Source organism: Brachypodium distachyon, chromosome 3 (genome assembly GCF_000005505.3).
Source record: "Brachypodium distachyon strain Bd21 chromosome 3, Brachypodium_distachyon_v3.0, whole genome shotgun sequence".
Taxonomy (NCBI): domain Eukaryota; kingdom Viridiplantae; phylum Streptophyta; class Magnoliopsida; order Poales; family Poaceae; genus Brachypodium; species Brachypodium distachyon.
Window position 1 is genome coordinate 54,213,809 of NC_016133.3, and position 223,863 is coordinate 54,437,671.

Here is a 223,863-nt window from a genome sequence, read left to right on the forward strand (position 1 = left end):
ACTGTGGGTCCTTGGAACATGCACCTGTGAGCAATGCGCCATGATCATGTTTAAATTCCACTAATCATGTAGATCGATATTAGGGTTGTAATCTAATCAATGACCTATCTCCTTCCGATTATCAATGTGCCCGGACAGTCTTTCCAATATTCATACAAGATATACTGTATTCCATTGATAATCGCCAGATTTCTTAAAACACATAAGTGTATTTAAGTATCTTCGAACAATCATACATTCCATGCATCATATAACCATGAGCACGTGATTCTATAATGAGGTAACCGAGTATTTAAATTGCAATAAATACACCAATGTGGAGTTTTTATTGGCGTTTAGTAGCAGTGGTACGTAGCCAGGATGAAATGATGAAGCGGCTGTGGTGGTGGCCTGGGAAGGGAGTGCAAGAAATGTGGGGGTGAGGTCGGTCCGGGTCGGGGTCTGGGTCTGGGCCGGCCTGGTCCCGGAGATCTGGTGGTCGCGCCTGGTGTTGGGATGCGGTCGCCTGCTCTCTGCCTGGGGCAGGGCGGGGGGCACATGGCCGAGCGCAGCATGCACCATGCCTCACCTGCACTGCCCGCCTACTATGGTGGTAGGAGTAGTACTAACCCTGGCTCTGACCTACGTAGTACTCCTCCACTAACCCAGGGTAGGCTAGCCACCTTCCCCTTTCACATTGCTATCTATCCGTCGCAAGCTCGATCGGAACTAGACAGTGTGGATTAAGGCTTGGTGTAGAGAAACTTTAATAATACCAGTACCACTACGTTTCGTAGAGAAACAGTCGTGGCTGACGGTCCCAAAATTCGGCCGGTCGATGACCCATCACAACATTTGCCTTGTTGGACCACCGTTTAAGTTAATCACCATCAGGCAAAAATATGTGATAGCACTCCTTAACTGCAACATACAATACTCTATTTACTGATGGAGTACACTTTTACCCTAACTGCGTTTCCCAACTCCCGAGTACTGCTGTGAGGTGTGAACTGGCCCGGGGCAGGGCAGGCCGCTAGAGCTACTCGCTGGCTCTTAGCGTAGCTGCAACATGCACTCATGCAGCAGGGCCACGTCTGACGAGGGGACTGACAGGTGGGCCCACGGCGTACGTGCCTCCCGGAGCGGAACGCGCAGGCTGTGGCTCGCGTCGAGCCCCCCACCGGCGGATACGTAAAATCCGGGGGAGTACGCCTTCCGATGCCACGGTCATCCCCGCTGGCTGGCTGTATCCCGGTTTTACCCTCGGTGCCTTGGTCGCCCGGCAGGGGCAGCCCGGTCATTTCGTCCGTCTCTCCTCTCTGTCTCTCCCCGTGCTGCCGCAGATCTAGGCGCCCTATTTCAGCTCAGCGGGCGGGGGGAAAGCAGCTAGTTGTAGTAGCTCTTCGTGTGGATTGGACATTTCAAAGAAGAGAAACCGTAGCTAGCTAGCTCACCCAGTACAGTAGTAGTACTACCAGCGTGGTACAGTAACTCCAGAGAGAAAGAGCGAGCCGAGAGCTCTCTTTCCACGCTCTCTCTGTCTACATATCTCTCTCTGCTTGTTGAAACTTTCGAGTGGGTGGCCGGGTTGGCGGGTTGCAGCTGCCCTTTGCAAGGGAAGGAAGAAGAAAGGGAAACAGAGAGGGCCGGGGAAAAGAAAATACAGACACAGTACAGGTGAGGGGAAATTTACAGCTGCTCGATCCGGCCTCATCTCGTGTCTCTCCGCTGCATGTGTGTGTGATCTTTTGGTCTAAAGTGTGGTCTTTGTACACTCATCCGTCCTTCGACGACACCGCATTCCATTCCACCCACATTGCACGTTCCATTTCTTTAGCATTTTCCGGCCGCAGAGCCCCCTCCGGTCAGTACTTCCCTGGCTAACTTCAAAGCTCTCTCCTTGCTTTTGCTTTCCTGCCGTTGGTGGTGGCTAGCTGCTCCTTACACTTGCCCCCTTTTCCTTTTCTCGCTGAGCAGGAGTAGCAGAACGCGCAGGGGCATGGAGGAGAGCAGGAGAGTAAAAGGAGGAGAAGGTGAGGAGGAAGAGGAGCCACAGCCACAGCCACAGCAGGCGGAAAGGAGGGTTGGCCCGGTGGTGGGCCCGCCCCCCAGCTGAGAAGGGGAAGAGGGAGGTGGGAGGAGGATCTCCTCTCACGTCAAAGGTGGGGGAAAGCATAAAGGGAGGGAAGGAGGAGAAGGTGGAGAGTGGGAGCTAGCTAGGTAGCTGAGTACACAAGCCCAAAGCACCAGGGGGAGAAAGAAAGCTTCAGAGAGAGAGCAAGGGATCGATATAGTGCGAGTGTGAGAGTCAGTGAGTGAGAGATATAACAACTCCCATTGCTGAGAGCATCAGGTTCTTGTACAACCACCACACTACACATTGCTCCTTTCGTTTCCCAGTCCACTGGTAGTAGTAGTGGAGGTGCCCTGCTGTTGAAGCTAGCCATGGCATTGCAGGAAGACGAAGAGGAGGATGGAGACGGAGAAGAAGACGGCGAGGAAGAGGGGATGATTAGGGTGTGGGGGAGCTGATTTCTCCCTTGTCCTGAGGCGCGCTGTCCACTTGCGAGAGTAGTAAGATATTGGCACAATAGGCTCAATCACTTTTTTTTCCCTTTCTTTCTTTCACTTATTTTGCTGGGCTTGCTTCCCCCCCCCCCCCCCCCCCCCCGTCTCCTTCAATCGATTACATACACTTTCTTGTGTAATTTGTTCGTTCTGCTGCCGTTATTGTCGTCCGTGGTGGGTGGTTTAATCCCTGATTCGGAATGGAATGGAAAGAGCAGAGGTTGGTAAAACGAGAAAAAAGAAAGCGCCCAAACTTGTTTCTTGCTCCTGCGATTCATTCAGATCGACCATGTGCCCTGTTCTCGTTTCAACCCACACAGTGAAGAGTGAGTGAGTGGAGAGTGAAACGAAGCCATAGAGGCTCGCTGGCTGTCTGTATATGAGCGCACGCACACGCACACGCATTAATTAGCTTTGGTCTGTTCCTGTTGCCATGATGAGTTCCGTTCCGGCCAGTGGGGGGCAACATTCCAACAAGGAAGAAGACGACGGCCAAGGGAGGTGGTGGTGAGATAGAGATACTCCAGATCGATCAGCCAGCCAGCAGCCGTGCTTTGCATTCAGCAAAACCCAAAACCCGTCCGTTTTCCATCATGGCCTGCTTTGCTTGGATGCTTGCTTCTCCTTGCACGCGTGCACCGCCGGACTGCCTTCGGTAGTGGACCTCGCTTGATCTCTTCCCAATGTTGCTTGTTGAGCTTCCCAAATTCCCATCACTCTCCCTCCCACACCCCCTTTGTCTTCTTCCCCATGTCTTCTTCTTGGGTCGATCGATCAACTTGTGTCATCTGCTGCCGCTGCCTGCGCATGCGTGCGTCCGTGAGAAAGTGAGACGCACCAGGCGCCAGGCTAAGGCTAAGGCTAGGCGCCTACTACTAAATAAGCTATGGCCGTACTACTGCCTACGAGTACTAGCTTGCATTTACTGCTCACTCGCTGCTGCAGCTGTAGCTGCAGCTGCCTGCCCCCACACTGATCTGTGGGGCCGGCAGGCTTGGGTTGCCGAGCGCAGCAGGCAGTGGTCATGGATGGTTTCACCGTCCCAGTTGTTGTTTTTGTTTAACACCCGGGGCCCGTTTGTAAATTTTATAAGCTCCGGTTTTGTTACGGTCCATTCTTGCCCGAGCAACAATTTTCTTCTTCTGTTACAACTGTACTGCAACGTGGAACGCGCAAGCGAATGCCCACTTGTCATTTGTAACTGGAGAACGCCGAGTTTCCTGTGAGGTTTTTGTGTTCAGGCGGGGTTGATCTGTCTCTATTTGGGAGGTTTCGGTGCTGAAGCAAGTCAAGGGGTGCAACACGACCGGCGTGTTTAAAGGTGATCACCTGCAGGTGGCTTTGACTGACTGACTGACTGACTAGCTTAGAGCTAGCTAGCTTTTGTGGGGGCAAAGCAAGCAGATGAGTACAAGCTGACGGGTAGTAGGCAAGCTGCTTGGATCGCTAGCTACACTTCGCCCGTGCTCTCGAGGACCGGCCGGCCGTTTGCCTCGCTAGTGCTTGCCTGTCTGCCGCCCTTTTTGAATGGATTAGATTATATATTCAATTATTCTGTAGCTACCCCCCAGGATGGATATCGCCATCTCCTTTTCGCCTCGACACGCGAAAAACGGCACTAGGTGAAAGTTCCCGTTCCCCGTTCCTTTCAAAAGAACCTCTCTCGCTTGCATACCCAGCTTGGACACTCGACGATCGAGCAGCCATTTCGGCATCGCTCGTTCCAATTTCTTGATCTGTTTTTAAACACCTCGTTCGGCCAAGAGATTTCGTGCTCAGCGCTTCTAACTGTATTGCGTCTCTGTACAACGGCACATGCATGCGTTGCGTGTGTGCAGGTGCAGCCGAGTAGGAGTAGTACGTCCGGGGACCGGACTGGACGGGACGGGGCAAGCAAGCAAGCTAGCCGGCAAGGGCGACACTGCGCGGGGCTCTGTTGGTTGTCTTGTTTTTATTTTGCGTGCGAGTAGGTAGGAGGAGCGGAGTAGTAGCTGCCTGTAGTAGAAGAAGGCCCTGCCTGCCTAGTGCTAAGCTAGCCGTGTCGCCGAGTGGGCGACCGCGAAATTTAAGACCGGTAGGTCATTAATTTTGACACGCTGATTTGACGCGCGCACTGCTCGCTCTGCCGCTGCCCATGCCCTGCACTGCACCCCGTACGTTCGCTCACCACCCGTACATACATCGGCTGAGCCGGAGTACCCAGCCCCGTACCTACATTCATACCCGCCGCCGGGGTGTGAACAAGGCGGGGACGTCGGGAATGCGCGGGACGCGCCGTGTGGAAGCCGACGGACTGGACGACGGTTTGAACCGGCGACCGATATAACTCATCTGGGAAGCCGAGTCAATTAACGCGGAAGCTGATGAGGACGATAAATGGCGCTGACAGGCGGACCTGCAGCAATAAAACGTTTCGCCAGTGCCTTCGCTCGCCTCCCGTGGGTTGGGTTCGGCCTTGGAACGCCGGCTAATTATTTGGACCGCGCCGGCTAAAAACAATTTGATGAGACCGTCTGGGTCGGATTTTAAGCGCCAACGTCTTCCAAGCCGGGCCTTTAGGGGGCCGGGTGAAGATGATCTAACTCACAGCCGGAGTACCAATGTACCATGCAGCTCAGGCTCTTAGAGCTAGCGCTGGGCACGAATCTTTTATATCTAAATAGGAAAACCCCACTACTAGATTTGTCTCAACATTCAAGCATGCCACATCATCATACCATTAATTTGTTCACACTTATATAGTGGAAACTCTTTTTTTTTTGCGCATGCATGTACGCTACTTTTCATCAAGCTATTCCCACTAAGTGACTTATTTCGTGGAAATTCATATTTTGTTTTGCTCATGCATGCATGCTACTTCATCAATTTATTCCCACTAAGTGAAAAAATATATAATCTATCATACAATTTCATTATATGTTTTCATTGGATACTCTTTTGTTTTTACTTTTCCCTCATTATGTTAACTAAAAATTTCAATATCTAAGTAGTAGAACCCCACTATTAGATTTCTCTAACATTGCAAGCATGCCACATCATCATGTATGTTAACTATAAATTTCATCAGAAATGTAAGTTCACGTATGTAACTAAAATCATCGTACCATTAATTTGTTCACATTTATTTAGTGGAAACTCATATTCTTTTGCGCATGCATGCATGCTATTTTTCACTAAGTGAATAATATATAATCTATCATGCAATTCCATTATATGTTTTCGTTGCATACTCTTTTGTTGTTACTTTTCACGTTGAATTTACGTATGTTAACTAAAATTTTTGGCAGTGCCTGTTAAATTAACGCACGCAGCCCAACGGCACACGCCGTGCAGCAAATCTCGTGCCTCGTCCAGCGTACGTACCAGGAGAGGTCACGGCCGGAGGGGAAAAAGCGAGGAGCAGGTCGCTCGATCTGCATCGACCGATGGATGGATTGGACGGACGGCGACGTACGTACGTAACGCAGCTAGGCCATTTATTTCGGCGCCCGCGCCTGTCGACGGTACGACGAGAATGATGGCTTGGCCGACCGACCCGACCCGACGCCAACCGATGGATCATATCAATGACGCGCGGCATGCTCGCACGCCGATGGCGGATGGCGATGGCGATACAGAGAAATGAGTGCAGCCATATATTCGTACTGTTCATGGGCTAATAATTTGCGTGGACCATGTTTTTTTTTAAATTGCGAAAGGGACCATGGTTGGTTACGAAGGGATTGAAGGCAAAGTGCGTGCACTGTGCGGTGCTGCCCATCGTTATGGTGCAATGATGAGAGGGCTGGGCTGGGGTGGGTTCATCATGGCAGCTGGCTGGCCCAGGTGGTACTGGCATGTTTTGCTCCATTGATCGATCGTCTGGCAGCTGGGCCGGGATACTGCAGAACGATTCATCTATCGGTTGTAATGGAAAATGACGAATGTTGTCCCATCTTGCACGAAAATTGAAATTTAGTTTTTACGGTCTTGCACCCCCATCCCTTTTACATGTAACTCTTTTCAAGTTTGATACAAAGGGGCCGTTTGGATCACGCCCCAACGAACCCCGCCAAAATTGGCGAACGATCTCGCCCACGATATCGCCAGGGCGTGCGCGTAAAAATGGAATAAGGTGACCAAAATATTGGCTTGGCTCCGGATATTTGGCGCTCTGGATATTTGGCGCTCTGGATATTTGGCGCTGATCCAAACGAAGTCCCTGTTAGCAGTCAACTACCAAAAAATTGGCTTGGCGAGCCACGTCTGCAACCCAAACAGCCCCAAAATGTTGTGCCAGTTAGCTTTTTCCCGCCCTAGTTACCCTCAAAATCTAAATGCACATATCCTAAAAAAACAGTTATCATGAATTCTCATAGGTTTTGTTTCATGAATATTAGCTCATTTTGTTGGTCATAGGACATGCAACTATTGAATGGCATTCTTGCACTCTAGCAAATATCAGGCTATGAATTGGAGTGAAGGAAAATAACTGTTTTGGACATGTCAAGGTTCGACAACTCAACATAGATTAGCTAAGGATAGTTAGATTAAGCACTTGTACTCCTCGGGTATAGAGAGATGGCCGCGGGGCAGATGGAGCTTAAACGTGGTGCTAGGGAATCGTAAGAGCGGTGTGCCGAGGTAGCAATACTGGCAAAAGGTGAAACCGAGAGAATACATCGTCGATGTCACCCTTTCCACTTACCGATGTAGTTGTGTATTAAGCGTATTTTGTTATTTCTAAAAAGGATTCGTAGACTATCATCGGATACCAATGGTTATATGATGTCTTCGCCCCCCGACTATTGTTAAATAGACATTGCAAGACGAAAGAGGGATAGGTGTCGGATGGTAGGTCAATGGAGAGGGTGACTAGGTGTGTGGCTGAAGGAAGAAGAAACAAGCGCCGAAAGATATCGGTGGACAAATGCCGAATGGTGGGCTGATGGGAAGGATGACTGGATGTGGCGGTGGGAAGAAGAAACACATGTTGCAAGACAATTGTGGGCAAATGTGTGGATGTGTCAATTGAGAGGGTGTGGTGTGGCAGCAGACCTATATTGCGTGACGATGGTCGGTCGATGGAGAGGGTGACAAGATGTGACAACAAGAAGGGGAAACATATATTGCAAGACGAAAGTGACTAACCTTCGGGCGGCGGGTCGATGGAAAGGATAAAGTTTGGTTATTGAGAAATTCTTGATCAAAATCTGTAAAACGGAAATCTCATTGATAAATGAGGGAGTACATTGCAAGACGACGGTGGCCTGTGGTGTCGGCGAGAAGAAGAGATAGATGGCTGGAGAGAATGGAGAAAAGAGGGTTTGGACGGAGGAAACGTGCCGTGGGACGTCGAATTCTTCGGCAGGAACACTGTGCGTGAACTCGCCAGTTGCACGATAAGGACGGATCATGGACGCACGCGCCGGAAGTCGTACACGTACGAGTAACGTAGAGGGAAAGAAGAGCTTCCCGTGTCGTGTGTCCGCATGCAGCCCGCTCACGCGGATCTTTATCCTCCGCATCGACCACCAAAGCTCTCTCCGCCAACCAAAACATGACGACGCTTCCCGCGACCACACTGCCACGCCCCTCCCTCCTCCTCCCATCAGTCTCCTTCACCGCAGCTCCGGGCAACAGGACGAGTGGCGTGCGGCGGCGGTGGCCGGGGGCTGCTGCGATCGGGATCCGGCGGCAGGGGCTCGGGAGGTGCTGGGCGGCGGCGGCGGAGGCGGTGGAGGAGGAGGAGGCCCTGCTCCCGAAGGAGGAGGCAGGAGAGGGCGATGAGGCCAAGGGGAGGTACTACGACTGGAAAGAGGAGTGGTACCCGCTGTACCTGTCCAAGGAGGTGCCCGACGACGCCGCGCTCCCGCTCACCGTCTTCGACCGCCAGCTCGTGCTCTACCGCGACGCCGACGGCGTGCTCCGATGCCACGAGGACCGCTGCCCCCACAGGTGATTCATTCGTTCATTCGTCTCTCTGAGTCTCATCTCACTGTCCAGAGATTTAATCCTTCCTGCCCTTCCTGCCCTCTCTCTTCTTCAGTCTGGGATGAGTGATCGTGTGTCTGTCTGTCTGTCAATCACTGCGTGTTGGGCGTGGCAGTTTCGTAACTTAACAGGTGTACGCTCACCGCGTTTCAGAACAGAAGTAGCAGTACGGATTTAAGGATCATATATGGAGCAGTGGTACAATTTTAGATAAAAATATATTCAGAAATGGATCTTCATGCACCGGCGGATTAATTAAGCCTTCATGATCGGTGATGATTAACATTCATGCTTCTTCAGGTTAGCCAAGCTATCCGAAGGGCAGCTCGTTGACGGCAAGCTAGAGTGCCTCTACCATGGCTGGCAGTTCGACGGGGAGGGCAAGTGCGTCAAGATCCCACAGGTACGCTCAGCACCAATTAATCCGACCAACAGCCCTTCTTCTCGGTTATCTTCATGCATATACGGTACAATGAGAAGACCAACACAACCAATATACATATGTGTGTGCAACATGCAGCTGCCTGATGGCGCCAAGATCCCGCGGAACGCGTGCGCGCGCAACTACGAGGTGCGGGACTCGCAAGGGGTGGTGTGGGTTTGGATGTCGCCGTCTAACCCGCCGGACTCGTCCAAGCTGCCCTGGTTCGAGCCGTACGCGCGGGCCGGGTTCACGGACCTGTCCACGGTCCACGAGCTCCCCTACGACCACTCCATCCTGCTGGAGAACCTCATGGACCCGGCGCACGTGCCCATCTCCCACGACCGCACCGACTGGACGGCAAAGCGGGAGGACGCGCAGCCGCTGGCCTTCGAGGTAACGGAGCGCACCCGCCGGGGCTTCGCGGGCTACTGGGCCCGCGAACGGGCCCCGCACCTCCGCAGCCTGCTCCGCTTCGAGGCCCCCTGCGTGCTCACCAACACGCTCGAGTTCGTGGATAAGGACGGGAAAGAGCAGTGCTTCTCGGCCCAGTTCCTTTGCAGGCCTGCCGGGCAAGGGAAGGCGATGCTGCTCGTCAGGTTCGGGTCCACGGCCAGCTCGCCGCTGATGAAGGTGCTGCCGCAGTGGTACTTCCACCAGAACGCGTGCAAGGTGTTCGAGCAGGACATGGGGTTCCTGTCGTCGCAGAACGAGGTGCTGCTCAGGGAGAAGGTGCCGACAAAGGAGCTGTATCTCAACCTCCGGTCCTCGGACACGTGGGTGGCCGAGTACCGGAGGTGGATGGACAAGGCAGGCCACGGCATGCCGTATTACTTTGGGCACAGCACGCTGTCGCCGCCGCCGGTGCCTGCGGTCGTGGAGCAGGCGCCCGCGGGGGCGGTCGCCGGGATCTCGGCGTCGTTCCCGGCCAAGGGCGGCATCGGCACGACGCACGCGCCGAACCCCACCAACAGGTACTTCCGGCACGTCGTGCACTGCAAGGGGTGCAGGGAGACGGTGAACAGGTACACCGCCTTGAAGAACGCCTTTGTTGTCCTAGCTGCGGTGGCGGCAGCGGCAGCCGTCCTGGCGGCGACGAGGCAATGGAAGGCCGTCTGGCTGGCGTCCGCCGCGGTGCTCGCGGCGGCGTCATATGCTTGTGGCTCGGTGGTTTCTTTGGTTACAACAAACTTTATTAGGACACACAGAAGACTCTAGTGAGATTAGAAAGCTGTGATGAGATTCAACTGGCCGTCTATAATTTTCTAGTCATCAGTAGAAGCATTTCTTTAGTTTTGTCCTTGCATATTTGTACATTCTGCAACCCAAAGTTGCGTAATAGTAGCATTTAATAAGTTGGAAAGAATTGGAACTTTAGAAACCATTATTTTCACTGCTTATGTAGTTCTGCAGAAATCAACAGCTAAGGGTGCATGTTAGTAATGTTCTGCAGAAATCAAAATGCATCAATCTAACAGAGTTAGTAAACCAACTTCAGTATATATACAATCAAACACCGTAGTTTCACACGCAAATACTGGCACAATGCCTAATGCCAAACAATAGTTAACAGACAGACTCGACGACCTCACACGAACGCCAGCTTCTTGCCAGGGTTTCTCGCAACATATCACATGCCAAATAGAGAAATAGTCAGCTTAGGTATTGCAGCAGACTCGTTTGATAAGCTACATGCTCCAAACGGATGATGCACTCTTGGCAGGTTAACCGGTCGATCTAGAATTCCCTATCAGGGAACAGGATGGGGGCTACGAGAGACCAGACAAACAGACCAGCTGTTGCCCACTGGGTTGCCATCCTGACCCAGACAGATGGCCATCCAACATCAACAAGCTTTCCACTCTCGCCGACTGAGGTCGACCAGCCAGTCAGGAGCATCGCTGAGTACATGCTTGCCAGGGAGAAAATGAGGTGGAAGAATGAGTAGGAGTACGTCACTGGCTTTGGCACATCTTTCTTAGCTTCCTCCTCATCTGCCTTGCTGAAGGGGAGCAACGGCTTGTCGGCACCTGAAGGAAATGCCAACGAGTTAAGAAACAGATACAGCATAATTAGTTAAGTAGATGTAGAAGGCAGTCTCACCAGCACGTGGTGAGTCTGGTGCCGAAAGCACGGTGGCAGAAGAGCCAGCACGGACAGCAGAATAGACCACGGAAAGGATGGTGGTTATCAATCCCAATGTAAGGCTACCAGTTGACATAGCTTTGGAGTGATTGTGAAGCCCATTGCACTTGTAATCCCTTGGCTCACTGGAAAGTGCACTGTAGCACAGATAGGTGCAGTAGAGAGCAATAACTGATGCAGGCAACAAGCTTCCATTGATCTGCCAAAATCATAAAATTACAAATCACCTTTAATACGAGCTAAAACTATATCCAGTGCAAGCAATAGGATCAATAGCTTGTGTCACGGCTATAAGCCAAGTCCTATTATAAATCTATGAGGTAAATCTTTGATAGCAATTACATAATGATGAAAAAAAAACTTCACATATGAACATTTCATGGTATAACATGGACAAAACATTCTGAATTAACCAAACAATAAAAATAGACTAAGGCATATGAAAAGGAAAACTAAGATAATACCTTTGGGTGCAGTGCAACAATAGCAAATAGAAACACAAGCATTAATGTGAAGACGATGAAGAACAGATTCAGCCCGCAGTCCTGTCCTGATGGAGTGAACCAGTGAAAGAGTAGACCCGAGAAAGAGAATGTGGCAATATAACAAACAACTGAGACAACCAACAGAGCCATGTACCTGCAGTAGTGAAGAAGTAAATAAAGATATATTTGAGGGAACTAAGAAGCACTATAAACCAGTGGAAGCTCGGCTAAAACAACAGCGGAGACAAGCTACCAACCAGAACTGTTCATCCTTGGCGACCCAGTTCTCATTCCATCCATGCACGAAGTCCAACAAAAGAACAACTTGAACAAGGAGGAACAGTCCAGATCCAAACTTGGATATCGATTCTGCAAAAAACATATAACTACAGTAAGCATCGCCAACTTTTTAATGATGAACCATGCATCTCCAATAAAGCCAATAGCAAAAGTTGCATATCTAACAAACATAGAAATAAATATTGGCAGTTTCAATTGTCAAGAAACAACAAAGGGTGGGTGTCACTAGTATGATGGTTTGAGAGTTCTATCGCTTAAGGAAAGATTACATAATGCAACAGCTAGATTAAACTATAAACCAGGAAAACACCAACAAATAAGATAATCTGCCACAATTTCAAGGTCTCCCAACTCATGTTTTGTTTGTGAAACAAACAAGCGCACATACACTAGAAACAGTTCATGATCCTTATAGAAGGAGCAAATGTTAATCCAAATTCAATTAGCTCACATTTAGATACCCACATGAACATGCACATGGCAGTACCGATTTTTCTCTAATTAACTGAAACATCTAGTTGACAACTCAATTACATTGAGACTAATGACCATACAGACAATTATTTATCCTTTTTTAGAACATGTCTCACCAATTGTGTTGGGAGGATATCCCATAATTTCTGAGAAATCGCATATGTCTCGATAGCACAGAATAGTTGTACCTTGATTTGTTGTGCATATTAGTAATTCTACATTTTCATATTTTTCTGACATTTATTGTTTAGTTCGGGAAGTGCCTTAACAAACCCTTTCCAGTCATTTTCTAGTGCATGGAATGGAAAACGCTGAACAAAACTAGTCAACTCCTGAACAAATCTTTCCAAGAGGGTATGAACACCTTGTATCTCCTACTACCTCTGTTCCTAAATATAAGATGTTCTAGCTTTGTCCTAAATCAAACTTCTTAAAGTTTGACTAAGTTTATAGAAAAAATGTACTAACATCTACAATATCAAGTATACTATGAAGATATATATCATGATGTGTTTAATAAAACTAAGAGTTTTATATGTCGGATGTTGGTAGATATTTCCATAACCATAAACTTAGTCAAATGTTAAGAAGTTTGACTTAGGACAAAGAAACAAAGCTAGAACATCTTATATTAGAAACAGAGGAAGAAGCTTTGATTTTGTTATCTTTACGTGTCTATCGTGTCCTTCTTTTAGGTGATTAGCGGTCATTCCAATTTCATTCTATTATCTCGACGATTATGTCCAGTTGTCCACCATGTGATCAGTAGATACCAGGCACACATACTGTATACAAACGGGCAGAAAGGGGGCTCACCATAGAAGCTGACGACGCCGTTGGGGACCAGGAACATGAGGAAGACAATGACTGCCCAGCAGAATATCTTGGCCATCCAGCCGCCGTGGTGGATCTTGTCGCGGGGGTCCTTCTGGTCCTTGATGCCAGCCATGATGCCGGCAAGGATGGTGAAGAATAGGAAGTTCCCGAGGCTGACCCTGAGCACCGCGTCGGTCTCGAACCACTCGCGGTCCGGGGTCTTGTGGAAGTGGTTAATCCCTGCACAAACAGCACGAGAATCTCAATCAATTCGATCGAAATCGATGCCAGGGCGGGGGTCGTCGTCAGTAATCAAGGGGAACGATCGATTCGGGGGCTAGGTCACATACATGGGATGGACTGGAGGAGGGGCGCGGCGACCTCGCGGAGCACCCAGGAGGTGAGGAGGGAGAGCGCGAAGAGGCCGCAGTAGGCGATCCGGGCGGAGCGGCGGCCGATGCTGCCGACGGCCGTCCGGCACGCCTCGCACGCGCACGCCGCGCAGCAGGACGCCAGGCACGACGCTGCCCACATGGTGGCGCCTCGTCTGGATTTCTCCGGCGATCAGATGGGATCGAATCGATCGGGCAGGGGATTGGAGCTCGCGCGACGCCTAGGTTCGGGTTTGGGGATTTGGTGGGGAATTTCTGGGGAACGCGTGTTGGGGAGGAGACGGGAGGAGGAAAAGAAGTGGATTCGGTTGCGGGTTGAGGTGGGACCGTGGGAGCGGGAGGCCGCCGGGCCGGTCGGGTTGGACCAGATAAGGAGACCGGGTCAGATTAATGCTTTCTGGACAAATTTTAACGTTTCTTACTGCAGTTTTAACAATTTTAATAGACTTACCGGCGCCTTATACGAGTATACGTCCATGGCTCTACAGTGGTGGACATAAAACAATTGGACTTTGTGACGATAATTTTTTTTGACAAAATTTCACAATACCTCCATGGTTGGGTGACCTTTCCATAATACCGCGCAAACGCGGCTCAAATTTGTCAAACCTGCATAACGTGAACATGAGACTCCGTTTACAACACAATCATGTACTCAATTTCATACACTGCAGAACAGGCAAAGCATTCATCCAACAGATATGAGCAGGCCAATTATCCAGATGTTTGTGAGTTCAGATGGCTATTACAGGATGGTTCTAATGGGCCGTACCGAAAACTCCTCTAACTAGACATCACATCCTTAATCTTCTGCCTCTTACTACAACACAGCTTCGATAAAAACACTGAAGCCATACAGGGACACAGTAAGAGCTGAAGGAAGCAAACAATCTTAAGCTCCATGCATGGCCAACATAGATGTGTAGTAGGTAAAGTACCGGCACATGAAATTGGTGTCAGAATTTTAACCATTTCTTCTCTTTCTCCTTTCTAGTAACCGCATTGGTTGCTGAAGCATGCGTTGCTTCAGCGTCAGCAAGTGCCTTCCGTGTCTGTTCCAGTTTTCTGGAAGCAGCATCGTGCACAGCCTTGTCCTTGCGGTTTCGTTTCACCATTTCTTCCAGCTTCCCAACCTGACTCTTCAAATCTTTCACTTCGTCGTCGTATGCGAGCAGGGATCTTCTGTCCTCCTTCTTAGCATGCCCGCTGGCCTGACCTGATGACTCTTTTCTAGCTTTGTTGGCTGAGCCATCAGTAACATCTTGGTTTACTAGCTGACTGTTCATGAAGCTGAAGACAGACCTCTCTTCTTCTTCAACTTTAGCAGCCCTGGCCAGTTCTGCAAACTTCTTGTCACGCTTCCTTTTCCCACCCCGACTGCGCTTTTTATCACGGCCTATACTTTTGCCATCCTCCTTTGTAGTTGCAGCCACTGCATGGTCAAGCGATTGCTTAGGGGGTAATACCTTTACTGGGATCGGATCAACCATGCCTTGGCCAGACACACCTAGCCCCATTCCTTCTCGATACCCCATTCTCGCCATCATTTTGGAGGCAACGCCTCTTGTGTGCTGCTCCCACTTTGCAAAGATCACAGTCTCTGACTGAACACCACTTGAATTTGTGGATTCCACAAGGCCAACACCCCGATGAATGGATTCATCCTCCTTATCACCATCTTCACTAAAGTCCGATTCTCCCTCGCTTGAGCCTCCTTCATCATCTTCATCGCTCACATCAGCATATTCTGGGATAGAAAGAGAATCACCTGGAAGCCTCGCAGTGCTCCCATCATCTTGAAAGACAACCTGACCAAGCTTCGAATCATCATCCCACGACTCAAGTTCAGCTCTCCTCCAAAGGCCAGAATGATGCCCAGAAGCTGCTAGTATGTTGGATCCTGCCAAGGACTGCTCCCATCTAGTTGGAGTAAACCGCTTCAAGGATGAAGTAGAAATTACAATACCTGAGGAGAAGTTCTGGGTTAGACATGCTGCATATCACTTTACCTGTATGAACAGAACCAATGCACACATCTTCACCATAGAAATAGGAAAACAGAAAAGGAGCAAATATGTGCATATTTACACATTATTCACCACAAATGCAAATACGAATCAACTCAAGGATCAAATCATTTCATGAAGTACACCCACATGGGGTGATTATTGCTTTATGTGAAAAGCAAATGTCAATAACAAAGCACATTTTAAAGGGTTCAATCGTTTAAAAGGTGAAATAAGCATTTACATACCATGGGACAATCGGCAGTTACTACCAAACCGACACCGTTGCTGTAGAAAGAACTTGCACATCTGCACTATGGGCAGATTTGTATTAGTTAGTCAATTGAGGACAATGTACCTTGTTCGGGGTATTACTACATTCACATTATAAGCAGCAAAAAGGTATGGCTGAAGGAAAGATAGCTATAGGGTACCACCTGTAACCTGCGCTAAGAGGGGTTTTTCTGCCTTCATTATACATGTTTGGGTGTCTGTGGGATGGAAGAAAATAGAGGCTGATAGACACTCAGGTTTTATTAAAAATTTAAAAGAAATTTATTTTGCATCAAATGGTTTATGGCTTATTGAGAAGAAGACAAGTACTGAACATACGCACATTTCACATGGTTCTCCTAACAAAAAGTAATGCCACTCTGCCAGGCAACCGCTCATAAAAAATTCTTGAGTGGGGTTCAAAAAAAGGAAAACCCATGTAAGCGTTCATGTTGATTATGCATTAGCACAGTAGACAACTGAATTCATTCTACCTGACAGCAGCAAGGACTTATATTGAGTTTAGAACTGAGATGACATGTAGAGAAACCCAGAGAGCATATTATGCTACAACCTGAGACTATTTTACTATAGTTGTTCAGTCACACAATAGTCCGAGGCCATTCAATAAAACAACCGCACAGGTCCATCATATTTCAAGAAGGAAAACAGTAACAAAAAGAGAGTGAAATCACCCAAAAAAAAGAGAGAGTGAATACTAGAAGATGACCAAGTTTTTTTCCTACTAGCTAGTGTGCCACATATCCACCAGCATCAACAGTATCAGTATGTAAGGGGTTTAAGTCTGGTGGTTACCAGGCAGAAAGACTGGTACAATTCGAAAGATGAGCTTTGTGTTAAAATTGATATATCAAGTTGCATGACTCACCGACATGTTTTCTGATGTGGGTGTCAGAAAAGAGACCCTTGCATCACTTGAACCTTCAAGTCCTATAACACATCCATTATACCAACGCCCATCATTGTGCCTGAATCTACACTTAGATCCAACTGGAAATTCCTGTGGCGCCAATGGTTCTGGCTCAACATCATCTGGATCTATTGGCTCAACAGCAACTTCTATCGCTTGCGATGCTGACCCCTGATTTGGAAAGGTCTCGTCAATTTGCTTCACTAGCCTAGAACGCTTCAAATGCAAAAGTCCCTCCTCTGCATCCTTAATCGCAGCAAGCAGTTCCTCGTGCACCTTCAGAACAATACACAATTTAACTCGGATGTAGGAGTGCAAAACTAGGAAGCACTATGATCTGAAATTCCCCAGAAGGGTGCAGAAATCTCTTTAAGAACATTTAAGCCAAGACATGCATATATATTTGCCTACACATCTCAGGAATGAACAATGTAAAAGCAACGCCCCCCACATTCTCTCAACAGTCATCGATGAACAACTACACTTGGAAGAAATAAGGCAAGGTGCAAATTTTCACTACCACTTGTTATGCCGCTCTCAATACTGAGAGCAAACATATAGATGTTGTAATATATGCAACATTTATACTCTTCTAATTTCTTAAGTTAGCTGCTGCTAACGAGACAACAAGATGGATCAACTAATTTAACCCGTCCAGAAATTTCCACAGGCATTTACAGGAACAGTGCCACACCTTACAAAGGAGTGCGGTTCTTGTCGTCCACCAATGTACCAATTACCCTCACCTCCCAAAAAGAGCATCATTCACTTTTGCAACTCACTACTAATGACCCAGCGCAAACAGCTGAATGCCCTATTTACATCTTCTACTAGCACCATGGATAAAGAAGCAATCCATCCGAGCACTACTCTCGTCGCACTAGTACTTACCATGATTCAGATTCTACGGATTCTATGCTCACTGCCTCACTCCAACAGCCACTCGCTCCCTATTCCCTACTGAACGAATCAGGGATGCCCCCTAGAATCCCCATTCCCTGGGAGTTAATCCGGACCCGATAACATCTCCAGCAATCTGAGGCCGTGCCACAGATTCAGGAGCTGAGGCGGGGGTGACAGCGAGGCGTACGTTACCTCGAGGAGGTCCGCGTTGGAGGCGTCGGCGGCGAGGGCCTCGTCAACGGCGGCGAGGGAGGACCGCTGCTCCTCCAGGTGCTGCTCCAGCTGCAGCTCGACCGCCGCCGCCTCGTCCTCCTCCCCCTCGCCCGCCATGGGTCACCGGTCAAGACGAGCCGCCGCTGGTCTCTGGTGGAGCCGTTCCTGCCGCCGATTCGATGGATGAAGTGCCGGAACGGCAGCGCCGCTTCGCCGGGAGGACGATGGGTATCGGAGGACTGGGCCCGCTAGGGTGGGCTCCTATGGGCTTCTCAGGCCGAGACTGGTGGGCTGGTCTCGTCGATCCGTTAGCCACGCACGGCCCAATGGCACGTGGTTCAGACTCGAACCCAAACGCGATCTGTGTTCGAATCCGACTCGTCATCGAACGGCGCCCGTGCATTGCAACGGAAAAACAAAATACGAGTAAAACACAATGTATTTCTATGAACAGATGAAAATAACTCCGTATGTATAAAAAAGTTTTTTGTGTGAGTTGTAGCTTTTGAAATTCAAAAGGATCCAAAAAATACGAAAAAAAAGTCAAGTCATTGCACAAAGGACTTTTGGTTAGACCACAGAAAAATATTTTCACACTATATATTGTTTCTTCTATATGGTAAAGATGGATTCCATTCATGATCAAATATCAAAACAATACAATCTTTCAAAAGAGGTACAAACGAAATTTGGAGCTACTCTCCTATTTAAGGTACATAAGTTAATTCAATATAGCCAGCCTTTGCTTAAATATGAAGTAATGTACTACCTCTGTTTCTAAATTCTTGTCGTGGTTTTAGTTCAAATTTGTACTCCCTCCAATCCCAAATTGTTGTCGAAATACTACATGTATCTAGACACTTTTTAAGAATAGATACATCCATATTTGGACAAATTTGAGTCAATAATTTAGGATCAGTGGGAGTACTTTTTAGTTCAAATTTGTACTAAAACCATGACAAGAATTTTGAAACGGAGGGAGTACATGCTTAATTTGCAGTCTTACGAAAACAGTCAACCTAATGACAGTTCTTGTGAATGACACCGGTGGGTACCGTGCATTGCGATGGAGAAAAAACATACATTAAGAAGGCATGTTACAACAACCAGAAGACTCGCGACATCCTTACAGTTTGGTTCACAATAGCACTCTATTCCCTATCTTTCTCCAACATCAATTCACTTCATTGTCATTCTACTTCATAACATCTTTCTTTCTCCTTTTATATTGACTCAGCTCCATCTCCTTCCGCCAGCACTACATGCGTTGCTACAGGAAATGAAATAGAAGAGAAAACTCAAAACCTTCTCTAATGAAAAATAATACTACACAATGAGCAAGGATGATTCATACAAAAATACAACGAAAACATAGTTGTGTGACTACAGAAAACAAAACTCTCCTTGACGCAATGAACAAATAAAAGAAATGATCAGGAGGCTAATACACATGTACTTCATCCACATTGTTGTTTTAGAAGACTAATTATGTTTTTCTGCTCTGGCCAGCTGAACAAACCTCCAATTCTTCTATTAGTCGCGTTCAATAAAACTCATGGCTCCTACTAAGTACATATCCTTCTGGCACTTGCCACTCGCCCTACACCAATGCCCAGACAACAGCGAAATCACACATCAAAATCCGAATCAAAACCAACCCAGCCGAGACAAGGAAGCCAAGGGTGACGCTACCGAGCCGACCAACTCACTCGCTGGTGACGAAGGAGATGAACTCGGAGACGCACTCCTGCAGGGTCTCCTTGGTGTCACCGGCATGCCTAGCTTGTCAATATCTCCTAGTGCATTTGCCAACAATCTATTCAGCGTCGACCATAGAAATCATAACCCATACTACTTGCAATGAAAATAAAGCAAGCAATCATGTAAGCCTGTCTTTAGTTCTAAGACGTGATTTTATATGCCAAATACTGAACATTGAGTAAGGAAACAAAGAAGAGGAAATTTTCAAAAGCATAAATGAAATGCTGAAATTAATCTTCATTTTTTTAATCGCCTGCCATAAATATGGATGTATCTATATTTAAAAAGTGTCTAGATACATGTAATATTTCGACAAATAATTACGGCCGGAGGGAGTACAATTTTTCAATATTGAAACAAAGCTTATCTAGCTGCACAGATCGCTAACACCCCCAGTACCTGCTTCTAGTGTCATAGATATCATCATCTTTTATTCTGCTACCAAAACATAAAGACTTGTGATTACTTGACAAGTAAATGACATTAAAACAACTTATTGCGATCCCTTTCCGGATGCTAAACTCATAACACAATGAATCAAACATCACATAAAGAAAAGAAAGCAGAGCAAATCAATGATTACAATGACAGAAAATGGATTGGTGTCACTTGCATATTTCTGACCAGAATAACAATGACTGAACCCCATATTTCAACACTTCCTAACCATGCACATAACAATGTCCAAAGAGCATATTTGCACATATCACATATGTTGTGCAGACTCACCTTGGCTCGAGCTTGCTGATCTTGATTGCAGTCTCGAGCCAGTGTACCACTCCACTCGTGTTGATCCCCCGACAACATGTCTAGGTTAGAGAAAAAGAGTGATCAAGGGCACTATAAAAGGTGTACGAAGATGATAAAGCCACCAAGCTCACCTGATAATGCCGCCCATGATCTTGTTCAAGTTTGCCTTCGCTTTAACCCAAGGCTGTGGCCGCCAATCCTGGCTATGCATTTTGTCAAACACCTTTGGTGCAGTATGCAGATAAGTACAGAGCAGCAGCAGGAGGGCTAGGGGTGGCTGGGCTGGAGATGGACCAGAGGGGGCTCGGGCCAGCAGCAGGCAAAGGGAGCAACGACAGGGGCAGGAGGGCGCGCTGCAGCAGGGAGACGGGGAGCAGAGGTGGACGGGTGGCTGGACAGGAGAGGGGCTCAGCGGCAGGCGCAAAGCGGTCGACGGCGGGTGCTTGCGACGGTTGTGGGCGATGCGGCGCGCTGGAGAAGGAGCGCGACAACGGGCAGTCGACGGCAAGGGGAGGCGCTCGCGAGGGCGGATGGACTCGCCCTAGAGCGCGGCGGTGGCTGGCGGACGATGTGGGAGGAATCCGTCGTACTGCTCGGTGGGTTGTTTTCTTGAGTGCCCGTGCAGGCGAGGGAGGAAGATGCGGTGGGAGGGGATGGCCAAGCGATCGATCGAATTAGCTTGGAGGCCCACGAACCGATCCGAGGAGGCGGCGGCAAATTCGGTCTTCACGGAATCACGGCGATAGGTTTTTGGGATGGCGAGCGGTGGTCTTTCCGAACGCGCGTGCGGGCAGGGAGGACGTACGATGGACTAACGGAATAGTAAAGACAACGGGGTCTCCTCGTCTCGTCAGTCGTCACCGGTAAAAAAAGTAAGCTCTGATCTAGCGGAAGGAATCATGGCGACGACGCCGCTGCCGTGCCTCGTCTTGAAGTACGGCGACCAGCGGCCGACGACGTTGTACGGCGCCGCCGACAGGAAACACCGCCCTTGCAAGATCGAAGCGCTGCTCAGCAAGCGGAACTGGACCACGGACCAGGGTTGGGTGCTCACCTGCGACACGGAGACCTTCGTCACCTTCCTTTGGGACCCTCAGAATCTAGAGGACGACGGTAGTAGAATCATGCTGCCGTCGTTGACACAGCCACCGCCTGAGTGCTCTGCCTGCACGTTATCCGGCGATCCCACCGGCGTCGACGGATGCACCGTGGTCATCGTCTCCGAGTCGGAGGACACCGTTCTGTGGTACTGTCACGTCGGTTCAGCCACAACGGAATGGGCCAGGCATGAGTACAACCTAGGGGGCAAGACGATCGTGCTCGGGGAATACCGGGAGTGGGTGAGAACGCACATGGGCTGTCTCACGGCATGCCAAGGCAAGTTTTACTATACGATCTCGGAGAACAGATACGGCGTGCTCGAGTTCTCGGCGCCGGAGGTGGTCTGGAGCACAGTCAAGAGTAAAGGAGACAAGTATACCTTTCCTTTGAACGGGTATGCAACATGGTATCTCTTGGACCTAGACGGCGGGCTTCACAAGGTGTGGATGTTCCATCCGGACGCCGCTGCGAGCGCTGATAGCATCACGGTATCTAACGTCGTCGTCTACAAGCTAGGGTTTGGTAGAACAAGATCGGGCCATTCTCGCAACATTGACACTACTACAGAAAGGCTTATCAGTAACGGTCGAAAAGCAACATCAGTAACGGTCGGGGCCGCCGTTACTAACTTCGTGTTACTGATGATGGCTATCATCAGTAACGGTCGCTCCGACCGTTATTGATGTAACATCATTTTCGGTATTTTAAAAAATAATTAAAATCACAGAAAATACACAGAAAATACACAGAATGTATATATAGCACAGCACATAAAAATACATATAAAGCCGCATCACATCACAACGCATCACATCATTTAAAGCATACAAATGTATATAAAGCCGCATCATTTAAAGCATATAAAGAATACAAAAGTATCTCACTTCACGACATTGATTACAAAGTGTCAAAATTTCATAGAAGCATATAAAGAATACAAATCTATCTCATTTCAAGTTTGAAACTATTTTTGTGGGTGAACCCTAGACACCACTTGTTCCACGCGTTCGTAGAAGTCCTCACTAGGCTTGATGACCTCATTGTTGATGAGATGGGCAAACTCCCTTTGAATGTTATACATGACCCATTTAGGTTGGTGTACCATTGTCATTCGGGGCCACCAGTACTCTTCCATCGCCACGACTGACCCCTTCCACTCAGACTTGAACATGCTGGCATTCTCCATAAGGATGTGACAGCAGTAGTAGCCATAGAACACACTGTCGGGCGGCTGTTGCTGGCAAAGGAACCTGTGGTTGTGGTGAGGCTCCTCTTTATAGCCTTTACCAGCTAGTTTTCCCTTAGTCGCCACTTTCCAGGCAGTGTTAATGAGTGATTTGATGGGTTTCCAGAACCGGCCTCGAACACCCTTCTTCAGAAGTAGTGAATCGAAGTAGTACACCACGGACCAAGGCAAACAACTGAGTAGTGTCACCCAATGGTCTCTGTTTTCAAAAGAAACAAACTTTAGTATCTAAGGGTGTATAAGAAAGACTGAATTAGAAAAAACAAACGGTTACATATATAAAATTGAACTTACTCCAAATTAAGGAAGAAGAGGATAAAATCGTGGTCCGCGTATTTCTCAATACATGCCACCAAGTATTTAGATGTCAGGGTTCTTGAGGGATCCTTTTCTGGTTCAAGACCGATGTCACCGTAGTTGAACATCGCGAGGCCTAGAATGGCTACTTTTTTGACCTCCATTCGCCGCAGTTCTCTTATTTGGTAGGCAGACCACAGCCTTAAGAGGTTGATATCAAGCTTTTGACGGTTGAAGAGGTGGAATAGTTCGTTGAACTCCACACCAAAGGTGTTAAGACGTTCCTGAATGTTCCCGGTTTCTTGGTCAAAGAAGCCATAGTCTTTTGGGATTCAAACATTGATTTGTTGGGAATGCTGTTGAGAACCAGCTGATGCTTGCATGTAAACTGATGAAGCTCTTGCATCTCTCTGGACATGGCATGCAGGAAATCTTCGGTGACCATCGGTCTTTCAGGATAGTAAATAAGCACCCGGTCGAACTCCCTAGCCACGAAATAGGATCCGTCTTCGAATCTCGGGCCTTGACGAGGGTTCTTTATGAGAATGTCAGGCCTATTGTCCTCCCAGACTCCAGTTATGTCAGACACATAATGCATCTCATCTTGAGTGACATTGGAGGACTCCTTGATGGTCTTGCCGCCGCGCCCCTCTTTTTATGCCTCCTCTTATTGTCCCATGCCTTCTGCTCCTCTGCCTTGTACTTGTCCTCGATCTTGAGGCCACCCATGGACTCAGCGGCACCCAAGAGAGAGAAGGTAGGAGGGACGCTTGCAGCCTGTGCCGACTCTGTGGTCTGGCTATCTTTGAGCTGTGGAGGCATCGACATTGCCCGCTCTTCATCTCCGCCGACATCGACAGGAGGAAGTATCCTAGGGAAAAGGCCGAGCGGCGATTGAGAAGTAACTTTGTGGGCGGAGGGAGATGGAGTCATAGAGGGCCGGCTTTGGTTGTAGAGAGATACCAAGCTCCTAGGCCACATAATGCGGTAGTTTGGACAACCGCCTAAGATATCCACGCCTTCCTCCGAAGGTAGCGGGATAGCATAATCACGATGCTCCTCGACGACAGAGTCCACCATCACACTCACTTGTGCGTCGTTCATAAGAATGTCGTGCACCAGTGGCGGTAATTGTCTGGGCATCAGGCGGCCAATGGCGCCTACAGGCTTCCCAAACTTGTCTACGTGGATATGACACTTCACCGGTGCCTGCGCGTAACAAGAAGAAGATATATGTGTGTAAGAACTTTATTCATGAAGGTAAGGAGTGAAAAATAGTTTGAAAGTATGCTTACAAGGATGTTGTCGCTCGGACCCGGATTGTTATCCCGGATGCCCTTGCTTGGGTCCGGTTGGCTAGCGGGGGGGTTGTCCATGCTAGGAGCCGAGCTGTAACCTAGGGTGTAGGTGTCTTCGTCGTCCATACGTGTGTCGGAGGCGGCGCCGCTCTTCAGCGGGTGCTCTTTCGCGGGGGGAAGAGGAGGAAGAGGAGGAAGGAGGTTCCTCAAACCTTCCACTCCTCCCCCGAGTATGGCGTCAAGGGCGGGGTGGTCTTTGGCCAATGCCGACACCAAATGATGGACGACTTGCACTGCATATTCTCGCGACACCTCTTGAGACACGATAGATGCCTGCTCTCCCGCCTCCGCCTTAGCTTGTTCTATTATTTCAGCAGAAGCGGGGAGCTTTTTCTGGACCCTGTTTCGCTTCGGAGCAGGCGGGAAATAATCATCCCAGCAGGCCCCTTCGCCTCCTCCTAGAACACGGCCCATGTGCTCCGCCTTTTGCAAGCCGGCGGTCACAGCCGACTCCCACCTCTTGCTCTGCACGGAGTCGTCGGATGTTTCTGACCTCTTGCTCTCCTCCCATTTGTGGGCATTTTCCTGTTATCATATAAGATAGGACGTGAGTCTATATGGATCAGGAGTGTCATACTTAACGCCGAAAACAAATAAATGCACGTGAACCCTTACCGTAAAAATTTTAACAGAGGCATTGGCTCAATGCCCGCCTACTCCTCTGGTGTCATGTGCTGACGTGCATATTCTCTAGCACGTTGGTCCTCCAGCATGTCATTCACTGGAGGCACCCTGCCTGCCACCTCGAGAATTCGGTTCTGCTTGCGCCAGACCTTCTTCTTCCCCTCTTTCCCTGCACTCCCTAGCATGTGGTTCAAGGGCTTCCTCGCGTGCAACGCCCTCATACGTTCACTCTTCGCAATGAAGGCAGGGTCAGACGATTTTTTCTTGAATTTTTCCCATTCGGCCTCATCAGTTATCGACAACCATTTCTTCTTGATGATCTCATACGGTTTGTCCATCCACTTTCTAGTGGTGGTTTTCCAATTAGCAAGTCCATTGCGCACTACTATGTTGACGGCTGCTAGGAATCGCTCACGCCACTCGTCAGTGACTTGGAACCTCCTTGCAACGTCCGCGATGCACGTGTTTCTAACGACTTCGGAGATGTCACTCCACTCATCGGTGATATTGCAATATTTACGTGCAACGGCTCCACAGGTCGTTGCGAAGGCCTTCTGTGCCCTCTCAGGCGACTCCGGGCGGCCTCTCTCAGAGTGCCGGGTGACCACGTAACAGAACTCCTTCAAGTTGTGGCTCCTCCTCGGCATCTTCTTCCTTGGCTTCTTAGCGGGAGTTTCAGTTGGCCGCGGGTTACTCTCTTCCACTCGTCGCTCGTTGTCGCGCTCTTCTGAACGAGAGCTACTTGAGCCATAGCTGGCAATTTGCTCTCCCGATGAAGACTTTTCATCGACACGATCTACCTCCTACCGATCAAGAACTGGTTTCTGGCTACTCTTGCCCATTTCGTACCTATGCTATCAAAACTATCAAATATATATCGGCCGAAAATTTCGGCATGAACTGTGCTAAAAAACTAGCAATTTTTCTCTACTAGGAGCTCGAAACCTGCATAAAAACCCACCCGCATATGTACCCCCTCGGCACGATGGCCGGCCCCTTCTCCAATGACCCGACACGATGGTCGGGCCCACAATTCACATAAATGAAGCACTTGGTGTATATAGCTAAAATCATTAGTAAACAACATGTATATAACTAAAATCATAAGTAAACAACATGTATATAGTAATGTCATAAAATAATTAATTACAATAACCCATATACGTGGAATAGCTTTCAGTGAACATCACGTATAAATCCTAACCCCAATTAAACAACATTTAAACAGCATATATATCAAATTCCATGTAGGGTGCTCTAATTTGATAGCAAATTCCATGTAGCATGTATATCAAATATAAACAGCATGAGTAATTGATAGCAACTAATTTGATAGCAACTAATTTTGGTAGGGTGCTCTAACTTGATAGCAACTAATTTGACTGCAACTAATTTTGACAGAAACTAATTTGACAGAAACTAACCCTAACCCTAACCCTAACCCTAACCCTAACCCTAACAGCGGAGGCAGAGGGGAGCAAGTGCACCTGGGGTCAGAGGAAGACGGCGCGGGGTCAGGTCGTCGCGGAGGAAGACGGCGCGGGCTCGAGGACAGCGACGCGGGGTCGGGTCGTCACGGAGGAAGATGTCGGCGCGGGGTCGGGCGGCGCAGAGGAAGACGGCGCAGCGTCAGGCTCGGGCGGCGTCGGGCTGGGGGTCGGAGGAGGGCTCGGGGACGACGGCACAGGCTCAGGGAGGGCGGCGGGAGGAGGGAGACGACGGCGCGGGCTCGGGGACGGCGGCGGGAGGAGGGAGACGACGGCGCGGGCTCGGGGACGGCAGCGGGAGGAGGGAGACGACGGCGCGGGCTCAGGGACGGCGGCGGGAGGAGGGAGATGACGGGGTGGCTCGAGGCGGCGCGGGCTCGGGGACGGCGGCGGCAGCGCGAAATTCTGGCAGGGCTTCGCCCGCACTAGGGTTTAGCCCACAGCTGGTCGCTCTGTATGTTGAGGACGCGCGGGCGGAATAACCCTAAATTTCGCTAAGTGTTCTCTTATATACCCGACACTCATCAGTAACGGTCAAGTAAGGGAGCTGACCGTTATTGATGATCCTTCAATCATCAGTAACGGTCGCACTAGAAAGCAACCGCCACTGATGTTCTCCTATGTGCAATGCCCAACTACTCATCAGTAACGGGCACGTAGAAGGCTGACCGTTACTGATGAGTATAGGACATGGACTCCATTTGTCTAGTATTTGTACAATATGGAATTCATGTATTTAAAGTTTGATGAATAAATTCATGCATTTCTCTAGTATTTGTGCTAAATTAAATTCAAAAAATTCATCACATGCATACACAAAAGTACATCGATCACACATAATTTCACTTAGTACAAAGTTTGCATTCAAATTCAGTACAAGTACATTACAATGTGACTACTAGTGCTTCTCCTTCCTTCGGTAAGTCATAACTTGACTCCTCGCAGTAGTGCTTCTGAGGTAGGGTTTTTGGGGTATTTTCTCGCTCTCGCTCCCATCACTTCTTCTTTTCCCTCTCCTTTTCCTCGTTAATATCATACGTTCCGCTTCTTCGTCATCTGCGGCGGTCGTCGGATCATGGAAACCTTCGTAGTCTTCTTGTGAAGTAACTCCGTCCACTCCAACAATGCTTCTTTTTCCTCTTCTTACTACGACGCGGCTTTTATTTGCCGGGTAGTCTATGTAGAATACCTGCTTGCATTGTTTAGCAAAGACCCATGGTTCCTCTCTTGTCGGGATTTTTCTCACGTCAACTTGTTCACGATGGATCTCAGGAGGTAGCACCATCGTCGTGAACCTGTGACTTTCTTCTTTGTCACCTTTGGTCCATCTTACACGGAACATTGTGATCTTTGTGATCGAGTATTCCAATTCCTAGATCTCCTCGATAACGCCGAAGAACGCTTTGGTTTTGTTGTTGTCGTCGGTCGCGGTCTCAGAAGTCATGACTACACCACTATTTTGATACGTGCTTTTACGGTCCTAAGACGCAGTGTAAAAGTTATAGCCGTTGATCGCATATGATTGCCAAGTAGAGATGTGGTAAGCAGGTTCCCGTGACAAACATACAACCGTCTCTTCTGATACATTGGTCGTCTCCCTGCCGTACCAATAATTCTTCAGCCACGCTGCGAATGTTTTATTGTGCTCCCAGTGGATCCAGACTTCCCCGCTTTTAGGGTTTTCATTTCGCAGTTGTTCCATGTGCATTTCCTGATAAGGCCGACAGCAATCGACAGTTTGCAAACACAACCAAATGTGTTCTTTCAAAGTCAGCTTCCCTTCCTCTTCCATAGACATTAAGGTATGTATGTCCAAGGGCACCTTCGCCATCGAGCTTGCCCTTGTGCCGTGATTCGGAAACACCTATTGATTTCTGATCGACCAACCAATCCGTGCAGAACTCGATGCACTCTTCTGCCCTAAAGCCTTCCACGATGCTACCTTCCGGACGCGATCTGTTATGAACGTAGCGCTTCAGAACCCTGTTGTATCGTTCAGGGCCATACAAGTTATATTCAGGGCCATACAAGTTATGCAGGAACGAGGGCCCTAGGGACAAGATCTCATCGCATATGTGGATCATTAGATGGACCATGATATCGAAGAATGATGGAGGGAAGAACATCTCGAGCTCGCACAGAATCTGTATCATACTATCCTTCAGTATCTGGCATCGTCTAACGGTGATTGACTTCTGTGAGATGTTGTCAAAGAAGTCAGAAAGCTTCATGCTTGTCTCCCTTACGTGCGGCTACATGATATCTCTGATTGCGACTGGAAGTAACTGAGTGAGTATGACATGGTTGTCGTGAGACTTCATGCCAGATAGCTTGTGACTCTTCATGTCAACTAGATGCTTGATGCTCGACGAGTAGTTTGATGGGACTTTAACGCCCTGCAGGCACTGGCACATCCTATGCAACTCGTCTTTGTATAGGTTGTAACATGCAAGACGACACCCCGTGGTCACCGTCACGAAATCATTCTTGTTGGCTGCTGACACTTGATATTTGCCCCACAACTCTTTTCTGATAGACATGAGTTTCAGGTCCTTCCATGCATTGGGTTCATCTTTCGTCTTCTCTGAAATGTTCATCAGCAACCCCAGCACGCCGTTGCATACATTTTTCTCCATGTGCATGACATCTATGCTGTGGCGGCATTCTAAATGTGCCTAGTACTCCAGGTCCCAAAATACGGACCTCCTTTTCCACACGACGCCTTCAGGTTTCTTATATTTCTTCGCAGCAATCTTTCCGGGGACAACCTCAAGATCGTTCACAATTTTGAAGATTTGCATACCAGACTTCTCCTTCGGCGTTGTCCCGTGCTCCGTCTTCCCATTGAACCTTTCATTGTCATCCCTCCAAAGGTCTTTAGCATCCAACCACTTTCGGTGGCCCATGTAAACAATTTTGGATGAAGCGAGCAACTTCTCCGTTCTCGTGTTTTCCCCGCACTTTGTACAGGCCTTGTAGCCATGTGTCACCTAGCATGAAGTATTTCCATTCGCGGGGTAGTCATGCACGCAGGTCAGAAGCGCTGCTCTCATGGTGAAGTACTTCCTCCTGTTTGCGTCCCAAACCACTCTGCCAGGGTTCCAAAACTGCTTCAGCTCATCCTTCACTAGCTGCAGATATACATTTAGGTCAGCTCCCGGCTGCTTTGGACCCTGTATGAGCATGCACATGTGGATGCTCTTTCGCTTCATGATTAACCATGGAGGAAGGTTGTAGACAAATAAGATCACTGGCCATGTGCTGTGCTTGTTGTTCATGTTTTCGAAAGGATTTATCCCGTCAGTGCTGAAATCGAGCCTCAGGTTTCTGGGCTCTTCCCCGAAATCAGGAAATGCCGTGTCGAAGTTCCTCCACTGAGTCCCATCGGCAGGGTGTCTTAGGACCCCGGCTTCCTCCACACGGTAGTGCCCGTCAGGATCGAAAGCAGCCTGCGCCGGATCGTGATGGACGAGATACCTCGCGTCCTTAACGTTCCGCATCCAACGCTCAACTCGGCCACCTGCCGTAAGATACCAGACAGTCTTTGCCGGCCTGCCCTTCATCACTTCTTCCCCATCGTCTTCGCCAGCTCTGGCGTTTTTCTTCTTGTATCTCGATGCACCGCATATGTGGCAGCTCTCATGGTTCTCGTACTCTCCAATGTATACCATGCAGTCGTTTGGACATGAATGATGTTTCACGCAATCTAATCCAAGCGGGCATGTAATCTTCTTCGCCTCGTATGTGCTCTTGGGCAACTTTTTTGGCTGTGAAAAAACCGAAGCAAGGTAACTCAACAAGTCCGTGAAGCCCTTGTCTGACCAGCATGATACTGCCTTCAACCTCAAAAGTTCGAGCGTCACTTCGAGCACGTTGTTTTCTTCGCCAGCTCCATCATACAAGGGTGTGTTTGCGTTCTCCAACAATTTTTTGAACTGAGCAGACTTTGCCTCATCTTCGGGGTCCTCCAGCTGCTCCTGTAGGTACGTGTCATCTAGCATTTCGACAATCTTGCCACGTGGAGCTCCTTCACCTTCCACATTAGCCTCCTCATCGACCCTTGTTTCTTCCTTGGAATCATTCGCCAGATCATACCGCAGGACATCATCATCTTCGCTACCGCTACTGACATCAACCGCATCCTCCCCGTGACAAGTCCAGCGAGAATAACCTTTTACAAAACCCGATGCCACCACGTGCATCTGAACATCTTCAGACTTCATCATGCATGTGTTTCCACATTTGTGACATGGACAACACATCATCACAAGTCGTTTTCGTTCCATATCACCTTTCGCGACTCCAAAAAAGACCGTCCATTCGGTTATCCAACGAGCATTGATTCTTTCCTTGGCGCACATCCAAGAACGGTCCTTTGATCTACAACACAATACACAAAAAAACAAACAAAACAAAATAGTTAGCCTAGTCATTGACAAGGAGATTAAGGTGTTAATTAACCGGAGCTAACTAAAAATTTGAAATTAGAGACATTCGGAGAGAAATTTGAGGCCGGCGAGAAAAATCGGGAGGGAGAGAGAAGCTCCGGGCGACGACGAGGAGGCCGCATTTTGGCCAGCGGCCGGAGCTCAAAAATTTGAAATTGGGGAACTTCTGAGAGAAATTGGAGGCCGGCGAGATAGATCGGGAGGGAGAGGGAAGTTTCGGGGTCGAAGATCGGAGCTCGCCGGCCGTCGGAGCTCCAAAAATGGATCTCGGCGACCATGGCCGCGCGCCGGCCATGGAGACGGCGGCTGCCGGCGCGGGGGGGAGAGAGGAGGAAGGGAGAGGGAGGAGGGGCTACCTGGGGGGCTCGCCAGCGGCCATGGCGCCGTCGGGCAGCGCTTCGCGACCAGCTGCGGCTCTGTTCTTCGTATTTAAACCGCGACACTCATCAGTGGCGGTCGGGAATTGGACGACCGTTACTGATAATAGGGGGTACATCAGTAACGGTCGCGTTAGGACGACCGTTACTGATGCGTGGTTCATCAGTGGCGGTCGTCTCTTAACCGACCGCCACTGATATATCTCGTGAGGTATGATGGTTCATCAGGGGCGGTCGCCTCGCGCGACCGCCGCTGATGTATGGCTGGGCGGGGACGGATGTTGTTCATCAGTAACGCTCGCGCCGGATTCGTTACTGATGTGCCGTTGCATGTAGACCGTTTTGTAGTAGCGTGAGTGGAGGTTTTACGGCCTGTTGTTTTGCGGGCTAATAGCGTGTACTGGACGAGCAGCCCGACTGACAGATGGTTGCGTAGGTACGACGTCGTGGCACAGACGGAGGAACTATGGGATTGCGAAGATGCCGCTGAGCTATCTCGCCTGCCTTTGGTTGGTTCCTGTACATCGTTTGTAAACAAATCAACATCTGACCTCATAAGGTCACGCTGTCAGCTTGATATGTCAAAATTGCGCGCGGGAATCCATCTGCTACGATTCTAAACACAATTTATATGTGGATGTATTATGGTTCTGCACTAGGAGAAAAACATTCGTGGAAGTCCTTTTTAGCAAAACAGAACAATGACCAGAAACAGAAAAAATAGGAATTGAACAATGAACACAACGTCTTGTTTGTCGAGGACTTGAAATGAAGAGTTTTGAGCAAGAGACATGCTCTCAGTTTTCTTAACGGAACCGGCATGACACAATGGCATGTATAGTGGCAGTGAAGACTATCTTCTCTTACACATTTTTTTTTTACGAAATGCAGCCAGCACTGCTTGCATTAATTAAGGTAGAAAAAAAATACAAAGATTGTACCAAGAAAAAGAAATTACAGAGAACAACTCAAGAGGACTTACAACAAACAGCGCCACAAGAAAAACACACGCGTTGCTAGAGAAGCGCTCACGACACCATCGAAAGGCATCTCGACACCGAGACATTACTAAGAGCACAAACAACACCACCCTACTCAGCAGCCATCATCACGACCACCGGAGCGAGCAGGTCAACGAGTGCCGCCGTCGCCGTCGAAAGACCTCCAACTGCCGAGACAAAGTCGAAGGGCAATAGGAAGCCGAGACCTGACACCGCGTACGAACCTTGACCGCCAACCCTGCCGCAGGACACCCCGAGCACGCTGTGGAGATGCTGGCCATTCACGCCGTCAAAAGGCATCACTAGCCGAGACAAGCCAGGAACACGAAGCTCAGAACAACGCATGAAAAATGATTGACGCTGCCTGAAGAAGGAAGCCACGAAAGGCCGGAACCCGCTGCCCAGCAGCCGCATCGACCCGCAGGGAAACCACAGCTCCAAGACGGCAACCCCAAGGAGTCAATGATGCACAGCGGCGCCACCACCCGGTCCAGAGGACCTAGGGCTTTCACCCGGATCTGAAGGAGGGCCACAACAATGCCTTCAAGAAGGACAACGGCGCCCTCAGACGTCGCCATGGTTGGGACCAGCAACAACTGGCCCAGGCTTTCGCCAAGCCCCACAACAACCCACAGCAGGTCGCGACAAGGAACAGCAGGAAAACGGGCCCGGCGACCGCCGCCGTGCCCGCACGGCCAGAGAACTCCAGAGCAAGAGAAGCTTCCACGAAGGCCAAGGCACCGCGAGCCGCTGCACCGAGCACCGAGCCCCGGATCCAATGACTGAGCAGAGCCGAGGCCGCACCAGAACCAGCCCACAACACGCCACGCCACCAAACGCCGGCCCCGCTGCAGATCTGGGCGCCGAGCCCCGGATTCGGCGACCTAGCGGGCTGCTGCCACAAGAGCTCCACATCGTGCCACCACCAAGCTCCCGCACAGAAACGGCCCTACAGCCCTACCGCGACCTTCGGAAACAGAAAGGGGGCCGCCGCCACCGCGGCAAGGCCGGCGGCAGCGGCAGAGGGGGACTCGCGGGGGAGGGCCTGGCGGCGGCTAGGGTTTCTTCCCCGGTCGCCTCTCCTGGGACGGACGGGGGTCCCAATGTCATCCACATTATTAAACATCTGTCTCTCTTACACACTTCACTTCAATTCACTTAGCCAAGACAAATAGAACATGTCATACAATACATTATCTTGCACGCTCCATTTGGCATACGGTGGATTCGCGTAATCTCGTTGCTACACATGCTTTTGCCTATTTTTATTTGTTGTAGTAAAATAAAACCCTTATATGGGCCAGGCCGTAAATCCTACGTGGCGACGACTAAGTCAACATTTCCCAAGCATGAGTTAAGACGCCTACGTGGCACGGTCAATCCTACGTGGCAAAGGAAGACAAGTCAACAAATCAAGCCTCTCATGCCATGGTCAAAGGGTCAAATGAGCTAGAGTAGGGGGCAAGAAAGGTGTGAGGAGGGGGCCCTTAGTGCATGGTGGACCGGGGACCAAGTCCCACTTTTCTCACATGGTGCACACAAAAGTTATGGACCAAAGAGCTACTTTTACCACTTTGTCCCCACTTTTCTCTCTCCCTCAAGGGTAGCCGTGGTCTTTGTCATGGATCCCTAGGCTATAAATACCTCCCATGGAGGCATGTATCATTCACTCTCAACTTGAATAAACTCAAGGGGAGAGGGCTAGAGTGCTCCCTCTAAGGTTCGCTTTTGAGCGCCGCTCTCGACTGAAAGTCGACCGGCCTCAAGGAAGCCTTCTAGGGGACTCTAGTTTCGAGACTCCGAGCTAACCTTGGTTAGCACGGGCTCGAAGAAAAAGGGGTTGGGTTAGAGTCCCGAGGGTATCTTAACCTCGATACTTGGAAAGACGCGTTCGGTCCAATTACGAGGCGGCCGCGACGAATCTCTCGCTAAAGGTGACTTGGGAAGATCCGCTCAGCCCAAGCACCTGGCTAACAACCCCTCGAAGCCTTTCCTAACATAGGATTAAGTCGTACCTGCAGGGTCGACCGAACCTATTAAAAAAATATCGACGTGTCAACTTGTCCAAGTGTAAGGCGACCTTTGCTATAAGGCCGATGTACACGTCTTACTTTTACACCCGCACTTGTGCCATTGAACATTGGCACCCCTTACTCTAATTGTTGTCGAGAACAACAACATTATTGTTTGGCTAACCAACTTTTTTCTATGTTTATGTGTTTTTACAATAGATTACAAAATAAGTATAGCTCAGCAGTCGCAAACTGTGCCTTATTGCCAACTATTGCAACCAATGCTTGTGTGAACATAAAAAATTATATTAAAATTAGTCAAGAAAATATGTGATAAATGAAACCTAGCACAATGAAAAATAATCGCATTATCTTTCATCTCTTAATTAAGAGAAGATAAGCACTTTTTTCTCACATCCAAGCCATCAATTTTCCTATGTGGCATGACTAAAATAAGACCAGTGCACATCAAAAGGCACGAAGAGCAGCCGGGAGGACATGCTCACCGTTCCAAATAAACTCCCAAATGGTAAGATTTTTTTGTAAAAACATCGCACATTCATGACCGAGTATTGCGTGCTCCCAGAAAATTTCTTGCGAAATTTGTCATTTTTCCGATAAGTGTAGAAAAAACAAAGAAAAGGCAATTTAAGAAGAAAAAGAATTGCTCCTCATTCTTGTTATTTTTAGACTATAAATCATTTCCAGACACTGAGCACGTTACAATATCTTCACGTGAGATTTCTTTGTATATCTGTATTTGGATTTTCAAATTAAAGGGAGCACTTGTTCGACGGTGCAATTCGTCCGATCTGCCTCTCCATAATGTACATGCCCTAGAAATTCATGCAAGAAATAAAATGGCAACATGCTAACAACTGTAATGCTTAGCTGATTACCTAGCTGTAGAGCTGAAATTTTCAATTATATTACTCACTCCGTCCTAAACTGAGTGACGTGAATTTATATAAAAATTATACAAATCCAAATCATTTATTTTGAGACGGAGAGAATAGAAGCGATTGTCAAGCTGGAAATTTGGAATGTGCGTTATTAAATCTTATTAGATCGTGAAGTTGGCAACGATGAAGTAGTACTATGATCTTTCTTTCGAGCACAAAACCACATGCTTCAGCTGCCGGAAGCACGCCCCCTGTTGCCACGACGTGGTTGTCAGGCCGTGCTTGTAACTAAACAGGGGCTGCGGCATCCATGTAGAGCCGCGTGTGCTCGTTCTCTTTGCCGCAGGCCAACCGGATCTTCCTTGATTCCGAGTCGAACCCAAACACGAGTTCGGATTTGAATCCGACTCATGGCCTTGGCAACCCGCACCGCACCTGTTTGCACCACTCCACGACGGGAAAAAACAAAAAAAAGATCAGCTGCAACAGAACCTGTGACGCACAAACGCAGGCAGCGATCGACGGGAAAGGAATCATGGCGACGCCGCCGCTGCCATGCATCGTCTTCCAGTACAACGACGAGCGGCGGACGAGGCTGTACTGCGCCGCCGACGAAACGTACAGCGCACCCCTGCGAGGCCATCGAGGCGCTGCTCAGCAAGCGGAACTGGGCCACCGAGCAGGGTTGGATGCTCGCCTGGGACCCGGAGACCTGCGCCACCTTCCTCTGGGACCCGCAGGACCCCGAGGACGGCAGGATCGCGCTGCCGCCGATGAAAGAGCCGCCGTCCCTGGGCTCCGAGTGCGTGCTCTCCGGGGATCCCGCCAGTCCCGGCGGATGCACGGTGGTCTTCGCCGAGATAGAGGACACCGTTCTGTGGTACTGCCACACCGGCTCGGCCGCGGCAGAGTGGGTCCAGTATCGTTACTATCTAGGCGGCAAGAAAATCGTGCTCGGGGAATACCGGAAATGGGTGAAGACGTACATCCATGGCCTCGTGCCGTGCCGTGGCAAGTTCTACTACCTGGTCTTCAAGGACGAATACGGCGTGCTCGAGTTCTCGCCGGAGCCGGTCTTAAGCACCATGAAAAGCAAAGGGCTCAAGTATACCCATCCTTCGAGCGGGAATAAAGAGTTGATGCATGCCGCCGCCTTTCTCTTGGACCTGGACGGCGACCTTCACACGGTGCGGGCCTTCTTTGGGGACATGGCTGCGGACACCGGAGACATGATGAAGGTCATCGATGTCGCCGTCTACAAGGTCGGCCTTGCGGGGTCAAGATCCGTCAGGGTAGGCAATATCGGCGACCGAGCCATCCTCGCGACCTCGAGTGGCCGTCCTGCGGGCTGGTGTCCGGCCGCCGAGCTAGGGTTGCCGCCCAACAGCATGCACTGGATGTGCCCGTTTGACGAGTGCCTGCGCGTGTTCGACATTGGAGCAAACACACAGAAACTGCAGGAAGCCAGGAATACAAAAGTGTCGCGGAGCTATCTCGCGAACCATTTTGGTTGCTTCCTGTGCATCGTCACTAGACAATGATTTCATAAGATCACCATGCCCACTTCATCGTGTCAAAATTCTGCACTAACGGATCGTTTCACTAAATGAGATCTACAGATTATTGACTGCAACTATTATACCGGCCGTGAGATTAATTTGTTCGAGGTCTGACTTGTAATAATAGTCCAATGTTTTTCTTTAACATTTACTGGTCCCGAATCTATCCAATGATCTCATGATTTTTTTTTAAACTCAATGATCTCATGATTTAGGTGCACAAATACCCGGAAACCGGTACCGTAAAGTAAATTTTTTTAGCCGAACAGTAAAGAAAAGGAAAACGATTTCCATCGACCGCCCGATCGGTGACGCGCGTCGGCCGCTTGCCATGCTCGACACGTGGAGAGATGAAAGTGTTTCCCTTCTCTTTTACCTTTTCTCTCTCGTATCATACGTCTCCCTCATCCCCTGGCTCCGTACCCCATTATCTCTCTCTCACGCTCGCTCTCATAGGTGGAAGGCGGCCTCCAAGGGAATCTCTTGTTTCAATCTCCACCACAAAAATCTCCCATGGCTGCACCGCACGCCCGCTGCTCCAAGGTCAGGCCGCCGGTGCTGCGACGCCAAGGCCCAAGCCGCCGGCACGGCTGCAATGGAGATTGTAGGTGCTGCGAGGCCTAGCGTCGGCGCTGCTGCAAGCAGGGTGCTGCACTGCTGCTACAAAACGGAGGCCGTCGGTGCTGCAAGGTAGAGGCAGCGGTGCTTTGAGGCTAGTCCGATGGTGCTACAAGGGCAGGCGGCGATGCGCAAGTGGGAAGTGCCGCTGCTGCGACTCACGACCGGCCAAGGCTGCTACGACTAGCGGCCGGCGGTGCTTCGACCCGTGGCCGGCGCTGCTTTGACGGGAAACGAGAGGTGTTGTGACCGGTGGTTAGGGCTGCTGCGACGAGGGGCCGGCGGAGCTTCGACTCGCAGCCGGCGCTGCTACGACGGGCGCCCGGCGCTACTGCGACGGGCGACTGGAGGTGCTGTGACCCGTGGCCAGGGCTGTTGCGCCGAGCGGCCGGTGGTGCAACGACACGCGGTGCCGCGAGGGGGCCGGAGGAGCTGCGACCCCGCCGCCGACGCCGCTGCGAGGGGTGGTCGGAGGAGCTCCGACCCCGCCACAGGCACTGCTGCGAGGGGCGACCGGGGTTGCTGCGACCCGCCAGTGTCGCTGCTGCTAGGCGCGACCAGGGCTGCTTTGACCCTCCGGCGGCGCTGCTGTGACCTGACCGTCACAGGAGCCCTGGCCGCAGGTTCAGTTGATTGCCACCGTGGCAAGCCACCGTGGCCTGTCCGGTGGGTCCTCCCCATCAGTTTCGAGGTTTATCGCTGACAACTCCAAACTTTGCGTAATCCGGTGGTCTTTAGAAACTAAAACATAAACTGATACCAATGTGAAACCCTAACATGTAATGCGGTGGTTTTTTGTAATTTAGGGTTTATTTGGTTGCTACCCTGAGCAACGTGCCTGAGATTTTTCCATGCCTGAGAATGGCCTGAGTCTATTCTATTAATTGCCTGGTCAGGCAGATGCAACATAATTTGATGTGTTTGGTTGCTACCCTGAGAAACATGCATGTGTGGCTAAAACTTCAGGCCTTGTTTGGATGCATTATCTGCCTGTGGTTACATTCACCACTTGTTACATGTGGTGAGGTTACCCCTTATCAGTATTGATGAATTCCGATACCAAGTTAACTCACATTTTCCACATAAAAATAAATCAACACATATTGGAAACTAAAAGGTACTTAAATACGATCAAACATAATTAGGTCCCATTAAATCATTGCACTACAGTTTTCATTTGTCTTGACAACTTGAATAAGACAAGTGAACTAACAGCCAGTTCACCATTACAAGTCCAAAAGTCACAATTCTAACAGGTTAGCAACCTGTGCAAAAGCCACAGCCACATCTTATCAAGTTAAACAACTATTGTTTAATTAGGAGCTTGTCACATAAAAACTTTGGTGACAAGTATAGCAATTGTCTGATCACAGTAGTAAGCAATTGCATAACCAAAAGTGTACAGAAAAAGAAACAACATTAACCATAAAGCCCTCAGGACCTTGTTGAAGTACCGGCTCACTGGCTCGATAGATCTCTTGACAAAGAATCCTATCACACGGGTTCTCAAATTGTGGCCAATCGTATGCAGAAACATAGCTAATTGCTCTTCAACCGAGACATGTATTGTATCATGTAATAGACCAGTATCACGTAGATGGGTAGAGAGTTTCCAGAACACAACTTTCCTCATATGAAGCTGATCAATGTAATTTTTGTCGGTTCCGTTATACAGATCATCTAGCCTTGTTTGCCTCACCAAATCTCTATCAACGAGTGGACCATATTTCCTCGGTGATCTTCTATTACGCACACGCCGTCGCCATCGGATAATAGCTAATATAGTAGCTAAGATACCTAAGGTTCGAGCTCGATGCTGGACAATGTACTCAGTGGGTGCTAGATCCATCTGAGTACAAAATATCATATATACATATAAGAACAAGATGGTAAACAAATATATATTGTTGTATCAAATCTAGCACTACATAGGTACAACTGTTGGCAACATATTTAGATTTTTTGTTCAGTTTACACCAACAACAAGGGCGGCTACTTGTTCTTCCATCGACTGCAATTTTTCTCTACTAGTACTAATGTTCAGTTTACACCAACAACAACAATGGCTGCTACTTGTGCTTCCATCGACTGCAAATCTACTAATGGAATTAGCATTGTCTATTTGTGCGTACGTATATACACAATGGAAATTCTTCTCATGCTGCAAGCAAAGAGAAAGGGGATAGCAAGAAAGGAAAACATGGGGCTGTGCTCTCGTACCTGATTGTCACCAAGAGTTGAGCAGCCTTGAGAAGGAGAAATAGGATGGAATCAGAGGAGGGAAAAAAAAAGCTGAGATCAACTAGCTCCAACAAAACACGAACAAGACATCAAATCTGCAAAATTTCAATAGATCAGGTATCAAATCAAGTAGCCAACCACCGGATCTACAGGCCGTAGTAGTTACCCACCAGTATTCACCCCATTCGGAGATCGATTTCTGGTTTTTCTCCTCCATAGGAAACCCTAGGCACGAGGAAAATGGGGGGAATGAGAAGAGAAGAGGGAAACGGGAGAGGAGTCACGGGAGAGTGAAAAGAAGAGGGGGAGAAGCGAGGGAGACGGTGATTTCACACTCAGGCACGCGGGTCTGGAGCGGAGAGATTCTGAGGCCTCCGATTTTCTAGGCCTGACTCAGGCATGTTTGACAGGCAGGTTTCTCGGGCGTAAAAATCTCAGCGTAGCAACCAAACAAACCTTAGGCCAGCCACAAGCAGGTGGTCAGGCCAGACATTTTGGGTCAGGGTAGCAATCAAACAGACCCTTACTCTTGTCTCGCCTTTATGGATGCTGGAGTGAAGGAAGAAGAGCCGTCTAAAAAAAATGACAAAAATTATAAAATGTTCTATAGTTGGAAAACAAAATTGCTTCCAGTAGGTTATACAGCGAGCAGGGGCATCGTGTTCCCAGCAGCAAAAGCCAGCAATGCCCTCAAAAGCTCGAAAAAATCAGAAAAAGAAGGAACAAATAGCTCAGCCAAAGCACCTATCGTGCCGTCGTTTGAAACTGGACTAGACAGCCTGACCAATCCGCACAACCCACCCCGAGAAAGTCCTCCCAGGCTTCCCAACTCCCAAGCACTTCAGCCTCGTCGTCGGTGTCGATGGCCGCCGCGCCGGAGGAGCGCCTCGACGTCCTCACCGCCGCCGGCGACAAGACGGGCGTCTCCAAGCCCAGGCACGAACCGACCCCAACCCCAAAACCCCCACCTCGACTGGAGGATCGCCGCTCCGTTTCGGTTCGATCGGGCCGCCGCGTGGCGTGAGCGTGACGCGCGCTCGTGTTTCTCCGCAGGTCGGAGGTGCACAGGGACGGCGACTACCATCGGGCGGTGCACGTGTGGATCTACAGCGAGAGCACCGGGGAGCTGCTGCTGCAGCGGCGCGCCGACTGCAAGGACTCGTGGCCCAGCCAGTGGGACATCTCCAGCGCCGGCCACATCTCCGCCGGGGACTCCTCCCTCTCCTCCGCACAGTGAGCTCGCTAGCCTGTTGCTGCGGTCTTCTCGGAGTAGTATCACGGGGAACCGTATTGCAGCTCAAATTAGATGACTTATTGCATTGGATGGATGGGTCATGTATTGGAATGATGGGTTCGAATTGTTGGCGATACTACTTTTGCTTTAGGCGCGTCATTGAAATACTGAATTGTTTGCATTTGATGGCCAATTACTCTAAACTCTAAAGTGTGATTCTATGCTAGGGTCGGTAGCTAGCTCTTGTACTGGAATGATGGGTTCGAATCTGTACTGACATGTGACGTGGATTACCAGGAGGGAGCTCCATGAAGAGCTAGGCATCAAGCTTCCAATTGATGCTTTTGAGCTTTTATTTGTATTTCTTCAAGAGTGGTTAGTATGTCTAACATTCTTTACCTTCTTGCAACCTATCGGAGACACCATGCTCATTAGTTTAAGATCGAAAGGCATATTCTGATAATAACGGCAGTGAATCTTTTACCTGTTTAAAAATGTACCAGTATCCTAAGAGATACTAATTTATAGTTCATCATATTGTTTTTTCCCACATAAATCGCACAACATCATGATCTGCATCTGATTCTGATTCTTTCCTGCAGTGTTATCAACAACGGGACTTACACCAACAACGAGTATAATGATGTTTACCTTGTGACTACTTTAACTCCAATTCCGCCCGAGGCCTTCACACTCCAAGTGAGGTTCCAGCAATACTGTACATTAGTGGCATTTTCACTTATGTTTTGTATGCCAAGATCAATAACTCTATTTCATTCTTGGCGTACTGCTCAATACTTGACTGCTTATCATTCTCTGTCTCTGTTTCACCTTTTGCACTTTTTTTTTCATGATTGATGACGGTAGAAAATTAACATGCAGGAAAGTGAAGTATCTGCAGTTAGGTATATGCACCTTGACGAGTACAAGAGCTGTCTTGCTGCAGAAAGTGGAGAATATGTACCTTATGACGTGAATGGGCAATATGGCCAACTATTCAGTATTATTGAAGAAAGGTAAGAATTAAAGCAGCCTAACTCTATTTCCACTTGTTATCCTGTCAACATACTGGCCTTCATTGTTGAATGCGATAATCCTAATTCCTTTTGGAAAATTTGAAATACAATATCATTACGAAGTACTCCCTCCGTCTCATATTAAGTGTCTCAAATTTGACCAAATATGGATGTATCTATACCTAAAAAGCGTCTAGATACATGTAATATTTCGACACTTAATATGGGATGGAGGGAGTATACTATTATCAACATGCTTCTGATTAACTAATAATCAGGTTCGGTGTTGATGACAATCACATCCAGTCCAGGCCCCCATTTGACGTCCAGGTTTATGTTTTAATGTCGAGAATCTGGAATGGTGAATTTGGAGTCTTGGCATTGTCCTGAAGCCATCCTAGGTTCTTAATATTTATGGTCTACATTTTTAACCCATTAGGTGTTGCCTTAAGTTAAAAATGTGATGTACTATCTGTTTACCTCATAGGGGAAGTTATGTTTCCTTAACCTCTGGGGTAATTTGATGATTTCATTACCTAAATGGCACTCTTAACATCTCTTGAGCAAGCCCTGCACCAAAGGATTCATGTGATGGGGACATGGGGTTATCCTATTTGGCCACTCTAACCAAGATCTGGCACTCGGTGAAACAAGGCCTAGCATTATATGTTCCCAACACTATGTGCTCCTTGCTAACTAGTCACTAGATTTGGACTTGAAAGCATGCTTTCTTTATCTTTCCAATTGCCACTTTGAATAATCAAACAGATCCTAAATCTTTGGTTAATCCTGTTGAACTACATTTTTCTCAAAATATTTATCTTTAACCTTTCATCCGATGTTCTTAGGTACAAAGACAATATAGAGTCCCGCAGTTTAACCTTAAAAAAGCAAATTAGTCGTTATGCTCCCATCCATTTGGAACCAGAGGTAATCCTATAATTTCAGCTATCTTGTACCTCTGTCCATTCATTTTCTTTCGCATTGAACTATTCTTTTGTGTCAGAATGAGTATCCTTGTCTAGCTGGCACTTGGCAATTCTCAGTTGTCAGTACCAGCGAATTATATATTTGCAAAAGGAAATCATATGGAAATGCTTCTTATACACAAAACAACTAGATATGCACTGCCTGAATTTATACTGGAATGCTACATTTCTTGCATGAAATGGATGCATCACTTGACAGTTGACACCACACTATCAAGGGTTAAAGAAAACTTTTTCTTATTCCTATAACTATTCTTTAATTACAAAACAGTTTGATTATTCTTCATTTGGCTGTAGTGGCCTGGATTACAATGGATGGCATGTTGTGTCAAATGTCAATCAGTTTATGGCATTTACAAGTTTGTTCTCACCTTTTCTAGGACTATTTCTTCAAGAGCTTCTGTTCGGATGACTAGCACAAGGCCCGTGCAATACTACGGATTTAAAAAAAAATCAATACATGTTTAAGAAGATTACAGTATCGTTTGTACCAGATCAAACTAAACATTTATGCCCATTCTCATTATAAGCATTATGCAATATCTAACAAGAAGTAGGCCGGTTCAAACGTGAACGGACCGTCGCCACTTATTGACTTCTTTATATAGTAGTAAAGACAAATACACCGTCCATTTTTTTCATTAAAAAGAGAGCACATAGTCTTGTCATAATGTATAGTATGCAACATGAAAAATTCCAAATAGTATAGTTTTAAGCACATTATGACGGATATATTGTACATCTGAAATTTTTCTTACTTTGTATAACATGTCAGTTATAATCCCATGCATCAATATGAAACTATTTATTTAGTTTCAAAAGCAGGAAGGAAATGGAGGAGTATTGATCCATAACTTTCACTATTATATAGTGCAACACCCTTTTCTTATTACTAGACCCTTTGTTCTTTTGTTTTGACAGTTGACTACTCTATCTGAAGGGGACAGGGAAGCCTTGGGATATATTCTTAAAGCATCAATAGTTATTGATGACATATTTTATGAGCAGGTTAATTCTTTTTTAATAAATTGTTCAAATTAGTTCTATTCTTATTAGTTAGATAAGCCATATATAATATATTTATTAGTTTTGGTAGCTTACCTTGTAGGGCACTCATTATTTTTCACTGCATATTTGCACAGTTCTTAAAAAATCGACGTTTAGTTTAATTCCACAACTTCTTACTGTATTTTCTCATGTAGGTATGGAATAGCAATCGAATGCTAAAAGACTGGCTAAAAGCACGTGCTGACTCCTCCTCCTTTGATAAGTTGAAGTGGGCATATTATTCTATCAATAAAAGTCCATGGTAATATTTTGTTCTTCAATCAAGCTTGTCTACTGCAACTTTAAATCTTGACTACTTTTAAGTTTTCTTTGTTTGATATTCTGATCAGTGGTATTACATCTTGCTTAAGAGTTGAGATTTGTGACTTTCTTCTGTCATTGATGTGTATATGCCTTGGTGTCTCCAATCTCTATATTGACGTATATATCTAAGCATGTAATAATATGAATGGGATATAGTTTGTTTTCTTTTTGTTGTCTACATTTTCACCTAACAAAATTAAGCATTACCGTCTAGAGGATTCGCTCCATGCTGCCACTGCCACTGCCAACTGTATTGTCTGTTTTTTTTTTTGGTTCCTTCTTTATATCTCTGTAAAAGAGACAAATTCAATGCTTTTGTTATAAATTAGACTGCACAAGACAGGCATTGCAAATATTGAAGGTTAAGGCAGGGAGCTTATGTTTAATTGTATTCAATCCTCACTGAATGTTTATCAGTACCTATGACAGTACCTTTCTGAGAGGTTGACACACTCGGATTAAAGCATGTTTCTGCATTTCAGCATCTCACCTATGAGATGAGTTTTTGTAAGTCTTTTGCAGTGTCAACATGCAGTACTGCAACTTTAAATCTTGCAGTGTATATAGTGGATTCCTGCAAACACAACAGTACCCCCACGCGCTTTTGCTTGAGTTATTATTTTATTGGCTGTGGATATAAGTGAGAGTGCAACCTAAAACAATAATTAGTTACTCATATTGGTCTGGTTTGGCCCCTTGTGTTTTTTTTACACCAGGTTCTCTTAGAGTCTTAGCATGCATTGGTTAATTCATACTTAGTAGTGGGTTTCAAACCTTATCTTTTTCTCATTAGAGTAACGTTTTCATATTTTCCATAACAGGTCCTGCCTTGATGAAAATAAGGCTTTTCTATCCACTGCAGATTCGGCCGTGAAATTGCTCACAGATGCCACCAAGCCAGTTCCAGGATGGAAGGGGGTTGAGTATCATGCAGCATTTCCTCTAGATAAGCCTCTTGGTGCAAACTTCTACCCTCCTGATATGAACAAAATGGTACAGTCACATGTAGTCACTGCTCTGCTTTGCAGTGCCCAAAATATGAAGTAGAGAATCTTTCCTGTGTATACTGCAAACTTCAGTGTACTTTCTGCTTCTGATAGCTGTACATTTTGTATGTGCTTGATTCTGTACTAAGACTGGACCAATTTCCACATTCTTTGTGTGGCTGTAGGAGTTCGAATTATGGAAGAGCGGACTAACTGATAAGGAACAAAAGGACGCAACTGGATTCTTTACTGTCATAAAACGGCCTGACGCTTTGTTGCCTTCATCACTAGCACAGTCAGAAGGACCAAATCAAACCAATACTTCAGATGATCTTTTTATTGTTCCATACTCCCAGGAGTACAAATCATCCCTTGAGAAAGCTGCCGAGCTTCTTCATAAAGCAGCAGAGTGTTCTGATTCTCCCAGGCAAGTTAGTAACCTAACATCGTTCAGTTTTTTTAAGTTTTAGTTCGTTTGTGTGAAGAGTTATTTGCTTTATCTTGTTGTAGCCTCAAGAATTTGCTCAGGACCAAGGCAAATGCTTTCCTTTCAAATGATTACTATGAATCTGACATAGCTTGGATGGAGTTGGTCAGTATCCTAATTCTAAATTTGGTCAATTCATTCCTTTCTCTTTAAATGTATTAGTTGAGTGAATACTCATTTGCAAAAACAAAAAGAGTGAATATAGCCCATAACTTGGTTTCTAATGTTAGAGAAAAATAGGTTTATCTCTGTAAGATTTGGTTTCTAATTTTATTTTTGTATCGATACTAGCTGATACTACCTCTATGTTTGGCATTTGTGTCATGTTTCCAGGACTCCAACATAGATGTCACCATTGGCCCATATGAGACATATGAAGATGGTCTTTTTAGTTATAAGGTATTTTTCTTGCAATCCTTGTCCCACCTGTTCTTGGTATCCCTTTGTCTGTTGGCCGTGTCTAGCATCCAAGGTGCGGTAAACAACAAAAGCAATTTTGGATTATTTTTTTTGTTTCTGTCTTGTGTCCTCTTTGGGATACTCTGAAGTTTAACGCTGCCTACACTCGAATCAGCTTCTGACACCGCATGCTGCCAACCTTCCTCAACAGGCTACCATTTAGGCAACTTTAGTAATGCAAGTTCTCCATTGGTGTACCGCAAGTCTGCTATATTTGGCTAATTGTCATGTATTCAAATGTAATTTATTGTTTATTTGTATCTCCTGTGTGTTGTGATTATTTGTTCTGATAGTTATCTTTCATAAGTCAATACTGAGACTGCTGATATTATTTTGCCTACACATTAGTAAGATTTTAGTATCAGTTAGTACCAGCCACCCCCCACAAGGCAATATTAGCATTTATGTGACAAATGCCATTCTGTCCAATTAAGGACATCTGTTTAAAATGAGTGCAGAACTTTAAAAGCAGGCTGTATTTCTCTATTGTAGGGTGGTCTCAATAATTTCCCTCCATGTAATGTTCGTATATATTGACTCACTGGGGCCATGATTAACAAAACAAAAAGTCGACGCGTCACACATGAATATCATGGGGAAAAGAAGAGATGAAAATCTCCTAAGTTTATTTACACACTACACAATTTATCGTTTGTTTTTACTAGTGATATGTCTACTATTTCAAAGGCAACCTTTGAAGCATTTGTTGGCATACGGGATGACATTGCAACTTCTCAAGTGAAACTCTTTGGTGGCCAACTCGAGGTAATTCTGATTCATTTTTAAGGAAAATATTAAGCTTCCACTTACATCAATTTGATCTGTGTTTAGGATTTGGAGAAAAATCTCCCAATGGACAATATTTACAAATCCGACCATGTATCTGCTGCTCCAATTCGTGTGATGAACCTTCTTTACAACTCTGGGGTATGTATCTATTTTGGTGCTGCTTTTGATATTCTCTTCCTTCTTGCTGCCGAGAGAGCCTAGCTGAACCAATGTTTTGTACTCCCTCCGTCCAACAAAGGATGTCTCAATTTTGACTAAATTTGAATGTATCTATACACTAAATCACATCTAGATGCATCCAAATTTCAACAAACTTGAGACATCTTTTGTTGGACGGAGGGAGTAATTATTTCTTCCTCATGACTATCCTAGTTTTTTTTTTTTGCAATTTTGCTTGGTGTGAACTCATTAGTACTAAAAGTTTGTATCTTACACAAAGAAAATTAAGCTTGTCTTCACATCTGCTTGGTCATAGACGAAAAACCGACATGAACCTTATGTCCTTAAATTCCTGAGAGAATTAAGCAATTGTAGCTCTTTCTGTAAGATGTTGTAAGTGACGCAGCACTAGGGTTTTATGAAAGGAATGATTCCCATGTTTTTATCAACAAAAATGTTGTCGTACATGGCTTTGGATTCTTATAGCTTTGTCTGTTTTCCACTGTTCATTATCACTGTCTCAGTGGCATGATTGGCATCCAACTGTTCAATGCAAAAGATGCTTCATCTTACCCAAATTTGACAGTGTCCGCAACCATTTGCTAGATCATTCCTGGGCGATCTTTAGTATTTCTATCCCTTCCTGTAGATCTATAGTTACTTTCATGTTGAAATTGCTTAGAGCTTCAGTTTTTCCACCTGTGTAGTAGAATTAGAGTTATTTTCATTCTGGCTTGTGGTGACAGTTTGTAGGTGAGGACAGCCGATAACTTGTGGATGGATTTTAAAAATCATGCTATTTCAATGTTTCTTATCCTTGGCCAATAGCTTCATGATGAACTAAACAAGGATTGTTCTTGCAGGACGTGAAAGGTCCTCAAACTATTGCTTTCAATTTGCCAAATGATGAGCGGATTGTGAATGAGCGAGGAACCTCAATGGTTATGCTTAAGAATATTTCAGAAGCCAAGTATGCTTCCATTGATTTTGGTTTATAGATGTTAGTTGGCAATTTATGTAGTTCACACTTCATCGTGGCAAGCGAAGTAAGGAGTTTCATGCTAGCATTGACAATTCAAGTTTCTGTATTATTCAGGTTCAAGCATATATTGAAGCCTATAGCTAATGCCTGCATCAGAGAGGAGCAGAAGGATTATGTTGATTTTGAGCCTTATTATACACATATTGTTTGCCATGAGTGCTGCCATGGAATTGGACCTCATTCCATAATCCTTCCAAGTGGTAAAAAATCTACAGTTAGAATGGTACGTGTGCAAATAGCAATAAAGAGAAGAACTGCACGATTTGGTTCTACGACAAAAAAAGAGAAGACGATATCTCCTATCTGGTGCCACTAGTTGACTCTCGTTGCCTTTTCAATGAATGTACAGGAACTTCAAGAATTTCATTCAGCATTGGAGGAGGCAAAAGCTGATATAGTTGGTCTCTGGGCTCTGAATTTTCTTATTAACAAGGTCAGTTAGTTCATGTCATGAATTATCAGGTTGTCGTAGCACTTGTGTTAGCCAAGAGGTCTAGGGTTCCTTCCCAGATATTCAAATCCTGTAATTTGTGCAAGGAATATTGGTGATATATATACCTTTTTATTGTTTTCCTATATCTTATGCAATCATTTCTAATGCTTAAAAGGATCTCATAAGACCTCATTTACTTATGTTCAATCAGGGGTTGCTTCCTAAGAGCCTATCAAAATCCATGTATGTCTCTTTCCTGGCTGGGTGCTTCCGGTCTATCCGCTTTGGACTGGAAGAAGCTCATGGGTAAGAGTGTATCTTCCCTACTAGCAAACTAAACCCATAGAGGATTCCCCTGAGAAACTGAGCATGAATGACCTGCTATTATTATCTGAATGCAGGAAAGGGCAAGCGTTGCAATTTAACTGGATGTATGAGAAAGGAGCTTTTATCTTGCATTCTGATGGGAAATTCTCAATTGACTTTACGAAGGTAATTTTCTTTCAAAAAGGGATATACTTATCGTTGTTTTGTTATTACTGCTCATTATAACTATGTGTTTGAAAGGTTGAGGATGCTGTTGAAAGCCTTAGTAGAGAGATCCTGACAATACAGGCAAAGGGCGACAAGCTTGCTGCCCAGTCTCTCCTTCAGTCCCGTGCAACCTTGACGCAACCATTGCATGTTGCATTGGAGAAAATAGAACACATGCAGGTACTGACCAAGTTTCACTGTGTTCTGTAGCAAATCACAAGGCTTAATGAAACAAACGTATCCATTATTTCTGACTGAATGCTTCACTGTGTGATGTCCTCCTTCCTGTACGTTCGTATGCTTCATGCATGGACTGATTTCCAAGTATGTACATTTCCAGGTGCCTGTTGATATCGCCCCTGTGTTTGGCACGGCCACTAAACTGCTTGCTAACAACTAATCACTGGAGGACAGCAATTCAGCAAGTTTTGTGCCTCCCACTGTACCTGAGAAACTACAAATTGTTGAAACAAGATGAAGCTCCATGCCCGAGCAACACAAATGAAAAAAAAAGAATAAAGCTCACGAAGGGAGTCCATATTCCTCTAAAAAAAACAGAATCAGACTGCAGCTAAACTTTTGTGATTTTTCTTTCATATATCCTCTGCAGTCTCCATGAGCCAGAGATGCGCCTGCAACTAGCGGCGCAACCAAAATCCTGCTTGATTGACATGATTGTTCTCGAATTTTGCTCAAAATTTGACTTGGAAGATTTGTGGCGTTACCTAGTTGTGTCACTCATATTCGAGCTTTAATCATTGCTTCCTATCATAAACATGCTTTCTGATCTAAGAAAAAACTCAAATGCATGGAACAGTCTTCATAGCTTTAGGATTCACACTGTTATAATTTCCAAGAATATAAAAAGCACTGCACTTAAAACAAATACTAGTTGACATGTTTCATGCTCTACTAGTTCACTCAAAAATTAACAAAAGAAATAAATGAAACAAGTAATGCTGGCTTCAAAATCTTATTGTGTGTAGCTTGTTGTCGTGGTGAATGATGCAACAAACATTGGATACCAACTTGCACCAAATTTTTCTTGTCCCGCAGCTAATCAGCTACTGCAAACATTGGATCGATGAGAAATTTGATGCGCAGAACAGGAACACCATCCCAAATCAACCTGGCCTGAGTTTCTCAGTCGCACTTTGCATTGCCTGATTACAAGCTCGTCACACAAAATTGAAAAGGACTCGACTCATCGCAATAGAAGCGCACTGTAAGGAGGTCTTGGTAGCTTCAAACGATTGCGTTGACGAGGATCTGGTTGGTGTCTTCGTCTTCCTCATCCACTGCTGCAAAAAAAAAAAACGGCCACATTCATACGAGTCTGTTTTCCATCAGAAATTCACCCACGGCAAGCGCAACAACGAATCGGATTGCAAAGCGAAATGCTCTTAAAAAACCTACCGCTGATCGGCCTCAGCTGAGCAGTCCACTCGTCGATCACCTGCAGCAAACAAACAAACAAGGAGCGCAAATTTGCATCAAATCTCTTTGCGAACTGTATGTGGCAGACTGGCAGGTCGTGAAATTGAGGGATCACCTGGTTGAGGTTGGCGTAGGCGGCCTCGTCATCTTCGGTCATGAGGGGTAGCCCGGAGGCGGCGAGCAGCCGCTGCGTCGCGCCCCGCTGCGCCGCCAGGCTCGTCCGCATCATGTCGACTAGCTCCTGCGCGCGCGAAAACCGCCGGATCGATCAGTGAGGAGCTTGGGGAAGAAGGAGAAGAAGGCAGAGGAGATCGTAGAGTTGGGGATCGATCTGACCTGCTTCTGGGCGAGGAGGTCGCGGCAGAGGGCCTTGAGCGCTGCCACCTCCTCCTGCACACGCTTCACACGCCCCACCAGCTTCACGGGGTTCGCCTGAAACCCGAACACGCACGGATCGAATCATGAGCCGAAGGGAGAGGGTAGGGAGAAGGAGGAGGAGATGGGGGAGGGGGAGTACGTGGTCGGGGTAGGAGGAGCGGAACTCGAGGTCGAGGCGGCGCTGGACGTCGGAGAGGGCGTTGCTGGCGCCGACGAGCGTCGTGAACACGTCGTTCACCGCCGTGTGGTACCGCGGCCGACGGCCGCTCGGATCCGCAGCCATCTTTCGGTGTTTTTTGGGGGAAGAGAGGGATCTGTTTTTCTTCTGAGTGTTCGGCTCCGGCCGCCGGTGGGGTTTTGAATTGGGGGAGCGGAAATAAGGAGCGAGCGGGAAAAGGTTTTCACAATTAAATGACACCTATTTTTCCCATACAAATTTTGAGTTTTCCCTACAAATTTTGAGGAGGACCAAGGATGCCTTTGGTTAGCTTGCTTTACAGTTTTTCTTCCGAAAAGCAAACCAAAGAGATATTTTCTGAAGAAAAAACACAAAAGCAAACTGTTTTTCTAATGCGATTCTTAAAGTAGGTCCGGACGTATTTTTGGTTGGTTTGTTTTGCCAGTTTTCAGGTTACTTAGCCACTGCAATTGATAAGTTGCACCGGTTCGCTGTTATGTTCTTCCAGCCGACCTCACCTCTCTCTCCTCTCTGCCTTCCTCCTTGCGCCATCTTCGGCCACCGCCCTGTGCACCTCCTCGCCGACACGAGCCCGACCCTGGTGGCAGCGCTCTCCGGTTGCCCCTCCTCCTCCCCGCGCACCTCCTCTCCTACAGCTCCTCCCGCCCTGCCCCTCCTCCAATCCGCCATGCGTGCGCCGCCGGAGATGGGAGGCGGCGGCAGCGCTCTCCACCTCCTGCCCGCCAAGCTCCTCCTCCGATCCGCCTTGCGCGCACCGCCGGAGATGGAAGCTGCCCCTCCTCCTCCCCTCGCACGGCACACCTCCTCCCCTACAGCCCCTCCCCGCCTTGCCCCTCCTTCGATCTACCCCTGCGCGCCTCGCCGGGGATGGGAGCCCACCGATCCAAGGTCCACTGACCCCGTGCACACCTTCGCCGCCATGCGCGTGTCGCCGGAGATGGGAGCCGCCGCGAAGCCCGTTCCCTCTGTCTGCTTGTGGGCGGGTTTTAGGAAATGGTGGAGATGGGAGCCGCCGCGAGCCCTAGCCCCAGCCTCAGCCCGAGCGGGGACGCGAAGCAGCGAGCGCTAGCGGCGGAGCTGGTGAGCGGGAGGGCGGCGGTGCTCGAGACCAACGGGGAAGACAAAGGCACTGCAAAAACAAATCAATTGTACCAAACAAGCTTTGTGATTATTTAGAGAGAAAAAAGCAAAGCAACTTTTCTGCTTCTTCTAAAAGCAAAAAAACTGCTTTTTCTAAAAGCAAAGCAAAACCAAACGCACTCTAATCATGAGCTCTGACCTCATATAAAATCCATTTGAAATTCTAATGCATCTGTACTCTCTCTCTTCCTTCTCTTCCCTCTGGTCAAGTAGTACACATAACCATAACCTCAAAGTTTCTTCATGTATTTTCCCGTGAAACATCCCAAAGACGTATTACCGGGGGTTCATGTGGTTCTGTTTCCTGTAGGATTTGATTCCGTTTCCTTGTTTTTCTTTTCCTATGACAAAATTTCGCAGTGTGTACATTGACGCAATATAGACGGCACCCAGTTTGCACTTTTTTACGGTGTACGAAGTGAGCATGGCAAACAAGTTGAACGAACATAGATATATTTCACTTTTCACAATTTTACTATAACTATCAACTCTCATAACAATTTGTACATCAATTATTCTCCACATCTGAGTCGAAAAAAATGTATTTTAAACATAAGTAATGACAAAATGGATCAAGTTAATTCTTGTACAAGCAGAAATCTCCAAAAAACAACAACCTGATTACAGGAACATGGAAACTTCCTGCTCCAGGAAGTATGAGAAGTGCATCACTTTCTTTACAGCTTTCATCCAGTCTAATTTATCAAAATTCAAAAGAAATAGCTACAAAGATGTTAAGTCGGCAGCCGCTCAGCACAATGACAAAGGAAATAAAAATACCCAGCAAAATGGGGGAAACGATGATATGTTTACCACTCTCGAGTGCTCTTCCCAAGCTCCTTCGCAGTAACAAAGCAAACTGAAATAAGCTTACCAGTCACCATGATGACAATTGCACATTCTGGATGTTGGCAATGTGAACCTTGATATGCCAGTAGCACCATAGAAGGGCGACAGAAACATGTAAGCACCATATATACTGCGAAATAGATCAGGAAAGCAAATAATTCTCTACCCAAAAAACCAGCATCTCCTCCTTTCAGCAAAAAACAGAATGCCGGTTTGCGCTATCATGATTTTATTGTCCACAAGAAATTCATCTGTATAAAAATAACGATTTTGGTAACTACCTGAGAAGACCATATTTTCTCAACTCGCAACCTGAACAGCCTCAGCTTCTCCATCGCTGTAATCAGCCCAGGACTTCGGCTTTTCAGTGAAGCTCGAATCATCTTGAGCATCTTTCGGAGCTGCTGGGTCCTCTTGAGCACCTTTCAGTGCGGTTGCGTCATCTTCTGTGCTTTCAGAAGCTACGGTTTGGTCAGGCTCCACTTCACCGTCTTCACTCTCCACTTGGTTGTTCTTGTTCATCTCCTCCTTGTTCTGGTTTTCACTACCAGTTTCAACATCAATTCCACTAGGTGTATCTTTTCCATCAGGACTGGTCTGGCTACTTTCAGAAACTTGTGGGGATGCAGTCATGGGTGATTCAACAATATTATCTGGAGAGGATGGACGCTCATGTGGTGATGCTTGAATACTACCATCGTTTGGAGATACTGAATGGCCATTAGGACTCCGAGATTGACCTGGGACAAACTCTGCTGCATGAGGATTCATCACTTTAGGGGATGTGCTTAACTCTGGAAGAACTTCACCACTTGGCAAGACAGGTTTGCTACGAGGCACCCGGTGTCCTGATCTGTTGAAGCCTCCAGCTAGACGTGGACCATAAGGGACCCTTGCAGTTGCTGATTGGTGAGGGTGCTTACGGAGAGGGATTGATAACATTGGGGGCACATTGGCTGGTGATGGCAGTAGTCCTCCATGTTCCCTGAAACTTGGTACGGCCATCGAACCAAAAGCTGGCACAGTGGATGGACTGAATGGAGCAGCGGCAGCAGAAAGCTTACTGGTTGTCTCTTTGGCACCTTCTGGTGAATCATTCTTTTCACTTCCAGATGGTGAAGATTTCTCATTTTCGCCTCCACTAGACAGCTGTTCTTGAGTATCCTCTCCTGGATCTATTTCATCGTCGTTGGATGAAGAACCATTTGCCTCAGTCAGCGTTGGTGCTTCTTCATTTGTTCCATTGGCCTCAGCTTGAGTTGCTAATGGTTGGTTCTTCTCTATAGATATATCTGCTGAATCTGAGGCCTTCTCATCTTCATTTGATACTACCAAAATATTGGTTTGCTCATTATCAGACTTGGAAGATTTCGGTTCACCTGTTGCTACTTCTGAAATATTATCCTCTGGTGACGCTTGGATTGCTCCATTTTTCTCTTCAGAAGGGCGACCATTGCTTTCTTTTGGAGCTCTCGAACTTTCAAGATTGGTACCTGGATCAGTTGTATCTTTTTCCTCATTCAATGCTTTGATAAGAGTTCCTGGTGCAGCTATTGCCACTTCCTTGTATGACAGTGACTTCCTTACTGTTTGACTCACAATTGGTGCTGCAGACAATATTACCTTGGCAGCTGCTTGTGTGGTGGGTAGGCTTGCTGTCATGGGGTTAGGATTGGGAGAATTCTCCCCACTGTTTGATGAGATTGCTAGGTTGCCTGCCTTGGAATTGAAGCTTGAACTCTTCGCCAATTTCTTCGCAAGAGGGCTAGAAGCTGCAGTCTCATTAGGTGAAACTCGAGGGGAAGAGAAGCTGGATGAAGCCCTGCCTTTGTATCTTCCATTCTCACTATTGCTTAACAAATTTGTATTGATCTTTGCCAGATTTGGCCTCCTCACATTTGCACCAGGTTTGCGGTTCCCTGTGGATCTTCCCTTTGGAACAGCTTCTTGCCACCCCTCATCAGATCTGCACTCTTCAGTAAAATCATTTTGAGGCATGTCAATCACAGTGTTACTTGGTACTTCGTTTTTCTGCTCCACTTTCACATGATGAGCAAAGGTTCCATTCTCTTTGACTTCTGAGTTTTCCTTCACAGTTAATGAATGATCATTTTTAGGTGGAGGGCTCCTTTGATCTTCATCATCGGCTATTTCAGATTGGTTCTGCCCAGTACGACCTTTGATCTATGGTTCATAATGACATGTATGAGGATGAGCACTAGAGAAGTAAAAATGCATATGGAAAGGTCCAGAAGATGAGCATACCTTAGCACGGGCTTGTTTCTTTTGCATTTCCTTAACCTTGAGCTCATCATCTGGATTGATATAATCTAGAAGATCTGATACACTGACAGAAGGAAAATATATGATCCATACTTAACAAGTATAGAATAATCCAAATCAGATCACTGTGTTTATACAAAAGATAATTGTTTATCCTAGTTTACTCTCTTTCTTTTGCACTGCGTCCGACCTAATACTGATAAAGGTAGTACTTCCAAGTTTGGAGCGAGCATCACTTCTATTAATTCATGTTGACAATTAGATACTGCTTATGCATTCGGAAATCAAATAAAGGCTCACTCCTAACTTTTGCCCTCTCTTTAGTGAAAATATTTAGCAATCACAAGCCATTATGTCGTTTACCTCAGATGGCCTCTGCTTGCTATTGAAGCATCAGGCTTTGGAGTACCGTTGCGTGCTGCTTCCTGCTGCTCTAGTGCCTTGGACTCAAAGTATTCCAGCCAAGCAGCAGCATCCTGTGGAAAATATGAGACATCAGATTACATTGTTGCGACGAGAAAGGCAGACTATTAACAGAGACTGGTGACCAAGTGAAAGAATTCATCATCAGGAAGCAGTTTTTTACCTGTGTTCGAAGATCTTCTGATCCAAGCTTTGCTTGAAGTATTCGTAGAGTGGTTTTTTCATGTTGGACACTCAAAGAGTATGCTTCCATTAAAGACAAAGCAATAGCGATAGCATGATAACTAGCAGCCGTCTGTCAATAATGAATTGTGATATGTGTTAAACTTGTCAGCAGGTAGCCAGGTACTGGTGTATGTGGCAGAATGTAGCACATAGTCACACTGAAACACAAGGAGAGGCTGAGTTGCATGCCTGTATGTGATCAACACCAAGCAAACGCTGGTTGCATTTAAGCGCCTCATGCAGGTAACGGAGTGCGACATGAACATTACCCAACCCTTCTTCCATCATTGCCACATTGATGTAAGTTGCAGCAGTATTAGGGTGAGACGGGCCACATGTCAGATGCAAAAGATATAGGGCTCGATTTACATACCTGCAATATAGAAATCAGAACATAGTGCAGATGATGCAAAACAAAAAGGACTAAATAAATATTTATAGTATAGGTAACTTGCAGAAACAAACCACAATCCCATTACTAATCATGCAACTTCAGTAAATGAAAGCATGCACTTACTTTAGAGCCAACTCCGTATGTTGTAAGCGATAGTAGAAAACAGCAAGATCTCCATAACTTTTCATAGTATCTGGGTGATCAAGTCCAAGTTCCCTCTCATTGATATCCAAAGCCTTCTGTTGATAGATAGTTGCCTGATCCAAAGAGCATCAAGATTTATAATTCCAGCCATCAGAACGTAGCACAATAGAGTATATCATAAAAATAACAAAGTTTATATGCAATATGCATAAAAAAAGCCAAACATGTGACATGTGCATGATAGCTCCCCGTATCTTTGGTGAGCAACATTACTGCAATTTTCACACTAAGCAGCTTACAAGATACACACTCCACATGATCATCACATTTCATCATTGCCCAAAGTAATTCTGCACTGTTCCAATTATAACACAAAAATTGTCTAGAATCCCAACACAGTCCCTTGAACTAACAATATTTGCACAGAAGCTAAAGATTATGCAATTTTAACTAAACAGTGTTACTGAATACTGTGATAGAGAACTACCCAAAAGTCCCAAAAAGAAGATACCTGGTTGAAGTCACCAGTATGATAAAGCACTACTGCCAAAAGGCTGTAAGCTCCTGCGGTCATTCTGTGATAAGGACCACAAACAGCAACCAGTTTTGCAAGAGCCTGCACCATCATATACAACCATGCGCAGATTGTATGAAGTGATTGCAGTAGTGTTCAGGAAACTATAGCATATAGATGGAATAGTAAGACCGGGACTTTGTACCTTTGTGCCGTAACTAACTGCATCCTCAAGTTTTCCTTTGTCCAGGAAAGTCTTGGATGATTCCAACAGGGTGCGACCATCCGCTGAAGAGCATGCAACATGCTGCAAATAAATGATCAAGGTTAATAGCCATAAATATTTATGCATTTCTCAGTCGATTTCAGTTTTCAAAATTTTAAAAATTTACCTTGTAGATAGGAATAATACTGATGATATCTGACTTTCTGAATGGATGTGGCACAGTATCCATTTCATAGTCTTTGGTAACTAGCTCAAGTCCTACCTATTCAAATCATGGTTCCAGAGTGAACGGTCATAATCAGAATGGTAAACCTAAAAATGAAAGGTAAGAACATCTAAACTATTACCTTATGGCAGAGACCACGGAGAATGGCATACTTTCTTAGATCAAGGCAATATTCATCTTTCCACACGGAACCAAATCTCTTTACTAGAAAAACCTCCAACCACTTCTGCCTGAGATTATGATCCTCTACACACTTGCCATCATTATTTTCTTCTGGAGATGGTCCCAGCAAGATATTTAAACATGACGCAACCGCTTCAGCCATGTCATTTATATCATCAACAGCTGCAATAACAGCCCGAATTATGTGCTTACATGCTCGAACTACCATCTCGTGTATACACAGTGACTGTATATGTGGGAGCTTATCAGAAAGCTCGACCTGAAACACAGAAAAATAAACAAGTACTTCAGTTCTGATGTTTAAAGATGCTTTCATGTCTTTTATGGATCCAAATAAATGAAGATTTTTTTGAGCAAAATAAACAAGTACTTCAGTGACTGTATATGTGGGAACTTGATAGAACTATGTAGTATGTACCACTTGTCCCAGTGAGCGCATTTGAAGGCCCCTAGTGTGCATAAAATCTGTTAATGTCCTTCCATCAACAGGGGAAAGCTCGAGTGAGCCAAAGTCTGCTACCTGATAACACATAGAGATGACAGTGAATTAGAGTGCCACCCAGAATACATATTTGTGATAGCTGCACGATGAATACAATATATTACCAATTTTGGCAGGGCAGTATCATCATAATATTTGTGTGCCATCTCAATCAATTCATCAGGGGACTGCGTAGAAAAACACTGAATCGTAAAGCATATTGTAAAAGTAAAAAATAGGATGAGCATGTTGAGAAATGTAAATGCCACAGTACCATAACAATCTGGTGCCTATAGCAACACAACAATCACCAACAAATGGGCAAAGTCTTCACTATAGATGATATGGCTAACATGGTAAACTCTAGCATTAATAAAGGTAGGACTAACTGTCCTTAGAAATATAATTCATGATTGATCCAACTGTAGTGATAGTTGAATCACAGGAAGGCCACCAGTGAACTAATCCAATTTTTTGTTTAATATCTACTTGATGTGTTGTTGGTTGGAGAAGTGGGTTCCAGCACAGATTAGTTCATTTCGCCTTATTACATTCAAGAAATCTCCAATGCAAACATGATGAGGGGAAAACCTTAGCATGAAGTCCAGTTTCAGATTCTCTTAGTCTTTCAAAAGCAGCTTTTGATAGCAATCTTTGAAGAATAGCCCCTTTATCCTCTGTGCTGGCAGCGTTGTCTGTATGTGCATCATTTGTTGGTAAAGTACTTTCTTTTGCGGATGTACTCTTCCCACTCTTGTCATCTGTCTTCTTCTTGATCTCCTTCAGCTGACCAAATTGTTTTCCCAGGCCCTTTACTGTAGGAACATCCTTAGTCTCATCACTTTTCTTAGCATCGGTCTTCTCAGAGCTTTGATTCTGTAGGTGTTGTACCCAGCATGCACCAAGCTCCCATCTGATTGGTCTTGTTTCTCTTGGAGCCTCATCTTCAAGCTTCTGCAGACTATCTGTCATTATTTTCCGGACAAAATTTGCAGTAGTCCCACTCTCTTCAGGATCAGAACTCTGCAATCGCTGAACTCCTGATGACTGAGCACATGATTTCTGAAGCAGCATCCTTAAGCTGAAAGGGAAATGTGATTATGGTGGTTTTATGTAACCAATACAATGGTAACAGCAGCAAAAAAAAGATCAAGTGCACAGAGCTGAAGTAAATTACTTGGGATTGATTTGGGTGAACTCATTCTGTCAAGTAAGCAGAAGAAAATGTACCTATATCACGTTGAAGTTACCAATACTAACCTGTTAACATTCAGAGCATTGCTACCTCCCTCAGGTTGGTCTTCGATGTGAATGTCCTGCTGTGCCGGAACAACAGTTGTCAATTGAGTGTCAAGTGGAACTTGGACAACAGCTGTATATCCACAATGCTTCACAATAACCACACCAAGAGTAGCAGTATCCTGTAAACCAGTAGAAGTACTTCACTGATTAACATGAAAATGAATAGAAGTAAATTGCAACAACCAGTATCAAAGAAAAGCTCTTACCTGCACTGTAGCACTCTCATCAGCAGTGATGCCCTTCAATAAGTTCCTCTTAGCCAGGTCATCAAAAGATATTCCTGGAGCCTGACTCCCATCTAACTTAACATCTAACTTAGAACTTGCATCCGCTTTGTCCTTTGTCACAGTTATTTTCATATCCCCAATTTGTTGTGTCTGCAAAACTGGACTTGTTGTGGAATTCGTTTGTTCATGTGAATTGGGGACCATTTGCTGGATAACTGCAATAGCTTTAAGGACGCCAACATCTACAAACAAACTATGGAGTAGGAAAGCCTTTCTGTCTCGGACTTGCCTCTCCTCAGCTGTTTTACAAGGCATTGCGGCAAGGATGGCAAATTCTTTCGCCCATGGTCTATGGTCATGTTTTCCATCTCTTCCCTGACCACCACCATTGCCACCCCAAGTTTCATCTTCAGTTGGAAGAGGTGGGAACACCGATGGCAAATCAGCAACAACGGGGGGAACGACCCAAGTGTTTGACCGGAATCCATAAGGAAGATTTCCAAACTGGAAAAAAAACCCGACAGTTTCAATCTCCAAATTGCAGTTTTGAATTCATGATTATACATGCAATCAAACATATTGAACAATATATCCTTGTGTGAAATGAAGTTAGCTTTGAACTAAATATTGGTTTCCAGATTTTGAAATCGATCAAACAGCAAAGCACGTCTGACTTTATTTTCTTTGCTAGAAACCAAGCATTAGCGAAATCTCACCTTGTTGTGCTCAACAAAAGCCTTCATTAGAGCCTTGTAAGCCTGAAAATCGGAAACACGTTACCATAACAATGAACAACCATTCATTAGAAATAAGAAAATCAAGCTCGACATCTTACTTACCCCCTCAAATCCACGGTTCGTCTGCTGCAACAACCCAACGAGGGAGTGGCTGATGAGTGCTCGCTTCCCTGATGGATAGAATCCAGCTCGGGATGCCACAATCGTTACCGGCTTCCCGTTACAAACTCTCACCTACATACCGACAATCTAGAGAAGTTAGCAAACAGTAACTGCAGTTGAAATTACAACTAACCTGAAAACTTAGCACCATTTGCGATGGTGGACTATACTGAATTGCTCATGGCTACAGTTTTCGTATAAATGGGCTAAATATGATGGTACATTTTATTGCAATCAAAATAATATTTCACATTAACTAATCTCAACTCATATTTGCACCGTTACATCATCGAATCAATTATTCCCTCCGTCCAACAAAAGATGTCTCAACTTTGACCAAATTTGAATGCATCTATACACTAAGTCATGTTTAGATACATCCAAATTTTGACATCTTTTGTTGGACGGAGGGAGTAGAATAATTAAACCTGTCCTCAAAATTAGTAGAAACCTCACATCGATCTGGAAGAAGTCGTCCTCTCTCTTGTCGTCGACGAATGGGCGCGTCGACCTCCTAATGTCTGTAACCGATCACATTTACAATCCAAAGGCAAGCAAATTTTATTTTCCAAATACAACCGACAGTAACCTAGCCATTTCTGTACCAATGTGCTTCGAAATACAAAAATACAAAAACAATAAATAGCACTTACAATGCAGAGGCGGAGAGAGGTGAGAGAAGGAGAAGAAGTCGTAGAACTCCCCCAGCTTCGGCGGCGGGTACATGGGCTCCTCGCCGCCGCCGCCGGCGGGCGACCCAGGATTGGCGACCTTGTCGGCTTCGGCGACCGCGGCAGCGGCCGCATCGGTGGCGGGCTTCTGCTCGGGTTTCTTGACCCCGAAAGCGGTGGTGCACGCGACGACATCGAGGAGCCGCCGGACGTGCGCGACGGCGAGCTCCTCCGTGTACTCCTCTGCGCCATGGACGAGGCGGAGAGCAGGGGGTTAGTGCTGCATTTTGCGTTTCAGTCCTCCATCTTAGACGCTATTCGCGAGTTGGTCTTTTACCTTCGACGATGCTGAGGTGGCAGGGCTTCAGGGACGCGATTTCCACCGTGTCCTTGAGCTGGGCCCCACGGACCTGCAAGAAAAGCAAGTACAGGCTGTCAGCGAGAGCGCGAATCTCGAGGCCAATACGAGCCGTCCGGATCTTTTCACTGTGACCGTGAGTACCTCGTGGAACAGGGAGAAGCTGGTGAGGTGGCAGGTGTCCACATGGACGGCCAGGAGCTTCCGGACGTCGAGGATCCTGTCCGTCGATATGCCCTGAAACAGATGCATTGGTCAGTGCTCACTCAGTACAGAAGTAGAAATCAGTGCGGAGCCTCGGGAGGTCCTTTCCTGGACTCAAATTGGCAAAGTTTGAACCCTTCAATTTATCTGTAGCTTAGTTTGGCGAAATTGAAGTAAGTTTGCTCAGTACTCGTTCATATTAATTGACGCGGATTTAGTACAAACTCGTACTGGTAGTACTATTGAATGAAGCCATGAAGAGAGTATTAGTTGCACACACACGATCAATGGTGGTCTAGGTTACTACTAGAAGAGGCATATAGCCTGCACGAGTGCACGGACACGCTGCAGAAGACAAGAAAAAATGGGATACGATGGAAAAAAGCAAATGAGAAAATGTCAATTTAATTGGATCCCGTACTAAAAACCCTCATGCAGGAACGGAAGGAGAGGAAGCTAGAGCTAGTTAGATGGATAAGGCGATGCCTCGTCTATCTCACCTTGAGCGTGAGGTGTGTGTAGTCCGGCGTCTCCACGGTGACGTCCAGCACGGTGGGCAGAACTGCATCAGTTCAGTTTCACATGCACAAGAAAGAAAAACCTCTCAGGTTAAGCACCAGGTATATATAGCATCTGGTGGTAATCCGCAGTTAACAGCAGCTAGCTAGCTGATTGTACATAGTACAGAACAAAACAAAACAAGCAATTGCTCCATTCCATTAAACGAGAACCACTTGGCGGAGATTGAAAATTCGACGAATTTTATCGCCCTCTGAACTCGAAGCTCTGCAAAATTCATAGAAACATAGAAATTCTGCAGAGGGAGAATTTGCGCCGGGCCGCACCTTTCTCTTCCTTCTTCTTCTTGTCGCCCTTGGCCTTGGGCTTGGCCTTCCCCGCCTTGGGCGCCATAGCACCACGCTGATTGCTTATCTACAGCCTCGCAAATTCTACCTTGAATTCCAAGCGAATTGAGAATTCAAAAGGCAGTGCAGCTCCAGGCCTCCGGCTACCTTGCTCTTGGCATTGCGGGTGAGGCAGAGCTATAGCTCATGTGCTTAGCGAGAGGAGATAGCGAACGAGCGAGAGGTGGCTAGAGAGAGGATAAGGTGATATATAGGAGAGCACCTAGCTAGCTAGCTGAGCTGAGCTGAGCTGCGCAGCTTCTACTGTCCTGGCCGGCTCTGAAGCCTGAAGGGTTCCTTGGTTGCAGAGTGGGGAAGAGGACAAGAGCAGCAAAGATAGTGATTATGAATAGTGGATGGAATGTTATAACAAAATCGATGATAAGAAGAAAATAAGAGGAATAGTCGATGGAAAATGTTGTGGTGGTGAGCAGAGGGGGTGCTCTGTTCTGCCGGGTCAGATTGAGTTTTTTTTTAAAGCAATCATATATTTCATTAGACAATCCGTTTACAAAGATAATACATGCTTGTCAATCAACTTTGCACAAGTTACTCCGCACGAAATAAAATTACAATTCCACCGTTCGAGAAACTTGTGCCTTGCTGAACCATCGTCCAGCCTCGTCCTCTGCCAGCACCATGGTAACGCCGGAAAATTAGGCAAACAACCTCCATATCCAGATCTGGGAGAGCACCTTCGCATACAAGAATGCTTTTCGAGCCGATGAACCGGACCGTCGCAAGTGACAAGACCGAAACTTTGTGGCACGTCGGCCAGGGAACTTCCCCGTGGTCACCAGATCTCGACGTCATCATCTTCATCCAACGCAGTCGAAGAAGAGAAACAACGCCGCATGCCGTCATCCGAACGCCCAACTGCAAGACAATAAACACAACTATAGCAGACGACATGGCCGCCACCAACGAGAGTGCCAACTAGCGACCACAGGACACGAATCTTGACGGATCCAGAGAACAGTAAGATGACCAGGCTACCTGTCCCTTGACGCCACCGACTAGAGCGACGCCAAGATAGAGGAAAAGCAGAGGCAAATTATTCTGACGCGACGTCGTCTCCTCCATAGAAGTAACGTCCCAAGAAAACACAAGGCCAATCCTAACTATAGGCCGGAGCACCGGGATCCACACCCCCTCACGTCGCCTGAGCGGCGGACGGAGGAGGCAAGGACCGGCGGCTGGATGTTGTAATTTGGAGGCAGAGATCGCCGCCTTCTCGCAACGGTTCCTGGAATCCTGGGTTGAGTTGTGAGTTCTGCGTGGTGTTTTGGACTGTTTTAATAAAAGTACTGTAAGCAGTTTAGCTTTACCAATGCAAGGACGTTTATCTGCGGGTTGTTAAAAATTGCTGATAAAAAAATTACTCCGTATATGTTTTTATTTTATTTTATTGAGAGGCGATTACCTGAACAACTTTTTACGGTACAGAAGTACCCACCTGCACTGTTTTTTCCTTCCTTCCACGACGGCGCCTACCGGGCTCTAGAACACGGGCGAGATAAAATAAATTCCTCTTTTACCAGCCGCAGAAATGTTTGGCCGAGAAAAGAGACGGTGCCAGAATTATGTATTTTGTGTGAGTGCGAGTGTTCTCTAGCAGTTTTGTCGCAGCGAGCGTGCCAAGTGTTCTCTAGCCGTTCTGGGCTTCTCTGAAGCTCCAAGCAGAATTGCTACCACCACCACGTAGTACACTACTGACGAACTGTGCAGATGGATGATTAAGTAAAGAGGCTGTATTGATAGAGCGCCATGAAGACGGATCCGGTTAATGGAGCAGAGGCAGAGCAGAAGCAGACGGATCCGGTTAATGGAGCAGAAGCAGAGGGAGAGGGAGGGGAGCCCCAGCTGCAGTGCGGTTGCGCGAGCGTGTGCACGAGCGAACAAGCAGCGTGTGGAGACCAGGAGAGCGACGGGTGGAGGAGTTTGGCGGCATTCCGGGCGTGAACCAATGGCCAGAGGCAGCCCCCTCATCTCGTCACCCGCAGCCTCTCCCCATCGCAGCCAATCTCGTGCGTCCTCCGCGCCCGCGCGTCCTATCTGCAACGCGGCCAGTAGGCCACGAGGACGAGTGCGCTCTTCGGGCTATCCCCCGCCCCTTCCTCCACCACCCATTTCTGACCGCGCAGGTCGGCGGCGACGCGACGCCAGGTGGGGGGTTCTTTTGTTTCATCTTGGGTTGCGCTTGCGCCCACAGGTTAAATCGACGCCGGTGGTCATGGCAGGGCTGCTTCAGTCAAGTCAGTAACGGGAAGTAGGCACCAGTACCATTGTACCGTCACGGCAGCGCGTGATTTCTGAATTCTTACTCCGTCTCACGTTCTGGTATACGGTACGACGTTCGTCGCATGCCGAGGTTTTTACCGACGGTAGTTTTTCAAGGACTGCCTGCCTCGCAGCCGCGTGAGTACAGACTATAGAGGGAGCGAGCGCGGACGGTCTGCGCCGTATCAAAAGCTTCCAGAGAGCCAGGTGAGACGTTCGATCTCGTCCACTCGAGTTCAGATCAGTCATCAGGATTACAGGCATGGCGTCCTGTTTTTGGAACTGCATGCGTGGTATGCGTAGAGCTGTAGACCCTGTGCAAAAATAAGGTACACAACCACACACATGATTTGGAGTCTCGCAGCTTTATGGGCCTCGCTTCCCCTTCGGTTTGGGCCACAAATCTAGAGGAGCTGGCTCGCAGTCTTATGGGCCTCTCCCCTTCGTTTTGGGCCACAAATCTCTGGGCTGCCCAAATCCACCAGTACATGCTCTGGTTTCTGGAAGCCTCGCACGATCTTTGTCCCTTGGTGCTCCCCAGCGGCACACTGGCGTCATCAGATCAGCGTGTGGCCGACGCAGACTATTCTTCTTCTTCACCCAGCCCACCCGGATCCTCAGTTGTACGCGCACCTACCACTCTCACACACTCTCACACACACAAAGCGTGAGATCCGAGCGAGAGAGGAAGAGAGGCGATGGCGACAGAGCTGACGGCGGCGCAGCTGCGGGCGTACGACGGGAGCGACGCCTCCAAGCCGATCTACGTCTCCATCCGCGGCAAGGTCTACGACGTCACCACGGGCCGCGGCTTCTACGGCCCCGGGGGCGACTACGCGCTCTTCGCCGGCCGCGAGGCCAGCCGCGCGCTCGCCAAGATGTCCAAGGACAGCGCCGACGTCTCCGGCGACCTCTCGGGCCTCTCCGACAAAGAGCTCGGCGTCCTCGCCGACTGGGAGACCAAGTTCCAGGCCAAGTACCCCGTCGTTGCCAGCCTCAAGTGAAAATCGAGATCGGCCACCAAATGCCTCCACCACACCCTCTCTCCCGCCCGTCAATTAGTACTGTATGGTGTCCTCTGCGGTCAACTCTATCATGCCATGTGTATCTTACTGCTACTCCCTGCCCCTGCGTATGCCGGTGTCGGGGATTCATGTGTGTGCTTGCTTACTGTCTGCCTAATTAGTTATCCGATCATAATAATAATTGAGGGTGTGTTTGGCAACAACTGGTGAATGGAAATACTGGGATCAGTTATAGAGTACTGAAGTTAGTGGTATTGATAATCTCCGATTGGTTCCAACTTTGATTGGTTGTTCTAAGGCTTGACTGAAGTAGTAGCATCCCTGTATGCAAGCAGTCTGCTGAATGTGCCCAGCCTCCCGTGTATAAATCCAATGGTGCTTGTTATAAACAGACTCGTTTTAGTATTATGTTTGGCCTGGCACTTATGTTCTGCAGATACGTTAGTCGATGACATAGTCAGCTCAAATAGTCTCCCAGCTGGTGGTTTTGGGGGGAAAGCATGTCCGTGCAGTGTAGTTGTCTCTGACCGATTGTTGGAATATGATAGCTTTAGAAGGTTTGAGGTTCTTGTTTATTTTTGGTGTTTCAAATGCTTTCGCACTTTGGACAATTCACTGGGATGAACAAGGATTTATTTGCATTCGGTTGTTTATAGTTTAGAGTTTCTGAAGGCCTCTGCAGCCAATAATTATTTGAACATAGGTACTACTGTACCTGTGCTAGGCACCATTCTGACCACTGGATGAATAAGTCATATTGGATGATTCTAATTGCCGGCGTGCTACTTCTTTCATCTTTCATCAACAGATTCTGGAGATTCTTTTGTGTTTATTCAGCGTCTAATATCTGACTGTTGTTAGTGGTATTGTATATGTAAAAAGGCGTCAGATTGAGCTCTTTTACTGTACCTTCAAATGAATATGATCCCTGTATTTCAGTCAATCCGATGGATGTCTGATGGACGAAAACATTATGATATTTAGAACTCAAAAGGTTCATGTATTGACGAAGAAATGTGTTGTTTATGAATGCTCCTTTCGAATTTTCGATGTTCTGGAGATGCTACATCATAATTTCTAAACTTTTCCACAGCCAGCTTTCTTGTGAATGTCCTGAAATAGTTTGGAAAACTGGCAATCAGGGCCACTTCAGAGTGGTGCTGTTTATAGTTTCTATTTCTTTTATGTGAGGGATCGTGAGGCAGGTAGATACATACCTTGTCAATTGGAGTGCTGGTGATGTTCAGTCCAATTGAAAAAAAAAAGGATACCATGTCCATTAGAGTGCTGGTGATGTTCATTCCAGTGGAAAAGAAAATAGGATATCCAGGGAAATGGCGTGGGAGCAGAGAAATGCTATCCGGAATTGCATCAAGTTCTACTTTTAGGGTTAGCCGTGAAGATAGATTTAAACGCAAAATGAACCTCGTGTTTCTAAAATACCTCTTGCAGATGAGAGATGTTGGGCTCACCTCAAGTGGAGGATTTGGACTTGGCTTTCCTATGCTGACAGGTAGCGGCGGAGATAGAAATTGGTATGGCATGCACGTGAAATCTTATAAGAATTGAAAACATAGGTTTGAGATAGAAAAGCCGTTTGGAACGCAGGAACAAAAATTGTAGGAACAATGAATGTGAGTTGCTTCATGTGTGAAAAAATGAGCTCAAGATGGATGGTTCCTTTCTATGAAATCACATTGTAGCAACAACGTTCCATAGGAATGCACATTTTCCTATCTTTCGTTCCAAATGGTTCAAAGGAATATATCCATGTACAATTCTTTTCTTACAAAACTCCTATAATAATCCTTGGTTTCAAACGACCCCTAACTTAGAGCAGAGCGATTATGCTATATCAAAGAAAACTTAAGAAGTGGTAATTAAGGAGGAGACACCTCAGGCCAAACTTAAAAGTACCATAATTTACCAAAGGAAAATTTTCAAGCCCCAGACCATGGGTCTTGTCTCCGCCTCTGCTGACAAGTGCTGTACTCCTGATCACCTTTCTTTTGCGGGTAAGACCGTAAGACTCCCGATCACTTGGAGTGCTATCACCTCCCCTTTAATGCCCCATGCTCCCATTGCTCTCATGAGCTTGAAACATTTGAGCATCTATTGAAGAAATGTATCTTTCCAAAGGATTGTTTTCTTTTTGCTGAAATGGCCCTCTCGTCGACACCATTGGCAACCTGACCCCCATTTGAACGGATCACCAAAAATGCCCTAGCAGAAAGACCAGCTTTTCATGCACGTCTTTTTTTGCCCTGGGACTGGGATGGCAGAAGGACCTTGTCGTCATCGAAAACAACATAAAGGTTTGGTGTGAGCTCCACATTTTTTGGGCCTCCTTTCACCGACTAGGGTGGCAAAAAAGTTAGGGAATATTGGACCGCACCGGAAAGCAAATCAGGAAATCCTTGTGAAAAATTTGGCTTCATGCACAATGTCGTTTCTGTTTGGCCAGTTGGCGCGAAGGCGCTGGCGTGCGACAGCACACGGCCTGCCTCACCTTCCATAGGCTGACACAACCTTTCCCGCCATTCGAAGTGGTGAGAAGATCGGTGCGCAATTTGAAAATGGCGCCAAACTTTTTCTGCCGTTTTGGTTGACAACAAGCGACAGGTGTCGATTTGTGGGCTTTCCACCCTGCCATTTTTGGCTATTTGTTTCGGAAGAGGTCATTTTGGTCAATTCGTCTCAGCAGTGCAAGAAGAGTCACGAAACAAGAAAAGGCGTCAGCAAACATGTAAATCGGCCGATTCTAGAGCATGCCAATTCCAGCAAACCCAGGCACCTACCCTACTCACTGACAAGTTATCCCAACAAAAAGCAAGGGCTCCACACGTCTTCACCATAAGCTACTGACAGATGTCCCAGCCTACCTATCTGGACCACCGAAAGGCGGACCCCGCCAGTTTATCCACAACATATTCCCCGCGCCCGGTCACCGACAGGGTGGGTCCAACACGCATTCCCCACATGTCATCCGCACGCATCCGCAGAGCGCAGTCGAGGGAGCCCACCTATATCTGCGCCTTTCTCTGTCCCCAGGAGGAAGCAGGCGCCAGCCGTCGAAGCCAGCCCAAACCCCTTGCCTTGCCTACGCGCGCCCTCCTCGAGCGCTTCGTCCTCGCGATCTCGTCGATTTGGTCCGACCCCGCCTCCGCCTAGGCGGCGCTAGGGCTTCAAGGAGGTCCCCCCCATGGTGCAGCTCGCGGGCTCGCCGAGGAAGCGGCAGGCGGCGGCCGCCGCCGCCGCCGCCGAGAACGTGCCGCCGCTGGCTGGCGGCGTGAAGGTGGAGATGGGCGAGGGGTTCGGCGGCGGGAATGTCCCCGTTCTCAAGCGCGTCAGGGCGGCGCAGCAGCCATTGCCGACTCCGCAGGTAGATGGGATCCGGGGTTTTTGAGGAGGTATTGATTCCCGTACGTGACGGCGCGCGATTTTAGGGGGAGGGCGGGTTTGTTGTGTTCTAGTCGTTGGCGTAGGTTTTATTATTTATCTGCGTGACATGTGGAATGGAATTTGAATGGGGTTTATTCGTATGCTTTTGCTGCTGCAACCGTTCCGTGTCGCGCGGATTGGGTGCTCGTGCGGGGAAGAAGGTAGCTGCGTTCTTAGGCCTCGTTGCCATTGTTGTGGTGGGGAAATCCGAAATCGTGTCATCTTCCTTTGTTTGGTTTGGTGCCGCATTGGTCAGATGTTCAGTTCTCCAGGTGATAGATTGGGTCATCGGTACAGAGTTTAACGTTTTCACGTTTCATGATGACCTCTGCAAATATTACGTTCATTTTGTATGTTTTGACTGCTTAAAAGTTAAAGTCATGATTGGTTATCTTCAATATGGAGTGCAAGTCTGAGGCATGGTGTGTTGTGTCCTTTTCAAGTTTCTTTTGCTCCAATTTTGCAAACTCTGTGATAGGGTGCCTTTTGACTGTATAACATGAGAAATATGCATGTAATTCTTGACCTTAGTCTCTGTGTAAAATACTGCATGGCAGATCTACGAGTCTATTGGTGCAGTTAATTGCTAGGCATTGCTCAAGAACCAAAGATGCAGTCATACATTGGCAACTTGTATGGGTTCAATCCCCTTGGGGAACTCGTGGGGAAATTTGCGTATGTGCCTATGTGGGCTATGTTTTTGTAGACATTTTCATGCCCATGGTTCACTACCTGGCTTTAGTTTGGGTGGCGAGAAAGGAGAGGGCGTGAATGCATATGAAAACTAAAATAATACTAACTAAAATACTGTCTGAAAGTAATGAAATGCTAAAAACTCATGAACCAAACCTTTTTTGGACAGTCGCATTCATCAGTTGCTAGGTACTTTGGCACGCGTTATTGTTCTAAGGTGTTTGTGGAAATGTATTTCCGTGATTAATTAATCATTATTTTATTTGATTGAGTTATAGTTTGATCTGTTTGTTCATTTAGCAAGGCATATCCCTTTTATTATCAGTACTCTGAGTACAGGCATGCTGTTTTGCAGGACACATATAGCGATGTACTTGATGGACCTAGCCCATTAGGTCTGCGATTAAGAAAGAGCCCATCTCTGTTGGATCTTATTCAGACAAGCCTTTCAAAGGCAAAGTCTGCTCCAGGGCAATCTGCTACGGGCAATAGCATTTCTGGGCCTCCCATAAAGAAAGAGAGTAGAACTGGGGCTCTTACAGCTGGTGAACGATTGAAAGCCTCAAATTTTCCTGCAACTTTTCTGAAAATTGGTGCTTGGGAGGTAAGGACACCCTGTATGTACTATTATGGAATTAATAAGCATGTTGTTGGACTAGTACTTAGAAGTTCAACTAAAAGTCCTTAAATTAAGCAAAGTTGTGCTTTTTTGTAGTACACATCAGAGTATGAAGGTGATTTGGTGGCAAAATGCTACTATGCAAAGCATAAGATTGTCTGGGAAGTTATGGATTGTGGTCTGAAGAGCAAGATAGAAATTCAGTGGGCACATATTAGCGCTTTGAAGGCAACTTGCCCAGAGGAAGGATATGGAACCTTGGATCTGGTGGTAAGTTCCTCAAATTTCTTAACGCTTTTCTTCTGTACCATTATCCCCCCTGACATGCTTCCATTTCTTTTCTGAAGGTGTCCGAACCACCCATTTTCTTCAAAGAGACTGATCCTCAACCAAGAAAGCATACAATATGGCAGGCTGCATCAGATTTCACTGGTGGGCAAGCAAGCATGCACAGGTGAAGCACTAGTTCATTGTTTGATGTTCTGTCAAGCACAATACATAAAGTTCAGTCTTAAAATAGGAAGGTTGTGAGCTAACTATTTTGTCACTGGATTTATTGACCTTCATTGTGTTGCTAGTCCTGTATGTTGTTCTGGATACCAGCTTTGCAAACTAACTGTTAAAACGCTCTAAATGCAGGCGCCATATTTTGCAGTGCTCCCCAAGTTTGTTGAGCAGGCATTTTGAAAAGCTTGTTCAGTGTGATAAGCGATTAAATCAGTTGAGCCAACAGCCAGATATCATACTGGACTCACTTTTTGAACCTACAAGCTCTATATTTGAAAATCCAAATGAATGTGAAGCCCCTTCATCCAAGTTCACACCTCTTGGATCACCATGTGCTGTTTCTTCTGTGTCTAAGACGTATGGAGTGAATCATCTTATGTTGAAACAACCAGAGTTTTTTTCTCAGCCAGTAACCTTAGGTAAATTTATTTCTTGCCACGAGATTTGTCAGGCATCCATGCTATGCTATATAACCTTTCCAGTTTTCTCTAACAATAAGAGTTTTCTCGGGGGTTGGTGCTGCAGATGTCCCAACCAATGTTGTTGCTGAAGAACTAGAGAACCCCAATTGGTGTAATCTGGCAACGCCTGGCCTGAGATCATCCATGGATGGTCTGCTGAATCATCTAGGTAATTGCATAACAGAACAACAAGCTGCGGGAAATCCTCCATTACCCAACACTGAGGCGCCATCCAAAGAATTTCTGGACATTGCTCAGTGCCTTTTGAGCGACACACAGGGCCCACCATCTTCAGATGAGAAATATCTGATGGCAAGGGTGGACTCTCTTTACTCTTTGCTCGAGAAAGACACAGCTCCATCCACCATAAGCATGCCTGACCAGAATGGCGACATTGCTGTAGGTGAAATGAGTTTTGAGGAAGAACTCAGATCTTGTTTAGAAGATAAGGAACTCGGGCCAGCACCTGCTACGAAAACCGCAGATGTCACAGAACCGGCTGCCCTCTCGAGAAAGGATTCCTTCGAAGAGCTGCTGGAGAACCTCCCTCGCATAGCATCCATTTCACAGTACCTGTTCGACATAGAAGAGGATTCTGAGAACTCTGGTTCTCGTTCCTAGGATTAGAACATCCTCTGTAAAATTGTAGGAATCATCAGGAATAATAAGCCACCAGTCTGCATCTTCCGAGACCTGTTTTCCTCCCGCCCTCTGTAAATTCTTCAGTAGTTTTTTGTTTTTACTTTTACTAAAAAGAAGAAAAAACGATTAATTAGATTGCTTCAACAGCATTGCCTAGACTTGTTGACTAGATCATTTTGTTTGACCGAGGAATATCATTTGGCAAAAAAGGAATTTTGCGGTTGTCATTTCAAGGATTTACTGCATTTCTGACAGATTATCCATCTTTTACTCATCTTGCTGCCTGTTTATGACACTGCTGCGCTACATTTACAGATGCAAAATGTCATAACACCGTATAAACACTTCCATTCAGATAAAAATATGTCGCAAGTGTCTCCATACACTCGCAACCAACCAACCTAGATAGGCACAGGGAGCAACAAAACATGCACCCTTTGTCTACACAAACCAAACCATGAAATGAAATGAGATAACGACGGAATTCTACACAATATGAATAGGAACCTCTCTGGGATACTCTGAAACTGGTACCCAAAGATGAACAAGCTACACTCGCCAGAAATTCTTAATCCAACGAATCTGGCGGTGGCACTTCCTCTCCTTCCTCGTCGAAGGCTTCATTTTCATCAAGCATGTTCATCAGCATGGACACCTGCCCTTGGAGCATGGAGTTTTCTTTCTCGATCTCTGAGCGCTTCCTGCGCTCATCCGCGAGCTGCTTCTGCAGAAGCTCTAGCACCCGGGAATCCTCCTCTAGCTGTTCATTCAGCCCGCCAATCTCACGGTCCTGCCATGGCATTTTACATGATAATATGTATCAATTCATATATGATGCGAATTTGATAAAAAAAATTGTCTAACCTACTTTAGTTAGCTGCACTAGAGCAATGCTCAGTTCATAAACTAAGGATAGATAATGTTTCAGGCCTTCACCATGGATGCATTGCAATTACCAGAGAGAAAAAATATTACTGCATACATCCAGCATGGTATCATGCTAGTATGTGGTGGCAAATTAGTAAGAATCGTGAACCTTTCTGTTCATCTCCTGGATCGCTATCCTCCTCATGCTCTCCACCACGTCGACATTGACGAGCTTGCGCTTCTTGCCAACCAGCCATCCTTTGGGGTATGATGCAGGCTCAAAGTCTGGTGGTGGGAGCAGCATGCTGGCGGAGTTGCGCTTGCCATTGATTGGCTCCAGGGGCTCAAAGAGCGCCTTTCGCTTCTCGGATAGGTTAGCTTTTGGATCTGGATGATTAGCACCATCGTCAGCAGTAGTGCTTGCTGCATTTGCATCATCAATCTTCATGGAATCTTCATTTGTCGCTTCTCTGGTGGCGGCGGTCTCATCGTTAAGTTCTTGCACTTGCAAGCTCCGGCCATTGGCTGGAACATACATATTGTTAAGTCAGATTGAGTGAGTCAGTGCACTTACTCATCTAAAATCTAATGCATATATTGGCATTAGAAATGATCAGATGGAAGTTATTTAACTGATTACTAATAAGTTAGCAAGAATGAGTTCTGCTGCCATTTCACTGTATTGCAACCAGTGTATACCATCCTTGACAAAGAAGCAAAGATAGAAGGGACATCCATAATGACAGCGTGGAAGTGGAACATATCATGTGTCATTCCGTGCAAGATCCAGCGTGAAATTATCCTCAAAGGCTGTAGAAAGGAGATGGGCGTTGTTTTTAACAGTTGGATGTGCAAACTAATTTACTTTAATCTAAACTAATTGGTCATTCCGAAATACTAAAATGGTCGGTACCATCAGATAGACCTAACTTAACATCCTGATAGCAACTAGTATAAAATAAATCTGGCTCGGTAAAAAACACATCTCTCTCGAGCCTTGTGTTATGCCATAATTTAATCAGTGTTAACTATTAGGTCAATCAAGACCATAGATATCTCAGCCTAGCACATACTGTCATCTGCAGTACCAAATTAGCTTGCTGCCCTCACAATTAAGCTTTAGCTGCTACCTTACCGCAAAAGGCCAAAACAGCATAATATAGAAAGAGGACCAAAATTCCCATCTCATAACAGCAAGTTAATAACTGGGGGGAATATGATATAATTTCTTGCCGCAAGCATATTCGCACGGCCACTGCTAGTGCTAGTGCAGCGCCGGCACCTGCAGTTCGTTCGTTCCAGAAAATTAATCTTGGCGGTGAAGTCTAAGCAAAGCTAAAGCGGACAGCAGCACCCACCAGTTCTCCTCGTGGGAAGGGAACTATACCACCTAATTAACCTGCACCCCAGCTGGGCGTTAATTAACGAGGAGCAGTTAGATGCACCGGCGCATGATTAACGTGCCTTGACTCCGGATTATTGTACAGGAGTGTCGTTTCTACGGTGAGCTGACAATCATTACTTCGGTAACGAAATGGAGGTTGTTTCCAGGCCGTCGTCAGCTACCCTATGATCTTTCCTTATGAGAACTACGAAAGCGATGAACCAAAAGAAGAAGCAAACGAAACGAGATTGGTCCCTACAAAATTTCAGCTAGGAATTGAGCTGAGATTGACCAGAATCGAGAAGACGCTGGGTACTAGCAGAGAGCAGGGGAAAACAATATGACGATTCTCTATAAAAAAAAGCAGTTCAAACCAGCAGGATTCATGAATTAAATTTGCCTCAATTTGCAGGCGACAAGCAGCGGCCCTTAATTACCTGGCGCGGACCTCCTCCTCGCCTTCCAGAAAATCCGCGGGGGGTCGGCCGGCGACGGCTCCTCCATGCTCCCGGCGGACCAGCCCTTCCTTCCAATTAACCCCCTGCAGCAGCAGCTACGCTGAGCACGGAGAAGGAAGAGAAGCAGGAACGAACAGAGCGGATCCCTTACCTCTCCGCGTGCGCCGGACCTGCGTCTCGTGTCCCACCGGGCGAGCTCCAAACCTCTCTGCCTCTCGCTGCGCCGGTGTGTTGCGTTATCTTGTGGTTCTTCCTGGGTGGTTGCGCCCACGCGATCTCGTCTCGAGGGGGTCGCTGCGCCTGCGCCTTGGAAGCTACTCCCACTCCCGTTCCCTTTGGCCGTAACGCGTCCTTGACGGCGGTAGTAACTTTTAACGGCTGTGGGACGTAACCGCGCAGCAGCAGCAGCAGCAACAGCAACGGGCATCTACGGTTGCCCGGCAGCAACGACCAGTGGTACCAGGCATAAATATGGGTGTTCCTTTCCGGATCCTCTGTGGCCGTTCGAAGGGCACCGACCTCGGCTCCCTTCTGTACTAAAATCCGTTTATTTATCACGATATTACTCCATTCTTTTCGGTCATTGGAGAGTACGGGGAGCACGGGAAAGAAGAACGGAAAATCCCTGTTCAAATTAACGTGGCTGTACAAAATGCTTGCCTGTTACAGTACAAAAAAAAGGGTCCTATATGAATTAAAGAAAATCGATTTTTTTGAAGACGTATTAATAAATTAAGGAGAAGAAGTATTCAGGCGCCCGCCCGATTAGATTTTTGTGGACTTTATTTCCTTATCTAGATTTCTCTCCCCCCTCTCTATTTCTCTCAATGCTTTTCTTTTTTCCGAGTCTAGACGTGTTTTCTTCCTTCTGCATCGAGCGAGCGGCGCAAGCAGGCGAGACGGAGCTCGTGACCCCGCGGCCGGTTGCGGCGAATAGGCCTGGGCGTTCGGGTAAACCGAACCGAACCTTTCGGTTCTTCGGGTTTTAGGAAACTTCAGTTCTCTGAAAATGGCAACCGATCGGTTCCTTCGAAAATTGGGAACCGAACAAATTTGGCACCGAAAAATTCGTTTCGGTTTCGGTTATAACCGAATAGAACCGAATGCATCACAGATCAACATCACAAATTCACGAATCAACAAGAAAAATCGGATCGAGGAGAAATATGCATCACAGATCAACCAAAAAAAGAGAATTCGGTCCGGCATCACAGAACAAGACTGAGTGAATGAGGAGGATGCGAAGAACTTAGGAATTGAGGAGGAGGATGCGGCGAGTGATGGAGGGCTGGAGTGGAGACGGTAGCGCGCGATGGCGCGGGTTGGCTGGCGGCGGCGTGCTGCTACAGCGAGCTGGCGGCTAGGGCTGTACGGGAGAGGAAGTCTCCTGTTCGGGAGAGGAAGCCTCGTATGGAGATTTCGTGGGGTGATGGGCTGCCTGGTAGTTGTATTAGGAGGAGTTTTGGGCCTAGCGGTAGCTGGGCCGTCCTTGGTTAAAAATTTGGTTTTCGATTTTCTCGGTTAACTGAGGGTGATACCCGAATTGACCGAGATAATTTCGGTTTTTTCATATTGCCAACCGAATTTAGGACCGGTTTCTTCGGTTTCAGTCTATTCGGCTTCGGTTCCGGGTTTTTCGGTTCCGGGTTTTTCGGTTCGGTACATTGGTTCTCGATTAATATGCCCACCCCTAGCGGCGAAGACGGCAAGGGTACTCAGGTCCGAGCAAGAGATGATGCGACAAGGTGACGATGGAGAAGAGGTAAGCCCCGACAACCCAACTTAGGATTAGAGGGGTAGGGTTGGCCAGTCCGGAAAAAATCACCAGATCCCTGGCTTAGAGGGATGGCTGATGCGGCAGCGGCAACAGTTGGGGCCCCGTATTCCGCTGGCGCCTAACCGCGCGGACCGATTAGTTTTTTGTGGGGAAAAATCCGCCTGGGCCTACTTCCTTTCCTTATCTAGATTTCTCTCGTTCCACCTCTCTCTCGATGCTTGTCTTTCTTCCGAGTCCAGACGTGTTTTCTTCCTTCTGGATCTACCGAGCGGCGCAAGCACGCGAGTCAGAGCCCGCGCCCCTGCGGCCGGTTGTGTCGAAGATGGCAAGGGTGACTCAGGTCCGAGCAAGAGATGACGCGACAAGTTGGTGATGGAGAAGAGGTAAGCCCCGACAACCCAACTTAGGATTAGGGGTAGGGTTGGCCGGTACGGAGAAGACCACCAGATCCTGGGATTAGAGGGATGGCCGATGCGGCGGCGGCAACAGTTGTGGCCGCGTATTCAGCTAGCGCCTAACCGCGCGGCCCGATTAGTTTTTTTGGGAAAAAATCCGGATGGGCCCACTTCCTTTCCTTATCTAGATTTTTCTCGTTCCCCCCTCTCTTTCGATGCTTGTCTGTCTTCCGATTCCAGACACGTTTCTTCCTTCTGGATCGAGCGAGCGGCGCAAGCAGGCGAGTCGGAGCCCACGACCCCGTGGCTGGTTGCGGCGAAGACAGCAAGGGTGACTCAGATCCGAGCAAGAGATGACGCGACAAGGTGACGATGGAGAAGAGGTAAGTCCTGACAACCCAACTTAGGATTACGGGGTAGTGTTGGCCAGTCCGGAGAAAACCACCAGATCCCAGGCTTAGAGGGATGGCCAATGCGGCGGCGGCAACAGTTGGGGCCGCGTATTCCGCTGGCGCCTAGGAAAAAAATCCGGCTGGGCCCACTTCCTTTCCTTATCTAGATTTCTCTCATCCCCCCCCCCTCTCTCTCTATGCTTGTCTTTCTTCCAAGTCTAGACGTGTTTCATTCCTTTTGGATCGAGCGAGCGGCGCAAGCAGGTGAGTCAGAGCCCGCGACCCCACGGCCGGTTGCAGCGAAGACGGTAAGGGTGACTCAGCTCCGAGCAAGAGATGATGCGACAAGGTGACGATGGAGAAGAGGTAAGACCGACAATTAACCCAACTTAGGATTAGGGGGTGGGGTTGGCCAGCCAAAGGCCTAGCTCTGCGGCCCAAACAAGGCGACCTCCTCTCTTTTTCTTTTCTAAAATCGACCTCTCTTCATTATTTAATCTTTCTTTCAGAAAATAAGTAAGAACCAGACGATATATTCTAGAAACAATACAAATCAAATACGGAGTAATACAGAGTAACGAGCATGTTAATGCATGACATCCATGAGAAGTTCCCAGAAGTTGATGCTCATCCACACAGCATGCGAGATATTCAACTTTGAATTTTGATATGAGCCACATATGCCACCAATAATATTTCTACCAACAAAGACGAGACATTAACCATCTCCATATATGCATTCTAAAATGACTTCTTTTTAATCCTGTACCACAGATAATCCAGACAAATCGATGATACTGATTAGTGATCAGTGTGCTGTCGCAGAATCAAGACAAGCAATACACTGAGAAGGCTCGGCGAGGCCATATACAGCCTCGATGCAGCTGCTGTGAAATGTGTGATGGCATACCAGGACCGCCACAACTGGAGGAGCAGAAGCATCATGAACAGCGCCTCCCTGTGGCTGGAAAGCGACATCAAGCTTGCATAGCGCGCACCTTGTTCCCAGTGGCTCGATCGCTGGCGCAGGCACAGACGCATCATCATCCTCAAATAGAGCTGAAAATGAAATGGCGAAATTATGATTAACTCAACAGGTACGGGCTTAGACATTCACCAGACTATCTCTGCTTCGTACTGGGAAAAAACATGAATTAACGCTTCGGAGTAATCCAGTTTCTTGTGGTTCTTTTAACTAGCGTACTAGAATTTTACCTGGACCTTTGATGTGAAGCCCTGGTTGCGAATTTGCCAATTTATATTGCTGCAGCAGCTGCTCTTGCTGCTTGATTAACAACGCCCTTGTGTAAGCAGGATTTGAGAGAACATTGGAAGAATCCTTCACATTCCCAATTTGTAGCTTTGGTGTGACCATTGGACCGGGTGCACCAGCCAGCCCGCTGACCTGGCTTGTGGACACAGGTATCTTGGTAAACTTCTGCCGGTTATCAGTTTGCACCTGCTGTCTGGGCAATGTAATGACTGGAGCAACCAACTGATTGACCTGGCTTGTTCCCTTGCCAACAGCCTCTGTAATGGCTGGAGCAACCAACTGATTAACTTGTCTTGTTCCACCGGCAATAGCTTCTGTAATGACTGGAGCAACCGGCTGATTGACTTGGCTTATTCCACTGCCAACAGCTTCTGTAGTGATGTTAGAGTCTTTTGCAGTCTCGAGTTGCAGCTGATGAGCAAGCAATGGAGCAATTGACTGACTGACATCGTCTGTACCAGCAGGAGACCCGTTTGCCAACACACTGGCCGAATCCTTTCCTAGTTCAGTTTTTGGCTTCCCCACATACAGTGGAGCAGCTGATTTAGCACCCTGGTTTCTAGTAGTGGGTCTTCCTTTTGAGACTACATCAGAAGAGCTCTTGCCACTTTGCAGCTTCTTTGGTGGCGATGGGATGACAGCACCATCCAAGTGATCACCCTGGCTCGGGGATTCCTCAGTTCTGTTCTTTTTACCTGAATAGAAATAAAGTTAATCAAAGTTTGGAATATGATATGGATGATAAAATGAGTTCGCAAAGCCTGCAGGACTTCACCGCTGCAAACATTTCGGTTAGCTTTCAAAGCTGAATCTTTAGCAGCCTGGGAGGAAGCAACTCGCGAGCGCTTAGCAGTAGGGTTAGTTGTAGGAATGTTTGCCCGCTTTAGCTCTTCACTCGGAACAGCAGGCTGAGTAAGAGGCTTCCAGGCAGATCTAGTCGCTTCATGAGGGGTCCGAGAACGGGTTGCAGTGGCTCGTGATGCAGCTGACTGGGTGCTAAAGCAAGCATCTGGAGTACTTTGACAGCTGCTTGTGCTATTGACTCGTTCCTTGGCATCAGATGAAGCAGCAACAGCAGGAGGCATACGGGTCATAGACCGAGTAACAGGACGAAATACCTGCTGACAGGCAGGTGTGCTGCATGATGGCTCAGAGAGGCCGGAGTTGCTGCTCACTGGAATGGAAACCAAAAGTTAAAATACAACATTTAACATTATGTATCATATGGAAGTGTGCTGCTAGCTGATATTAACTTGATGAAGTGAGAAGGTATGGTTTAAAAAATATGGAAATATTCATAAGAAATAAAGCCACAAAACTTTATGCCAGTAGCAGCTTGGGAAATGAAAAACAGTTCCTAATAATATATAGGTGTCCAGTTCCTATAACAAACGCTGGCATTGGTACATATTGATCCAGCCTTAAATATAAAATACGTTACGAAGCAAATGGAACCAACTTTGAATTGCTAGACCATAATAGGAACAATAACCAGCTATGTTAGAGATGTCACATATGTGTAAACAAAAACATTGTCCCTATGAAATCCTAGTAACTAATCCATAATAGGAACAATAACTTCCCAGCATTCCGATAACTTAACACGTAGATAGGTTCCAGCATGAATAAATAACACTTCTGCACACTACTAAAGAAAGCCATAAACCAACAAAACACAAAGCATTGTTATGGGAAACAAATCAACTAGCAGCGCAAATTATCAACATATGTTCTTCACCTGCACACATACATTTCAAGCTAATCCGAAAAAGGACAGAATTCTACAAGACTGGCACCCAAGAAAATTAATCAGTTAAAAACAACCTAGTAAGAATTCTACAACCAATTTCCACAGAGTTACATCGATCTAATTGCAAATGCCCTAACTCAGCAATAGGAATTCGTGCACAAAATGAGCCATCAAAGGGACAAATCATTTATGACATTTCCCAGTTCCGCGGTAAATCCAATTCCAAGAAACATCTTTCCAGCTTCAGATTTCATTCTGATGCTCAACCTCTAATACCACCGTATCTATTGCCAATTTAAGAAACACCTAAATAACCTGTCTATTAATCGCCGTACACAAGGGTGGCAAAATTCTAGAGCCAAGATCAGGGCCCGATTGCGCAATACCAGATGATATTTCTCCATTCACAGCACCAGAACCACTTAATTGGGGAGAGATCAGTATCCGATCACGGTCCTCCCAGCAATCCATCCACCCTACGACACGAACCCATCGTCCTCAAGCACGCACATCTAAACGAAATCCCCCGGCCAAAACGACCGGTATTCCGCAATCATCCCAGCGCATTGCGTCGGAAACACCAGCCCGCGCTCGCTGGTAAAAGATCAACGCGGGATCCTATCAGGAATAAAAACCCGAAAACCCCCCCAATCCCGTGGTGGGGGGGATCGGCTGCCGCTGTTCTTACCGTTCTTGGCGGCGGCCGCCGGTCGGCTCGCGGAACCAGACGCGCGCGGCATTGGATTGGCGAATCGGCGGCGCAATCGAGAGAAATCCGAGGAGAAAGCCCTAAATTTATTCGATAATTTCCCTCTGTGTTTTTTTTTCTTTCGGGGGGTGAAAGGGGGAAGGGAGGAAAAGAGGAGAAGGGGGGACGCGGCGAGGGGAGGAAGACAAGAAAGACGGGGGAGAGGAGAGGGTTAGGAGATGGCGGCTTATATAGGCTTCGGATGTGAGACGTACGAGCTGGGCCCACGGCTCAGGTTGGCGAGGCGATGGTCTGTGCGGTGCGGGCGGCCGTGCCTTCCTGGAGGATGGGGCCCATGTGGAGGTGAAACAGCATATCTCACAGGATGCGATTGTGGTGCGGCTACTCTTCTCGGCCCAATTTCCTAATTACACAATTTTCTCATGCATAAAAAGTCGCAGAGCCACCAAAAATTCCTTCTTGCTTGAGAGATAACGAAAAGAAATTCTAGGTAGCATTGACATTGCACATAAACTCTTCATTGTTATGCCAAATTTTAGAATGGCTTGTATTGTGAGCCAACAGGAGTAACAACATCTATGTTGATGATTTTAAATGGATTGCAACCCACCATTGGTTCATCATGTTGACGGTGTTAAATTTTATTGTCTTCGTCGTTGAAAACTCGTGCATACCTTAAGAAGGTGTCACGGTTCTTGATGGTCATGATAAGTATGTTGTCAATTGTCCGTTACATGCCTCCGCAGATCAGGGCGGAGGCAGGAAAAGAACATAGAGAGGGCCAGAAGAGAAGAGATAATTTATTGGAAGGGCCGAAACATAAAAACTGAAGTTTATAGGATAAAATTGCAAAAATTATGAAGAAAGTTAACTACAAATTCCAAATCTTAATGGGGGCAGGGCCCGTGTGCCTGGGCGCTGCCTCCGCCCTTGCTTCAGACGGTTCTCGCGAGAGGATATTTTCGTGCCATCGAATCCACCCCAATACTTATCCATCTTTGAGCTGAGTTGGTCAGCTCACTAGAGGTAAGCTAACGAGAATGGAACGACATATAAAGTGAAATACTAGTAGAATTGAATACTGCTAGCGAAAAAGCATTTATATTTATTCTATCTACTCGGTTTTTATATGAGAGGGGATCACACCGCATGCGGGAAGTTTTTATGGAGCAACAATCTGACTTCATTAAATAGGTAACGGTTGGCAGCATGCCGGAAGAACTAAATCGGACAAAAATAACAAAGCTTCTGGATAATCAAACGGGCCACTCAAATGTTGTTCCGTTTGAAGGACTAGACAACTGTAACTTCTTTTGTTGGGATGGACAGTTGTAACTTCTTTATTATGGGAGATGAACCGTTGTAACTGTGAACTGCATGTACTCTTTTTTAAGTAAATCATGCCCAGTTGGCCTAGAAAAAAAGTAGCGGACGTGACTTAGCATTTCGTCGTGGATACTTTTTTTTAGAGGATTTCGTTGCCCACCCCATATCGTTAAAGGCCATTATCTTCAACCTCACCCCATAAACACAGCCCACACGGCGTGCAAAACAATCAGCAAACAGGCCATTTCCTCTCAAAAAGAGAAGATGCAGACAGCCCAATCTGTTCGCCGCGGGCTATCAGGTCACCCATGAAATCACCAATCCAGTGCCGGGCCTCCTCGCTCGCGCGCGGCAACCCGGGGTCTCTGCGGAGAGCCGAGGCGGGCAAGGAGGAGGGCTCGGCGGGATCAGGAGACGCCGCCGCCGCCCCCTCATCAGCCATCTCCGCTCTGGGGAGGAGGCCGCGGCCACGAGAATCTAGGTGAGCAGCGAGTCCCATGCTGTTTTTTTTTTCGCGGGGTTCGTGCTTGGTGGGGTGCTGTTCGGGGGCGCGCGCGCCATGTCTGACGCCCTTTCTGTTTGTTCTGTTTTACAGTGCTTGCAGTTGTTGTTTCGACTGGAAATGGAAATTCAGGTTGCTTGCAGGCGTCCCTTCAGATGCTCGAGGTTTCTCATACAGCAAGCGGTTCAGGTCAAGTCGGCCATGGTCGGCAATCAGCAGCCGCGTGGCAAATGATCTGGTGGCGTGGCTCACCGAGAGGAACAGGCGGTCCAATTTCATCGATCTGAATCCCGACGCAAACCCTGCAAAACCACAGCGGCGTCAAGGTTATTGTCCGGTCCCTAACCCAGGTCAGCAACTGCAACGGTACTGCAGCGGTTGATCACTCGAGTGCCAATTTCTTCTCGCTGAAGCGTGAGGCGGTCCATCCATAATCCATATAGTATCATTTACCAACCTATGCGAACATGATTGCTCTCAAGTGTACAGACAGCCGAAGCAAAAAGAGTCCCGCAGCTGCTTTTTTGCTGTCTATAACTGATCCCTGGACCCTGATGGTGGTAATTAACTTTGGTTTGGTGTTTTCCAGGCTATCGATGGTCACCCAGAGTGTAACAAACGGTCCAGCAAAGTCCACTTTATGACAGGGCGGATACTGCAAATTATCGGTGAAAAGGGGCATGGAGAGGGTAAATTAATGATCTGTGATCGATTGCACTAATGCCTAGTAACAACTGTTGCATTTTTCTAACCCCTCGTCAACCTTTGCCGATTTTCAGGTCGTCGATGTTGATACCCTAATCGATCCGAAGGGTGTGTATTCAAGGTCGTTGAAGTGTGATTTACAAAACGGAGTATGTTCACCCTCCGTTCCTATATTCTTGTCGTTGTTTTAGTACAAATTTGAACTAAAACAACGACAAGAACTTAGAAATTAACGGAGGGAGTAACTTGCTGGATCAGACCTTGTGGATGACACAATTATTCTCGTTATCTTAAATAAAGAGAAAAAGGTCCAAACTATCATGATACAGAGACACATTCGATATTGGATGTTTAGGGTAAATGATTTTCACCAAAACAGCACTGTTCTATCCATATTTGACCAGATATGACCTATGACAGAAAATATACTGGCTTCGTTGAATAGCAAAGGCTGCACGATTCCATTATTGCTTTCAGTCTGTTCATGATATCCCACAACAATGATCAAGGCACAACCTTGATGATTGCATGCAACAGCATGGTGCTCCAGTAGCCATAAAGTTTTCCTTAGAAAGGTATACCTCTTAGAAATCAAAAGTTAATGGTAAAAAAAAAGCATTTTGAATCTCTCAAAAGCAGTTTGCGTGTGTTCTAGAAAAAAAAAATAGTATGCTGAAGGTTCAGTACTTAAGTAACCATGGCTCTGCATCACTCAGCTTAAGGTAAATCCTGAAGGTAATAGCTTTTTGAGTACACAATTGTCCAATAAGTGAGGTAGATCTTGCGATTTTGTTTCTAAGGTATGACTAAATAAACTGTTTCCCTGAAATGTTAAGTTCCAGTAACAAAAGTTACAACTGGTGCCATATACCGTCGTTTAACCCACATTGGAATCCTGGTCGCACACCAGGACTTTCTGGCATATCATTATCATCCAAGTATGCTGTATAGCCTGTGAGCATTTACCAATTTAGCAAGACAGTGAGCGCATTGGACATTTCAACACGATGTGCATTTACTTGCAGATTCTCCATTTCTAGTATCTGACGCTGCAGAGCAGATGGCTTTAATTATGTGGCACTTTCAGGTTGAAATGTTGGATAGCCTATGATATTCACACCACATATCCAAGAGCTAATCTAAGTCCAGCAGTATGGACTATGGAGGCTACCCCTGTAAGTTCATCTATACCATTCTATGAACTGTCTGCTCCTAAAGTTAGCCCTACCGTATTTGGTATTCAGTCAATTTACTATCCCTTCCTCTTCCATATACAATGCTTTTTACTTAGTTGTCATTTGTTGCTTGGGTGGCAATCCCCATGACACAGTCCAGAAGCTCTGCATTTATTTGTGCCCTTAAGAGATTACTAAATCAAATGTCACATTTACCCTTATGCGCATTACTTTGTGCATCCACTAGTTTATTTGCAGGATCATGATTGTGGCATGTGATGACAATGGGAGTATGAGGTACTATGGTTACCTTGCTGTAACTAAAGATCCATGTGCGACGATTGACTTGTAGATTTATGGGCATTAGAACCAGAAAAACCACCCATTCCTGTTTAGTTTCTCAATATTTTTGCAATTTGTGATAAGTTTAAAGTTACACAATATGTGACATGATCTGCTGTTTTTTTCCCTTTACCTTTCCCTGCCATTACTGTTGTTATGGTCCCGGGTACATAGTTCCATTTGGACACATTGAAGTCATTCAGATATGCTATGATCTTCTGTTAATTACTAGGATGTACTGCATCAATTATTACAGAAATACACACGTTCGTGCATTCTTCTATAGAATTATAGCAGTACTGTCGTCTGGCATTAGTTATGGCTCTAATTAGAGCCGTAAAATATAGAGTATAAATTTCTCTTTTAAACTACAATTCGCATCTTAAATTTATATAGAGTATAACAGATGCTGCATCACCATAACTATCGCATAACTTTCCCATTTAGTTTCTAGCCGCTAACACTGCAGTGATACAAAGCCTACAGCTTCTTTGATATTATTTACCATCGCAGCCTAATTAATTAAGTTTGCTTGTTGGTACTATAATTTTGTGAAATGTTACCAGAAATGTGTATCCTTGTGATGCATTTGCCGTCTAGTTAAATGTAGCAGTAGTGTGCCTTTCTGATGCTGGTCCCAGGCTTGCCATAAATATGCAAATTTCCATTTCATCTCCAGGCTAAGCAAAGCTAGAATTCAGCACCGGAGGGTCCTGTTCCAGGCAGCCACATTTAAAGCCGCTGTGCTCCGTGGTTCTTCAAAGGTGAGATTTGTTGGTATCTCCGGTTCTGGTACATATAGATGGATCCTACTACGGATGAACTGATTATCAGATGAACAAGGGAGCAAAACATTTTGGAAGCGTCGTGCCAGGAGAGTAGACTTGTATTTGTAGTTACATAGCCATGAAGACTTGTTAACTCAACCTTTTCTTATTTATGAAAATAGTAAAAAAAATGCCCCATTTAAAATATTATCAGATGAACACGAGGCGCGGGTCTGTTTTGAGAATTAAGATCTGCGTAAATAACAGTCTCTCTTTCCTAATTGAGAGCATGATCTTATGATCCTTTAGGTAAAAGATGCTGCTCAATCTGCAGAGTGTCACGCTGACTTATTTTAGACGTCATTATGCAGCACTGTCGCACTGATGAACAAGCTGATGCGTGGATCATCTGTATTGCCGCGTTGGACTTATCATCTGAAATACCCTGCCTTTTGTTGGATGCACAATCAGGAGCTCCACTCTGGCTCTGCCTCCTCAGCTTTTAGCAGGCAATGTGAGTTGCATTCTCTACCTGGACCAGTCTCATCCAACTAGAAATCTGGCCATCCACCAATATGGCCGCCAAATCTGGCTTCCACTTTTAACAGTACTGTAGTTGGCAAAAGCAGAGGGCTATTTAGCAGCAGTAACTTGGTGAAGGTGCAGCTCATTAGGGCCATTACCAAACGTCCAAACCTACCACTACAACTCTACAAGAGTAGTAGCAGTGACTGCTAACTAGAGTTGTACTACTCCTAATCACTACAGTGGGAGTACTATTCTTAATGATTGATAACCCGTCTGTTTATAAATGCACGTAGTTCTAAACATGACAACGATTTTAAACATGCAGTTTCGACTGTTACTTTCATTGTAAACATGCCAAGTTTTTTTTTGACATTACAAAAAAATCCCCCCATGAAACTAACAATATTATTTTTCACATGACAAGTATTTTTATTTTTCATGTATATTACTGATCAAAGTTGGAATAATTTGACAGTAGACTTTCTAAATCACCAATCTAGTAGTATTTCCTAACCGATCCAAAGTGGTATAGTACTCCTCTTCCAAGTTTAACACTGCTGCTGCTCCCTCTGCAATATGCATGCTTTCTTTCCCTTGCCGTGTTGTGTCTCTGGCTGGCCAGCATTTCTGTAGCGGAAGCATCCACCTATTTACCACTTATCACGGACCACTTGGCTCCAGTAGGGTTTAAACCAAGCAGCTTTCTATTGACATGGACACCTTGCCCTTTTGCAGGTGACCTGAGCCGCGTCTGTGTATGCTGTGCTGTGTGCCACTGCCAACCCTCTCAGCGGCTCCCTCCAGTTAAAAGGGGACCTCCTGGTACGACCTCTCCCTGTTTCCTCCTTGTTTTGTTTTTTGCTTTCACTTTTATCGTACCCCCCAAAAAACAAGGTCCGGCCTGTGACTTCGCACCGGGAATGTCTTTGTGCTGTAGCTGACGGCGACATCGCAGCAGCTTAATTGCTAAAGTATATATTACTTGCCATGTTCGCAAGCAAGTCTATAACTTAGGATTTAGGAGGCTGTTCTGTTTGTAGATACGCTAGTAATAATAGTAATCGTGTAAGATCTCCTTAAAAAATATGCATGCAAGATCGCGAGCTAGCTAAGCTAGGCATGATGTGAAATGCCGGCACATGCCGGCTATGTGGGTTATTGTATTTGGGTAAAGTGTGGGCTTTAGAATTGAAATATTGGAGAGGACATGCGAGCTGAACCGCACCCTGTTGGCAAGGCTTGTTGTGGTACAGCTTGCTTGCTCGGGTTCAATCTTTGAATAGAAATTTATTTAACTGACCTCTGGTTTAGATCAAACACTCTTTTCACTAAAACGTGCACATGTATAGATATACCGTGTTCATTTAGCGGGCAATTTTTATGCTGGTGATGGTGTCTGCTGACAAATGAACACAGCTTTATAATATGTTTTCACAACTGTTTTCGAAGAATGCACTATGGTTGGATAACTACAGAATTATACTGTGTGTGAACGCACAGTATAGCCAATATAATTTTCATCAAGATTTATATGGGATCCAAGAACACAAGGGATAAATGATTATGGGAGGTGTGTGCGGATCAGAATTACACATGCAAAAAATACTTGCAATGTTTGTATGTTTTGTTTTTTAAAATCGGAAACTGATTTCATGCGACAGTATTACAAAAGTATTTAGTCAATGCCAGAGAGGGTGGAATCGATCTGGAGTTATATAAGTTTTTTTGTTAAACGCCCCTGCCTCCCCTATGATAGCAACAGGCTGGAAAGTTGAAACCTAGTACTATCTAGTAGAACAAAAAGTGGAAAGGAGATCTCATTATGTGTACTGATCTCATTAGAAAATGAATCTAATACTCTCTCCGTTCTTAAATTCTTGTCGTGGTTTTAGAATATCAAGTTATCTCATGGACATGTAGGGTGAGGGCAAATTTTGTTTTTTACTCGGGGCCAGGGCAATTGTTAGCTGAATTGAAAAATGTAAGACAGGCGCACTGCTTGCTGATCATGTCAGATTTCGCAATTTAAGGCAGAAAAGAAAAAGGAGAAATAGCCAACCTGGTTCTCTCAACCCATTGGTGGTATTCAAACATCTCGAGCATCTACTCCCAGTGAATTTATTTTACAAACCAGCTGAAAACCCTTGACTGGAAAGGAAAAAGAGTAAGGGCCTTTTGATTCATAGGATTGGAAAAGTAAAAGAATAGGAAAAATGTAAGATTGCAATGTCATGTTCACTTGAGCTCTATAAAATTTTGTTTGCATCAAAGTTTGTTTGATTGGACCAAAAGATTTATTCGAAAAGGTTGGAGTGAATGTAAATTTATGGAATGTAGCACAAATAATTTTTTAGGAAAAATTTCTATAGGATTTAATCCTACGAATCAAACGATCAACATAGAATTTATTTTTTTAAGGATTTCAAGCCTTCAAAATTCGTATGTAAATCCTTTGAATGAAAGGAGTCCGGAGAACAGAGATTCGGAAGAAAGGTGCTTGCCACAGGGAGGACTCCTTTTCTCCCCCAACAGCAACACAACGGTACGATCTCATCAGTGGGCGAGCTGGTGGCCGTAGTAGACCGCCGTGGAGCGCCGTGCCGTGCAAGTTTTTAAATCACTCACTTAGTACTCCTAGATACAATATCAATTTCGAACTCATTAATTAAACACTGCACTCAGCAAGAAGAAAAGAGAAATGATGCTTCTAATGAAGACTACATAGGAGTAGCCACTTATTACTAGCCAGTGTGATCCCAGTGGAGGAGAAGCAAGCAAAAAAAATTGGAAAGGAAAAGGTGGAAAGCGGGGAAATGTACCGGGTTTCCGGTATTTATATGTTTGTTTACAGACTTTTAACCTTTAATTAACTCCACCATTTATTACTGTGAAATAATAAATTGTTTTTATATTTATTTATGTATGCGCTCCGCTCCCTCCAGGAGGAGCAAACAGCTTCCTCCCACCCACGTTGCTTTTCTCGGGGTAACCGCGAGAGCGGGAGGGACCCGTCCCGGTCGGTCTCCGTCTCCATCTCCTTCTCCCTCGTCTCATCTTCCCTTCCCTTACCTTGCCTTCCCCGCAGGGCACGCACGCCCTAGAAAGCTTCGCCGATCGAACCCGCGGCCCCGACGACTTGGACTCCTTCGCGCGACCCGGACGACTTGGATTCCCCGGCGTCGATCGAGCCACGAGGTCAGCGTCGTCAGGTCCGCCTCTCCTTCTCCATTGAATTCTCGCGCCGGCAGCGTCGTGGCCGCCTCCCTCTCTCGTTCGCGGCGGTTTTGGGGGTTCGTGCAAGCGGCTTTTTGTCCGGGCGGGGGCGCATGCGGGGCCATTTTTCCGGGGAGACGAAGCTGCCGCTAGCTGCGGCGCGATTTGTTTTTGTCTCGGATCGCTTGTCGTTGAACGCCGTTGGAATTCGCGAAAGCTGGGGAGTAAGATGTTTCGTCCTCTCTATCTATCCCCAGGACGGCAGGGCCCGGCCACCAAATTCCGCGACCGATTTCTCCCAATAATTTCCCCCATCGATCCATCCACGGGTCCGTAGTTTTCTCTTCTTCTTTTTTTTTGTCCTGATGATGGCGAATGGCTAGCGGCGGCCTGGAACGAGAGGTACTCGTCGGCTTTTCTCTTGGAGCATATCCGTTTCCTCGCGTCGGTTTCCTTGGCTGCTCTACGACGAAGACGAAGAAAGGAGAAGGCGAGAGAGAACGATGAGGCCCCGCCATCTGCCGCTCAGCGCTCCCTTAGCTAGCCGTTGCCACGCTTCTCCTCCCCAACGGCCACATTTTGTCCCCTCTCCTCCCCGGTGGCTGGTGGATTTCGTTCTTTTCAGTTTTCACCCAGCGATTTTTTTTACTAATTACCACCGATTTTTTAATGCTTTTTTTACCCGCTCGAAAGAGAAAGTTCCCCCGCTCCCATTAGTTTAGTTTAATGTAACGAGGACTCACTCGCTTCGCTTGCCTAGTTGCCTGTTGTACTAAAGCAATTTAGTTGTAATTTAGTCGCCTCGTCCGTCCTTAACCCCAGGGAAGTCGCGGCTCCTCCCCCGCCCCACCCCCATTTAATCCGCTTCTCTCTCTGTTCTCTCTCTGGGGGCGTGGCAGCTTGGCTTCGCCATTACTCGGCTTGCAGGAGCCGGCCGTGGAGTTCCCGTGAGTTGGAGGAGGGAGGAGCAAAGCCTAGACACTAGCCCGTCGTCACGTCACCACCACCAACCCGCTCCCCTCCCTCCCGAAAGAGACGCTCCGATTCATTCATTCCTACGACGCGTAGAAAATTGCGAAAGGGGAAGAGGAGGAGAATTCCTTCCGGTCCCTCCACCCCCTCCCCTTTTTTCTTTTGCACACCAAATCAATCCCATTGCCGGGGCGTCGATCTGGTCCGTGCCCTGCGGCTGCCTAAAGCGTTGTTGAATTCTCCTTCTTCTGCTTGTGCGAGATTGATCGATTTTGGGAGCTAAACGTTCGGTTGTTTGTTGTTGCTTGTGGTGTGGCAGGCACTGGCGGGTGGCGCTGTCAATGCGGGTGGATTTGAGCCCGGGCGGTGGTTGCGCGGATGGACGCCTGCGGAATTCGGGCGCCGGGGGCCGTGCTGCTGCGGAAATCTGAGCTGCCGGCGGAGAACGGTTATGCTAATAATGGTCACGACGATGCGGCGGTGAGGCGCAAGACGGCGCCGGCGACCCCGAGGAGGCACCCGTCGCCGATTGCTGGTCGAGGGTCGGCCCCGGCGGCGCCTGCTAACCCGAGGAGGCATCCGTCGCCGAATGCCGGTAGGTCGTCGGCTGGGTCGCAGGCGAAGAGGTCCGACTCCACCGAGCGGAGGTCCGCGAGCCCGTCGAGGCTGGCTTCCGGTGGCTCGAGGGCGAGCACCCCATCCAGGATCTCTGCCCCGTCGTCTCCGTCGTCCGCGCCTTCCAGCCCGTCTTCGTCGTCCTCCAGCTCGTCCACGCCGGTGCGCGATGCCATCTCGGACACGCAGAGTGCTCCGAGGAGGTTGTCCGGTGGCGGTGGCCGGGTTCCTGATGGGCTGTGGCCGTCAATGCGGAACCTCTCTTCTTCTCTCCAGCTCGAGTCAAGAGCAGGGAGGACCAGCAGTTTTTCCGCAGATCAGACCAGGACGAGGGATGCGTCGGTAGCTGACAGGAAGAGGAGTCCGATGAGAGGGAGGAGTGCCACTGAGCAGCCAGAGAATCCGCACGCCAAGGTGATTGACCACCATCGCTGGCCTGCAATGATGGGGGGCAGGGTGTCTGGGAACGCAATGTCGAGGAGTGTGGATCTCACTGACAAGATTAACAGGTCAGCTCTGTCGTCGATTCGATCACGTGGCAGCGTTTCACCAAAGGGAGGATCAATGTCCTCTGCCTCAAGTGCCCTGTCAAGAAGCATTGATCTTGCTGATAAGATCGATCGGTTAGTGTCTTCATCCGTTTCATCACGAGGGGATTCCCCAAGGACATCATCTGCTTCAAACGGCACACCTGATGCATCAAAAATCATAACTGATGGTAAAGATGTCAAACCTGCAGCCTTGCCGATTCCATTGCAAGGGATTTCTCCTGTAAGAACAGCTGTATCAGGTGGCACAAGGGCCCTGTCGAAGAGCATGGATCTTACTGATTCATCACCTGGTATTTCACCAAGTGCGTCAGTATCAAATGTGTCTAATGCTACATCACAAACTGCAAAATCTTCTGAGAAACTGATTGGACGAGCCTCTTCCCCAGCCGCATCACGAGGACGTTCACCTAGAACAGCAGCACCTGGTGGCATTGGTACTCTATCAAAAAACACTGATATCCCTGAGAAAGATAAGAGGCCAGCTTCATCTAGAGGGAATTCGCCGAGAAGACGACTTGTTTCTGATGGTGTTAATGCAATTGTGAAAAATATGGATTTTGCAGAGAAGGATAGCAAAACAGTCACCTCGTCAGTTCCATCTCGAGGGGTTTCCCCAAGAAGATTTGCTTCTGATGGGGTTGATGCTATTCCAAGAAGCACAGATTTTTCTGAAAAAGATAGCAGACCATCCACATCATCTTCACTGCGTGGGGTCTCTCCACGAAAAAGGCTTGCTTCTAATGGTATCAATGGTATGTCGAAAGGGATGGACTTTGCTGATAAAACTAACACGCCATCAGCCTCTTCAGCTGCATCACGAGGTATTTCACCGAGAAATCAATTGGTATCTGATTGTGTTGGTACTACATCAAAAGTCATGGATTTCGCTGATAAAGATAATAGACCATCGACCTCATATGCTGCATCACGAGGCATGTCACCAAGAAGAAGGCTTGCATCTGATGGTGCTAACTCTGCTTCAAATAACATCAACTTTGCTGAAAAGGATGCCAGAACTGTGCTCTCTTCAGCTGCATATCGAGGGATCTCAACAGTAAGACGTCTTGCGTCTGATGGTGCTGATACTATATCAAAGAATATGGATGTTCCTGAGAAAGATGTCAGACCTACTACTTCATCTACTTCAAGAGGTCTTTCACCAAGAAGACGACTCCCCTCTGATGGTGTCAATGCTATATCAAAGAATATAAATCTTCCTGAGAAAGATGTCGGGCCAGTTACTTCAGCTGCTTCAAGAGGTCTTTCACCAAGAAGACGGCTTGCCTCTGATGGTGTATCAAAGAGCATGGATCTTTCTGAAAAAGATACCAGACATGTCACCTTATCGGCTGCATCGCGGGGGGTTTCGCCAAGAAGAAGACTCGTCTCTGATAGTGTAGAATCTATATCAAAGAGCTCAGATTTTATTGAAAAAGAAACCAGATCTTCCACTTCATCAGTTGCATCACGAGGCATTTCACCGAGAAGACGACTTGCCTCGGACGGTGTCAATACTTTATTGAAGAGCACTGATTTTGCTGGTAAAGACTACAGGCCATCAACCTCATCAGCTGCATCGCGAGGGACTTCACCCAGAAGCAGAGTTGCCTCTAATTCCATAGACGCCCTATCGAGAAGCATCAATTTTGCCGACAAAGGTAGCAGACCATCCACCTCATCAGGAGCATCACGTGGGACTCCACGGAGAGGCGGGCTTGCCTCAGAGGGCATCGTGGATACTGTTGACAAAGGTAGTGCACAGTTCCAATCATCAGCTGGATCTGGTGAGACTTCAAACAGTAGACTGCATGGTACCAATGCTCAAGTAGAAGTCATCCAATTTGCCGAGGAAGTTAATTTGGTAACTCCAGATGGTTGTAGTGGTGATGCTTCAGAAAACTTGGATTCTGATAATGTAGGCACATGTGCATCATCCTTGTCCATTGCAGTGCAAGATAGACCGCCAAACAGCTCTATTTCTGATGGCAGTAAGGATATGTTACAGAGTGTGGATGCAACTCAAAAACATAACAGAGCCATGTCGGTAAAGATTCCATCTCGAGGAACTTCTCCAAGAAGGCGTCTTGCATCTGATGGCATTGATACTATACCCAAAATCATGGATATCACTGAGAAAGACAAGAGACCCATAACCATGTCAGTACCATCACGCGGAATGTCACCAAGAAGGACAGTAAGATCGGATACTGCTAATATAATGTCAAAAAGCATGGATTTTTCTGAGAAATGTAATGAGCCAATATCTTCAGTAATTCCATCACGATTGGTTTCTACAAGAAGAATACTAGGACCAGATGGTGCTAACGCCATGTCAAGAAGTGTGGATCTGACTGATAAAATGAGACAACCGATCTCTTCAACAGTACAATCATGTAGAGTTTCACCAAGAAAGATGCCTTCTGCTTATAATAGAGTAAAAGGAACTGAACTTTTGTCAAGCGATGTTGGCCCGGGTTCTGCCGATGATGAAAGTCAAGAGGAGAATGCTGGTTCAAGTCCAAACGCAGCTTCAAATAATTCAGAAAAAAATGCACCTCCAAAGCAGTTGGCAAGAACTTTGTCTTCACCATCACGTGGTCTATTACGCCCTTCATCACCGACCAAGGCTTCATCAACGTCATCATTTGCCTCTAGGAGGTTGCCAAGCCCATTGAGGATTAGACCTTCAACACCTGTCTCACCATGTAGTTCTGGTAGATCCGAATCTCCCTCTTCTATTCTGAGTTACATCGGTGATGCAACAAGAGGAAAGAAGAGCCCAAGCCACATGGAAGATGCCCATCAGTTACGCCTCTTATATAACAGGAACTTGCAGTGGCGTTTTACGAATGCTTATGCAGATGAAATGCTATCAATCCAGAAGATGGGTGCTGAGGTGAACACTCTAGCATTAGTACTTCCCATTACACTATCAGCGCCCATTTATCTTGCATATTTATTTTGCCATATCCTGTTATGAATTTGGAGAAAATGATATCTAATGTTTTGTCTAAACTCAAGCTCCTTTCGCTCTGTTATGTTGTCATTCTTATGCGTATTCAGGCTGTATATATGCTTAGCTCATTTTCTTACTTGATTTATTCTCTTGAAGCAGACTATGCTCTACAGTGTATGGGATACTAACTCAAGGATGGCTGACTCTATGGTTATGAAAAGGAGTTATGTACAAAGGCTAAGGCAAGAGGTCAAATTGGGAATAGTATTGAAAGAGCAAGTAAGATATGCTGACATCTCTGTTATTTTCATGGATCATGCGGGGCACTTTTTTTTCTTCTACATTGTGATTGTGCAAGGGTTTATATAATAAATTACAAATGTGGCATTCTGTTTAAAACATTAGTGAAATGCCTTGTTCTGTCCGAACAAATGCATCCTCACTGAAGTAGCTGGAGAGGAAGGAATTTCTTACCTTGCTTTTTTTAGAAAAATATAAGAAATTGGGTGTTAAATTTCTTACCATGCCTGTTTTGTCGGGATAAATTGTCCTACTAAAATAGTTGCCCTGTTTGTAGAAATATGTTCATTGTACAGAAATGTGGGGGACTTATATCTCCATTTCCAAACCCTGCCACTGGTGGAAAACTTCATTTTACATGTTCTGAACTAGTATTTCATTAAGTAAATTCCAACATATGTACTGTTTGTATGAAAGCTTGTGTTGCTTTTTAAGTGTGATCTCACAGTTGCATCCGTCATCATGATGCAGATGGACTACCTCGACCACTGGGCAGCATTGCAAACAGATCATTCTACTTCTTTGTCTGGTGCAATTGAAGCTCTTAAAGCAAGTACATTGCGTCTTCCAGTTACAGGAGGAGCAAAGGTATCAATAATTCTCCCCCAAGACATGAACCATTCTAGAATTAGATAGCATAGTACTTGAAGGTGACTACCGTAGAGAAAAGCTAACCTGTCTTGTCTACATTCTAAACAAGATTATAAATTTTGCTTTCTTTATCTGTGAAATGTGAAATGATGCTTATTTTGTACCTCTTGCAGGCTGATGTACTTACTGTTAAGAACGCTGTCAGTTCAGCAGTTGACATTATGCAAGCAATGGGCTCATCTGTTTGCAACTTGCTATCAAAGGTAAAAAATAGCAAGCCTTTTACTGCTATTGCTGCATAACAATCCACATGGCCATTTTGTTGACCAGGGAAACAATGTTAGTACTTGAAGGAAATTTAACTACTCCCTCTGGCCGGAATTACTTGTCGAAATATTACACGTATCTAAACGCTTTTTAAACATAGATACATCCATATTTGGGCAAATTTGAGACAAGTAATATGGGTCGGAGGGAGTACTCTTATTAGAACTTAAAATATTCAGGTTGTTCTTTCCTTCAGTTTCTACTCTGCCATACCGTTGCTATTTTTTTTCTGAGTTTTGTTACTGATGGAATGGGACGATTGTTTTCTATTATTGCTACACAATTTAGATTGATTCATTAATTGTCAACTCCTTTCGGTAATTAAGCATTTTCAATCAAGAACAGAGGCCTTCAGGTGACTCTAACCATTGATTCTGCTCTGCAGCTACAGGCTACACATTCTCTGGTTACAGAACTTTCATCTGTTGCTGCTAAAGAAAGCACCACACTTAATGAATACAGGGAACTCTTGGCTACAGCTGCAGCACTACAGGTACAAGCATGATGTTATTTTATTCATCTCATCATTATGTTGTTGTTTCCACATATCAAATATACTTGTTTAACTTGTAAAAACACATATGCATGCATAATTTATCTATTTCTAATGACTGTCCTTGCCACATAAGCGTGGTGTTGAGCTTTTCTACTTCCACTTCAAACATCTTTCATTTGATTACTATATCACCGGATCTCTGATCACCCACTTTATTATTTGCGGAAAGTCTTTGTGTACGACTCAATTCTTACGATTTCATTACGATATCATCAACAATCTACTAACTATGCTCAGCCCAAAGCCCAGGCCCAGGTGGCAACGCTGTTTGTTTGCTTGGCATCGTAATGAAATCATATGAGAAACATTGTACATATACTACAGTAGGGTAGTATACGCTGCTCTTCCAGGCTTCAAGCTGCGAAAAAGAAGAATATCCTATGTTGTGTAATGTAACTTATGCCCTATTTTCCTCTGAACAGGTCCATGAGTCCAGCCTAAGGACACAACTCATACAACAAACAGAGTGAACAATTTTATGTCGTTTATGTCTAACTAAGAAGATAGAGGTAACACAACATTGATTAGTTTTCTGTAACTGTACCGTCCATATGTGTATCTTCAGTTTCATTTTACCCACCTCCCCCCAGTCTCTCCTCTTCTTCCTTTTTTTCCTTTTCTTTTAGGTAGTACCTCCCAAATTTTTTTTTCATTTCTACCTCCCATGCCCTTTTCTGTTTGTACAACTTGCATGGATGAGAAGTGCAGGAAATCCATGACGTGAGCCTGTCAATGTCATTGTTTTCTTTTGTATAGCAGCCCACAAACTGGGGATGTCTACGTGCCAGAAACCGCAATCTTGTTGTAAATTATAGCGGTTCTCTGCCTTTTGTTGTAATGCCTTTCACCATCCTACTTGTATTGTGGTAACACCGTAGTAGGAGATTATCTATTGCAGGTTCCCAGTCCAACAAGGGGTGGTAACCATAACCTCTAATCTAACACTGTAGAGTAGATGACAGGTTCCTGGCATACTGACTTCATTAACCTACACATTGTAGTCACCATGTCAAGAGATGATGGCGATGCTTCCTTGATATGAAATTGTTCCAGATGTGTGAAGTGTTTTCCCATTTACTCCTTTTTGTAGCTGCCAATTCCTGAACTGTATGACCTGTTGTGATTTTGGTGATATTTTGTGAAGTACTTCCAAGGTTTCATGCACATGGAGGCACCGGTATGCTGTCGCCTGTTGTGCATGAGTGAATCTTGCACTGGTGGTGGTACTTCAGTTGATGTCGATAGCTGAACATAATTTGGTCCCCAAAGGATGTAGTGCTGGTTTAAGCATTACGCCATCTTCGTGCATTGCTTAGGTTGATGGCTATTGGTTAGCCTATATTCCCTCCTTTGGAGAGTGTGGGGCGCATGATGGTAGCGAGACATTTTCCTCCTTTTGACTTTTGGCCTATTATTATATTGTTCATATAAACTGATGCTATCTCGTAGATCGCTAACTTTTATGGCCGTTTTCTACTGGGGATAGCCAAGCGATTCGGTCATTGATGATGTAGATATATATTCGAGCGGAGGCGTCATATAATTTACATTATCAAATTCATTTGAATTTGGAATTTTTTGTGCCTAGATTTTGCACATTTTCGATTCAAAAGAAGTTGGAGAGCCACATTAAAGTGTCATTCACTAAGAAAACTGTAAAGCCAGATGGTGGCCAGATCTGGCTGGCCCATAGCCTTAGCAAACAATTGGTTGTGCGATACTACGTAACATCCACAGAAAGAAAATAGTTTCCACCCCGCGGAAGATAGCACGATAGCCTCTTATTATGCCCTTCCAGCGCAAGGTCAAAATCTGAAAGCAACCATTCGATAAATAAGGCACAACTGATCTTCTCTACAATGACAACACTAAAACAAAAAACGTGTAGACAGCTAGGCCGCGCCGGACCTCTCTTATCAATTACCATTACTGGTACCCGATGGTTGCACGATTCCAAGCAGACTGTGGATTCTATCTGTGCATGCGAATACCAGGCTTGGATCCCAAATGTAAAGATGGCAGCCAGCAACTTCTTGACAGTTAACATCACAGGGTCATTTGTCCTGACCACCTAGGCAAACGATGGTGGTCGTCTGGTCGATCGTTTTACTGTTTTAGCATAGCAGGCAAGGGCAGCAAGTTCAAGTACAGCAGAAGCACCCTTGTATTTACATGAACAGTGTTGGTACCTGCAATCATCAGGTAAATGAATTACGTCAGGAAACAGATTTTAGAACCCTGCGCCCGCGCTCCATTTATCATGAAAAGCACTTTGCACATTTAAAAGAAGAGGCAGTACGATTTCCAGTCAGGAACTTATAGGCTTCAGTGCATGTCTATGAAGTATTTGATCATGTAGCAAAGCATCCACTGAAAGCAGGCTCGGCATGTGTTGGCTTCTCAATGCATATGTTTCATTAAATTCCACATCTAATCCTCTTCCCTTTCCTTCTGTATTTTTCTAGTCAAGTTGTCACTTTCAGTAAGGTTTATCAATGTCAAATCAAGATGATTGCTCTCATTATATGGACTTTCATAAGAGAGAATGTGATAAAAAAAATGAAATATGTCAAAGTGAGTTTTTGGTTGCCATCATGTAATTTGTGTTGTTCCAAAAGGATGCTCTTCCTCTCAAAAAAAAGGATACTCAAGTACACAGCGTAAATAGGAGCATCAAGAAAACCAAATGATATTAGCTTGGATAAAATGTAAGAAGTTGTATTGTTTAGAAGTATAGAATACCTTATAAAATCATAGATGGTGCCCCTGCCCTTTACAGCTAAATCAAACATTTGCAGAGACTTCAGCCTCAGGTTCCTTACTTTCCTCCAGCTGTTCTATCACAGGCTCATCCCCATCCAACGCACTTTGCTCTAGTTGTTCTACCACAAGCTCATCCCCGTCCAATTCATCCTCTGATTGGTCCGTCTCTTCTTCTGCAGTGTCCTTTTTGTTCACCCCATCCTGTTCTTTCTGTATAGCTAGCTTATTGGGCACAAGAATCACATATATGTTCCTTTCCGCAAAATTCTTACCTCCTTCCGTCGCTAGCTGAAATATATGACGAACAAAAACTAAAAGCTTGAAACTAGCTGATTGAACCAATAGGTTATATGTGCTATAGCTAAAAGTGGAGAAAAATGGAATAGTTGATTGCAAGAGATAAATTGCAGATTTACGCTCTTATTCCAGGCACGACAAACAAAGTATAAACTAAATTACCTCACCAACATCAGTTTGGAATCTTCTGATAAGTTCAATCGCTTGTTTTTTGTACAAATTCTCCCGGCCTTTCAAGTTAACCATTATCTTAACCTGGACGGGCAGTCTAAAGTAATTAGTTGCACTGCCCAAAAAAATATATAATAATAAATCATTATTATTAGTATCACCTTGTCACCAGCTTTAAGGAATTTCTTTGCAGCTCTAAGCCTCACACTGTAATCATGAATATCAATGTTGTACCTGCCAGCAGATGTAGAAAGCTTTGTCCGTCACTTTAAGTTATAAAGAGTCAGACACATACATCTATTGACTTATTTATTTACAATGATACATCTATTGATTTACTATTTAAGAGTTTTATGATGCCACAGACCAACTGACTTTAGCAAATACTTTTCACTCCATCGTGCGAAATAGCTCGGGACAGTTCCAACCAATCTGTATAAATCAGTCTTTTGATTCCATTATGTGAAATAACTCAAGCCTAATCCGACCATGTTTATCGAAATAGCTCCAGTCTTTTACACAATAGTACACTAGAAGCATGAGGGTGAATAACTGATTGCTTTATTTTAAATAGAAAGGACAGTTGCTATACATATGACTTGCTAAGAGAAATATCGACAAGATACATACCCCATTTTCAGCTCTTTCAAGCCCATGCGTTTTGCTGCAGAGACAACCAATGAACAAGTATTAGCATAGGGGACACATATTTCGATGGGAAACAAGAAGAGTTAGAAAAGTTTACCAACAGATCTTTTCTGCTGAACTCTTTTCTTCTTCTGTTGTTCGTACTTGTGTTTTCTGTACAAAACAAATATAAATAAATGCAAATAATCCTAAAGGGAAGAATCTGAATAAGAAAAACAACTGTGTAAAAAGGTAAACCCTCACTAGCACCAAAGGTATTCAGATATTGAGCACATAAAAGTATAAAACTACTCCGTCCGTTCATAAATGTGTGACTTCATTAACTTTGACCACTGATATGTACAGATGTATTAAGATTGAACATATAAAAATCATGTCATTAGATTTTCTATGACAAGTATTTCAATATATAACATTTCATTCTTGGTTAATATATATTACTGGAAAATATGATGGCCATAGTTGCTTATGGGAGACCATGACTTGCCCAAAAACATCATATATTCTTGAACAAGGTGCTGTCTGCCAATATGACTGACAACCACGTATTGAGAGAAAAGCCTATTACTGATATAACTTACAGGTTCCATGCACATGTTACATAAAGAGGAGAAGCAGCGTTCTAGCAGATAGATACGAGCTGCAGGGTATTGTTTATTTAACCGAACAATGATGAAATTGATAATTCATATACGACCTCTATTTTGATTAATGGAGTTCGGCCGCTGTCAGGCGAGCGATTGGAAAAAAGATATACCTAAGACCTCCGTTTTGACACCATCATGAGAAAATTTGTCAAGACAAACTGAGCTCTTGAGATTTGAATCATGTGCAATGTATAATCTTGTTTTACAGAGTGGAACCTAAAACATTTCTAATTGTACTATCAGATAACCTAATTCCATTATGGAAAATGATCGAATAAGAAGTGAAATTGTCAGGTGCAACGTAGTAACGTACTTGTAATCTTTCTCTTCAAAGAGTCGAAGTACCGGAGGATCCCCATCTAGTGATAATATTGCCTGCAATTAGAAAATATAAGCTATACTGATCTGTGTAAATTCTGGCACTAATAATGTGTTTCACGCAAATTATTAGCACCTCCGCAGAAATACTGCAAGGGTATGAAATCCATTATTTACTGGCTGGTTTGCCACTGCTAAAAGCTGTTATTGCATGCGCAAAATTTGGTAAATTGGACAACTCTAGAGATTAGGAGCATTGAGCTAATTTGCAAAACTCACAAGTTATTCAGTCACCTATGCATTACCAACACACTTCTCATATTCAAAAGCCAGGGTTTAAGGTGTTTTTTCATTTAATTTAATATCAGGTCATTCCTGAACATGCCCTTGCTAATGAACTTCATGTTCTAATTCGGACAACTTTATGCTGGAAATGTACACTTGAAGTGAAACAATCTAGGAGCCCGTGGGATGAAGAGTGTACCAGTATAAGATCATTTTCATCTGCAATTTTAACTGCCTCGCTTACAGATAAAACACCAACCTACAGGATGGAAAAATGAAGTTGCATTATAAAATGATCAGGAGAGAATATAGTTACGTAGTCAGGTATGTGGTTTACCATTCTTTTCTGGGCATCCAATAGCCTTACAGTTGAGGACCTAACAAAGATAGGTGGTTCAAACGTTAGAAAAGGCATAAAATGATTAAATAAAATCACAATTGCTACATGGTATCTGCCTCCCAGATGCCTGCACCTCAGTTCCACCCAACTTCCTAAAACCTACTCCCTCCGTCCCATATTAAGTGACTTTCTATTACATGTATCTAGACACTTTTTAGGCATCGATACATCCATATTTGGATAAATTTGAGTCACTTAATATGGGACGGAGGGAGTAAATTATTTGGCATCCCAGCTAACACGCACCAAGCTCTTGAGGACGGCCTCTTCCATACGATTGTTTCTAAACACAGTTTACTGATGAAATCACCTAGAACATATGAGCATTTGGGAACTCGCGTGGTAACATTTAATACCAGAAACAGTCCAACAAACCTAACATTCATCTCCGAACGGACTAATTACATGGAACCACTCAGCATTTGATACCGCGAACACGTGAAACATGAAACAGCGGAGAGCAAGCAAGGAACCCGTCCTCCTCCTTACTCGATGCGCTCGATGTCGAGGGCGGGGTCCTGCTCCTGCTCGGGGGGCCGGTCCCTCCTCCCAACCTCCTCGTCCTCCTCGTCGCTCCCGTACGAGGAGGAGTAGCGCGCGACCACGACGAGACGCCGCTGCGGCCGTCCCCACCGCGCGGCCAGGACCCGTGCTGGGGAGGGGGAGGAGGACGAGGGGACCGAGGCGTGGGTGGTGGCAGTGGAGGACCTGTAAGGGAGGAAGCGGGACACGGCCGGGGCGAAGGCGAAGCCGGCGGCGACGCCGACCATGGCGGTGGCGGGCGGTGGTCGGAGTTGGTGGCCGCGCCCGGGGCTTATCTGCTTGGAAGGTTTTTGCCGCGAGAAGGAAATCCCAACGAGTGGAGGGGGATAGGCCTCACGGGGTTTGGGAAAGGTGACGTGGGAAATGAGGGCCTTCGGGCGTGGCCGCGTGGGCCAACTCGGCCAGGTTAGATGTAGGAGGTGGGTTGGGTCGATATACAATAGAGGCCGAGTTGATGATGTTGGGCTTGCACATAATTTAGTTAAAGAGATTTGAAAGTCGGAGGCTCAACTAATCCACGGCCCCCTCTCTAAACAAAAAGGACTAATCCACCCCCCCCCCCCCTAAAAAAAACTAATCCACGGTCTAAGTTTCAAAATTGTTGTCTACATTTTGAAACAAAAAATGCTGAAATTGAATGGGTCGAGTAGAAAAAACCATTAGTGGATGACATGGCACTTAGATGTGGAGCCATTGCGTCGGTCATGTTGGAATATCTGTCAAATCAATGAAATCAAGTTATTTGGATTTTCTAAAATAACTTACTAGAATAAGCATGTTTTCTCGAGAAAATTAGCGTTGACTATAGTTATGTGAAACTCTTGCCTTAAAATGCGTAGTTTCGTAGAATGTTCTCAAATTGTGTGCCTATCGAGAGTAAATAAATGTGACTAACTATGCAATGATTAGTTACATCTTTAAAGTCCAAGTGCGTAAATATTTTAAAGAAGCTATAAAATAAAAACAGAGGGGTCATTTTGTTGTCTGAGAGATTGTCATTTCCAAGTCAATCAAATTGTTAATCTTTTGGGAGGGGATAGCTCAATGTTCCGGAAAAAAAAAAGGCCTCAATGCTAACGGAGTCTGGTGCGATTTCCGTGCTATAACCACGAATTCTATACTCCGTATGTGCTCCATGGATACTCTCAGTATCACCGAGGTCTCCTCCCACGAGCACCACGAGGCCTGCTTGCGGCAGGAAAACCCATGACTGCACATTACCACTATCTCTTAGATTAATGCTTTATTGAGGTGCGTGGCGCACTCTGAACCAAACAAGCCATCGTTTTCGTAGGAGGTGTCATCGTTTGTGCTTGTGGGTCTATAACATGATGATTTGAGGAAGGCCACGAATCATCCGCGCCATGGAAAAAGAAAACAAGCGTCGGTTCTTGGCACCAAAACAGGAGTAGATAGCAGCAGGCTTGCTGCTTGCAAGCTAGGAGTAGTGAGTCAGCAGCCACCGATCAACATCAATGGCGCCGGCACCATCATCATTCCAGCACGTGACAGTGCTATCGCGATGCGAGGTCTCGCCCTCGCCGCCGGCGCCGGGGCCGCGGGCGCTGCCGCTGACGTTCTTCGACCTCGTCTTCTGGGGCTTCCCGCCCGTGCAGCGCCTCTTCTTCTACGACGACCCGGCCGGCCTCGTGGACGTCCCGGGCTTCCTCGCCCACGACCTGCCCCTCTTCAGGGACTCCCTCGCCGCCGCGCTCCACCGCTTCTACCCGCTGGCCGGGAAGCTGCCCTGCGAGCTACCACCGGAAGGGCCGCCCGAGGTCGTGTGCTCAGACGGCGACTCCGTTCGGCTGACTGTGGCCGTTGCCGGGGAAGACGACGACTTCCGCGACCTCGCGGGCGACCACCCCCGCGACACCGCCAGGCTCCGGCCGCTGCTGCCGCCCCTGTTCGAGCACGGCGGGTGTCGGGACGTCTTCGCCGTGCAGCTCACCGTGTTCCCGCGCGCCGGCATCTGCGTCGGCACCACGCTGCACCACGCCGTGGCCGACGGCTCCGGCTACGCGCACTTCATCAGGACGTGGGCCGTCTTCCACCGCCTGGGCCCGAAGAAGAAGAATGCGATTGACGTGGCGCCGCCGCTGTTGGACCGCGGCGCGGTGCGCGACGACGGCGGGCGGCTGAGGGAGGCGTTCCTCCGCGACCACAGGGCGCTCGCGGCGGCCGGGGACACGCGGCTCGGCGACTGGGACCTCAGCGTCCAGGGGGCAGGCGGCGTGCAGCTCGCGACGTTCCGGTTCACGGGCGAGCTGCTCCGGAAGCTCGGGGGCCGCGTGGAGTCGGAGACCTCGGCGCGCGGGTGCTCCCCGTACGCGGTGGCCTGCGGCGCCGCGTGGGCCGGCATCGCGCACGCCCGCGGCGGCATCGGCGTCGGCATCGGCAAGGAGCAGCAGTTCGGGTTCGTGACCGGGTGCAAGCCCCGCGCGAACCCGCCGGTACCGGCGAGCTACTTCGGCAACTGCCTGGGCCTCTGCCGCGTCCGCGTGGAAGAGCAGGAGGGCAAGGAGCTCACGGCGAGCGTGGCGTCGGCGGCGATCTGGCGGGAGATCGAGGGGCTGGCGGAGCCAGGGCGCGCGCTGCGGGGCGCGCGCGGGTGGGTGCGGTTGGTGCGGGATAGCGCGGCGGCGCGGGCCGTGACGGTTGCCGGGTCGCCGAAGCTCGGGATGTACGCGGCGGCGGACATGGGAGGCGCGCCCTGGGGCCGGCCGCGGAAGGTGGAGATCGCGTCCGTGGAGCGCACGGGCGCGCTGGCGCTGGCGGAGGACGGCGGCGGGATCGAGGTCGGGGTGGCGCTGCCGCGAGCGGAGATGGAGGCGTTCCAATCCTTCTTCAGCGCCCTCGTCGCCTCCTGTGACTCCTCCTGCTGACGATGGACCAGGCGACAGCGAGCGTAAAAAAGCGTGACGCGACCTTTCCTGGGTCTTTTCTGTCACTCGGGTGCTGCTCTGTCGGCTGTCGCCCGTGAGTAGTTCATTTCTCAGTGTTTGCCTTCCAAGAACCCATGAATGCAAAGACATTTCCATTCTGTATGCGTAAATTGCGTACCAGTACTCCCAAAGGGCAAAGGCCCGAATTGTACTACAGCACAAATACGTCAATAACCCAATTTGCAGGCTTTGCACATAAGATCTCCAATACAGAAAAGCATATACCCTCCTGGGCCTTCAGAATACGTACGGGACCATGCATGACGTGATACGCATGTGTGCATCTCACGAGTCCAGGCACACTAGCGAAGCGAGCAAGCGATAGGGCAACTGCCGCATGCATCGCTGGCCCGACGCTAGCGGCTGGGGAGACCACAGACCTGCGCTGCAAGCCTGCAAGTAACTCGCATATAAGCAGATAGGCTCACCAACCTTTCCTGGAAACCAACGGTGGCTGTGGGTCTCCGTATATGTCCAATAATGCATGATGGGATCATGCACTTCAAAACTTATTCGGTTACTGAATCTCAATATACATATTTATCCAAATCCAGGGCACTGACAAAGATAGGAAAATACTGGAAAACGCAAAATGAATCACGGTCGCCGACAAGCCTTTTTGTGGGGGAAAATATAAAAAAAATTGTATTTAAATATTACAAATTCGAAAACAAAATCACACGCATGTCTAGTCTTGTATTACATTTATGTAAGAGTTTACCAAAGAAAGGTTATTATCTGCGAGTCACAAAAAAAAGATAAATATGTTAATCTGTAATATCTATGTATCCATTTTTTTATACTTTTGAATTCTTAAAAATGACGGTGTGCCAGTTAGATGTCTGCTCTTGAGAAGTGCCCTCTCCTCCCATGTATGTAAGGCCTGTTTCAAATATAAGTTTTTCAAAATTATAGGACGACTTTTATTTTCTCTCCTAAACCGCACATCATGTAATTGCGTGTTTACATTAATCGTGACGGATGCATGCCTGCCATTCCAAATCTGCATATCCTTTGAGCTACAAATCTATTGGTCAAAATGAAAATTAAAATATTTTTAAAATGTGTGCTCTTTGTCTGTGTAGCGGAGATTTTCAAATGGATCCTTACATATATGGAAGGATGGAGTAGTAGTTAGCTAGGTGAACTTAGGATGATATTATACTTTGTTTTAAATTACGTATGGCTAAGTTGTTCGATTGGCTAATCTCTTTCTTCCATTCCAACAACGGTGGCTTCACCATCGTGCCCTTGGCTGTCAACGTGCTGGAACCCGCATATCGCCTCCTTCTGCCACACAAGCCATCGTAGTCACCATCGTTGTTGGTACACTAGATTCAGAGACAAGCTTGAGATCGACTTTGCGGTAGAGGGAGCCGCTAGCAGCGTCGATGAGCACCTGGGAACATAACCTTTTTTTTTCTTTCTAAATGGAGATTGATCATTAGGCTGGCTAATATATTTAGGTTGCTTTGGCACTATGGTGAATTCCTGTAAACCCGTTAGCGTTCTTGTTTTTGTCTATTTTGTTTTTTCTCTACAACGGATTATATAAGAAGTTAGCATACTTCACCAAGCACAGACTGAAGCCGACATTGCGACCAGCCGTGAACCATAATTCCACTACATATATCGATGAGTTTGGCGATAATTGGCACGACAGATGGGCCAGCTTCTGTAACATTTGCCTCGTCCCCCAAAATCTTGTTAACGCGCTCCATCCCCACACCATGTGAACTAGCTTTCTTAAACAAACATGCAGCTTGCTTTCCTGGGAAAATAAAGAGTGGGGTGAGTGCAGCCGGCTGATCACTCCAAGAACATCTTCACTAGATGATGTAAGATAGGATACCTCAAAATCGTTTTTTGGCACCAGCTTTTGAATTTTAGGAAACGGAATTCAGGGCATCCGTACCAGATGACGTAAAATAAGTCAGCAGCAAAAATCGATGCCACCAAAAATGCATAGGAACATACCACATTTTAACTTTGCAAGATCATCACAAAAACAACAACATTTGGGCAGAAGGAAAGACTAGAACACAAGGATGTGTCTCCTGGATAATTTTCTCAAAACTCTGGGGTTTGTTGCGCGTCCTAAAAATAAACGGAGCGTCGTGCATTTAGAAATGGACGGGCAAGATTGGATCAGTGGCATCCACCGGATCTCGGAGTAATAAAATGGAGCCTCTTGTCTTCTTTCTCGGGAGCCTGGCGGCTCAGCTGGACTGGATTGGCAGCCGGCTCCCTCCCCAGTCATATTCTCCCAGCCCCGCCTTCTTCCTCCGCGTCTGCTCCCCACTTCAGCTCGGTCCTCCTCCTCCTCATTGGCATTGGGTCTAGATCTCCTCCCATCTCGCTGCCGAGCGCCCCACCCCTCGCTCCGTCGCTTATCTTCCTCCTCGCGCGAGCGCCGCCACCGCAGGTTGACCCCCCCTTCGATTCTCTCGCTCCCGGCCATTTCTCATCCCATCACCTCACGAATGGATTCCGCCCTTTAGCACCCCGTTTCATCTCATCAATCTTTCCCAATTCGTAACTGAGTCAAAAATCAAGGTAGGGCGGTCGCCTTTCCCGAAATTACTGACTGCCTGTAACTTTGTGCGCAGCGGCGGACTTCACGATGTCGAAGACGGGAGCGCTGGATCTCGCATCTGGCCTTGGCGGGAAGATCACCAAGGAAGAAGTCAAATCGGCTGTCGATGAGTACGTACCTCCATGCCATTTGCGTGATCCAGAAGTACAGATTTGTTTTTAATATTCAGCAGGGCTCGATGATACACTCGAGGAATAAATAAGGCATGGGAGCTGACCCGATGCAAGTCATTTTCACAATTCCATGCATTCTTTGTGTTGCTCAAATCGTATCTGCAGTTGTGAGCCTAAATTAAACACTCCATCAGTTTGCATCGGTGCCATAGAGCCACAGAGTCGTTCAGAGCCACAGAGCTCCCATGAGTTGATATGACAGAACAACCGTGTTCCATCTTTTCCTTAACCTCACATGTTCTTCTCCGGATGACGACTGTCATTAGTTTGCCTTTGCAATCTGCACCCAGAAATTTCCTTGCATTCCTTCTGCTAAGAATACTATCGTTTTCAGTTACCAGTTCTGGAAATATGGGCATGTTCTTGATGTGATTGTTAGCTTAGATTTCACAATTGGACAATTGTTAGTACTACTTTGGTGGCTTAAACGTACATACCAATTTCTGCCAGCTTTGTGTGCTAGTACTCCAGTACAAGGCAAGGCATCAAACTGGTCATTTAAAACTGTACCTACCACTGTACCTAGGAAGAGTGTCTTGTTAAACCGGTCCTTTCGATGTGGACACTGAGAGCGCCATCAAAATCTGGAACTACTCTACTCTAGTACAATGCTTAATCCAATTGTCTAACTATGCGTATGACAATTGGCTGTACTACTCTAGTACAATGCTTAATCCATCCAATGGTCTCATTTTCTTGGCAAAACAAACTAACAGTTGGATCTAGAGTATCGTACAAAGAATCTGCTGTAGAATCTGCTTAATCCATGGTCTCATCAAAATATTCAGTTTCTCCTTAGCACCGATGCACTGTAGAATCTGCTGCGTCTAATCTTGTTGATCAGCATCTTGATTCCTGAGAGTATTTATGTATGCTTATTCTCTTGAATAAAAATATATCTCCTGCCATAATTTTTCTTGTTGTACAATTAATTTGGACAAAATTATGTCATAAGGTATGAAAAATATCATGGATATTATGGAGGGAAGGAGGAAGCAAGGAAATCCAACTACACTGATATGGTAATGATTATCCTATATGGAAGACAGTTTTGGAGAAATATTGCTATAAATTTGATGCATCTCTACTAAAGTTATCTGCCAGCAGTGATTATTCATTTATTTGTCCATGAAATTTGGTAATTTTGTACTAGTTAGCTTCAGGGTATGTACAACAAATTATTAGCTTGCAGTTCTGCTTACATGATATCATTAGAGATCTACGTTTTTTCAAAAGATGACTTAATGTCTCAATGCTTCTAGTATAGCCAGTAATTTGGAAAGATGATTAGAGTTACAAATACACATGCAACTTCTAGGTTCTGCTTTGCATTCTTTATGGTTACATATCATTTGTTTCTTTAAATATCATAAGCATATAATGTTTACTATGTCATTTTGATGGCCCATGATTGTGGTCTACTAGGATTTGAATATCAACATCTGATACTATCATGTTTTATCAGGTTAATAAATACTATGATCTTGCTACTAGCTTCTATGAGTATGGCTGGGGTGAATCCTTCCATTTTGCTCACAGGTGAAGACTCTTGTCAAAAGAACAAATAGCCGATCTTTCATTTGTCACAAAAATAGATCATTTTGTTTTTATTCCAAGAGAAAGAAAAATCAAAAGAAGCAGTCTAAGTTAGTCTCTGAACATGATTCCCATGTCCGTTGATATTTTAGATGGAATGGAGAATCATTAAGAGAAAGCATCAAAAGGCATGAGCACTTTCTGGCCTTACAGCTCGAGTTAAAACCAGGAATGAAGGTCAGTTTTCTTATCAAGAACAAATAGCCAAAGCCAGAATGCTTTAAAAAATTTCGCTGCTCTTGCTACAACATAACATGACAAGGAAATATCTAATAACCAGATACTGTTTTCTTCACTTGTTTGCATAGGTTTTGGATGTGGGCTGCGGAATAGGCGGACCATTAAGAGAAATTGCCAGATTTAGGTTTGATTCCAGGGGCACCTCTCTTCATACTCAGTGAAATGATCAATGTTTGTATTGCTTAAATTATGAAGTTGTGGTGATATGATTTTGGGGAGAGTCTTTGGGAAAATATGAAAACAGAGCCTGATCATTTACTGAAAACTACAAATACTTTTGGTATAAGCCTTGATCCATTTCCTGTTAAAACAAGGCAGCCAACCACTCAACTATATATGTAAAAAATATACTCCCTCCAATTCATAAAAAGTGTCGCCCATTTAGTATAAAATTTGTACTGGCTTAGTACAAAATGGGCGACACTTTTTATGGATCGGAGGGAGTAACTTTTTTCTCTGTTTTCAAATAATTGAAGATGTATAACTGCATGTCTTGGTGAGTTAAATAAAGAAATATTAGTTTTGTCATCATTCAGTATCGTGCTATCATTACATATACTTGTGGCCAGAAATAACTGACCTGACAACCGTTCGCTGCAGCTCGACCTCAGTTACCGGTTTGAACAACAATGACTATCAGATAACTAGGGGAAAGGTGGTTCAATGTGCATCTTTAAGTGTTACCCTCATCAGTAATAACATAACTCTTTTGTTAACAATGACATTTTTGTATTCAGGAGCTCAATCGGTTGGCAGGACTTAGTAAAACTTGTGATTTTGTCAAGGTATTATTGGCCTACCCACTAGATCATATTTATTTTGGGTTCAGTTTTTTTGCCTAGTTTGCTGTTCTCCCCCCTCCCATTTTGTAGGCAAAAAAAATCTTTGCATTTGTTTTCCCCTCTGTTCCCAAAAGTGCTGGGAGAGTGGTGGAGTGGTGCTTTTAATAAAGAATCTATATATTGACTAAAGACAAATGTTGTCTGTGCAAAATGTTATAAGCTTGATGCTTTTGTTTAAAAAAAAATACAAAAGAATAAAATGACAGTCTTCATTTCCTATGCATTGATTGGAAATACAGGCAGACTTCATGAAGATGCCATTCTCTGATAACACTTTCGATGCTGTTTATGCTATTGAGGCAACATGCCATGCACCTGATCCGGTATGACCTCTGTCACTTCTGTATTAGCATTGCCTTCTCTTTTAGAACGTTCTTGCAATGCAAAAATGAATTGATTTTTTGTTGCACAGGTTGGCTGCTATAAGGAGATCTACCGTGTATTGAAACCTGGTCAGTTTTTTGCCGTATATGAGTGGTGCATAACTGATCACTATGACCCAAACAATGCAACACACAAGAGGATTAAGGATGAAATCGAGCTTGGAAATGGCCTGCCAGATATCCGAAGTACTAGGCAGTGTCTTCAAGCTGTTAAAGATGCTGGGTTTGAGGTAAGATATTATTCTTTCCGTCTCTTTTTGTTTAATCATGTGCTTCTAGGATTTACTGAGAGGAATCCACTTCTAGAATAGAAAAATACTGCAAATGTTTGTTTATTTTCAATATCATGGAGTTTCATCAGGTCTCTAATGGAGATAATATTTTGTCTTCATGAAGGTTATTTGGGATAAGGATCTTGCTGAAGATTCTCCATTGCCTTGGTATTTGCCCTTGGATCCAAGTCGATTTTCGTTGAGTAGCTTCCGTTTGACTACCGTGGGACGATTAATTACTCGCAATATGGTGAGACAATGAATACTTGATTTTTTTTAATTCTTTCCATCATTTCATTCTGAACAATCAAATCAAATTATTATTTCTCTCACATGAAGCACTAAAATGGACTATAGGCCAGCAATTTCTAAACCATTTCTACAAACCTCATTCTCTACTAGATTCCTGTTTTGTGGCTTTTTACCATGAGAGTTATCATGCCAGTAATTTTGTGTTGAATTAGATACAAATAGGAAAATATTGAATCTCACCTCTTGCAGTTAGAGCAAAATTGGACTCTTCACCACTAATGGTATAGTATGGCCACAGATATAGTTCCAGTTGCTTGGCATTCACCATTTGTATCGTATCTTCTATCTTAATCCTTAACAAAAAGATGGGCTGGTTTTGATCTTGAGTTCTTGATATTCTGTAACATTTATATGGCTTGCCTAATATAGACAATGCCATTTATGGAAAACATCAAACCGACAACAGACTTGATGTGTTTTGCTGGCCATCAAATGTACGGAGTTGCTTGACTAATCAATTCAATGAAATTTAGTTCCTAATCCATAACAAGGTGTAGATAATAACTAGGGGAGAGTTAAACTTTATGGATTATGTTGTATTATCCAATGTAGTAAGCCATGGCAGCCAAAGTGGATTCAAGCATGACTTCAAGCTTTGTTCACAAGAGGTAATAAACTTGACGTCATGATTCTCTTGTTGATATTTTTCAGGTCAAGGCATTAGAATACATTGGTCTTGCTCCTCAAGGTAGTCAGAGGGTCTCTAATTTCCTAGAGAAGGCTGCAGAAGGTCTTGTTGAAGGTGGCAAGTAAGTTTATCTCTGAACCACGTTTCTGAAATATAAAGCATAATTGCACCCATTTTTTTATTTATCAGAATGCAACTTCAGAAGCTCCTCACCACCTTCGGTGGTTTTGTTTTTATATCCCCTCCTGTTAAATACTGTATCTGTGAATGTAATGTGGGCAATACCTACAGGAAGGAAATCTTCACGCCGATGTACTTCTTTGTGGTTCGCAAGCCTCTTTCAGAATGAGCAACTTTCAGGTACCAGATGATCCCGTCCAGCTTGCAAAATTATGAGCACTTTCCTGTTTATGAATTTCCAAGTCCTTACCGTGGGTAGTTTTGAAGCCAGACAAGGCAAGGATGCATTTTGGAGAAGCACGCTTGGGGAGTTTGATGATGCTCAGAATCCCAGGTTCTGATCTGTAGAAGAAGAGAAAGAGTGGAATATGTTCTCTGTTTATTCAGTGTTAAATGTTGAGCTCCTGTTTGTTTTTCTTGTATTCCCTTCCCGTATGAGCTTTTGACCCAAGCATTTCATCTGTGGTGTATGTGCTTGTGCTAGCTAGGCTTAGGATGAACTGACGATTTTGAGACCCTTTATTGTGCCAAGTTATCAGTGACATAAATAAGCTGGATGCAGTTTCTTTCCCTTCATAGTTTGCATAAGGCCCCATTCAGAAGCTGAACAAAGCACTATGCTCGTTAAGAAGACTGACGCGCTCGAGGCTCGGGACTTCTGACTCGTCAGCTTTAGTGCATTGTATCGCTAAACTGATGGCGAAGAGTCGGTGTGCTTTGCAACTATTTTGTCTTCAGGCACGTTGATTGAAGCTGACACTGCGACGAGCTGTGAACTACTCATTCTGTCACAAAATAACTGTCATGAATCTGTATAAAATCTTATATAAATTCATGACATTTATTTTGAAACGGAGGGTTTATTTTGGGACGGAAGGAGTATAATTCAACCCTTGTACTTGTATGGGGTCGGTGATAATTGGCACGTACGGATGGACCGGCTCCTGTAACAACTGCTCCATTGACCTCGAGTTCTCGTTTAAAGCGCCACATCCCGGCAAATGTGCAGATAGTTTTCTTTAGGAGAAACGTGCAGGTTGCTCACGAACACGGCTTATTTACCGGCACCTGGACCGGTTGGTTTTCCGCTGTCGGATCTCGCGCAAAGATTCGCGCCAAACGTTTTATTCCCATGTTCTCCCACGTGAACTGCTCTAACGCACGCATCTCACGCAAATCTGACGGCGGAAAACCCACCGGTACAGCTGATTCACTCTGAACCCGAATAAATAATATAAACCATTCGAATTATATTTTTTTTAGAATATTCGAATTATTATACCTAAACTTATGGTCGGTGATGCGCCATACACCGTGTTAGTACAACCCCCGCGCACGGTCCACGGCCCCAGAGATGGTACTTCTTCCGTCCAACAATATTGAGCCCATTAGCTTTCCTTTGACTAATGTTTTGACCACAAATTACTCTATTAATATATAATTGTATAACATAAATTCATATTCATTATGTTACTACTCAAGGATTTTGCTTATGGTTATGATTTTGATCACATTAGTCACACATTCATTAAATAATTTGTAGCCAAAAGTTTGATCAACCAAATCATAATATGCTTTGTATTGTTGGACGGAGACAGTCTGGTACTCTCGCTTGGGAGAGGAAGCGAGTGAGAACAAGAAGAGATCCAGTCCAGTCCCATGATCAGAAAACGAAAGCCCGATTGGCCCAACCCCCTCCAACGTTACCCAACTCGGTGATCCGCGGGCCGTTTTTGCGGCCTTCCCTATTTTATCGCCGCGGCGGGCACTGGGCAGAGATCGATCGGTCTGGAACTTGGCCGACGGGGGGACACGACGTGACACGAAGGCATTTCAACCTGCATGATGCGCGCGTCGCGCAATTGGTGCCCGGCGGGCCAAGCATGGAAATCCGCGTGAGATGCATGCATGCAAACTTGCAAAGTCCACGGACGGATACACTTCACAAGATCTGCAGGCTGTGTGCCGCACCACGAGCGGACCCGGCCGTCCGCCGGGACATTGCTGTAGCTTGGGACCAAATTAGTAACAGTACAAGTCAGGAAACCTTTTTTTTTTTAGAATGCGAAGCCAGGAAACTTTGAGCGTGCTTTATACATGGAGCATTACATTAGCACGATTTGGCAAGTTGCGCGGACCAAGCAGAGAGAAACAGTGTGCCGCAAACTCTCATCCATGGATGAGTGACCACCATCATGTACATACCTAGCTCGCCTGGATACATTTTTTTTTAACCCGAATTAAGTCGCCTGGATATAAGCAGAGGGTGGTCGATCCCTGTGTGTATATGATGTCGGTGGGAAGGGGGAACCACGCATACAGTTCTCCTTGCAAGCTGCAAGCATATCACTATCAGTGAAAATTTGAAAACGCAATCCGTTGCCAGAAGACCAGAAGCCAGAAGAAAACATAGTAACACTATAAAACGGGCATTGAATTCCCGCGCCAACCAAACATCCGGTAATCGGCACGCAGGACCGGCGGCTCTCCTGCACCGCTCAAAATGGAACCTCCATTACTCTCCATCGGTCTTGTGAACAACCAAAAAGTTTCAGCTATCCAAAAAGGTTCCAGAGACAGTAACAGCAGGGTCCTCCTAAGCCTAGCTAGCTCCGATCCTTTTTCCTCACCTCGATCATCTCATTCACCGGTCGGTATCACCATCGATCAAATCCTTGGTTTCCATGCAACGACTTCAATTCGCATCACATCGCATCGTATTCATATCGGTGTTCACCTCCTGTGACCCCTGTCCTCGAAGCAATATATGCACGCCTACCTAGCTACTATACTCACGGCTCGACGTTACGTACAGTACTTCTCGCCCGTGTAGCTTAATTAGGTCGACGATCGATCCGTCCAATCTTGTTACTCCTGATATGCCGGCTCGGTCTCTTGTCTCCGTCGTCGCAGGCGCCCGAGTGCGTGTAACAATGTGTAGTGTGCGTACTACTGATTTGAGCTTGCTGATTATATCAAGTGCCATTCCAGTGCTGCTGGTATCCAAGGGGCCCTCTGATATGTCTGAATCACGAGAGAATTCCATATTTGTCACTGAGAATTTGTTCACATGTCCAAATTTCACTGAGAATTTGCCTGTTCCAAATATGCTACTCAAATTTTACATGTGGTACAAATATGCCACTGCCGTTAGCTGACCGCTAGTTGACCGTTAATTCAATTTTATATTGACCGAAATACCTCTGTTCCAAAGATAAAAAAACAAAAAGAAACAAGAAAACTAAAATACCCTCTCGGTCTCTCTCTCCCTCCAAAAATTATGATGAGTTTTAGTCTATTAATTTGCTGGATCTATTATGACTTTTGTGATGTTAATTAAAATCAAGGGAAGACTATTGAAATTTTCCAATTTTTCATGCTAAAATCATTATTGTTGAAACTTAGTCTGAAATGGTATTACGGGCATCTTAAAAACCTTGAAAAGCTAAGTTTTCTAAAATGAGTAATTTGTTGTAAACGGAACATCAACATACTACATAGGGCAAAATTGTTTTTTCATCTTCTACTTAATGGTCATAGCGGTCAACTAACTGTAGTGGCATATTTGTATCCCGTGCAAAATTTGAGTAACATATTTGGAACAGAGAAATTCTGGATGTCAAATATGAAATTATCTCCTGAATCATCCAAATGGCAAAGACAGCATTGCTACTCCAGCCTGGTGCTCCCTGATGGCAACAGGGCACAGTTCGTCGGTTTACACGGGCTCAGGCATACATGCATGCACATCGATGTACGTACGTGCATTGGCATTGTTCAGGAAAAAAAGAAGCATGAACAAACATGATCTGCCTTGGCTTTTGCAAGAGGTCAAACTGCCTAGTGTGGCGTCTTGTAGCCCTCCTTCGCGGGATGGCAGTGTAAAATCGCTGCAGCGGCGTCTTGGGAGCGGAGCATGCATGTCTTCATTAGGCACAGGCGCACGGAACAGAGATGCTCTCCTACGCTACGAGTACCGGCTACTAGGTACGCACTTCCGGGCAACGAACTGTTTACTAGGCTAGACCGGCCGTTAATTAGTTAATGACGGAGCCAAAACATCGTCAGCTCCAACGATTATGCTTTGCTTTCCAGGAGTCAGTACAGCAGTATGCTGTGTTTTTCTTGGCACTTTGTCCATTCCGTACTGTTCCCTCTAAGCAACACGACACGAGAGCAGAGCACCTGCGGCTAACTAGGTGCTCAGAAAATTTAAATAAAACGCCATCAGGGACACAGAATGACAGAAATGACATGTTTAAGAGGGAGTGAGAGAGAGAGAGGGACGTGACGGGTTGGCAGGCAGCGGTATCATTCTTTATCTGCTTCGCGGGAGGAGACAGGCGACGGCAGAGTACAGGCCGTAATTATTGGGCCCTCATGGCCGCAGATTTTGTTTTTTTTCATCATCATCGTCGTGGGGTCGAATTTGTCAAACAAAGACGTCAGATCAACCTCTGCTCTGGCTCCTGATTCCTCTTAGGCGAGCAGTGACGGCGACGGGAAACGTTTGTTAAACCCCCCGCAAAAAATAAAAAGAAAAGGGAAACGTTTGTTAAACAAATCCTCGCGATTGATTCCGCTATACAACAACGCAGGCTTGCCTGCGGTAGCCGTAGGATATGGGCTGGTCGTCATCGTTAATTCGATGCTATCCAGCTAAGTACGTATAGTTGCTCGCATGCATGTGAGCCGTTGGTGCTACACTGCTACTATATCTTTTCCGAGAAGTTCCATTTGATTGATTGTGTGAGCGCGACGGCAACTAATTTCCTTCTCGCTGGATCGATCGGTACCCTGCTGTAAACCTGATCTGGTCAAGTACTGTAACCCAACCAGAGGATGTTGCTGGACCTTGGCTCCACCATCTCTTGCTCTTTACCAAGGCGACCGCTAGTCCGCTATATTGCACGCTTCCGGCCTGCCGGCTCCACCTGCGGTCATTGTTGCTATTGCTATTTCCTGTGCTGTCATTGTTGCTTGCTACGTACGTATATACAGCCCTGAGCTCTTGTCTTCATTTGGCCTGATGTGTACCGGCCGTACGTTCGGCCAAACACTTATAGCTGCCATATGCAAGCATCTTGCTCAGATTACACACAAAACCGAAACACGTGTAGTTTCTTCTATCTTTCCTTTTTGGTGATTGTCTATTTATAAATCGTCTAGTACATACTGTATCTAGTACCACACTCATGTCTTGATAATCCCAATCACCAGCTCGGAACGACATTCAGACATCATCATCTGTCAACTTTTACTATAAGTATAGCTTACATAACTAGTAGAACTAACAACAATAATTTTTTTGCTCAAACAAAACGCCTTCAATTAAAAAACGGCAATTTAAAGCTTAATTAATTGTCCAATGTTATCACAGGTGGTCTAGATTCTCGAAACTTCCTTCCAGCCGGAGGAAATTTGCAGAACCGAGAAACTTTACTGTCATCCACGGAGTACAGCTGCGCAAGTTTTGTTCTGTTCTGTTTGCAGTAATCATACAATTGATTAATTGATTGGAGAGAACGAGAGGCCGGGAGACGAGACGGTGTACTCCTATAGCGTGCAGTGGTAGCTAGCTAGAGTGTGGACTGTAGAACAGTACTACGTACTGCTGGGCGCTGGCCTTGCCGCGCGCCGCATTAATAGCCACGGCAGTCAATTTTCCACCTCCCCTGCCCGGCCGTCTCAAGCAGCAAGAGGCCCCCCTGCAGCTGCAACAGCTGCAATGCCAGGGTCGTCGTCCTCGGAGTATTAATGGCGGCGTAGGCCTCCCCACTGATCCGTCCCCAGCTACCGTAGATCACCTGCCGTCCGTCCCCTCCCGTGCCATCAGCACTCTATAGCTCGCCCCGCTCGTTTAATTGCTGGCACAGGGAAGCGCGACCCGGCCATGATCCGTCCATCCGTCCGTCTCGTCCGATCCAATGCCACATAATTGCCACTACTAGCTGGTGCTGTGCTGAGCTGCGATTCCGATTTCCCAGCATAAATACTCCCCCTCGCGCTCGGCCACACGCCCCGCTCCTAGCTCCCGTGCTGCGCGTGCTCCGTATAGCTATTACGGAGTACAACAACATTCCGGCGAGAGTGTACTAGAGTCTCGATCTATGGCGGCCGGCGGAGGCGTTGCGGCGGCCGTCGCGAGCGTGTTGGTGTTCTTACTCGCGGCTGGAGGCGGCGCCGGCGCAGCGAGCGAGGGGTGTGAGGAGCGGGAGAGGGATAAAGTGGAGGCGCTGCCGGGGCAGCCGGCGGCGGCGAGGTTCGTGCAGTTCTCCGGGTACGTGACGGTGAGCGAGGAGCGGGGCCGGGCGCTCTTCTACTGGCTCACCGAGGCCGCCGCCGGCGCCGACGCCGGCACCAAGCCGCTCGTGCTCTGGCTCAACGGAGGTATGTTACGTCACACGCCAGCTCCAACCCCAACCGAATTCCACTCCTTTAATTTCTACTAGTAACTGCATCTTGGATTGCTAATTCGTCGTCATCCGCGCATGCAACTAGCGTCCATGGTTTAGCCAGCTAGTAGCTAGCGTGCCTCATCTTCCGTGGTTCCGGCCGGCCGTCCTCGTTGAATACTTGCATATCGAACGATCGTCCATGGTTTTTTACACATGCATGATGAATTGGTGATTACATTTCCTTTCCTTTTTTAAATTAGTTCTTGATGTTCTTCGACCTCGCTGGCTAGCTTCTTCTGCGTACCGTATAACAATGCGCTGTCTACAAGCAAGTCGCTGTTGACCAAAACATATATGGGGGGTCTTTGCTTACTTTTGTTCTAGCTTAAAAAGGTTCACCTTTCCGGAGCTTTTGACACAAACTCTCAAGTCCAAACTTCAAACTTGATGATGCCTGCAGCCACACATACGCCTAGCTGTAGGCTGTAGCTATAGCTAGCGGCATCAACCAAATTAAGGAAAGCTCCATTCCCTCCTCGGATTCTCAAACAAACACCACAGAATACTCCAAACACACAACTGCACAGACATGCTCCAATCGATATCAATGCGCACCCAGAGAGACATAAATAAGGAAATGTCCGTTGCGGCTTACACAAAACAGGCAAGGTCCGATAGCCAAATCCCCACCTAAACTCCATGCATGCAAACGATGGGCTGTGCAAAACAAAACGCCTGCTGCTGCTGCTGCTTAGCTTTATCTTAGCTTACACCTTGTTGGCACGCATGGTAAAGGACAAGTTACACGACCATGATGAGCCTGGTTTTTCCTGGGAGTTTGTTTGTTGGGTCCGGCCGGGTGTGCAGTAAATGCAGGAGACGTAAATGCGTGCCCGAGGACATGACCAAAGCCTGAAGAAGCAATAACAGCTCGCAGATGATGAGTCAGAGAGAGATGGAGAGGGGCGCATGCATTGCAGCAGGAGGAGCGGCCTGCGTGGCTGCATGCACGGCTGTGCTCGGCCAGAGGACAAGTAACTCTTATCATCCTTTGTTTGGCCCCCGGCCGGAGCTTGATCCCTTTCTGTTTTGCCATTTTCTGTGAAACCCTTGGGACCCATGTGTGTTTATGCGTGTGAGAGAGAGAACCATATGGAGTATTAGCCATTAGAGGCCAGACAGTGCTTTGGGAACCTACGCTTGGTTCTTTCCGCAATAAATAAGACCACCTAGCTCGGCTGTGCATACTAGGAAGCCAGACAAGTACTGTACTACTGTCATTTGTAAATGTGGTCTTTGATTGATGCCAATAATTAAGCACGATTACTAATAGTAGGCGCATGCAGAGATCGCCTTCCACATTGCTGGTGGAATGCATATGTCCTGTCCTGGCCGGGCGGCCATCCTTGATCTCCTAATTTAGCGTCTTGACAGTCAGAAGTAAGTAAACCCAGCCACTCGATCTGTCTGAGAACGCCCTGCCATCGGCGGCGGCCAACCGCGACGATGCGGAGAGCCCAGTCAGCCACCTACCTAACCTACCTATCTCTCGTCTCGCCACGATTCAGAATCGTTCTGATTTCTGATCTAGCTCTGGAGGAATGCTGCATGGTGGCAGCTGGAGGACCAGATCGCTGAGGACTCTGGACTCTGGAGCCCGGCCTGGTCGATGAATGAATGAACCCTGCCCGTCGACCGTCCTTTGAGATCCGCGCGATCTTAGCCTGTGACAGACACACACAAACACAGGTAGTGCAGGGCCCTGGCCTCTCGTGGTGGCGCTGCAGCCTCATGTGACTGCTGCAACCCGGCATGCAAGCTGCGATCCACCAAATGGGCCACGGGAAACGAAATGATGATGAGCTGAGCTGAGCCGAGCTACCTAGCCAAGATCAGTGTTTGGTTGCCTGCGAGTTGCGACTTGCGAGTGATCTGACCACCGATCGAAGGCTGCGGCGGCGAGCGGGGGAGCAGTAACAAAGAGCACCCCACCACCTTCTCTAGTTCTCTCTCTGTGATCCCTTTTTGGACCCGCTAATGACCTTTTGTTGCTTAGATGCAATTACGCTACAGTTGCTTCTGCTACTTGCCTTATCGTTATTCCCTTTGCTCCGTCTCTTGTCACTATCACACACACACGACGCCGGACAGAAAGGGCCACGGGGTAAAAACCAAAAACAAACCTTTGCCCCCACACGACACAATGCCGTGTTCACTGCGTGTAAAATGTGTGTACTGTGCTGTCCAGACTGCAGTGCAGTTTGAAAAAAACGCTGTAGCAGCAGCAGTGCAACAATCAAATGTGTGTTTGTGTTGTGCCTCCGCCTGTGCTTGCGTTTTGCGCGCGTGCAGATGCAGCCATGCAATGCAAGGGAAGTGTGGCTTCTTTTTCCTTCGCACACACGCACACAACAGACGCGTGGCTTGGCAGTGCTGTGATTTGTTTTCTTTGACTTGGTTTGCCTCGGAAATTGGGGACGCAGAAACGGCCGGTGCACGCCTCTGAACTCTGAAGAAAGAGTTGGACCCTTTTGGACGGGTTCCGCTCTCAGATTACTCTTTTCCTCCAAGGATATGTGTTGTTATTTCAATGTACATGGACCGTAAAGCGGTATAGTCAGCGGCGGCAACTGTAAACTTTACCACACTGTCTACTGGTAACAGTGTCACTTTGGTTCATTTGCCTGCCCAGCGTCATCATTGAGTTGAGCTCTGAACCTCTGTGGGTGCTACTGCTGCGTGCTGTCTGCGGGTCTTCGTGCCCTGTGGGGAGGTCCCCCTGACTATATGGTTTTGCATGCCCTGCTCCTTGATGCACACATTTGGATTTGCTGCATCTTGAATATCCATGGCAAATTTGTACTTATGTTGTTTTTGGATCATTTGCATTTGACAGGTCCAGGGTGCTCTTCTGTGGCGTATGGCGCGTCCGAGGAGATCGGCCCGTTCCGTATCAAACCCAACGGGACAGGGCTCTACCTCAACAAGTACTCATGGAACAGAGGTACTAAGACATATACTGTTCTTATGCATAGAGATGAAAGCATGCAGCATAGCTCCACAGGTTGACTAACTGATCTCTTTGTTGTTTGCTGCAGAGGCAAACCTTCTCTTCCTGGAGTCCCCGGCCGGAGTGGGCTTCTCCTACTCCAACACCACCTCGGATCTCAAGACTTCAGGCGACGAGAGAACCGGTAGGAAAAATGCATAGCCCTGCGGTACAAAAATCTAGTTGCTGCTACTGCGTCAGCACTAACCGTTTGTTGACGTTACTGTGATGCAGCCGAAGACTCGTTGCAGTTCTTGATCAGCTGGATGTCACGGTTCCCGCAGTATCGACACCGGGATTTCTACATTGCTGGAGAAAGCTATGCTGGTGAGTATCTATGACTGGGAATTCATGAGGTGGTTCTCCTGCCTGATTTTCCCAGCACCAGAAGCAAATTTAGGATACTCTCAAACTAGCACCATGTCAGCAGTTGTTTTTGTTGATAGTGTTGTCCGACAAGTACTGGTTCTGTTTAATCTTAGCTCAGTTCCTTCTAAATTTTAGGCCACTACGTCCCCCAGTTGGCAAGGAAGATCGTTGAGTACAACAAAGGCTCACCCAATCCCTTCATCAACCTAAAGGGAATCCTTGTGAGTACTTGTACTATCCAAATTGAAAATAAGCAGATTCCACCCTACAAAGCTGCTACATTTCACCAATGGATCAAACATTCTCATGTGAATTTCACATCTCTTGTGAATGTGATGTCCCAGGTGGGAAACGCAGTGACAGATAACTACTACGACAACATCGGCACGGTGACCTACTGGTGGAGCCACGCCATGATCTCCGATCGCACCTACAAGGCCATCCTCAAGTCCTGCAACTTCACCAGCACCAACGTCTCGATGGCCTGTACCAGAGCCATGAACTATGCCATGAACTACGAGTTCGGCGACATTGACCAGTACAGTATCTACACACCCTCCTGCACCACCGCCTTGTCTTCCCCCAACGCCACAGCCAAAACCCGCCACCACGCTGCGGTGCTGAGGTTCAAGGACACCCTGATCCGCCGCCGGTCCAACAGCTACGACCCGTGCACGGAGACCTACGCCGAGAAGTACTACAACCGGCTGGACGTGCAGGAGGCCATGCACGCCAACACCACTAGGATTCCCTACAAGTGGACTGCCTGCAGGTTCAATCACTTCTTTTCAGAATATTTTTTCTTCTCCATTCTTGTTATGACTCTGAACCCATTGAAGAGTAACAACCAATGCACATCATAATATCGACAGTGATGTGCTCATCAAGAAATGGAAAGATTCAGAGTTCTCCATGCTACCGACATACAGGATGCTGATGAAGGCTGGGATTAGGATATGGGTCTTCAGGTATGCTGGAGAACCTGAACCAGGCAAAGTTTTCCTTTCATGCAGCACAAATTTTTTTTGAGTGGATGTAACCTTTTTTTGTCAATGGTGAATGCAGCGGCGACACGGATTCGGTTGTCCCAATTACCGCAACGAGGTTTGCGATCAGCCACCTTGGTTTGAAGACTAAGATCCGGTGGTACCCATGGTACTCTGGTGGTCAGGTAGTTCAGTTGCCGTTGCTGTCCTGCACTTGCAGTTGAAGCAACAATTTTCGGTGCCCTAACAGTGTAAATCTGTGTACAGGTAGCAGGATGGTCTGAGGTGTATGAAGGGCTGACATTTGCATCAGTGAGAGGTGCGGGGCATGAGGTGCCATTGTTTCAGCCAAGGAGGGCCTTCAGGATGTTCCGGTCATTCCTGGCTGGGGAGCCACTGCCCAAATCCTGAAGGTTCCTGCCTGCCATGAATTGATGTGCAGATTGATGCCTAGCTACAATATCTGAAATCTTTGTAAGATGGATGGAGAGTGTGATGTAGAGTGCTTGCAAGTAGAAAATAATTAGTTGATAGGTGAGGAGTGATTGATTGGTGCTGGGGAAAAGGATGAGAAGAGAATAAGGATGATTATGCCATGGAAACCATTGGCATGGCGGCAACAGGCAAATAAACTTGAATGCGCCTATTCTTGATGGATCTTATGGGTTATCACCAGAAATGTTCACATCAAGAAGTTTTAACTTCCATATCATATAAAGCAAATAGAAAATCGTACCATGACTGCTCAACATTAACCATAAAGTCACACTCATCAATTATTTATTTCTCATTAAGTTAGGTATTGACCTTGCTAACCATTCAAGGACAGCATGCAAAAACAAGGTCACTAGACTATGAATCTTAGACTCAGTGGCACAATTGCATACGAAATCTCCTTTTTTTTAACGGGAAAATCTCATGTTTTGTAACTTCTATGAAAGCAAATGTAACATCCTCAGACCTCAGCCTCAGGGGACTAGAGAAGGATCAGACCTTAAACCCCTCAGCTCGGAGGCATCGCTTGTGAGCTTCTATCCACTTGGTGCATGCGGACTCCCCGTGCTCAACGATGCACTCATCTCTCAGCCTCTTGGTATCAGGGCAAGCGCAGCATATCTTCTTCTTTGGCTTCGAGTCAGTGGCAGGGGCTGGTCCTTCATTCACGATTGAGCAAACCGGTGCCTGCACAGGCGTTGGGTCTCCAGTGCTACCCATTTCAGCAGCAGCAACTCAGGTATTATCTGCAAAACGAGGGTGGAGGAATAGGGAAACACATCAGTCCCTTCTGAACACGATTATACGCTGTTCTCTGAACTTACTGACAGAATAATGTCAAATCTCCTAAAAGAGTCATGATCGTTTCAAGTCAATCGTGGGTTGCAGTTGCACGCACAAATTTAGGTGGCACCGACACAAACTGCGCAAGTTTCAATGAGATTCTTTGATATCAACACCCAGATCGAAGCTTGATAACTACTCCCTCCGTTTCATAACTCTTGTCTCAAATTTGATCATAAATGGATGTATCTATTTCTAAAAAATGTCAGATACATGTAATATTCCGACAAGAATAAGAATCATGGAACGGACTTCCTCCGTTCCTAAATATTGTTGTGGCAACCGAGTGCCTGAACTCTCGGAATCATGCAGCAATCTTCTCGCATAATCTCATATGAACACAACAAACTACGTGACCTAAGGAGAGAAACGCGCGGAGGACTAGAACATGCATCAGATCAACCATCTGAGGCGCGGGGAATGGCAGAGCCGGCCCGCGCCCAACCGCAGCGACTAAGATGGAGATGGAATTGGAGTAAAGGAAGGGGAAGAGGGAAGAAAGAGGCTACTACTTGCCTGGACGGAATTAACGGAGCAAGGAAAGGCCGGAGGAAGGGGAGGCGCCGCTGCCGTCTGTCTCGATTGCCTGCTGCTTGGCTTCGAGTGCGCCGCGGGGTTTTATTCGACGGCGGCCGCGCGGCGGGTGTGCGCGTGTCCTTCTCTTCTTGGGGCTTAAGAAAGAAACACGTAGGTGAGCATAGAAACAAAAGGCCGTGGCGGGCTGGCCCAGTAGGCCCCGTTTCTTTTTGGAGTTTGGATTATTTCTTTTCGAATGGTTCTGGAAAATGAAAACCTTTTTCTGAATTGGATGATTTTTCAACTACGATTTCACCAAAACAGGAGTACAACATGGCACCACTTGACTAACACCGAAACCACCTCGACATCTTGATTCTCTACTTTTGATCATTGTTTCATTGTTACGTGCTCGTCTGCATTATTCTCCGTCTATGTAAACACCTTTTCTTGCTTGATTTATGCAGGAAATGCATTATGTGCGAAACCTACTTCTTTCAGATCTCCGTTTTCACAAGTGTTGTTTGGGATTCTTGGAAGGTGCATTGTATTGTCCATCGCATGCCCTAATTTTCAGATTACACACAACGCACGCCTCCTGTCATAAGATCGTACGAGGTAGAGGTGTGACCTCATAGTAACTGCCCTCCTTAGTTCAAACAAATGAACTAGTTTTATAAAAAGTTGTGTTATTTTAAAATTTTAGTTCATTTTGGTTGAACTAAGAAAGATCATAGATTTTGGTAGAACTAAGAAGGATCATAGGATACGCTAATAATTTTGCAGCTCTAGTAAAAGGACGTCAATTATCGTCCTCCAGTACAAGAACTTTCTATAAAATCGCACACGAGCGCCCGTCCCGACAGCATTTTCTACGATTCGACAACACGCGTCAGGAGAGGGATGGAGGGAAACGACACCAAGTTATACTCCGTATTTAATCTGACAAAAGAGAAAATGTTCAACACATGCAGTTTTATTTTCCTTGGCAACCTTCTTTTTCCTTATTATATTGCCCCGTCTCAGACGCCGAAAGTTGCTTGCAGTTTGTAAATAAACCCCCCTTCCCTGGTGGTTCTGAGGTATCGCGGGGGGGGGGGGGGGGGGGGGGTTCATTCAAGATGAGTTCTTGAGAACCCACTCCACCAAGGTGGAGACACCGAATCCGGTGGCCGCTCGCTTCTTGTCGTTCCACACTGGCCCAGCCATGTCGATGTGCATCCACTGGACCTTCTCGTCAACAAACTGCAAGCCAAGCATGAGTTCCATTAGGACAATGTCGTATCCACAGAGCCTTACGATGCTCGAATTCCATTCAAGGAGCAAAGTGGAAGCAATTGAGCAACTGAAAATGACAAAGAGATGCTATACCTGTTTGAGGAACAGCGCCGCAGTGATAGAGCCACCCTGTCGACCACCCGTGTTGACCATGTCAGCAACACCGGACTTCATAGACTCCCAGTAGCTTTCTTCCAGTGGCAACCTCCAGAACTTCTCTCCAGATACCTCTGAAGCAGCAGTGACTTCCTTGGCTAGTTCATCACTTGGGGTGAAGATGCCTGAAGAGATATTTCTTTTAGCACGCAAGACAGCAGAAGAATCCACTATTCCAACTTGGAAGCACTAAGGATTGTAGTTAGCATAGAGAGCTACAGATGAGCCATATCTTATTGAGCTTACCAGCAATGCTAGGCCCCAGGGCAACAACGCAGGCACCAGTTAGTGTGGCCAGATCAATAATCTGCATGTCATAATAATAATTACAGTAAGTCAGTAGCTCAAACAAGATACTTGAAAAGACATGGTCAGTGCATCTGAGTACAAAATCAAAAGTAATGGCAACTACGGTTGATTATTTATATCATGTAGCAGAACATGGACCTCTATATTGCAAAAGACTTCTCTGCCAAAATGGAATTAGATCAATCGTGCTTCTCTAAATAGGCCTAGCAATATCTTCGTACTATCCCGTTACGACAGCAATATCCAACTGATTTTCTGCTTAAAGCTTTCTATAACAATAATCAATGCATCCAAATTGTAATTGTATGAAGTATCCAAAGAAACAGTTAATTACCTTGTCAACACCTTGATTACAAGCATAGACCAAAGCATCAGCAAGTGTAAGCCTTCCCTCTGCATCAGTATTATTTACCTGAAGGAACATAATTTACACATAAATACATCGTCTACTAAAAACCAGTGGACAAACTGGACAATGAGATCCTCCGAGCATCACAGAACATGCCGGTCTTGTACAATGATTTATCACAAGAAACATACCTCAATCGTCTTCCCGTTAGAAGCAGTCACAATGTCACCAGGTCTCATGCCTGTGCCACTAATCATATTTTCACAGGCAGCAACAATAAAATGAACCTGTGAGAAGGGAAATCATTAGTACAAATAAATACACTAAAACAAAGAGGTTATTCATAAGTAACTTAAGACAGAATTACCTCCACTCCAGGAGGCTTGATTTGGGCCAAAGCTTTGGCTGCACCAAATACTGCTGCAGAGCCTCCCATGTCAAACTTCATCAGTTCAATACTGCAGCCTGGTCCAGTCTTAATGTTGTAGCCACCACTGCAGTTAAATTGGTAAATTGAGTGTTTTACAATTATTAGTTATCATTATTGTCAATAAAAAAGTTCTACCAGCATGAGAAAGCATATCAAATATGACAAATCCACCCAATACTGTAATAATCCACAAAATATGCAGAACGTAGTACAAACCTGTCAAAAGTCAGACCCTTCCCAACAATAGCGAGCTTTCTCTTTACATTACCACCAACAGGTTTGTAGCACAAGTGGATAAAATGAGGAGGATTTGCTGAAGCTGCAGCAACTCCCAAGTAGGAGCCCATCTTTAACTCTTGGCATTTCTCCACATCTAATATGGTGGCAGTGAATACATCACTGTATGTAGAGGCGATCTTTGATGCCTCCTCCGCAAGCACAGCTGAAATGACAACCAAGTGAGAATTGCGATGATGATAAAATAAATGTCCGTTGTAAGGAGACCGGAAGCTACAAACAAGTTTGGCTGACGAAAGAGCTACTGACCAGGGGTAAGGACATTTGCAGGTGAGTTGACAAGCTCTTTTCCGAATATCACGCCGGAGGAAAGATCATTCGCATACTTCAGTTTCTGGTCCACCTCCGGACCAGAACCCAATCCAATAAGATCTACTTGTTTAAGATGCACCTTTTTCGAGTCAGACTTGAATCTGCTGTCCTCATGCAATCCGAGCACAGTTCCTGCAATTAGAATAGACAGAGACGATCCAGCAATATGTCAATGCATTCCATAACCGTCCCATCGAGAAAGAGGGGAAAAAAAAGGAAGATGCACAGAAGCACTGCAGTACCGGAGGCAATTGCTGCAGCAGCATTCAGCTTGAATTCTTGCTGGATCCCACCAGGGGAGGCAAGAAGGACAGCAGCGCTGCTAGCTTGAGCAGACTTGGCAACTGATGCGATGGATTCACCGATTCCCCGGCATGCTGAGGTGGTGGATGGGGCGTTCTGGCCCAAACCAATCAGACCCACCCTCTTGAAACCTTGCCCCGAAAGGCGGAGAACCACTGATTGCCCAGCTTTCCCGGTGAAATCTTCCTCCGCCGAGGCCTCTGACAGGATACCGCCAAGTTGGCTATCCAGCTTATTCAACAAGGCGTTCTCAAATTTGGAGTCCGAGCCTTTAGACAGATCCTTCTCTGTGACTGCAACGGCGAGTACATCTCCCGTCCAATCGGAGAATTCGATGTCTTTAGCGGTAAAATTAACCTACACGAAATAGAGATAACACAGGTTGAGCTCACTTGCAGTCTAAAGCAGCGAGTTTAGACTGAGGGAGCAGCAAATCGGCCAATCTAAACGAAGACGTAGTTGTCCACATGAACACACTAAACTGATCTCGATCTAGCATGTCATAAGTGTTTCGACAGCGAGTCTGTAGTCTCGATCAATTTCACAGCAACCGAAAGAGCTCTACTACCAAGCAAGCGTCTCGATCCAACTCTCCCGCACACACAAAAAAAAGGGCACACGCACCTGGGGCGGCTCGACGACGTTGGGCTTGGTGAGTCCGAGCGCGGGGACCGCGGATGCGGCGGCGGAAGTGTGCCCCATCCGAGCGCGGTGACCGAGCGGCCGGCGGAGAGGCGCGGCACCGAACGACGACGACGAAGACGACGGGCGAGCGGACAGGACCGCAGGCGGCGCGCGCGGGAGCCGGCGGAGCAGGTGCGTCGGGCGGCGGGTCAGCAGGCGGGACGCTACGGCGGCGACGGCGGCGGAGGTGGATGCGGCGGACGCCATTGGAGTGTGGGCGGGGGCGAGGTATATATCGGCCGAGGTTGCGTTGCCAGCCGTCCGATCGGGACGCGCCCTTGTAGACGTCAGCCGGGTCAGGATACGGCTCTCCCCCGCGAACCGGCTCCGCGCACGCAAAGGTTTCTCCCAGCGCTGTTCTCTATGGGACTGACAGGTGGGTCTGTCATGTGGTGGGCTCACATGTCAGTGAAGTTGGTTTAGTTTGCGTATGGTGTTCTGTTCGAAGCGGAGGAGCATAGAACTAGTATTGTCTTTTGCGTGCTCGGGCTAGCGTTTAGGATTAGCGTCGAGCTCGGGGATAGAGCGTTTTTTATTGGCTCCGTTTGTTTTACGGAAAAGCGTGACGATTTGTTTGTTGTTTGGGACCAGCTAAAACACAAGTCTAGGAAAAAAAAGCTACTACTCCTACTACTCCAGATTGTTCGTTTTCAGCTGGAGTACTCACAAATTTGACAATGCAAGAAGTCAAGGGAGAAAGCGCACCGGCTGTTTTTCCGATTTTGTGCCTTTGTGGTGCCCCTCGTACTTGGAACACGAAGTGATGCGAATTTCTGAAGAAGAAAAAAAATCATATTTATCAATCCTCCAGACCTGTAAAACAAAAACAAAAAAATCAGTTGGAGGAAATGCGAATCAACCGGTACTGGTATTTGTTCTTTTGACAAAAACTGGTACTGTACTCCCTAAGTGACGTGAAATTGTATACCACATCACTTATTTGGGACGGAGGGAGTATTTGTTCTGTTTCTCGAGTTGTGAATGAAATTCCCCGTTGCGCCGTCTCTGTACATATATGCTAAACTTGTGTCTCAACTTGTTGAAAATTTCTCAGAACTTTTATACTCCGTACAAGTTTTTGTGAGTTGAGAGCACCGGGAGCTCCTGGCAGGCTGGCACATTCTGCCTCCACACAGCTCCTTGGAGTCCAAATTGCTGTTTTGTAACTTTCTACCCGGTACTTACAACAGCATGCTTCCTCGAAAAATAACTTACAACAGCATGGATACACACTTTTTTTTACAGGAATGAGAACATTTACAAAATTTGTTCATGCCAAAGGACGACTCCCCCAAAGGCCAAAGCATCCAAGAACTGTACTTTCCTACGGACACGGAGAACTAGTACCTACAAGGCTATGTGCTAAATCTGTGGTCATATCAAAACTATCAGATCGTAGACCTGTGACTTCCTTTTGTCTATACTGAGCATCTTTCTTCGTAATTCACATGGTTAGAGAAAAGTGTCGCAAAACTTTCAGCCGCTTTGTTCATGGTCATGAAGCTGAGGCCATGATGGCGGAGTCATCGGTCAGAAATTTCTGGTTCCAGCAACCCTGCCTTTTTGTGACCAGCAACCTTCACCTTTTCTCTTTCCACTTCCATTTCTGCTCTCTTCTTCTCCAGCTCCATCTGCCTAAGGTTCTCCGCATGAGCCCGCTCAAACGTTTTCACAAAGCTTAGCAGAGTAGAGACAACTGTCCACCAAAAGGGGAAATCATGTAGCTGTTAAGGAAATCTAATAGGACCAGTATTTTTTTTTTTGAAAGTCATACTAGGACCAGTATTGATCCAGAGATTTGGTGGATGCAATAAAACTAATGTTCTCAAGACAACAGAAGTGGTTGTTAAGGCTCACACGACACACGGAACTGCAGGAACTCAAGATGATTTCCTGTCAAACCAACAGGGATTCCTAGAACTGTATATGCCTTGGCAAGATTGGTACAACCACGGAATGGATAATATTCAAATAGGTCCAACTTCAAGAAGTATTTGTTTGGAAACAAAGTGCATCTTTATTGATACATGATGAATGATTAGCTTTTTAAATCTATGGAGCCTTTTCTCGCATGTCTTGCATTTAAGTTACTAACATTTATTATCTCCCTTTTGTATTGGACCCATAAAGATTTTCTTTGTATATATGCAGGATAATCAAGCCTTTAGGTTCAAAAGGAAATACCTTGTTCAAATGGACACCGCACAGGATCTTCACCAAAATAATGTGCTAGAGAATCCGCACTTTTCCCCTGTAAGTAAAATAAATAAAACACACGTTAGAAGCATAGTGCATGCAGAAAGATGTTGACATCTTGGTATCTAGGCATACCGCTGTACTGTAAAGAAAAGCTAATGACCTCCCTTCAGCTTGGGCATCGGCAAGAAATTCCTTCAATTTCTGAAACCAAAAGTCTTTTCAGTATTGCAATTGATGTGCTAATAGTGTGACTGTGCAGTTAGCCAAATGGGTAATTGTTGGTAATTAATAAGGATGTTTCGTGTTTTTTTCCCATATGTGTTACTATACAATTAGCAAAGAATAATCATAAATATTTACAGCTAAGAAAACATAAATATATACAAAGACTGCCGTATGTGCAGAAAACAGAGCACTGACCTTGTAAAACGTCTCCGACACTGGACCATCTTTTTCAGAGGTTGCCAATTCCTCCTCAACCTTTTCCAGTCCCTTGGTGATTGCTTGCATTTCTTCCGCCAACTCTTTCAATTGGATCTGTTTTTCCACGCCATAGTAAGCAAGCAGTAAAATACAGCATGCATTTATCATTAGGATGTGAGCTACCTTTGAGGCAGGTTCTAAATGTGTGAGATCCTTAACAAAATCAAGAACTTCTGGAAGCTTCCCAGAAAGAACCTGCAGAAGCAATAAACTTTGATAAAGTTCATTCATTCATAAAGCGCACCTTTCAGAGATTGGCAAAAGAATATAAGTTTCATGACAAAAATCCGATAGTAACGTATGGTCTCGAAAAAAAGAACTCGATAGTCACTCTGAAAGTAAAGCAACTTGTCCAGACTTTTTTTGAAGAAACAACTATTGTTGCTTATTCATTGAGGGAGCAAAACTCCAAGGACCATGGTTACAACCAAAAGAAAGAAAAACATCAGCCCATGCCAACCAACATGGATTGATGTCTGTGGTTTTATTATAAGGAGTCCACACTAAGTCGAACACCTTGTAGAGGCAAATATAGTTAATGGCATGTTTACAGCTTGTGATAAGTTCATCACTATGAAGGAAGGAAAAGACAAAAAAAAAGGGGGGGGGGGGGGGGGCAACAAAAGTCTGTAGGAGAAACAACAAGAAGTCCCTGACCCTGAATCTAGATCAACTCGAGCCCACAATCGTTGAAAATGTAAAACTTTCCAGTGCACCAATGTACTACTTATGAACAAAGGAGGAGAGTTTAAGCATAGCCACCCTTCTCTTCATCCAATAAGGATCAGAGTGATATGTATGTGTACTACTTATGAACAAAGCACACTCTTGGTAGATTGATCTTGGGAATAGAGATATGTATGTGTGCAGAATTTCTATTACTATGCACCAACTTGGACCTCCCAAGTAGAAAGAGCAAATAAAAGAAGAGGCAACATCAATTCAGATCTTATGACAGGAGAACATGATCAAGGAGAGAATCACTGAAATTAAGGACCATACCTTGCATAAATAATGCATGAGAGTCATCTTATTATTACGTGCCCGTATATCAATGAGCTTAAGAAGACTATCTAGTCTAAATCCAACAGCTGAACCTGAAAATGCACACTTGTGAGAAAATATGATAAAGTATTCACATTTCTATCAATTTCACGAGGTTTCTTAAGAACATATTATCATGACCGTGGCTTTTTGGTTGCAGTTGTTGATTATCCAGTTAACTACCAAATATAGAGTCTCGCAAAAACAGAAGCAAAAAATATCATTTGGACTGACTTCTCTTGGAAGATATTCCGGATTTTCCCCAGTTCTGTTCCCCAAATGAGGTGAGGTGTAGAGGAAATGGCGGTGATACACTAGCTGTATTGAAGTTGACCATCCTATTTGAAATCAGAATGTAGTAATTGGCTTGTGCTGTGCGTTGAGCATCTTGCTCTAGTTTTTGACACCTAGCTATATTTCCACCTGTGACAATTGGTAAATGATCCGACTTTCTTTTAACTGACCTTTTGTTCTTATATGCAATGTAAGTCATTTAGATTAATAAAATCCGTATACGACATCGACCGACATGGAAAACCCTGTGCACTACATTTATTCATGTTAGATTATTTGTTTGCAAGACTGTACGGTAAATATATCAATACACTGGGCTTATTACTCACCCCTTGCAGTTCCTTGATTTAATGCATTTCCCAAAGAAAGAATTGTTTGCATCACTCGCTTAAGCTTGACAGAGTTCCTAACCTGGCCAAATAACATTATGCATGAACATGTATATGTTAACATGTCAGAGAAGAAGAATCAGAGACTCGATGTCAGTTGACTACAACATACCTCTTCAGCTACTTCATTGATGGTATTCAAGCTATTTTTCAGATCTGCAACCTGAAACAACATATATATGGAAATGTGACCATGACTTTAACTTTGTGTATTCATCACAGAACAGTCAGAAAGGTCCATAGAGAAAAGCACTTTACAAGGATGCAATGCTCTACTGACCTGTGTAAGAAACTTTATCTTAAAGGATAAGATTCTCAGTTTCGACTCCACCCTTGGCACTTTCATCATTTCCAAGAAGAACTAGAGACACAAAATTAATTCAAGTGTGAAGTCATTTGCTTTAGTGTTAATAAAATGAACAGTACGTTCTGTGTTTCATGGATTGAAATGAGAACTGTTGAAATTAGGCCTATCATTACATGAGCTATATTTGGTAATCGCAAAGAGATGCAGAAAATGACTGTTTCAGCATGCAAATTCACAACAAGCAGACAGCAGGAGATATGCATTTTAATGTTGTCCGTATCTTAATTTTTCGCAATGCATGTACAACCTGACTTGTCATCTAAATGTGAAACAGTTGACTATATGACCTCCCACTAAGATCAACTATGCAATTCGGAATTTAAATGTTACCAAACAGAACTCATCACCAAAGGAAAAATAAAATAGCGCGGTAAAATAAGGGAAAATAAAATAGCCCAGTAAAATAATGACCTGTTCACATTTCCCAAGATTCTCTGTGCTGCCTGTGTAACCCTGAAAAGGCGGGAGGGGAAAAAATTTGTCACTAACTCACTATATGGAACTGATTGAAAGAAATTCTGACAATAAGAATCATGAGTGCGTAATGACATTTCCAAGAAAAATATGGTCGGTAGAACTGTACTTTGAGTAGTTCCATTTCTTCCTTAGTTGGGCAGAACTTTATCAGATAATCTACTTGATCACCATCGATGATGGAATCATCGAGAGTAAGCACTGAACCCTGAAAAAAAGTTACGATTAGCATAATCACTACTTCACTACAGTTGCCAAACACCATAAGAAAATAATGAGATTTTATTTTCAATAAAATTTATGGGTAGAAGTTGAGACTAGTAAAAGAATGCTGGCAGCATTAACGGTTTTGCTGAAAGCTCAGAAAACTTTTAGTCACTGGAGAAATCTGATTTTGGAAGTATCCTAATATCTCTGACAAAATTTCCATGTCAAGATAATATCCCTTCAATAAAGTATGAAGTTAAGTTACCAACTTACCATAAGATCAGGGAGTGGCATCTTAATGTTTCTGAGCATAATTTCGCAATTCTTTGAGCGCTGAAGTTCAATCTGCACAAGAAAAGTGAAACGTTATTTCTTTTCATCTGACTTTTGATCTCATTGTTTACTTGTGAACAACAAATTGGGATATAAGTACCAAATGAACTTTTTCTTGTTTCACTGCAACAGAAGGACGTTCACGTGTCCGTTTTGTATCCGTGTTTGGCATTGATACTGAGAAAAGACTTTCAAGCTCAGTCAGATCAATCTCTGGGGTCCTGGTAAAGATGTACATGGACTAACATGTCAAAGTGTCCAACCTATTGCCATTTGAAAAAAAGAAATGCCATAAAAATTGTTTTGATACCTAGATGCTTCATCAGACTTCTGTGTCTCTGCCCATAAGCTTCCTTGTGTTGCTCTTGACACCTTTACCCAGTGCAATGGCTTCAGTGGTGTTCTCTTAGTTGACTGGTTGGCACGCAAACTTCTAGGACTTCTCGACCGAACTGTGCTGCGGCCCTTTGCACCAAATGATGATGTAGGGGGTGGGGGAGGGCCAGAACTGGCAGCACTTCCCTTGCTTGACAAAGAGTTTGAGGAATTCTTAGGAGGTGGGCCTGGTGGAGGAGGTGGTGGACGGGTTATTGATGCCTTCTGTGAAGCATTGTTGTCCCCAGCTAGCTTAGGAGGAGGTAATGGGGGTACAGGTGGTGCTGATACATGAGATGATATGCTACGCAATGGCGGGGGAGGTGGGGGAGGACGAGGGGCTGCCAAATGTAATGGGGGTACAGGTGGTGCCGATACATGAGATGACATTGTATGCAATGGTGGGGGAGGTGGGGGAGGACGAGGGGCTGCCATGTGATGTCTACTACTTGTGGACGGAGAAGAAAGCAAAGAGCTAGTTCGAGAAGGAGGAGGAGGTGGCGGTGGAATGGGAGGTGTTTGCAGCCCTGGAACTGCTTGTAAAAAGTTGGGGGTCAAAGGTGAGGGAACTACATATTTAGATGCTGTACTGACCTTTTTGTCAGCAAACTGCGGTTGAGATGATGAAACTATAGGGCTCTTAAGTAGTGGAGGAGGTGGAGGTGGTGGTGGTGGAGGATAAACCGATTGATTTACCAATGAGGGGGGCGGGGGCGGTGGAGGTGGCGACCGGGCTTTCTTTGGAGGGGGAGAAATTTCATACGTAGTAGAAGATGGTGCTGGTGGCAGTGGCGGTGGAGGTGGTGGAGGCCGAGGTGGTGCAAAGTTGCCTTTCTTGTTTGTCACTGGTTCACCATGTGATAAAGGTAACAACACGGTAGCTGCTTTTAGAGGAGGTGGAGGTGGAGGTGGTGGCGGCGGCGGCGCCACTGGCACTGGAGTAGGATCTGTTCTTGCGACTGTAGTTACAAAGGGCCTTGAGTCTGAAGTCCGAGGAATTGCAGGCAAAGCCATTGGTACAGATGCTCTTGTATTGCTAGATTCCTCTACCACAGATATTGAAGAAGCTGCTGACAATTTGGTGACATTGAAAGCTGTAGAACTATCAGAAAGTAAATTGACCAGTTCCTCAGTTCCTGGAAAAACTTGTGGAGAGACTGATGGCTCTGGAGGAGGTGAAGAGGAGGGCATGGTTGATCTAAGGGAAACACTGATCATGTTTGTACTAGTATTTATGGGTAAAGTAGAGGAAACAGGGGCTAATGAAACGGTGGGTGGTCGAGGAGGAAGAGGAGGAGGCATGCCCAAATGTACAAGGGATGCTGTTGATCCTGATTTATTTACCATAATAGGTGAATGTTCTTGCTGTACTGGAGTTTGTGAACATGACTTCTCAGTGGTTGTTGGTGTGGATGTCTCTGATGAGATTTGCGCTGCAGAATTAGATGCCGGTGGTAGCAGCTGAACTGGTGAAGATTCTGGTTGAGCAATAACTGTACTTGAAGATGGTGTCACTGATGAAGCGCTAACCTTTGGTCTCTTGACCTTAGATGATGACAACAGCACGGAAAGAGGCTCTGTTCGCGAAGGAGCTAGAGCTACTGCCTGTGGTTTGGATGGAACTTCCTTAGGACTAGAACGTCGGGGACCTTGTTTAAGTTCAGTGCTGCCAAGCATACCAAAGTGATTTTGAAGCTTCAGCACACGAGCAGAAATGTTGATTTCACCAGATAACTTGTCAAAGCCAAGTTCTTCTTGAGTATCAAAGAAAGTCTCAGTCTCAGGCTCGTCACTAGGAGACGAATCAGCATTTCCCTGGGAAGTGGCTGGGATCCTTTCCTGGGGTGAGTCAAGTGCAGTATCCATCTCACCATCCAACCAGTCCAAATGGTTAAAGATATCTAGCACTTTAGCAAACTCTTCCATACCAAGTCCTTGTTTCTCTTGATGAGTTACGGGAACTGTCGTAACAAGCGAAGTAGTTGCATCCATGTCAGAAAATATAACCTAGCATCAACACAAGTTGCATGTAAAAATTCATGTACAAACAGAAGTAGGTTAGTTCTCCACTTGATTGAAACACTTGCCTCGGCTCGAAAATCTTTAGGGAATTGATCTTTTGCATTCCATAACATGTCTATTTCATCACGATTAAGCATCAAGATGTTAGACCTGATGAAAGCCGTGTTGAACATGATCCGGAATACCATCTCCTCACGATCCAGATCTTCATACAAGTTGATACACTCTAGGACCACATCACCTTGGACATGACATTGAAGGTTTATTTTCACCAGTTCATCTGCCTAAGTTCAGAAATGGTCAATTTAAGATCAATATACAAATTTATTTTCACCACTTCAGCTGCCTAAGTTCAGAAATGGTCAATTTAAGATCAATATACAAATTCTAAATATATTAAAACTATATAGTTCAGAAGATTATCGGCATGATAGCCTATCAAGAGACAATGCAGTAGCATTATTATTAGAATACTTAAGGCAACAGATTACACACAGAGATCGGAAAAAGGACAATTACCTGTGAATTAAAACGGACAAGGTTGCTAATTTTAGGAGTTGAAAAAAGAACTTTAGGAGTTTGATCATGGGGCATGAGTGGATCTGGGCCATATATCCTGAATATTGGACAGAAACCACCTTGACCGTGGAAATCTGGAACCATCCGCAAAATCAGACAATCCAATGTAAGGGCTCTATCGGCTGGAGGCCACTCAGGCATGACATTCCTCATCGATATATACCGCAAGTACCTCATTTGAGAAGGCATGGGATTTAGAGGTGAAAACATCTCCAAGTGCTCTAAAGATGATTGTTTGTAGAGCATATCCAGTGTTTTGTGCTCATCTGAATAATGCCCCAGGTATAATAAGAGAGCAGCTAACATGAAAGCCAGAATTGGCCAGCATCCTTGTTCACAGTGCATTATCAGTAAGTTATGCTGACCCAGAGAAAGCCAGCTTTCGCTGGACTTCAAGATGCAATGGACCATTTCCATGGTCAGAAGTGGACATCCCTCATAGTGGCCTGGGTAGTCCAAAACAGTCATACCATACTCGGACAAAATGTGGTAGATATTGCTTTCTTCCGTTCGAGTCCCAAAATTCGAGACCATGAATGAGTGATCATGGAAATCTTCTAGAAGATGTGCTGCAATGCCTCTGACGTGTGCCTTGAACTGGTCCTCTTCCGGCATGTCCTTGGAGAAGCAATGGTCAAACACTGAAACAAATATAAGCCATATATGTCAGGCATGCTAACACTCAACTCAGTTCTGAATTCTTCATGTCACTATTTAGCTACTGAGCATAAACGATCCATTTCCTTTCAATGCAACAAATATTTAATCAGTTTACCTCGTTTAAAGCAAATAAATATGTCTGCTAAAGTGGAGGAAATTTCTCTGGTTTCTCTATCTACCTAAATCATCTTGTACTATGCTCATCACAACTCAAATCAACACTCAGAACTATTTTTGTACTTAGCAGCCATTACCAGATCAATCAAACTGAAGCCTTCGTCTTTTACTAAGCTAGGGTAGAAAGAAAGCTTCTACTGCACGCAGCTTAAGGAACGGCAATGCGACGGAGAGGACACCATTACCGTATATATTGTCCGTGATGAGGAGTACTCCGTCGGGCGGCTTCTTGAAGAAGAACTTCCGGAACAGCGCCATGGCCCTCCGCCCTAATCAACGAGCTCCAATCCCCGGACCGAATTTATCGGGGTATAACTCCAAATGGCTGCTAGACTCCAACAACAGATTTGGGACCCCAACTTGCAGTACGACCGAAGAGGACGCTATCCTGAGAACTCTGCCCACGAAAACGGCTCAACTTCGCGATCTAGGCGGCTGACGTCGACAATATTGCGGGAAAATGGCAGGAAAAGAATCACGAGCTGCTCCGGAGCCGGCTCCGCGAAATCTCCCCCCGCCCCCGGGCACTTCGGATTGGGGGTTTAAAGAATCGAAGAGCACGAAAAAGGTGGTGTTCTACTAGTAGATTTGGGTGGTGATTCAGGAATGGAGCTGGGCAAGGAGGAGGAAGAGGAGAAGAAGGCAGGAAGACGACCACAACTCCACAAGAGATGGGAGTTTGACGAAATTCTATTTATTTTTTTCCAGGCGAAGCTTATTAATCACTTTTTATACTCCCTGCCCCCTTGCTTTTGGTAGTTTTCCACTTGCTAGTATTTCCTTCTTTTCTAATATAATTTGGAACTTATATTTCAATAATGTAACAGGAAATAATTCACACACAAGAATACTCCTACATGACAAGAAATACTCTCGAAATTTTTTATACGGTCAACATCGTTGGTAATCATTCACGAAAAGTCCGGCGTGCATGTGTAAGAGTTGTCTTTTAGTACTCCCAAAATATTCCCAAAAAAAAATGGGAATTAGAAAGGGTATTTGCAGGAGAAATCCGCTGACCGTTTGCTTCAAGCGTTGCGTTAGAAACACAATGTCGGTTTTGCTAGAGAGGAGGCGTTTGTTGCTTTCACGTACCATCACAATATAGTTATTTTGACCCCTTTTTTTGGGTGTACTAGTTTCTACGCTAAATTAAAGTGAAAAGATGACAAGTTATTTTTTTTAATGGTGCTTGTAAAAAAACAAATGATGAGAGGGCGAGTGGTGGGCGATTTGGGGGATCTGGGTGGGGTCAGCGGTTGGTAGTTTGTTTACCGCCAAATAAGCTGCGTGTGCAGAGCTCATGTACTTCAGCAGTGAGGTCATCAGGTGGCACATGGAGACCTACGAAGTACTTAAGTGATATCGACTCAATCGAGCAATTAATTAGCCCCCGAAAGGAAACATTGGCAGCTTCCTTTCCTCTGAATATATATGTACTCCGTATCATGGTTGGTCGATGCTGATGGCGTGGTTAAATCATCCAAAGCTGGCTCGTGCAGATGGCTTGTTCTACGGTGGCCTACTCCACAAGCTTGTGCTGCGCCCAAAGGGGTCGGAAGCACGTCAAGTTCGCTGAAAAATTGAGCAATCTGGCGAGACGGCCGGCGTCCCATGGGATTTCTTTTCCCTGCATTACGATGCGTATTCGTGTCCATCGGAAAGAAATGAGCGAGAGAGAGGCTAGGTAGAGCTTCCCCACGAACACATGCACGCCTGTTGGAAAACGGAAAATTTACTCAGCGGACAAACAAGGGCCCCCAGCGAAGCAGGATGATCATGTTCCGATCAGATCTTGTCATACAACGCCGACGACATCCCCGCGGGGCACAAGCCGCAGCCCGCAGCCTACCTTCGCACCCATTTCGAGGTCGCCGTGTAAAGCACTCCTCGCCGTCCGGTCCGGTCCGGCGCGCCCTCGAGTCCGGCACCCCGAGAGGCGATGGCCAGTTGGCCACGGACACGGGCTGCTCTGCAAAGAGGATCGCTCACCGGCAATACGACTACGCGGAACAGTCCACGGGCCGCGTCGCTGGCGACTTGCTGCTGCACTGCTCGTCTGCTCACCCGGGGGTCGGGCCGCAGAAAAGTCATCAAGACAAGTTCGTACAGAAACCAAACATGGGCCAAGGCGAACCTTAACAAGCACGTTACCCGCGGGAGGCACCAATTTCGCCCAAATGGGCTTGGCTCACTGGAAAAATGCTTAGTCCGTTTTTCTGTAGATCCGGCCTTTCTGTGTTACTAAATCCACATATGAACAAGATAATAACCATAGTATAGTGCCGCGAATTATACAACCTTGAATTATACAACCTTGGCACCGATCCAAGGGCATCTCCAAGAGTAAACTCCTATTTGTTATTCTCATTTGTTCACTTGGGGAATGTTTGGACAAATGAGGAGGACAAAATAGCACGGTGTCCAATGAGAGCCCACATTTGTCCTCTTCATAGGCCTTTGATATGTGGGCCAAGAAAACAAGTGAACACTGCCTGCACTCTTTCTAATTTTGGAGAAGAAATGAGAAAGGACGACAAGTTTTGGATAAATAAGGGCCCAAACATTGGGGAAGATTTGGGGTGCCCTTGGAAATGTCTTAAAGGAGCCAAAAGTAAAGACATTTTGAAACAGAGTTAGTCGCATTAGTGAGAAAATTTTGTCTAAAAATATTTGTTTCATACATTTCTTAGAGTCCGGTGAGCAGTGCTTTAAGGAGCTCTAGCGTGTGTTTGGTTCTTGCCGAAAAAGAGGTTCTAACGAAAACCAGCGAAGTGCATGCAGTCAATATTAGGTAAGAAGAATATAAGGAGAGTTCTTGCCATATTTGTCTTACCAAAAATTTGGCAACCCATACTATATTGGTTTTGCTTAACTTATTGCCAATATTTTGGTTGTCAGATGGAAATTTTCCATTTGCCACAACCCCACAACTCTCTTCATAATTCTTGCATTTTTTAACCAATCATAAGATAACAAATCCTAACATTTTTTAAGTTAGACAAAAGATGATAAATTTTCTTCGATGAAAAAGATGATAAAAATTGAGATACCTCTTTCGTGGTTAACCGCCACGTTCGTCCGGCGCGGACGCCGCCTTATCCCCCACCCCACCCACCCACACACCTTTATTTGTGTGCCTCTACCCTTTATCCTTCCCCACCTACCATCTCCCCCTTTTCCTTTCTTCTCTCTCTGACCCACCAAAAAAATCCCCACACACGCTGCTACCGTGGCTCCTGCCGATGGCTGAGCGCCCTTCCGCACGCCGCCGTCAATTCTACCTACGCTGCAGGCCATGTTCCTCCCACGCACGCACGACTTCTCATTGGCTGGCGGCGGTTCCTCCTCCCGCGTGTCATCTCATCTCCTTCGTGCTGGCCGGAGGTTTCCTGGTGCGTTGCCTTCGACGGCTTTTGGTTGCCGAAGACCTGGATCTCAATTGTGGCGGCTCCTTCTTGTGCTCTGTCTTCGCCCCCCCCCCCCCCCCCCCCCGTTCCGTGTCCGCTCCCACCCATGGCTGGATCCGCATCGTGCATCCTACCATGGGTAGATCCGCGGCGCGGGTCGACCAGAGAAAGTTGTCACGCGTCCCACCATGGACAGATCTTCGGTGAGTTTTTTTTTACAAGTTAAAAGTTTAAAACTGAAAAGCTAAAATTAAAATTAAAAAATTAAAAAATTAAAAATCAAAAATAGAAAAAGTTAAAAGTTGTCACAGTTTAGCGAAGGTAAATGTGCACGTAGACAAAGCTGCGACCAATATTCTAATGCGCATGCAACCAAACACCTAACCCAGCATCCCCAGCTCGGATGAGTCCCAATCATCAGCTCGGCGTCGTCGCTTTTGCCGACCGTACACCGGGATTTTATTATTCTCCGGTTTGCTGGCTTGGCGCGCCCGCCGTCCGACTGCCTACTGGGACGATCGTCCACACCTCTTTCACTTGGCGTCTCCTCCGCCGCCGAGCTTCCGGAACTACAGAAAAAAAAAGCCAACGGTCCAGACGTGGTAATACAAGCCCTGGCAAGTCTAATCCAGCCGTCCATCGACCTATGCTACAGCACCGGCTTATAAACCCCACCTCCTGCTCTTCCGTCTCTCTCCCTCTGTTTCTCTCGTTCTCATCTTGGGCCACGCCAATCCGCCATTCATCGTCACCCAGTCCCACAATTCAATCGAAACCGCAAGTTTTAAACCCCACGAAATTCGATTAATTGACATCGACATCGACCCCGTCCCGATCCCCAAGCTGGCGGCCACCTGAACCGGCGCGGAACCCTAGAATGGGCGAGGCGACGGCGCCGGAGGGGTTGGCGCATCGGAGGATAGAGTTCCACGCCGCGATAAGGCCGCATGCGACGGCGCTGCAGGCGGTAAGGGGGTTTCGGCCGGAGAGGCTGTGCCCGGACCCTGATGAGCGCGCGTCTGCGGCGGCGGCGGCGCGGAGTGAGAAGTGGGAGACGGGGGAGCCGAGCGGGTTCGGTCGGGAGCTTACCGCCGCGAGGATCTACTTGCGGAGAATCGTGAGTTGCGCAACACCTGCAAATTTCGTGGGGATTTTTCATTGCAATTATTTGGTTAAGGGCATCTCTAACAACTGTTTTGCTGCCGTTACTTAACACCACGTGTCAGACTTTTGCTTAGGTGAAAGAGAAAAGTAGGAAGAAGCATAGTACTAGTTACTCCCGCAAGAAACTGCTACTTCACGGGTACCAAGAAAAGTTGGAGTATGACAAATGGGTCCTAGTACAAAGGTTATGTTTTAATTAGAAAAAAATGATGGATAGGAGAGAGAAGTGATGACATGGAATGCAAAGGAACGGCTATAGTAACGGCTTGTTGAAGATGCCCTAAGTTCGCTACTGAAGCTGCAGTTTGTTGGGGTGTTTTACCTTACTTTTTACTCCCCGACAAACTGCAGGTGTTAATGATGAATTTTTGGCTCGGGAATGATGGTTTTAACCATAGTGGTTGGTTTACTTCAGGTTATTACCATTTTGGAGTTAGTTATGCTAAGAACTTTTTTAATTCACCTTGCTTCCTTTTGGCATTCGTCTCTCTGTTATCATCACCCTGAAACACGAGGCTGTACAAGTGAACTGAATTCACAGAGGTGTGCTGGCATGTGTAACGCAGGGGGCTGGCTTGCAAAATCTCGGCAATACGTGCTATCTTAACTCCGTTCTGCAATGCTTGACGTATACCGAGCCATTCGTGGCCTATCTGCAGAGCGGGAAGCACAAGTCCTCATGTAAGTTCAATGCCGCTTGCATGGTATGATGTTGCCTATAGCAGTGAAATAGTCTTTTTGCTGTCTTTGTGCACCATGCATTTTCCAATAAAATGTTTAGTCTACAATGTAGTGTTGTGGTTTTCAGACCTTCAGTAGATTCCTTCTCTTACCTGTCTCAATAGTTTTCAGGCCTTCGGTAGATTCCTTGTCTTGCTGTTATACACAACTGCCTGTCACTTGCAGTTGCATGGCAATTAACTCCTTTGGTAGAATATTCTGATCATTTCCACGCACCTCGGCAAGTGCTATTTTTTCATTACCAATAATTCACTTTTTATTTTGTAAGGTCGGACAGCCGGATTCTGTGCATTATGTGCTCTTCAAAACCATGTTAGATGTGCTCTACAGTCGACTGGGAAGATATTGACACCAATGCAGTTCGTGAAGAACTTAAGATGTATCCTTTCATGCGCTCTAGCTTAACTGAACACTTCAGAACACCTTATCTATCTGCATTGTTTGGATTCATCATTGAGTTGTGCTATCTTTAACTGCAAGACAGGTATTTCACGTAGTTTTCGAAACTATAGGCAAGAAGATGCACATGAGCTAATGGTTAACTTACTTGAGTCCATGCACAAATGCTGTTTACCTTCTGGCATGCCAAGTCAGTCTCCAAGTGCTTATGAGAAGAGTCTAGTTCACAGAATATTTGGTGGCCGCTTAAGAAGTCAGGTATATCATGTCAATTCCTTCACTACCATGGTACGAGTAATATAAAAGGAAACTGTACTCCCGATGTCATCATTGTCTGGCTATATATATGTGCATTACAGGTGAAATGCGTAAGTTGCTCGCACTGTTCCAGCAAATTTGATCCTTTCCTGGATCTCAGTCTTGAAATTGCCAATGCTGCTACTTTGGTGAAAGCACTTCAAAATTTTACTGAAGAAGAGTTATTAGATGATGGGGAAAAACAGTACAACTGCCAGCACTGCAGGCAAAAAGTTGCGGCCAAGAAAAGGTTTACAATTGATAAGGCTCCTGACGTGTTGACAATTCATCTGAAACGCTTTAGTCCTTTCAACCCTCGTCACAAGATTGACAAAAAAGTCGATTTTCAGCCAACTTTGGACTTAAAGCCATTTGTCAGCAATTCTGAAGTGAGTAACTAGTTTTCTAGTATTTGTCTTCCATATCATAGTTTTGTATTTGTTTTGCTGAACTTCTCCTTACAGCTTACACTGATTATGTTTATATGTGAAGGATATGGATTTCAGATACAACCTTTATGGTGTGTTGGTTCATGCTGGCTGGAACACACAGGCAGGTCATTATTATTGCTTTGTTCGGACTTCTAGTGGGATGTGGCACAATCTGGATGATAACCAGGTAAAGTTTTAGTTTTGCAATGAATGTGCACTCATCTAAACTTGCTGCTAATCTCTTCTGCAATCTTTTCATACTATTTATGCGCTAAACTTCTTGAACCATTTCTGTTTTCAAGATTTGTCATCTTTATTCTTCCTTTGTTCACCAGCATGTCTTGTCCTGTATTCTCCCTGTGTTCATTATTAGTTGAAACTTCCAGGTTCACCAAGTTCGTGAGGCAGATGTCCTAAGGCAGAAAGCCTATATGTTATTCTATGTGCGTGACAGAGTGAGGAGCTCAGTGATTTTTAAAGATAATGGTGCTGCTAATTATTACAAAAAGAACCCTATTCCTGAGAAGATCACATGTATGAATGGCACAAATCGAAATAGTTTAATGGAAACAACATTGAACGTTTCCCCATTTATCAATGGAGATGTGAAGTCGCAGAAGCAGAACTCTGATAATGATCACTCTAGCATTTTCGGCAGCAGCTCACGAGGCCAATGTTCAAAAAATCCTAGCAACATTGAAGTAATTGAGGCTGCAACTATTCAAAACAATGACATGGTTTCAGTGCAGCAAGCTCCTAGCTTACATCCAGTCGGTGCTGCTACCTTGTCCATCCAAACAAATAAAACAACTTCAGATAGTCAAACAGAGACAATGTCCCCAGCACAGCCTGATGCTATTGTTCTTCATGATTCAAGTTTTGATCAGAAGGAACATGAGAAGCTATTAGAAGAAAAGCAACTAGAATCTAATGGTGCAGTTAGTGAATCAGGAAAAGATATTACTGCTGCCTTGCCTATATGCAATGGTGGTGATGGATTGTTGGGAGAAAATTGCCAGGCTTCTGAATCACAAAATCCATACGGCGAACCAATTCTTGGTACAAGTAAGGCAGTGGCAAGTCCACAAATGGTGGAAACCAAGGTAATCATGTAAAGTTCCCATTGTTTTTTGCATACCTTTTGAGTTCAGTTCTTAGTTCAACTATGTTGACTCTTGCTTTCTCTTGCCAACATTGCAGGATACTGGTCTCTCTAATGAAACATTGTCCATTAGAGAAGATTTAATCTGCTGTAATGAAACTAAGGAGTCAGCAGAGTCTGCGAAGCAGCATGGTCAAGTTGTTACGGCGAAGGAACTTTCGGTGGAAAAGACTGCACCTATAGAAAGTACAGTGGAGCAGGTATCCTATCAATCACATGTTCCCGCCCTTACCCTAATGCATGAAAAGAAGTAGCTTTTTATTCACACTGATGCATGCAGACTGATTTTTTAATATTGCTTCTGCAGACACCAGTGCAGTCCAGTAAATCAGAAGTTGGACAGGCTATGATGAAGGAGCTTTATTTGAAGTACACTGACCATATAGCAAATGCAGAGGAGCCGGTACGAGACCACTGCTCCCTTGTCATTTTGGTTTTACATAATAATGCCGCGTATATCATGGGCCCATTAATATAACACTGGACATAGCATGTGTTTACTATTAGTTCTGTTTGAATGTAGAAGACGAGTTTGTGTTCATATTGATGTAACTTGATCATCCAAATACTTCTTCAGGCTTCTGTTCGGAACAATGAATTGGAGATTGTGCAGGTCAACTCTGAGAAGCAAATGTGCTTTGAAGATTCTGTGCAGCTGATCTGCTCTGAAGTTTCTGCGCAGCCGATCTGCTCTGAAGTTTCTGCGCAGCCGATCTGCTCTGAAGTTTCTGCGCAGCCGATCTGCTCTGAAGTTTCTGCACAGCCGATCTGCTCTGAAGTTTCTGCACAGCTGATCTGCTCTGAAGTTTCTGCACAGGCTATCTGCTCTGAAGTTTCTGCCCAGGTGATCTGCTCTGGAGACTCTGCGCCGGTATTGGATAAGGATCCAGGCCTTGGCAATTTACATGGTATGATGGATTTTAAGTCAAAGAAGCATGTGAAATTTTCAGTTGCGCCCTTGCTTTTTGGGTCCAAAAGAATGTTACTGGTTGCGCTGAAACTACCCAAGAAAAGGAAATACAAACGTTCTAAAAGACGGTCTACATTTTTTATGGACCATCAAAGCATTGCCGATGATCAGCAGACATCAACATCAGAAACTGGTCTTGCTAAGGACATATCATGTAAATCCCATAGACGCAAACACTCCCGTGCGTCTGCAAGTCTGGATACTGGTGATCAGATGCTCAACAAGAACCAACATCTTGCTGGTGACTCTAGTAGTGCTGCTGACCTTCCCATGGGCAGGAAAGACTACAAGGATGCAGCACTTGCTAGTGCTGAGCTACCACACTCATGCCCAAGTTTGGTTGCAGACCCTACGGATTCAATAAATTGTGCAGATGCAAACAAGAGAATTCCTCGGCATTTTGATCTCCTCACAAGGGGTTTGAGTGAAATTACTGGTTAGCACATAACTCTCCTCTCATGCAAGCACACATGCAACCTCACAGAAACGTGGAAACTACATTTTTTTTCTTTTGATTTTCCTATCCTGCCATCAATATCAAAAGTTTACATCTAATCAATTACTTTTTGCAGTTCCACGATGGGTTGACATTGACATGCCATATACAAAGACAACAGAGTTTCAACATATGAGGACCAACAGCATTGGTTATGTGCTAGATCAATGGTATGTCACAAATTACATTTAACTTCTCTGTGATGGTGATGCTGCTGAATGCCCGAATTCTCTTGTTGATGTTGAAAACGCTGAGAATTCCCTCCTGGGAGGTATGTGTGCGTGCGCGCTACCATCCCGACCCTGTCTGGACTTTGGTTGCTACAAGTCTTAGAACTGGTTCTGCAATCCTACCATAGTATGTCTGCTTTCTAATAAATTCGGGCTGAAAAGCCTTCTTTCAAAAACAAAAAAATAGTATGCAGAATTATTTTACTGTGCACTTGGATCCGAGATCAGTAACATGCTCCATTGGTCTGGGTTTCCCATGCATTTCCATCATAATGTAACAAAACCATCTCATATGACGTTTATTCCCAGGGACGAGGAGTATGACCATGGCAGGAGGAAGAAGGTGAGGAGAAAGTCGAAGGACGAGTACGGTGGGCCGAACCATTTCCAAGAGATAACCGATATGAGATCACGGCAGGGGAAGAGACTAAAATCTGGCCAGACCAGACCGGGGAACCAGCCCCTCAGGATATGACTCACTGCTAGAGTAGCAGATTGTTGTTGTATCTTTCAGTTTTGGCATTGTTGTTCTTTGTTTTCTCTCTTTCAGTGTCTGTGTTATGTAAGAGAATCGGGACAGATCATTGAAGCTCTCAGTGTCTTTCTTATGTAAAAGAATTGGGACAGATGTGGAGTAATTGTTACTGCAAAAGTGGAACAACGAAGTACTCCCATCTTATATTATCTTAAGCCGTGTACCGTTCTAAACGTGGATCTGGGCCTGTTTACTTTCTCAGGCGCCGGCTGCCCGGTTCTGCTGGCGGGTCCGGCTGTCGCACCTCTTCGGCTCTTCCCCGTGCTCGCATGTTTGTCTGTCGTTTTTTCTATTCGAGATTGTTAGGGTCAGGTTAATTAGTTGAAGTACTGCACATACCTTTTTGTTTCCAATGAAGCGAAGTTTGCCTTCTGCCGAAAGAAGGCGATTAGGAATTTGTATATGTCAAAACTGGAAGTGCTATTATTAGTATAGCTTACATGTGCTTCAAACAACATGAAAATTAATTTGCTTCCACGGGTACATTAACACTGAATTAAAACATTGGTCACAGAAAATAAAAAAATGTTTTGTATTCTAAACGGAGGTAGTAAAGAATTTAGCATACTGTGCTTACATAATTTAGTGGAATTAAACAGCTCAAAAAACATTGTTTCATTCATACACCATGGCATGACCCATGAGCACATATTTTGATCAACCATGGCGAAGCTTTGGTTGACGATACAGGTAGATAGAAGATTGTTTTTTTTTTCAGTGAGTACTTTTGACTGGGATTGGTTTAACGTTCAACAACGATGAACCAATGAGAAGTTAAAAACCATAATAGGCCGACCTGACAATTAAACAACTAGTTTTGGTGGAAACAACCATGCCCTACACGGATCATGCAACCGGTCCATATGGGTGTTAACGGTCTAATAATCCCGGATCTCATGTCAAACACATCATCTGTATCTGGAAAATACATGATGTCTTCTTCCACTTCTCCATAAGCAGGAATCGCGCAGCTGAAGCGGTTGCCAATGAAGATCGCCCGGCCATTTCCTAGCACTCCAACTATGGGTACCCATGTGCATGTGTCAACCGCCTCACACTTCAACCTTGCGAGTGTGGTCAGTTGGAGTGAAGGCTGAGACATGGTGCAACCGCTTAACCAACAACAACTTACGACACAACTCAAGTACTCAACGAGGTGCCGGCTAGTGATCTGGATAGCATCGTACCCTTCGCACACGCCCTCTTCACATACAGGCAACGTCCACTCATCATCGAATACGAGATGGTCATTGCCGTCGTTGTCAGTGTCACTACCATGGTCAACCGTGTCATTGTCATGGACGCCCTCATGGCTAAGGATACCATAGTTGTCGTCTCCACTTGGTGCCTCACCATCCAACTCGGCATCCGTTTCCTCATTGCCTAACAAATCGACATCGCTCGGCCACGAGTAATACCTGTCGTCATCGTGGCCCGGTGCATGCTTGATGACATGTTTGACATTAGTGACAGTGGGCTTGCCGTCTCCATCCTCACCGAGATGGAGGACAAAAAGGTCCTCAGCCATGGTGATCGCGTAGAGCTTGTCCCCGAGAAACGCCATGTCGATGATACGGAAGTATGGCATTGCCTTCAGCCTATCACCCATGCTCCCTTACCGGGCCGGCACAAGACCAAAGGGTGCTTCCAGGTGTTGCCGATGACGGCAATAAGGTCATCGGGGGTTGATCGCATGAGCACCTTGCTAATCCTAAACTCCTTCGAAACCTTGCCGAGGACGGAGTCTAGCTCTTCGAGAGGGACGGTGGTGCCGGAGAAAGGGTTGTGCAACGCGTACGTGCGCGCTCCAGTGACATCGTCGACACGCTCGAGGGCAAGCCAGTCGACGGTGGAGCCAACGCACGTTGTGTTGTCGGGTAAGTCGAGGCGATGGGTGCCACCGTCGAAGGGCGTCAGGTATGTGCCGTCGGGGAGGACGATCGACGGCAGGTGGTGTTTCTGATCAGTGGAGACGTGCGTGCGCACGGCCGAGCGCCACGAGCGGCAAACGGCGCGCATGCGAACTTGATCGGCGAGGTTTTTGGGGCTGGGAGGCGCGAGATGATCTGGCCTAGGAGATCCGGCAGGAGGTCGGACCACGGAGATCGTTCCGGGTCATCGATCGACGCCATGGGGAATATCTGGCCAGGTATGGGAGATGGACATATGTATATGTATAGCTGCAGGCTCGGCGGCTCGCTACTTCAGCTTCGGCTCGGAATCGGACGCGCCCGTCCGTCTGGTCGTGAACGAGAAGCATAGGTACGGCCGATATGTCCGATACGGAGTGAATGCACAAGGATTTTCCGAGGCCCGGACGGCCAGACTCGACCAAGTGACCGGACCCAATTCAGTTCGGCGAACACAAGGACGCGCCGATCGAGTTAATTCAGGTGGCTCACGACCTCACGGATTCCCCGTGACGACCCTCGGACTTGGGCCAGCTAGCAGCTACCAGGCTACTACCACGTCAAGTCACCAAAAATTGCAGCCAAGGCTGGTCAGTTGTGTGGACGGATGGATTGATTCGAGCAACTGGAATTGGAAATTCGAGACGGGGCCGCTGGACCGATTGCACACCGGGTTACTGCTGGGAACTGTAAATATGGGCGTGTTGTTAAATTGAGTGGCGCGCGTGTGCATGAATTGAAGGTGTCTCCTCAAAAAAATGAATTGAAGGGGCGAACCTACCGTTCATCTCGCCATTTACAGAGGACGGATGGATGTATGCCCAGTGTTTTATGCTTCTTTTATCTGGCCATTTCTTGATGTGTGGCAGGGGCTAGGAATTGTTATCGGATAGGGGCTTCCATTATCTTGATATTTTTTGGGTTCATCTTTCCCCATCTCTCTTTTTGTGTATTCTTTTTTTTAATCTATCTGATTGCATTTTTATTACTAACCACATTTGCCACGTGGTCTCTTTTTGTGTATTCACCCCTGTGATTGGTGGATGTTGATTTGTGGGTCTAGCATGAGAAAGATTGATGGTGGAGAACGTTGTCGGCAACATCCACAAGCGGAACAGGTTGCCCTTACGTACCATCCATAGCTTGACATCTTCTCAATTGGCACAGGGTCAAGTTCAAACATTCAGATATGTGTAACTCCTGCTTTGCAAGAAAATGTTTCAGAACCAAATCAATGTACTTACCTTTTGCTTTTTCATGCTTCCGGTTGCTATCCTGAAGTTTCCAGAGTATGTTTCTCTGCTCCTTCTTTCATTGTTGTTCTTCCTATCCATTTTAGTTGGCTACTTTTTGCCTAATATCTAAAGCAATTTTTAGACAGCAGCCACTTACACATCTATCAGCCTCCTCACTTAACACTATATTAGCACAACGATTCTTAATATGTCTAAACTTCCAAAAACAAATATCTACTGAGACAGCCCAAACCTCTCTAACCATAGCATACACAATCATGAATTTTTTGGAAGTGATATTGAATAATTTAGCAAATGTGAACTGAAATGTTATATCCCCTAACTGGGCATTCTCCCAAAACATGTAGCCTTTCTACTAAATTGTGAAAACATATTCGTAAATCTTAACCATATAGAGAGAATAAAAATACATTGTCCAATTAACTGTTTTTTTTTAAATACTTACCTCCGATTGACTCTTGACACAACCCAAATTTAGGGCAAGTCCTCCGCCCCGTTCCATTTTCATTGAAAATGAATTTCCGTCTCGTTCCATTTCCATTGAAAATAAAACAAACTGTCTTTTACAACAGATGCTCATATATGAAATCCCTAAGGGAACAGAAAACGAACAGCAAACCGTGCCCCAAATTACAATCATCAAGTATAAACAAAAACTTAACAGAAACGACAAAACCAGTTCAGGACAAGCCACATCCCAACTTTGACATCAAGCAAAACAATTAATTCTCTTGGTCACCTTAAAACTCTATACAAAGAACATTATATATGACTTGATTTGGGAACCGTTTAAAGAACATATATGGCTGCCGAATGATTCAAATTGAATCTATGAATTAACGATTTGTGAAATCTGTAAAGAACATGCATGACTGTTGTATGATTCAAACTGAACCTATGAATTAAGCTAAGCTATGCTTCAGGTCTTAACATCAGAAAAATGCTTCAAAATACGTCGCATAAAGGAGCCTAAGTATCTGGAATGCTAGAAAGAAAAGAATAGTAAGAATCCAGTGATCTAATCCTTAAAGAACAAAAAGGTCAGGGCTGTCAGTTGGACGCAGAAAGGGTCTACGACCCAAGAATCGAAGGTCTAGCTGTCAGAGTCCTTCGTGCCACTACCCTTTGTTCTTGGCGCACTTCATCTGAGGACACTTGGTCTGCTTCTCGGCGCCCTTGATCTGCGGGCACTTGGTCTTCTCGGCGCCCTTGGTCTGCGGGCCCCGCGGGAGGTCCTTGGAAGCAGCCACCACGGCTGCTCTTGCGGCCCTGCTTGCGGCCTGCGCAAAGTGCAATTGACGTCGTGTTGCTTCGTGAACTCGGGCCGGTAGAGCCCTGGTGGGAACCCGCAGGGCGGGCGGCTCCATTGAAGCATACCGCCTAGTGTCGTCTCCGCTGGGATCTCTCCTGCTTCTAGCTCGCCCCCCTTCCCACCCATTCCCCTTCGATGGGGTTTCTGACGGCTCTAACGCCCACCCCTCTCTCTGTCCATCTCAATCTCTCTCTGCCGTTGGGTAATTGCTCAGGCTGACGTATGATGAATTGATTCTTGTCCAACAGTACCCGTCCTTGAAAGATAAGCAAGTTAAATCATGTTTGACTTCACAAAAAGAACATGTAAGCTGATGAAATTTATTGTTACTTTGCAAAATTACAGGGCAAACATCTAAACCAAGTCTGACAAGTGAAAGCACACAGGTCTGGGCCAAATGAAGAAAGACTTAATTTGCGGAAGTGGCTAGTAACATGCTGATCGAGTTGGACATGTTGTCGTCATGTGACAATTCAATAAGGAGGCAATATTAAATTTCCTTGAAATACTTCAACATTTATTCTAATAGCCCATCAAAACAAACATCTATTCTAATAAAATACTCCCTCTGTCACATATTAAGTGCCGAAATATTACATGTATCTATATGCTTTTTAGGTATAGTTACAAGCATATTTGGACAAATTTGAGTCACTTAATTTGTGATGGAGGGAGTAGAATTGATTCCAATTTTCGTTAGATCGGACTTTAGATATTTTCAATTTGGTATAGCTTGGATGAACTTCCATTTTGGTTGTGAACATTTTGATTCAGTGTTAAGTAACATAGGTTCGTCTATTGAAGAAGGCATTATTACATTGCGTTCTTAAAAAAGAAGAAGAAGGAATCGGACTGAAATGTAAAGTCGCTTTGATGACGCTTGGATGGAAGAATCACGTACTTAGAGCCGTACAAGATTAGATTTTAAGATCATAATCCTCATATGAAAGAATTGGAGTTGCATTCAAACCGTACCGATGAACCAATAAAAGGAAAAAACAATGATGGATACACATATCCTACTGATCAGTTAAACGGTTGAAAAACTCACATGCTCTCCCAGTCACATAATTGCTTGATTGGCGTCATTGGTCTAATAATCCCGTCTCTCATCTCAAAAACATCGTTGGTATTGTGAAAATACACAATATCCTCTTCGACTTCTCCACAAGCAGAAACTATGCTGCTAAAGCGGTGGCTGATAAAAACCGCCTGGCTACCACCTAGCCCATCGGCCATTGGTGCCAATGCGCCCATGTTCATGTCTGCCTCAAAGATCTCAACTTTGCCGGTGTAGGCTGGAGTGAAGGCTGGGGCTTGCAAGTGCCTCCTAATCATGAGTAACTTGCCATGTGACTCAATGAGGTGCCTGCTGGTGACGGTGGTATGGTACAGTTCGCCGGTACCCTCTTCGCACTCGGACAATTCACCCTCATCGGAAAAGACAAATTGTTCATTGTTGCCACCAGTGTTATCGTCATCGCCAACCAATTCATCATCAGTGTCATGATTGTCCTCTTCACTAGATGCCTCATCATCATCCAACTCTTCATCGGTGTCATGGTTGTCCTCTTCACTCGATGCCTCATCATCATCCAACTCTTCATCAGTGTCCTCATTGCCCAACACATCGATGTCGCTCAACCCCCTCCACACGCCATTGGCGTACATGTCATCTTGGTGGCCCGGGGCGTGCTTGATGATTTGTTTGACATTAGTGACAACGGTCGAGGGCAAGCCAATCGGCGGTAGAGCCAACGCACGCCGTGTTTTCCAGGAAGGCAAGGCGATGGGTGCCACCGTCGAAGGGCGTCAGGTAGGTGCCGTCGGAGAGGACGATCGACGGCAGGTGGTGCTTCTGAGTGGAGGCGTTCGAGCGCCACGAGTGGCAAACGGCGCGCATGCGAGCTTGATCGGCGAGGTCTGGGGCTGGGAGGCGCGCGATGATCTGGCCAAGGACATCCGGCAGGAGGTCGGACCACTGAGGTAGCTTCGGGTCATGGATTGACGCCATGCCAAATAGGATCAGGGTCAGCCCGATCGTGTAGCTTAGCTCTAATGTGCGAGGTCTCCAGCCCGGCCGGGGAGATGGACATATGTATGCCTGCAGGCTCGCTGATCGAGTTCAGCTTCGGCTCGGAAACGGACGACCGTGATCCACAAGCAAGCATAGTTCATAGTTTTTTTGTTGTTGTTGTTGAGAATCAACAAGCAAGCATAAGCATAGGTACTACCGATGTCCGACACGGAGAGGTAGACTAGCTAGACACGAGGATTTCCCAAGTGACCGGACCTGACCAAGTGACCCGGACCCAATTCAGTTCGGGGAGCACAAGGACGCGCCGATCGAGTTAATTCAGGTGGCTCACGACCTCACGGATTCCCCGTGACGACGCTCGGACTTGGGGCCAGTGGCCAGCCAGCTACCGGCCTACCACGTCAAGTAGGCGGTGCCATTTCATACGGATTGAGCACCAAAAAATGCGTAGCCAAGGCTGGTCGGTTGTTCGTACGGACGGATCGATGGATTGGAGCCACCGGAATTGGAAATTCGGAAGGGTGCATGCGCGCTGGATTGATCGTCCATGGGGTTGGTTAGCTGGGAACTGTAAATGTGGGCGTGTTGTTAATCTGACGTGCGCGCGCGTGCATCCATTGAAGGGGCGAACCTACCGTCCATCTCGCCATTTACACAGAAAGGGTAGATGGATGTATGCGCCAGTGGCTAAGTGCGAGCTTGTTTTGAATCGCATTGCAGGCTTGCGGCATTGGCGACAGGTGCTCCGCACTTTGAATTTGTAGAGACTTGCATCGCGGGATAGTACAGTGTTCCCGTAGTTGCTAATCTTGACACGCTCCTAGTTTGAGAGTGGAAAAAAAATCTAAACCATTTGCTTGAGAACGAACTTTCACTCTGTATCAGAAGTTCACAACAATTCCGATTCACTGAATCTAAAAATTGGGATCCAGGAAATGTTTCTTTGCTAATCTTTTTTTACAGTCAATCCAGTCGTGGGAAAGTGGCGAGTGATTGGTCAGTCAAAAGACATGGAAGGTTTAACCACGCTCGACATTAAACCCCCACGATTCCCGCCTCCTTTATAAATACGCGCGCGCCTCCATCATCAAACCCATGTAGTACTGAATCATCGATCGACCGATCCTCCAAACATTGCTCGAGTCGATCCCCTCCAATTCCGCACATCATCCATCGTCACCAATGGCGACCGAGAGCAGCACGCTGCCGCTGCCCCCGCGCCTGTCGGCCTCGCCGGCTTCCTCGCCCGCCACCGTGGGCGCCTTCCTCACCAAGACCGGCGGCGCCCCGCGCGATGCGTGCCGCTCCCCGCGGTCGCTGCTCTCGCGCATCCTCGGCAGGGGTGGCGGCGGGTTCGGATGCCGCTTCCGCCTCCCGCGGTACTGCTCCGGAGGCGCATCTGGGAAGGAATACGCCGGAGAGGAAGACGAGGCGGGTTGGACGCGCGCGCCTCAACCTCAGGTGGTCGGCGGGCACGCGGCCGAGGCTCGCGAGTCGCCGCCGCGAAGCTCTTTCGGTACGTGCGTGCGCGTCCATGGAGAGACCAGTGAATTCGTGATCGCCGAACCGAGAGAGATTAATGGCGGATGGTGTTTGCGCAGGGAAGAAGGCGGCGGCGGCGGCGAGCCTTGGGCTGGGCGCGGGGCTGGTGCTGCTGCTATCCAAGGGCGCGGCGGAGCTGAGCAGGATGGAGGAGCTGCGCGCCCAGATGGAGCGCCTCGTGCTCGACGCCAAGGTGGCCGCGCGCCGGGGCGGCAGCAGCAGCAATGACGCAGACGAAAGCGCGAGCGTCGTCATAGAGCCGACCGTCTTCGCCGGCGCCGGGGAAGAGGACGCCTCGTCCCACTGTTCGCGCACTGCCGCCGCCGCCATGGATCAGATGGAAGCGGAGCTCGAGGCGGAGCTGACGCGCCTGCAGCTCGCCTCCAACGAAGACGACGAGGAATGCGCAACGCCTCGGCAAGATCATCAACTGCTCGACGTAAGTGCGCTCGAATGCTCGATCTCGGATCCAGATTTGACGAGTCATGATTAACGTATTCTGGTCGATCTTGGCACTTGCACTTGGCAGGCCGAGGCGGAGAGCGAAGTGGCCTCGGAGAACCAATCCCCCGCTTGCGTCCTCCAGAACGGCAGCGCGATCATCGACGACGGGGCAGCAAGGTCAGAGCACGGTCGCGAGGAAGACGAAGACAACGAGGCGGAGGAGGAGGAAGAGAGGGTGGCATGCCACACGGGCGTGCCGGCACGGGAGCTGGAGAGGAGGCTGCACGAGCTCCTGCAGTCGCGGCACGAGGAGCGGATCGCGGAGCTGGAGTCGGAGCTGGAGCGCGCGCGGAGGAAGCTCAGGGAGAAGGAGCGCGAGGTGTCCCGGTGGCGCGACACCGCCAAGCTCGTCTCCCGCCGCGAGGACGAGTCCCGGCTCAGGTAGAATTAGAAAAAGAAGAAGCTTAAGCTGGTACTAGTAGAATTATCCAACCTGCACGGACTCGTGCAAATCGATCCTTGGAACTTCTCCTCCTCCATTGCAGCCACCATCCGCCATGTACTCGATCTCCTGCATGCTTGACGCATCTCCGCGAAAGGAAGACGAAACATTTCACCTCCGGTGACAAACCTCACCTCTCAGCACAGCTTACCTGTTAGTATGGTTTGTGGATGTTTCTCCTTCCCGCCTATCATCCGGAAAACCCATTTAATTCTCTTCCTTCTCATCCCGCATAAGGACGCCACCAAAAATGATGCTTTGGAAATGGTTATTGACACCAACAAATAACGCGAAAGGCATGTCGTACAGGTTCGTTCAGTATGTGGTGTCAAATGTGATTACATCCTTGAAGCATACATATTTCTCGCAACATCTACCAGATTTCCACGTCAAGGTCTTAATTCGGCTGTCGTCACAGGTTCGTTCGGCATGTGGTGTCAAATGTGATTACATCCCCGAAGCATACATATTTCTCGCAACATCTACCAGATTTCCACGTCAAGGTCTTAATTCGGCTGTCGTCGTCTATTTGGACAGTGTACTTGAAGTCAGGATCAGCGTCGAGCATCTTGCTAAACACCTCTATCGTCTTCACAACATCGTTGTCTGAATTTTCACGACTAATTTCCCCACATAGCGTCCTTAGTGTGGAATGTTCTCCATGCTACCAAAAAAACTATCAATAATGTTGTATGCTTTCCCCAAACTAACATTATTCTCTCGAACCTCCAAAAAAAAACATTATTCTCTCGAAGATGCTTGACTAACTCTTTGGTGTACTTGTCAATATGCCTATGAGATTGCCAATGCAGGTTCCCGCCGCAAGTGTCTCACAACGGGTGGTTGTGCATATCTCTGTGCCCGCTTATATACCATCCATTGTCGCTGGATCAAAGGAGCCTAACCAGTGCCACGCAACCACACCTCGTGCCAGGCACAATCAGTTGTTCTTGCACGCACCCCATGCAGAAACCGATCGAACCACAAGCGCATCTTCTAAAAATTGGGAGGGATCTAATTTACCTCCAGCCGGAACCGGGGATCAGCATCTTGGTCTGCGTGTATTGGGTATCATCAGAAACAGGGGCCGAAGTATTGTCAGCACTTGCAGCTCCCTTCTCGTCCTCGAAACCAAATTGTTCATAGCCCGCAGGTAAGGGTGCAAACGGGATCCCGTGAAAGTCCGGTTTCTAATTCAATTCTCAAATCTCTTATTCAAATTCTGAGCAAAAATTTGAATAGAAAATTTAAATAATGAACTAGAAGCGGGATTTTCGCAGGATCCCGTTTGCACCCCTACCCGCAGGCAAGGCATTGATGTCTATACCACCGGATACGATCTCCCCCTGGTGCATCGTAGTGCTGTCCGTCCTAAACATGGCCGATCAAAACGAAAAGAGATCAAGAACACTACCAGCAAGAGATTTTTAACAGATCTGATGCTGCACAAAGGGGGAAAACAACTCCCCTACAAAAGCAAAGAGGAAATACAAAGGGGGATTGCTTACTGAATCCCGCGCCGATGGTCTCCGTCGAACAGTGAGCTTACTCCGATCACGCGCTTGCTAACTCCCAGACCAAGCAAGAGCACCGGAAGCTCTTTTTTATCTTTTTTTACCAGTGAGCACCGGAAGCTTGTTGCGCAAAAACCCGCCCAAGTATATTAGCCATGCCTTCCTTTCAAAACAGCCATTTAAGAAAGGGGCCCACCGGCCAACTACATGGACCAGAGAAGAGATCCTTTGCCATTTCGAAAAAAATCGTTTTGGGCCAGACGAGCTGCGCAGAATGGCCCAGCACGATACCGTCTACTGGGCCGACAGTATTCGGAAGTGCAATGTGTGTAATTCCATTTTCCATTAAAAACGACCAACGATGGCCCACCAGAGACCCGAAGGGACGACCAAGATAAAGTCCGCCGTAAATCTGCTCTGTCCTGCTCCATATGTACCAGCTTGCTGGCCTTGTCTACAAACAAACATCCGAAGTGACCGGCACAAACAGCAGGGCACCTTTCTTCCTCCTCGGGCGTCCGCCATTAGCTAAGCACCTTTCTTCCTCATCTTTGCAACCAGCACGGACGCGCCCATGCAGCCGGCCGGCCATGGCGGCGGCGGCGGCGGGCAGGACGACTTCCTGGACCAGATGCTGTCCGCGCTGCCGCCGGCGTGGGCCGAGCTCGCCTCCCCCAAGCCGCCCTGGGAGCTTCCCTCCGCCGCCGGAGGCGACGACGACGAGTCCACCCTCCTCGCCTCCCGCCTCCGCCACCACCAGATCAGCGGCGGCGGCGGCGGCGGGAACGACGAGCTCCGCCTGGGCGAACTCCGAAGCCACGGACTCGACGGCGGCGGGGGGTTCCTGCCGCTGCCGCTCTTCGCGGACCGGTCGCGGGACGACTTCGTGGCCGCCGGAATGCATGGTGGCGTCGCCTCCGCCGCTGTTCATACACCTTTCGGGCAGGTGAGCCAAGTACTAGGCAGCGCGTGTCCGGTTTGATTTTGATCAGTTGCGCTAATTAAGAAATTCGTTCCATTTTTTTCTACTTATGCCCAAGGCCGGATCAATGCCTGCGCCACCTCCTCCTCCGGCGGTGGCCCCGCCGCGGCAGCGCGTGCGGGCGAGAAGAGGGCAGGCCACAGACCCCCACAGCATCGCCGAACGTGTAAGCTCAGCCACCACCTTTCCCTTCTCCCCCAAATTATTACTGTATTATTGTTTCCTACATGCCTACTGTTCTTGACTTCTTGCTCCTCGAGCTCCAAAATTGCTGCACCCAGACCCAGTTCAATAGTACAGTACTTCACTTTGAACTGTCAGTCACATTCTTGAAATTTCACTGCGAATCCGTCTCCGATCTTGGTGTAAGCAGACTCAATATAGCAACTTATAAATATGTGCACCTTAATTGGACCTCTGTTGGTTTGCAATTGCAGCTCCGGAGGGAGAGGATAGCGGAGAGGATGAAGGCATTGCAGGAGCTGGTCCCAAGCGCCAACAAGGTGACCGAAACTTCTTGCCTTTTCTCATTCCCCTTTTGCCTTTTCCACTCTTCTTTCCACTCCCTTTCAACAAAGCAGGAAGCTTTCCTTGAAATGTGGTGAAAAATGCATCCATGTTTCCTGCATTATTGCCTTGGGGGCAAAGCTGGTTTATCATAGTATAGCTTGTGATGCTATCTTGTTTTTGTGGTTTTGTAAAATATCGAGTGCTTGACGGAATAGGAAAGCAGGGTAAGTTGGAGCTATATGGTTGATTACTCTTTAACTAATTGAGGGGATAAGGTTACGTGTCAGCCCTCAATTGGAGGATCAATTTGGCTTACTAGTTTAGTAACTTGTGGTTGGTGCTAGCAACGCAGGCAGCAGTAGGAAAAGGGGGATCAGACATGTAATTGCCCTGATTAGTCAGGGCCATAGGGGCAAAAACTGACATCTGCAACTACAGATAACCAGATACACCAAATTGAGGGGAATGAATATCAAATTTGGGACTTGATGATCATTTCATTGAACACTATGTTCTTGAAACCTAGAATATTGAACATATTATACGTTTGATCCACATGTTTGAACTTTGAGACATACCCGATGAATTAGGGTTCCATGACTGCAAAACACTAGGGCCAGAGAGAGGGGCATTTTCTAGTGCTCCAGCTTCTGATATTCTCTATGAACCAGATGGACAGGGGCACGCCCCACCACCTCATGCCATGGTTGATATTTCTGGAGCTTCCGATGGCACATCACATATCTTGTTTTGCACAGTTTGTAGTAGTCACTGTTTAGAGTATCTGAAGCAATAACGAATGCTGTTTGCTTGGCTTTGGAATAAAAACTGATATCAGTTGTCGTGTCTTAGCTGACAAGACGGGCATATAACACAAAACTGGAGATTGCACAGATTGCTGGCACTGGAATAACAATATGGAATTTTTGTTGCAGACCGACAAGGCATCGATGCTCGATGAGATCATTGATTATGTGAAGTTCCTCCAGGTCCAAGTCAAGGTGATTAAACTTATTCTACACCTAGGTTACTTACCACTCGATGAGTTCTTAGATGTTGCTACTCAATAGGTACTTGAAACATGGAAATAGTGATTCCTGATCAGATGTCTCCAATTCTGCAGGTTCTCAGCATGAGCCGATTAGGTGGAGCTGGTGCCGTTGCCCCTCTGGTTGCTAACATGTCACCAGAGGTTCATATATTACACTATCTTCCATTCCGTAAAACTTAATTTTGAAACGAAAAAACCAGAAAACTAGATCGTCGATAACAACTAGTAGCCACAGACGGTAGTTTGCGTTGGCAGAATTTGTTGAGCCCTGAAATCTGCTAATGATGTCCATTAGATCACAAAGTGTACAACAAAAGCATTAGCCTTTTGACCATCGGTTCGGCGCAAATAGGTACAAATAATTCTGTCGACTTTAAAGTTGGTGTATTGATTGTGAGTCACTTAGCTTTTAGTTTTCTAAGAAGAAAATGACTATTTTTGTCTAAAGGTGGATCCATGTTGAAGTCTACGTGATAGAATATATAAAGTATGTAAAATCCTATCAAAGATTCTAACATTGGCATCTGGAGAACTGGAAGCCACCAAAAGAGCTACTAGTACTAGCTTACCAAGGATGTACGGTGCTAACTTCTGAACATATCCCATCTACTATAAGAGTATAAGTTAACCACCCCAGCACTTTAACAAAATGCATGTCGGTTTCTTTTCTATACTTCAATCATTTGCTCAATTGCAAGCGTCATCAAATTTTAAAACTTGTGTCTTGTAGGATAATGGGAACGGAGATGGGACCAGCAGCAGTGGCTGGGATGGCAATGCCGGCAACAGCGACGACAATGGTGGTGGCAGCACCTTGCGTGCGACGGAGGAACAAGTGTCAAGGTTGATGGAGGAAGACATGGGCTCCGCTATGCAGTACCTGCAGGGCAAGGGCCTCTGTCTGATGCCAATCTCCCTTGCCTCGCTAATCTCCTCCGCAACCTCGCCGTCGCCCCTCCTTCCCCACCGCATGGGCCACGCTACTGCCGGAGGCGGAGGTGTTCTACGTGCAGATGGTAGCCCTGCATCGCCACCGTCGTTGGTGAACGGCTCCACGGGCGGTGACTCCCAGTCCAACAAAGATACCGGTGCCGGTGGGAGGTAGACAGTGAAGTTGGACGGCCATTCTTCCGGTCAGGGTCAGTTCAGAAAGGTTGTGTAATTCTGGGGGTAGAGCTGTCAGCTGGCGCTTCTCTCTTTTCTGTTATATTCTCCTTCTGTTTGTTTATAAGAAATTATGTTTAATCATCCAACCTTTAGTTCGACCTTTACGTTTTACCTGTTCTTAAGCAATACAGTACTCCGTAGCTTTTATGGTATCCTTTTTGCGTTCTTTATATTGAATTTGTCGCGGAGCTGTTGTTCCTCTTTTGGATGGAGATAAGGACGAACTAAAATGATTTGTCTATTGGTGGCCTGCCATATTCTGAGTCCAAAAGTATTCAAAGTTTTTCATAAACTACAAATGGTACAAATGCAAAGTTTGGTCAATAAACTGAAAGATAATGTGGGAACCACGAGATAAGAAGACTATATGTGCTGTTTCTACAGACGCTTTTCGGACAACCAGATAGCATTAGTTATATAGGGGCGTTTACTGAAATGCCATGCACAAAATATTTAGAGACGGCAAACGATGTTGGACAGCGACACCGTTGAACATGCTATATGACGAGGTAGAGAAAGTTAAATGATCCTAAGAAATGCTCGTGCTTGCTATAACCATATAAAAATCAAGCTGTAGCGTCCCTATCATCCTGTCTAAAGCTGGCACGTCGCTGTACGCTTGCTCAAAGTAAAACTAAATGACAAGAGAAAACAAATATGTGTGGAATTACTTGGTGCGATACAGCGACGAACAGATTGAAGGATCAAGACAGGTGATGTAAATGAAGGGCATATTTGACCGTGCTTGTGAGAAAATTGCAGTGACAACTCTGCTCAACCAGGAGCACCAGCAGCCTATAGTTGATGAAATTAATAAGTAATCTAGTATTGGGCCACAGGAGAATGCAAATTCTGCAGGGGCGCAGACGAAGGACACAGAATTATCAGAAATAAAAAGAAAACAACGAGATAAGGCAAAGGGATTTCTAGGCTTCTAGCTCCTCTTTTGGAGATTTTAGTGTGCCATTTTCTACCAATGTCATTAAGTAGAAAATAATGGAGTACCAACAAGCTATCTCTTTGAGAAGTGCAGAGAGGAACATTTCAAAGTGTGCCTTTCAATAGAACATTTCAAGTATACATTTGCCAGGAAGGTGCCCAACTTCTCTTTCGCGCAGATAGCTCCAACGAGTAAAAGCACAGTGGATGCATTGACACTGCAGAAGGGAACGATGATGCTTTCCCTAGTGAAAAAGCAGGAGAAATTCACTGTAGCGAGCATGAAAGCAAGCCGCGTGCTGCAGGCATGGAGAAAGATGCTTGGAGATAGCACAACAAATGGATTACCAAGCCCAACAAGCCACGCCCTCTTGTTTTGGATTATCTTTACTGAGTCTGTTTTAGAATTGTTCTAGAATTGTCAGGGGCCAAAATTACCCAAAGATGTGTGGAATATGCGCAAATGCTAAATATTTGAAAGGGATGATGTGCAAGCTATTCTTCAAATACAGATACAAGAAAATGCTAAAGATTTCATAGCCTGGCACTTTGACAGGGGGTGTGTACAGTGAAATCAGCTTCAAGTTGCTATTGCATCCCTAAGAAAAAGTTGTAATTGCCAAGCTGGTGAGTCTTCACATAAACTGACATCAGCTTTGAATAACATACTAGAAGGAAATAGCAGTCTCCCTTGGAGGAAATTGTGGGGCTCTACCTCTCCTTGGCAAGGTACTTCACTTTTTATGCCAATTAGAAAATGATAGTTCATCTTTGAGAATAAAATTGATGGGATGAGGCATGGATGTTGATACTTGATAAAATCTGCCCCGTATGTCATCTTCTCAATGAGGATGATGGACATTGCTTCCTGAAGTGTAAAATGGTGAAGGCAGTGTGGCAATCAGCACAGCTGGAAGAAGAAAGAACACAGCTGGTGAGTGCTGATTAAAAGAAATTACTCAAGGTCTGTGCATTATTATGGAGCTGGTAGTCGGAAAAAAGGATTAAAGTGAACCCAGGAGATTAGTTGAGAAAACTAGATGAAATTGTGTTTCTTTAGAGAGTCATGACAGATTTCCAAACAGAAATCAGAGTCAAATACAGAGGAAACAAATTAAACCAGCAGGTTTGATCTCCACCTCCATCTGGCTTCCTGAATTTACTTTTTTTTAGGGGTGACATCTTTCAAATTAATCAGTGTGTGAACCAGATTTTAACAATAAATGTCCAGATTCAATCAGCCAAACCGACTTTCAACCACTTAGTTTATCATGTTAACTCTAGACAATTTTGCTGGGAACCAATTGGCTCCTGAAACGGTTTTTCCTTTCATTTACTATTGTTGGACAATGGTGTGCCAAACTGCCAACCGGTAATGCTTATAGAACAAGAGGTACATATAGAAATGCTTATAGAACAAGAAACTGTGTGATGTCTTAGAGAGTAGAACTCACCAAATCTATGTATACCAAATGCAGATGCAACATCTTAAGGAGAATAACTTAGAACTTCAACTAATGTATTACTTCACGTCTGGATGGTTCTCTTTCTTTTAGAAGACTTTGGTATTTTATCTCCTGACTTAGATTTCTTTGATGCTTCTGGTTCCAGAGATTCTTCCAATTTCTTTAGAGCTTTTAACAACCCAGCCAGAAAAACAAAAACACAAGAAAGTTAGAATAAATGAAACACATAAGATATGGGTACTAGCACAACAGCAGTGATTAAAATAGGGCTGTTATCTCACCACTGGAAAAAACTGGGCGAAAGGTTTCAATTGATTCGTCGGGTAGTGAGCGCAGACTGCAGCTAGAATCGTCTGCCTTTTTTAGCATTTTGTCAAAAGTTTTAACCTGCAAAAGATTTGACTCAGCAAACCAGATAAAATGAGAGTAATTATATCGCACCTGATCTGGGTATGATCCAGTTGTGCTCTCTTTTGGTAATAAAGAGGCAGCTATTACATACTTATTTATATATCTGGTAGTAAAAAATATGTTTAGCTCCAAAACAGGTATTAAAGTGGTCCATGCATTATTAATAAAAATACTCAGTTTGTTGTTCTGTGTGGTGCATCATACCCAGCAATAAGGGGATAAGAATATGAGATCAGTTTTTGTTCTGCATTTGACACATAGTCATGACATGTACATTACCATGGTGGGGCACTGGGGCTGTTAAATAATAAACGCACTGCAAGCATTGTAGCAGAAAAGGTAACTACTATCATTACTGTTAAACAATCATTACCTCGTGTTTCCTTAAAAGCGTGAAACAAGAACCAGATTCACCTGCCCTAGCAGTTCGACCTGCTCGGTGGATGTATGTTTTCACGTACGGCGGCATATCATAGTTGATAACATATTTCAAGCCATCAATATGTATCCCTCGAGCCATTATATCAGTACCAATTAGAACATCTATTTTGCCTTCCTTGAAATCTGCAAGTGTCTTCCTGCAAAGAGAGAATTTATATCACAAGTCAGAATAAGTTCAGCAAATCATTATCTCATTCCACCTTCAACAGAACCTAGCTATACCAGTATTGCTGTTTTCTCAAGTGAACACACACATGCACCAAAAAATATATACAAGGCATATTCAGGCACAGTTGGTTATTTGCAAGATTTCTTTATCTTGTGGCTATTTACAGCAGCCTCCACAAAAATGAACTTTGATTTCCAACAGGAAACAAATATGAGTAATTTACCTTCGAGTAGATTCCCGCTGCAAACGTGAAAATTCACTAAACTTAAAGGGTAAGTCTTCGAAAAATCCCAGCAAAGTACTTAGTCTGTGACTTGATTCTACCGATGAAGTGAAAACCAAGCACTTCTCCCCATGCAGCTCTTGGAGAAGAACAATGAGACACAGTGGTTTTAAGTTTGTTGTGCAGATCTGCAATAACAGCAAAGCAGCAAGGTGAATGAGAAAGCACAGTTCAGCTCCCAATAGCCATTTACATCTTGGATGTATCAGCAGTCATCAGCAGCAAGAAAAAGTAATAACGAGTTAAGGTGCTGCACAGAGATGGAGACAAACCAGCTTGTAGGACTCCAGTTTTGTAGGAATTCTGTAACGCTTCTTCCCACTATTCAACAATAAGGGATGATGCAACTCAAGCTGAGAAAGTTTGCTAGGATCTTGAGTCAGTGTAGCAGAACAAACAATCTTTGCCAGTCTTGGATAGCATTTACCTTTAAACCCTCGCTCGACACCCCTAAGTACCCATAGTATAGATTAATAAAATCCTCAACCGAAATGTAAAATGATAAAAGATGGACAGAACAATATAAGGGTGTAATTTGGTATAGTAGAGCTTACGATCTTCGATTGGTAGTCAATGGATGTAATAGAGTTTGCCCGGCAGTGTCACGCCAGGGGTGATTTTGATTAGTCGAGCGAGTAAACTGGATAACTGTTGGCAACCAGGATTGATATGCCTCTCTTAACATCCTATCCGTCTCATCAACAACCTGAAATCCAAAGTTTCAAAAAGAAATATGAGGCACCAATAAGATGCAGAAGTACACTCTACATGCTATGATTAAGCTTCATATGCCCGCCTAGATAGACTAATTCTACAAACTGCTGACCCTCTTGGTCTAACAATTATGTGAAAACTGCACAAGCAGTATATGCCAGATTATGTTGCAACTATAGTCTGCACTTGCATGGCTTGAAAGAAATCGATGGCAAGGGTCTAACACAGCAGATTGAGTCAGGAAGTGTATTTCGGTTAACCCAAAAAAAAAATCATGTATTGCTGCTACTTTGATACAGACCAGCTGAAATAGTACCTTGTCAACATATAATATAAGTAAAGAATATAAATAGTAATATTTTCTTGTAAATATTTTACTTCGTACTATGCATGCACAAACAGTACTACAGTCAATCCTTCCACAGAGCATTGTGATGGCTCAAATACGAACTCGTTCGTCCATTGTATGGAGAATGAAGTGTGCAAACAGGACACAGAAATTGTTGCTATTAAGCCTACCAGGTATTGAAGATGCTCCAGACTAAAACCTTTTGTCATGTTAATATGATCCATCAACCTTCCAGGAGTTGCCACCAAAATATCAACTTTAGTCTGTGGTTCCATTTCGACATATTCTTCGTCAAGAGTTGCGTAAAGCTCTTGTTTGGACTTCTTGATAAGATCAGAGATTTCATCTGCTATGGATGATTGACCAACTGCTGAAGCTACTGATAAGCCCACCACAGGAGCAATAGCATCAAAGACCTCTTTAACCTGGAACCAAATTAACAAACACTCTTAACTTTCATTTGTTAAGATGAACTGAAGAATATGAAATGGACAAATTGCTGACACGGCTGTTGACAACTTGACATTACAGACTAGCAGACAAAAGTGTATACAATGTATGAAGAAATCATGCAAACCTGCAATGCTAAATCCCGTGTAGGCAGCACAACCAAAGCACGCAAGCACCTTACTTTCCGAGTGGAGAGCATTTGCACAATAGGCAAGGCATAAGCGAGAGTTTTACCCGATCCAGTTGGGGAATTGATACAGATATCCCTCTCAAAAGCACCAGGGCCAATTGTTTCTAGCCATGTTGCGACCTGAACAGAGAAGAATGATTCGATTCCCATTCTCTGCACTGCCTCTGCCAATCTGTAACCGCAAACAAAGCCATCAGATGTGTGCAGAGTTAAACTGATACATAATTGGTACTTCTGTAGCTCCACAGCAAAATAAACCAAACTGAACGTGCAAAACACGTGAAGCTGCTAGTTCGCTTTGGACTGAACAAAATAGATGCAACAAATGCAAGAGAACCTGCACTAGGAACTGCTGCAACCAGCCTAAACACTAAGAGCAGAAGGTATTCAGTCAAGTGCAACTACGCCACTGCTATCAAATTACAGAATCCATCACTACAAATTCATCAAGCAACCTGACTGAAACAAAGGTACTTCAGAGTCCTTCATTATGGAAAGTAAGTAGCATCGCATTGAATTTACTCCATCTAATTATCAACGGATAATCAAAACTGAAGCTATGCATTCAACTACGTTGTTTTACTCTACTACGGCCGCCGAAGAGCTCGCGTCCGAGGCCAGTGAAGCGCTGGTTAAAGTGATGGAAAATAACACGAACAGGGAGGGAGCGTGGTACCTGGGGTCGAGGCGGGGGAGGCGCGCGACGGGGCAGCCGGAGAAGCCATCGATGTCGACGGGGTACCGCATCCACGGCAGGTGCGGCACGCGGCTCGAGGGCCCCTCATCCTTCTCCTGCTCCTTCTTCTCCGTGGCAACCATCGGACGGAGCCAGACAACCAGTGAGTAGGAGGAGAAGGAGGAGGATGCGCCGGTGTTGACGAGAGCACGGGAAGAAAGCGGCGGCGTCGCGGCGAATTAGGGCGCGGAGCGGGGGCGAGGACAATGATGGCGGGCTATACAGAGCGGGCCGCGTTGCCGGGCCGACATTTCAGGGAGATAGCCCAATGAGGCCCAACATATTGAACGGAAACCCCTCGGCGTGGCGTGCGGGAACAAATCAAATTGGCGACCAGCTCTCAAAAAAAAAGTTCAAATTGGCGACCCCCTCAAAAACAAAAAACAAATTGGCGACAGGGTGTCAAGTGTATCCCACCGAAACCCCACTTGTAGACCAATTTCTAAATTTTAGATCATATTTTGAGTCAAAAATTTGAACTAGCAAATCCTTTATGAACTAGAAGTGGGACATAAGCGGGATCCTGCTTACATCCGTAATTGGCGTTACACTAAAAAATCGTATTGGCCTTGATTTTCTTAGGCAAGAGATAACCAACGTTGATCTTTTTATAGACAGGAGAAAATCGATCTCTTTTGACAAGAGAAGAGATAATGGCACTGGACCACTGGTTGTTTTCTTCTTCTTCCTTTTTTGCACTTGTTTTGTTTATTTTATTGTGTGGCCAAAGAAGAGAGGAACGATAAATGGAAGAGGTAACAACCGCAAATTAATGGATAGTGTTGTTGTTCTAGAAAATAACAGGAGTACGGGGTGCCAATGCACGATGGCATGAATGCGAGAACAAGGTGTAGGGGGTGTACGCTGGCCTTATAGCGAAGGTCGCCGTACACTTGGGACAAGTTTACACGTCGATATTTTTTTGAATAGGTTCGGTCGACCCTGCGGGTACGACTTAGTCCTATGTTAGGAGAGGTTTCGAGGGGGTCGTTAGCCAAGCGCTTGGGCCGAACTCGTCTTCCCAAGTCGCCTATAGTGAGAGATCTCTAGGGACCGCTTCGGACTTAGGCCGAACTTGTCTTCCCAAGTACTAGAGACTCTAACCCGATCGCTCTACTTTGAGTCGAGGTCGTACTAAACGGCCCGGAACCTCGAAACTAGGCTTCCCAAGTTGCGTCCCCGAGGTCGAGGCGAGACTGGGCTCGACCCAAGCACTCGAGAGCGGGCTCCTTGAGTTGCTCTAGCCCTATCCTCTTTGATCTTATTCCCATAGAGTGTGTATGATACATGCCTCCATGGGGGGTATTTATAGCTTAGGGGTCCATGACAAAAGACTATGGCTACCCTTGAGGGAGAGGGAAAGTGAGGGTAAGGTGGTAAATTTGCTCCTAGAGCTTTCTTGGTTCTTACTCTAGCTCCTTTGACCATGGCTTGGAGGGCTTACCCTTTGACTCCTTTGACCGGTGGCTAGTTGGCATGGCTATGCCTTGTCGGCGATTTGACCGGTCTTCGGAATTCGTTGACTTGGTCGTCGTCACGTAGGATCACGGCCCGGCCCATGTAAGGATTTTATCATATTACAACAGATAGTAACACAGAGTAAGATACATATTGCATTACACATATTGAACAATGGATCCACCTACTATCCCGTGTGGAAGTGTCTTTCCTACTTCCTCCGTATAGTAAAAGATGTTTCAAATTTGTCAAAATTTAAATGTATTTAAACATGACTTAGTGTATAGTCATTGGATAGCCGCGACCGGGAACACTAAGCCATACTACCAGCCCTAAGTCATTAGATAGCCGCGACTGGAACACTAAGCCATACTAGCAGCCTACTGGAGTAGTCCTACAAGTGTCAACTCTCAGACTTCTCAGTCCACCATGCAATTCTCTCCTCAAGGACCGCTAGCAGCTACAGCTAGATCCAGAACACAATGGGGTCCAACGAAGGCCCTCCCCAGCAGTGAGCTTGCCTGAACACCTTGGCGGCGCGGCGGGTTCGCCGTCGCGACACGACCCGCAGCGCCCCCGTGGCCTCATCAAACCCGAGCCGGAACACGGTGACGCGGAGCACGCGACGGCTCAAGGCCCGCCAGTCCAGCTGCTCGCGAGGGTAGTAGTCGCGAAGCATGTCCCGGACGTCGTCGTGCATCCTGGACTCCACGAGGCAGAACTCGCCGCGGCCGCCCATGGACACGAGCGTGGCGCCCACGTGCAGCGTCGGGAGCCCCGGCCCTGCCTTGTCGAACAGCTTCTCCTCCAAGAGCTTCGTCCTCGGCGCCGGCGTGGCCGTGGAGCCCGAATTGGGATCGACGACGTCGCAGCAGCAGAGGCGGCCCGCGGTGGCGCCGCCGTTGTCGTGGTCGATGCGGCAGAGGCCGACCCAGGCGCCCCCGCCGAGGGCGCGGTCGAAGAAGGCCTGGCCTTCGAACGGCAGGAGCCACTCGCCGTGGTGCGTCCACTGGAGGATGCCGGCGTCGAAGGAGAAGGTGCCATGCCGCTGCCGCTGGTCCGGGTCCGGGTAAGCCCTCGCCCCGGCGGACACGAAGAGGGTGCGGCCGTCCGGGTGCGTGGCGTAGGAGCTGACCTGGGTGACCGCGAACGGCAGCCGCTCGTGGATCGTGGTCCAAGACGCCGGCATTGCTGCCGCTGCTGCTTTGCTGCTGCTGGTGCTGATGTCGATGTAGTAGGTGTGGAGGGAGAGGAAGAGGAAGATCTTGCCGGCGAGGGAGACGAAGAGGGGCCGGCCGAAGTCGCAGCGGCAGGGGGGCCACGGGCAGATGGCCGTGGACAGCGTGGCCACGTCCAGGGCCGGGATGGCCGGGCTGGAATTGTTGGGCTGCATCGCGAAGATCTTGGTCCCGTGGGCCACGAAGCTCCAGGAGCGCGCGTGCTGCGCCTCCATGCGTGCCACCGGGGGATCCCTGAAGCGCGTCGGTTTGATCTCGTTCAGGTTGCTGATCGAGTCGTCGTCGGCGTCCATGGCGTCCGTGTCGAGCTTCTGGACGCTGTAGCCTCGCTCCCAGTCGTCCACCAGCACGTACAGACGCTTCTGCTGCTTCCGCCGCTTCACGGCGCGCGTGCCGTCGTCGGAGCGCCCGCGCTTGGCCATCAGTTTAGCCTGGATTCAGGGATCGTTCGCACGTATGTCTGCACGGAGCTTAGCTAGCGCAGGATTACTGATCAACACGACTACACGAGAGGGTTAGCTTGTCGTGGTTCCCTTAAATCGATCGACGGGGACGCGGCCCAGAAGGCCAGAATCCGATCCGGACTCCGTAACGCATTTTCTTTCTTTCCCCACTCGTGCTACGGCCGGAGTCGGTTGGATTTGCGTGGTGCACGGATTATAGGTGGTCAATGCACAAAATGAAGTCCAGGACACGTCCGCAGCGGGGCCCACCGCCATGGCCATGGCCGCTCTCGCGCGCCGCTCGCGCCTCCTGCTCCTCCCCCTCCTCTGTCGCGCCCTCCGCCCGAACCCTAAACCCCTCTCCTCCACCGCCGCTCCGACCACCGACCCACGAGAGGGCGACCTCCTCCCGTGGCGGCTCCTGCGGCTGCGCTCGCCGCGCGGGTCCGCCGTGGCCGCCGCCATCGAGAGATGGGCCCAGGAGCGCGGCCACGTCTCGCGGCCGGACCTCCGCCGCGCCGTCTCCCAGCTCCGGCGCGCGCGCCGCTACGACCACGCCCTCGAGGTGAGCGTTTCCTTCAGCTAGCAGTGTGCTCGATGCTCTGTTTTTAGTTTAGGCTGTTCGCCTATCTACTTGCCAAAAATCCTTGTATTTACTGAATCAATGCCGCCATTCCTCAGTCGACATCTTATTACGAAGGAGCACTACAAACTGTTTCACCTTTGTTTTCTTGCTGTTATTAACTGGCATCAAGTATTGGGGTGGGATTGCTGCAAAAGAAGAACTAATTAATCCGTTCTATTTAGACAGTTCACACCCTTTGTAACTGTTTGATTGCAAAAGGAGAACTGATCATTCAAATTTCAAACTCTTCGTAATGTTCGGTCAAAACTCTCAAGTTTAAATTATGACGCTTTCACCGGTTGGCTGCTCATGATTGCTTTAATCTCTTTTAGTCTAGAGTTATAAATTACAATTGGTACAGACTAAACGAAATTATTGTGATGCAGATTTTATCATGGATGGATTCACGAAAAGATCTTAACCTATCACCATTGGATCATGCAGCAAGACTAGACTTGATTGCGAAAGTGCATGGTACCTGTCATGCTGAAGAATACTACAAGAAACTACGGAACGCTGCTTGTAGGGAAGCTGCATCATTCCCTCTCCTCCATTGCTATGTTGCTGAAAGAAATGTTCAGAAAGCTGAGAGCTTTATGGCTAGTCTGCAGAGCATTGGGCTGCCTGTCGATCCTCACTCGTTCAATGAAATGTTGAAGCTCTATGTTGCAACATGTCAGTTTGAGAAGGCACTTGCTGTAATTGATCTCATGAAACGGAGCAACATTCCCAGAAATGTCCTCTCATATAACCTTTGGATGAACGCATGTTCTGTCTTGGGTGTTGCGTCAGTACAATCAGTATTCAAGGAGATGGTTAATGATGGTACGGTTGAGGTTGGTTGGAGCACATTCTGCACATTGGCCAACATCTTCATTAAACATGGACTAAATAGTAAAGCCCTGGCCTGCCTTAGGACAGCCGAAACAAAATTATCACCAAGACAACGGTTAGGATACTCTTTTGTAATGACATGTTATGCGAGGCTGGATGACAGCGACGGGGTTATGAGACTGTGGGAGGCTAGTAAAAGTGTCCCTGGTAGAATCCCTTCTGCAAACTACATGAGCACTATCATATGTTCGATAAAGGTTGGCGACATTGCCCAGGCTGAGTGGATATTTGGAAGCTGGGAAGCAGAGTGCGGGAGGAAAAATGATGTGCGGGTTTCGAATGTTCTTCTAGGTGCTTATGTGAGGAATGGGTGGATCGAAAAGGCTGAGAGGCTCCATCTCCACATGCTAGAGAAAGGTGCACACCCAAACTACAAAACATGGGAGATATTGCTGGAGGGATTTGTTCAGAGTAGGCAGATGGACAAAGCTGTCAATGCCATTAAGAAAGCTTTATCTTTGTCGAAGAGCTGCCATTGGCGACCTCCACTTGAACTGGTGGAGGCCATCGCAACATTCTTTGAAGAGCATGGCAATGTGGACGATGCAAATAGATACATTAAGGTTCTTCAAAAGTTTAACCTGACAAGCTTGCCCCTGTACAAGTCTGTGCTTCGAGCATACATTAAAGCTGATGCTGTGCCACCAAATATTTCGGAGATGATAGCCAGAGATCAGATAATTATGGACGAGGAAATGGACCGCTTGATCATACGTGCCAACAAGCTAGATATCACAGGCAGCGGATAATCATGAACGCAACAGCTTTTAGCCAATCACATGATAAACAACATTTTTCAGCTGACTATCGTTGCCAGTTGCAGCTGCAAAATGCAAAGTGGCACAAATTTCCCTTTGTGGAAGAGTCTGAGAAGCTTGGGGGGCTTCATATTTTTGGCAAAGCTGAATGCTGGTGATGCACTGATGTTGATGTATTCACTCCCTTTTAGATTCACTGTTTTCAATTAGTATAGTTATTTGTTGTCTTCAGTGCCTCCTCTGTAATTCAATGAAATTCATGGTTAATAGCAGCTCAGATACCCACGATTGACAGTGCTAAGAACTGACTTGCTTGAAAATTTTGTGCAACTCCAATTTGCTGAATCAATTTTTTCAATAAAATGCCAAACATGTAAAGCACTGTGCTTTTATACATCCAATGTAAATATCAGACACGGAGTCATCCTTAGGAATCACACTACACATTTTACAATTTCACAAGCATTACACAGTTGGAAAAGTCTTTTTACAATTCCACAAGCATTACACATTTCAAAAAGCATTATACAATTTGACAATCGTTACATAGTTGGAAAAGCCACACTCGGTTCTGCTGACGCCATGGCCATGGAGACGACGTTCAATTTTGGTCATGTCGATCCGTAATTCTTTGGTGCAATACAGCCTTCTTTAGGAAAAATCATGCATACCTCAGCAAGATGAGTACAACATCAGGAATGCTCCCCCCTTTACGATTGGCACACTAGTCAAGTACAGTGCCAGGCATACCTGCAAATCCCAAAGAAAAGACAATTATGCTCACAATGGCTAATAAATTGAAGCAAGCAAGCTAAAACAGGATGTTCAAGCCTTGACAACTACAAGTCTTGGAAGCAAACCGATTCGTGTTGTGCCTAGTTTTTTTCCGCGAGCTAATCCTGCTACAATCTTCACTAATAAGCATGTAAATGAATCAGTTGAGAAGGAGTAAATGGAGATTTCATTGCCAAATGTAGAATTGAGAAGATATTGCTTCCTTCAAATTTTCTTTGGCTGAACTCAAGCAGCAGCAACACAAGCAGATTATACAGATCAATAACCTTCCGGAATATGCAAAGCCATCAGTCCTAACTCCTAAATGGTCTGGTATTTTTCTCTGGAGTAAAGTACACAGTAATCAACTGGCTATAACCCAATGACAAGAGCTCAATAGTTTAATATACTAAATTGCTAAGCAAATTGGCTAGTAGGATACACCCATCAATATAGCCTTCTAAATATTTGCAGCAAAGGATGTATACTTGCAGTGAGAACTCTTGAACGTCTTTGAAGAAGTAAATAGCCAAAACCAAGCCTTGAAGAAGAGTAAGTATTTTTGAATGGTGCAGAAGAGCAAGTTAATAAGCACCAGCAGGAGGTCACGACAGACATACTCTTTCTGATTGGCATTGCATCATGAAAAAAAACATGTCCAGGATGAAAGTAAATTGTTGGGACTTGCACGATTTGTAATTGGCACAGGTGAACATATATAGCAGTATGAATTTGAAATATTTTTAACTCCAATTAACCCAGGGTAGGAAAAAATTGCAGGAATACCCACTTGAAATTAATAGGCCAGGCCAGCACCAGGCAGAAAATAGATATTGGAACTGACGAGCACATAATAGAAACACTTACCCCCCGAAAAAAACTAACAGCTATATATTTTTCAATCAAGTGGTGGTATCGACAAGCTTCTACTCCCTCCGTCCAACAAAGGATGTCTCAACTTTGACTAAATTTGAATGCATCTATAAACTAAGTCATGTCTAGATACATCTAATTTTTGAAAAACTTGAGACATCTTTTGTTGGACGGAGGGAGTATTATGGATACTAAAAACACTTTACAGAATAATGACTGAGATCTGAATGGAGATTGCAGCCAGAAATCTGATTTGTGATTACTGAAGAAATGGAGCTAAAAAGATGGTATTATAATATCATACGATACACTTTTTCTTAGTGTGCAAAAGCAATGTTGTGTTCCTTTCATATTGTGAGAGTAATTAAAAGAGCAGCCTTCGAGAATATCCATGTGAATATGGATGTGGTATTTTCTATTATAGTAATATTATATAAATGTACATTTCTGAGGGCTTACATGTACCATCACCCAAGACCAATATCCAGGTATAGGTTTTATACAAATTGATGACAAAAGAGCAACAGATCCACAATTTTTGCCTCACAAAACATCATTGATGGTGTTAATGTTAGCATCCATATGGAAGAGTTCTTGCTTTGAGTTTTCAAGGTGATATTTCCTATTGGATTAATGACGCATAGAAAGCTAATATAATAAATAGAAAACACTAGTTTGACAAGAAAAACAGAAAAAACACTACGTCCAAATTACATCCAACGAAATGGAATCTGAGTGAGACGAACATAATAACCTAATAGGTCACCATCTTGCCCGCTTGCTCATTTCTCACTTTGTCCTAATCAATCCATTCACAAAGCTATAATTCAAAGATAGCATCATCGGTCAATGTGCACTGACACCATTCTCTGCGTTGAGCCCATACAGCACGCCTGCATATTTCTCTGTTGATCCAGCAAAGAACGAATCCTTGAGCTTCCAGAATGCACAAGATGTGACCAGGCTATCAGACCCTGCCTGGTGGGACTCTCCAACACGCTCCACATCAAGCAGCTCTGCAAGTTTGTTCAGCCCACCATGCAGGCTGTTGCAGAATTTCATGAGATGCTTGATGTCATAGACAGTGGGGAAATATATCTTCATCAGCTTAAAGAACCCGGCTTGCGTATCTGGTAGGCTGTTGCAGGTGAGGATCTTGAGCAGGTAGCCAAAGTCGTAACCGGCATGGAAGGTGACCCAGTAGACGGCGTCATTGAGCACGACGCCGGAGGACATGAGGAGCTCGGCGAACCGGCGAGCGTCGACACCGCGCTCAGCGTTGAGGCGGAAATTGATGCCGCTGTGGCGGAGCAGCTCGATGGAGTCGGTGGCGAAGATGTCGCGCGCGTCGTCGAACTCGCGGAAGTTGAACTGCCAGACGCAGCGGCGGCGGCCGGCTCCGAGGGCCGGCAGCTCGCCGGTGGGCCCCGAGAAGGTGAGCCCTAGCTGGATGAGGTGCAGCATGTCGACGTTGGCCTTGAGGGTGGCGTAGTTGTAGTCAGCCGGGGAGCGGAAGACCCCCACGGGGCGGCACACGATGCCCGGGAACTCGGTGTCCATGGCGACGAAGGGGAACTCGTCGACGACGTCGCGGATCAGCGCGAACTCCGCCTCCAGGTTGTCCGCCCACACCTCCCGGATCTCCACCTGCTCCTCCTCCTCCTCCTCCTCCTCCTCGCCACCGCCGCCGCTGGGCTTGGAGATCACCGCGGCCGCGAGATCCGACATCGCCATGCCAGATTCCACCACGGCTTCTAGGGTTTGGTCGGATTGGGTGGGTGGGTGAGATCGAGCGAGAAGCCCTCTGGATTTCTAGACGGGGAAGGTGGGGGTGCGGTTCTGCCTCTATCGCGAATCCACGGCTGGGACCTGAGATCCACGCCGAATGGACGGCTAGGAATCAGCATCTCTGACCCAACTGCACATTCAAAATAGATCCAGACATTTGTTAATACTCCGTTCATAATTCTTGACACAATTATTTCTCTAAATGGTCGAAACGCGTCTAGATACATCCATACCTAAATAAATTTGCGTTAAGAATTACGAAACTAAAGAATACTCAGCAAAACGAGATCTGCTGCTAATAATGGCTTTTAATTTGCAAATTGTTAGTAATGACCCGTGTATTTCCATCAAAAACCAAGAAAAAAGGGAGTGAAAACTGAAGAAAAAAGTGGATCCAGTTCCGGACACAGGTGTTCATGGCTTAATCACCGTGCTGGGTAAAATTTATAAATTTATAAACGCACCAATTTTGACCACTGGAGTAATTCCTTTCTTTGTTTTGTTTTTTTAGATGATTCCTTTTTTTGTTTCTTCTTTGAAAGCTGCGACAAAATCTAAAACGAGGACATGCTCTCAACTATGTCACGGAGTTTGAAGATTGACAAAGTGACTACAAATGCTTTAGAACAGGATCAGAGTATTTGGAGTTTCACAGCCCTGGTTTCAACGTCAGGACTCAAGAGCTTCCAAGACACTGGTGCAAAAGTCCCTCCTTCCATGGAGACCTGAATAATGCAGAATCCAGAGGGCATTGTGAACTCTGAAATTGTAGATACCCTACCTCTTCTGACCTGGTAGATACCCTTCCTATTCTGACCTGTTAATGTTACACCGTAGATTTTAAGGCCTGCACAACCTGTTAACTCATGATGGCTCTGAAATGTTAAGAGACAAACAAGAGAGAGTTTCCAGCACAACTTCAAAATCCCACCGATTGCTACTACTAATAATTACCGGTACAGGTTGCAGAACATCCCATCCATGATCCATCAAATGCCTCTAACTGACCAAGTTAGCATATCAACTTGTCTTCCAACAGCTAGTATGTTACTACTGGTACTGCTACTACAATACATACAGGATGGAGCCCAGGCTAGGCCTAAGGATTACACTAGTACACTACACTAGCATACATACAATACGGTTGCGAAGCGCATACACAAAGATGCGAATAGACGCGGTCACATGGCAGCAGACTCTCATATGCAAGCACTGAGTGAATAGAAATCGCACCCCAGATCGTCACCAAAGGAAATGTCGTCCTTCTCCTGCATATGAACCAGCAAAGGTTGTCGTTAGATGAATCTCCATCAATATGTGTTGCTTGCGATGAGCTTGTGATGAAGAGAAATGGTTCGTTGGTTTGCAGCCAGTGGAGTTTTGGTTTTGTTTTCCAAGATGAATGATAAAGTAAAGGTGATATGAGAGTCCCCTTACCACTTTGATTATGGAATTGAGAAGACCGTCGAAACTGCAGGTGCTAGAACTAAGCTCGCTCTGCAGTCTTGGAATGCTCAAATCAGAGGCATTCCTTGGCATCTGCAGATCTTCTGAAAAGAGGGCATCGAGCTTGGTTTGTGGCACGACCACTGGAGCACTTGCACTTGTCTGTCCAGTCATTCTGGCACAATGGCTGCTGTTAATGCTGTCATTATTCGTCCTTTGGCTCATGGAATGATATGCTCCAAGTCCAAAATTACTGGTCAGTTGAGAAGAACTCCATACGAGCTTTGGATCAAGTAGACTGTCTCCACTCCTTTCATTTATCTTCTGTCTAAAACTGTTTCCACTCCCGAAGTTCAAGTACTTTTGATTGGTATCTGAAGGTGAAGGGCCACCAAAAGAGCTAGCTCCCACATTGGTATCTCTTGCTACTGCTGAGGATGTAGTACCACACAATCTAGTTGCACCATTATTGTTGAATGAACTGTTTGTTAGTAACCTGCTAGCAGAATATCCAGATAAAGGGGTAGCGCACTGCTGGGATACACGGGACTCCAACAGACCAGAAGAGGCTCCAACGGCACCTTCAAGATGTTCTAATCTTACAGAGGGAGCTCTAATTGATGGCTGGATGTCAACTTTGCCTTGTGTGAACTCCACAAGATCTTGAGGCAGCAATGGACTGCTTGTGACGCTTTGGAATATGCCAGGCGTACCATTAGCCTGGCCATTCACAGAAAGGATGGTGGACAGATCACCGGTTTCTTCATTGATAAACTTTTGTTGCAGTTGGGCCGGCCCTAGCGATGTCACCAAACCTTGTGCCAAATTCCCTTGCTGGTTCCCTCGTAAGCTAAGATGGTACTTATTTGCATCAACAATTGAATGGTTTGTTGTGCTACTGCCACTTGCAGTCTGAATAGACCTGGAAGAAGCCAGTCCCTGTATCACAAGCGCCGTTTGATTGTTTCTAGGACTATTTAGCAATCCATGAGCACTGAAAGATGGTAGTGCTGTGGGAGAGGTGAAAGCTTGATAACCCTGGAGTCCTTCGAAAGCACCCATCCGCAGAAAGTGGTCTTTACCTCCCAAAGAAGCAACGATGCCAGCTTGTTGTGATGCCACAGCACTTAACCGTCTGAGATAAAGCCTATATTTCTGCATGTACACCAAACGAAACAGTTAGACTTGAGAAGCAGGTTCTAGTGAGTATTTATGCTCATCTCATATTTAATTGTTCAAAAATGAGATCTAGTAGAGCAAATTTCTAGTTTCACATACATGTGCTTGCTGAATTTTGTTAAATGGTGTAGACAAGTGCTACAGAAAGAAAAGATAAAAGCCTTTTTCCACCTCCAGGAGGAAGCTTAGCCCTAGGACAGTAGGACTGCTCAGATGCAGGCACACATCTATACTGATGGTTGTAGTTTCCTTCTCAAATTGGCTATAGGTATGCATGTGTCTGGTTATGTGACGTGCAGTACATAAATTCTGTGTCTGCTGAGCCGTTAGAATTCAATATCAACGGTGTAGATATTTTAGCCTATATAGACGACCATGGCAGCATCTTGTCCTTTTGCTTTAATTATATTATAGATACAGAAAAAAAAAAGTCTGCCTTGCCTGTAGGTGACTAGCAACGTTTTCCCTGGTGAGCTTTTCAACATTCATGAGCTCAAGAATCCTTTTTGGCACAGCTTCTGCATAAACAAAAGAGAATAGTTTGTAACACAAGTGACTGTAAAAAAGCTTAATAGCAACACAAAAGGGAGGTACTGGTTAGTACTTACTGTCAATTCCAAGATGGTTAACAGCAGCGACAAATTTCCGATGCAGTTCCACTGACCAAACAACTCTTGGCCTCTTTGGAGCCGAAGGGTCATCGTCATCTTGACCATTGCTCTCCTCATCTTCACCTTCCTCCTCGCTATGGTAATCCTTCCTCTTCTTGTTGGGCCTCCCATTTTGGTCAGGTGACCCACATGTAACTTGGCTGTACACATAGCCAGAATCCGCATTTGGTGGCTTATTGCACTCTTCATAGGTATCAAGATTAACATAGTCAGGAGTACTGAATTTCCTCCTAACAACATGCTGCCAGATATTCCTAAGCTCTTCAATTCGAACAGGTTTTAGGAGATAGTCACAGGCACCATGAGTTATCCCCTTCATCACAGTTTTTGTCTCTCCATTCCCAGATAACACTGCATGGAAAATACTTGATTAGCATCAACATGTTCCCCTTTCCCAATTAAAATCCTACAAACTGCATGTCAGTGAGAATATATTCACTTGAAAGTGCCTCCTATAATCAACAAGATTAAGAATTGGATAGTTGTGAGATGGATACATTTTGAACTTTTTTACGGTAAAAGAAAGAGATAATTTTGGAACTTACTAATGACAGGGAGGTCCATTTCAAGCCCCACGAGCTCAAGAAGCTTGAAGCCATCCATGTCTGGCATGTGGACATCACTGATAACTAGATCAAACATGTCCCTGTTTTCCCGCAGCATCCTCAGCGCGATAACAGCCTGATTCGTTGCTGTCACTGGAAACAGGACACATATTACTCTTCCAAGTTAGTAACAACAGAAGAAATGGATAGGATCTTGTACAACTTTGCACGGCAAAAGAACCATCCCATAGCCCAGGCAGCATTTATTCATATGATAAATAGTGAAATCATAAATTCAGATCATGCAATTGAATGAATGTATTGATCTAGAGGTACACAATCTTTCACCGCAGGCAGCATTTATACATAATATGTACATCGAATCTAGTACTTGTGACTTTGTAGGACTACCGACGATATATTTATTGTCTGTCCTAGACACTGAGGAACACGCAAAATTCTAAAGCAGAACATCTAGCAATGACTACTCATATAACACAGTAGCCGGCTCGTAAACAAAATAAAATTGTCAGCTGCGAAATAAGTTCTCTCACCATGGTACTGGCAGCGCCGCAGGAGGGTCTCGAGCACCTTGAGGCACACCGGGTCGTCGTCTACGGCGAGGACCCTCATGCCGACGGGGAACTGGTCCCTCCCCCTCGCCGCCACGCCTCTCATCTCCTCCGGCCTCATGGGAACAACTTCTTCCAGAACACCCTCCCCAACTCGAGCCAATCCGCAACAAGAAACCGGCCCAAGAACAGGTTGCTCTACTCCCAAAAGTACCAGCAGAGGCAGTTACGGGAAGCAAGAACTGAAATTTGGACAGAAGACAAGTTATTGGTGGCACCAGTCTCCAATCAAGAAACCGTGAACCCAAAACTGTGCAGATTGAAGGAGCAAGTAGCAAGGAGGGAGCGAAAGATGTGGACGGGCGAGGTGGCTTGGGCGCCTCCCAATCGCCCAGCAAGGAAAGGAAAGGAAAGGAAACCTACCACCCAACTACGGCTGAAAAGAGAGAGGAGGAGGGGAAGAAGGAGGAGAAGCAGCTGGTGGATTTGGACCGGGGCATGGATGGATGGGGCTCGAGGACCAAACGCACCACCTCCCGCGTCATTATTGAGGCAAAGATGTGGGAAAGCAAAAGGGGCGGAGTTGGAGACGCCAAAAAGAGATGGGGTTAAGAAAGCAGGAGCAAAGATGGCGACTGCTCTTAGATGACCCAGCAACCACCTCTCAGCTCATATATACAAATGATCGAATCACAGGCTCTACGCTGCTGCAGCTGATGATCTCTCACCGGACCTTGGAGAGAAGAGTGATGGGGATTTGGTTGGAGGGGCCAGGAACGAAGGGAGTGGTAGTGGTGGCAATGGTTCTTGTGGTTGGGGAATGGTGAAGAGAGGGGATGTGGGAATGTCTGAGAGGAGGGGCATGGGCGTCCATGGATATAGCTAGAGTCAAAAGGACGGTGGCAAGGGATACAACAGAGGTGGGGCCCTGAGCATCCACAAGTTTCCCAGCTGATTATGAGCTCGTGATTCTCTCTGCTGCGCGGCAAGGAGGCACCGCTTCAGCAACAAAGGTGTCATCGTCGTAGAGATTAACAGCTACAGCAGTAGTATATGACAGGGATTAGTGGCCAAATCAATACAGGCTACGGGGGGCTGCAGCCTGAGAGGAGGAGGGGTTGGATTGATGAGGTCGGCGCCTCGGCGGTCGAGGGGCAGAGGACAGCTGCGGTGCCCGCGGCGGACAAGCGACAACGGAGGCAGGCAGCGGAGCGGCGCCGGCGGCCTAACACTGCCTTTCTACCGCGCTTGTAAATGGGGATCGAGATCGATTGCACAGGGTCGCGGTGGCAGGCTCGCAGCATCGCTGATTGTTACGATCACACCGTGGTCCGTGGGCCTGGATTTGTGCCTAGAAAATACAGTGAAAAAAAAACATCTGATTTTATCGCACCAAAAAAAAAACTACACACAACACTTCCGAGTTCGAGTCTCAACTCTCAAGTCGGCCTTGACCTGGGGCGTGACGAGGCGTCTCTCTCTCACGAGTCACGAGCTTGTCGAGGCTTGAGCCAAGCCTACACGAGCTTTGCTTGGCTCGCCGGTCGGCTCATGTCGTGCACACCTGTTTGCTTAACTACTTTTTTTAAAGAAAAACAGACGTTACTACTCCATTGATATGCATGATTGATGATACACAGCACGAGACAAAAGAAAAACCTGGATTTGGTAGACTGTGCTGCTTCTGTTTCGAGCGCGTCAAAGTGATTAATTTGATCTTCTTCCTTTTCTGCCGGAACGCTATTGGTCACGAAACAGCATCTACGAAGCAGAATGGGAAACACATGGCGAATTTACGCGCACCCGCAAACCGCAGCGAACAATCCGGCCGCCTGAGATCGAACACACGGCGCGCCCGACGTCGACGCTGCTCCCTCCGCGGTAGCTGTACAAAACACGGCAGATCCCGGCGCTTTGGACATTGGTCGTGGGAGGGAGCCGTTTCCCGTTTCCCGCGCGAGGGGCGTGGCGTTTGCGCGCGCAGACGGAGACGGAGATGGATGGGCCAGGGTACGGTGGGCCTCCGATCCTCCGGCTCCGGGCTATAGCTAGGCCTGCTGCGCCCACGCTGCACGTACGCGCAGGCAGTTTCGAACCGTCTGGTGTTTGCACTGCAAAAAATTTCACGGCCGGGCGGACGGCCCGGGTAGGGGAAGGAAAACCGAAAAGGGCTTTGCGACACGACACGGCGTCGCCACGCCCACGGACGGAGACCGAGACTGCTTGTGGTTGTGAGGATCGATCGGCTTTGCTTGCTTGGCTGACTGGCTGGCTGGATGATCTCACCGAGAGCTGGATCCACACGCCGATGACGCCCGCCTTTTGACTCTTTGCGGATGCTCACCGGCTACGTACGCTGCTCGTGGTCTCAGTGGGCACTGTACTGTATAGTATACGTACGCGCGCGCGTCAGCATCCGAGATCGACTGTCAACAGGAGCCATCGATCGATACCGGCCGGCTCGGTAACTTAATTCCTTCTTCTTTTTGCGATCATGATTCGGTAAATTCGTTCCTCCCTCCCTCCCTCGCTTTAACCGGCGAATAACTCAACGTCGCGTCGGTCGACCTCGCTTTAAACGTCCAAGTCACCCCGATTCATATATTGGTCACACCCTAGCTCTTTGCACCGCTTCTGTTTTTTCCCAGGCCAGCATTACGGACATACGGTGGTGAGACACTCAGCTCGCTCATCTTATTAACGCCAATGAACAAAATTCGCCCCCTATATGTATTTATCGATATAATATTGTTGGTAAGACCGTCTACATTTGCAATCTAATTGTTGAACTCACTCCATTCGTTTTCACTAAAAGACGCGTTTTCATGAAATTTTTCAAACGGTACGTTTTTAGATCGATGGCATGCCTCTAACTTCTACCGTTGCAAGTGTCAGCTAAATCTAGCGCACTTCCCAAGAACATCGATCCACAAAGTTAACCTCATTAAGTACCTGATCCTCCATGGGTCGATGCTTGCACACATCGATCGACCATGCATGTCTACAGGTGGGGGTGGGGCGCCCTAGGAAGCTTTATATACGTACATGCATATGGTACATGATACGGAGTAGATTGATTAGAACACTGAATGCAGTCCATGTAACCTTTTGACGTACAACTAAATCATGGTGTCTCTGCCTAGCTACATGGCTAGATAATGCATGTAGTATCTGTCTTAAAATACCTTGTCTCCATGGACAACGATCGATCAGTGACCAAGATCGATGGGATCTGTGCGTGTACCCATATGGCCATATCTCTCATTAACCCCTCTAGACCTACTACTAATCATGAGTACCTAGTATCTGTGTGCCGGACCCGGCCGGTCAAATCCATTAACTGCACCGTCGTGCCCACTTCTCCATTACGTACCAATAAATTTGCATGATTCGATCGGTGGTACCACTCCTAACTCATGTGTGTTTAACTTTTGAGCCGTCACCGTTCAACTGTAGTACGTGTACGTAACGTCCGGAACGTGGCTCGGATGCAAAATAGCCAATGGCCGGCGTGCATATGCTCGAAAAGGTTTCGGCAGATCACCAATGCGTTGTTTCCCGATGGCGCGTACGCATGCACGTACGTCCCACCACCTTTTGATCGTACCTGAGGCTTAACCTTTCGCATCAGATTCTTGTCTAGGGATAGCGACGGTACCCGATACCCGTCAACCCGTTTAAGACGCGGGTATGGTAAGAAAAAATACCCGTTGATATGTAAATGGTAAAATCTTGTAACGACCGGTATAACGGGTACAAACATGGTATTGAATTACCCAAACCCGTATACCCATATACCCGCATCTAAGACCTAATCTAATCCCCGATTCCCATCCAGCCATCCCGGTCCGCCGCCAGGCCGAGGCGCGCGCCCGCCACAAGGCCACGAGCAGACGCGCTCACGCGCCCCCGCCTCTCCTCCCGCCTCCGTCGGCCTCTGCCCCGCCCTTCGCCGCCAGCCCACCACTCTCTCCACGACCACGAGCTGACGAGCACCAGTCCGCCCGGCGCGTGATCGGGTCGTCGTAGTCCGCGGTGAAATAGCCGGCGGCGGGATCTCGAACTGGTCGGCCGAACGAAGTGCCCCGCGGACGGTGCCGCGATGGGATCTGCGGGTGGATGCCCCGCGTCCCGGCCTCCGGCACTGCCACTGCATCACGATCCCAACAAGTCAATTTGCATGTTCCGTTTATATCCCATCCAGCGAGATGCATGGGGGTCATAAGATTTGTTTGAATGTAGAGAATGATCTTGGGTTCTTTTTCTTGTCCACGTTTTTTTGGCTGGATAGCTAATTGGAAGGTCCAAGTTCCCATTTTGTGCTAGATTGGATTTTCTTCCTAATCTGTTCGAGTGCTACTGTCTCTGTTGTTTAAGGGTGAATATGTTCTAATAACATTTTTATTCCATGCTGTTTTGCTGTTTTGCTGAAATAGTGATGTTTCGAGGATCCAGCGGGTCGGATAAAAATACCCGCGGGTAACCCGTACCCGTGACGGGTGACGGGTATGGTCATATCCGACTATGGGTACGGGTAGCAGTTGAGGGTCGGGTCGTCAGGTACGGGTATGGTTAAGCTGTACCCGTACTTGAACCCGACGGGTGACATCCGGATTCTTGTCTACTACTAGCACATACTCGTTTTGTTTTTTTATGTACTCTCCGTATATATAAAATATGCAAGTTTTCTCAAAAACATTTAAACTTTAAGAAACTATCATGCTCCCTTTATTTAGGATTTATTTTGTGTGTTCTAGTTTTTCTGCTTCCTTTTTGTGTCATCTTACATCAAACTGACCATTGGACGAAGATACACATTCCACAAGATTGCGTGGTCTTTATGAAAAGAGAGACTTTTGTGGGCTAGGTACCTGACCCCATAAGTGCGGCCAAACGTTAAACCTGCGCTCCCGCGTACTTACTTACTGTTCAAGACGCTGTACTCTTCTCTTAATCATGTGTCACATGAAATGGGCTAGTACTACGTACGTATGGTCGTATGGAGCAGTAGTGCGTGTGTTGTTTAGTTAAGTACATTGTTTAGTTAAGTACATTTCTTTAATTTACACTTACTTCTCCTCGCATGTGATGTGGGACCTACCCAAATAACACTTGGAGCATGCGATTGCGAGCATGTATATTTATAGGTCACTGATGACCGAACGTTGAGTCATCCTCACTACTGCTCGAGTGCTCGAGGACGATGGGCTAGCACAAACAGGAGAACACTGACGTCACAACCAGCTTATATATTCTCGCATGCAAAATATAAAATAAAACGGCCGGGAATCAAAGAGCATCGATTCCTCCTTTTATATGATTCATGAGGCCATTTTTACTAATTAATTAATTCATCGATCTTTCTTTCCTTTTGACTTTTAGAGTGATATTTTCCTCCTTTTGACTTTTGGAGTATGATATTTCCTCCTTTTGACTCTGGGGGGATTCTTCCAAAAAAAAGTATGCACGTACGTATGGGGTACGTTGCTTCCACGAGACTGCATGAATTAACTAACATTTGTCTCGTTGATGATGATTAATCAATTGTGTATGGTCCAATAATTCACCGAGAAGGTACGTACTATCCAATAATTAAGTCCGCCAGGTATGGCACATAAGCTCACATGCATGCGTACGTACATACGGGCTGCATGCATGCATGCACCCGCGCGTACATCTCTCATGTGTGTAAAATACACATGGTGCCATTAAATATTTTCTGTTGGGCTTGTATCCGTAGTGCAATTACTTAACACGAATCCATCTTGCATAATAGTCTACTCCGTTCTATAATTAATTAATTAGGTGTATTACATTTAGTCGAGAGGCAAAGACTTTGATCAATTAATAATTACTCCCTCCATCTTACTTACATACTTCCTCCGTCCGCAAAAGAACTTACATTTCGGTTCTTCAAGAAAGTTAGGCAAGATAGAAAGTGCATTGGGAACCTGCCAGCCATCATCTCTCTCTTCTTTAATTCTCCCACCTCCAACGAGCTAAATGCATGAAAAAATGTTATCGGATTTGATTTCCGCGTAATAAGAGAGAAGCAATTTTTTTTTAGTCTAAAAATGCTTTGAAAAGAGAGAAGTACGCTCTTTTGTGGATAAATTTGAAACAGAAACATACACAAACTTCGCGTACTGGTATCTCAGAGAAAAAAATCCATGCTACAATGAAAAGAAACAGATGAACACGCAATTGTCAGTGTCCATGCATGCATGCATTATGGCGTTCAGGCTAGCTAGCTAGGACACAATTTAACGGTCTCCAAAATTGATTCCTCCATCGATCTCGCTTCGCCCCCAACATACAACATATAGATACCCAAACACAATTAACTGCGGTGTCGCAAATAAACGCACACGGGAGGCCGGCCGGCGACACTATATTGTCCGTACAACGTCGCGTCACGTTCAACTCGTCGATCGCGCGCTTGGCTTAATCATTAGCCTGATGAGATTCGATGAGATCGAGAGACTTGATTGCGCAGACATCGACCAATCCATCCACGCTCAGAGAGAATCCTGCGCCTGGAAGCAGTATGAAGTGTGTAGAGCCTGTGTGCCATGCAGGCAATCCTTCCTCTCTCCGGGTGGCACGGAAAATCCTGCGGGTCTGGTACCGGATCGGACGGCTTTAAATCAATGCAAGCATGCCTGCCATGCACAGCAGCTAGCACGAGCAGGCGATCGCGCCCTCAGGCCTCAGCGATCCTCCTTTGATGCGATTTGAATCGTTTTTCATTGGCCGGCCGTACGTGACCGTTGGTCTTCTGGAACCACGAGTAGACGATCGGTAGATGCATGGTTTGCAGTACGTCTGGCACTCTGGCCGGAGGAGCTACAGGGTGCAGAGGAAATTACGAAAAAGATCGATGCTTTGCAAGTGCAAGCAGTCATTCAGATCGGCACATGGATCGGCATATGTGGTTTTACTTATTTTATTTTTGGGAAAAAAGTCGAATGTAATGGTAAATAAAATGGTCGCTCGTAGTTGTTGCTCGCATCGTCCTCTCGGTCTCGGCAACTTGCGGAACCAGGACCGGTGGAGGGTGGACGAGTGCACGAGGCGCAAAAGGTGTGCTCGAGAGTAGGGACGGCGTCCTGGTGCCCAGCCAACACACTTGTCAGCTGCCAAATCCTGTGTACACAACACATACGGCGGATATCACGGCACCGGAGCGCGCAGTGGGCCGTTGTTAACTTAGGGCATCTCCAACGCTTAATTCTTAAGTAGACCTTAAGGCCTGGCCCACACCATCCGCTATAGTAAATGAAAAATCTCACAATGCTTAAAGACCACTCTGGGCCTTAAGCTGGAGCCCACTAGCCAGACTATTTTTCCAACCGCTCCATCCTGCACGGCGCATCGATAGAAAATCCCCATCTCCTTCGTGTCGACAGACGCCGGCCTCTCTCTTTCTCTCCGCGGTCCCTTCCCTCCGGCGGCCAGATCCGGCCGTCCTCGCGCTTCCCTCGTTGTCGCTCTCACCTCCGGCGGTCGGGTCGCTAGTTCCCCCGCTTCCCCTGCCACCCCCCTTTTCGCCCAAATCCGCTGCGGATCCTCCTCGCGGTCGTTGTCGTGGGTTGATGCCCAAATCCGCTCGTCCTCGCACTCGCTCGGCGGCCGACGATTTCTGTTGCAGATCCTCCTCCTTTTGTTTTTCCCTTTGCTTCTTGGTGGTGTTGGTTGGCATCTGCTTGCTGTCAGGTGTTTCTCGCCGTGCTCTGTGTTCTCCACCTCCGGCGCTTCTTCCACTGTTGCTGCCACCGGAGAATATTTGGTATCTTCTTGCTTCTGGCCGCCGCTGTTGGTGGTGTCCTCCCCACGGCGGCGCATCCCCGTTTCCCCAAACGCGCGGCAAAAAAACTACCTTCGTCGAGATGCAGCGATGCGGAGAGCGAAGAAAGAAAAAACTGTTTTTCTATTCCTTGAGGTCGAGCCATAGCGGAGAGGGCGACCTTAAGGTTTTCCTGCTTGAGGTCGAGTCTCACAGTGTGAAGTTACCTAAGGCCGACCTCGAGTGACTTTATGGCCGGTCTTATTTCCACTTAAGGTCATGTTCGGTACTAGAGTTTTTGAGTGTTTTATAGAGTATAAATCACTTCAAATTGAAAAACACTACAAACCTGTTTGGTAGGAAAGGTTTGGAAGGGATTATCCATAATTTTTCCAACAAAACACTCCATTTTTTACCAAATTAAAACACTTCTCGAATTAGTGTTTTTTTTAGGAAACACCAATGTTTGGGTTTTTTAAATGTTTTGGGTGAACATCCAAAACTTTCAAATAGCAAAACACTAGTGACTAAAAATACACTAACACCAAACAATTCCTTAAGTGGCTGCGCCTTGGGCCTCGTCGTGCTCATGCCAGCGAGCACCTCCAAGCTCAGCCCAGCAGGCCAGCGGCGGGCGGTCCGGGCAAGGAAAGGCCAGCCACTCCAAGGAGGCCGAATGCCTCGTCCCTGGATGATTTCGGCAAATCACATGATGGATTAACTTTAGTTCCAGTTACTTTCAAAATAAATGTTAATCGAATTAATTGAGCATCTTGTTACTCGGTCTGTTAAACTCGTTTTCTTTCGAGTAACAAGTACGTACGGAGTGCAGTACTTAGTTTAACTCGTGAATTTCAAGTTTATGTTCCAGCACTACGCGTCTCTCTTTCAGATTAAGGAGGTCAATACCTTTGATGAGGTGTCTTTTCTGGCTCACATTTCCGGTTCATCTACGGATGGCACACACACGAAGCAAGGATGCACAACAAACTGAATAACAAAGGCCTTTTGGCAGTTCCTGGATCGAGATGTGGTTCAATTTTAATTACTGGTACTACAGTTTCTTTCCTTTGGCGTGCACTTCATGGAACAGGTAACAGCCTGATAAGAGGCTCAGTTTGTTGCATTCTGAGTACCGATTAACCGGTCACTGAAAGAGTTAGCAGACAGTATGCAATGCACTTTGCAATCAATTGGGAGCAGTTTGATTCTTTTGCACAGCAACTAATACAAACTGAACAATTTAAACAGGGGAGCGCGCGTGACTGAACTACTTCGACAACAGGCTACGTGTTTTCCTGGAAGCTCCCCTCCCTTCCTCCTCTAGGCTTCTTCTGTCGACTCAGATCATGGCTAGAACTCTCTTCCTCCCAGGCATCGTTCTCCAGCATAACACACTTGCAGCCATTACAAGTCTGTCTAATCCTGAACCCGCACGAACCCGAGCCGGCCGTAAGCAACCGTGCTGCACTCGGTTGTCGTCAGGATTGGCAGGAAACTTCCTTCCCATGGCGACTGGGCTTCTTCTGTTAGATCATCAGTTTCTATACGAGCAACAGCACGGTTAGCGATAGCTCAAGTGGTTAAAGGTTCTGTCTGTCATTTCCCGAATCTCAAGCACTTGTTGTGTTTTACTTCATCCATGCTCGATGACGAAGGCAGCATCTGGGGCACCTTGGGCGCTTTCTCTCTCGCGAGCTTCTCCATCGCGTTTACAAATTTGCGAAGATGCCGGATGTACTCTGGGTAAGTTTCCAGGTTGCAGTGGCCACCGCCTTTGACCCAGAGAGGCTCGTACTTCTCCTTTGCTAGTTCCCACAGGCGCTTGCCATGAGAGAAGTCGACGATGTCATCCGCTGTGCCCTGACATTTGGTGCAGCAAGTCCAGATCAAACAAAACCCCAGTTGGCAGTAATAAAGCCGTTCAGAATAGGCTTTATAGAGGAAATAAATAGTTCCTTGCAGGTTAAACAAGGCACAATGTATACCAGTTTAAGAGGTGTACTGAAGCAAATGAATAAGCGGAATGGAAGGGACTCAATATAATCCGACACTAATAGACATAGATGGTCCATATGCTCAGCACACTAGTGACAAGCTTTTGCTGTTAAGGAACTGTCATAATCTTTTCCTATTATCATGATTTCACACGCTGAGAAGATATTACGTCTTTATTGGAGGGAGCAAAATCATATAAGTTGACACAAAAATACAGAAATCCATGATAACGACCCCTATAAAAAAACGATGACTGGCATTGACGATACAAAGTTAAATGCCTACTCACATGTATAACCAGCACTGGACATTCAACCTGCTTTATTTTGTCGATGTTCTGCAAACAGCAAGGCGATTAGGAAAATAAATTATCTACATTTCCGAATCAAAGCAAAATTATGGTCCACACTTACCTTGAAGATATCAAACCAAAGTGTCACTTTTACTGGGTAGAGAACCCGTATGCCTGATAGTATAGCACTGTGAAGGACAACCCCTCTTAGTTTTTCCAAACGTGAGGCCAGGTGCAATGTCGGTCCACTCCCAACTGATTGCCCGTACAGGATTAGCTCCTCTGGTTCTATCCCATACTCCTTTTTCAAACAGTCATAGACAGCCTCTATGTCATAGTATGTGTTGTACTCGGATGGCTTTTGAAGCAGAAAACATGATTGAAAAAAGGAGTATAGTCAGGCTATATATTCCATATACAGTGAAAAAAATATACCCAGCTACCAAATTTTAGTCCATAGATTTGAACGTGTCTACTATCGTAACAATTCACAAAATATGTGCTGCATCTGGGAACAAGCACACATGCTAATTCATTATCTGCTTGGCCGAGGGAGTTTTTGAGTAGGGACCGACTACCGATAAGTTGGGGCTGTTGGTCCCCTACTTTAACAACTTTGACAAAAGGATGACTACCAGAGCAAGGTAACATCATGGTCTAAAATAGCAGAAAGCCAATATGGCTTTTCCGATGTTGGTAGTGAATGTGGAAGAAAAGGCATAACCAACCATTTGCAGAAGTTATGTTCTAGATGAGGCCAACAAAGATAGGAATGACTAATAATTATTTGCTTTCGCAAAGGGTGCCCACACACCTATTGAAGAACACAAAGCTAGTCATGAAAAATGATGGGTAACAATGCAATCCAATAGTTGTCACCAAAGTCATTGATCAAAATGTGGCGCAATCATATACAGGAGAGACATCATGATCACAAAATCAAGAGTTTACGTGAGAATACGACCTGACAATCTATCCAAAGAGACAATTTAACTGCAAATTAAGCAACAGGGGAATCAGGTTTGAGCTCGCAAAAGTACTTAGGAGTTCAGATTCTTACTTTTCCTGTAGAGGCACCATATCCTGAATAATCATAGCTGCAGAAGAAAATAAAGTAAGCAGCTTTAGTACATTCATGGAAGCAAAAATGCCAGGATATTAATTAACACATCAGTCGATGTGATATTTGTTGATGAGAAAAGTCAGTCCCATCAGATTCAGATAGGAACTTTTGAGGTGCTGGAAATACTTTTGTTCTCAAAGTCAAGGAGTACACATCAACTTGATCCACCAGAAAAGAGAATCCACGGTATATGAAAATTGGCAATATTCTGTGGAAAATTATCATGTAAATTTCCAAGATCTGATGGATTACCCAGTAAGATACTGAAATATGCAAGTCATCGTCTGCAATCCAAAGACCACAAGGATCTGCTGCAGATTTCTCTAAAACACAGTACTCTTGAATCATTAAGTCCTAATTAACCACCACAGGAAATGGCAGAAGACAAATGACGTGATTTGCCCACTACAACTAGACTATGCACAAATACGGAGGAACCTTTGTCAGCATCAGAGCAGAACCTGACGATAGAGTACAGACGTACAATAACTGAAGCCGTTCAAAACATGGGATCTTCTCCAGATTAACCTCATATGTCAGCTCCAGTACTTAACAAAGGTAAGTAACCCGTAGTTTCTTTGTACTCAAGAATTGCGTTTAGGATATTACTAGTTTACTACAGCAAATGATCTCGATGAATGCAGAAACTAAATCGACGAAAGCTGTCATCATGCAGTAAAGCATACTGCTAAAAAAATGCATGAAATCAGCCTCATGACCAATCAAAGCTGTTCAGGAAAGGAGTGATTAAACAGACATGGATTCATAGTTCGATTAACTAGCAGTTGATTCCTACGGAGTAGCTTAAAGTCTTGATCAGCTTTATGGTTAACTAATACGGAGTACACCCGTTAACATAATTCTCGAAATAAAGGGAAAAATAAACAGAAGTAGTAATTCAATTTCTTCAATTTCTTACTTGAAGATTTACCCCAACTGACTCTTACAAGAAAAACAAAAGGAAAAACAAGATCTTCTCCTTCTGAATTAGATTAATTATTTAATCACAATTGGACTAAAAGACAAAGGAAAAAACTCCAATTAAATCGCCGTGTGACTAAAGTAGCAAGCATGTCCTACAGCGAGAAAATAACTCAGATACGGAATCTTATGAGGAATACGACGAATAAAATCCACTAAATCCAATCGGAAGGAAGCTCTACATTTTTTTTTACCGACTTCGTTTACCTTAAGAAGGTAGATTCATTAATTAGGGTATTAATTAACCATGCATAGTACGGAGCAAACAGCACAGCATGAAGAAGGCACCGGATGTCCGGATGGATGAATGCAGCATGTAAATAACAAGGAGTGGCCGGGGCGTGGGAAGCTACGAAGGGAGCAGAGGGGCTGACCACATGATGTTGACGCGGAGGTGGGAGCGGAGCTCCATGAAGAGGCCGAGCATCTGGCCGAGGTCAGCGGCGTTGCCGTGGGAGTAGAGCAGCGTGAGGCGCGCGGCGGGGTGTCGCCAGAAGGCGGCGACGACGCGGGTCCCGGCCCTGGTGGGCAGCGCGTGGACGTCGACGTCCGCGTCGGGCAGCACCCCCGTCATCCGCAGCCCGCCACCGCCGGCGCCGCCGCCCTCGGCCGCCAGCACCTCGTACGTCGCCGGCTCCGGCGGGAAGAAGGCCAGCCGCGCCGCCACCGACGACGTCACGTTCCCCATCCCCTCCGGCCTCCCTCCTCCGCCTAGTTCGGCAGGGCAGGGCAGGCAGGCAACCGATGGGGGGCAAACGTGTGCTGCCGGTCGCCTATTCCTGGCCTACTGGGGGAAGGTCGGGATTTTCGGAACGTGAGGCTCCGCTGCTCCTTCCCTTTGTTCCTTATGAGAAGGGCGGGGAGGGGAGGCGCGGGCGGCGTTCCTCTCCTTTTTGGTTGGGGGGGGCAGGCTGCTTCTCTCTTTCTCTCGTGCTCTGCCTTTCTGTTTCTCTTTTACTTGTGTGTGTTTTGGGTTTGGCTGTGGCGTGGTGGCGTGTCCGCGTGCGCTTGTCGAGGAAGGGAAGGAGGACTGGAGGAGGACGACGGGTTGGATTTTTAGGATATGTATGGGATCCTACTTCCATTCTCTTGGACGGATGCGTCTTAAATGCGCACAAAAATACAGGTGCGTCCAAGATGTGTACGTACATCCGGAATTCTACAAGGTTTGTGTTTTTAATCGACTACAGATCGGCAACCTAAATTGTGTCTTTGTGAATATTATCCTTAGGTTAAACAAAGACTACAGATCGACATTCGCTACAAATGCCAGTGGATTATTAAAATTTTGACCATGCATGTACTCGTTCCTTTCCAAAATATACTAGTAAGACAAATAATTTTACTCTAATTTTTTGACCTATTTGCAAGACAAATACAATGCTGCTCCCTCCGATCCATATTAATTGTCTCGGATTTGTCCAAATATGGTTATGCAAAAAAAAGTCTAGATACATGTAATATTTCGACAATTAATATGGATCGGAGGAGTATTACTCTTACATGCTCAACCTATTATTTCTCTTATACGGGTGGTCAAAGTTTTAGAATGTTAACTGCACGAAAAATTACGTGCCTTATATTTTGGAAAGGAGAGATACGCCACGATTTCACTCCACCTAGCATTGCACCAAAACCCCATTCACTAATCCAACATGACATACCTCCTCTCTTTTTTTTCGAACCGGCGTCCTTAGGACTCAATCCATTTAATTAAGCAGAAGAGAATTGTCTAGTTAATTTTCAGAAAACCAGGCAAAAACCGTAACAACATGCCCATAAACACCCTGGACAACCTGACCGGCCTGGCTACCAGCACACACCCTACACAGACCACCACGGAAAAGGACCATCAGAGCCGCCCGTAGGTGTCATCGTCATCACACATCACTTCTCAAGCTGGCGACTCCGACTCCACTACAAACAAACACAACGAAACCCAAGCCACAATGGCCGCACAGAGCCCATGCTGGCCTATGCCAAACAACCGACCACCACGTCGAGGACAAGGCAGTTTTGATTCTGAGAACAAGCTCCGAAAGGGAGAAAGGCAAGGCTTGTGAGTGCAGATCGCCGAACATTGAGCCAACATCCACGGGGCACCAAGCAGGAAGCCGCCAGCGCGTCCACCACAGCGTCATCGTCATCGGCAACAGCCCCCTCGGCCGGTGACTCCGACTTCACCACAAGCTGACACAGAAGACCGGCACCACCGCTTCAACATGGATCGTTGCAAACAGACACAGAAAACCACAGACGGTTGACGCCGAAGACCGCGTCGAGACCCTGTTTCACTTGCCATCATTGTCGTCGCCGCACTAGTCGCAACGTGACCGCGAGCCTCCAACCCCTGGTCCCGCCAGCCGGCGTCAGCTCCAAAGACGATGCCTCCAAGAAGGGGAACGACACCGAGTGCCGCCATCGTCCGGTCTAGAAAACCTGAATCTGGGGTTTCCCCCGAAGCTCACCTCGGGGGTGGTTGGAGAAGACGACACCACAACAACGACTCAAAGAAGGTGATGACGCCCGCAGACGTAACAGCTGCCGGCTCCGGTAAGCGACCAGAGGCATGGCTTTTGCCCTGCGTCTTCTCGCCACCCACCACCTGAAATCAACTGGGCCACCTGCATCTCCACCTGCAGCAACATTCTCAAGCGGAGCAGATCTGGCCGAAACCCGCCGGATCCGGCCGCCGGGCCACCACCGTCGACCAGAGACCTTGCAGCCGCACCATCCCACCACGAGGCCGTGCGAGCCGCCCGGACACAGCGCCGTCAGACTGCAGAGCTGTGCCACCACGACGCCGCACTGCACAACGCCGCGCATTGCCGAAGGCAGCCTGGATCTGCGCTGCCAGGGGGAGAAGACGCCACTGGGGAGGGAGCCACCACCGCTGCCATGGGAAACCTGCGCCGCCGGCAGTCGCCCCACTGCCGCCGCGCACTAAGCAATGCGGGAGCGACGTAGCAAAGGAAGAAACGGCCCCGCCGCCGCCGTCCGCTGCCCAGGCTTTGCCCAACAGCTTCCTCCGGCAGCGGCGAGGAGGGGGGTAGGGGAGGGGCCTGACTTGGGCGGCGGCTAGGGTTCGCCCGTGCCGCGCCTTGAGGACGACGCGAGCGACGGGGTTGGTACGTGTGGACATACCTCTTCTCTCAGGCCAGCGTTATCCCGTCCCAGATCAATCCATTCGGTAGTTGTCTTTCGCGGTCCGCCATACTTTGATTTATTCTCTATACCTTTTACCTTGGCCCTAATTGATCTGGTGTCTCCGTTCTCTTCTTGTCGCCACAACAACTGGATGGTCGTATTTCCGACCCTCTGTGAAACACAACCACTGCGATAAACCCAAAAGCATATACTCTTTTCCTGTACTAAATCATCCTTCGTACATTTTGCCACCGTCCCACTCATAAGAGATGAAGCCAAAGCGTTACCAGAAACAAGATTACAAGAGATGGTGGCGATGGCGTCATGAACAAAACTGCTTCATTAGCATTGGTGTCACTTGGCACCAAATGGCCTCGGCCAACATTTCATTAAATTAATGAATAACACTATCAATAAAAAAGAATGAACCCATTGCGATAGAAATAAATTCATAAATATTTTTGCAGTACCCCAAAATGAATATAAGGGCACCTCCAATGTGAAAATAAGACCCACCTTAAGGCCTCTAAGGTCGACCTTAGGCGGCTTTTCACATTGCGCGAGTCGACGTCAAGCAGAAATTCCTTAAGGTCGCCCGTAGCTGTATGGCTCGGCCATAAGGAATAAAAAATGATTAATTCGCCCGTAGCTGTATGGCATCGTACAGGTTGAAGAGCAGAGCGGTTTTTTGCCGCCAGTTCGGTGATGCGGAGATGGGATGAAACGAACAGCTCCTTCCCGTGAGCGGGCAACGACGAGCAGTACCAAAGCAGAGATGGCGGAGGCGAAAGAAAATAACAGGGGAGAAAAGAATTTCCGGCGGGATCTGTCGCAACGAGATCGGCACGGGAGGTCGCCGACTATACCCGCATGGCCTAGATCTGGGCGCTGCTTGGCTTGGCCATGCGCCCCATGGATGCTCCCTCCTCGTGCTCGAGCAAAGGGAAAGCGGGCTTGTAGCGGGCAGTGGCCGCTCCTTCCAGTTTAGCGGCGGTGAGAGCCAGAGGTCGGTGAGGAGGGGAATTTTGAGGGAGCCAAGCGAGCTCGTCGATCTACACGCTGAAGCCTCCAATCATGCTGGATCTTTGCTTTGGAGGAGTTAATTTGAGAAATTGAAGCACCAACGTGTGGTATTGGGGATTTAGGGAAAGAAGGGGATTTGGGGGATCTCGTGCTCGGAGGAAGGAAGAAGAAGCAGTTGGGTGAGGGGAAAAGAAAAAATTGACAGGTGGGGTCCAGCTTAAGGCCCAGGTCGTCCTTAAACATTGTGTGCCTTTTACTTTGCTATAGCCCACCCGGTGGGTCCCATCTTAAGGTCGGTTTTGGACTTAAGGATTGGAGATGCCCTAAGCCGTCCATGTTATTTGATCTAAGGGTGCATGTTAATTAGTACTCCCTGGTACTCGAAAAGAGGTATATGGAATGCCACTTGAAAAACAGTACGGAGTACTAGTTTTTATCAGTTTACTAATACCGAGCCTCTATGTATCACAATTCGTCGCTCGAATATTGCTTGTCCGGTGAAAAAATATTGCACGGGAAATACGTCGCGCTTTGGTTCATTACTGATGACATTTTTATTTACCTAAAAAAGACAAGACCACTGCACGTCTCTTGCGCCTGAGTCCTTGTCGATACTCCTAATTCGGAAGCTACCAATGCTGTTACAAGCAAGTATAAACATACACGTATTTGTTGGTCTCTTGCCATTACAAGGTACACTAACAGTGCGGTCAAGATTCGGTCAAAAGCGAAGGCGGTGGATAGAGAATTCCGATCGGTTTGCGACGAGCGATTGGCTGCTGGGGACTGATGCTCAAGTAGAGTGATGGAGGTGACCAAAGAGGCGACTGTGTACGCCAGCTGCCCGTCTGCGACCACTCCTCGGAGTCCTCGCCGATGCCATCTCCTGTTCCTCTCGCTCGCTGACGGTGCAGCATTCATTGACGCTGGCGGGTCATTTCGCTGATGCAGGCAGTAAAACCGAAGCACAGTACGAAAAGAAGATGCACTTACTTATGCTGAGCTAATGCTGTTCTGCTTCATCTTCTTTTAAGTTGATGTTGTTGTCACTTGCACATGTGAGAGAGGAGAGGGCGGAGTGCGCAGAACATTCTCCGTGCTCGTCTTTTGGAGCCGCCTCCGCAGAGAAGAATGATTGGACGGAAAAGCGAGAAAGGACCACATATGTAAGCAAGCAAGTCATCGGTTGTCTCGCCACGGGAAAGAAATTAAAAGAGATGAGCTATCCATGATGCGCACACATGCCACTGCACTGCACCTAAGCTGATAAGCACCCGAGCCACCACGGCTCAACTCAACCACTGTCTCCCTCAGCCAGCACTAACCTGACACTACCTCACTGTCATACTCGCTTCATCGCTTGGGTAAACAATAGAAATTCCTGCGCACTTCTTTCCTTGTGCCGTCAGTGGCTCAAGTTGCAGAGTGTGTCTGGTTTTGGTCGTTGGTAACGCATAATCACTGCCAGATCTGGTGATTTACCGCTGTTGAAGAGTATGACCATGGACAAACACTGTGGTCAAGTAACGGGACCAGCGGCTCATAATTCCGTTCTACACTTTCTTTATCCAGTTAGGGCCCATGTACAAACCTCCCCGGGACCACTTGCAGCAGATCATCAAACTCTTCCTTTCATGAGCTCTCGGCTCTGGCTGGCTGGCTGCTTGCGGTCAACGGGAGGTTTGCTCTTGTCTGGCTGCACCAGAGTTTCAAAACTTAAGCCAGAATAAACTTGCTGCAAAGTTAAGTTCAGCCAAGCTAACAACTTGTCTCAATGCTATCCACTGTGGCACTAAACTTGGCTACATTATTGAAAAAAATATATCAGCAAGTCACGAATGTTTTTTCTCAGAAAAAAAAGTCATGAATGTTTTTTCTCAGAAAAAAAAGTCACGAATGGGAGTTTAAGGGGTCCGTGCAATTGGCGTTGAGCCGTGTAAGCTCGACAACATTCGAGCATCTCCAAAAGCATTTCCCATATCCTTCCTATTTGTCTATTTGGAGGTCCATGCACAAATACGCAACCCAACGAGGACTTTCATTTGTCCAAAAATGGTTCACCTTCCGCATCTCTTCCCCAGATTTGGGAAGAGATTAAGCCCGAGGTTTTGTCGATTTGAGCCTTCTCCAAGCCTTGTTCCACAAATAGAAATATTGGATCATCAGCACACGGTAAAATTGTGAGGCGGTCGCCAACTAAACGAGGCACAACTCCACTAATTTGACCATCTGCTTAGCTCTCTGGATGATCATGCCAGCTGCCAAATTGAAAAGAATAGGCGAGAGGGGGTTCTCCTTTCTTAATCTGGAAAATAGTGGGCTACCACATCATTGACTCTAATCGCTACACTGTCTATGCTAATTTATCTTCCGTACAAAAATGCTAACTTATTTTTTCTCTTTCACCAAGAATGTGGTCATTTCACTATTCCATCCGTCTCATTTTAGTTGTACATATAGACCTTGCAAGTGTTGTCAAAATACTTGTACATTTATATTCCTAGAGCCTAATCAATCCTTTTAATTTTTCCTAGACAAACAATTTTAATGCTATCATCCCATTGGGTATGGCAGGTGGAGGTGAGAAGAGATTGGGAAAAAAAAAGAGTGGCCCATGAATTGCATTGAAATATGAAGAGAAAGGCTCAGCACCCCTAGTTTATTTTCTCTTAAAAAAACTACATTTTACAGATTAAAATGAGAGTGCAGTGCCATGCTCTTGGTTTTAGTTTGTTTTACGAGACTCTCTTCAGCCGAAATATGCCTTGTAATTTCCAAATGGAGAAAGAGTAGCACTTTATGTTACAATAAGCGTACTGTGCACGCGTTCCAATGGGGTGGGAAGAGAAAGGGACGCTGGGAAAGGCAGCCTCTCGGCAAAGCCAGGAAGATGGCGTGGCACGCACTCCATCGGGTGGCAGCGGCACAAGGAAGCAGCGAGCAGCGACGTCGGGGCTTTGAGTGCGTCAGGTGGTGAACAGGCCCTGGCTGCGTCAGGTTTCCAAGGCAAAGCAGGCAGCGTCGCGTCTCGTCGCGCCGCGCCGTTGCATTGGATCCGCTTCTGCTCTCCTCTCCAGTCTCCTCCCGGCGAATAACGATGCCCCCTCGGATCTGCACACACCGGCGCTTTTTTGCTTGTGTTTTCGGCAAGAGGTGTGTATGTATGTGTGTACAGAAACAATACCGGTATATGTACAGTCCAACAAAAAAGTTAATGCAGAATGCTAGTAGTAGAGTGTAGTTTGTTCTACAGCACTAAAATTTGCTCTAGAAAAGGTGCCATTTTAACCATTTTAAGTTCTAATTTGAAATGCAAAAGGTCAACAGAAAAGATATTTCAACAGTCATATTTGTGCTTGACCTCATCTGTGAGATTTTTTTTCTTGTTTTCTAACTCGAAATGCAAGAGGTCAACAGAAAAATATATTTCAACAGTCATTTTTGTGCTTGACCTCATCTGTGAGATTTTTCTTGTTTATCTTCCTTGTAACATAGGATGAATTTTGATACTTTTTATACAGAAAAGTAAATTGAGATGTATCAAGAAGAAATTCAGTTTTTCTTCTCAGTGTTAATCTGATGCATGAACAAAAAGAGAGGCCGATTTGCATAACATATACTGTAGACAACAGATAAACAATTGGTTATGCTAATCCAAATGACTAGGGATACATGGTAATTTTTGTGTTGTATTTGATTGACATCGTCGTATGTACATCAGTGAGTCGAGATATATGTACTGTGTCAGGAGGCTAAATATGTACACCAAGGGGGCTCTGCTGATCATCTTGGGATGGCTTACCCGAGCTGGAATAGCTATTTCCACACTTTGACGGCACCGTCTCTGCTGGCCGATATCAACCTCTGGTTTGACAAGTTGACGGATGCCAATGCGAGGATCGCATCCCGATGGCAGCCTGCAGAATCCGCGGCGGCCATGGCAAGCTGTGTTTTGTGCGTCAACCTGGATGCCGACGTAGGCGGTTTGCACGTTTCCTGCACACATGACAGTATCCTTTAGCATCAACAGAGACTCACAGGTGTAGGAATTCACCAGCATCATTTTGAACGTTGAAGTGATGAAGTGATAGACTGGTGAATTCAAAAGGCTCCTGAGTTAATATAGGTAACGTCAAATAAACAACAGAACCTGGCAAAGACAATTTACCTGGACAACTTGTACTCCAAAACTGGATTTTATATCATAACACTCGTCATTTCCAACTCCTTTAGCTGAGGGACCGGCAACGCAAAAACTTTGCTCAGGCCTTCAAAATCATAACATGAAAATATATTATACTACAGGTGATGACGGAAAATTGCAGAAGCAAAGAGTGTATGATAGTGATATTCAACCTGGCCTGGTCCCAGTAGCGTATCTTCAAATCTGTCCCTCCAGTCAATAGGTCTCCCCCAGGCAAAGGAAGCAAGCAGCGGATGCCTGGAAGGCGTGGATGTGGATCAGCCAATTCCTCAATTCTGTATTTGTAGCTTCCTGCTCGCCTCACATCTTTGGTGACTGTCTTGTTAATAGGTCTTAATGGTGTCTTTGGCATACCAGCTTCATTCTCTGTGCTCGCTGTCCTAAACATCTGCATAGCATGTTCAACTTATTAGATACAACAGGCATTCACATTCTAAATCCTGTTAAGCAGCTTGGATACAATAATCTTCACTTATGACATGAGGGTATGGCATCAGTAATTTCTCAAAGGCAAGTAAAGGAGATATGCTATCAACAGAATGCTAAAACAGAAAGCTATTTAATTACCTGGTGGCAGCTTCCATTCTCAGCATTCCATAGGGAAACTTCGTTGCAGCCTGCGGCAACAAAAACCAGTGGTCTGCCAGCAGAAGATATTGAGTTTTGTGGCGGTATAAGCAAGCACAGTCTCTCTATAGGGCTTACTGTCGAATAGTTCCAAGAGTTAACAGGCAGCAAAAACCTATGGTCCCACAATGTAAGAACGCCTCTTGAAGACCCTGAGATGAACCAATTTCCGCACTGGCCAACCACAAGTGCTGATATATAACCCTCCTCTGGTGAGGATTTAAATGACCAAGATTCTGAATTGGTCCTCGTGTCCCACTTATGGATGTCACAGTGTTCAGTGCTGAAAAGGATGGTTGGGCTAAAGCTATCTGATGAACAATTTATAACACTGAGAATTGCACCTTCTTTCAAATCCTTCCTGTTCACATTAACAAGGCCAGAATACCTATCCGTAATGCTCCCAACACCACGCGCACAGTCAACAGAAAACAAGTGCAATGTGCCATCGCTATCGCCAACAATAACCTGTGAACTACCATAAAGCATTGTTGTACACAGAGCTCGGCTACTACCCAGGCTGTAGGTTAACCTAGATCTGAAGGCAATGTCTTTTTCCAACTTTCTTGTATCCCATATCTTGATACTTGAGTCATCTGAAGCAGTCACAAAAAAGGCATTGTCGTCCGAGACGGCAATATCATTGACAGACATGCGATGCTCCTGGAGATGTGCCACTAGAACACCACGAGGCTTCCAGCCTGTCTCCAGAACCACTGCTGATCTGATGAAGGAGGGTGTTCCTGCAGTCTCAGGGTTGGAAACACTATCACCCGGCACGGAGGAGCTGCTCTTCATCGACTCACTGATGTGCTTGCTACTGAAATGATTCTCTCTAGTCTGCAGGCCTTGAACTGAAGTTGATAGACCTGGATGCCGATTGGATTCCCAGGGCATGAATATTTCTCCTAAACCACGCTTATCAGTACAAACAGAATATGATGGTATGCCTTTAGACAAGCCATCATAAAATGAACTATTGCCAGCAGATGCATGTTGTGCATAGCCATAATATAGCGATTTATCAGAAGATATTGAATCTTTGATGTCTAAAGACACGTTGCTGGATAAATTAGACGATCTCAACCTTGCAGCATCTTCAAGAGCGGCCAAGGACCCACTTTGTGCTGTAGCAGGATATCTTCCACCATGTACTGTCTGTTCCTTTTTACCACCACCCTTCAGTACAACATCTCCTGTGTCCTTGGCAACCTCTAACGCTTGATATAATACTGATTTTGAAACTGGGGGCTTAAGGCATGCAAGAAGAGCAGCTTCAGATATTGAAGGGGGCTCCCTGTGCAGAAACTGCCTTAGATGCGGAGAAAGGTACACATAAGTATCGACAGGCCCTAAGCTCTCACTACAAGCAGCAATAAGCCTTACAGCTGACCGTTTAACCCATTGGATTGGATGGCATAGCAGGGGAAGGGCCTTCCCAAATAAGCCAACGATTATCCTTTTCCTCAAATAGCCACTTCCGCACATCATGGTCAAGCAATCAAGTACGTTTACAACCACAGCCTCCATATCATCACTTAGTGCCTGTTCAAGATAGGGCAAGAGATATTCCTCGACACTTCTTGGACCAATAAAGTAGCAAACAACGACAATCTGACCAAAGTAAACTGCACGGAGCTGCTCGTCGTGGTCATTTAGAAATGCTGGAAGTATAGGAAGAAGAAAATCATTACTTTGTCTGTGTCCAAAAAAGTAACATAGATAACCTATATCTTGCAATAGAGCTCTGCGGACATTAGGTGTCTGCTTTGGTCCCATTACCAACTCTTGCACTATGTCATAAATACATCTCCTCAGACGTGCAAGCTGACGATGGATTTTATCTTGCTGCTTCTTTGCTGGTGATTCTGCAGACTGTGATACAGCAGCTACCATTGATTTGTCTAGAGGGCCAGTATCAGCTATGCTCCGAGAATGAAGCAGGAATCTATAAGCTGTTAAAGCCAGCTTGTAAATGTTACTAGCATAGCAAACTCTAACACTCTCCTCTGTATCATCTGGGAGCAAAGAGAGCATTGGGAGGATGTACTCAGGGAATATCATTGCATCGCTGATAGGAAAGTCTTGAACAAGACAGAGAACATCAGACAAGGTCTCCAAAGCAGCACAGCGAACTATGGCAGCTGGATCTGAAAGCATTGCAATAACATAAGGAATAACCAGCTGTAAGCGACTATCGTCATCTATGTATGTAGAAGAAATCTTCAGAAGAATAAGACTAGCCCTTCTCAGTTCTGGTTTTTTGACACTTCTTATGCATGAGCAGAGCAATGAGGCGAGCAAGACCATGCCTTCACAGCTCACCTTGGTATGTATCTGTTGAAAAATGTCAAAGCTATAGGTATCTGACTGGACATCATAAGTAGACACTAAAGCAGGCAAGTTACTCTTTGAGATCTTGTGCACATGGGATACATCATTGTTCTGGCCTGCCAGAACTCTTGCAGTTTGGATCCGTGTTTCATTAACTTGTGGCGACGGCTCGATACCATTTGCCCGTGAAACATTTGAAGCGGCATAACTGTCTGTGTATTTCATGGCCTTTGAATCTGCATGGTTGTTCCTTTGCTCCACTTCCTTGAGAAGGGAATTGAGATCTCCAACTATCTGTCGATGGTCTCTAGGAATATTTTTCTTAACTGAAGAGGTGCCTTTTGAAGATTCCCTTGGTGAGTTTATTACTTGTCCTCCAATGCCTTTCTTTTCAGATACTTGAATGTGTTCACTTGTTGAGCCACTTATCATCATGTCATGTATCCTTTCAAAGTTTTCCTGTGTTTTCTCGACCTATAAAATAAGTGAGGGATGTAAGGATGCTCATGGTAAAGAGTGATGATGGACCAGAAAATGAACACAAAATTAGATGTTCCTTACCCTGGCATCTGAGTCAAGCGGAACAATATCCGAAAAAAACTTGTGCAGAAATCTTGAAAAATAGGTCGGGAAAACAACAGTTTCGTATTTTTGCAAATAGCTTTTACATGATAGCCTTTCTTTTGGGTCTAACTGAATCATGTGAAGTACCATGTCTTGGATATCAGCATCTTGTATCTGCAAACACAAATTGATATAATCACTTTGTCTTCTGATACATGGAACGGTCATACAGAATTACTAGTACATCTCAAAGGAATGCGACAATCCTAATGTATATTGCAAGAAACGAAGCATGCTCATGTGCACACACCATGCATCTTTGTGTAATTCTTTGTAAATGAACTGCAAACAAAAATGAATATACACCTTCTAGTCTGGTGAAGTTAATTGATTTAGGTCCACAAAATATCCCTTCACGTGAAAGACCGATCAAACCCTTTGGTTGGTCAATTATATACTTACTAACTGAATACCTTGAATACCAAGTGCCCCATGGTTTACTCAGTTAATAAGAATTCACAAGCATGAAACATTATCACTGGCTGAAGTCTGACATTGCATTAAATTCACCAATAGATCATCCACTTCAAATTGTGCATATTTATCTTCCTAAGGCTTGGGGTAAAATAAATAATGCTCTAAGGGGCAGTAGTTACTTCTCCAAGGCATAATCCAAGAGGCACGGACAGTTCAGCTAAGTACAAATATTTTGGCAGACATCCAAAGTTTTGCATCATACAGTATATACATTCCCAATCCCTTTATTCAACTCGTATCGATATCCAACATTCCATGCCATAACCTACCGAAAAGTTATTGCAAACTACAGCTTTGAATAGAATAGTCCAGTAGTGTGTTGCAAAATTATACTGGAATATTCTATTTGAAGCTGTATAAGTATAACACATGAAGTATTGGTTTTGCCTCCCTTAAAACAAGAACTATTGGTCATATAACCAGGCGTAACTGAGCAAGCACCTATTGAGCAACCTGGATATACAGTTGCTTAGAAGTGAACACCAGACATCTCAACGCAACTTCTATATTAGAAAAGCACCACCTCGGAAGTAGTTCTGAGCAAACAAGGAAACTATTTAAAAAGATCAAGGAGCAAAATAAAAACCTTTTCAAGGGTATGCAGAGGGTCATACTGCCCACGCCTATATGCAAGAAGTTGTGAAAGCTCAAAGAGCGGCTGACCCTCCAGGAAAAGTTCAGCAAGCACACACCTGGAAATGAGGGAAATCGTTTATCATTTGGTGAATGAGTAAGTGAGATATTCAATTTAGAATTCTAGCACAGGAGAATACTGCAGAAACTGTACGTAGCTAGACAAGAAATACAGGAAGAGAACATCTTAGTCCACAGTTCTAGATATCTCCTTTTTGGGCCATATTCACTATACAGGTCAGATGGGCAAATGTTCAATGTACACAAAGCAAAGCATACTGAGGAAAACATCTTAATCCACAGTTCTAGGTATCTCTTGTTGGGACATATTCACTATACATGTCAGATGGGCAATTATTCAATGTAGACAAAACAAAGTGTACTGACGACAACTCATAATAACCCTTTCGATTTCGAACAGAATAGCACTCTTCTATCACAAAAAATAGATGTGTTTGTAAACAAGCATCAAGCATCCAGGCTCAAAAGAATCCAAAATATTAGCATGTTCGAGCAAAAAATACTGATGGGAAATGGAAAGTATACATAACCGAAGGAACACAACAACTCTCAACCAAATTAACAAAGATTTAAAACAAGACAATACACATACCCCACAGAAAATATATCCATAGATGGTTGCAAAGGTGCATCTGCTGAAACTTGGGACTCACCACCATGCTCGTGGAATCTCTGGAGAAACAGAGTTTAGTTTTTCCACAACAGAAATAATATGCAATTAAAAAGGTGTTGTAGGTGATCAAAGGCATAGCATAAAAGTTTACTGAGCCGTTTACTTAAGATATAATGGTTAGGATTGAAAGTTTTCACTAAATGGAGGTTTTCACCTGATACGGTCCCCTCCTACAATTTGGCAACTAAAACCTTTTTTGTTAATTTAACAACTAGCCCTGAAAGGGAATTCTAATTGGCTTTGCTAATTCCTGTAGCAGTTATTTCCAAATATCCAAGTCATTTAAGCAAGCAACTGCGTCTGAACCCAATCTTTGTAACTAATACATAAAGAACACCGTCACATTTATTAGTCCATACACCAACGTAAGTTAGAAAAAACTGCAACCAACTGTGCCTCAGGCTTTATGCAATTTGTGGCTTTACACCTACAGTTTTTGAGACAATTCAATCATGGAGCCTTTTGAGATTAGGATTTCCTGGTGTGGCTTCTTTTTGTAAATAAACAATCATAATAACTCGGGAGGAAGAAATTTGAAAGCATGATTACGCATCATCTGCTGCTAATCGAGTAGCAACCCTAAAAGAAATGATAGTAACAAGTAACTGGACTAGATTATAGCAGCAACTAAACTGAATATTACTATCGTGAAAGAAGGAAATCAACTAAAGAGGAGTCCTTGACAGCAACCAGTGTCAACCCATATATTGAGGTGCTGTTTTTTTATATATCATCTTGCAGTTACAAGCCAGATGCAAAATATATTACCAATACTAGTGAATGTGTAACCAAGAGCAAGCAAACTGGGATACAATGGATAAAATAACATAAAGCTTTTTCTTATAATTCTGGTGAAAGAACTAACTTCAGGTGCTAGATAGCATCTTCGTCTTCCTCCAGTGTCGAAGAAGAATGAGAAATCAGACGGATCATTATCCGGTATGTAAGTTGGTTTGAAAGATGCAAAGTCCGCAAGGTATAGCCAGTTCCATGAGGTAACGAGTACATTCTCACATTTTATGTCACCTAACAGAAAAATCAGCACAAATATCAAGAGTCTGAGACAAAATTACAGCCAATGCAAGTCAGAGAAACCCTTCTCACCATGGCAAACTCCCTTACTATGGCTCTGCTCCACAGCATGGATTAACTGCACAACCAAATGAGCTAAGTCGACAACCATATCTGGAAAGCAAAGGGATGAAGAATGACTCTTACATGTTCAACTAATTTGTGATACTAGATTTATGGCTACACTTAGAAGTGATGCTGTACAATTTCCTACAGTCACCAGCATGATTGACTCCTTTAAACTTTGTAAATATTAATGATCATCAAACAGCAAACACAAACAAAAAGAAAGAAAAGGTCTAACCTGAAAAGCAAGCCATTTCTTCTCAATTTGACTAAGGAAAGGACGAGTACTAAGTCTATCATGCAGGTTGCTGTAGAAGTACTGCCTCAGGAGATATGCTGCCTTATCCGTTTGAAACCACACCTGAACAAAATTCCAAAGTAATGTCAGCATGTCAACTGAGCACAAGAAGCATTAGAACAAAACCACTGGCTTCACATCCTGACAAAATGAACAGTCCTATCCAACGTTCATGCATGTGTCAGCGTGTGTGAAAACATCCAGAAAAGTGAGCATACTCCTAACAGCCCATCAGATTTTTAACCTGGCATCATCATAGTCTAGAGAGTAAAGACTCCTGAATGATATACTCCAGGAAGTAAACCCTAAAACCGATATATTCTAAATCCAACATTGCTGCTTCAGCTGAACTCACGCACTAAAAAAAACCCACCAAAACCAAGCAGAGATAATAACATTTTGTTCGACAAGCAGAGATAATACATGTGAGATAGAAAGAAGTCACTAAACCTCACTAAATGTTGCAAAATAATGCACTAAAAACAGCTACTAATAGGCCCCCTCGTTGGCAAATTTAAAGAAGAAATTTTTATGATAATCCTTTGCTCATGGCCCCGCAGCAAAATTCACTAGACCAGTCCTCACCTGGAAGGGCCACACGTGGGATCCCTCCAGCCCTTGGAACGCGTTCCTGATCCGCTCCAGCCTCCGCTCATGCTCCTGCGACACCAGAAGCCACACAGATCTCAGAACGGCCGATTCCCCTTCCCGCCCAAATCGATTCCCGCCGCAGCCCCAGCTGTTTTTACCTTGAGGTCGAGGGGCTCGCCGGCGCGCTTGAAGTAGACCTTGACGAGGAGCAGGCCCTCGTCGTGCTTGCAGAGGACGGACTTGAGGAAGCGGCCGCGGCTGACGACGTCGAGGAGCACGAGGTTGTAGGTGGAGGGCAGGTCGTGGAGGTAGTACTCCGTCGCCGACGCCTGCGTCGTCCGCGCGATCTTATTCCCCATCGCCGCCGCCTATCTCCCCCCGCCCGCGTCGTCGCGGCGAGGCCTCGCCGCCGGGGGGATGGGGGTTTTGCTTCTGGGTGCGGGACTGCGGGGGTCGTGGCGTGGGGCGGAGGCGACCGGTTTCCGTCCGCCGGTTGATGAATTGAAAGGCTTGGCGGCTGTGTCTGTGTCGTGTTGTGCTCGAAATCCCCTCTAGTTCGCCCCGGGCACGGTGGGAACTGGGTGAGGGACTTCGTGCTGTTGTTTTTCTACAGTATCTAATTCGAATTACAACTTGTTTGTTTTTGGAAAACAGTGTAAAGTATAATATGACACGGTAAATTTTGTTTCTTGTTGGTGTTTGTTTCTCGTTGGTGTGTGCTTAAAAAGGTCAGCGAGATGTCCGTATGTTGCTACGGAACAAAATACGTGTGTTATTCGCATGATTTGCAATAAAAACTAGTGCATTTCCTCGTTTCCTCCCTTTTCTCACGCAAGTGAACTTGTCCATTTTGAGTGACACTTTTTAGAGAGTTGAGCATCATTTTTGTTGGTCGTATCTTACGAGAACACGAGACCATGTCTTTTCTATCCTTTTATGGGTTTAACATTGGCTCTACCAGTTTTCTCTGGTGCCCATGTTGAAGCTAAACACCACTCAAAGTAAATTTTGTCAGAGTATGAAAGATATTGAATACAAGGTGACTTAACAATTAGCATTTAAATCACAATACCATAACTTTGTAGGTGCATTCTCAAGCTTTATAACAATTTTAAAAATGTTAGCATGTCTAGACTTATTCCAGCTTTGTTCTTCAACAAAAGCAGTGATCTCATATTGCAGGGTGTATTTTAAGTCTAAATCCCCTCACTATTGGGTCGAAAATGAAATAAAAATAAATAATACAAGGGGTGATTCATGATTATAGAAACAAAACATTGACCAAACTTACGATAACGGGTTTAAAATATTTAAGGGCTACTAACAGGGCTCGCAGCCCTTCGATCGAGATCGATGGACGACCTTCATTGTTTCTCGAACAAAAGCAGACCTGGCTGGAAAATCGAAGCCATCCTAGTAATTTTTTTTTCTCATGGTCGCACCGATGTGTCGACAGTTCCACTTTCCTAGAGTCGCCTGCAGCAATGAAACCGCATGCGGTTTCGTCGAACGGTGCTTTCGTGTCAAGCACATGATCGTCGGCAGCTTGAGATCCACATAAAAAAAATATCTCGAGAAGATTGTGAGGAGAACGATGAAGGTTGTGTAGGCAGCAACCAAGGGCAGCACAGCGAGGAGGATGCAAGTGGTGTGTTTTATCTTTTTCGTTTATACGGATTGGTTTTTTTATCTTCAACATCTGTGTTGATCCAAGTCATGTATCATGATCAAATGGCTCAAAATAAGACAAGGGAGGTGATGCTTTTTTTTTTATCCAGTAGGCTGAATGGAGAAAATGAGGGTGATGGTATATTTTCTTCTCTTTAGTGCTCCCTCCGATCTACCGACACTTATCATGGATCGGAGGGAGTATCACCACCAGTTATGAATTAACAGATAATAAAGAAAAGAAAACATAAAATTAGACGCCTATTTCACTTGCAATTGATGTAAGGCCACGACACATAGCTAAGTAGAATATTACAGTTTTGTCTACAACATAGACAGTACACCTTGTCTCTCCTCACTAACAAACCCTTAACAAGTACTCTTTGCAGCAGTTACAAACAACACTGTGCATCCAACAACATGCTTCGACAAATTACACAAAAGGATTAACCTAAATACACTGCAGCTTGTGGTGCACTAAGGCTTGATATGCTGCGGGATTACTGGCTGGAATTCTGATTCTGGGTGAGTATCCCGGTTTCAGTCAACAGAGACGCAACATCAAACTCCTAAATCTTACATCAAGGGCCGGTTATGCTCCTGCGATGGAAATAAGGATTAGACATGAAGACGCATAAAGGAAAAGAGAGGCTTGATTGCATAGCATTCTTACTGGTAGTATATATGGATCGGCATGGGCATCATGAGGCAGCGTCTCCACTTGCATTCGCAGATTCTGCAACATGTTTTTGGTTAGGCAACAGGACTGCAACACGAGATGCTTGTGATATGAGGCAGAAGCAAATACTAATAAATACCAGTAATAGCTGCCAAATTGTCTTCTTTGTACATTCCGAGAGGTGAACCGTGCACAGATAAAAGCATCTCACCGGGCTTGGGCAACCTTACAGTTTTTGGGGTCATGCCAAAAGAGAGTCGACTGCTCATAGCCTGTTGAGGATCATGTTACAATGAAATACATAAGCTTAAAATGAATCAAGATCAGATCATTCGTTTGATCTTCAATAGTCATAATGAAAGAGACCATTTCGTGTCAAAAGGGTTAGAAACAAACCCCAGGTGTCTCTAAAGAATTAGCTGCTCCTGTCATATGACCTTCAGGTAGATCATTCCAAGTCTTCAAAGGAACAGAGAGTGATAAGAGTTGTGAAGGGCAGGGCAAAAATATCTGGCATCGCTATACAAAGGAATACTTACAAAGTTGTTAAAATCAAAACCTGTGATCTCCTTGAAATTCTTCTGGACTGCATGCACACATCATATAATTCAGCTGCTTATTATTTAGTGCTCATAAAAGTAAATCATCAACATACAGATAACATGCTTGAACCTGAATCTGCTGAGAACTGAAAACCAGTAGCAGCTGGTATCGAAGCTCGCGAAATCTTGTCATCCCTCTCGTCTCCAATTATTTGATCATCAAAGTCTTTCCATTTCAACTCAAGCTCATCCTCCTTTTCATTCCGGACAACTGATAAGTTGGGCAAGTTCTCCTGAAAAAACTGTAAGGCGCATGTTTCTTCTTGCTCCTTGGAAATGTAGGACCGCACCAAACGCAACCGAGAAAGTACGCTCTCAGTCTCTGCTACTTGAATAGCTCTGATGGCAGCTTTCCGACGTTCAACTATTTATTGAGGACACTCGATTAGCAATGGATTTCAGATCATTATATTAAGGAGAATGGACAGGACATCTATGACATGCAGTATAAATGTACTGAATTGAGAGAGGTATCAAGCAAGTTCAGGTTGTGACATTAAATTGAAGGACTTTTCCCTTGAAAAAGTGATAGTAGAGTTCAATAAGGATTAGGGCATACAAAAACCAACTGCCAGGAGAATAAGATCTCAGTTCAGTACCATAATTTATTTGCACTGGATTATAAACCTTCCTGTTAATATTAGATTTCAAAGCTCAAGTTCAGTTGCACTGTAGCCTACTAATTGTGAGGAAAACCTTCCCATCAACAATATCATAATTCTGCCATTACATCTATGGATTGTGGAGGTGAATCCTTAAAAACAGGCTTGAACCGAAGTCATCACTACAAAAGGTTTGTTGCTTCCTCAAGATAATTTCAGACATTAATTTACACAGCTTAATAACAGTCTATGCTTTACACAAAGAAGAAGAATGTTGTACTAAACAGTAAAATTGGCCTCTGCTGCACCAATACCTCATGGGGAGTCGATCTTGCTGATGTATATAGGACATTGTTTAGTCTCAGTGCTAAGTGTAGCTAACTAGCTATAAATATCGCATGTAAAATTGATTTCACAAAGGTTGGCGTATTTTGTTTCATTGAGACAAGGTTTTGACCAATGAAAACTCTATTGATATGTGTTTTTTCATACATGAAATTTATATTGATGGATTCGTCTTTAAAAATTCTTACTAATGATCATGGTTTGGTATCATATAACTTACATATTAATAGAGTAATTCTTGGTCAAAGGCTTGTCTTAACGAAACGAAATACGCCAATCTTTGTGAAATGGAGGGAGTAAGAGTTAGTCTTCATTTTTTTTCCTTTTCAAATATGGCTATCAATTTAGCCCATTTAAGATTGTTGTTCAGTGTCCAAGGTACGCAGGAAGATATTTGAGTGATAATCTCCGATGGTACTTAACAAACCTCTAAAAGTACCAACAGCAGGAACTGATCAGACACGAAACCAATCAACTACTCCATCCTCTAGACCAGCAGACCACTAGCTAAGCAATTCCAAGTAACTAATCAGAATGGGTCAGGAAGCACTGCCAGGAGCTAAGCCAAATTACACACCGCTCGTGGAGTACGTTGAACAGAACTGCAACTGTGATTCAATGCCATATAGAGTTATAGACACACAACGGATAGGAGAAAGCAGGGAGGGAGTTAGGGATCGGAGGTACCGTACCTTCTTGGTGGATGCTCCATCGGAGCTGCTCCTCTAGAGGTGCATCCGCGCCGGGAGGTGCCGGCTGCTGCTGCTTGGCGGTGGGGGCAGCCCCCCGCCGCTTCCTCCTTGGTGGCATCCAAGGGCGGAGGACCCGGTAGGGCAAGGTAGGGTTTTGCCTCAGTTACGAATTGGGGAAGATTAAGGAGATGCAACGGGAAGCTAAAGGGCGGGATCTGTTCGTGGGGTGTTGGGAGGAGAAACGGTCGGGAACGAGAGAATTGCAGGGGAGATAGATGTCTGCGGTGGAGGCGCTCGCACGAGGAGGAAGACGAGCGACGGAGCGAGGGGGCTGGGGCGCTCGCTCGAGGAGGAAGACAAGGAGCCGTCGGGGCGCTCGGCAGAGAGATGGGCCAGGAAGGAAAGGTTGCCAAGCAAAGCAAGGAAAAATTATACTGCCCTCCTTTCCTCAGCGTGAAACCCTAGCCGTCCGGGAAAAAAAATCCCGTTTGCGATCAGGAGCTGAGAGGAACCACGGATCAACGTCTGGCATCGTTTTAGTACCTTCTTTGTAAGGTTTTGTGTGTTTTTGACGGCAGCACCTGGCGGTGGATGCAACGACACTTGGATTAATGGTCTCTCGGTTCCATACCCGTTCCGGCATGGCTATCATGGTCTACTCCATAAAGTTTGTGGATCTCACGGCTCGTAATTTCGTGATTTTGATCATATTCCGCATCGGTTCAGCTATGATTCAATGGTTCGACAACCTGTCTTGCGAGGGATGTGCCCAGGCCACCGCGCGTTCAACGATCTTAAGTTCTCACCCGCTGGGATGCGCGGCTCAGTAAAACCTACAAGGTTAGTACAACTTATACAGGTTTGGTCTTCTACTGTTTTGTCACCAGAGATTTGGAGAAATATCAACATGCGATCGCCGCGGCTAGAGAACTTGGCTTTAAAGATTTTTGTTATAATTTTCGGTTTATCCGAAATCTTTGTTGTTGTCTTAATTTTTCGATCAGTTTTATTTTGTTCGTTGAATAAACAAAGTCAGATCGTTGTTCTAAAAAACAAAAGCAAAAAAAAAGTGAGAGATAAATGAGCTGAGAGCTCCCACCCTAGGCCTAATTGAGAAAAGTAGTTTAATAATTCATGTGATGTAAAAAGTTTGTGGCCAGTTGATACAGTCTGACAAAAAATATGTGGTTCTGTTGGCAAGTTAGCAAAAACTGGAGCTAGTGAGACGGCCCCCAAAAACCGTGGTTTCTTGAAATTTACCATGTTTATTTTGCCAAATATCTATGGGTGTGTCCATATCTCAGGTGCCTGATTTTTTAAGTAAAAGATTTAATTCTTGGTCGATAGTATCAAAGTCACTCGTTTCCCTTTGCTGCGAATTTTAAGACACATCTAGATCCAACAACTGAACAATCAACTTATTTTTAACTAAAAATCATGCAACTTGGGTATAACAAACCCGAATATCTATTTTGGTAAGTATATAAGTATGTAGATGTTTCTGGAGAAAAATATAACTATATATTTACTCTTGTAAAGACCTAACTTCATAGTTCATCTCCATGTATTTATGCTTACTTGAAACATTGGATTATTAGAAAAATACGCATTAAGATTATTACACACTTGATAGTTTATACCTGTATACGATGCGACATTGTTTTTGCATGAAATCTATTGAAATATTGAATATTAAAAACAAAATGTTATAAGAATTAATAAAAATACAAACAACAAACATTAAAATACAGTTTGCAATTATAAAATATAAATATTAAATGTTATATGTATGTTCTACGAATCGCTCTACCTAAACAATTTTTTGTCCTTCGCCCATGGTGGCATCGCCTCGTATTCCACCGGAAGGTCTCGAGGAGATCAGTCGGGAGAGAAGCACGCGGAGACGGGATGGCTCTGGGATGCCAGGTTGCGGATCTTGGTGGGCCTGCGGTGGCGGAGGAAACCCTAGCCGCGGGTTTTTTTTTAGAGGAAACCAGTCGCGAGCTTGTTTTGAACTGGGAAGCCGGGAATAACTAAAAATTAGAGGGAGCTTGGGTTTCGCTGCCGCACGGGAGCTCATGGCCCACAAGGCCTAATAATCCAATCAGTTTGACCCATTAGGAGGCTGCATTGTTATGTTTTGTTTTAGCGGAGAAGGCTCCAAAGTTATTTAGCCCATGAAGCCCGCCCACAGGGGCACAGGGGGATTATTGTTCTTGTTTTACAGTTCCTACTAAGAAACGAAAATTGTACATAACCTGTAACACCATTTGCTGAAATCTGAAATCTAACGGAATTTACGATGAGCGAATGTTTGCTCTTGTCTAACGAAGCGAATGCTTTGCTGGTATCTAATCACGAAGACTGCGTCTGGCTTCACGCCACATGTCTTATGGGATGAAAACTTTAGTCCTGTGGGGTGACAATTTTAATTTCGTGTGATGGCAACTTTAGTCTGTGAGAGTGACAACTTCAGTTCTGCGTGGGGGATAACTTTACCCTGTCGCGCCAGAAGGTTAGGGAGCAAACGTTTAGTTCCGTATGATGGCAACTTTAGTTATGTGGAGGTGGCGACTTTAGTCTGTGAGGGTGACAACCTTTGTTCTTTGGTCGCGCCAGAAGGCTTAGGCGCGAACGTTCGCTCCGTATTCCATTCTGAAATCTAATGATGCACGTTTTAGGCACAAACACGAAAATATTTCTTGATCTGCTCAGTGGTTCTCTACGCAATTCTTCGAAGTAGAATCTGAAGAACGCGTAACGTTATGCACGAGTAGAGGAACCGATCTGCAGGCGAACTAGCGGCGGCTAGGATTCCAGATTCCAGCTCTATGCCGGTGCCGCCGCTGGCCTAACCTAGCCTCGTAGGTGCGCCAGGTCCAAGCCGCCCGGAAGGACCTCTAGTTTCTAGTGTGTGTTTTTAGAGTCTTATTCGAGATGGCGAGGCAGCGGTGATATCTTGCAGTCAAAACAAGGTCCTCCCCATCTTGTCCTCGCTCAAAGTGGTGCGCCTGTCGCCGTCGGAGAGCGTGTGGAGCCGTGTGACAGCGAATCCCTTGGGATCCGGATTTTTTCGGGTTTCGATCGTATCCCTTGGGTTTCAATCAGCTTTTGTGTTTGTTCGCATGGTTTTAGGTCTTGCTCTTCCAATATATGGTCTTCATTTTTAGCGATGGTTGGTGCTCCGATGCGCCGGTTCATTGGGGACTTAGCACGATGACAACCCAACTGCTGCTACCACAAGCTTTCTTTTGCCAAGCTTTGTCATGTTCCGATGATGGGGGGCAATGACAGTGGTCTGACTTGATTTATTCTAGTGCTTGTTGTCGTCGCTAGGTGGTCCAAAGATTTATTTGTAATAGTAATGTTTGTACTGTTGTTGATGATATTTAATGACCCTCTTCGTAAAAAGAAAAGTAGAATCTGAAGAAAATGTTTTTTTTGCGCAAAAAATGTTATTGGTCTCAGTCAAGGAATATGCAATTATAGGGATAATGACCGCGGACATGAACACAAGGGATGCTTCCGTCTCGCAAACACACCATGCATGCATGCAGGCCGGCGTGATTCCTCCTGCCGCCGTCTCTCCCAATCATTGCATGCCCCTAAAAATAAAACTGGATCAACGAAGGCGATCGCTAGCTTGTCCAGATAGGCTTTCCCCCTTCAGATTTTGAGTGCCCACCACCATGCCAAGGAACAGGAGATGTCTCTCTCGTGTGTGTCCTTTGTTGCAGTCCTGCAGATGCATGCAATGCAATGCAGCCTTGATGGTGTCAGAACTCAAGAGTATCCCCTTTGCATCGCCCACCAATGGATGGAGTCAACTTTGTCACTTTGGTTCAGTCTATCTTAGCCCAATAATTAATCAATCAATCAATGATTAAGTGGCCTGGACTGAAGCAAGCCGGTGGGTATTTTGACCAACACACAACGTCCTGATGTCCCCTTCAGGTTCCGGGGAGTTGGCAGGTCATGTGGAGGCACATGCCGGCCATGCATGATGGGGTTGGAATGAATCCTTCCCTGCTCCCTAGTCCCAAGATATCAGAACACAATGCCCCAAACCACAAAGACACCAGGAATGAGATGCAACTAGCCTGACGAAAATATACACGGCATGGCCGTCTCCAGTGCATCACCAACCTTGAATTGAGGAGCCAGATAAACAGAGGAGATTGAGTCCACATGGACCCAAGAAAACTTCCCGAGTAGCTTCCTTGGGAGTTATCTGCAAGGTCGATGGACGGTCATCGATCGGAGCCTGTGCGTGCGATTCGCAGTACACTAGCAGGAAAGATTACTGTTACTTGATCGGTTCATTAGCCTTCAGCTCGAGCTGGCAAATGCAGAAGCACCCCACTGATCGGTCCGTTTCAGCTGAGCATGTGTTTGTATGCTAATGTCTTGGCTTTTGAGGCACGGCTAGCTAATCGCTCGCTTGCTCATCGGACTGCTGATCTCACTCCTGAAAAACTAATCATACAAGCACGCAGATTCGATTAAACTCATCGAACTAACTGCTTTCTCTGTACGTGGATGGCAATTGGCAACACTAGTTACTAAATGTACTATACATTCTTACTTGTGCAGAACTCTTGAACAAACTAATAGGAGGAGTTCTTCAGTCTTCACATAGCCTACTGACTGGAACGGGCAGGCAGCTACTGTGCTAAAAACAGAGCAGGAACCGCAGGCGGCACGCAAGCATACGCGTACGTGCTCATTCGCGCCAAGAAACAGCAGAAACAGAGAGGAAGCAGAGCACTGGCGCTCGGCTCTACGCTAAATAGTAAGCTAATGGCAGATCTCCATGGAGAAGTTGGAGTCGAGCAGCTCCTCGATCATCTGCTCCACGTGCTGCTCCTCCAGAAGCCTGCCCCCGCTCCACCCCGCGTCGACGCCCCGCGACATCGCGGCAGAGGCCGCTGCCGCTGACGCTGACGCCGCCGCAGCAGCCTCCCTCTGCCGCTGCGCTGCCTGCACGGACGCCGTGTTGAACCGGTGGAGCTTCGCGACGAGCGCGGCGGAGAGGAACGAGGAAGCCGCCGACGCCGCCGCCACGACGGAGGAAGCATTGGCGCCGTTAATGGCGTCTGCGGCGGGGAAATTCGGGAAGTTGGTGCGCGCCCGGGGGCCGCACATGATCCGGGCCGCCTCATCGTAGGCGCGCGCCGCGTCCTCCGCCGTTTCGAACGTGCCCAGCCATATCCTCGTCTTCCTGCAAACCAATCCCCAATTATTCACGTCACAGTCGTCAGCGATCGATCGTTGGAAAGCGAACCGGATAATCTGTGTGGGATCGACCGACGGATAGGGATCAGTACGCACAGGAGAGGGTGGCGGATCTCGGAGACCCAGGAGCCCCAGTGGCGCTGCCGCACGCCGCGGTACCGCTGCTGCGGCCGAGCCATTGGAATTTTCTTTTTCCCCCGGTAATCTCCTGCGCTGATCGTGCCGGCGGTTCGGGAGCGGGAGGACGGAGGCCCTCGTCTTCTTCTCGGTTGGTTCGTGCTGCTATTTGCTGTCGATCGATGGAGAGTCTGAAGCGCTGATCGAGCTTAGCGGGAGCAGGGGGTCAGTGTGGTGCTTGTGGTGGGTGCGGGAGCCACTATAAATACGAGGCGGGGGGAGCATTGAAGGGGGAATCTGCTGGGTGTTCCTGTTTGGATGGCTGCTGGGAGAAGCATTGGGTGCATGTTCGCTGGGCCCACGGTCTTTAATCTTTGAGGAGTATCCTTGTGTCAGTGTGTTCTGGTTTGACTATTCTTCATGTAGCTGTGGGGATTCTTCTTGTACCGAGCAGTTTGGTTATTTTGGATCTTCCATTAAAAGAAATTTGTTTTGGTATTCTGGCAATTTGGATAACTTCATAATAGTTATTGAAAAAAAAACTTCCTCAAAAGGACATCGATCAGCAACAGCAGGAGGAAAATTAGTGGACCAAATGTATGTGGATAAGGAGAGGGAAAGGGAGGAGACAACCTGACGTGGAGACATCGACCGACAAGGCGACGGGCTCAACAATAACTAGAAGGCGAGGCGACAACGAGTTTAGCAATGACGACGATGGCTATCCTCTAGGGCTGGTCATCGGATGAGCTATGATCGATCTCGACGAGGTAGTACACGTACAAAGAGAGCTCCCATCGAGCTTAAACTACGACATGGGAGTGTCCCGACCAAGTTGACTACATCGAGGGTGGTGGCGGTGAATGGCGATGGCAGCATATCTCTTACGACAAAGAAAGGTGGTGTCGGAAAGGACAACGAGCAAGACCAAAGAATGATCGGCGAAGCAAGATCGCTAGAACGGGGTGTAGGAGGGAGGAGGCGAAGCCGGTGGAATTAACCGAGGGGTAGTGGACAAGGAGGAAAAGGTTGTTTGTTTGCGCCATGCCTTGAGCATGACTCTCAGGTATCTGTATTGAACGATTTGCCATGTTTACTATGCTCTAGTGGTGTGAGCCGCGATAAAACACTTTGTACATAAGTGGTCATGTGTGATATGAGATAAAGATTCACATGTCAAATGATCCCTGACCCCAGTAAACCCATATCGTGCAATTATTTTTTCATATAACTAACAAGACATCTTACATCTAACATCTATATATATAGATAGCCATGCACGAATTTCCCTTATCCCCATGTTCTGTGGCAAGTGTGAAAAACGTCATCTTCATATAGGTATAGACAATATAGCCACTATAGCATGCTAAAGACTAGTCATGGCATTTTTCTGTGGCCTTGGTTAGTCTAGGAACGTGCATGCATGCCAGACAAACATGCTCACATGCAGGCCATGCATCCGAATTTGGCGTAAGTTCTATCGAGAAAGCGCATACAGATAAACTAGTTATATATATATAGCCTAGAGAACATACACGGGACCCTGCACATGCGAGCTTCCATCCTCTAGCTTACCCTCCTGCATGGAAGGGGAAAAAACACGAGAAAGTGGAAAACTGGCGACGGCGGTATCCCGCTGCCAATTTTTGAGCTAATTAGCAGCAGAAATAGTCCATTCTCCTAATCATTAAAGTGTATATATACATAGGCCAGTCGTGGTTGGTAAGCATGGAACCAAGACCAGCTGCAGATTAACGGAAGAAATGTGCACGGATCGGAGTCGCTCGATCCGGCCACTGCTAAAAACTGGCCTATACCCAACTAGACACGGTGCAGCTATACTCCACTGCCGACGCGGACTACGTGCTCCTAGCTAGGCACTATCTATAGCCACTGGCCTCCCACATGCACTTTGTTGATTCATCGAGGGTGCTTGCCAACTAGGCAGAGCGTGGTGTGCCATGCATGAATGCATGCATATGCCTGACGTAGCCTGCAAAGTCAAGCTAGCAATCTGCTGAAGAGATCACATGACAGGAGTTGCAAGTTGCATGGCCAGGATCGAATCAGGACTTGCAAGTTGTAAATGTGATCCGGCTCATGTGCCGATTAATCTAAGGAGGATCTGTTTCTCGCTCGACTTTGAAATATTTATTTCTCGGTCGACAATCGTAATCATCTGTAGAAGAAATCTCATCCATCAGACTCACATCAATTTTGCACGAGTCTCAATGATTAAAAATCAAACGGTTGTTACCGTCACCTTAGAAATAGTTATAGAAATGACAAAACCTATTAATTAACCTCATTTCTCTTCGTTGTGTACATACGCGTTTGCTCTCGAATTTCGAAATTCTCGCTGCCAGCTACTCTGCGGCCGCGTCTGCATGCGCGCGCACGGCATTGAAATATTCCCTGCGTCTAACAAAAGATGTCTCAAGTTTGTCAAAATTTGGATGTATCTATACATGACTTAGTGTATAGATGCATTTAAATTTGGTCAAAATTGAGACATCCTTTGTTGGACGGAGGGAGAATCTGATTTCAAGTTGCCATGCATGAAAGAAAGACTTTGAAACTTGCAGCTAAGCCCTACCGAATACTACGTACTCCTACTTGTTACTGGATCAGTATATATGTATGTTTTCGTAGCTTGTCCTGTTAGGCACTCAGTCAGCTGCCCGTACGCAGGAAACTGCTCTAGTGACTATGCCATATGCCCATGCATATTGCAGTATTGCACGGACGGACGTGCCCGTGCATGCGTCGGAGTTTCAAAACCATATCTTTGCGTCTCCTAATCAGATCGATGATGATACAGACATACAGTTGGTCTGCCGCGAAGATTTTTCTTTCCCCAAGTTCTCAACTTGATGTCAGCATTCACCGGCCAGGCCCAGCTGTTGCGCATGCTGCACATATATGGTTGCACTTGC

The 223,863-nt window shown here is 46.1% G+C and overlaps 30 protein-coding genes and 1 long non-coding RNA gene across 53 annotated transcripts; 13 read left to right on the forward strand and 18 right to left on the reverse strand.

Annotated features, from left to right (window-relative positions):
• Positions 1-1,342: 1,342 nt before the first annotated feature.
• LOC106866331 lies at positions 1,343-2,787 on the forward strand. Its single transcript, XR_001406722.2, has 2 exons — positions 1,343-1,843; positions 1,957-2,787. It is a non-coding gene; the product is annotated as an uncharacterized LOC106866331 (long non-coding RNA).
• A 5,201-nt stretch (positions 2,788-7,988) lies between these two features.
• LOC100823679 (protein TIC 55, chloroplastic) lies at positions 7,989-10,307 on the forward strand. The gene is made up of 3 exons (XM_003570235.4): positions 7,989-8,484; positions 8,821-8,923; positions 9,041-10,307. The coding sequence occupies exons 1-3, from the start codon at positions 8,087-8,089 to the stop codon at positions 10,157-10,159; spliced, it is 1,620 nt and encodes a 539-aa protein (XP_003570283.1). The 5' UTR covers positions 7,989-8,086; the 3' UTR covers positions 10,160-10,307.
• Positions 10,308-10,403: 96 nt separating this feature from the next.
• LOC100823985 (probable serine incorporator) lies at positions 10,404-13,862 on the reverse strand. The gene is made up of 6 exons (XM_003570236.4): positions 13,512-13,862; positions 13,162-13,401; positions 11,829-11,940; positions 11,551-11,725; positions 11,045-11,285; positions 10,404-10,971 (listed from the first exon to the last, which is right to left on the reverse strand). Exons 1-6 carry the CDS (start codon positions 13,693-13,695, stop codon positions 10,679-10,681), a joined length of 1,245 nt encoding a protein of 414 aa, XP_003570284.1. The 5' UTR covers positions 13,696-13,862; the 3' UTR covers positions 10,404-10,678.
• A 326-nt stretch (positions 13,863-14,188) lies between these two features.
• On the reverse strand, positions 14,189-18,085 carry LOC100824292 (zinc finger CCCH domain-containing protein 18). The gene is made up of 4 exons (XM_003570237.4): positions 17,859-18,085; positions 16,722-17,039; positions 15,808-15,868; positions 14,189-15,519 (listed from the first exon to the last, which is right to left on the reverse strand). The coding sequence occupies exons 1-4, from the start codon at positions 17,994-17,996 to the stop codon at positions 14,510-14,512; spliced, it is 1,527 nt and encodes a 508-aa protein (XP_003570285.1). The 5' UTR covers positions 17,997-18,085; the 3' UTR covers positions 14,189-14,509.
• A 1,100-nt stretch (positions 18,086-19,185) lies between these two features.
• On the reverse strand, positions 19,186-20,929 carry LOC100824600. Its single transcript, XM_014900297.2, has 4 exons — positions 20,522-20,929; positions 20,370-20,449; positions 19,572-19,675; positions 19,186-19,479 (listed from the first exon to the last, which is right to left on the reverse strand). Exons 1-4 carry the CDS (start codon positions 20,599-20,601, stop codon positions 19,423-19,425), a joined length of 321 nt encoding a protein of 106 aa, XP_014755783.1. The 5' UTR covers positions 20,602-20,929; the 3' UTR covers positions 19,186-19,422.
• Positions 20,930-40,400: 19,471 nt separating this feature from the next.
• Positions 40,401-49,901, forward strand: LOC100825307 (nudix hydrolase 3). The gene is made up of 21 exons (XM_003570240.4): positions 40,401-40,597; positions 40,715-40,894; positions 41,193-41,270; positions 41,498-41,594; positions 41,778-41,911; positions 42,760-42,841; positions 43,822-43,908; positions 44,103-44,209; positions 45,093-45,264; positions 45,443-45,684; positions 45,768-45,849; positions 46,078-46,143; positions 46,891-46,968; positions 47,035-47,130; positions 48,015-48,121; positions 48,248-48,416; positions 48,543-48,626; positions 48,838-48,932; positions 49,028-49,118; positions 49,194-49,340; positions 49,501-49,901. The coding sequence occupies exons 1-21, from the start codon at positions 40,524-40,526 to the stop codon at positions 49,558-49,560; spliced, it is 2,328 nt and encodes a 775-aa protein (XP_003570288.1). The 5' UTR covers positions 40,401-40,523; the 3' UTR covers positions 49,561-49,901.
• Positions 49,902-49,983: 82 nt separating this feature from the next.
• Positions 49,984-52,667, reverse strand: LOC100824099. Of its 2 annotated transcripts, none has more exons than XM_003572843.4 (5): positions 51,115-52,667; positions 50,934-51,029; positions 50,713-50,838; positions 50,577-50,616; positions 49,984-50,458 (listed from the first exon to the last, which is right to left on the reverse strand). In XM_003572843.4, the coding sequence occupies exons 1-5, from the start codon at positions 51,256-51,258 to the stop codon at positions 50,406-50,408; spliced, it is 459 nt and encodes a 152-aa protein (XP_003572891.1). In that variant the 5' UTR covers positions 51,259-52,667; the 3' UTR covers positions 49,984-50,405. The 2 variants fall into 2 exon arrangements, with proteins under 2 accessions (XP_003572891.1, XP_010235907.1); XM_010237605.3 differs by having other exon boundaries at positions 50,002-50,461.
• A 173-nt stretch (positions 52,668-52,840) lies between these two features.
• Positions 52,841-63,125, reverse strand: LOC100825002 (protein TSS). Of its 3 annotated transcripts, XM_010237606.3 has the most exons (24): positions 62,769-63,115; positions 62,424-62,485; positions 61,864-61,956; positions 61,699-61,771; positions 61,344-61,604; positions 61,147-61,211; positions 60,631-60,762; positions 60,508-60,549; positions 59,771-60,295; positions 59,523-59,683; positions 58,854-59,343; positions 58,388-58,450; positions 58,200-58,301; positions 57,720-58,040; positions 57,539-57,634; positions 57,352-57,453; positions 57,144-57,248; positions 56,612-56,745; positions 56,284-56,467; positions 56,033-56,164; positions 55,810-55,922; positions 55,429-55,510; positions 53,445-55,347; positions 52,859-53,293 (listed from the first exon to the last, which is right to left on the reverse strand). In XM_010237606.3, exons 1-23 carry the CDS (start codon positions 62,833-62,835, stop codon positions 53,464-53,466), a joined length of 5,289 nt encoding a protein of 1,762 aa, XP_010235908.1. In that variant the 5' UTR covers positions 62,836-63,115; the 3' UTR covers positions 52,859-53,293; positions 53,445-53,463. The 3 variants fall into 3 exon arrangements, with proteins under 3 accessions (XP_003570287.1, XP_010235908.1, XP_024317585.1); XM_003570239.4 differs by having other exon boundaries at positions 52,841-55,347; XM_024461817.1 differs by lacking the exon at positions 52,859-53,293 and having other exon boundaries at positions 55,222-55,347; positions 55,429-55,502; positions 62,769-63,125.
• Positions 63,126-65,651: 2,526 nt separating this feature from the next.
• On the forward strand, positions 65,652-66,541 carry LOC100825612 (probable steroid-binding protein 3). Its single transcript, XM_003570241.4, has one exon. It carries the CDS (start codon positions 65,807-65,809, stop codon positions 66,110-66,112), a length of 306 nt encoding a protein of 101 aa, XP_003570289.1. The 5' UTR covers positions 65,652-65,806; the 3' UTR covers positions 66,113-66,541.
• Positions 66,542-69,179: 2,638 nt separating this feature from the next.
• Positions 69,180-72,665, forward strand: LOC100824406. Of its 2 annotated transcripts, none has more exons than XM_010237607.3 (6): positions 69,180-69,515; positions 70,623-70,871; positions 70,983-71,156; positions 71,234-71,340; positions 71,526-71,812; positions 71,919-72,665. In XM_010237607.3, the coding sequence occupies exons 1-6, from the start codon at positions 69,336-69,338 to the stop codon at positions 72,473-72,475; spliced, it is 1,554 nt and encodes a 517-aa protein (XP_010235909.2). In that variant the 5' UTR covers positions 69,180-69,335; the 3' UTR covers positions 72,476-72,665. The 2 variants fall into 2 exon arrangements, with proteins under 2 accessions (XP_010235909.2, XP_024317586.1); XM_024461818.1 differs by having other exon boundaries at positions 69,505-69,543.
• A 76-nt stretch (positions 72,666-72,741) lies between these two features.
• LOC100826239 (protein HEADING DATE REPRESSOR 1) lies at positions 72,742-76,022 on the reverse strand. The gene is made up of 4 exons (XM_003570243.4): positions 75,357-76,022; positions 75,185-75,288; positions 73,533-73,888; positions 72,742-73,286 (listed from the first exon to the last, which is right to left on the reverse strand). Exons 2-4 carry the CDS (start codon positions 75,249-75,251, stop codon positions 73,065-73,067), a joined length of 645 nt encoding a protein of 214 aa, XP_003570291.1. The 5' UTR covers positions 75,252-75,288; positions 75,357-76,022; the 3' UTR covers positions 72,742-73,064.
• A 2,267-nt stretch (positions 76,023-78,289) lies between these two features.
• LOC100825015 lies at positions 78,290-81,689 on the reverse strand. Its single transcript, XM_010237610.3, has 4 exons — positions 81,481-81,689; positions 79,818-80,216; positions 78,985-79,737; positions 78,290-78,828 (listed from the first exon to the last, which is right to left on the reverse strand). Exons 1-4 carry the CDS (start codon positions 81,530-81,532, stop codon positions 78,578-78,580), a joined length of 1,455 nt encoding a protein of 484 aa, XP_010235912.1. The 5' UTR covers positions 81,533-81,689; the 3' UTR covers positions 78,290-78,577.
• A 1,338-nt stretch (positions 81,690-83,027) lies between these two features.
• LOC104583833 (mucin-5AC) lies at positions 83,028-97,989 on the forward strand. Of its 8 annotated transcripts, XM_024461822.1 has the most exons (15): positions 83,028-83,308; positions 83,423-83,655; positions 83,919-84,018; positions 84,109-84,183; positions 85,122-85,209; positions 85,457-85,506; positions 86,231-86,315; positions 86,690-86,832; positions 87,582-87,668; positions 91,351-95,093; positions 95,313-95,432; positions 95,925-96,041; positions 96,218-96,307; positions 96,757-96,864; positions 97,350-97,989. In XM_024461822.1, the coding sequence occupies exons 10-15, from the start codon at positions 91,410-91,412 to the stop codon at positions 97,395-97,397; spliced, it is 4,167 nt and encodes a 1,388-aa protein (XP_024317590.1). In that variant the 5' UTR covers positions 83,028-83,308; positions 83,423-83,655; positions 83,919-84,018; positions 84,109-84,183; positions 85,122-85,209; positions 85,457-85,506; positions 86,231-86,315; positions 86,690-86,832; positions 87,582-87,668; positions 91,351-91,409; the 3' UTR covers positions 97,398-97,989. The 8 variants fall into 8 exon arrangements, with proteins under 8 accessions (XP_024317590.1, XP_024317587.1, XP_024317591.1 ...); XM_024461819.1 differs by having other exon boundaries at positions 84,109-85,209; XM_024461823.1 differs by lacking the exon at positions 85,457-85,506.
• Positions 97,990-98,622: 633 nt separating this feature from the next.
• LOC100826551 (translation initiation factor IF3-4, chloroplastic) lies at positions 98,623-103,331 on the reverse strand. Its single transcript, XM_003570244.4, has 10 exons — positions 102,946-103,331; positions 102,394-102,433; positions 102,256-102,315; positions 101,767-101,828; positions 100,904-100,959; positions 100,789-100,822; positions 100,320-100,392; positions 100,150-100,242; positions 99,670-99,978; positions 98,623-99,116 (listed from the first exon to the last, which is right to left on the reverse strand). The coding sequence occupies exons 1-9, from the start codon at positions 103,224-103,226 to the stop codon at positions 99,712-99,714; spliced, it is 966 nt and encodes a 321-aa protein (XP_003570292.1). The 5' UTR covers positions 103,227-103,331; the 3' UTR covers positions 98,623-99,116; positions 99,670-99,711.
• An 836-nt stretch (positions 103,332-104,167) lies between these two features.
• LOC100825626 (malonyl-CoA:anthocyanidin 5-O-glucoside-6''-O-malonyltransferase) lies at positions 104,168-106,143 on the forward strand. Its single transcript, XM_003572848.4, has one exon. It carries the CDS (start codon positions 104,475-104,477, stop codon positions 105,882-105,884), a length of 1,410 nt encoding a protein of 469 aa, XP_003572896.1. The 5' UTR covers positions 104,168-104,474; the 3' UTR covers positions 105,885-106,143.
• Positions 106,144-108,141: 1,998 nt separating this feature from the next.
• On the forward strand, positions 108,142-113,742 carry LOC100826864 (cycloartenol-C-24-methyltransferase 1). Of its 3 annotated transcripts, none has more exons than XM_010237614.3 (14): positions 108,142-108,369; positions 108,554-108,650; positions 109,669-109,735; positions 110,179-110,252; positions 110,402-110,486; positions 110,618-110,673; positions 111,150-111,204; positions 111,287-111,334; positions 111,631-111,714; positions 111,804-112,004; positions 112,171-112,296; positions 113,010-113,107; positions 113,278-113,346; positions 113,426-113,742. In XM_010237614.3, exons 2-13 carry the CDS (start codon positions 108,568-108,570, stop codon positions 113,333-113,335), a joined length of 1,035 nt encoding a protein of 344 aa, XP_010235916.1. In that variant the 5' UTR covers positions 108,142-108,369; positions 108,554-108,567; the 3' UTR covers positions 113,336-113,346; positions 113,426-113,742. The 3 variants fall into 3 exon arrangements, with proteins under 3 accessions (XP_010235916.1, XP_003570293.1, XP_010235915.1); XM_003570245.4 differs by having other exon boundaries at positions 113,434-113,742; XM_010237613.3 differs by having other exon boundaries at positions 113,438-113,742.
• A 5,091-nt stretch (positions 113,743-118,833) lies between these two features.
• On the forward strand, positions 118,834-124,675 carry LOC100827166 (serine carboxypeptidase 24). Its single transcript, XM_003570246.4, has 9 exons — positions 118,834-119,556; positions 122,461-122,568; positions 122,663-122,758; positions 122,848-122,940; positions 123,118-123,203; positions 123,327-123,754; positions 123,855-123,950; positions 124,048-124,153; positions 124,236-124,675. Exons 1-9 carry the CDS (start codon positions 119,277-119,279, stop codon positions 124,377-124,379), a joined length of 1,437 nt encoding a protein of 478 aa, XP_003570294.1. The 5' UTR covers positions 118,834-119,276; the 3' UTR covers positions 124,380-124,675.
• Positions 124,676-124,719: 44 nt separating this feature from the next.
• LOC104583834 (cytochrome c oxidase copper chaperone 2) lies at positions 124,720-125,974 on the reverse strand. The gene is made up of 2 exons (XM_010237615.3): positions 125,823-125,974; positions 124,720-125,209 (listed from the first exon to the last, which is right to left on the reverse strand). Exon 2 carries the CDS (start codon positions 125,181-125,183, stop codon positions 124,956-124,958), a length of 228 nt encoding a protein of 75 aa, XP_010235917.1. The 5' UTR covers positions 125,184-125,209; positions 125,823-125,974; the 3' UTR covers positions 124,720-124,955.
• A 610-nt stretch (positions 125,975-126,584) lies between these two features.
• LOC112272028 (leucine aminopeptidase 2, chloroplastic) lies at positions 126,585-130,164 on the reverse strand. The gene is made up of 10 exons (XM_024462535.1): positions 129,881-130,164; positions 129,196-129,613; positions 128,891-129,085; positions 128,561-128,786; positions 128,282-128,408; positions 128,106-128,201; positions 127,900-127,977; positions 127,503-127,563; positions 127,194-127,381; positions 126,585-127,067 (listed from the first exon to the last, which is right to left on the reverse strand). Exons 1-10 carry the CDS (start codon positions 130,145-130,147, stop codon positions 126,939-126,941), a joined length of 1,785 nt encoding a protein of 594 aa, XP_024318303.1. The 5' UTR covers positions 130,148-130,164; the 3' UTR covers positions 126,585-126,938.
• Positions 130,165-130,967: 803 nt separating this feature from the next.
• On the reverse strand, positions 130,968-140,250 carry LOC100825940 (formin-like protein 7). Of its 4 annotated transcripts, XM_024462532.1 has the most exons (17): positions 139,729-140,246; positions 138,647-139,347; positions 138,193-138,411; positions 136,041-138,112; positions 135,831-135,951; positions 135,671-135,742; positions 135,300-135,398; positions 135,128-135,169; positions 134,630-134,710; positions 134,462-134,512; positions 134,290-134,371; positions 133,625-133,719; positions 132,746-132,817; positions 132,560-132,676; positions 132,272-132,340; positions 132,125-132,191; positions 130,968-131,636 (listed from the first exon to the last, which is right to left on the reverse strand). In XM_024462532.1, exons 1-17 carry the CDS (start codon positions 139,799-139,801, stop codon positions 131,464-131,466), a joined length of 4,206 nt encoding a protein of 1,401 aa, XP_024318300.1. In that variant the 5' UTR covers positions 139,802-140,246; the 3' UTR covers positions 130,968-131,463. The 4 variants fall into 4 exon arrangements, 3 of the variants coding, with proteins under 3 accessions (XP_024318300.1, XP_024318301.1, XP_024318302.1); XM_024462533.1 differs by lacking the exon at positions 139,729-140,246 and having other exon boundaries at positions 138,193-138,407; positions 138,647-138,788; XR_002965704.1 differs by lacking the exons at positions 130,968-131,636; positions 132,125-132,191; positions 132,272-132,340; positions 132,560-132,676; positions 134,290-134,371 and having other exon boundaries at positions 139,729-140,248.
• Positions 140,251-143,620: 3,370 nt separating this feature from the next.
• On the forward strand, positions 143,621-149,527 carry LOC100826253 (ubiquitin carboxyl-terminal hydrolase 23). 3 transcript variants are annotated; one of them, XR_001407222.2, is made up of 12 exons: positions 143,621-144,070; positions 144,684-144,798; positions 145,127-145,237; positions 145,343-145,515; positions 145,617-145,943; positions 146,047-146,172; positions 146,372-147,088; positions 147,186-147,347; positions 147,455-147,550; positions 147,725-148,553; positions 148,690-148,884; positions 149,153-149,264. XR_001407222.2 is itself a non-coding variant. In XM_024462540.1 (12 exons), exons 1-12 carry the CDS (start codon positions 143,831-143,833, stop codon positions 149,316-149,318), a joined length of 3,120 nt encoding a protein of 1,039 aa, XP_024318308.1. In that variant the 5' UTR covers positions 143,624-143,830; the 3' UTR covers positions 149,319-149,527. The 3 variants fall into 3 exon arrangements, 2 of the variants coding, with proteins under 2 accessions (XP_024318308.1, XP_003572898.1); XM_024462540.1 differs by having other exon boundaries at positions 143,624-144,070; positions 147,761-148,553; positions 148,690-148,783; positions 149,153-149,527; XM_003572850.4 differs by having other exon boundaries at positions 143,626-144,070; positions 148,690-148,783; positions 149,153-149,527.
• Positions 149,528-156,977: 7,450 nt separating this feature from the next.
• On the forward strand, positions 156,978-159,092 carry LOC100827179 (protein POLAR LOCALIZATION DURING ASYMMETRIC DIVISION AND REDISTRIBUTION). Of its 2 annotated transcripts, XR_002965709.1 has the most exons (4): positions 156,978-157,410; positions 157,496-157,875; positions 157,966-158,691; positions 158,801-159,092. XR_002965709.1 is itself a non-coding variant. In XM_003572852.4 (3 exons), the coding sequence occupies exons 1-3, from the start codon at positions 157,077-157,079 to the stop codon at positions 158,323-158,325; spliced, it is 1,074 nt and encodes a 357-aa protein (XP_003572900.1). In that variant the 5' UTR covers positions 156,978-157,076; the 3' UTR covers positions 158,326-158,775. The 2 variants fall into 2 exon arrangements, 1 of the variants encoding a protein (XP_003572900.1); XM_003572852.4 differs by lacking the exon at positions 158,801-159,092 and having other exon boundaries at positions 157,966-158,775.
• Positions 159,093-160,326: 1,234 nt separating this feature from the next.
• Positions 160,327-163,776, forward strand: LOC100827783 (transcription factor bHLH82). The gene is made up of 6 exons (XM_003570248.4): positions 160,327-160,842; positions 160,937-161,044; positions 161,316-161,381; positions 162,324-162,389; positions 162,512-162,580; positions 163,170-163,776. Exons 1-6 carry the CDS (start codon positions 160,471-160,473, stop codon positions 163,542-163,544), a joined length of 1,056 nt encoding a protein of 351 aa, XP_003570296.1. The 5' UTR covers positions 160,327-160,470; the 3' UTR covers positions 163,545-163,776.
• A 1,140-nt stretch (positions 163,777-164,916) lies between these two features.
• On the reverse strand, positions 164,917-169,949 carry LOC100828093 (DEAD-box ATP-dependent RNA helicase 1). 2 transcript variants are annotated; one of them, XM_014899941.2, is made up of 10 exons: positions 169,695-169,949; positions 168,956-169,190; positions 168,549-168,803; positions 167,870-168,021; positions 167,588-167,765; positions 167,256-167,443; positions 166,837-167,000; positions 166,293-166,398; positions 166,000-166,179; positions 164,917-165,455 (listed from the first exon to the last, which is right to left on the reverse strand). In XM_014899941.2, exons 1-8 carry the CDS (start codon positions 169,835-169,837, stop codon positions 166,394-166,396), a joined length of 1,320 nt encoding a protein of 439 aa, XP_014755427.1. In that variant the 5' UTR covers positions 169,838-169,949; the 3' UTR covers positions 164,917-165,455; positions 166,000-166,179; positions 166,293-166,393. The 2 variants fall into 2 exon arrangements, with proteins under 2 accessions (XP_014755427.1, XP_003570297.1); XM_003570249.4 differs by having other exon boundaries at positions 166,796-167,000.
• A 3,136-nt stretch (positions 169,950-173,085) lies between these two features.
• Positions 173,086-175,490, forward strand: LOC100828396 (pentatricopeptide repeat-containing protein At5g27460). Its single transcript, XM_003570250.4, has 2 exons — positions 173,086-173,458; positions 173,905-175,490. The coding sequence occupies exons 1-2, from the start codon at positions 173,168-173,170 to the stop codon at positions 175,159-175,161; spliced, it is 1,548 nt and encodes a 515-aa protein (XP_003570298.2). The 5' UTR covers positions 173,086-173,167; the 3' UTR covers positions 175,162-175,490.
• A 52-nt stretch (positions 175,491-175,542) lies between these two features.
• LOC100828698 (probable CCR4-associated factor 1 homolog 7) lies at positions 175,543-178,687 on the reverse strand. Its single transcript, XM_003570251.4, has 2 exons — positions 177,572-178,687; positions 175,543-175,920 (listed from the first exon to the last, which is right to left on the reverse strand). The coding sequence occupies exon 1, from the start codon at positions 178,549-178,551 to the stop codon at positions 177,664-177,666; it is 888 nt and encodes a 295-aa protein (XP_003570299.1). The 5' UTR covers positions 178,552-178,687; the 3' UTR covers positions 175,543-175,920; positions 177,572-177,663.
• An 823-nt stretch (positions 178,688-179,510) lies between these two features.
• Positions 179,511-183,864, reverse strand: LOC100829000 (two-component response regulator ORR23). Of its 2 annotated transcripts, XM_014900895.2 has the most exons (7): positions 183,442-183,864; positions 183,001-183,260; positions 182,447-182,599; positions 181,839-182,252; positions 181,672-181,748; positions 180,043-181,206; positions 179,511-179,873 (listed from the first exon to the last, which is right to left on the reverse strand). In XM_014900895.2, the coding sequence occupies exons 2-7, from the start codon at positions 183,137-183,139 to the stop codon at positions 179,805-179,807; spliced, it is 2,016 nt and encodes a 671-aa protein (XP_014756381.1). In that variant the 5' UTR covers positions 183,140-183,260; positions 183,442-183,864; the 3' UTR covers positions 179,511-179,804. The 2 variants fall into 2 exon arrangements, with proteins under 2 accessions (XP_014756381.1, XP_003570300.1); XM_003570252.4 differs by having other exon boundaries at positions 183,001-183,864.
• Positions 183,865-191,889: 8,025 nt separating this feature from the next.
• On the reverse strand, positions 191,890-196,229 carry LOC100829600 (alpha/beta hydrolase domain-containing protein 17C). Its single transcript, XM_003570254.4, has 5 exons — positions 195,573-196,229; positions 194,155-194,191; positions 193,216-193,452; positions 193,092-193,139; positions 191,890-192,667 (listed from the first exon to the last, which is right to left on the reverse strand). Exons 1-5 carry the CDS (start codon positions 195,884-195,886, stop codon positions 192,404-192,406), a joined length of 900 nt encoding a protein of 299 aa, XP_003570302.1. The 5' UTR covers positions 195,887-196,229; the 3' UTR covers positions 191,890-192,403.
• A 6,723-nt stretch (positions 196,230-202,952) lies between these two features.
• On the reverse strand, positions 202,953-211,538 carry LOC100829300 (serine/threonine-protein kinase VPS15). Of its 2 annotated transcripts, XM_003570253.4 has the most exons (12): positions 211,146-211,538; positions 210,982-211,056; positions 210,337-210,459; positions 210,066-210,111; positions 209,827-209,987; positions 208,881-208,960; positions 208,221-208,326; positions 207,095-207,271; positions 204,140-207,007; positions 203,725-203,960; positions 203,537-203,636; positions 202,953-203,364 (listed from the first exon to the last, which is right to left on the reverse strand). In XM_003570253.4, the coding sequence occupies exons 1-12, from the start codon at positions 211,344-211,346 to the stop codon at positions 203,185-203,187; spliced, it is 4,353 nt and encodes a 1,450-aa protein (XP_003570301.1). In that variant the 5' UTR covers positions 211,347-211,538; the 3' UTR covers positions 202,953-203,184. The 2 variants fall into 2 exon arrangements, with proteins under 2 accessions (XP_003570301.1, XP_010235920.1); XM_010237618.2 differs by lacking the exon at positions 211,146-211,538 and having other exon boundaries at positions 210,066-210,146.
• Positions 211,539-212,898: 1,360 nt separating this feature from the next.
• On the reverse strand, positions 212,899-215,988 carry LOC100830427. The gene is made up of 7 exons (XM_003570256.4): positions 215,576-215,988; positions 214,007-214,300; positions 213,874-213,920; positions 213,731-213,793; positions 213,474-213,606; positions 213,329-213,391; positions 212,899-213,255 (listed from the first exon to the last, which is right to left on the reverse strand). Exons 1-6 carry the CDS (start codon positions 215,691-215,693, stop codon positions 213,357-213,359), a joined length of 690 nt encoding a protein of 229 aa, XP_003570304.1. The 5' UTR covers positions 215,694-215,988; the 3' UTR covers positions 212,899-213,255; positions 213,329-213,356.
• Positions 215,989-220,134: 4,146 nt separating this feature from the next.
• Positions 220,135-221,155, reverse strand: LOC100830736 (ethylene-responsive transcription factor ERF003). Its single transcript, XM_003570257.3, has 2 exons — positions 220,907-221,155; positions 220,135-220,796 (listed from the first exon to the last, which is right to left on the reverse strand). Exons 1-2 carry the CDS (start codon positions 220,987-220,989, stop codon positions 220,373-220,375), a joined length of 507 nt encoding a protein of 168 aa, XP_003570305.1. The 5' UTR covers positions 220,990-221,155; the 3' UTR covers positions 220,135-220,372.
• Between the last annotated feature and the right edge of the window lie 2,708 nt (positions 221,156-223,863).

Coding starts and splice junctions, on each gene's coding strand:
- LOC100823679 (XM_003570235.4), top strand. CDS start 8,087: ATGACGACGCTTCCCGCGACCACACTGCCACGCCCCTCCCTCCTCCTC. Junction 8,485..8,820: donor GAGGACCGCTGCCCCCACAG/GTGATTCATTCG, acceptor ATGCTTCTTCAG/GTTAGCCAAGCTATCCGAAG. Junction 8,924..9,040: donor AGTGCGTCAAGATCCCACAG/GTACGCTCAGCA, acceptor TGCAACATGCAG/CTGCCTGATGGCGCCAAGAT.
- LOC100823985 (XM_003570236.4), bottom strand. CDS start 13,695: ATGTGGGCAGCGTCGTGCCTGGCGTCCTGCTGCGCGGCGTGCGCGTGC. Junction 13,402..13,511: donor CCTCCTCCAGTCCATCCCAT/GTATGTGACCTA, acceptor CTGTTTGTGCAG/GGATTAACCACTTCCACAAG. Junction 11,726..11,828: donor GCCAAGGATGAACAGTTCTG/GTTGGTAGCTTG, acceptor TCACTACTGCAG/GTACATGGCTCTGTTGGTTG.
- LOC100824292 (XM_003570237.4), bottom strand. CDS start 17,996: ATGGCGGGCGAGGGGGAGGAGGACGAGGCGGCGGCGGTCGAGCTGCAG. Junction 15,869..16,721: donor CCACATCAGAAAACATGTCG/GTGAGTCATGCA, acceptor CCCATAGTGCAG/ATGTGCAAGTTCTTTCTACA. Junction 15,520..15,807: donor TAACTGCCGATTGTCCCATG/GTATGTAAATGC, acceptor ACTTCTCCTCAG/GTATTGTAATTTCTACTTCA.
- LOC100824600 (XM_014900297.2), bottom strand. CDS start 20,601: ATGCATAGCCAGGATTGGCGGCCACAGCCTTGGGTTAAAGCGAAGGCA. Junction 20,450..20,521: donor ATCATGGGCGGCATTATCAG/GTGAGCTTGGTG, acceptor TCTCTAACCTAG/ACATGTTGTCGGGGGATCAA. Junction 19,480..19,571: donor CGAGTGAGTTGGTCGGCTCG/GTAGCGTCACCC, acceptor GCATTGGTGTAG/GGCGAGTGGCAAGTGCCAGA.
- LOC100825307 (XM_003570240.4), top strand. CDS start 40,524: ATGGCCGCCGCGCCGGAGGAGCGCCTCGACGTCCTCACCGCCGCCGGC. Junction 45,685..45,767: donor GAGTGTTCTGATTCTCCCAG/GCAAGTTAGTAA, acceptor ATCTTGTTGTAG/CCTCAAGAATTTGCTCAGGA. Junction 46,969..47,034: donor TCTTTGGTGGCCAACTCGAG/GTAATTCTGATT, acceptor ATCTGTGTTTAG/GATTTGGAGAAAAATCTCCC.
- LOC100824099 (XM_010237605.3), bottom strand. CDS start 51,258: ATGGCTGCGGATCCGAGCGGCCGTCGGCCGCGGTACCACACGGCGGTG. Junction 51,030..51,114: donor GCTCCTCCTACCCCGACCAC/GTACTCCCCCTC, acceptor TTCGGGTTTCAG/GCGAACCCCGTGAAGCTGGT. Junction 50,839..50,933: donor ACCTCCTCGCCCAGAAGCAG/GTCAGATCGATC, acceptor TCGCGCGCGCAG/GAGCTAGTCGACATGATGCG.
- LOC100825002 (XM_003570239.4), bottom strand. CDS start 62,835: ATGGCGCCCAAGGCGGGGAAGGCCAAGCCCAAGGCCAAGGGCGACAAG. Junction 61,957..62,423: donor ACACACACCTCACGCTCAAG/GTGAGATAGACG, acceptor CATCTGTTTCAG/GGCATATCGACGGACAGGAT. Junction 56,468..56,611: donor CATACGGAGTTGGCTCTAAA/GTAAGTGCATGC, acceptor TCTATATTGCAG/GTATGTAAATCGAGCCCTAT.
- LOC100825612 (XM_003570241.4), top strand. CDS start 65,807: ATGGCGACAGAGCTGACGGCGGCGCAGCTGCGGGCGTACGACGGGAGC.
- LOC100824406 (XM_010237607.3), top strand. CDS start 69,336: ATGGTGCAGCTCGCGGGCTCGCCGAGGAAGCGGCAGGCGGCGGCCGCC. Junction 70,872..70,982: donor TGAAAATTGGTGCTTGGGAG/GTAAGGACACCC, acceptor GCTTTTTTGTAG/TACACATCAGAGTATGAAGG. Junction 71,157..71,233: donor ATGGAACCTTGGATCTGGTG/GTAAGTTCCTCA, acceptor TCTTTTCTGAAG/GTGTCCGAACCACCCATTTT.
- LOC100826239 (XM_003570243.4), bottom strand. CDS start 75,251: ATGGAGGAGCCGTCGCCGGCCGACCCCCCGCGGATTTTCTGGAAGGCG. Junction 73,889..75,184: donor GAGGAGGAGGTCCGCGCCAG/GTAATTAAGGGC, acceptor TGTATGTTCCAG/CCAATGGCCGGAGCTTGCAA. Junction 73,287..73,532: donor TCCAGGAGATGAACAGAAAG/GTTCACGATTCT, acceptor ATGCCATGGCAG/GACCGTGAGATTGGCGGGCT.
- LOC100825015 (XM_010237610.3), bottom strand. CDS start 81,532: ATGCCGCGCGCGTCTGGTTCCGCGAGCCGACCGGCGGCCGCCGCCAAG. Junction 79,738..79,817: donor TAACCGAAATGTTTGCAGCG/GTGAAGTCCTGC, acceptor ATTTCTATTCAG/GTAAAAAGAACAGAACTGAG. Junction 78,829..78,984: donor GCTTCACATCAAAGGTCCAG/GTAAAATTCTAG, acceptor TTTCATTTTCAG/CTCTATTTGAGGATGATGAT.
- LOC104583833 (XM_014900935.2), top strand. CDS start 91,410: ATGGACGCCTGCGGAATTCGGGCGCCGGGGGCCGTGCTGCTGCGGAAA. Junction 95,094..95,312: donor TCCAGAAGATGGGTGCTGAG/GTGAACACTCTA, acceptor CTCTTGAAGCAG/ACTATGCTCTACAGTGTATG. Junction 96,042..96,217: donor CAGTTACAGGAGGAGCAAAG/GTATCAATAATT, acceptor TACCTCTTGCAG/GCTGATGTACTTACTGTTAA.
- LOC100826551 (XM_003570244.4), bottom strand. CDS start 103,226: ATGGTCGGCGTCGCCGCCGGCTTCGCCTTCGCCCCGGCCGTGTCCCGC. Junction 100,393..100,788: donor TTGAAAGAGCTGAAAATGGG/GTATGTATCTTG, acceptor ATCTGCTGGCAG/GTACAACATTGATATTCATG. Junction 99,979..100,149: donor TCCAAACTGATGTTGGTGAG/GTAATTTAGTTT, acceptor CATATATTTCAG/CTAGCGACGGAAGGAGGTAA.
- LOC100825626 (XM_003572848.4), top strand. CDS start 104,475: ATGGCGCCGGCACCATCATCATTCCAGCACGTGACAGTGCTATCGCGA.
- LOC100826864 (XM_010237614.3), top strand. CDS start 108,568: ATGTCGAAGACGGGAGCGCTGGATCTCGCATCTGGCCTTGGCGGGAAG. Junction 108,651..109,668: donor GTCAAATCGGCTGTCGATGA/GTACGTACCTCC, acceptor TTATGTCATAAG/GTATGAAAAATATCATGGAT. Junction 111,335..111,630: donor AAACTTGTGATTTTGTCAAG/GTATTATTGGCC, acceptor TTGGAAATACAG/GCAGACTTCATGAAGATGCC.
- LOC100827166 (XM_003570246.4), top strand. CDS start 119,277: ATGGCGGCCGGCGGAGGCGTTGCGGCGGCCGTCGCGAGCGTGTTGGTG. Junction 122,759..122,847: donor TTCAGGCGACGAGAGAACCG/GTAGGAAAAATG, acceptor ACTGTGATGCAG/CCGAAGACTCGTTGCAGTTC. Junction 123,204..123,326: donor TCAACCTAAAGGGAATCCTT/GTGAGTACTTGT, acceptor GTGATGTCCCAG/GTGGGAAACGCAGTGACAGA.
- LOC104583834 (XM_010237615.3), bottom strand. CDS start 125,183: ATGGGTAGCACTGGAGACCCAACGCCTGTGCAGGCACCGGTTTGCTCA.
- LOC112272028 (XM_024462535.1), bottom strand. CDS start 130,147: ATGGCGTCCGCCGCATCCACCTCCGCCGCCGTCGCCGCCGTAGCGTCC. Junction 127,564..127,899: donor GTAATCAAGGTGTTGACAAG/GTAATTAACTGT, acceptor TATGACATGCAG/ATTATTGATCTGGCCACACT. Junction 127,382..127,502: donor CCTGGGGCCTAGCATTGCTG/GTAAGCTCAATA, acceptor ATATCTCTTCAG/GCATCTTCACCCCAAGTGAT.
- LOC100825940 (XM_024462532.1), bottom strand. CDS start 139,801: ATGGCGCTGTTCCGGAAGTTCTTCTTCAAGAAGCCGCCCGACGGAGTA. Junction 134,711..135,127: donor ATCTTGGGAAATGTGAACAG/GTCATTATTTTA, acceptor TTGTGTCTCTAG/TTCTTCTTGGAAATGATGAA. Junction 134,513..134,629: donor AGATAAAGTTTCTTACACAG/GTCAGTAGAGCA, acceptor ATGTTGTTTCAG/GTTGCAGATCTGAAAAATAG.
- LOC100826253 (XM_003572850.4), top strand. CDS start 143,831: ATGGGCGAGGCGACGGCGCCGGAGGGGTTGGCGCATCGGAGGATAGAG. Junction 144,799..145,126: donor CGGGAAGCACAAGTCCTCAT/GTAAGTTCAATG, acceptor TTATTTTGTAAG/GTCGGACAGCCGGATTCTGT. Junction 147,089..147,185: donor CACAAATGGTGGAAACCAAG/GTAATCATGTAA, acceptor CCAACATTGCAG/GATACTGGTCTCTCTAATGA.
- LOC100827179 (XM_003572852.4), top strand. CDS start 157,077: ATGGCGACCGAGAGCAGCACGCTGCCGCTGCCCCCGCGCCTGTCGGCC. Junction 157,411..157,495: donor GCCGCCGCGAAGCTCTTTCG/GTACGTGCGTGC, acceptor GTGTTTGCGCAG/GGAAGAAGGCGGCGGCGGCG. Junction 157,876..157,965: donor AAGATCATCAACTGCTCGAC/GTAAGTGCGCTC, acceptor TGCACTTGGCAG/GCCGAGGCGGAGAGCGAAGT.
- LOC100827783 (XM_003570248.4), top strand. CDS start 160,471: ATGCAGCCGGCCGGCCATGGCGGCGGCGGCGGCGGGCAGGACGACTTC. Junction 161,045..161,315: donor CCCACAGCATCGCCGAACGT/GTAAGCTCAGCC, acceptor TTGCAATTGCAG/CTCCGGAGGGAGAGGATAGC. Junction 162,581..163,169: donor TTGCTAACATGTCACCAGAG/GTTCATATATTA, acceptor TGTGTCTTGTAG/GATAATGGGAACGGAGATGG.
- LOC100828093 (XM_003570249.4), bottom strand. CDS start 169,837: ATGGTTGCCACGGAGAAGAAGGAGCAGGAGAAGGATGAGGGGCCCTCG. Junction 168,022..168,548: donor TGGAGCATCTTCAATACCTG/GTAGGCTTAATA, acceptor TTTGGATTTCAG/GTTGTTGATGAGACGGATAG. Junction 167,766..167,869: donor TTGACTACCAATCGAAGATC/GTAAGCTCTACT, acceptor ATGGGTACTTAG/GGGTGTCGAGCGAGGGTTTA.
- LOC100828396 (XM_003570250.4), top strand. CDS start 173,168: ATGGCCATGGCCGCTCTCGCGCGCCGCTCGCGCCTCCTGCTCCTCCCC. Junction 173,459..173,904: donor GCTACGACCACGCCCTCGAG/GTGAGCGTTTCC, acceptor ATTGTGATGCAG/ATTTTATCATGGATGGATTC.
- LOC100828698 (XM_003570251.4), bottom strand. CDS start 178,551: ATGGCGATGTCGGATCTCGCGGCCGCGGTGATCTCCAAGCCCAGCGGC.
- LOC100829000 (XM_014900895.2), bottom strand. CDS start 183,139: ATGAGGCCGGAGGAGATGAGAGGCGTGGCGGCGAGGGGGAGGGACCAG. Junction 182,600..183,000: donor GCGGCGCTGCCAGTACCATG/GTGAGAGAACTT, acceptor TCCTGTTTCCAG/TGACAGCAACGAATCAGGCT. Junction 182,253..182,446: donor AATGGACCTCCCTGTCATTA/GTAAGTTCCAAA, acceptor TTTTCCATGCAG/TGTTATCTGGGAATGGAGAG.
- LOC100829600 (XM_003570254.4), bottom strand. CDS start 195,886: ATGGGGAACGTGACGTCGTCGGTGGCGGCGCGGCTGGCCTTCTTCCCG. Junction 193,140..193,215: donor TTTGGTTTGATATCTTCAAG/GTAAGTGTGGAC, acceptor TGCTGTTTGCAG/AACATCGACAAAATAAAGCA. Junction 192,668..193,091: donor GTCCAGTGCTGGTTATACAT/GTGAGTAGGCAT, acceptor ACCAAATGTCAG/GGCACAGCGGATGACATCGT.
- LOC100829300 (XM_003570253.4), bottom strand. CDS start 211,346: ATGGGGAATAAGATCGCGCGGACGACGCAGGCGTCGGCGACGGAGTAC. Junction 210,112..210,336: donor AGAAATGGCTTGCTTTTCAG/GTTAGACCTTTT, acceptor TTGGTTGTGCAG/TTAATCCATGCTGTGGAGCA. Junction 208,961..209,826: donor GATGCTATCTAGCACCTGAA/GTTAGTTCTTTC, acceptor CTGTTTCTCCAG/AGATTCCACGAGCATGGTGG.
- LOC100830427 (XM_003570256.4), bottom strand. CDS start 215,693: ATGCCACCAAGGAGGAAGCGGCGGGGGGCTGCCCCCACCGCCAAGCAG. Junction 214,301..215,575: donor ATGGAGCATCCACCAAGAAG/GTACGGTACCTC, acceptor CTCAATAAATAG/TTGAACGTCGGAAAGCTGCC. Junction 213,921..214,006: donor TCAGTTCTCAGCAGATTCAG/GTTCAAGCATGT, acceptor GTGTGCATGCAG/TCCAGAAGAATTTCAAGGAG.
- LOC100830736 (XM_003570257.3), bottom strand. CDS start 220,989: ATGGCTCGGCCGCAGCAGCGGTACCGCGGCGTGCGGCAGCGCCACTGG. Junction 220,797..220,906: donor GAGATCCGCCACCCTCTCCT/GTGCGTACTGAT, acceptor ATTGGTTTGCAG/GAAGACGAGGATATGGCTGG.